Source organism: Suillus clintonianus, assembly GCF_016758775.1.
Source record: "Suillus clintonianus strain FC179 chromosome Unknown DEU56scaffold_54, whole genome shotgun sequence".
NCBI classification, from domain to species: Eukaryota; Fungi; Basidiomycota; class Agaricomycetes; order Boletales; family Suillaceae; genus Suillus; species Suillus clintonianus.
In genome coordinates, this window is record NW_024539278.1 from 1 (window position 1) to 247,673 (window position 247,673).

Sequence of the window (247,673 nt, forward strand, 5' to 3'; positions counted from 1 at the left end):
TCAAGGTGCCTTCGTGGTGCAAACATTTGGCGCCCACTTCACTGCTATCAACGGCGCTCGCAAGATACATGGACTACTAGACAAGCCGGAAGAAGACTTGAATCCTGCTGGGGGTCTAGCACTGTCATGTGCTGCGGTAATATATTTTTATTTTATTTTCTAATCACACCTCGCTGATCACTCATTGCTACTACTAGGTTGATACGAGCATTGACGCTTATCGCTACTCGTACCATAACCATCGAAATGGTTTCTCGCTGCCAAGGGCAAATCTATACCCTTGCCGAAGACGCTCAATCACTCAACCAGCAAAGTCTCCAATCGCCAAACGGGCTTCAATGACGTCATCTGGGGGTTCTTCCACGCGCTCATATGTGAAGTTGATCGTGAAAAGCCTCCGAGAGGAGAAGTTCCAAGCCATCATCACTTCTGCGAAGGAATTTTCCAAGAAGAGCCATCGTTCTGGCAACAATAGAGCCGTCGATTGACGCTGTGGATGATGAAGACTTCGACGAACGCGCCCAGCTCGTGGACATCTCGGAGTCCGAGTCTGGGTCCGAAGACTCGGATGGCTCTGACGTGGAGTAGTAACATTTGTTCTTGTCATTCTGCCGGTGGTTTGCTTGCCAGCGCTGTATTCACTTACTGACCTGATTCAACTCTGGCAGTTCTTATGATCACGCTTATTTCCTTCGCTTGGCCGTCTTCATTCGCATTTTGTCTTAGTCACCACTTGAATTGATGCTTTTCCTGACCGCTTTGTCTTGATCACGATCTTAATGGTATACATCCGACTTGAACAGTTTTGTGAGTGCTTGAATTGTTCACTTACCTATCAACTGTGTAGAACTTGGGAGTCTTAACTTGAAAGATATGCTTGGATGTTTTTTGCATGGTATGAATACACATGATTCTCACCGCTTATTGTCTGAATTCTACACTTACCGTTGATTTTGTAACCTTGGGAGCCTTAAAGACAAAATATAAATATATACTTGGACCTATGTGGCTGCTTAGAGCTGAATCCCTCTACTTCTGGTCTGCTTATTTTGATTTAGCTTACAATGTGTCTTTGAGAGAATCTGACATGATGAGTCACACTTAATGTCATTGCTTAACTGTGTACTTATGTCAAGCGCTGATAAGTGTAACAATAAGTCATATTCATCGGAAGACCCTACTTGTTTTAAGCAATGACGTACTTAGCAGAATTCTACTGAATCTTACTTAGAATCACCTTCAAGTCACCATAAGTGTTGTTAAGAAAAATTCCCTTTTTCCTGATGCTTGTATTCCACTCGTCATACTCGCACTATTGTGCGCTCTTGTTACACTTTTTACTTTTGTTCCCGACTCACGCATTGATTCGTTCGTACAAGAGCACTTAGTCTATATAATTAGCTACAGTTGCAGACTACCACCTCAGATGTTTGCCTTCGCGCACACGACTGAGGTGAGATACTTATCTTTTCACGCATATTTACCTTTACTTACTTCAAGTAGAGTGTCCGTTATTCACAGACCCACACAAGTGTATTAATCTAATAGGTTATGAGCCCTGAGCTCTGAATAGCCTAACATCTCACCTTCCCTGCAAATCGATCCAATTCTCGCGATGTCCATTGCTGTTCCCGTTACGACGGATACCCTCCCGTCCAACGTGCCAAAGCTTGACTTAAAGGGCTCCAATTGGGCCATACTGTAGAGATACGACACTAGGTTCGTCACAGGTCACAGCCATCAACGAATCGAACCTATTTGGTGTGACTGTCACACCAATTTTTTGGGGGCCGAAGCTAATTTGTGACATGTGGTAAAAACATACAGAAAAACATATAAAAAACATACAAAAAACATATAAAAAACAACAATGTCCAGCTAGATTCTACCTGTTACTTCTCAACTTTATAATAAGATATGAATCAGACAAGAAGCCTTGACAAAATCACAATTTCCGAAGCTATTTTTTATGTGGTCACAGGTGACAGGGTAATTCGAAGCTGTGACACTAAGCGTGACTTTGTCACGTGCAGCACGTGACGAAGCTAGTGTCGTATCTCTACAGTATTCTCGTTGTGTTTCAAAGTTGCTGTCGAGGCCAAGGAGTTATGGAAGTATTTTGACGGATCTTGTCCCCGTCCTGCTTCGCCCATAACCAGTACAGAAGTCACTGCTGTTGAAAAATGGCAGAAGAACGAAAATCTCGCGAAACATTTACTCACCAACGAATTCCTGACTCCACAGCTCTTCGCGTTCGCAATCTCGCCGATGTCGCAACTATGTGGGCAGAAATTGTTCGTGAGTACACTGAGAAAGGCGCGTATGCGCAAACGGACCTTCGATCCAAATTCCTTGAGTTGAAGTGTGCCGCTGGAAGTGATGTGTGCCAGTTTCTTGATGAGCTGCGTGCAAAATGCAACAAACTATCTGCAGTTGGCGTCCAGTTCGAGGAGAAAGACTATCAGTCCGCAATTATACAATCACTTCCAAACCACTTAGCTGGTTTCGCCTCTGGGCAGCTTGCCACTGCCCGCCTCTACAGCACTACCAAAACGATCAACCCCAACATTTTGATATTGCTCATCATTGAGGAGGCCGAACATCGAAACCGTAAGGATAGCCGCCCTTTGCATGGAGGTGCATCCACTCGCCCCGGTGGGACAAACAAGGCAATGGCCTTGACTGACATATCCCAATGTGCATGGGGAAGTTTCCGTGGAGGAAACCGAGGGTCAAACTGAGGCAGAAGCAATGGTGGTCGTCCACGACCCCCTTGCTGGAACTGTGGCTCGCATGAGCACTTCAAGGCTCGCTGCCCTGAACCAGATAAGTCCACAACTAGTGGCAGCCATACAGGAGGCTCTGCGAATGCGGCGGCGGATGACGATGACTCCGAGGACGATGGTGTTTTTGCCGTCGATGAAATGTCAGACCTTGAATCCACATCCTCCATTCCTGCCCTCCTTTCCACATATTCATCAGATGAGGATGCTGATGAGAGATCAACTTTCGTCGTTAGCGACGATGACTGGTTCTCTGAGATAGATGAAGACGACTCACCTTCACACAGTGACTGGGACACTGTATCAGCAGCTCCTAGCAGTGGAAGTGACACAGATTCATCCATCGAGCTCGCCGCTGAAGCTAGTAATGGCCACGACTGTTAAGACCATGCTTAAAGGGCGGATCCGAAGGGCTTGGCTTCAGCTCGTGCGCTGCTCCCCTTACCCGAGTACGTGCCCTTAATTTCCGAAGGCTAGAAACAAAGTCCGAGGGAGGATGATGAATTCCGGTGGACTTCAAGGGGACAAGTCTAGTAGGCTTTTCGAGGAAGAGTCAGGCCGATGTTCAGGGGCTTAGTCCGGCCGACGTAAGGAGGTTTCGTCGGCCGACGTAAGGAGGGTTAGTCTGGCTGACATAAGAGGATTAGTCCGGCCGACATAAAGGGGGTTCGTCGGCCGACGTAAGGAGGGTTAGTCCGGCCGACATAAAGGGGGTTCGTCGGCCGACGTAAGGAGGGTTAGTCCGGATAAGAGGATTAGTCTGGCCGACACAAAGGGGGTTCGTCGGCCGACGTAAGGAGGGTTAGTCCGGCCGACATAAAGGGGGTTCGTCGGCCGACGTAAAGGATTAGTCCGCCGGACAATAGGGGCTTAGTACACCCGGAGAATAGGGGCTTTAGTCCGGCGGACGTGGGGGACAGAAACAGACAGGTGTAAGGACGGAAAGACAGGAAGTCCGAGGGGACAGAAGGACAGGACGTCCGAGAGGACAGGAAGTCCGAGGGGACAGAAGGACAGGACATCCGAGGGGACAGAAGCTAGAGGTAAGACTACACTAGACAATGTCCAGAGTAGAAACTGACAGAGGTAGACTACCCGAAGGTAGAGGCGGAGTATAGCCCGAGGAATCAATCCCAGGACACAGAGGTTGGACAGGGAAGTGGACCCGGGCCCATGGAAATGGATCCGGGTCCGAGGAAACAGGAATGAGGATAATCTAAGGTGATATTCGAACTCAGGAAACTACTACGAGTTTACAAGGTATTATATACTATGGACATGTGCGACGGGGACGGAGTCAGCGGAGATCCGGGTCAACGCGAGGAACATATGGAAAGGTTAAACTGACAGGCGCAAGGAAAATAATACAGGAACAGAGACGGAGATGAAGTATCGAATGGATCCGGGCATAGGAGGTATGATCGAGAATGAAGTCGGATATTAACTGTCAAACAGATCCGGGGATATAGGGGTTAGGACAAGGGGACTATACAAATGAGGTAACAGAATAGGAGCAGGACCGGAAATGAACTGTCAAGCGGATCATGGGAAATGGGGACGGAGATGAACTGTGAAGTGGATCCGATGTTTTAGGGGTTAAGTGGACCTGGGTCCGAAGCTCAGGATCTGAGTAGGTCCGATGTTTAGGGTCTGATACTTAGGGGTTAAGTGGACCCGAGCGGGTCCGACGTATAGGATGTCTGATGAATAGGATGTCCGATGAATACAGGAGGAGTGGACGAGCGGACGAGTGGACAACATGAGTGGGATCCGACGAATAGGATGTCCGACAAAAAAGGAGATCCGAGGTATACAGGAGGAGGACTGATGAATAGGACGTCCGACGTATAGGACGTCTGATGTATATGGGAAACAGGGCAGATCCTGTTGAGGGGTATGTCCGGTGGAGACTGGGATGCGGAGTTATCCTGCCGAGGGGTAGGGATAGGGTTAAGGTATAGCTTGGCTACATTTCGGAGGTCCGGACATTGTTTGTTGGGAGAGATGGGATATGATTCAGGGGCTCAGTGTACGGTATATGACAATGACGAGGGTCCTGTTGTTGAGTTATATGATTCCGGATCAACACGACACATCTCACCATATCGGGCGAAATTCGAAACGCTCTCCGCTATTCCCCCAAAGCCCTTCGCAGCTGCGAATAAGCAATGTTTCAGTGCGACTGGCATAGGAGAGATGATCATTTGAGGTCCCAAATGGTGTAGATACATCAAAGCTCAGACTCACCGAAGTATTGTTCTCGCCGGAAGTTGGATACACACTCGTCTCCATAGGACGACTCGATGAGTTAGGATACTCTGCTGTTTTCGCCGATGGCAAGTGCGTCATCCACGACCCTCACGAAAACATCATTGGTCAGATCACGAGGACTGAATGAGGGTTGTACCGTGTCATCCATGACACACACTCGGATAGTGCAGCTTCGGTTGAAGAAACCATTACAGTAATGGAGCTCCATAAGCGGATGGGACATATAGCCCCTGCTGTTGCACGTTGCCTTGCGGAGCACAGACTCGTATCCAGTATCAAAGTCGACCTCTCGTCGGGTGAACCCACCTTCTGCCAAACTTGCATCTATGCGAAAGCCGTACAAAAACCTATTGCCAAGGTACGGAGGGGAGAAAGGGCCGCTGAATTCGGACAAGAAGTCCACACTGATGTGTGGGGACTTGCTCCTGTGCCAACCCTAGGAGGACTACATTACTATATAAGTTTCATGGATGATAAGACGAGCCTAACTTACCTTCATCTCTTGCGTCAGAAGAGTGAAGCCCTTGATGCTTACAAAGGTTTCGAAGCCTGGTGCAAAAATCAGCACGGCGCCTGCATCAAAACCCTGCATTCAGATAGAGGGGGAGAATACTCTGGAAAAGCCTTTATCGCGCATCTCCAGGCCGCCGGCACCTCACAGAAGCTAACTGTCCACAACACGCCAGAACATAACAGCATTGTGGAATGACTAAACCGCACGCTACTGGAAAAGGTTATAGCTATGCTCCACGACAGTAGCCTTCCACGTACCCTCTGGGGAGAGGCAGTCAGACATGCCGTCTGGCTGAAAAACTGTACACCGACCAAAGCTCTTGATGGAGGGACTCCACTTGAAGCAGCAACAGGCAAGAAACCTAACCTAAGCCGCCTTCGCGCATGGGGATCCAAGGTTTGGGTGAAAACGGGCCGTGGAGACAAGCTGTCTGATCGCGTTGATGAGGGACATTGGATGGGTATAGACGACACAAGCGAGAATGGATGCCGTGTATACTGGCCATCAAAACACACGGTTACGGTGGAAAGGAATGTTTACTGGGATCCTGCAGAGATACCGACGATATCCCGCGAGGGGGAGGAAGAAAGTCAAAGTCCAAACACGATGATACCATCGTCAGGAGACTCACCTTCTAAACCCATCCAGCCGGTAAAAATTCCCAACACTCCACTAACCACCCCATCCAAGATCCCCATCCTATTGACTTCACCAACACTTGAGATGGTCACGAAACACGTCAGGAAGCCCAGCCAATGAGTCCTTGACATTATTGGAAATAAAGGCCCACTCCCCAAAGGCATCCAGTTGCCAACCAAAGAAGTTGTTGAGGAAGGAGACGAGTCCAGAGTGGAAACAGCCACCGAAAAGCTAATGGCCATCCTGGAAGCGAAAGACGACATCACTGAGCAAGCATTAGCATTAAGTGAATTCACAGCTGACGTGGAAGCCTTAGAACCTACCTCATTGGCCGAAGCAAAAAAGCCCCCAGATTGGCCTCAGTGGGAGGCTGGGATCTGTGAAGAGTTGATGACATTCCAAACTGTGGGCACATGGGAGCTTGCAGAACTCCCTAACGGTGCGAACCTCATCGGGTCAAAGTGGGTTTTTTGGGCCAAGAAAGATGCTGCGGGAAACATTGTCCGCTACAAAGCTCGATTAGTTGCGCAAGGATACTCACAGGTTCCAGGCGTGGATTATTTTGACACTTACGCCCCTGTAGCAAATCTTGCATCCATCAGGACTATTCTAGCACTCGCAGCACGACTAGATCTCGAACTCCATCAGATCGACATTAAGGGGGCTTATCTCAATGGAGAACTCACCACGGACGAAGTCATATATATGCGCCAGCCCCCCGGATTCAAGTCATCAGAGCATCCAAATAAGGCCTGTCAATTATGCAAAACTCTGTACGGGTCGAAACAGAGTGGACGTAGGTGGTATCAAAAGCTAGTGGAGATCTTGGTAGAGAAACTCGGACTTACACGATCAGGCTGTGTTTTTCTCACGGTCTGCATCTGGTGAGCTAACAATCGTTGTTGTTCACGTTGATGATTGCACCATCGCCACATCTTCAATGGAGCAAGTCAAACTGCTCAAGGACCGTATCCGCACCTATGTCAAAATCACAGATTTGGGAGAACTACACTGGTTGTTGGGTATTGAGGTAACCCGCAACCGAGACCATCACACTCTTTCCTTGTCGCAAAAACCCTATTTTAACTCCATTATATGACGATTCAATTTTGAGGAGCTAAAGCCGGTCTCTAATCCTATGGAACCAAGCGCTAAACTGCACTCTGGGCAGTCACCATCCACAGGTGCTGAATACACCACCATGCGGCACGTTCCTTACAGAGAGGCCGTTGGGTCACTTATGTACGCCTCACTCGGCACGCGTCCAGATATATCATACGCCGTAACAACCGTATCTTGTCTCTCCGCAAATCCTGGACCATTGCAATGGGATGCCATGCGCAGGATGTATCGCTATCTTCTGGGAACCACTGATCTAAAGTTAACGTATGGTGCAACGGAGAACTCATTGGTCGGATATGCCAATGCAGACGGGAGCATGGCAGAGGATAGATGGGCGGTATCTGGGTATGCATTCCTCATTGATGGAGGGGCTGTATCTTGGTCATCAAAGAGACAGGAGATCGTGTCGTTGTCCACTACAGAGAGTGAATATGTCGCTGCAACACACGCTACCAAAGAAGCACTATGGTTGCGCTCGTTTATCGGACAACTATTCGAACCGTTTATTGAACCCATTACCCTTTTCTCCGACAACCAATCAGCAATCGCCCTAACGAAAGATCATCAGTATCACGCTCACATGAAACACATCGACATTCGATTCCATTTCATTTGTTGGGTCATTGAGGAAGAAAAGCTTAGACTCATCTTTTGCCCCACCGCCGACACACTTACCAAAGTGTTACCATCCCCGAAGGTCAAGGACTTTGTGTCTCAACTCGGACTCCATACGGCTTGAGGGGGAGTGTTGGAATTCAGAGGCTGTGCAAGCCCGCACTGAGTCTTTTCGATTGAACAAAGTACATGTTTCATTTCTATTGTATTCCACTTGTCATACTCGCACTATTGTGTGCTCTTGTTACACCTTTTACTTTTGTTCCTGACTCACACATTGATTCGTTCGTACAAGAGCACTTAGTCTATATAATTAGCTACAGTTGCAGACTACCACCTCAGATGTTTGCCTTCACGCACACAACTGAGGTGAGATACTTATCTTTTCACACATATTTACCTTTACTTACTTCAAGTAGAGTGTCCGTTATTCACAGGTGAATACAAACAGACATTTGCCTTTGTGCGCACGACTGAGAGTGTCCGTTATTCACAGACCCGCACAAGTGTATTAATCTAATAGTATATTGTTTCTTGCACCATACTGCAGGGATATGTCGGAAATTTCCCAAGGCGGTTGCCACTACGTGCCTTTGAGACTTGGTTCTAACCATATTGATACCGAGTCGAGACATTCATACCTAAGGTCTACGAGTCCACACTGTTAAGACCGTGTTCAACGGGTCGGACCGGAGGGGCTTAGCTTCAGCTCGTGCGCTGCGCTCTTTACCCGAGTACGTGCCCCTAATTTACAGGGGGTTGGATATTGTCGGCCAAAGGGTATAGACGGGCCGGACGAGAGAGAGAAGACTACCCAAGACTTCGTCCGGGTAGAAACTAACAAGGTACAGACTACCCGAAGGTAGAGGCGGAGGTATTTAGCCTTAGGGATATAATCCCAAGGCTCGGAGGATCGGACTAGGATAATAATCCCAAGAGCCGAGAGGACACGAGGATTGAACAGAGTCTAAGTTAATATTTGAACTGAGGAAATACTACGGGTTACAAAGGGTTTATATACTGTAGTGTATCCGACGGGTTTCCGGCCGAAGCGCAGTCTTCGGATCAGAGGGCTATGTAGAAAATGTACTAACGGATATGAACTGCTGTGGACGATCGAGAATGGAGCCGGAGATTAAATGAAACAGGGGGGACAAGTTAAATGAAAGGGAAATGAATAGACTAATGGACGGATCAGAATGAACCCGGATATTAACTGTCAGAAGGATCCGGGCATATAGGGGCATCAAGAAGCATATACAAATGGGGACACGGGGAAATGAATTCTAGAATGGAACCGAGAGAACGGACGGACCGGACCGGACGAGAAGCTTCAGGTACGGAATATGACACACACCCATTGTGCCACAGGAAGGCAGCGGAGCACTTCGTGCTCCTTTGGGAGGTGCCTGCAGCACCTCGACTCCTTATTAATAATCATAGCAGGTTTTGAAATATATTATTTTTTTAAGATCATAATTTGAATTTAAATTTTTGTATACTTTTATAATTAATAAAAACTATCATACATTGCACAAATCCTGCTGGCAGAGGAATCAGTCTCACATTTTGTGCTATCGTATAATTTATTGATTCTCCCCGTCTCCCGTCTCCCGTCTCCCGCATTCTCCTGTTCTCCTTTCTCCCATTCTTCCAATCTCTTGCTCTCCCACTCTCTTGTTCTCCCAATCTCCTGTTCTCTTGTCTCCTATCTCCCATACTCTTGTTCTCCTGTCCTCAGATCCCAGAAAATTTGATTCTCCATTACTACCTTCAAATTTGAATTTTCAATAATTATCATATATATACACACAGGCTACATAAACAACAGTCGCGCAAAACACAGGGGTGCTGCCCATTTATGAATGAAGAAGTGGAACTGAGTTGGTGCTTGAAAAATCCACGCAAGAAAACCACTTGAGTTTCCACATCAAGGATTAAGCAAGCTAAGTATTCCCATGTGGCCTTTGGCGAAATACACAAAAACCATGCGAGCTGGTGAGGACCGTTCCCACCAGCATTGGGCCATACTTTATAGATATTCACACCCAAGTTGTGTCATTGAAGGCAAGTCACAATATTGATACTGAGTTGCGACATCATTTATGTATTTTATTATACATCTGATTCAGATCATACTATCACACTTCTGTGGCATTGCTTAGATGGTCAATGCTTCTTCCTGCAATGCCATCCATGACTCCCACAATAAGTGGGAGAAGGGTTTTGTCAGTCACAAATGTCTGCTCTGTCTGTAAAGTCTCTGCATCATGGGAAACTTGCTTACATTGCCTTGTTCACAACAGGCGTCCACTCCAGCAAATGACTCGGCATCTGATTCTCTTACTTACCACTTAGGCGACACAGGCATGAGGCAAGCGGAAGGCCACCAACTATCTGGAGAGTTCCAATGTCCCCAAGAAGAGCTGGGATGAAGTTGGGTCCGATGAAGAAGGCACTGACAACAAGAGTGAAAACAGGCAGGTAGATGAGTACAGATTACAAGCTATGGAGGTGACAGGCAACTAGGCCCATAAATTTTCACAATTTTGTCAAAATCACACACCATGTGATGTATGTTTCCTACTGTATACTATGCCTTTGTCTCTACTTTGTAATTTTGCGTGCATAAACTTGAGGGCAGATTAGCATAACAGAGTGTGCAACACCATATAGGGCTCTGTGAATGATGCTCATGCACATGGCAAATTGCCTGTTTAATAAGTGAGTCGGGGACCAACGCTTGCGCCGCTTTGATTTCATATTTCAGCTTTCATTCATCTATCACCCACTGCCCTCAATCAGTGTTTTGCTTGACATGGCAACCTGCAAGATCCAGCAACAATAATAATTATGACCCACAGATCTGTCGTTATCTTGACTGCACTGAAAAATGCAATCAGTTCGACCTTGCCACTAACCTTTTGGATCATTCACAGCATGAGTATCTGGGAATTTTTGGAGATATATTTGTTGAGGAGGATGATGAGATTGATGATAATGCAAATGACTTTCCTGCAGAGCTACTGTCCCCAACTCAAAGACCTGGACAACCACGTCCTATCATAAATTACTTTTTGATCACCAAAATACTCCAACACAAGAAAATTAGATTGGTACCCATCCTACTACATTCTTTTATCATCAGGTGCACAGCTCTTCATCTGTCTTACTGTCCATCCATCAGGAATGCCACTATTGATGAAATCACCATCATGTTTGGCCCACTGGACTTGCGGCCAGCTATCACTAATTTTCTTCACCATGAGGTGACTCATGGTAATCACAATCACTTGGTAGGTGATGCCCAAGACACTGCACCCAAGATGGCCATTGACATACCCGAGTCTAACTTGGAGTTGGACTCGGAGAGGCCTCCCTAAGGACCCCCTCAGCTAGACATACCCCAAGACCCTCTTCACTATCCCTTGTCAAAACTGATCGACAGGATCACAATTAATGATTATGCATACAACATTCTCAGAGTTCTGTTTTCTAGTCAGGAGCTCGTTGGTTGCGGCACTGTCTGTTATTTAGCCAGGAGGGATGAGATAGAATACATTATCAAGGACCATTAGGTTCTTGGGGGTAAATATGTCGTGCTAAATGAAGTCAACATGCTGCAGGAGATGCAAGGGGTCCGTGGTGTGCCAGAACTGGTATTCTGTGCAGGTAACCCGTGGGTATTTTCAGCTGTACCCCTACCCCTACCCACAAAAACCCGTACCCCTGGCCAGGGGTATGGTTTTTTCACGGGTAGAAAGTTTTTGTTAGGGGTACACCCCTACCCGTACCTGTGGCAGGTAACCTGCGGGTATTTGTAGTACACATTGTAGAGCTTGATCGGGCGATTTCGACGGTGGTCTGATCATGTCAAACAGTTAAGATTTGAGCAAGATATGAGCATTACAAGATAGGATCACATAGTTAAGGAAAATGTGAATGTTGTTAAATGACTTAGGTGTCTAATCTGAAGCTAGTGTTATCTTGATTATCTTGTCAAACACTTGAGGTCTGGTTAATGTATGAGCTGTCCTTTCATTTTGCGTCCTTTTCTTATAATGATCATATCTTGCTCAAATCTCAACTGTTTTGCATGATCAGACCACTGTTGAAATCACCTGATCAAGCTCTACAATGTGTACTACAAATTTCCGCGGGTTACCCACCACGGGTATGGTTTTTTTGCAGGTTAAATATTTTGTACCCCTACCCATACCCTCCAAAAAACCGTCCAAAAACCCACGGGTTACCCATACCCCTGCATATCACTAGCCAGAACTAGTCTAATATTGGCTTGTCAAGATTGTGCCTGGGAAGTCGATGAAACCATGAACTATCAATACAAGGTTGTTGGAAGTATCAAAGGCACCTCTCATACACACATTCATTTGGTCTTGAAGCTCCGTGCACGACCTTTGCATGTGTTCCGAACCAAAGTAGAGTTGATAGGTGCTCCTCAGGACATTGTCAAAAGTGCACACTGTATCTGATCTGTCTTTTACATTCCACTGACTTATTTCTCAGTTCAACAGACAGCAGGTGAGGAACACAGAATTCTTCACCATGACTATAGGCCATGTCAGGAATCAAGAGCAAAGGTGGCAAAATGCCATGCACACATGTTCAGTATGAAGATATACAGTTCCTTCAGCAATTGCCATAACAGACAATGTTTTCAGTGCATTTTCGGCACTAGTACACAAACATAGAAATGTTGCAGTTAATATTTTACAGGGCGCTGGGGTCGACCACCACTTGTAGATGGATAGAACATGAGATCATTGCTGATGAGGTTATGCAAATACCAGAAAGTCCTGTGGTCCATACTACTGTAGTATTTCATTCAATTTGACCCTTCAACATTTTGACAGATTTATGTGTGACCTGTGACACACCTTACATTTTGTCAATCTTAATGGCATGCTTAGAAATTTAGTAACCCTAATTTCAGTCTAATGGTGAGGAACAGAGAGGATTTGCGAGTTTCAAAGCCTTTGCATGAATCATGTCAGAGGAACCAGCAGTCAGCCCAACTTTTCATTTCTTACACCCTCTTTTGGAGCCTCCACATGATGTTCTGCAGCAGCTGCTCCCAGACCATGGTCTTTTCATTAAATTCCCATTTCTAACCATCTCATATGCAAAAACCAGTTCCCTGCCAGATCAATTTTTTTCTATGGATCAGCCAACAATCATGGACATCGTAAAGCTTCGTATTATCCCAATCCCCTTCCCATCCACCATAAAAACACTTATGGAACAGTGCTCAAGCTTCTTGCAAATGGGAGCAAAGTCATTGACTTGTCCTCATGCACCTGACTGCCCTGGAGCATACTTACCAATCTGGACACTCTCATACTGGTGTGAGGTGGTGGAGCTGCAACACAAGTACCTAGTACCATGGATTCATGCTGAGGAAACCCTTCAGAAGCATGGAGACAGACCGAGAAGCAGACTCACAAGTTGATTGAGAGTGTTTACAATGCTCTTGGCTCAATTTTATGGTTTGGCAATGTCAAAGGGTTCAAAAATTCAGAGCCAATTTGAAACATTGCAAGATATGCAACTGATTAATGGCAGTCCAATGTCCATGAAAATCAGATGATTAACTTACTTTGTCATGACCTTCAGATTCATCAAAATAGTTAGCTCACAAAGGACTGCAGAGACATAGCAAATTACCGACCAATTACCTTGCTGAACAGGGACTACAAAGCCTTTACAAAGGCACTAGCGCTCAAGCTCGCACATACCGTCCCATCTATAATACACAAAAATCAGGCAGGTTTCATTCCAGGAAGAAGCATCACAGACCAAATTAGACTTACTCAAATGATTATGGAATATACTGAGACAAGTGAAGAAAATAGTGTGATCATAGTGCTAGACCAGGAGAAAGCATATGATAAGATCACACATGAATATCTGTGGAAAACATTGGCTAAATTTGACCTACCAGAAAACCTAATAAGCACCATGCAGTCCCTATACTGCAGCGCTGAAACATCAGTAATGATCAATGGAGAAATAAGCACAAAATTCAGAGTAACAACAGGGGTAAGACGGGGAGACCCCCTGTCGTGCTTACTGTTTGATATCGCCATAGAACCCCTAGCCGAAATGTTAAGACAATCAAACCTCACTGGATTTAAAGCAAAATAAATGGCTCACGGCATTGTTGTAACGATGTTTGCCGGTGATACTACAGTCTATATGACTAAACAAGACGACTTCAATGTACTCAACAACCTCCTAGAATGCTGGTGCGAGGTGTCAGGGGCAAAATTCAACACATCTAAGACAGAAATCATACCGATAGGCACGAAAGAATACCAACAAAAAGTTTCACAACAAGATAGCTAAATAACACACAAGAAACCTTGCTGGAGGGAATTGAAATAGCCAAAGACGGCAAAGCAACAAGAATCCTAGGGGCATGAATAGGCAACAATACTGAAGAGCAAGCCATCTGGTCCCCAATACTGGATAAAATTGAAGCCGCTCTCAATTGATGGGAGAAATGGCATTCTACAATAAAAGGAAGGAAGATTATTATACAGCGAACAGTTGGAAGTATGACACAGTACCTTACTACCACCCAAGGAATGCTGAAAGATATTGAAGATGCCCTGGTATCCAGAGCTTGGAAATTCACCTGGGATAGCGGAGACAACAATTCAGTAAGCATGAACATATTATACTCCCCAGTCACAGAAGGCGGGAAAAATATACTGAACCACGAACTCGAAACGAGGCCATTGAGCTCAAATGGCTCAAGAGACTACTTGCCCTATGTGCCAAGCACCTGCAGTGGACCTTTTTCACAAATGAGCTCATAGCTGTGGTGGCCAAAAACACCCCAGTTGTCAAACCAAGTGCCAAGGTCAATTCATTCCTACAAACATGGTCACCCTCAATGAAAATCATCTCAACTCACCTGAGACGTATACTCAAAACAGCTAAGAAACACAATGTGAGATGGGAAGCAATCTCAATAGCTCCAGAAGTCGCAAGACAGCTGCCAGTATGGTTCCACATAGGAGCCTCAGAGACCTCAAAGAAACTAAACAATAATCTATACGTGAACTGCCTGAGAGAAAACTACACAATCACCTTGGTAGGCCAACTAGAGACAATTGCAAACCGACAGTCTCCTTGTGTGATGCTGTGCGCTGTGCTCTTCCAAGGCGGTTGTGGCATGATCAAAGGACGTGGTGAGACCCTTGGAGAGTCCCTGTATCTCAGAGCCCACTTGCTGGACGGCCTCAGGCATGCTGATGTGGGCAGATTTGATGGACCAGCCTGATGCTGATGGACTGATGATGGACTTGGAGAAATTGGGGGGGGGGGGGGGGGTGAATGAGTGTTTGCGAGTTGTTGTTGTTGTTGTGGTCATCTTTGCACTTCCCCTTGCACTTCCCCTTAGGCGATATACCGGAGACCAAAATTAGCATGGTGGAAGATGCTCCTGGTGTTGAGGGAACAAAGGTAGGTTGGCTGGCAGGATTGAAGAAGGAGGGGTCCGAGATCATCAAGGTGTCGCTGTCCTTGTCAGAGGTTTCACCGGCACCACTCTTGAGACTCTCTAGTGCTTGGGACTGCTCCAGTGCATCACCTTCTTGGAAGCTGAAGGCGTGGCTAGTCACACTTGCACGCACCTTTGAGTTGGGGCCATGTTGAAGCAGGGGGTGATATGTGTGACTGCCATGCGCCTTTGACGGCAGGATGGCGTTCATCTACTCATATGGTAACCACCCCTTGCTTTTGAAGCTCTTCGCAAGGGGGATTTCCTGGATTGAAAAGTTAGTGGTACTAGTAAAAACAGTAGATAGAACTTACCCTAACAAGATCCGCCCAAACAGACTCTGACTCAGGTGTGATGTTGGCACCAAGCTCATTGCTCCATGAAATCCCAGAAAAGTTTGCAACCCAGTTGACAACTGAATAGGTGGCACACTTCTTGAGTCATTTTAGTACTATAGGAGGACAGAGGGAGCACAAAAAAATACCCTAGCCCATTTCTGTTAACACACTTTAGCTGTTTTCACCACACCGCTTGTGGTGGTGTGTACTACATTGCCGGCAGCCTGCGTCTAAAACATCTTGTCAAAATTGAGTCCGTCACCCCCTTTTTTCTTTATGGGTGGTGACATAGTTGAGAAGACGTAACTCGTCAGTGCTTGACAAGTGACATCTTTCAGCTTCCTGGCCCACTGATTCACCCCGCTTCTTCTCATCTGTTGCTTTTTTTTGCCATAGATATGTATGAAGGCAGAGAGAGGACACCACTGAATTTTGAGCAGGTATTAACCCTAGACCTTGAAGATCTAGTCTGAGTTTGAGTTGCTGGCATGTTGACTGTTCATTATCTCTTGATTATTGATCAATTGTCACACAGAGCTTAGATGACAAAGCATTTCTAGAATCAAATTTCTTAAGTTAAGTTGACCTAAAATCCATGGCCAAACAGACTCTAAGTTAGATTTACTATTTTACTTTCTTCTCCATAAAATGAATTGATATTCCAGGCATTTATTGAACAATTGTTGCCAAACTTCAGTGAGGAATATTTGCAAATCACACACTTTAGGTGGTGTTTCAAGAAAAAATAACAGCATTTGATTACAAGATGCATATATATATGCAAAGATTAAAAAATCTACACTATTTACAGGTATACTAATCAGGACCATAAAACCTATCCCTCGGTATATATGAGGTGTGAAGAGGATATACATAGAGAGAGTAGTATCAAAAAAAATGAAACTATTGGTAAAGCATGTCAGTGAGATACATAAGATGCAAAGAGGGGTAGAAGACCTGTCAAGCTATATCAAAGGTAACAGAGGGAGTGATATGCTATTGATGTCATGGATTAGCCAGATGCAAAGCTTACTGGGCATTAACCAGACACTAAACTTACCAGCCACGACTGCTAGTAAATAGATAGGCCAGATGCCAAACTTACCCAGGGCTATGTCAACCAAGAAGGCAGCTATAAAAGCCAGGAAGGAGGCACTGTGAAATGTTGTAGATGGCACTGCTGGTGACTTGGGGAGGGACTTGGTGGGGTCTAACATATGTCAGGATGGCCAGCTAGCAAGGCCAGCTGGAGATGTATTTTGGACACAAATCACTGAGGCACACTGAGGCTATTTGTAGCACTGCAAAAATGAGAATGTGAAATTGCTGTATCACCATCAACATCAGGCAAGAAGAAGGGTAAGTTTAGTTTGTTTTTTTGCCTCTCACAGGGCCAATTACATCAATGCAGATCTTCCCTCTAGCCCTTGTGTACTACATTGTCTACGGACTGCTTGCGAGCATGCCAGGCATACCAAGTCATCTTTGAGGGCATAAACTACTCACATTGTGGATAGTGGGAGGTGTTGGTTGTATTGATTTCTACATTGATATTCTTGATAAAAACCAGTGACCTATAGGTTGTGTAATGTGAGAATATTTAATTGTCAGTTCAAAAATATGTATGCCGCAGCAGCTGTGCAGAATATACTCCTGAACTCTGTGACATATTTGATGTAGCCCAACTCCAAAAGTGTGTTAAGAACAACATCTAAGATCACATCATTTTCGAATACGTGCAACGTGCCGAGTTTTGCATCCTTCCCGAAAATAAATTTCGGGGTGAATGACTCGGAAGTATTGACGAGGAGGTCGCCCACTGCCTGGATTTGGTGTTTGGGCTCGGAGTCACCTGACCAAACAGAAAGGCATAGGTTGTATCCACGTTCCACCTTGGCACGCACAATCTTCTTTGAAGTCGCCAAGATGTCTGCGGATGGCACCGAGGTCAATCTGTAGAATGCCCCCACGTTTTGGGCAGCCCACTGACCCCCAAAATCTGCTGAAAATGTAAGATTTTTCTGTAGAGGAAGAAATGCCGCTGACCTTTACTCCGGCAAGATGCTGTCTTCACTAGTGCGTCATGAGCCTTGGTCTTCCTTTCCTTCTCAAACAAGAAAGGGGTTTCATTGACCGCTGATCGAATAAGTATCTCTCTTGCATCCTTGAAAATGCTTTCGTGAGTTCGATTGTTTTCATCATATACCGAGGGTCCTAGGCAGGATGGCTCTGAGGGTGTAGTGGACGGAGTAGCATCCGCCGACACATCCTGGGAGTCAGTGAATTAGTGATTGACAGTATGCGAACAATGAGCGCCCACCTTAGTGACAGTTAAAACACCTCAGTTTTGACCTCAATGAGTCACGGGGGTGCATATATGGGCAGAATTTTATCACACCGTGACTGCGTTTTCCAGATGGTTGGCCCCTTTGTGGCTCCAATTGACGAGTTGAAAGAGGTAAAGGCTCTCCTAGTAGTGGTGTCTCATCAAGAGGTAACAGCTCGTCGAGAGGAGGGAATGCCTCTCCAAGAGGCGGGACATCCTCTGAGCCTGGAGGTATTGTACAGGTGCTATCAACAGAAAAGATGGGTGCAGTGTATTGAAAGTATGGAGAAAATGATAGACTGTGCAATACTGTGGAAGCTGCGTAAGGTAAAGTATGTACATCATAGAGATTGAACTGCGGCTGGGATAGGTTGCTGTAAGGATCATTGAAGGAGGTGGAGTGAAGATTGATCATTGACGCTGGCAGCTGCTCTTTGCCAGCATCAGTCCGAGTCATGGTGGGGTAATTACTGCAGTAGTTGAGGAAGTTGAGTTCTACCATGACTAGAAATGGGTCATTCAAGCTGGACGCTGGCTGCCGCTGGTCGCCAGAGCCAGAGGGGTAACCATGATGATTATTAGAGCTAGTGGCCCGGGGGTAAAAATTTTGGTCGGCACTATGGCGTGTATTGAGGAAACACTGTTGGTCCTGAATGCAAAGCATTGTCGTGCAGGTAAGCCTGTTCGACTCGGACAGATCTGTCTATTTTCAGAGGTTTGATGAAAGTGAGCTGGATGGTCGCATAGGCAAGGAGACTGAAAGATGGTTGAGTAATACCAAATGCATCATGGGCAAAAAAAACATACTGATTCATCGCCTTCGACAGACAGAATGAAGGCAGTGCAGTCTTGTAGACACTGCTGGCAGGAACCTGAGGCCATTGTACAACAAATTATCGGCTAGTATCAGAGTAATAATAAAAATAATGACATGAAGGAGAGAAAGAAAAGAGAGGGGAAAAAAATGGAGACGAGCGATACAGTGGGGGAGATACTTAAGAGACGAACTGTCGACTTACATAATTTTGATGCAATCACTGATCTAGTGTAAGATAGGTTTCCCTAGATGAGGGACTCTCGAGGAGTGACCAGCCCAGAGCTATCGCCTGGCAGCTGAAGACATCTGATCCCGGGCCATTCGAGAGAGAAGTAAGGAAGAAAAAACAATAGTGTGGATGTTCCTGGACAGGTGTTCAACCACTTCATTTAGATATGATTGGAAAATACAGACTTCACCAACTTCTATACTTCCTTCACCCATTGTCATGGACCAAAAGTGTTTGGTAGTGAGAACATGGCATTTAATTTCTTCACAATAGAAGGTTGCTGATACTGTCAATAACCATGATTTCTTCCAGAATGCCATGAGCAGGAATATTTTTTTAATAGTGGTGTCTATACTCCAGCTCCTATTGATGCTGTTAATTATGCTCTCAGTTTAATGGCTTCATTCACCCCAGACTCTATGTCTATCTTTGGCAACTCAGACATTTTCTCAATGGTTGAGAGCAACTGGATGAATTCAGCTCATATCTTGCCCACAGTATCCTCTATAGCCCTAACACTGCCACCATATGATCCACCAATCATGTATATGCACACATCATTACTTTCACATGGTTCTATCATTGGCCCTCAGACTCCACCTGTCTTTGTAGGCTATAGCTCAGAAGTCTTTCAGGAAGAAATAAGCTATACACCTGCTTACCTCAATGCCCACTTTCTTGCTGCATAAACGATCATTTCAGACACCAGACTCATGGCCAAAAATCATCTGCATGTCAGCCAAGGTGGCAAGGCTGCATTCAAGTTATACTGTTTTCAAGTAATCTCTAAAATGCAGACCTTTGTTAGTACTTCTCCTCAACCAGTGAAACTTGGCAAGTATGAACATTGATGACATCTACTTTGCACTTACAATATAGCAGGACTCTGATGCTGTGAAACCAGACACATCAAATCCTTAAACATCCAGCATGCAAGTATTGTTGAAATGATACATTATATTGTTGGTCTAGCTCTTCTTACTCACATGTATACCTACAGTTATACCTCAAGTGGGCTGTGTTTGTAAAAGCAATGAGGATCTGCATGCAAAGTTTTGTTGAAGAGCTAAAAAAAAATCTATTTGGGCAGCTTTGATTTAAAGAGCAAAACACCTCAGGATGCTAAAGTGTATATTAAGTGACTCATGAACATGACACATTGAGACAATAATGTTACATCCGTTTGACGATGTCAATATATTGTTTTCATCTATCACAATCATCTGACTATGAGGTTGACCTTTCATATTCCAGAATGCATACCACAGTGCGGCACTATTAGCCATGTTTGATGTCGTTGGGAGACAGAATCATTGATTGTCATGTCGAAGGGTTATGGTCAACCACCGGAGAAAGGTAGGCACATTGAACATTCACTAGTATCTCAAGTTGCTCACATTATATCAGGACTCCAGTGTAGTCAAACCCAATGAAAAGATTTGAAACTTATTAACAATGCTATCGGATTGGTATGTACTAATTATTTTCTCGTAGTTTGGGTGGCTCTGAGAATGCCTACAGGTGACAAGCGAGCAATTGGCATTCATCAAGAGTTTGAAAGCCAGCGCAGCTGCCTACATCGACAATCCAGACAGGGCTTCCATCAGAAGTTACGATCTTCAAAGCCAGCCCTCTCATATGATTTCAACTTACATCAACACATGGAGCTGTTGAACCTGTCATACATCAAAATAGTATGCAGGTGTGGTGGAGCGATTGGATTCACTGTGACTGGTGTAATGATGGATATTGAGAGACAGATCACTGAGACCATCCTAAGCTTTAACTAGTGCTTTCTGGCCTTGAGCAGTAATTACACTGGAAAATTAAGCAGAGAGGAAAGGAGGGTGGTGAGGGTGCTTGGCCTGGGGAGCATCCTTGGGAGGAAGGATTCAAAAAGACCCTGGGTGGTCATAGAGAGGCAGCTCAATGGGAGAAAAGCCTCCAGGGCACTAGGCTTTCAAGGCTGCAAGGACCACTGATCTATCCTTTCTGAAGCACACAAAGTACTGGGATAGACCCGTATTTTTTCAATGACTAGTTCATATGCTCATTGATTAGATCTAGATCTGGCTAGCTATGAAAAGCCCAGAACATGAGACTCACCACAGTGTGCATAGATCCAGGCCAAATGCTTCACCCTATCATTCTCAAGGTAATATTGTTTTTTTAGCCTTTGCTTTCTTACTGGGGTATCCTTTGTGAGAGTGTGGTGCCTTGCCATATGGAAGTGACTTTGGCTTCCAAGTCCAGACCATGACAAGCAGTGGTGTGCAAGTTATATTCAACTTGAATGACATGACATTTTGAACACTGTACCTTTTGTCAACTTAGGAATATAAGCAAGATAGTGCGCAGTGAAGCATGATGGCTTGCTGTGAACATATTTTGACTGGTTCCCAAAATACATAAATATAGGCCATAACAATGTGGTGCTAAAACTAGTGAGGTGTGTTGAATCTGACCATAGCATGATTGAGGTAACAACCATCTTGAGGGTACAGCCATCAACTCTAGGCATTGATGCAATTTTCTGATGGTCATTGATCATGGCTGGGAACATATACAATTCTGAGTATACATGCTCTGCAGGTTCATTGGGTGATGCTTGGAAAAAGGTTTCAAACAGAATGAGATAAAACTGTTCTGCTGAACCTTTGCGACAGGCAGTTTCGAGGACCTCTAATGAATGGCAGTAGCATGGTCCTGGTACATCAAATTTGTGGGTATATTCCTCCGAGGAATCCACCGTACTATCGGCAGGCAAACAGATCTTGACCGAGGCCTCTATTTATCCATTGGCTGTTAAAGGAATTCAATTTGATTGCTTCATCACTAGTGCCTTGGTGGGCCATGATGAGGATGTCTAATTGGTGGATGGCCTCTTCATGCACGTGCACAGAACATAAACTGCCATGGTTGGTACCAAGGCGACACTTGAACATCATTACATACTATGGAAAGGGGTAAGTGTTAAATATAAAGTCGTCGACAACAGCACATACTATGGCACATATCTCTGACAAGAGTTGTGTCAGAATTTTACGGTAGTCGTTAGGGAACAGATTCAGCAAGGAGCTTTCACAGCTGTTGTAGATTGAAAGCAAATCAAGATTATCAAAAGCAATCAGTAGCCTATCTATCTATGTTACAATGTGATTTGTAGATCATCGTTATCAGCTTCGGCAACAGTGCGCATCTGCAATGGTCCAACCTCGAGAATATCAAGGATGTAAGCCTCAAAGGTAATTTTCTCTTCTCCCTCGAGGCCATCGAGAGTGTTGATGATTTTGATAAACTTATTGTGGTGGCCGAGGCCCGAGAAAGGGTCAACAGTTGGGTTTATGAGCCCCTGCTCCTGCAGTACGCAGTGGACCGCTGCGCCAGCAGTCGCAACAACATACCAAAGCTTCTGCAGCAGCGACTCGTCAAGGAAGTGCTCGTATCTTAAAAAACCAAAAAAAAACTGAATCACGACATGTTTGATGAATGGGTGAATGAATCATTTGTCAATGTGTATATGACCATCCTAGAATATAATTAGACATTTATTGTACCGAAAACACATACACATGCCGCATCGAAACGGTAAGAGTGCATGAACGATAATGAGTTGACAAGTGCAGTGACGATGTGTATCTGATATTGTATCGGTGTGCGCCCCGATGTATCATTTCCCGAGCGGTATAGCTCGTACGCATAAGGGACTCCACTGCGCGCGATTTCTACGATTTTCCCGCGGGCAATGCTGAGTGATTGAGACACACTGTGATATTGTTCCTTCATAATGATTCGGTCAATTGAAACCACAAAATTTATTAGTGCTAGGAGTCGTGTATGAGTGTTGTAGACATGCTCACCAGTTAGCGAACTAAAGTGTGGGACCAATTTCAAGATTGCATCATTGATGATGTGTTTGCGATCTCCCAGTGTTTGTGACATGGTGTCTTGCGAGAAGATTGATCCGACAACGTGCTTTTACGTGTCGCGCACAATCTGCGCACGAACATCGGCTCCTATTTGAATTTCATTGGTACAGTGTCCATCGCAGGCGCTGGTGCTGTGTCGGCAGCAACGGTACTTGGTCCATCGGGAGTTGTGAGAGGTCGTGGGACCACATATGGTGTTGAGGGCATTGATATTTGCCTCGATGTGCGTCTCACACTTCTTGCGGGGCCTAGAGTCTATTAAAAATGTCGGTAGAGTTAAATTGTAACAAGTAAGTAAACACCTACATGCACCATGCCAGTGTGAGGTATTTCACCCCTTCGCATCGAAGTCAGATCCGGTGTCCGGTGTATCTTGAATAAATCACGGTAAGGTGGGTGGGTGATTGTGTGAGCTTGAAGATGATGTCGGTGCTTGGTTATTTATTAATAATCAGGCGCCAGTATAAGTACAGCGACTCACCAGCTCCACCATCATCCCAATCATCCCGACCATACAGAAAGTCGAGATCGAAATTCCCGTTCTGATCGACACGGAAGGTCGGTGGTAAGTTGTTAGACTCATTACCTTTGAGGGCCGTTGGGGGGGTGGCGATGGTGGCGATGGTAGCGATAATGATTTGTTAGTTAGTGTCGGGGGTGGCAGCACATATTTCACTCACTGGCTCCTTTGTATGGGTCAAAGCCATCATCAGGCATCCGTAGTCATTTGGAAAGGATGTTGAGCTGGTTGCTATCTGGCTGTCCCGATGGATTCAGCCCAGAACCCCTAGGTGGTTTGGGAACGGGAGCCTTGCTTTTCTGTTTTGTACCGCACCTACCTTGCATCCAGCTGACGGTGGTGGGCAGAAGAGAGTAAGGAACTGGCCGCAATCGATGTAGTACCGCAAAGAACAACACGTGCAAACTCGTAGTACAACACTGTACAAACTTCAAAAAGGGCATAAGTAACGAGAAATTTGATACAAGAAACGGGCATCTATCTACTATCATAATGAATCAGCATGAGAAAAAATGAATTCAGCAGTTGTGTACACATACCACTGGATAATTCTTAGTGGTCTTTGTCCGAGTACCCATCCAAGCTATCTTCATCCACAACCGAACGTACATTTTGCCTTACTGGGCTGATGTCCTATGAAAGTGTGGCCTCGTTGATTAACTTCACCCGCGACGCACAAGGGGTATTATCATCTTCTTTTGAACATCATCTTCTGATGGAACTAACATTCAGTGTTTTCACAAGTGTATTGTAGGTTGACGATGTAGAGAGTGATATCTCTACAGGCTCGTATCCCCTCATTTATACATCAACCTCATCCCTATCCGCACTGTAGGCGCGACTTTCCCGCGCCTTCCGCAGACCTCGCGCAGACTCCTGCGCTTGCGCTTAGCGTGCACTTTCCCGCGCTTCCATCGGCTTTCCTCAGGTCCATCCATCCATTGTCTATTTGGTCCATAGGTGCGTATTACATACATATATTGGTTTTCTGACAGCTGCTGTCTCCTTACATACATCTGTGACATTCCTCGGCCGCGTTCCCACGCTTCCACACTCTTTGGCCGCCTTAGGACACTTTTCGCTCCCTCTTCGCTAGCTATCCTCTATATCTACTGGGCTTTCTGACAGAAGGTTCCTACTTATGCAATTACCCTTAGAAGAGTTCTGCAGTTTGTGCTATGTCTTAGAGAGCACTTATCTATAGCCAGGAGTCATACTCTCCTTCCCTTATCAGTCTATATTCATAATACATACGCTTGATACCCATTCCTTGCGTCCTACACAATCCTAGACATCCTTCCGCACTTGCGCTCTACAAGTGCCGTGTTCCCGTGCGTTCCGTGCTTTCTGCACATTTCCCGCACCCTCCGCATACCTCGTGTGTTCCTGCGCTTCAAGCGCACTTAGTCGCCCGACTTCCGCCTGACTCAGCTTCCCCTAGAGGTCGAACATATCGCCCTCACATCAGAGCAGATTCCTCCAAGTCTGTTCGTTGTACCCACAACAATATTGATAATAATGGTGCAGCGGCTATTGCGACTGGTAACCCGCGAAACTAAAAACCAAGGTCCCGCTAAATTGAAAGTGATCAACAACTTACTATTTATGGTGAAGCACCATGTCACCCCAAAAATTATTGCTCTACTTATACATTACACATCAAAACAACTTGAGCATCAGCAAAGGTACATCATTCTATAATCAAAATATAATACAATACTAACAATTAAATTTAAGACACATTAATTCATTAAGACTCAAAATAAGGTTGTAAGGGATGCAATCTTGAAGAGGCATGCTCTGGACTTTGACAGCACATTTTTCACTCTCACAATTAAAGAAGGTACAAGTGAAATTGTACACATCAACTGGAACAACAATCTCAATTCTATCATGTGGCTTATTTTCTCTTGGGGACTGAGAGAGTGGGTATATTGTTTTGACACAGGATGGCATGAGCGCTGCAGAACATTTTTGATTTTATGGTGTGCACTTTGGCTTATTGTACTACTCCAGTCACCAAGGGGCAAAGAATTATTCTTACCTACTTCTCGGATAGCAAGTGAGTTTATAGTGAGATGCTGTGTATTGCCTGCTGATAACCTTTTAATAGCTTATGGATACAATTCAGGATTTTTATCAGCAAGCATTTGACAAACCTGCAATGGCTGAGGTACTGATGCACTACCAACATGAACTCATGTGAGCCAGCTGGCTACTCCTCATGGATGACAACTTTATGTGTGCATATGAGTTTAGAATCATCATTGAATTTCTTGATGGTATTTGTTGGCAAGTCTTTCCCCAATTTTGTTTATGTATTCTGCAGACTATCTGGAAAAGTGAGTCACAGAATCTTCACCAGCTCAAATCTCATCTTGATTACACACTTTGCAGAACACTTCTGGCCTGTATTAAGTTTCTGGTGAAATGTCCTTGCCCTCGCTGTTTAATTTTAGAGGACAAGATCAGAGCACTTGGTACTTGTGCTGATAGGCACCATCATGATCGAGATGCGCATCAAGATAGTTATGGGCTATGATCAACAATCAAGAGGGTTCATAACTGGCTGTACATGAAGGGTACCAACATTACTAGTATCTTTGTTAAACATCTACTTAGCCCAGATTCTCTCATTGCAACTATAGTTGGTCATTCTCACATAATTGCATTATGATCATTGGTAACAGATTAATAGAGCGCAATTTCAACTCAACTTGCTCAATTTGGATTCAATTTTTATTTGATTTTCATACCTGACATACTCTATGAGTTCAAGCTGGGAGTTTGGAAGGACCTTTTTACTCATCTTCTTCAGATTTTGCACACATACAGGAACAATACAATTCAGGCTTTAAATAAATGATTTGTTTATTTGCTATCTCGCACTGCCCTAATATTAAGACTGAATTTATAGGTATCAACAAGTACCAATGCTTGGACGGGGTACAATATGTCGATTGAGTACCAATGCCTCAGGCATGAAGTGTCTTGCAGTGAGGGACTTTGAAGACTTGCTGCAGGAAACCATTGTGTAATGTGCTGAGTTACTGTGAGTTAAACTGACAAAACAGTTGTGCTATACCCATGTTTGAGTTACTGCTTCCATTGCAGTGGAATGAACTTTTGCTAAATCTACTATTTGAACTTGCAACATGGCAAGGCCTTGCTAAACTGTGAATGCATACTAATACTTTGCTTGGCTTTCTCAACACATCCACAACACATCTTGGAAGGTTTCTCAGGCACTTGGTCAAAGAGACTGAGGAAGAATTTAGATCTACTGAGCGAGGAGGCTGCTTGTGGATGCTGAAAGGCTTAACAGGTAGCAAAACAAGGGCCTTTACAATCTGCAGGACTAACTTCAAGGTGAGGTACAGATGGGCCAAAGATCTGACAATTCAACTGTGAGACATATAAATTCTATGCCCTCAGTAACTAGTCTTAACAATGCTATGATTTAGGATGATGGTGATGAGGATCAGGGAACCTTGATTAATTGGAAGTTTGCCATGCATATTGTTCCAGGTCTACAATATGCTATTGGTGGGATGGTCAGTACTTCTCTCATATGCAAGAATTATTTTACTAACAGCAATCATCAGGGTACATTGCCTTTCATGTCTTATTCTCTTCTGTGGCAGCTTTCAGAAGTAGTTGGTGACTCAGTGACATCTGTTCACAGCTGGAAGATGAAGGTTGCAACACATTCCCTTGCAATGCCCCCACTGCTTGTGCTACATCACTAGCATGATGATCTTGAATCCTTTTTCTACCTCTTTGTGTGCATCTGCATCAAATTCAGTGGTCCCCTTAGCATTGAACATGATTTCTCAGCTTATAATAGTCGTGAGTGGCTACCACACCAATGGTCTGCAAACACGCTCCGAGCAGCCAGCGATGTGAAGACATGCACACAAGCTCCAACAACAATTCCACCCCTACTTTGTGAGTCTACTCCCACTTCCAAATCAATGGCACAAGTTGATAAGGAACAAAGGGCCATCAAGTGTAGTAAATTTCCAGGAGGTCCTTGATCTGTTGGAAACACACCTCAACATGCTTCCAAAGGATGAGCCTTCCCCTGAACTCCTGTTTGCAAGGAAAGTGATTGCAGCACTCTCGCAAAAGAGAAAAACCACTGAATTAGAGGGTGATGATTGTGGTAACTCAGATCTAAAAGCACTGCCAATCAACAAATGTAATATGATACAAGGTTGTATGAGCTGAATGATGGAAGCTGTGTCCCAGCCCAAGCAGAGTAGAACTACATAATCATTCTTTCCAATCTTAGTCAATACCTTTTTTACATGTACAATTTAAACTTTGTTCTGATCGTAATGGAGGTATTTCCACCTTCAAATTATGCTTCAGCTGTATATGTGAGTTCAACGAAAGGAATATCATGTTTCTTCTCAGCCTACAGTGTTCTGACTCACCTTCAAAGCAGAACTTATGTACTCAACTATGTCTCACCAGCCCCATCCATGATCTGTGCTGTGCTGTATTACATTTAATGTGCTTGTGCATTGACATTTTGACTAAGTTATATTCAAGCATTTTGCAAGGTGCAATGGGGGTATTATTTAAAAGATGAGTATCTGTAAATTGTTGGTGTCATGGTTCATCTCTCCCCCTTCTCTAGTGATTCCAGGTAGCTCCAAGAAAAAGAGTACAAAGTGGAAAGCTATGGACTCTGACCTAAAGACACCTAAAGGGCAAGAAAGTGAAGAAATCACATGCTCAGGCTGAGGTACCATCTACCACCAATCAAGCAGATGAGTCACACAATCCTCAATATTCTGGCTATTCTGGAGTGGGGCAAGGAGGTAGGGGCACTCAACTGATGGTACAATACTAACCAGACATTCAAAAGAAGCAGTCTCCTCTGTCATATAGCCCCTCAAAGACCCTGAATATAACAACTTCCACATCACACTACTAATTCTTATGCAGACTCCTGCTGCTCCTACCCCAGGCTTTGAGTTGAATGAACTTTCTCACAATGTGAAGCTGGTGGATGATACAGATCAGATTTTCACTCCCAATCATTCCTGTTGTTCCCCCTTTCAACATGCAAGATCAATATACATGCACCGACGTGTTGGACTTTTTCAAAGGGTCTGTTTGAATTTCGACAGATCCTCTGAAGGTAAGGTGTGTGTCTTCATGAATTCGGTTTGTGCATGGGGATGGCCAGGGCGTCCAGAGTTGCTCTGAACCCTGGTCACTGATGCGAAGAAAGAGGCCTGTGAAAATAAGCAATGCAGGTGTCATTAATAACGACTCGGATAGTCATTTCAAACCTACCTGTGGACAAATCATAGTGCAATCACAATCAACCAGATGAACTTGGCAGCAATCTGTTAGTGTCCCAACGCCCACAACACTTCTCAGACATGACTGTTCCTGAGGTTGATTCCCCGCTTTTAGCTGAGCAGTTAAACCATCTCTCAGAGTATTTATGCTCTTCTCCATCTTTTCAATCATGCAGCATGGACTCTCGAAGGCTACTTTGGAATAGTGCTCTTCAGTTCTCTGGAAATATGCTCGGTGGTTGATGTTGCTCTTGTGTGCCTTCCGCCGGAAGAACTGATCACTGTTTTCTTGGCAAACACTACTTAACTAAATATGTGTAACTATTTTGCAAAACAGCTCCCCTGCTCTGTCTCATGGAACCAGATCTTCAGGCATTAAATAATCCCTTTGTGGCTGCCACTAGGAGTTTGCATGCACTATCTGCTTCAGATGCCTCCTAAAGTCAAATTAATATTCATACCTCTCACTCTTCCCAATCGCAGGCTCCTGCTTCCAAAGCTCATTGTTCAATCACTACTCCTTGTGTCAACGATCCAGTACCTTCCAAAACAACTTCAACTATCATAGCGCAATTAGACACTAACTATTATCATAATTTGGATCCTGCCCTCTGGTTGAGTGCACCACTGAATACAGATTCCAAAAAGTCAGACACATTGAGCGATGAAGGTGGTGGAGATGAGGAGATTGGTTGGGAGAAGTCGGTGGACATCATGATACACACCCCAGTAAGTCCTTCTCTATTTTCAATCATGTTGGGCTGATGAACAACACATTTTTCAAGAGAAGAACTTCCATCCCAACCTTAGGTGCCACCTGTGCTGCCAACAGATTTTAATTTTCAGCATTCATGCAATGAAGATGACCAAGTGGCTGGGAGAACCTTGGTGGTTGGTGGTGATTTGAGCAAGGGTAGTACAACAATGAATCAAGAGAGCACTCCCCAGGTATGAACTCAGTATTTTGCTGGAGTATATTAGAAACCAATCTGCCAACATATTAGTATAGATATTTCTTTTGTTTTGACCTGTGCTCGCTACCTTCAATGTACTTACTATATATGGTAATTCCACTCAAGATTCATTCATTTGTCATGTTTTTCCCCTTCTTCCCCCAGTCTCTTTATACTCGACTGGGGTAAGTCTCACTATACAATACTCATATTCCTTACTGACGTAGTACAGGACTTATGAAGTCCTTGTCTGAGTTATGAGCCCTGTCTGATGCAGGCACTGATATCACTATTGAGACTCATCGGACACTCTCGCACACCGTGAACTTCTGAAATATACTATACCCACTGCGTATCTCCAAGATCAATACAATATGTGTTCTGAACCATGACTGAAGACCCTTGCGGACATGTTGGAATGCTTGGACCTGCCACATTTGACCAACCAACCCATTCACCCGCAAATCTCAGAATCCCAACTATGAACAACTCTTGTTCAACCTTGTATTCACAATCTGCCACACCACACCATCTGAATATCATTGATGAAAACACAGCTGATGAAAGACGAGACTCACTTCACACTGAAGAAATCCATCGACCCATCAAAACTCACTCATTTCCTTCATTTACATCCCAAGCTCACATCTACTAACTATTCAACCTAGATGAGCACTGTATACTGTGCACTCAAGACCGTTGGATTACATGTTTATGTAGACCCAAACTTCGCACAGCCACTACACAATTTGCTCAACAAAAGATACCACCCTGCCTGTTGGAGTAAAGCAAACATGTTCATCTGCTCAGTCCTCACCTCATGCATGACAGAGGATGTTATGGCCCAATTAGCACACCTTCAATATGCCTCTGAAATCTGGACGGGCACGAAACGGCTATACTCGGGTACCACAGCAACAGATTAGACACTTGTTATGGCCTCTCTCATCACCACCAAATATAATGACGGGAAAGACATAAATGCCCACATAGCGAAGATGAAGGGCTACTGCCATGACCTCATCCTAATGCAACAGGACATTGATGACAAGCTATTCATATGTTTCCTGCACATATCCATGCCGGCAACTTGGAACTACATGTTTTCAGCTCTCCCCAACCATTATATGCAAAAACAGATGAGCAACTCACCATGCGAGAGATCCACACCAGGCTTGGGCACATTGCCCCAGAGAACATCAAGCGCATGATAAAGGAAGGCGTTATCACAGGAATCACGCTGGATCCCTCCAACGTCATGATGGACAAGTGCAACTCGTGTGAGTACGCAAAGGCCACGCACAAACCCATTGGCAAGGTGCAAGACCCCCCCAGATGCAAGAAGTTTGGTGATGAGGTCCATAGTGATCTGTGGGGTCCATCTCTAGTTAGAACTCCTGGACACAAAGAATACTTTGTGTCATTCATGGATGACCACACGAGATTCTCTCACCTATACCTGCTACACACGAAGGATGAAGCCTTCAATGCGTACAAGTCCTATGAGGCCTGGGCGAACATGCAGTTCGATGCAAAGATCAAACAGTTTTGATCTGATCGCGGCAGAAAGTTTACTGGTGACAAATTCACTCATCATCTCAACAGCAAAGGGACAGAACATAAACTCACTGTGCATGACACACCAGAACATAACAGAGTTGCTGAACGACTCAATCAAACAGTTGTCGAACGAACACGTGCCCTACTGCACATGAGCGAATTGCCCAAGTTCCTGTGGGGGGAAGCCCTCATGCATGTGACCTGGCTGAAGAACCACACAGCGACTCGCGCCCTGGAAAATAAATCCCCATATGAGATGCTATACCAGAAGGCACCCAACCTGAGAAACTTACCGGTCTGGGGTTGCCACGTCAAGGTCCACTCAATGAACGGCTTGAAGCTCGATATGCGAGCGATCAATGGCAGATGGGTTGTTGAGTGACGTCGATAAAGAGATAGTGAGGAACGAACGCTAATGCTCGGTTCGGCAATTCCCGCGGACAGCGCCACCGTCAAGTGTCAGATCGCACTTCGAATATATCAAACCAGCGCAGCGTATGTTTTCTCTCGTACGATATATTCTATTTTATTCCAGACAAATATTTACCGTATATAGCGCATCTTCGTATATCGAGCATCTCAGTCTTGTCCCTACTGACAAGTAACTGAGATGTGAGTATTAGAACCTTATCCCACTCAATGTTTTTACTGACTCGTATTAGATTAAATCTATAGGTACATACACAGAGTCTTGTCCCTACTGACAAGTAACTGAGATATTAAATCTATAGTTCTGCTCCCCTCGCGCCCATAACCTTAACATGGGTGGCATTCGATCGTGACAGCAATGGTCATCGAGTCTACCTCCCAGACACCAGACGAGTAGCTGTGGAGAGGAGTGTCAGATTTAATCTGGCAGAGGTAAGCATACCTTTAGACCAGGACAACCGCACAGTACAAGGTGATGATGTCGGTCCAGCACCTCCCATTACTCCTCCCAATGACCACCTAGGGCTGCAATTTGAGGCAGCTGCCCCACCCAGACGATCTGGACAAGTAAGAGTCGAGTCAGCATACATCAAGAGCCTAAGGGACGGCACTGGTACAACTGATGGCAGAAGTACCAACTTACCTTGTCGTATGCAGCCCGCTGAAGAGTCCAGCAACCTGGCTGTTGAGCTAGGAATGGTGGGGAGTATGGTGAGATGGACGAGGACGACGAAGAAATCTTTTCGATGGCTGCTGGGGTAGTGGCAGTAGAGGGAACAGATCCCACAACAGTCAAAGAAGCCAGCATGAGAAACGACTGGCCGAAATGGGAAGGTGCGATCAACAAGGAGTTAAACTTGCTGAAAGAAGCACGCACCTGGTCGATTGTCAAACGACCAGACAACGTCAACGTTGTCGGATGCAAGTGGGTATTCAAGCTGAAAAGGAATGCTGATGGAGAAATTGAGAAGTACAAGGCAAGATTAGTTGCAAAAGGGTACTCACAAGTATATGGCCTCGACTACTACGACACCTATGCTCCAGTAGCATGTCTTGCCTCCATCCGCACGATCCTTGCTATTGCAGCACAAAACGACTGGGACATAGATGTTTTCAACTTTCACAGTGCATTCCTAAATGGGAAGTTAGATGATGATGAGGTAATCTACATGGAATTACCTGCTGGACTCAATGTTGACACCAAGTTCAAAATCCTGTCGCTCGTCTCCACGTCGCACTCTACGGATCCAAGCAAGGCACCCTCAAGTGGTATCAAGAGTTTTGCTGCCTTCTCAAGAGTATGGGGATGAAGAGAGCAGAATCTGATTGGGGAGTGTTTTATAAACACTCAGGTGCAGATATTCTGATCCTTGCAGCTCATGTTGATGACTGCACAGTCGCCAGCAGCAACAGCAAACAGGTCGCAATTTTCAAGCGCGACATAGCTGCTCACTACAAACTCATGAATCTCGGCCCAATCGCATCTCTGCTGGGCATGAAGGTCACTCGCAACCATCTAGCATACACCATCTCATTCTTCCATGAAACCTACATCAACTCTATTCTAGCTAAGTTCAACTTCACCAATCTCAAACCCTGCTCCATTCCCATGGACCCAAACTCGCCACTCTCGCAATCCCCAAACCCAAAGACTCCCGCCAAATCCGCGCTGATGAAGAACATCCCTTATCGCGAAGCCATTGGCTCGCTCATGCATCTCACAGTCGGCACATGCCCCAATATTGCCTTTGCAGTCTCCACTGTCGCACAGTACTGCGTGAACCCCAGTATGAAGCACTGGGAGGCAGTCAAGAAGATTTTCTGGTACCTGACTGGCACCACTTCCTTCGCACGCAGTCAGAACCTTCCTCAGTGACCTCCACTAAGCTCACTGAGGTCAGTACCTATTATCCATAGTACCTACATATAACTAATAGTCCCTGTAGCCTCGTGTACTCGCTACAGGTATATATGACCAATACAGTGACTTCTACTAAGCTCACTGAGCCTCGTGTACTCGCTACAGTTTCCCGATGTTTTTGATGCTGGGGGATGGAGACCTGTTACATTCATCATTGTCAGCATCAAGTGAGTCATTACCTTGGTCTCCATCCATGTCAAAATCAACCAAGCCTTCAATAGCTTCGTCAAACAGGGCCTCGTCACTTGGGCTGGGAGAGCGAGTCGTGGAATTTTTGAGGCCCGAACTACTAGGGTATCCACCTGCAAGTGAGTAACATAGTACACTGCTATTAAATTATGTGTGATTCAATATATAGATGTTGGCACTCACCTCGAGACCTTGCAGCGACTGGACTCATTGTGTGATTCACAAGCACAGCCTCGCGCAGGCACAGCAGCTCAGCAGCCTTTTCTGGTGTCAATGTGTTGAGACGCGGAGTCCTGTTCTAGTAATATTTTAGTCAGTGCAAAGCAGTACTATGACATCAATAGACATACCAATATAACCCTGTGTGGAGCGCACAGCACTGTACTTTTATGTGGAACCAAGTTTGGGTCCCTGGCAGGCATTGACACAATTTGACTGGCAAACTAATAGTGCGAGAGTCATTAAATTGAATATTGATGAGAATAATCAAAAAACTTACACCAGGATCATTACCTGATGCCAGAGACTTGCTGTATGGTATCAGAGAGTGCTAGCATTGAGAGAAACTTACAGTGAGACAACACAAAGAATATGAGGATACTAATGTACTTACCAGTGCGTCCATTCTGGTAAGCTTCACATTCAGCAGCCTTTCTTGCCTTCTGACAAGCCTTTTCTTGATGTTCTTGGGCTTTACTGAGCTGCTGTCAGTGGTGATTTTCCTTGTCCTGGTGAGTCTCAGCTGAAAATGAAGATTGAGTCAGCAATAACAAACGACAATCAGAAAGTTGTGACTTACAGATATATTGAGCCCTCTCACTAGGACAGCGATAACAATGGCTAGCTGCACGATCCAAGGCAGCAGAATTTGTAAATGACATGCTGTTAGATCAGATAATGACAGGGGGTGAAAAAGAATATGTTGCACCACATTCTTATATGGCCACTGGCAGCACGATGAACAAAGTCAATGCGACCCGAGGGACCGAAAATACCCGACCATTGTGACAGCGCTACTCAGAATATCAGTCCAAGATGAGAGCAGAACAACACTAGCATGCCAAACCAGCCAAGTCTGTCACATATATCCCACATCGACTTAAACCATGCTGCATGTGAAGCACAAACTGCACTGTGAATTTTGTCTTAACGAGCTGGCCAGATGGAAAGATGTCACCTTACATATTCAAAACACTCCCGGATGTCGCCAACAATGGGACCTTGTGGTCTCTCAGAAAAAGTCCATGTCTTTGGAACAGCTGGGTGAAGAATCTATCATGGCAGACTTCAACACACACCCAGGCCCAGAATATGAATACGAAATACCTGAAGACATCAACTACAAATTTCCACAAAGGCCAAGACAACATGGATACGAGCCTGATGAGGTTCCAATGGATTTGAGCTGCCAATCCAAATGTGTGAGAGTGGAGGAGGTAACAGATGTAGAAGAACCCAAATGATTCATGAAAGGGTTCCTGCGGCCTGCTGCAGACATTTGGGGGTTTGGAAAGACAGGGTTTGAAGAAATTTGGCAGGAGCAGATTGATATGGGACTGGAAGGAAATCCATTGACGCCATTTTGCAATGAGGAGGGGTGGAAACTCGCTGAGTGGCTCGCAAAGAGAGTCAACAATAGACGAATTTCTGAAACCTCCAATTGTAAGTTTCCGCTATGTCTTGGCATCAACGAGAGCTAACATACCTACCTAGACCAAAAATTGCACTCAGCCCAGCTTCGCCCATAATTATACATTCCAAAAGAAGCTCAACAAACTACCTAAAGGTCCTGGCTGAACCTGTGAGATTGTCACGTCAACAGGAGATCAAGTGGATGATGATGGGAACCCACTCACCGAACAGCACGAACTTTGGTGTTGTAATCCTGTGGAGTGTGTGCACGAGTTGATTGGTAATCCCGTGTTCAAGGAATACCTATCATATGTTCCGGAAAAAGTTTATGAGGATGCTGAAGGAAATAGAAGGGTGTATGACGAGATGTGGACAGGTGACTAATGGTGGGACATGCAGGTTAGTCAAGTGAAAATCCAATGTAAACAACATCTCACCATTCTAACCATGAAAATTGGGAATGTCTGCCTGCTGGCACTGTTGTCACTCCAGTGATTCTCACATCTGACAAGACCAATCTTACCTGTTTTTGTGGCGATAAAGCTGCCTGGCCAATATATCTGACCATCGGAAATATCAAAAAGGACATTCACTGTCAGCCTTCTAAGCATACAACAGTGCTGATAGGATACTTACAAATTTTGAAGATGCCACATTTCAAGGATGACAAATATTGGCAGATTGGGCGATATCGCCTCTTTCACAACTGCATGCGCTTGGTGATGGAGCCACTTGTTGATGCCGGCACTTGTGGAGTGGATATGATCTGTGCCGATAGGAATATCCAACGTGCTTTTCCCATTCTCGCAGCATATATTGCAGATCACCCCGAACAATGTCTAATTGCCTGTTGTAAAGAAAACCACTGCCCTTGTTGTATCGTCAGATCAAATCAACAAGGAGATCACTTCGACTCACCACTGTGTAATGTCACTGAGACCAGAGCCACTCTGGAACAACACAAAAAACGGTGAAGACCCTCACCTTTTCGAAGACCAAGGACTTCACGCAATCCATTATCTGTTTTGCACATATCTTCCTCACACTGACATTTTCGCATGTATCACTCCAGACATACTACACCAACTACACAAAGGAGTGTTCAAAGACCATATTGTGAGCTGGTGCACTACCATCATCTCAGATGCCAAGTTTGATGCTCAATTTCAAGCTATGCCCGAATTTCACAGTCTCAGTCATTTCAAATGTGGAATCTCGACCGTCTCTCAGTGGACTTGCACCGAGCACAAAGAGATGCAGTGCGTGGTTTTAGGTGTCATTGCAGGTGCTGTTGAACCTCATGTGTTCCAGGCTGCAGGTGCACCTCTCAATTTCATTTACTGTGCTCAATACCAATCACACATGGACACAACACTTGCACGAATGCAGGACACACTCAATGAATTTCACACAAACAAGCCCATCTTTTTTGAGCTCAGTCTTCGCCAACATTTCAACTTACCCAAAGTCCACTCAATGTGCCATTATGTGCAGCCGATACGATCTTTGGGCAGCACAGATGGTTTCAACTCGGAGAGCCCCAAACGGTTGCATATTGACTATGCGAAGGATGCTTACCAGGCAAGCAGCAAGGTTGATTACATCAACCAAATGACACACTGGCTCAAACTTCAAGAAGCTGTGTTTCGGCACAGTGTCTACCTGGATTGGGTCACATCACAAAGCCAAGATGTTCTTGACTTGGATGCCCTTGATGACGAAGACGACAATGATAACAAACAAGACTTAGCAGATTTGGACACCACAGATTTGTCATTTTCTCATTTATTCAATCCCATCCACTGACATCCCACGGCTACTGTGTTGCCAAGAGTGCCCTTTCCTGAACATTTTGGTATCTTGTCTGCAATTGGCTTTCGGTGCCATTGACTTCGTGCCCGCCCTTCAAACCTTCCTCACCCGCCACTTTCCTTATTCATCTATTGCTGCCAGCGAGTATGAGTTGTTTATAAATCAGTTCTTCTCCTCCTCCCTCCTCAACATCATATCAGCGATCTCAAGTGGCTTAACAGGCTTCGAGCCTATCCCACTATTCCTAATCACAATCGTCAGAAACCACCTTCACCCGCACACTTTGATGTTGCCTTTGTCATCAAGGACTGTCAGTTATGGCAGAGTGGCACAGGTTTCGATGGTAAGTCTTTTACTCATGCATTCGAACAATGACACTGAGCCTATTGCAGGGTTGCAGATTGCACAGATACGTGCAATATTCAGATTACCCTCCCACTATGGGATATTCCCTCATCTGCTGGTGTACGTCAAATGGTTACAAGTGCTGCATGATCTGGAACCTGCGACCAACCTTTATCAACTTGCATGTTCGACTTGTAACCAACAGTGTTTCGCATCTGTCATCAGTGTTCAAGACCTTCTGCAAGCAGCACTGATCTGTTGCCCAGGTTTGGACAGCATAAGGTATGGTGCGCGTCACTTAGACACCACCAATTGTGTGCTAAAGTCCTACCGTCTTGAAAAAATGTCAGAATTTTAATTCCTCTTACAAAAATGTTCCTTTCGATGAGACGAACAAAACTGTAAGAGCAATTTTCAATCTGATCAAATTTGACGGAGATAAAAATTTCATCGGCAGTCAGATTGGCCACTCATTATCTACCCTACTGACAGTCAATCAAAAAGTTGTGCTACAGTCTCTGGAACTCGTCAGTGGGACTTGTACTTGGTTGAACTGAACTGCTGGACCTTCAGCTGTGCATCTTTGGTCCCAAGCCCCGAACGATAGGCATCCAACCACCTGTGAGTCCGATGCTCCCATTTCTGGATAGTCTGCAATGAAACGGATGCTAATGCTTGTGGCATGTTGGCCTTCAACCCATCGAACGTGCAGTCACAGTGTTCACGAAGGTATCTCTTGACCTTTCCCCAGAAGAACTCGATAAAGTTCAGCTCGCAATGCAACTTTGGTAAGAATATGCAAAGATGACCGGCATTCTCGATGATCTCCCGAACGAGTAAATGTTGTTCCTGAAAGTCGGGCTGCAATTCCAGTATGTGCTTGTTGCAGCAATGAGTAGCATCTGCCTCGCACTTTGATTTGCATTTTCCGCGCTGGCGCTCGTACAAGCCACGTTCAGTCAGAACGGCCTTGACCCCCTTTGGTTCGCCAGGATGTTCCAGATGGTCAGGTGGGAATGACATTTCCTGCTCGACTCGGATGCCATCTCTGATAAACCACCCATTACGCATGCTGGCCTGTTTCCCCCCTGGATGAATATTCATGCGGCTGACAAGAAGTGCATCCTCGGCATATGTGGAATGTCCTTGAGAGTTGTCAATGAGAAATAGTGCTTGATATCCGGGACCGTGAGCACGCTCAAATGTGGGGATGATTTTCTCAGTAAGCTGGGAGTGAACAAATGAGAAATTTTCATACAGACGCAGCGATTACGACAAACCTGAGTGCAGAAATTCTCACCACACCAATAGCCTTCGTGGTTCTTGCCATATTCCATTGTTTCTCCCGCTTCGACCAAATGACCAACCGTGGAGCAGATGACATCACTTCGGTGAAGTCCATGACCTGTTCCCTTTTTCCGCAGATGGAATTCATCCTCGAAAACCCAATACTGGCCAACTGCATCATTGGCTTGTGCTGTCATTTCGTTGTGTGCACAGAGAACCAAACAATGTTCAACATAATTTGATGGATTGGCTGGCACTTCCGTATCAACATCGCCAACAGCAAATTTAACCAATCTGGATTCACAGGCCTTCATAAATGGCAAGAACTGTTGCTGGCGATAGTGGATAACATCTGGATGGTCATGCATGTCCATCAAAATAAAGACCCTTCCGGTGTTTGAGGAAATGAAAACCTTCGCATCGAAGCCATCGATGAGCGGTGCTCAGTGAAATGCCTCGGCCAACCTTCAGATGGTTACGGGGAAATATTTAAAGCTCCATATACTTCTTCAGACCATGCGGCATCTCCTCCTCAACAAGGTTTTGTGTGTATTTTGTGGCTTCAGCAGGGATAAGCTTATCTTGCGAGAGTTGAATGAGCTTTTCTGGATTTACGACCCATTTGTTTGAGCGGACATATGCCCGCAGCTCGGTGGCAATCGTGGGATCACCGAGAAGGGAGTAAACCTTCGCATGTCGACCTTGTAAAGATTCAGGGAGTTTGCGATCTGCCACCCACAGCCTGGTCCAGCTGTGCACTTTGTGGCCACCCCAGTTTGCAGCAAATCCATGACTTTCCGCTGCCCTCCGTGATGCATCAATGGAGAGCTGTTTCATCTTGATGACCATTGTGAGGTAACTCTGGATCGAGCGTGCACATTTTGCCTGCAACCCATTTGGACCTCCAACAAACAATGTTTTTTTCACCTTCAAAAGCTTTTCTATTGAAGTCAATGCCTTCTTCATCTCATCAAGTCGAGTTTCCTTCGCCAGCCGTCTCTGCTCACGGTAAGGTACATCGAGCTTGCGCCGTTTCAATGACAGAACAGCTGGCTGATCATTTTGGTGTGCAGCACCATCACTGTCGCTATCATCACCATCAGATTCTGTCCCATTGTCCGAGTTTGACTCATCGGAGAGGTAATGCAATCCATGACTGGCTAACTTGAGGTCGGGTGGATTCAAATTCTGGGGCTGACAAGATGGGGAGGGTGCATGAAATCTGGGGCGTGCAAACATTGTGCACATAAGCGTAACTTGTGGATCATCGCTGACGAATGGTGAGTAACTCAGATGTTGTTCAATGTTCAAACTTCAAAACTCACGATGTTTTCCTCTTTTCACGGTACTCCGCAAGCTCTCTTGCAGCCTTGTCATGCCTCCTCTTTGTTCGGCCCGAGTGGCCATTATATCCAAGTGCCCTGTTCCATTCCGCCTTCTCCCATTCTGCCACTGTCTTCTTCTCAAACATGGGAACAGTTGGCATTGGGTGACCATGAAGACTTTCAGCCTCGGCTCTGAGAGCAGCCAAGTTTTCCTCCAAATCATCACCCCCAAATTCACAAGGCTTTCGTCATCAGACCATTCACTCTCTGATGTGTCCGGTTCGTATTCTGAATCGCTGCCCGAGTAATCTGCATTGACACCACCCAGGTATCCACAGTCAGACTCCGAGTTGTTGTCTGAGTCAATTTCTATTGGGACATGCACTGCGCTGGGTGACCCCCCATCATGTGCACTTGAGCCTTCGTGTTCAGCGTCAACGACGGGGCTATGCTCTGCTTGTGAACTAGACGGAGAAGTGGGCTTTTTGGGCCAACGAGCTGCACAAGCCTGAGTAGCTTTGATATTGTTTTTTTTTGGTCATTGTACCAGTGAAATATGGATTTGAAAGGGCCAGTCACTCCACGACATACGCAAATCACATTTTGTGCTTAGGTTGAATCCTACGACAACAATATTGAAGCAGATTCTCTATCCTCCACATCAACTTTGGCAGCGGCTTGTAGGGGTTACCATAATAGGCTAGGGGTTAGGGTTAGGTTTACAAACTTCGAGCCAATTTGGCCTCTGCACACAATTGGTGGTGCCTAAGTGACGTGCACCATAGATGTATTGTGGATCAACAGTGATGTTCTTGAGCTCACTGATGATTTTTATATCAATCCTTATATCAATTTTCACTTGTTTGATACTATAGAGCACTTGTACTAGCACCCCCACAGCTTTGTTGTTCAAGTAGTCGCATTGCTATACATAACCCTTTGCATTGACAGAATAGACTACTTACAATTATGGAACACAAGGGTATGTCTACTGTTGCTCATGTGTTACATGACTGTCTACCTCGGGCTACTGAGTCTCCCAGTTGCAACATAGTGTTGGTGTGGCGCTACAAGCCAAATTGCTTTTTCCAGATGTAGTGTAGCGCACGGGCCTTGTTGATCATCCAATCACATTGTGCATATGATTGATTGGTCTGCGAATATGCAAGACATTGACAAATTGGTGCAAAATTGGTGTGTTTGTTTTGTGTTTGCTCAACACAACGGGCGTCAACTTGCTCAACATATGTTAAATTCATGATTTGCGTAGATTTGACAATATTTGTAAATATATCTGTGGTTCTGTGTCGATATGGTGAGGTCCGGTTTTCACTGGGAGTAAGGACCAAGCTGTGTGCCTGGTGTGCTGTACAGAACCTGGTAATTTACTGACGAGATTAGACTTGCAAGTTGTGCACCATTTGCGGCATTGATTGATCATTTAGGGCTCCGTGAGCTTCGGAGCTTGAAATTCCATTTCGAAAAAATTTCTGCCTTGAACTCAGTGTATCACCGTGTATGTTCGAGCAGCCTTTCGAATGTTCCATGGCGTACGGTGAGTTTTTCTGCCATTTGCGACTGTTCGTGATGACTATCAGTACTTTACCACATTCCGAACATACATGTGGACGACATTATTGATTTCAGCCTTGTCTGACCTTGCTTCATGATTTCTCTGCAAGTTTGAACGATCGACTGATTGCTATTTTGCGTTTCAGGTGTGCGTCGTGGATTTACCTAGCTTGTGCGTCTATTTTTATATTTTCAATGCCTTTTTTTTTGTTCTTGGATGAAATCTATTCGATGGGCGGACCGAACGTGGTGCTCCCTTCAAGTCTCCCGGTGTACAATGTGGAGATGGGAGCATTCTCTTGTTGAAATGCATCGAAAGCTGATCTGTTTCTATTTTGATTTTATCTACCTTTCTGATCCCGCGGTAATCACAATGCTGATACATCTTCATCGCAAGGTCGTGTCATTGATGACTATCGTGTTCCATATGGGTTCCGTGTGTTGGACAGTGCGACGACCGTACTGTGAATTGGTGCTGTCAAACACCTGTATTTCATCTCACTTGAGTCACTGCCGACGTCTTGGGATGTTGCGCCCCCAGATGTCGGATGGGTTTGCAGACGTGGCAACTCTCCATTGCCAATGTAAGACCATACGGTAAGTGGCTACGGAAGCCGTGGTAAATTTAGGATTTTGCTGATGAAGAAAGAGCATTTCCCACCGCTTCTTGTTGAGTCGGTTAGAGGGTGCCATCATACTGTTGCTCACCTTTCCAAAGTGCATCCTGGCGGTGCTGTGCGCCGAATGCTCTGAGCTCGTCAGAAGACGCCGGGAGTCAATCTCATAACTTTTTCGTTCAGTCCGCGACTTCTAAACGCGCCTGCAGCAATCATGCGCATAGTCATTGTACGTGTGCATGGAGGTTTAGGGCACTGGGTTACAACCTGGGCGACAATGGTACACCGTTTTCACGACGTTTGCCCATTCGTCACACCTACGCTTTCCTGCAGTTTCCTTTCTGCTTCTAACCATTCGCCAACGGCATCATCCTTGTCTTCCCATTGCAACTGGGCTAGGATCTTCTCTTTTAAAATCTCCAACTCTGCTTGTGCATTTTCTCGATCGGTACTAGGCGGGTCAACGATCATACGTCCTGTACGTCGTGATTCACGTGCTACGAATTGACTGAATGGTAGGCGAACGTCCTGGTATGCTTTCAGCGCCGCGGGCACGTTATCCAATGTTGCGAGTGGGTGGGCAAGAAGGCGGCCAAGCACAAAAGCATCCTGTGTACGCGATAAGATCGCATAGTTTGGTCAAAGATGAACCCTACCTCCATTGCTTGACCAGCTCCTGCGGCAAAGTTGGGTGTCATGGCATGGCACTACACGATTTCATCAACAGGTCTCAACACGAAGAAGCCTGAACGTACCGCATCACCTATCAGGGCAACTCTGTCGCAAGTGGATAATGGCAATTCATTTACTACATGAAGCGCCCATCTTGAAGGATTTTCGACACACTGAAGAAATGTCGTCAGTCAAGAACATGAGGGACCCAGCCAAAGCCTTACTTTCAACAGGTTTCTAACATCAGGTTCGAAATCCTGATATGGCTCCTGGACCTCTTCAGGGGACACATCTGAAACCCAATGGCCCTCGAAGGGTGTGCCAGCTTTCTGTTCATCAGCAACAAGGGCTACCACATTGATCATTGTTCCTTGTGAAACCGGATACGAGACGACGCTCTATGGAGTTATAATGACAGATCCATCAGCAAGCTGAGGCCAGTGATCGCAACAACCTACCTTTCCCTTCCCGCAGAACTGCAAAATGGGAGTCAATCGCGACGATTATCACCGCTTTTCTACAGGCTTACCACAATGAAATCCTTCAAGGCCAAGTTGTTGGGATCTATCTCCGAAAGCTTCTTCGCTGGTATGACAGTGCGATAGACGAGCGTTCCGGTCCAGGATGGATCAACGTAGTGTCTTATCTTACTTGGGTCTACGACGTCTCGGTTTAATGTTTCGAAAAGCGTCTTCCGCACTGATGAGCGGATGCCATCTGCCCCTATCAACAAATCCGTAGTTGCGGTGCTGTCGTCAGCGAAGTGAAGGATGAGTGATCCTGATAACTGCTTGTCATATCGAGTGAGGCGTTTCTTAAGGTGGAGCCTGCATGACGAGGGGAGGTGTTGCCTGAGAATGTCTACGAGATGCTGGCGGTGCATATAGGGTGATGCGTGTTTCATCATATGGAACCATTCGACACCACCCTGTAGGGCATTAGACCTCCTGTATGTTGTCCCTGTCGGTACGAATTGAGTTACACACTGTTGAAGAACAAATTCTTTAACGAACCTTGGCTGGAGGAAGGGGGTTTGGTCGAAGCACGGGAGATATCCTCGTACATGTCAAGTTCTTTTATGACCTCCAACGTTCGCTGCGAGACTACAATCCCAGCCCCAGCAGTTGTGATGGCGTCATGAGTTTCGTACAAGTCTATGTGGATATCGTGACCTGCAAACTTCCCAATTGTGACAGCGAGGGCAAGCCCTCCTATCCCTGCACCGCTGCACAAGAGATTCAGTCTGCGCCACGTTCATGAGAGGTTATCTGACTCACCAGATTGCTACTCGAAACTTGGGAGTGCATGATGGGAGCGACATTGATTATAGACAAGAGTTGCAGCATGACCTGGATGGGTCCAGTAGCCTACATTTATAGGCCAGCTCGATATATTGGGGCAATCAGCCAAAAATTGTGGTCCGTGAAAGCGGTAAGTGTATCGCCGCGGAGTTACCCCGCCCAATGGCACTTTACTTCGCATCCGCTGGTACCTGGTGGACTACCGATATTCGAGTCCACATCACGTGTAGTCACTCGATCAAAATAAATTAGAATCTGAAGTTCAAATGACCAGTAAATTACAGCAGTCAACTTGCTCAAGCAATATTATAACATACCGTGATACGATCATCGGGTCACAAAATGACCGTAGAGGGTAAGTGTATCTCCTTGGTAGAGAGCTTACTACAAGAAAAAGCAGCTGTCTTCGCCGATCAGCGGGCTCAATAGCGGCACACTGCAACGCTACACTTGCCGTGATGGCAAGAATAGCTGTGCCATCCGATGAGCGGAGGAACGCCACAGACCGTATAGCAGACGTATTTGCCTGATGATACCGTCATCCGATCAGCGGGCTGGATAGCAGTCTGTAACGCGCAGGATAATGCTGACCTCCCCCGAGAATGATTTATCAGAACAATAAGTCCGATTGTGGGATGATTCAGTAAGTAGTTATACAGGTAACAACTCTGACCTTTCATGACGTGCTGCTGTATTTTTGTCCATGTCATGCTAGAGCTGGACGTTAGACGCATCTATCCGGAAAATACTTACAGCACTGCACAGTGCCCAGTCTGGCTGCTGGCATGATCAGGAGACATGTCAGGCCCCTTTCATACTTTGGTGGTTGTGACAAACCTCAACATGAGGGTTGATTTTGTCCTAGGAGAAATCAGCAGACTTCCCAAATCGTGAGCAAAGTCTAGATTCTCGGCGGCTGGGTTTTCGAGCGGAGTTGCAATATTAATGTGATCGTCACCATCCGCCTTCTCGCCGCCTGCTTCTTAGACTATCTACCCACCCTCCTTGATAAGATGCTCTGCTGTTGGTGTTTACCTTTTCCCTCCCAACACTGCTCTTCCCTGCATCTTTGCTCACGCGGGTGCCTCCAAGTTTCTACCTCTTCTTTCCAACGCCATGTTTCCTCACTTCAATGTGTCGCTTTGCGGCTCCTACAATTTGAGGATAGTTCACTTCGCTGCGTCGCTCTCACTCCTACTATTGTGGGAATCGCAGCCCGCCTCAGCTCTCTTCTGCCCAGGTTGGGCCGCTATCGGGGCCTCCACTCAAAATACTATCTGCTTCCAATAAAGTGACTACTATTAAGACTGCTGCATGACAGCAAACGCCATGGGAAACCTTGCAAGTATGGTAACTAGTGTTTGGACTTATAACTAGCTGATCCAGCTGGTCTACATTAATTCCTGAGTACTAGTACATCCTATACTCTTCCTGTCGCTGCGTGGTTTAAAATTATGCGACGCTTCAAGCATATTTAACCAATTCAACTTGTACTGCAAAGTCACATATCTTTGCAAGAATTAGAATTGAAATTGTTTCGAGCGACATTGCATGATAATTAAGGGTCACCCAATTTGTGGTAAGTTGCGCGTCAACATGTGCCGCGTCGCGTGAACTGTGACTTGTGTTCCTCCCACCATCATGTATCACCTCTTAAAAGGCTTACACGAGTACTTGACGAGGTAAGGTTTCGTATTCGTTCCTTCACCTGCATCTGAAGATGGCAGGAAAGAAGAATTTTCAGTCATCATCATTGGCCTTGATGGAGCTGGCAAAACTGTACGTCTCGCACCTCGACATCGAGTTCGCGTCCATCCGCGCTGAGAAACGACTCTGAGACTAGACGCTTCTGGAGAAGATAAAGACCCTATATAACGAGACTCCTGGGCTTGACCCGTCCAAGATAGGCCCGACTGTGGGGCAAAACAGTACGCGTTTCTCACAACTCCAGTTTCGATTTCGACGGCTCATTATTGTGAATCTGATACGCAGCGGGCAAAATATCCCTCCCATCAAGTATCCTGAATTTCTTCGATCTCGGAGGACAACGCGGCATCCGGTCCATCTGGCACAGATACTACGACGACTGTCACGCCGTAGCGTATGTTATTGATGCGCAAGACCGAGAGAGGCTTAGTGAGGGCTGGGAAGTCTTTGGTACGTACGCTCCCTTCACCATTCCCTCGACCACGCCTCAATGATATAACGACCAACGCAAAAAAAAAATGTCTCACTTCCCACAGACACAGTCCTCTCCTCCCCCCAAACGCTCAACATCCCCCTCCTCCTCCTCGCAAACAAACAAGATTCCCCCTCAAGCCTCAGCGTGTCAGAGATAAGGCAGGATTATGAAGGTTGGGATCAGAGGAGGAGGGAGAGCGCGAGGAGGAGGTTTGGGGAGGATGAGGATGCGGAAATGGAGAGGAAACGGGAGAGGATCGCTAGTTTAGATGTTTTGGGTGTTTCGGGACTCGATGGGTGAGTGCGGTTTTGTTTTTGCGTGTGATTTCGTTTTTTGGAATGCGTTTTGCGTGTGTTCGGGCTGGCTGACGGGGCTGGGCTTTTAGGGCTGGCGTTCGTGAGGCTGTGGATTGGTTGTTCTTGCGTGTACAGAATAGTAGACGGTATGTGAACTAGTCTTAGAGTGGGTGGTTTGGGGTTGGATTGCTGATTTGGTGTTTTCGGGCAGTGATTTGGTGGACCGGTAGCGAGGCCTTGAGTGTTGATTTGTGTCGGCATTGTCATCCGCCTGTCTACTTATATGCACGGGCTGCGTGCCAACCGCTTGATTGAGCGCGAGCTTTTTCACGATGATTGATCTGGTGGCACTGGCAAGTTATTGTTTGGTGATTCCCAGAAGCTTAGCGTTCGCTCGCGTTTATGGAGCTCGTTCTTTTGCATCATGTTCCGAGTCAGTATTGATTCAATTCACAGGTACGTCCTCCCCTTTCCATTTCCCAGTTACGAACCGAATGCACTGTGGGGGATATCACGTGCTTGTGGCACACCCCTAATTTCTGCTTTGCTTGCACAAACCGCAGCAAAGCACTCTGTGATCTGGTACCTGGTTCCTGCAGCTGGGTGCTTGCATCGTGCGAGGCATTCTCGTGATGAGTCCATCTACAGCCGACTTCAAACCCAATGGTCTAGAACTGAGTGCGTGCTTCGAATCCCAGACCCCCTTAGCGGCGTAGCCCAGTCCTTGTATAAGCCATCTAGTCCAGCACTGCCTTATCCTCGTTATAGTCCTGTCAAAAGGCCATGTATCTTTTGCCGATTTGATGTGCACTGTTTTGTTTGAATCGTTGCTAATTGTCTGTTGGGGCGTGACCCTATGTTAGACAAAACTCATGGTCTCTATGCACAACATGTAAGTACCAGCATCACGCGCATAGGTATTGTCTCACCATTGTCCGATGTTCTGGTAGCGTTATTTTGTTCTCACAAGGCCAATGTCGATTTCTGCAAAATCCTTCCAAGACGGAAACAAGCGCAGTCAATCAAAACTTATATATAAACTGTTTTACGTTCTGATGTCACCCGTTATCGGGACCGTGCGAATTTGACTGCGCACCTCGCAGTGAGGTGCTCGCGAGCCAAAGCCAGTGTTCCGATGGTGAGCATATATGTATCTTTAATCTTTGCTACATGAGCACTGACGCTTGTGCCTACAAAGTGAAGCATCAGACACGAATCTGCCCACAGGGCACACATTTCTAATGCCAAAGTAACTCCATCAGGCTACACTGTATTCCTTATTTCTTCCGGTTTCGTATTTGATGCTGAAAGAAAGCTAGGGATAACAGATGATAAGAATTGACAATGATCGTTGCGCTCAACGCACTCTATATGGGAGTTTGTTACGTCCCCGGATTGCCCCCGGATTGATACGTCGGTATCGCGTATAGTACCCCTGCCTGGAAATATTGACGCCCAGTTATTTAAGGCGACTCATCGCAGGTTCCACAGACAGTTCAGTGGCTCACCATGAGTCTATTAAAGATCCCCTTCATCGTAGCTTCGGTCATTGGCATCCATGTTTCGTTCAGTTCTTCTGCTCCGCCACCGTCACCTGAAGAGAAGATGGCGCCCACCAGGTTCGAATCTTGGATGTCATTGTTTATAGGACTTCGGGAAGTAGATATAAAGAAGGTCCGTTGCTCCTGTACATTGGTCGTTGTCTGACCTGACAATATAATAGTTCTCCATATGGGCAGTATCGACTGCTGAAGTGGCTAGCATCTTGGCCATGCATATAGATCCTTCCCAGATTCCAGTGGGCATCTATGGCGCCAAAGCTTTGCAGTTTTTGCGCTCTCTCCACCCCACGCCAATCACCCCTGCTTTCCTTTCCGGCAGTCTTGCTGTCACGATTGGCGGCTTGATCAGGCTTTATTGCGTGTCGACTTTAGGGAAGTGCTGGAGCTGGCCGCTCAGCATCAGAAAAGATCATAGACTTGTGACAAACGGGCCGTACTCGCTCGTTCGCCACCCAAGTTACACCGGGTTCCTTCTCCAATATATTGGGCTCATCGCCATGTATGGAGAACAAGGATCGTGGTTGAGGCAATCTGGGATTCTACAAGTCCCTTTCATGAAATTGCCAGTAGCGATAAACTTCTTCTTCTATGCAATAGGTGCTTGTCTTGCTATCAGCCGGCCTCCAGTGGAGGACAAGATGCTCCAGAGTGCGCTGGGAAAAGAGTGGGATGATTGGGCAAAGAGGGTGAAGTACCGATTGATTCCAGGGGTTTATTGATCACACATACATCATGATCAAGAGTATGTATTATTTACAAGTACTTTTACGATATGCCGCAGGGATTAGCGTTCTATGGTGTTGATCAGTATACGCTATGTATCACGTAGTAACACTACACATATATGTTGAAACCCAACATGACGAGACGGGTACTCTCGTCGTGCGAGGACTTTTTGGACGGTGAGGAGCCCATCCATAGCCGACTTTGAGACTAATGTTCTTAAACTGAGTGCGCGCTTGAAATCCCGGGCCCCCTTCACGGCAGCTAGACTATCCTTAGATCTGTGGGCCATCCCCAAATTTGTCCAGCATTACAATCAATCGATCTGGCGTGCCACGACAAAACACGTCGATCTGCAGACTTGTAGCTTCAAATGGAGTGAGCCGGACGCAAGTACTTAAGTTCCGGGCCGTTTCATCTGCTTCATACAGCGCTATAGTAACGTGCACGAATTGATGACTGAAAAAGTACCTTTACAGATCTAGATAAGTTCCACCGTAATTTTTATGGTTATACATACTACGTTGCATAGTAGTGAACATTCAACGCCATAGAACACCAATCCCTGCAGTATGGCACAGGAAAGAAACAAGCACACAGAGAGCTCAGTACGAAGGTGATCAATAAACTCCAGGAAGCAATCGGTACTTCACCCTCTCCGCCCACTTCTCCCAATCTTTTCCCAGAGCACGATGGAGCATCTTGTCCTCTACCTGAGGTCGGCTGAAGGCCATCCAAACACATACCGTAAACGCGAAGAAGCCAATTGCTAGTAGCACATTTACTAAAGGCACTTGTAAAATCCCAGACTGCCTCAACCATGATCCTTGTTCTCCATACATGACGATGAGCCCGATATATTGGAGAAGGAACCCGGTGTAACTTGGGTGGCGAACGAGCGAGTACGGCCCGTTTGTCACAAGTCTATGCTCTTTTCTGATGCTGAGCGTCCAGCTCCAGCACTTCCCTAAAGTTGACATGCAATAAAGCCTGAACAAGCCGCCAATCGTGACAGCAAGACTGCCAGCAAGGAAAGCAGGGGTGATTGGCGTGGGGTGGAGAGAGCGCAAAAACTGCAAAGCTCTGGCGACATAGATGCCCTCTGGAATCTGCGAGGGAGCTATATGCATGGCAAGGATGTTGGCCACTTCGACAGATGATACTGCCCACGTGCAGATCTGGTATATTGTCCACCGGTCCATATAGGCAACGACCAATGTATCGTATCGACATACCTTCTTTATATCATTACCCCAAAGACTCTGAAACTGCAAGATGATGATCTCGACCATGGGGGGCTTCACCTTCTCCTCAGGTGAAGGTGGTGGAGCAGACGAACTGAACGAAATATGAATGCCAATGGCTGGAGCTATGATGAAGGGGATTTTCAATAGACTCATGATGAACCGCTGGACTGGTTTTGGAGCCTGCGATGAGTCACTTTAAATACCTCTGAACACTAATACCTCCAGGCGTACTGCATGTTATAAACCTCCCCGACGACGAATTTGAATTATCGATCAGGCGGAGGTATTGTTTTGTTCTCCATTAACCAGCCTGGATCCAACTCCCTTGGGCGTGTTACGATCTTTAGGCTGCTTGAGGATAATCATTCAAAGACGTGTCCTCTGAAGGTGGATCGATGACTCATGTTTCTCTTCGCCAGCGCGAGCGTCCGTGCGTAGTTTCGCACATATGTTCCACATGGTTTATATGGCCAGCACTGCGCAGTTCGAGAACGATGACCATGATGGGCGATTTAATTCAGAAAATGACAGCGAGACCTGCGAACATTTCAGCGTCGCGCGTCAGACAAGAGTATAAACATGGGCATCTATTGGAGACATACATATCCATCATCATAGCGGCGCAAAGCACCAATATCCGACTCTCATGGGTGGCACGTACACACCCGCGAGGCCTGAAGGTGACTAGCCCTTGTCATGGACAGGCAGTCAATTATCACAGATGCGAAAATCCAGCAGGTTTAGGACCAGCGTCCTCCAAGAGAAATAGATTTCGAATCTATTGTGACAATTCGGTCATGACTGGTTGAGGTGGACCTCTCGGGAACTATCCTTTATACATGTGTATACATGATTGGATGTCCAGTTGTGATCACACAAAAAATTTGTTGGCAGGTTTCGAACGTGCACCGTCGAAAAGGGACAGATTTCGAATCTGTTGCGGTAACCACTTGGATAAGCTTGGCTAAGATAAACCTCCAAAGACTGACCATGACTGAACGTGCAAGGCCCGTGTGATAACAGAAAAATGACTATGTTGGAAGGTTTCGAACCTGCTCCAAGGGGAATGGAGTAACCACCTGACCATCTTGCTTAACGGACCTTCCATGAGTGAATGTGCACGGTGTGACAAAAAAAAGTGCTGTCGGGACTCAGCAGCTTTCAAACCGGCTGCCACCCAGTGCCCACTGGTGCCCACCCTCCAAGAGGAACAGCCTGAGATGCCTAAGTAAAATAACCACTTGGCTATGACTGGTCGAGATATACCTTCCAGGAATAGAATACTAGTCTGGGATGTATTGGTTGCTGGTGGGTGTAGAAGAACAGGATTTCTTATGGAACTCATTGACCGTGTCGAACGTTGAATAAAAAATTAACATCGGCTACTTGAATCTACATAATTACATAAGTAAGCTTCACCGTGATAGATAAGTAGAACGTTGAAACGTTGAAGCTTGAAGCTTGAAGCTTGAAGTTCCACCACAATATATCATGATGTACTGTTTTACTACGTGATGCATAGCGTACAATCGACACCGTAGAACATTAATCCTTGCAGTATGGTGCAAGGAGCGAACAATATACACAGAACGCTCAGTACATGCGTAATCAATGAACCCCAGGAATCAATCGATATTTCACCCTCTTCGCCCAATCATCCCAGTCTTTAAGAAAGTTATCGGAGCCTTAGGACAATGGCTGTAATAGGTTGGGGGTCTTCGGATGTGGCGAATCCTGCGTAGATGTCTAACATAGCGTTATCTCGCTCAGTGACAATGGATGACTTTCCATAGGCTCGAAAAATGTTTATTAGATTATCATATCATAAATTTGACTACATTAGGAAGGTGTGCCGCGATGCCGCTGTTCATTTGAGCTCAATTTGCAAAAGTATTTTCTTTGCCCCCCATTTTCAAACCTTAATTTATTTTGATCTGTAGGGGGGGGGGGGTACCCCCCCCCTGCAGACTTGAATATCCGACTTTCGTCCGTTTTAGGCCACTACGCCAGTGATATTCGCTGACGTAATGAGCCTTGCTCAACGTGCGTGGCACCTCTCGCAGTCACACAAAGGTGCGCCGTCAACGTTTTGCCAAGTACGTTGACACCTCTTTCTCCCTCCTTTTTAGACTTTAATTCTAGGTGCTCTGTGCCAAACTACGACCTGGCAACGCCAGGCTATACTGTCAGATTGAAGCATAAAAGTGTACAATTAGACACAGGCCTTGATGCAAAAAGTGTCTAGTTCTCTGACATGTGTAGGTTGATGCTTCAAGGTTTCTCACGATGCATAATATGTTTGAGCTGGGATCCACCAAGGATTCACTGGCTACTACCTTTTCTAGTATGTGCTTCCATACTTCTTCTACAGCTTCTAAATTCCTGGCTTCTCCAGGACCTATTTATTATTCCCACACCCCGCATTTTTGCACCTACTGTGGGAATTACCCCACAACACCAAAAACATCGCCCATTTTGGGAATCTCCACAATATCAATTATTCCCACACCCTTCCCACCTCATTACAGCTTCACCACTACACTACAATAGATCCCCTCTTGTATCTAAGTAGTAGTTTGGTATATATGTGTATAATATTATATAATAAACCACTTTTTTATTTATTTGTGTGATAGGTTCCCCTCTAGAGTCCTTTCAAAATGATGTAGGATATAAAACATTTTCGCACTTTTGCTCCTTTGATAGGGAAGTGTTCTAGGGCATTCAGAACATGTCTAGGGGTGTATATGAAGAGATTCCCCTACCTTTTTGAGCCCCTGAAGCGCCCTACATCAATAGATATTGCATATGTGCAGGAAAACACACAATATGGTCCCATTTGTTTATTTCTAGGTGGGTGGACTTGGAAACATGATCCCCAGCATCTATTTAACAATAGGAAAAATGTATCAGGAGATCAGGACCATAGGACAAGACCTTATTGCATAGTGTACTCCCCCTCTCCTAGTGGTTTACCCTTTGTGAAAAATTTTCTTGCAGGACCAGATCTCAAGGAGGGTAGGGGGACTATTTCTATGTATATCCTCAGTAGATATATCATATAACTAGCCCATGACACCTACAGGATCCTTCTACAGGAACAAAAACTTGATAATTCACATTTTTCACAAGTTTCATGTTTCTGACTATTCTATTCTTGCATAAATTCTCCAATCTGTTCATATATCATTAGTATAGGATATATAATTGCTTTTGATACCAGGATCAGCTCAAAATATGCCATGGTTCTGAGATAGTGTATATACTTGCTATGTATACTGATAAGGAGCCCAGACCTTCATATCATCATCATTTAATGATCAGACCCCTGGACTACATTTTACATATATTCAGTATTATAGACCCAAAGCCACAGCAAGATCCACTCAGAATTGAGAGCTAGGCAAGTGAAGTAGATAAGAAATTGAGTGTGGGAAACTTCAAATGCCCAAAACATCGAAAATGGTCAGTAAGTGTATACATGGCTATAAGCTACCAATTCAAACATTTCTATACCACATCCCTCCACCAACAGTCTACCATCAGGGAAGTATGTACTATAGGTTCCTTAGGTAGTCTACTATATATCCTACACATTTTTAATAAAATCTTCGACCTATGTGATATATAAATGTGACTTTGTGTGAAAAGATGTCAATTGTGACATTTCACACATATGTTATTTTGCTTGTCAATCAGTCAATCCTGGATGGATCATTCTAAAACTTCAGGGCTGTCATAAGGGGTATATAGGTGAGGTATCCCAGGTGTCTGATCACTGATGACACTCTGTATTACTATATGAGCTTCTTATCAGTAGAAATACCCCCTTTACCTCAGATCCCAAGTTTCTGCCATAGATCTTACTGATCCTTAGCATAACAAACATATATACATTGGCAAATGATTGTCTCTGAGCAGCTTAGATGATTTGTGTAAGAGTAGGATGGTAAACCACATCAGAAATGTCATAATTGTAATGTGTCAAGTTTTTGTTCCTGTAGAAGGATCCTGTAGGTGTCATGGGCTAGTTATATGATATATCTACTGAGGATATACATAGAAATAGTCCCCCTACCCTCCTTGAGATCTGGTCCTGCAAGAAAATTTTTCACAAAGGGTAAACCACTAGGAGAGGGGGAGTACACTATGCAATAAGGTCTTGTCCTATGGTCCTGATCTCCTGATACATTTTTCCTATTGTTAAATAGATGCTGGGGATCATGTTTCCAAGTCCACCCACCTAGAAATAAACAAATGGGACCATATTGTGTGTTTTCCTGCACATATGCAATATCTATTGATGTAGGGCGCTTCAGGGGCTCAAAAAGGTAGGGGAATCTCTTCATATACACCCCTAGACATGTTCTGAATGCCCTAGAACACTTCCCTATCAAAGGAGCAAAAGTGCGAAAATGTTTTATATCCTACATCATTTTGAAAGGACTCTAGAGGGGAACCTATCACACAAATAAATAAAAAAGTGGTTTATTATATAATATTATACACATATATACCAAACTACTACTTAGATACAAGAGGGGATCTATTGTAGTGTAGTGGTGAAGCTGTAATGAGGTGGGAAGGGTGTGGGAATAATTGATATTGTGGAGATTCCCAAAATGGGCGATGTTTTTGGTGTTGTGGGGTAATTCCCACAGTAGGTGCAAAAATGCGGGGTGTGGGAATGATGTGGGAAGGCAGGAGCAATCTATTTTTAAGTGAGACATGAGGAAGGGCCAAAATGGATATGTTTTGTGAATTACCACATTTGGAAGTCAAAATTGCGGAATAAAACATACCAAAATACTCCAGCTTGATGCTTCATGGTGGAAGGGATTAGCAGGGTAGGCAGTGTCTCTGACTTGATGCTTCACTCTCTCTAGTTTAGAGTCATTTTTGCATCAAGGCTTGTGTCTAATCTGACACTTTTAAGCTTCAACACTACAGGTACAGGTGGCAACGCTGTCTCCGCTGGTCCCTCCAATTTCACTGCATCTGTCCTAGCGCCTACTACCACCAACCAATCCTCAGCCCTCCGTCGACGAAAATTTGCTTATCATCCCTGTATTTAGGGTCGGCTCCCTCTCGATCGCTGCATGGGCTGGCGCGCTCGTGTCGCACTGTTACTACTAGTGCAGGGTCCTTGTACTTTGCAATTTTCATATGAAAATACTCACCCCTTCCTTCGGACGGTTCAACAAAGTCACGGACTATATAGATTCCACTCATTTTCAGTCACAAGGTAAGTGTATTCGTACAACCAGTCCTTCAAATGTCTGACATTCCCCCTTCCCAATCTATGTTTGTCCCTGATAGGAGCCCATCAAATCCCGAGTTGCGTTACGACGGCGCAGGGAATGCGTTTGTGCGTGATTGTACGGGTAACTGGCTGTCCCATCCTGGGATCGCTCACGCTGTAGCTCGAGCAGAGTGGCCTGAAGCTCGCATGTCCCAGGCCTATGCGGTAAGTCAATTCATTGTTCTCAAAGCTTTGCAAAATGAGCTTACCACTGTGCAGCAACGTGCGACTACGCCCTTGATGTACGGACTCACCAGTCCTGCTGACTTCTCCCGACCTCGTGAGGCATCCGAACAACCACCCTTACCGTCTGGGTCCCGTCTTGTTCTGGGTTCGACACAGAACCCTGCTCATATTCGACTCCCCGACTCACCAGATAGAGACCTTCGTGACCCCGTGGCGATTGCTGAGGCTCGTGGGTATGCACCAGCTGTCAGAACTGCTGGCGCACGTCGCAAAACTGTGGCCAAAGCCAACAAAAGCAAGGGTAAAGAAAAAGAGAATACTGACTACGCTCTGAAGCGCACACGTGCTCCTGACGACGATGAAGATGATCCAAGGGCTGTGGCCAAACGCGGCCGGCCCTGTGGGTCCAACAATTACAGTGCAGCTGATGTTCAAGTCCTCCTGGACTTGGTCGAAGACGAGCGCCCTCTGGGCCAGAAAGGTTGGCAGGCCATCCATTTGAAGTACAGCGAGTGGGCAACGAGCCACGGCCGACCTCCTCGTAAAGCCATGTCACTCGAAACAAAATTTAAACAAGTAAGTCTTACATTCGAGTATTTCCACCCGCATCTCACATAACTACCTCAGTTGGTGAAAACCACGAAGCCCACAGGAAACGGTGTTTGTCCACCTGATGTAACCCGCGCCCACGAGATCGATGCACTCATCAATGAGCGTGCCGGTACTCGTGATCTCAACGACTCGGATTTCGATGCCGATGACAGTCATGATGACTCGCGAAACATTACTCCCCCCATCGAGCACACTGCCATCACTCGAGCCACTCGCACAGATGCTCCTGTGCCACGCCGCCGAGGTGCAGCTGCCTCAGAGTTGCTCACTCGCATCAGCGGGGCCTTTGACCCTGCTGTCCAGCAAGCTCGGGACGAGGAGCGTGCCAACCGATCCCTTGCAAACACGCAGCTGCTTACCCAAGCACAGCAGCTGCGAGATGCGAATGCAGTCACCGAGCAGCTACGTACTCAACTGTATGACTTACGCACCAGACTCTACAATGTCGAACGTGAACGTGACCTTGGAAAGCTTCGTGCGGAGATGATGCAGATGCATGCGTCGGCTCCGATCCAAGCTCCTCACAATGTCCATCCCAACCCAGTTTCTCGTAACGCTCGTAACGCTCGTCACCGGTACAAACCCAAACAGCCGAGTTATACCTATTACCCTGATGGAGGCCAAAGTGTCATCTGGCACAGTGATACAGAGACCCTCGCCAACATGTCTGATCATCCTCCAACTTCTCCTCAGTTCACTGCTGTTACCCCTACTGATTTCGGTACTACTCCATCTCCTCGTGCACGTTCGTCTCACAGACAAGAGCCGTTCCACTGGGGTCCCCGTGGTGGACCTCCACGCAAATTCAATTCTGTGGTTCGTCCGAGTCATTCTCGTAGGCAAGGCACCCAAGAGCCTACAGTCCCCAGAAGTGAGGAGGACCGTGAGCCACAGAGCACAGAGGTGTGACCTTTATATTGATCTGATACTTACCCGATAATGATAAAAGTGCGACGCACAAGTTCGATGCCTGTTATCTCTTCCTTTGTATCGTTCGGATAGTGACTTACTCAATAATGATAGATGTGCCACAATACACGAGTTTGGTGCTGTAGATTTTTGATAGCAGTCAGGACCTGAGTAGTCTGCTTGGTCTATGGAAGCTTGCATGACGAGTACATGATGACGGCTCCGTCGTACACGCAGCGTGGTGTGAAGAGCCTCGGGTTCGTGTGATTTTGAAGCCGCTCGAAGATTTCGATCCTCCTGCGAGGATTCTTCATGTCTTTCGAACCACCGGAGATCGCAAGAGCCTCGGGTTCGTGTGGTTTTGAAGCCGCTCGAAGATTTCGATCCTCCTGTGAGGATTCTTCATGTCTTTCGAACCACCGGAGATCGCTATATGTGATGACGGCCCCGTCGTAGATGTTCAAAGACCTCAATTGAAGAGAATGCATTACAATGAAGAAGCAAGTTAATCTACCCTAAGTACTCCAGTGTGACGTGGAAACGTGAAACCCGATCTTTCTGCCTTTGCTCGGAAAATAACATATTCTCGAAGTCGTGCCAGACGGAAGCATCATCAACTGTCTCCTGCCAATTAGTAAGGTACACTGTGCGGATTTGGTTGATGCCAACTCGGATTGCGCGCAGATTGTGCAATCGAACACAGATCTCAATGAGATCACCGCGCGAATCTTTGTTAGCAATTTCGAGTGGTACACGCAATCTTCCAAAAGCACCTTGAAGACTGCGCATCCCCCATTCAGCAGTCTGCCGGTAAGAAAGGAGCTCTCGATTGAATGCCATGCGTTCGTCAATCTCAGCAACTGACCCTTGAACACGTTGGCCTTGTTTGAGTGGTGCGCGGATCCGGCCTTGGATGTCGTTGGTCCCACGTGGGAAGGCTGTATCAGCCACGACGTAGTAACCTGGGGGAGTATGGTCTCGAAGGGAGGCATAAATTTGGTGAGCAAGACGTGAGTCATGCCAGCTACCAGGGGCATTCATCCTTGCAGCAATGATGACCCCTGCAACATATAGTTAACGAGCGAAGTGCGAATTCTGCATAAAACTCACCTTCAGCTGAAAATGTCAACACCGAGCTAATAAAGTGCTCGGAGAGCCAACCGTTATATGTCGCGTTCTCGATGTCAACATCATCTGATGTTTGCACGGGTAATTTAAGTCCGTCAATGCTGCCGAACGCCCCTCCAAGTCTCCCGTGACGTGCAACGACGAGTGCACTACAACGTTCGAATTCTGGGCCTTCGAGCCAGCGAATTGTGGCATCCCGTATGGTGCGGAGGGAGAGGAGAAGAAGCCGAAGAGCGAATTTAAGGTAACGCGTGACAGTACTGGGAATTATAGCAAAAATCTGCTGAAGACTGATAGCATGCATCGTGGAACTCAGGTAATGCAACACAAGTCCGAGTGCCCCCGCAGCATCGAGCGAGCGCCGCTCAATGCGTGGATTTCCCAACACGTTTGAGTCATCACGAGGGATTGGAGTCTCGTACCAGCGTTGGGCAAAACCCGTAGTAAGGAGCGAGGCAAAGGTAGTTACGTCGATACCCATGGTGGTGATAAAGGCTCGATCGTTCTGGCTATTATATAAAATCTGCCAAGGGGTGTTGATGCGAGGATTGGGAAGAAGTTGGGCTCGGCATAGGTACAAACGATGGGGGTTCCGGGTGTCAATGCGGTCTTGTCGTGATACCTCGATCCCACCAATGAGGGCTGCAGCTAGGACTTGAGCCCCTTCGTCATCATCAAAAAGGTCTGCCTCATCTTCGTTGAGAAGCAGGTACTGGATTGCAAGATTGTCCATCGAGGACTGGACTAAATTCTATTGACTGAGCCTATGGGGGATTGTTGTTGCGTAGATTAAATTTTCGTCGTGATTGCAAATGTATTTCAGGCTCCGAAATATTCTATTCTGGAATATTTTGCCTATGGAAAGTCATCCAATAAACTGTATTTTTTTCAAACAAAAAACACCGAGTGTAAGTCACCTGTAAGCTTAAGGAGGCTTTTCACCTCTCGAACGGGCACTGTCAAATGATCTGAGCTGCGAGCGAGGCGAGCACAGCCTCTGCTGGTTTGATCTGATCGCAAGTACGGTGGGTCTAGAAGTTGATACCATAGCTGACGTGAGAGTCCGTATTTCCAGGTGTATGAGCTAAGCACGGACGATAATCGATAGGCCATAGCCCCGAAGCGAGCCCCTCTAAGTAAGAAGCTTCTCAGACATCAGTGAATTCACGAGTCCATGATATGGTAGTCACGAGACCTATAGACCGATAGAATATTTTTTTTGCCAAATATATCTATGTATCCCGCAAGAAAGTTGCGTTGTTCCTAAATGACTATTGATTCCTGCAAATCTACACTTAGAAGAGGCATTAATGACAAGATTAAAGTAATGCAACATCATAGCAGACAAGCTACAGTAGTCCAGTGCCCTCATCCTTTAAGCCCATCCTCATTTTTTCTTATTTATTTTTTAATTCCATAACTATATAATGCTTTGCAATGGGAAACGGTGTTCGCAATGACCGGCACATATTCAGACCACGTGACTACGAAACAAAGTTGAGGTATGGCGAAATCACAACAGAGCGGGTGTAGCAGTCCAGCGGCCTCAATTTACAGGCATATTTTCATTTTATATGATTTTATTTTTTAATTCCATAGCTATATAATACTTTGCAATGGGAAACGGTGTTCGCAATGACCGGCACATATTCAGACCACGTGACTTAGAGGCAAAGTTGAGGTATGATGACATCACAGCGCATCAGTGAACCGGTGAGTCCTTGATATGGCAGGCATGGCTATTGTAATCAAGCATAATCTTATTACTGCACTGTAATAGAACAGCCCTCCGTCCTGGACCCGTTATCTATTTGTACCAAGACCCAGCGACTTTTGACTTTTACGCCTTAAGGCTACACCTTTCGAGCGGTGCACTATAGTAAGACCAAACGCACTGCGGGAAACGTGAAAGCAACATGAAATGTCATGAACATTATCAAAAAGCACAATAGCGAAGATTATACGATAGAAAACTAAAAGCAGACGGTCATGAAAGCAAAATAAAGCAAAACTCAAAGCGAACAGAAAACAAATCAATCAAGGGGAAAGCGTAAACAGCCATGTCTCCGTCCGGCTAAGTTTTAGCGGCTTCAGGTGCTTGTTCATAGAACCAGCACGGGGAGCAACATTCTCGTCGTGCTCTTTCACTGTCCTTGATTTCTTCTTTCCAAGAACAAGCGGTCGTGTACCTGCGAACCCGTTACCGGCGACATCACCAGCACTATTCGAATTACGATCTTTAAGGAGGGAAAGAGTGCGAAGGGAATTCGAGCTCGACTTCACTGCAGGCTCAGTGACGTCCTTGCGCTGCTTGCTAGACTTGGGAATAAGTGGTTTCACCACCCGGGAGGACCACTGCGTGAGCGTGCGTCGTGAGATGTCATCAGTGCTAGTTTGTTCGGTGGGCGGTCGGGCTTCTGGTTCTGTTGGTGCTTGTGAATGTTCTTCGGATGATCTGATATAGACAATGCTTGAACGTTTCAGAGTCGGTTGAGAGCGAGGCATAACAGTGGCTTGGTATTTTCGTGTGAATTGATATTCTTTTTCGTTCGGCGTACTTTGGCAAGTAGGATCAAATTCGGCCATAGGGTCGAAGAGGGTGACTGTGGACGCAGCGGATGGCGGAGGAAGTACAAGGGTAGCGACGGAAGTACGTGCACTGTCCATGCCGTGAGGAATGTCGACACGAAGACCAAGATTGCGAGTAGATATCGAGCGGCCGAGGGAGACGCCATTCTGAGCAGGCTCTTTGTCATCATTCACAGGGGGATGTGCAAGAAGGTTGGGAACTGATTCGTCCCCCCAGACCGTGTTGCGCCTTCCATCATTTACAGAGGCACACCCACCAGTCCTCGTGGCAAGTGCACGACTTATCTCGGATTTCAAAGAGTTGGTTGTATCCTTGCCAAGACCGAGACTGCGCAACCAATGTCAGAAGATATGAGCGTGGGGGTCAGGAGCAAGCTTACCTTGGAAGACTCAAGTGATGTCTCTTGTGCGTAGACGCCTTCTCAGGCCTGACCTTGCCATTGGTGGATGTCGAATCCTGCGCAGTCCTTTCCACTCTCCTCTGGCAAGCACACCAAAGTCGCCATTATCCTTCTGGATTCGAGAGGTTGGCAGGCAGTTCTTCTTCGTCACAGTGCTGCTGATTTGGGGGTCGAATTCAAACTCGAAATCCTTGATCTTCATATCACTTTTAACCTTCCAACCGGGTACAAGAAGCGGCAGAACACCAGCCGTGAGCACATCGATCTCGTTAATATCGACATTGACGAGGGCGCCGAAACTAAAACCAGATGAATATGACTTCCTGTGGATGAGAGTACGCGTCGATTGTTGCTTAGCAAGACGAACATTAGGAGGTGTGGGAGGAAGTGGTTGAGACGGAGGTGGGCTGGGACTGGAGTCTGTGCTGATCGCCTGACCGATGATCGAGGAAACGGAGCGGGAGCGGAGGTGCGAAGAACTAGCAAGGACCGAATTCCTCTTCTCAACAACAACGCCAGTGGTTACAGTGAGCAAGTCACCCTCTTGCTTCTCCGGTGATGCAGGGACAACCACCGTAGTTGCTAGAGCAGAATAATGCCTCTGAGCAATCATAATTCTCGAGGCGAATTCATCGCCTGAAATCCTCGATTGAACCGACATCTTTCTCATTCTCCCGAATTCAGCAGACTGGGGGGTGTTGGGGAAGACAGAACTATTGAATGAGTCGGGCTCAGTCTGCATGGGTAGAGGGGGCGTCATCTCTCCATCTTCCTTCTCCTCGTTAGGAGGAAGTACAGCTAGGCGCGGGACGGGGGTCATGAGACCAAGTGCCCGGCTAATCTTGCTTTTCCCTTCTACGGCGTCCCCTTGTGAGATCCAGACATCTCCAGAGCGTCTCCCTTCAACAACAGTGACTGACCCAGACCGCTTGTACTCGCGGTTGAAGTCGGCGAGAGTGACAACCGGAGAGGGTGCGCGCATGCAGACCGAGGGAGGTTCCCATGAACCTCGAAGAGACCAGTCGGGATGGGGATCGGTGAGCGCATAATGATGTTCATGGATGGCAAGGAGAGGCGAAGACAGCGTGACAGAGAGGGCAAGAAGAAATGGTGTGGCGGAAGATACGAAGCCATTTCCAATGAAAGACAGAATATATGGCAGGGAGAACACCTGGTGACCAGCTGTTAAAGCCAATTATAACATCGGACCAGGAAGACTTAACAAAGGTACCCAAATTGTCAACATCCAGCAGGCGTATCGGAAAGGGTCAGGATCAGAGCTTAGGGCGTCAGCGGGTGATGATGATTCACGGTAAGATGAAGGCAAGGGTGGGACTGGCGGAATCAATACATCGCCAGTCATAGGCGTGGGCGGATCAAACCAGTAGGACGATTTAGGCGCAAGGGAGGCTTTGGATGCCATGGCAGAGTTGACGCGCAAGGAACCAGAATGGGGATGACTAACAGTTTTACGGCGCAACACCGTATGATTATGTAAACGAAACATAAGCCAGACATACGCACGAAAAAGGAAATAATCAAGCTGTAGATTTCGTCTCTCATCGACCATCGCATACAAATCAGAAACTAGCCGTCGAAAAACACATACCTTTACCATGGCACCTCAGGATGAGGTAAGTGAAAGATCCTGATGGTCCGATCGTGCGAACTGAGAGTTTGATCAGCAATATTGCAGTCTACAGAAGGCGCGCAAGATAGTGGCGGAGGAGAGGCAGAGGGAAGAGAAGAGGGAGAGGGAAGAGAAGAGGGAAAGGGAAAGGGAGAGGGGGATGGGGAGGAGTGGCAACGGGAATAGGTTCTCGCTGTTGAGGTGGTGGCGTGGGTTGAAGGTAAGCGATAAATCTGCCAGTGAGTCTATTGATATTGACTTACTTTGACAATTATAAGCAAAAAATAATTACACGCCGATCTCAGTGACTGTCTCGTTTGCATGTACGCCCTCGCAATATTGTATCACCACGTATATCAGAATGGGATATCGAATAAATTGATTGGACATTTCGTAACAACTATTCATGATCTCACCTCGACGATGCTGTCACGCTGTGGTGAAGAGAAGTAGGACGTTACACCTTGCTTGCTTCCGCGAATGATGAACTCGTAAAAATCGAGGGCAGTGGATACGTTGTAGGCATCGCTGAAATCAGCAAGAGAAATTATCTCCGTCGACTTGCATTTCAAGTTTGGAGAGATTACAGCTGCGCGTATCTATAATGGGCAGCTTAGTTGCACCTCCTACAGTTGAAGTGATGATGACATACTGAAGTAACCCGGACATGAGTCACCGCAACCTCCATAGTAACTGGCATGCGCATTTCGTGGGCTTGCCGCATGGTGACGTTTGATTAGCCGGTGCTAGCTTCCTCCTCCAAAGAAGCTGGCCAGACGACGTGAGAAAGAAGCTTCTATACAATATACGTTTGTTGACTTGGATATCGAAGTGCTGAAAGACTTTCAGTTGGGACATACTGCAAGAGTTTGATAACTGATGAGCAGGCCCTTACCCCATTCGAGAGCATGGTTCCTAGATAAAAATGACCGTGAGCTCATCAACAGAAAGCAGAATTGTCCCCACCTGACGAAATATTATACATTCGTCTAAACCGCAGCGAACTTCACTCCATGAAGGTGTATCGGATGTATCAGACACGTAAGCGTCGAAGGAATGAGAAAAACGTACGGGTCCACCTGGACCAGTCGTTGACAATGTCAGCTCTACCACTTTGTTGGCCTCGAGAGTGATGACGCTCCCGTTTGGGAGCAGGTGAGCAGGGTCTGCACCAGTAAGAAATTAGAGTAGAACAGGAACGGTGAAAAAGAAACTGCGCCAAGGTTCTGGATGGCATCAAAACGCTTCACAATGACTTTTTTCGTGCCACACGAACAGCAGACAACGCAAGGTTAGATGTCTGCATCACAAGTGTCATTGAGAGCCGCAGCATCAGAAAACAATTGATACATACCACAATCATTGGCAACATTTCTGGCGTAATGCCGACTGCGACAGCGATCGCGAACATGACCGCGCCCTTCCAGTCTTTACTAACAGCACCCTGAACAATAAACACGATTGGAGCCATAACCTGTTGAGAGAAGTCAGATTCATAAATACACCAAAATCCGATAAAATATCGACTCACGCCCATGAACGCCATCAAGACATAACTGACTTTCTTGATGCCAATCTGAGTAGCATTCTCTGGTCGTCGTTTAGAGAGCTCGCTGGCGATAGAAGCCATGTAGGTGTCCTTGCCAGTTGAGACGACAAGCGCGTGTCCGTTCCCCGTGACAACAGATGTGCCCGCGAGGCAAACATTATCATTGTGCAGTAAATGAAGTGGTTCTCCAGGACGGGGGCCAACAAGGCGCACATTTTTCTCGATGGGCATCATTTCCCCTGTAAGCGAGGCCTGTGTGATTGTAACAGCCTCGGCCAAAATGAGAACGCAATCACCAGGGAAGACATCACCGCCTATTATGAAACGCAGAGTTAACAATGATGAGATAGAGAAATACGATAACCTACTGGTGACAGCTATGATGTCACCTGGAACCACGGCCCGTTGATCGATTTCGAGCTCTTCCGAACCGGAGCTTCGGTAACGAAGAACGCGGGTGTTCGTCGTGACTAACTTGAACAAATTGACTGCTTGAATCATGGACTTCAGTTCTTGCCAATACCTGGGGCAACATCAGGCTATTTCTAACAGAGACAGGGTCTACAAACCTTAAGCCGGTCGAAGCGATTACCATTGCAATCATGACGACGAACGTAGGAATCTGTTGGGTGGCAGCACTGACGACCGCGAGGATGGTCAAAAGGATGTTGAACGGATTGACAATGGCCCCCCAAAGCATCTGCAATGCAGCGAGAGGACGTTCCGCTACCGGTGTGTTAGGTCCATGGGTTTTGAGCATCAGTGAAGCCTGCTCGTCAGAAAGGCCGCTGGGGCTCCATCCGGGTTCCAATCTGAAGGGGGGAAAGTGAAGAGATAAAACAAATGACATGCTGCTGAAATGTTGGACATACACGAATATAGCCGATACCAGGACCTGCGCGAAACGACTGAGCGTAGCGCAGATGATCTGTTCCTGCTCCTCCCTTGCGACCGGTTGTGGCGGAATGGGCGACTTCTTACTGTCGATGTTTGGAGTAGCTATGTCAGGTCCATGCCTTTCCAGATTTCCAAGGGAGGAGCGAGGGGACAAGAGCTTTGCAATGGTGCTTATTGAGGGCATAACGGAGGCTTTATCGTAGACAGTATGATGAGCACACTGGACGAGTCAGATGGTGTAACGGGCACGGAGCTGGATCTACTGACGGGGGGTTGGTATGAGACACCTTTCACGAGAAATTGTACGCCGGGGATGGAAACCTCGAGGTTGAGGTTGATATCTACCTTCCCATACCCTGGAGTGCTGCGCAACTGGAAGTCAGATGGCTCCTTGAACGACGGCATCGACATATCAGAGGTTATAGACGACGCAATAGATGTCCGCGCTGGTAACGAGAGTCTACGTTCCGGCTTGTGCGAACATGACGAACTGGAAATCCTATGGGATTCTAGCAAGGGCTGTTCCTCAACTGGAGAATCCACTAGATCCCCGTGGAGGAACCGATGAAGCTCCGCAAGAGACGCCCTGTCATCCTATCGAATTGTGAGTGTCGTACATAATTCCCCGTCTGTCTACTCACTCGTTCAATGATGTCCGTCAGAGACGCGATAGAATGCTGATGGTTCATGTACACAGAAGATTGTACGAGCGTATCCAGATAGCCAGACGTCTGGGGCTCTGGAGAGCTGGGCTTGAACGGCAGGAGGAATGTAGTTGAATCCGAAGTTCCCGGGCGATGATGTGCTTTCTTCCCTTTCATGTACGCAGATTGGTTTGGATTACGCTGAGAGAAACCAGGACCATTGACGGGTATGTAAGCTGGGGTCATAGGGGACGCTACAGGGGATGTCGGTTGAGAGCGAGCCATCGTTGCAGGAGCTTGGCAAGTATGATACAAGGTTTGCGGAGGGGGGATACCGAAAAGCTGTACAATGATGAGCATTTTCTCATAACGGGCAGTAAGAATTTAAAAAACCTTTTCTATCTTCTGAGCACGCCTGACATTCAAAGCCTTCTCCTCGTCATAGAGCTCTGTCTTGACACGCTCGAACGATGGGGCAGATGAACCGCTCCTTCGTCTGTAAAGCCACATGTCGCTGCCGTCCACAGGCATCGATGACATCGATGATGGAGGTAAAGACGGACCCGCTATATGACCAATAACTAAGTCCGTGGGGACGCGAGAGCCAAGGAAACGGTGGAGTTTGGCCAGCTTGTCACGCTTTCTTCTTCCCTCGGCTTCGGCTTGTTCCTCGGGTGTCAAGGTCTCCACTACAGATGGCGCCGACGATGAATGATGGAAGATTCGGCGACTATATCCCGTGCTCGGCATTTCTATACTGATCACGTCCGAAGCATCATGTGATATATCTTCGTCTGAAAGATCAATGAAAGAAGTTGGAGAACCATTGTGCTGCGGATCCCGATGGCGGTGCGGGCCGCGATGATCGTGAGTGGCTGGTGGCTCCTGTGAATCATCAAGGTAGAATGTAAAGCTACTTGGGGTGTAGGGAGCAGAATATCTGCGACCATTGTGCATTGATGGATAGTCTACGACTTGCCATGACGATGACAGTTCCGATTTGAAACCGGGAGTCTTGACAGCGATAGATACAGACATTGCATGACGATGATGCTCTTCCTGCGCGGTAACACCACCGAATGCAGCTGCGACAGCGCTTGCAGCATATGTAAATGTATCTACGAGGTATTATTGAATGGCGAGGCTGCAAAGAGATTCAACAACTACGAAGGGTGCTGAAAAGAGGCACGCTCACGAAGCTGTCATTATGCCGAATCCAAAGATGGCGGCGCCGACAAATGGGCATCATAAAGTGGATCTCGGCCTGGGCAGACCAACCGTGCCAACTGGCGTAGGTCAGATTGGGAGCAACGAAGATGCAAGCGCTGGTCTCACAATAGTCCCACTGGGACGAACAACGAGCCAAATATGAGAGCAGGTATGCGCATCTTTGGTTTGCCCTTTCCTCCGTTTTGTGTAGCAAGCTAGTGCGTTTCAGTTGATGTGCTCGATGTATAAAGCAGTCTTGACGTACGTACATGTATGCCTTATCGCAAATTTTGGCACCGAATATGGTGGCAGATAGGAGTCCGACGCCGATTCCGATGTATGGCAAACCTCCAATTCCGATGCTGAAATGGTACACGGTCGAAAAGAGATCTGGGCACAAATGTTTGATATTCGTTGTGATCACAAGTGACTGGGCGAATGTGATCTTACCGGGGAAAATAGTAAACATCAAATAGTAGATACCTGATATAGAATTCGGTGCACGTTCAGTTAACTTGATTTCGTGTGCCACTACTGACCGTAAATCCTAAATAGAAGACATCAGTTACACGCACGATACTACATAGAATCAACTTACAGAGCCATGTATAAACTGAGGATGAAGCATATCAAGTAAGCCTATTTGTTCACGTGGTTTGCAGGATGTCCTACGGCTACCATATCGAGATCAGTAGCCATTTTGCCATAGCGAAGTCGGATGACTGGAGCATAAGATTCTCTCATGAGAAGAATGCCAAGTACTGCGGAAACGCCAGAGATCGCGACAACGACATAGATAACATATTGTAATTGTATGCCGACTGACTCTGCGAGCCGAGTGTGAGCCTCGTGGTTAGGGTGGCGGACCGAGGAACGTACCTATCAAGGGTCCGATAAAGTCTAGTGCCATAGCCGAAGCACGGTCGCGTTCAGAGAAGAGGTCGCTGACGACGCCTCCGCCAATTGCTACGGGTGTACTCCCCACGAAATCAGCCAGGAACAACATGAGGTTTCTCCATTGTATGAATTTAACTTGTGCGAATGTCAGCTCTATGAACGTAAATAGCTTGGAGGACGACAATACCTCAATAGCCATGAGCTGCTCATGCTTGCTTAAATGAGAGTCGTCAAAGGCTGCTGCTGCGGCAAAAGGATTCTGCACGATGAATTTTGAGAGGGCACTCCATCTATACAAGCACGCCTCCCAAACAGCGATGTTTATGGGCGAGGAGTTCACAACCAAACGCAAGAGCTTGCATAATACGGCGACAAGTGCATCAGCATAGGTGGCGACATCAATTTCATCAAATGAGTCCCAGAATGGCTTCTGCCCAGGTGACTTCTGCAAGGTCGACTGCAGAGAGTTATTATGGGGGAAATGGATACCAAAATGTCACCATTACCTTGATTTCTTAGGAGATGTCCGCCGTGATATGTCTGAGGGACATTTCGATATCCGAAATCCAGCCACTTCACGGTCGCAAGGTGATGAGGCAACTTGGGAGATCCTGCTTTGGAGGGATAATGCGAGTCCTGTCTGACTGGCAAGGACAGACTGTCGTCGCAAAGTGCCCACCAGGACCAGGAATGACCAAATCCCTGTAGTGTCAAATGGAAACTGCTTGGGCTAGATGGATCAGCGCAGGTATGCGAATGCAAAGACGACGTTAAAGACACAGAGAGGTGAATGAAGCCAGAGCGAAAGCCCTATAGGAGTCGTGAAGTCTCTGAAAAAATAATCAGCGGGGGACAGGTAATCATACGGACAACCTAGCCTGTGAACTTGGTTAATGCAACTAGTGCAGGAGAGCGGATATCTTCCCATGTCCCTTGAAGTCATTGACGAAAGTGGTGTCACGTGCACCAGACCAGCCATTTCTAAGTCAAGGAAGGGATACCAAAAGCTATACATACCTCGGGAAAATTAACGTCGAACCCGAAGCACTTGAAGGAAGTGCTCATCGTGCAACAACTTGAGCAAGCTACTCAAGCTAAGTTTGTGAGACTGTGCCGATCCGGTTTCAGGCAATGTAAAACTTCCATGAGGTGAAAGAACAAACTGCGGCAGGGGAAAGCGCCGGAGACAGGAGTATAGGAAACGTCCGTAGATCTGACTAGCTGTAGTCAGGACTTTGCCGGCCACAAGAAATATACAAGCTCCTGCCAGGCAGTTTGTCTTGCCCACTCGGAGTCCCAGATCCGATGACGCGTTATTCAGATTATGAAATAGATAAACCTGTGTGATACAATGTTCAGGTGAAAATCGACTAGCGTGTAATACACAGGAATCACCTGTAGTAGGACAGATAGTGTCAAAGATATGCTGAGTAAATTGTCTCGTATATCAAAGAGCGACATAGCCTTGCCACCGCCGCAAGTAGTTGCAGTATGTATTTCAATGTGGTGTGATGGGGCAAGGGCGAACCCCGTGAGGGCGTCATGAACTACACCCTCCCACAGATATCTTGGCCTTCGCACCATCGCTGAGTTCTGCACGTCGACTTGTTCCGAAGACTTTCCTAAGAAACGAAGATCAATCGAGGACAACTATTGAGTGTAAAAAATGAGACCTCGTCCACCAAGCCAGGAGTCGCTTAACGTTTCGCTTCGCCGTTCGACCAGGCGGCCTTTCGAAGAAGTCTACGATGTTTTGCCAAAATAGTATGTAGTCAAAGTCGCCGTCAACCGAGCGCCATGAGGTCACAGAAGACAGAGCAAACCGCAACTTGTTACACATTATCACTCCACAAGGAACTTAGAAATTATCGCTACTTACCTGACATGATACATAAGCGATCGAGCGTGGTGTGACTGTGTGCATCTTGATGATTTGCGCCACGTGTGTCTTGACTTTCTTTCCAGGGTGGTCCTGCTTAGCGCGTCGGTTGGCTTCAATCACATTGGCGGCGTCGCCATCACCGGCAACCTCCCTTGCGGAGGAGGGTGACGTGAATATAGCTTTGAAGGCCTGCTAAAAATGAGAACTTTGTCGAGCTGCTCGGGAATGACTGACTGACCTGAAGTAAAAGAGTGCTCTTGAAGAGACCCTTCTCCAGATCGTCCAGATCTGCCGCGTATTTTTCATACGTGAATGCTGGCCAGGACATTTCCGTCACGATATAACCGTCTGCGCGATCTCTAATTCCTGCTCTGACACTGGCGGATAGTTAGTGTCGCGCGAGATCTTAAGCACGATACTTACGTTGGGCTATTCCAATCTAGCTCAGTCGGGCAGAGTAGTTTACCGCACGCGTCATTGATGAATCCACGGTAATATTTATCCTCGGAATTGACCGGAGGGTCGGGCTTCAATTCACGATTGATCCAATCAGCGACGAGGCTCTTGAGCTTCGAGGTGTCATCCGCTCGAGCAGCATCGGCCCCCTGCCTGAGCTAAAGGACAACGATTCAGCAGAAGGGAGATGATTTGTACTAGTCAATAATACCTTTTTGATCATGAGCCTGCAGTCCTCATTCTCCATGTCTGAAGCCTTCGAGTGAAGCCACGGGAGGGCGCGGTTAAGTGCGATGTAACCGGTTTGCAAACGGTCCTGACTATTATGACGAACCATCAATCAGCGATCACGAGGCACAAGCGAAAAAGAGACGATCCTCCGGTGTGTCCGTCTACCCTCGCTCACTCTTTCCATGAAATCTTCAGATTCCAAGGAAAAAGATTGCCCTTGGTCGTTCGGGCTGTAGGCGCTCGAAGCCGACCAACTTGGCTGAGTTGGCGCTTGACTGGTACTCGGGTGAAAAGAAATCGGGTCGGGGGCAGTTGGGAAAAGAGCTCCCCGGGGCGCACTCTGGGCTGCGAAGTTGGAATTGCCGTCACTCAAATACTGGCTGCAAGCTTGTTGAAACGGGGTAACTGTAGAAGACGAATCTCGTGGGTTACTAGATACTTAGTCGTAATGGGGTATCTGGCTCATACCACTTGTTATTGATATGATCCTGTCGTGGATAGCTGGGCCACCTATATACTTCAATAGTATTCTTTCGAAGCTGCTTGCACTTACCTCAAGGCCGGTCCCTGAACAATCCGACTGGTAAACATCACCATCACCATCGGCGTCATCCCCACGATGCTGGATAATCTGGATTATATTTTCGCCCAGATTTGAAGCAACGTATTCGTGCAGCATTTGCAGATCTTCTCTTTGTTTTGAGCAATGGAATAAGTACATTCCTGAGCCATCTCTTGCCTTCGAACGGCTACTGTAACGAGGATCACAGATCAGAGCCCTGGATATGTAAGTCAAAAGTCCATCAGGCGCAACGAAGAACTTACTGTCCCCAACCATAGATGGGATGAGCTTTAGGATCGAATACGACGGTCAGTGCGCAAATGTGGTGATCAAGCACCGCACAAAATCTGTGACAATAAACACAGAAATTTTCACACGCCATCCACAGGATTGAGTCAAACGCTTAGATTTACTAATATCATGATGACGGCCAGAAAGATGTGTTTCATGGGTCATGTGCATATATGTAGTTCCTTTTAGCGGGAATCTGAACGAAGAGTGACCAGTCAACAGATGGTGTACTTGCCAAAACTTATAAAATTTTAGAAAGAAAGGAGGTCGTCAAACTCATCAGCGTCACCTCCTCCATCTTCATTTTCCAGCTCCTCGTCGCTAAACGCATCCTCCTGTTCATCATCAAATTCTGCTACACCCTCACCATCATTGACCCCCTCATGGTCTACAACATCCATGGGGTCAGCTGGTGCCCCCGGGCTGAGACAATCTCTAGTAATCCTCCGAATCATTACTGGATGCCCAACGCCGAACGGGGTATATCGCAAAAACATGTCGCGATCAACAAATCTGACCCAAATGTCAAGGGTAAATTCATCATAGTAGGAAGTAATATCCATACTCACATCCCCACGTAATGTTCCTCCCAATCATCAAGCTCCCCCCCGGGACGTGCTAATGTTTTCCCGTAGCGAAGCGAACTTGTTCCACGTTTCGAGGCAAAGGCGGGAATCAGGTGAGCTCCTCGAATCACCTGCGACGGATCGAGAAACCCGAATGCGTCCGCATCCGATTCCTCCACAAACGCAACTTTCGGAAGACGAGCTTTGTTCAAGCCGGATTGATGGTTCTGCAGCGGTGCTAACCACCTGACCCAGAGAACGTCGAGGTGCTGCTTGACAGGTTGACTTGCATCTGCGAGCCATGTTTCTAGATGGTATATACCCAGTACGCGGGCATACCAGTATGGGTGACTAGGCGTAGTCTCCCCCGACAGCACCATGACATCAGCATGCGTTCTAGGGTTGACGGTATCGTATTCGCGCCTGAGGTCATACGTGGTATAATATACCTGCATCGTTTGTAGTGAGTAGATTGTGTAGTTTGGGACGATAACCGTGTTGCGTTCTTCATCTGTGAACGTGTGATCACAATAGGTCATGTCTAGCTTCCGCAGCCGGAAAAGGACGTGATCCTTGAGCTTTGGTATGAAATTCTGACGCAAAATATGAGAAACGTGTAAGGAGTGTGCACGTTTCGATGTTAACTCTACCTTGACCGCTGGATCACCATTGTTTTCTCGAATGAATGCGAAGATATTGACAGGATTGCTCCGATTAGTTGCGATTTGGCGATGCTGTCCAGAGGATGTCGAGGGGGAGGCATCAACGGGCGATTGGCTATCAGCGGAGGATATACCTCCTGCTTCTGCCACACGTCGAAGGACACGGCGCCTGCGCTCGTGCTTAGCTAATTGTGCTGGGGTATCTAATTTGCTGGTTAGCGGATAAAATGCCTTAAGAGCTCTGTGTGCAAGCTCCCCCTGCCCGAATTCAACTTCACGCCGACAGTAAATGCATCAGGTACTTACCATCTGAGTTGTGAATGAATCAGTGGTCCCGAAGAACCTAATGGTACTCACATAATCACCCATTGCGTGAAACTTGTAGGTGCCGAGATTGAACTTCTTTACCCTGGGTTGGCTTGATTCTGGAGAGGTGGTATTGGATTCAGAGCGTTGAGCGATCCTGCGTTGTCGAGCCGTTTTCTCTTTCGGTAATTCTGTAGTGGTGAAGGCGGCACAGGTGTCACGCTGAAATTTCCGTAACATCTGGGAGAGCTTCTTGAATGTCTCTTCAAGAAAGGCCAAGGTAGATTCAGTCTGAATCCTGAGCTTGGCGAGTGCATGCCATTGTGCAAATCGATACAGTAGAGACTGCACGACTGCATCGTGCTCGGCGGGGAAGAGCCCTTCGAAAACCGCAATAGAACACTGATGATGGAGAGCATGTCAGCGAGCGGAATAAGAAATGAATGATAAAAAAACCTGTAAGATATCCTCGAAGTCGCGCGCGGCTAATCGTTTCATCTCAGAGGTATTATTCGCAAATTTTCGGATTACACCATTCCCAAATGTGGGGACCTGGCGAAATCTACGGCGATATCGACAGTCGATGTCTCGTTAGTAAATATCAGTACTCTGTACGAACTCCACATACCTGCCATCGAGGATTGCAACCAGCTCATGACCCCCCGGAAGCGCATAAAGTAGTCGGATAAGGTGCGTGAACAGCGCCTTCCAGGTACCCAATTCGCATTCATGCATGAAGTCGACGACAAGCATGCGGAATGGGTCGAGGCCGAACGATCCGAGCTTGTTGAAGAATTGATTCTGCGAGTAAGCGATCTCAGCTGATTGTAAATTATGCGGAACTGTTCATGCTTACCATAGTGGGTACCCAGGAACCCTCTCCGAGAGTATGTTCAACCTTTGAACCGTCTACAGTGTTTCCACTCTTGTAGATAAACTCACGCGCCTCGACAACTTTCTTCGTAGCATATACTCGGAGGTTTATGATTCGACTTTTCATGTCCTGTAGTAAACCGAGCGAACCGAACAAGCTTTTTGGTGTCAGACAGCGAGGACATGCACACAAGCCCATGTCTTTTATTGTCGCGATTAAAACCCTGGAAAATCATGAATGATCCGACAAATTTAATCAATTAAAAGGAATGCACTTCTCGGGATAATCAGCAGAATATGTGAAAATTCGGGGAAATACTCTCCGTAGCACCCCATCGGGACATTTCAGAACGATCCCGTGGCGATATGCGTGAATGAATTCTTCGTCAAGCAAGATTTCCCAGCACGCATGAAACAATTCCCGGCGGCAATGGGTATGAAGCGCGGCCATGCCAGTCTTTGATATACGAGACAATTTACTCAGCATATCTTTGACGCTGTCCGGAAGCTGACAAGTTGACGTCAATAGTTGTGCAAGTGTCCGGCAATCGAGACAACTCACGAAAGGTAAGAATCCCACTAGGTGGCATGCCCCCGATTGAGGTGATGACCGTACGTACTTCGTCAGATTTCCGAAATACAGATACAGAGGCCAAGCCTTCGCAGTTCCGAAGTTCGCCAGGTGAGTCGCGTCCGAAAAGAACATAAGACCTGCTATGACACGTTCTAACGAACATCCAGGCTCCTTTGGCAGTCTCTGGAGATTGTCCTGAGCTTCAAGCCAGGCGTCAGAGGCATAGAGCTCGTCATAGATTCGTTCTTGATGGTCGTCCAATGGATCCTTCCATAACCGTTTGAAAGGCATGAGATGGAATGCGCCTGCTTGGACATCTGAAAAAGTGGCACGGATTACTTCAACAAGAGGACGAAAATGAAATCCAGGAATGGTATATGTCTTAGGTCCCTCTTCCCTTAACTTCGTGGGGATGTCAATAGTGAGGTCGGCCTCAATCCAGTCATCTGGGAAGGCGATTTTCTCTCCGCCCTCATCCCTATCCAATTCTCGCAGACTCCTTTTCACCGAGAACCCCTCAAAATGTTCGACTTCGAAATCGTCGGCTTGTATAACCTCTTTGACGAGGCGCTGGACCTCGGTTTCCGATTTCTGGTGACTACCTGTATTCATCCAGGTCATCAGACGATAGACGGTCATGTTTAGAAACGGGTAGGGTGGTGGCAAGACCTGGGAATCAGCTCCTTGAATGATTGTTGGACACGACCGAGCAAGTAATGAGGACGGGATGAAATTATTGGGCTCGAAGGAAGGACGGCGAGGGTATACGCGGCATATTCCGAATGAGTTGAAGGCAGTTTGGAGGGTGTCTCTTAATGTTAAAAGGACGCGTTGAATTCTGGGTCGGATTGGGGGTGATGGCACACCAATGTCATCATTGGCGTCATTGAAGTCTTCGGCTAAGTGTTCGATATCATTGAAAGGCCTTGGAATCCGTCTCCTAGGGAGCGCAGGTTCCTCTGAAATATAGAAGTCGAGTGATCAGCAAATATTAGTAGATACAGATACTACAAAATACGAACCTAAGATATGATCATGTTCGGTTTCATTGAGGCCCTCCCAATCCATTGAAACATCCTGTTGCGAGGGCATGGGTCTTGGGGCGGGCTTTGCTATGGGTTTGCAAGGGGCGATCGGTCTTGGATGGGCCCTTACAAGCCCAAATCTCACCGGTAAGATTCTCTGTTGACATCATGATGAGTTAAGAATCGGTCGTTGAACTTCTGAAGGGGTTCGTTCGAAGAGAAAGACTCACTTGCGATGATGATTCGGACAGATTGAGAGCTATATTTGCTGCGGTCGCATTTCTCGCTCGCTGCAGCCTTCTCTCGGTTGCAAGAACGCTGGATTTCTTGTAAAAGTGGCAGCTTGTGCGATGTCTATTAAGCCCCCGGTTGTCTGTTGCCCTCTCCCAAGAGCAACCCTGAGCTCCACATGATACCATTGTAAGAAAGAGGAGCAGTATCCAGAGAACGTATGAGAGCAGCATGGATGATGCTGGCTAAGCTGAGCACAAATTGTCAAAGCAGCTAGCACAGCACTACTACTAGTAATAGTGCTGGCCGAAGAAGCCGGTGATCGTTGTCATTTGGCTTGCATTTATCTCACGTCTAGCCACCACTTCGATTGATTCAAAGTTAGGATTCTGGTTACACCGCACATGACGAGCACTACATCATATATATAAATATTCGTAGTTACAAGCCAAATTATGCAATGTGATAGGAACGGGGGAAGAATCTGCCCGGGTATCAGAGGCCGTACCCTATATGCCATAGGTCCAATGTCGACAAACAGAACGGATCCTGTCGGACGACAGATGACTCAACTGAGAAATTCGTGTCACAAAGGCATGTCGGCGATAAAAGAAAACGAGACGAAAGGCGCACTGCTCACCAAATTACGAGGTACCGTATCCGTCCTATGCAATATGCAAGAAAGCCATTGTCTAGCTCAGAACACTTGAAGGGTTTAGGGCGGTTGCGAGTATCTATACAGTCCAGCACCAGACGCGATCAGATGTGTTATCGGGCTTGGTGAGAGGTCAACCTCACCGTTCACGACAACTTTAGAAATATCATAACATAGCGAGTGACATCGCTATGGATATCCAGATGGAGGTTTCGGAGAGGTGGAGACCTGCAAGCAAAGCCAGAAACAATCGGCGCTTCTGAGAAAGTCAGCATTGCGCTCAAAACCAACTTCATGCTTACCTACAAAGCCGGAACAGATCGTGAGGAGTCAGCCCCACTTAAGAATTCGTTAGAGAGTCCTGGAGTCCCCAAAAAAAACCGAAGTCGTGTCACTCATCCACCCCCCTCTCTAACTCCCGTCTCCATTGAACTAGTTCGTCCACTGGCAGGTCTATTAGTGCTGACCGGGACGTTTAGCTTTCTATTTGTGATTCGTCTATTACCCTTACCGCAGGCACTGCCGCCACCTGCGGAGTCGCCGCACAAGCCCGGGGCTGGGAAAAAAAAAGCACACAACGGATGGGTGCAGCTGGTACAGGTCGCTGGTAGGTGCTGTGTTGTAACATAACCTATTTTTGATTTAGAAAGGCACGACGACGACTTGCCTTTTTCGAACCACGATTTTTTGGCACACGTTACGTCATGACACGTTTGAAGATAGGGAACCCTAGTCGTGGGATGAATCGATGCACGGAGCTTTCTGCTCAAATCAGTAGGTCGTTTGCTGCCGCCCGAAGCTGCATGCCCGAAACGATCATCATTGATGCTTTTGATATTTGAATGACCCAGGGGCTGGGGCATCGATGGCCGACGGCAGACCTCGGCAGACTCGGATTCGGAACTTCCCGTACTAACACTGAATCTTAGGAAACGCGCATCCGACTCGAAACTCGAGTCATAACAATATCTGAACTACATGTCAGTCAATGATGGTGGTTCGCTCGGAGTCCGTAACTTCGTGATAGCGGCAGCCACATGAAACTCCTCCCTTTTCGGTGTAAAATTGTTCAAACGTTCACTGAGTATATATATGTGATGAGAACATTGTCACAATAAGAAGTCAAGGCTAGTTTAAAACTCAGTCGCCTCCCCTCCTGCTGTATTACTGAATTACTCTGAATCTGTTACTAGGGCTAGCATTCGCGCATGGCCTGTCTTACTCGTCCCATCATTAGGGAGTCTAGTCCTGTCTATCAAGACAGGAAAGGGCGTAGTCCACGTACTACTGGTCCTGTTCTGAAGCAGGATTCAGAAAGTTTTCCGATTCTCTCTAGGATTTCGAGTCGTCATGTCTCACAAACTAGACTCGCGAGACCTCCAATTTCGCCACCTTCATCCGACACTCCCTATGAATTATCAGACGACGATATCATTGGACCTATTACACCTCCTCCCATACTTCGTCATCTGTCTAATTTCGCAAAGCGCGCAAGAGAAAGGCCCAAGCCCTATCAAAGAAGTGGTCCCAACATAGTAGGGCGCCTCTGTGGTGAGGAGGAGTGTTCGGGATGCACTGACACCGGTGATTTGTTGGATGCTCAAGGGGTATGTTAACCCATGCATGTAATATTCGTTATTAATATCATTCCAGGCAAGAATTCGATCGCAACGTATGTTGAAGCGCCTGACTCCCGAGGCCCGAGCACAAGCCATGATCGCGATCCAAGCTGACATTGAGTGGAGGCGCGTGCGTGCCATCGCAGCCGCTTTGCACGTCGACGTGGTCCAGCAACATTCTATGTTTCTTGATATAACTGCCAAGAGTGAGGCTGAAACGTATGTCAACGCCGCTGCGGAACCGTTCGTAACCGCCTCCGAAGCGCTCGCCGGCTACACCGCCGACGAGCTCAACTCCCGCGAAAATTGTAGTATCGCCGCATTTGACCTTGATGCGACGTCGTTCGCTACTGCTGACACGGAGTTCGATCACGTCGAAAACTTTGCATGTGCGCCGTTTCGTCCGCCCGCAGACCATACCATTGCTGACAGCAAGCAGTGACTCTCCTGGACCCCGGGTCGGATGGTAGTACCACCTCAGACGATGAGGTATTTGACTAAGGTAAATGATTTTTTATTTTATTTTAAATGTTGTACTAATTTTGTGTTTAGATCTTGCCGCAGGACACCGCAGGGTCCCTCGTCCGTAGTATCAATTATGTACATGCATCTTGCAATATGTAATGTTTGATTGAATATTATTTTCAAGTTTAACAGTCGCATTTGGAGTCCCCTCAATAAGTTACTAATATTAATATCATGATGACGGCCAGAAAGATGTGTTTCATGGGTCATGTGCATATACAATGTCCCAATGCGTTGAGCGTTGCAAACAACCTCTATGCGACTAACTTACACTCGAAGATTTAATTAACATGGTCTAAAAGCTCCAATGGCCCATCTGGCTAGCGAGCAGATTAAGTTAGAATCTTAGTACATGCATTCAATGTGACACATGTCCGAATGCGGCCTGTCGGAATATTAATGCGACGTCCGAATGCGACATGCGCTGATTAGGTCGTGGCTGTATTAATAATATTGTTTGAACTTTGTAACGCTCAAACTTTGAGTTTATTTGTCAGACATTCTATGTACGTCCTTAACTTAAGAACGTAATCTCGTCAACTCCACAGTACGGAACTTCATCAATCATCAACAACTTGAGTTTTGACTGACATTGTCAAGCAAATCCGCCGACAAGGAACCGTGAACTGCCGGCGCTGACGGTGTTGTAAGTGACTCAAGGCCTTGAGGTAAGAATCGAGATACGTATTTTCTTCTCGAAGTTTAGGAGTCAATTGGTGAACTAACAGCGGGAATTAATGCCAACTTCACTATCAAACTTTTGCGTTCAAGTTGGATTCTTTTGTAACACCAATGGGATTGTTCAGGGGGCGGCCTCGAGGTGAGTGCAAACAACTTCCAACGACTAAGTATCTAGTAACCCACGAGATTATAATGGATCATATCAGCTGCCCCAGTGGTATGAGTCAGATACCAGCACCCACCGAGACTTGCGAGTTTCGCTCAGCCGCAACTTGAACCTTGCAATCATTCCCTTCTTTCATCCCTGGGCACTCAGGCTCTGTAATTGAATCCCATCCGAGCCTGAGACTCGCGGCTGCCTTCGACTTTATTCGAGACCGTTTCATCCAGAAAGGTAAGTACAGCGACTTCGAGTCGTGCTATGACGATTATGGTGGACTGACCGTGTGGCACAGTTCGAATTCGCAACGACATGGCTGATTGGCAAAGCAGCCGCTCAGGCCAGTGGTATCCGCGAAGTCACCACAACGCACCCCATCATGATCAGCCGCCGCCACCGTCCGGGAGCATAGAACCCGCGAGCCGCAGCTTCAGTCACCCCATGGGCAACGACAGCTACCTGAATGTCGGGCCTCGGGCCTCTGACGTTTCAGTGCCCAACACGAGTGCCCATAACCATTATCCCCACTTGCAGGAGCCCGCAGGTGTTAGGCAGCACCTGACTCTGGTGTCTGGTACAACAAACCCCAATGCGGCTGCTTACTACGACCATCGTGATCGTAATCCTATCTCGCATGAGCCCGCACGCGGGAGCCAGCTACAGCCTAGCACTCTAGCGCCCAATAATTTTTACTTTCAAGATGTCGCGGGGGGGAGCTACGCAAACGTAGAGTCATCTACTGGTAGTGCGTTTCAGCAGCCTCCCGGTCCTTCCAACCCTGTTTATAACACCTCCCATGGACCAGCTCCCACAGCCGCCCTTTATCCAACCTCTTTTCACCCAAACATGAGTCAAGAGGCTCCTACTTACGGTTACCATAATTCAACGTCGGCAGCCGGCGGTCACCATCAACCGAGTCTAGTACAGAGGGAGCCACCGTCTTCTACAGTTACCCCGTTTCAACAAGCTTGCAGCCAGTATTTGAGTGACGGCAATTCTAACTTCGCAGCCCAGAGCGCGCCCCGGGGAGCTCTTTTCCCAACTGCCCCCGACCCGATTTCTTTTCACCCGAGTACCAGTCAAGCGCCAACTCAGCCAAGCCGGCCGGCTTCGAGCGCCTACAGCCCGAACGACCAAGGGCAATCTTTTTCCTTGGAATCTGAAGATTTCATGGAAAGAGTGAGCGAGGGTAGACGGGCACACCGGAGGATCGAACGCGCATCCAAACGGGCACTTTCTGTCAGCTTTCAGCCGTTCCTTTCCTCAGCATCGACGCAGCGGCCTCTTCGAACAACTGAGCCCTTGCAAATTGAAGATGCATCACTCAATCTTGTGAAGACGGAAGCATTAAGTCTCATGATTGCGTCTCTTTTTCGGGAAACCCTGCATCCGATCAAAACAAAAATTGATCAGCTGGCCAACGCTGCGCTTGATGGTGCGATCGCTATGCATGGGAACAACAACAACGGTATTCATTTTTCCTTATATTCATCCCATGACTTATGGGGGACACAGAAACGGCACTCTCGGCATGGAGGTCGAGGCCAGAAGCTCAAACCGCCCTTGCACGGCTTAAAGGGGTCGTCAAAAAAGTCCATAGGGAATGCCAGGGCCAGGGTTGTGTTAGGGGGATGGTGGCTGGAGCTTATAATCTATCCATTCAGATTTTGTTCAAGAATACGAACGACATTGCACTATCGCGCAAAGCGGACGCGTTAGCGTTGCTGTCGACCGGTGATCATCTTGATGTCATCATTGAGGTACGCATGTCTTTCAATGTTACTCAGCTCATATTTATTTTTTACTTCAGCGCGTCATGAACGATGGGCAAGCCCACCCAATCCGCGTCCCGTTCGCGAACTCTGCCGTCATCGGCATGATAGAATTCATCTTGATTGATCAAGGGTATCGTCGCTACATACCCCTCGATACACCCGGTGACTGGGAACTCGGCCTTAAAAATACCGTTATCCTTGCTGCAGCACTCTGTGAATTGCAAGTACGAGAATGCTCGAAGACTGGCTGGTTCAAACCTGTTGCTCTTCACAGTACTCGTGGAAGCGAGGCCTACACGGACATGAGCGATCGGATGGATTCATTGTCCGGAAGTGAGTTGGCGGAGTTGCACGGACTGTTAGGTTTCATTCGTGATTTACTGAAAACGCTCCCAATGGTGTTGTAGTACGTACGTAGTATTTAGATATTCGATTTCACTAGCAGGCTTTCAATTTATCATATTACACCCCTCCGCATGTCTGACTTAGTCTCCCGTAGTCAGACCTTGATAGAATGAAGACAGTCGTTCTCTGACTCACGACGGCTCTATCATAAGTACTTTCTGCCTTGACTCGTAACCACTCGAGTGTCCACCACAAATACATACTGTGAGAACATCGTGATGATCGTGAAAGTGCCAAGAATGTACTTCTGCTAATTTCAGCGTCCAGTGTTAACGTTAACGCGCTTCATCCACCCTGACATGTCCATTTCCGGCCTATGCGATTTGGTACTAACTTACAGACTGTACTGTTTGAAGCCTTCCCTTATAGCCATGTGTTTTTAGGCAGCTGCTGCCTTTGCCGACACCGGAAGACCATCATATAAAGCGTGAGCAGGATCAACTTGGTGAGTCCTATCCCTCATCTCCTACCCACTTCCACAGGCTCAGTTTCTTCACCTTCTTGCCGTTTTATGTCTCAGGCGACGGTGGAGGACGCATCCCAACCTCCGGAATCGTTACCGTCACTGGCGGTGGCGACGTCCGAGACTGCTCGTCAGAGGCGGAAAATCGCTGCTTTAGAAGAAAAGCTACTGGTGCTGGAGTCGGGGCACGCGGTCAAACAAAGGTATGTACGCTATTTAGTACATCTCGTTCAGTACGTTCACTATGATTATGGTTTTCAGGGAGACGAACTACTATATGTCGAAAGGAAGAGCCATCAGACGCATCGTCACGTTATTCGACAACATCGAAGACTTAATATGCGAGAACGATAGGCGGTGCGATTTGAACGGCGAGGACGCAGATGTAACTATCGAGTGAGTCTCTTTTTTGCTTGTGCCTCGTGATCGCTGATTGATGGTTCGTCATAATAGTCAGGACCGTTTGCAAACCGGTTACATCGCACTTAACCGCGCCCTCCCGTGGCTTCACTCGAAGGCTTCAGACATGGAGAATGAGGACTGCAGGCTCATGATCAAAAAGGTATTATTGACTAGTACAAATCATCTCCCTTCTGCTGAATCGTTGTCCTTTAGCTCAGGCAGGGGGCCGATGCTGCTCGAGCGGATGACACCTCGAAGCTCAAGAGCCTCGTCGCTGATTGGATCAATCGTGAATTGAAGCCCGACCCTCCGGTCAATTCCGAGGATAAATATTACCGTGGATTCATCAATGACGCGTGCGGTAAACTACTCTGCCCGACTGAGCTAGATTGGAATAGCCCAACGTAAGTATCGTGCTTAAGATCTCGCGCGACACTAACTATCCGCCAGTGTCAGAGCAGGAATTAGAGATCGCGCAGACGGTTATATCGTGACGGAAATGTCCTGGCCAGCATTCACGTATGAAAAATACGCGGCAGATCTGGACGATCTGGAGAAGGGTCTCTTCAAGAGCACTCTTTTACTTCAGGTCAGTCAGTCATTCCCGAGCAGCTCGACAAAGTTCTCATTTTTAGCAGGCCTTCAAAGCTATATTCACGTCACCCTCCTCCGCAAGGGAGGTTGCCGGTGATGGCGACGCCGCCAATGTGATTGAAGCCAACCGACGCGCTAAGCAGGACCACCCTGGAAAGAAAGTCAAGACACACGTGGCGCAAATCATCAAGATGCACACAGTCACACCACGCTCGATCGCTTATGTATCATGTCAGGTAAGTAGCGATAATTTCTAAGTTCCTTGTGGAGTGATAATGTGTAACAAGTTGCGGTTTGCTCTGTCTTCTGTGACCTCATGGCGCTCGGTTGACGGCGACTTTGACTACATACTATTTTGGCAAAACATCGTAGACTTCTTCGAAAGGCCGCCTGGTCGAACGGCGAAGCGAAACGTTAAGCGACTCCTGGCTTGGTGGACGAGGTCTCATTTTTTACACTCAATAGTTGTCCTCGATTGATCTTCGTTTCTTAGGAAAGTCTTCGGAACAAGTCGACGTGCAGAACTCAGCGATGGTGCGAAGGCCAAGATGTCAGTAAACGCTCTCGCAAGGCAGAGAGCAGAACTAGATGATGCCGATTTCGATTCAGAATAGTTTGTTTCTCGTGCCAGCGCAGTTTCTACCATGACGTTGTTTCCATTTCTGTTGTTCTCTTTGGTATATAACACTCAATACCATAGTTTTATGACATTACAGTAGTACCTTGCAATTATGATGCCATGATTGAATCATACCTTCTCGTTGTGAAACTTCGGCAGCCAAGGATGATACTATCTGCAAGTCATAGTCACGTGTGATGAATTATGGAAGCACAACAACAGGTTTGGATCTTCGTGCTTGTATTGTTAGAAGCTGAATCTGAGAAATGCAGTATGATAGTGGTAATAAATGTATTTCCTACTCATCATTCCGCTCGAAAAAAATTAATTGTTATATGTGAGGTAACATAATTTTCTACTCATCACTCCGCTTGCAGCACAGAAAGTATACATGTGCGAGGTGAGCAAATGCAGCGCGACAGCGGAGATATATGAATGTACGAGCTTACATTCCGATCAACAACAGAACGCGTAGCCGTGTGAGATCACGAGATGCAGCGCGACAGCGGTAAGTATCTTTATTTCTGCTTATTATCCCCATCGCGGAAGAAAAGTATAGAGGCGCGCAGTGACACAGATAGGCTGCATCTAGCTGATCTGTGTCACTGCGCGCCTCAGTACGCAAAGCAAAATACAATTGTCAGTCATTGAATACACAGAAGGTTGCGTGTAAACTCGAAGTACGATATAAATGATCTCTTGCTCACGTGGTAAACAAATCCTGGCTGTGGTATGTAGGTAAGGCTTTTTCGCACAGATTCCCAGTTGATGTATAGTTGACGAACATGTGTCCCCGCTGCCGAGCTCAAAGTCAAGGTACATTACTACATTAACACAATGTCCGCGCAAAGTCTAATTTTTTTGGATGCAGTCGCAAGTGGTATACTACTACTGGCCATTAGCTACCCAAAGAAGGTCGCCTTGAGACTCGAGCCGTGATACGAACTAATTGTCGCCCGCTTGCAGGACATACCCGGCTGCCACGGAAAGGTAAAGCTTATTCACACGCATTCCAAATTGATATATAGTTGACAAACATTGGAATGACACGTTTGATAGCGTTCAAAGTCAATGCATGAAGGAATATTCTCGTAGTCGGGGTACAGGGGCTTTCACGTTTACATGTAAATTTTATATATAGTTGACAAACACCGGAATGACACGTTTGATAGCGTTCAAAGTCAATGCACGAAGGAATTTTTGTGGTCGTGCGCTCGGGTGAATATATTCTCGTAGTCGGGGGTACAGGCTTTCACGTTTACATGTAAATTTGATATGAAAGCGCCAGAAAATTAGCTTTTCAAGGAGGTGTATCAAGATTTAATACCAGACGCTCATATATAGTCCCCTGCGGAGGCTAGCGCAGCTTCGTTCCCTGAAAGACACAGGCAAAAAGTCTGAGCCTGGATTTTGTGATCCTTACCACTGATGTGGCAATTTTGATTCATGTAGATCAACCAGTAGCTTTTGTTTCACCTTCCCTTCGACTTTGAATTTGAGCGATGATGAGACCTGTTCCTGACCGTAAAGTTTTATCGCGAAATCAGGAACACTCTTGCGCTATACAAGGGCAAAGATCACAATGTGATGCTCGATAACAGAATTATGCTAAATATCATGATTATGGGCTATATATTGTGATATATGGCCTTCTCCTTTCCTTACCAGTTCACTGATGGACAGTCAGACTTACTCATCAGCATGCCTTCATCAGCGTCCTTTGATGGCCGCTGCTTTAGATTTTTCATTGACCATTGTTTTATCAGCGGCGACCCTAGCAGGTCGGTAACGAGGCTTGGCCCATGGGGCGCTGCATTGTCTTGACAAATGCATTTTCACATCCGCCTCTATATCCGCACGAGCGGCTACGTGCCGAGTCGCATTAAGAGCAAGCTTTTCATAATGACTGATCAAGTGCACTGGAAAATTAGGTATCAAGGTGCGGAAAGACGGCGTGCTACGTACCCAGAACTTGGTAGTGATGCCAGCTACAAGAGCCATAATCAACTTGAAGAAGGAACGACTTGTCTTCCTTCTGCGACGCGTGACCGTTCGTCACACCTACGTGTGACAGACAACGCATGTCTCAGAGTTGTTCTCTTGACCCATTTCAACTTCAGTTTGGTGTTTATGGATCGTTCTCATGGTTGTCCGGTCGTTACTTAGTGTCTGCGCATGCTTGTCCATCTCCACTCTCTGGCTCTGTACTCTACAGCTTTTCCGAGGGACCTTTCCCAACTAGACCAGGCGAATTCCTGTATGGTGAGGAGTCCATATACACTCGGCTATAAAACCAATGCTCTTTACCTGAGTGCGCACTTGGGATGCACCTTCGCGGCGTGGGCCGGTCTTTGCGTGAACCATCCTCGAAATTGTCTGTGGCACCGCATAGGAGGAGTCTTCCCTCATTATGGACAAGTGAAACATCTATGTGGGCATCGTTTTAGGAACAAGCCCCACCCCCTGCCCTTCTGTTGCTGCTAACACTTATGTTGTTCTATTTGGGTTGTTCGTCTTTCCCCAGATCTCGTGGCTCTGTACACTGTATACGCAGTCTAATTATCAGCACTACGTCTAGAAGTATCCGCCAGCCATTCCGCACGATATTTGACAATCAGCACTATTTGGTTTCGGGTTTCGGTTCTACATCGTTATTCACGTACGACAAAACACCTTTCAGATGAGAACAAGAAAATTCTGTCAAGACTTGTAGTCTCATATGTAATGTATCATACACGAGTTCTGGATCGTTTCTGCTGCTTCAGTGATCTAGATTCACCAATGAGAGCTTTCACAGGTAAATAGAAAATTACAGATTTCACTGCACGATAAAGTACAATCGACACTTGATCGACACCCATCAAATAAATCATTACGCTCAGAGCGTTCAGCACGCATGCCATCAATAAACCCCAGGAAGCAATCGATATTTCACTTTCTTCGCCCAATTCTCCCATTTTTCTCCCAGAGCATGCTGCAGCATCCTGTCCTCCACTGGAGATCGGCTGATGGCAACCAAAGCGCCTGCTGTAAACATGAAAAAGACAATCGCTGCTAACGCTTTCATAAAAGGCACTTGTAGAATCCCAGACTGCCTCATCCATGACCCTTGGCTCCCGTACATGATGACGAACCCGATGTACTGGAGAAGGTAACCAGTGTAGCTTGGGTGGCGGACGACAGAGTACGGTCCGCTTGTCACAAGTCTCTGCTCTTTTCTGACACTGAGCTGGAAGCTCCAATGCTTTCCTAACATCGATATGCAATAAAGCCTCAGCACACCACCAATTGTGACAGCGAGACTGCTGGCAAGGAAAGTGGGCGTGATTGGTGTGGAGTGAAGAGCGCGCAATAGCTGCAGAGCTCTGGCGCCATTGATACCCTCTGGAATTTGAGAGGGATCTATGTGCATGGCCAGGATGCTGGCCACTTCAACAGACGATGCCGCCCATGTGCCGATCTGTTGTATTGACCACAGATCCACACAGACAACGACCAGTGAATAGGAGCAACACACCTTCATCAGCCGTAAACCGCGAAGTCCAACAAACCATCTAACAAAGGATTCTGAGAGAACCGAGGGTACCGACTTCTCTTCAGATGCCGGCAGTCGAGGGGGGGAATTCAAAGAAACATGGACCCCAATGGCCGAAGCTACAATGAAGGGGATCTTCAACAGACTCATCGTGCACTACTTCGGACGTCTGTCTCTAGAGCCTGCGATGAGTTATCTTAGATACCTAAACCCTTGACTCCTACATGCGTCTAACATGTGGCAAAACTCCCAGATGAAAAATTCCAATTATCAATCCGGCAGTGGCGGTCTTCTTGTTCTGTATGAATTCGCAGGGATCAATGAACTGCCATCAAACCTTCCTAGAGCGCGCCCCTGGCGCCAAAGACTCGACCGTCACTTCAGCATGGCTATCAATATGCAAAAGTGCAGTCAGTCTGCCTTGGGAGGGGGAGAAATGTGTGCTGGGTTCGGGTAAGGTTATTTGATTTTCTTGTGGACGTTGCTTGACCAGCACGAGCCACCCGTGGGGCAGCAAAAGCTGCAAAACTATCAAAACAATATTGGCTTCGGCTTGTATTGCACGGGTGCGAGAATGATAACCGTAGCATAGCGCGTGGTCACTCATCAAGTGACCGGGGATTTAAGTTCGGCGGCTTTCAGCTGACATAAGCGTCAAGCTGTCACGCGTTTTTGACGATGGTCTCCAGAATCCAGATCAATTAGAGTCAGGACTCAGCACCATGACCGCCGTTCCATCATTCTGCAAGACACTATGGACACGCCATTGATTGCCTTCGGCGCGTGAACTTGTGCGAAGTATCTTGTTGACAACGCCGTTGTCAACCAAGGACATCTACAATTTGGCCTTGAAGCAGAGTCCAGACAAGGCTCCAACCTGTCTAAGCCGAGTTGCCAGAGTACAGTTTGAACGTGACGAAGAAAGAGCTGCCAACTATCGCGCGTGGCATCACAAGACAGTGACCGCCCTATACAGAGCATCCTATTCGGCCTCTACAGTGAGTTGACACTGATGTAGGCCTTGGTTAACTCACTCAGTCTCAACGTTGAACGCAGGTATTTAAAGAGAGTGGTACTTCCGGATGTAGTGAATTCGAAGGATGCTGAGAAGTTCTGGGAAGCGAACGGTCCCGCAAGCGGAAATCGAACAGTACGGAAGGAGCAAGCTGTATTTCTTGCCGCACCACGACACACTTGGTTATGGAGAACGACGACCTCCCCTCCTCCGCTCAATCTCACGCCCTCTCCTTTCACTCTCGAAGTTAGAATTACTAGGACTACTTCAGCTCACGGCGGCCGACGTCAGTGTTGGGGAAGATTGGAACCACCTGAACCAGCGGAGGCAACACGCGAGGAAGGAAAATACTCGAGCGTGACTTGAAGTGGACGTGGACGCTGCAGGCCGCGAAGAGGGAAGCTGCACGGGAAGCATTGTAGCTCAGCTGCTCAGTGTGCCAGCTTCATGGTCTAAATCTTTCTATACCGTGCAGAGCAATTCACTCTAATTCACTATTGACATCGCACTGTACGTCGATGTCAGTACCATCGTTCTCTTTATTGGAATCAATACGTGGTGTTTAATTCGACTTTCCCGCAGTGCACCTTCGTACTGCGCATATTATCTGCGTGCTCTCTTAGTCAGCACTTGTGAACTGAAAACACTCGGACTTGAACCGGGACTTTGGTCCACGCGTGACGCGCGTCGCGTTAGCCAAACCGCTGCGCGCGTCAATTTTAAAATAGCTAACAGCTACGCCCTACAAAGTTTACAGTTGTTAAGTGTCGGTTGTTGGTCGGTTGATAAGAAACGATTATCTTCCCTTCTACCTGGTTTACCTACGGAAGACGACTCTGCAATCGAGGCGAATTAGTAGGTTAGTAGTAACTCATATTTCAGCTTGACTCTTGAGATCTACTCCTGACGACAAGGACAAGCTAAAATCGATAGATACCCGCCGATGGCTTCCCAATTTACCAAGCTCCTACAACCAATCACGATAGGACCCTTCACATTGCGCAATAGAGTCATAATGTCAGCGCTGACACGCTCTCGCTCTGTGCCTACCAATGTTCCAAATGACATTAACCTCGACTACTACGTCCAACGTGCGCGCGGCGGCGCTGGGCTTATTACAACTGAGGGAACATTGATCTGTCAACAAGGGCATGTCAATCAAAGTTTAATGAGTGCCCGAGCTGATTGCTCTAATTCTTCAGGACTGAATGGCAGAACGCACCTGGAATATGGAATAAAGACCAGGTTGCCGCTTGGAAAAAGATAACGGATGCCGTACACACAGAAGGAGGCTTGATATTCACACAGGTATGACTTCTTCCCTAGTATTCTTCCCGACCTAATAGAATATTACTACAGTTATGGCATCGTAAGTCCGCACAACCCACTCTCATAGAGTAACGCATCACACTTCTTCCATCGTATAGTGGGCCGTGTGAATCACCCAGATGCCCCTGAACAAAAGGCTTCAGGAATGGTGGGCTATCAAGTGCTTGTTGATACCTGCCACAAGTCTGACTGATTTGTAACCGAAGCCGGTTTACGGACCCTCTGGCATAGCAGCACGTGGGGGAAAGTTCAGGTTTTTGCCTGGTCAGCCTGGATATGTGACCGCAAGTAGCATGCTGCACTGTGACTTTTCTCTTCCTAAATCAGCTTTAGCCCGTTGCAGTAGATGATCCTCGCGTTATCATCGACTTGTACAGACAAGCTGCTATCAATGCCAAGGAGGCAGGCTTTGATGGCGTTGAACGTGAGCAGTCACTTTCTTCCAGAAATCCTGTTGATTGTGCTTTGCAGTTCATGCTGCAAATGGGTACCTCGTCCATCAGTTCTTAGACTCCACGTCGAACAAGCGGACTGATTCATATGGCGGTTCCATTGAGAATCGGGCCCGCTTTGGCCTCGAAATTTTGAAGGAGTTCGTGTCTGTTTGGGGCAGTAAGAGAGTCGCGGTTCGCTTGAGCCCATCAGGTGGATACAACGACATGGGGTATGATTAGCGGCAGCCTTTCCCACTGCATTAAGCGCTAATGTTGAGCAGGATGCCCTTGCAGGAGAACATCGACACTTTCCGATACTTCATCAGCCAAGCAGATCTTCTCGACCTTGGGTATATTTGCCTGGTACGCTATATTCCAGCATTCGACCCAAAAATCGATGGTATGGCATTCCAGATTGCACGTTTTTCTCCATTTAAATACTTCCACAGGAAAGTACCGTGCTACAAACCATGACGTGCTCAAAGAATATCGTCCATGCATCAAGAAATCCCCTCTCTTCCTCAACGGCGGTCTCACACCTGAAGAAGCCAATCAACTCATTGCTGCAAATGAGATAGATGCTGCTGCATTCGGAACCCTCTGGATCGGCCACCCCGATCTTGCAAAGAGAATCGAGCATGGTATTCCATTAGATGCAAAGTTGGATCCGAAAACTTTTTACGGAAGCGGCCCGCAAATCCCTTATGAACAGCAGAAGAAAGGATACACTGATTATCCTGCGGCTCGGCTTTAGATTCAAGTTAACTCTACGAAAAGTATTGGAAGCCTTTTGATATGCATCCACTATGCAATGTAATCACTACTAGAACACGATATCATAGGGCTCTACAAGGCTGTCGTCGGTAAGTTCATTCCCGCTCTTCTTGGCTAACTAGATGAGGCATCGTGAAGTGAATCGGAGACATCTTGTCCACCGATGTATGATATATGGAGGTAATGCGGCGACGGTCATCTTCATTTGCCTGAACTTGTTGAAGTTCCACCCTAGAGTTAAAATTGGAAGGAGAACAGCATGATAAGAATCCATATCGTACCTTGCACTGAAATTGATATGAGTCTGGTGTTGAGCGGGAGCAGCGCGAATTCGAAACCTCATGCTACGAGTGATCTTCAATGTTCCGGAGACCACCGAGGACTATCACAAAAAGTGAATGATGATGCATATGATTAGGCGTGGGGCCTCACTTCGTCTGGACTATCACCTGCAGCGGTGATCATGTTCTCCCAAGAGAGCGTGATTCCTATGCTGGCAGCCCTACACGCTGAAATGCTGTCCTTGAAAGCATCAAGAGTCGAAAGTGTGTGGTTCATGCGAACCTCACAAGAAGGCGAAAATACAGCATTGAAGGCACTCGTAAATGCCTCGTCCTCGCGCACTTCGTAGAGTGCACCTAGACGAGACTGTGTCCAGGAGATCAAGTCGGGCTTTGACATGGATAGTAATTTTTTTTTGGATCTCGACCGGTCACTGATACTATGTTGTGGAAGAGATTGATTGTGGTTGCTGCCTTGGGAGCGTGTGGAAGTGTGGAGAACTTGCCCGAAGGGATGATGCAACGTCCAAAATCGACCGAGTTGAATTAAGGCATCGCGCGCTTCGAAAGCGCGCCCAATTTTCAGGAGAAAAGGGGTAGTAATTAGATAGCACTGATCCCTACAATATTGCAATATGGTACAAGAAACAAATTGAAACGAGTACAATGTCAGATCCCTTCAATAAACCCCAGGAAGCAATCGATACTCCACCCTCTCCGCCCAATTCTCCCATTCTTTTCCCAGAGCACGCTGCAGCATCTTGTCCTCCTCTGCAGGACGGCTAATGGAAACCCACACGCCCGTTACTACAAGCAAGAAATTGATCGCCACTAGTACTTGAACGAAAGGCACTTGTAGAATCCCAGACTGCCTCATCCATGATCCTTGACTTCCGTACATGAAAATGATTCCGACACATTGAAGGAGGAAACCAGTATAGCTTGGGTGACGGACTACCGAGTACGGTCCGCTTGTCACAAGCCTGTGCTCGTTTCTGACGCTGAGTTGGAAGCTCCAAAATCTTCCTAACGTCGACATGCAATAAAGCCTCAATGCGCCGCCAATTGCGACAGCAAGACTGCCGGCAAGGAAAGCGGGGGAAACTGCGGTGGGGCGAAGAGCGCGCAAAATTTGCACAACTCTAGCGCCATAAATGCTTTCTGGAATCTGCGAGGGACCTATATATACAACCAGGATGTTGGCCACTTCAGCAGACGATGCTGCCCACGCGCTGATCTGTTACATTGTCCACAGATCCATAAAGACGACTATCAGTGTATAGGAGTAGCTCACCTTCATAAACTCCAGACAGTGAAATCCCAACATCCGTCTAATGAAGGATTCGAGCAACGAGGGCACCACCTTCTCTTCAGATGACGGTGGCCGAGAAGGAGAAGTCACCGAAACGTGGATGCCAATGGCCGAAACAAGGAGGAGGGGTATCTTCAATAGACTCATGATATGCTGCTGTATTGTTTTTGGGCCCAAAACGAGTCATGTTAAATACCTAGACATTGACAAAACACATGCTTCCAGGCGATAAATTTCAATCTCAACCCGGTGGCAACGGTACTTCTGTTAGCTTGCATAACTTTACAGGGAATGATGAGCTTGTCAAATTTTCCTTGAGCGCGCGCCCCCAGCACTTGAAACTCAGCTACCAATTGCTTCTATGCAAAGTACGGTCAGTCAGCCTGAGAGACAACAAGGAATGTGTTTTACATTGTTAAGTTGCTTAGGGATCTTCGGACGAGCCCTCTGGATCCGGACCCATGACTTGTGTTTCTCTTAGCCATCGTGAGCCTATACTTCCTGCGGCGTATGTCAGAAAATAATGTCATCAGAACATCAATGACATTGTTTGGTGAACACCTCGCCATGAGGTAGCCAGAAGGGGGGAAGGTCGTTCCTGTTCCAGTTTAAGGAGTATATGGTGACCTGTTACCATTCCGAAGTAGATCGGCTCCCAATGGCGTGAGAAATGCAAGTCCCTGAACCCATCAATTACATGAAGGGCAAAGACCTCGACCACCGCTCGGTAAGTACATTTCCTGGTCATTCTTAAGTCGAAGTTTGCCGCCTTCGCCCATGCTGAGCTCTTCTGCGCCATTCTGCCGTGTTCGTGCCACACCATGACACCAACGCCCATCACCAAACTCCTCGACATCAACATCCCCGACTTCAGTTCCCACGGTACTACTTCTGACGCCGCCAACAGAAACAGCCGCCGCTCGCAGGTTTGGGCCTCCCAACCTCTCTGCGCCATTTCACTACCTACCCCATCAGCGGACGGCGGCATTTTTCCACGCACACCTTTTTTTTTTGGCTTCATCATCCTCGTGTCCCAGTCCTACTTATCACACAGGTTTGTCACCCTCTCATGCAAAACCTTGATATGTCACGGTAGTGTAGTATCTCCTTCATGTATACATTTTGTTCTCTACATATCGTGAAATTTTAATAATGAACCAACTTAAATCATGTCTTTGGTTTGCTGGGTGAGATAAGACTAATCATGTATGTAGACAAGTACTAGTAATAGTATACAGTGGTAATATGACAAGGGTAGAACTACGAGGCGAGGAGAAAAAAAATCCAGGATGCGGTCACGGTGGAAATCGATGACGAAACTTGAAGAATACGAAGGCGCCGGCAATGCCGGCGCCAAGCAGTGGTGAGCGGAGACAACGAGGGTTGATGAGAGAAGACGGCGAGGGAGATGTTGACGTGCCGCCCGGTCTTGATGTGCTGACGGCTTTGAAAGGTTCAGAAAAAATTGCTAACCGGTGGCGACGGCATAGCTAGGCGTAGGGAGGGCGGGAGGGATTAATGGTCTCATGCAGGAAGTAGAGCGAAGGCGGCGTTCACGGGCACGAGCGTAAGAAGTCGGCAGAGGATGCTGCACGGTCGACGAGGTCAACGAGTAGGACGATGAAGACATGCAATTAGAATAATGAAGACAAGAAAAGATTCGTACCTTTCTCCGACACGGTTTGTGGGGTCCAACCTTTACTAAATAACGTCAGTCCAATGGTAACATGGTCACACATCACTCCTTCTTTTGGTTCGGAGTTTGTCGTCGGTCAGATAAGGCTAATGATGAGTATGCATGCTGCCCAATTCTGGTTAGGATAATTATGATTCGCCCGGAACTCCGGTATCTTGAAGTACCGACCTGAGCGATTTACTAAAGTTTGTCGTCATGAGCAGAGATATTTTTGTGGGCGGCACCGTATCTGAAACATTCCCGAAAGTGTCATGGCCACCCTGTAGGGCCAGAGGAGCGTGGAATCTTGGGTGCCTTCGGCATAGCGCTGCATAGTGTGTAGACGAAGATATCTCGTGATGACACGACGCGGTGACTGGCAGAATGTGGGTCACAAATAAGTTTTGTCATCCGCGTTTTGCCTGCGTTTCGTGCGTTAGAATAAACTGTTAGAGCAAATCACGATGAACGACGGAGTTGAGCTTGTTGAAAACAGCAAAAATCTAAAACAGGTCACATGACAGGAAGGTAAAATCGACAAAGTTACTAGTAGGCGCAGTCACTAGTACTACTATCATGGTTCCGACCTACATAAAATCAATTCCACAGAATACCTATCCCTGAAGTATCGTACAAGAAACAATCGAAACAAGTACATGTGTCAGAGCATTCAGTATATATATAATCAATAAACCCCTGGAAGCAATCGATAATTCACTTTCTTCGCCCAATTCGCCCATTCTTCTCCCAAAGCACGCTGCAGCATCTTGTCCTCCACTGCAGGTCGGGTGATGGCAACCCAAGCACATACCGTAAACAAGATGAAGCTAATCGCAGCTATTACTCTCGTGAAAGGCACTTGTAGAATCCCAGACTGCCACATCCACGACCCTGGGCTTCCGTACATGACGATAACCCCAACATATTGGAGAAGGCAACCAGTATAGCTTGGGTGGCGGACGATAGAGTATGGTCCGCTTGTCATAAGGCTGTGCTCTTTTCTGACGCTGAGCTGGAAGCTCCAAAGCTTTCCTAACGTCCAAATGCAATAAAGTCTGATCACGCCGCCAGCCGTGGCAGCAAGACTACCGGCAAGAAAAGCGGGGGTGATTGGCGTGGGTTGAAGAGAGCGTAAAAGGTGCACAGCTCTAGCGCCGTAGATGCCCTCTGGTATGTGTGAGGGATCAATATGCATGGCAAGGATGTTGGCAGCTTCAACACACGATGCTGCCCATGCGCTGATCTGATATATTAACCATATACCCATGTGTTGAACTGCATAAGAAAAACACACCTTCATTAACTCTAAACCACGAAGTGCAAGAACCCATCTGACAGAGTATTCGAGCGCGGTGGGCATCACCTTCTCTCCAGATGACGGTGGAGGGGAAGAAGTAGTGTACGAAACATGGATGCCAATAGCCGAAGCTATGAGGAAGGGGATCTTCATTACACTCATGATGTTCCACTGATTATTTTTTGAGCTAGCGATGATTCATGTTAAATACCTGAACTTTGATATCAGTCCGGTGGCCCCGGCGGCCCGGCCCCCTTATCTGCTCTCACTATCACCATTTAGTCGTGTTCCGGCCCGACTTTAAGCCCCGTGCGCCCAACTGTAGGACCATATCCACACACATCAAGCCAGGTCTAAATAAGCCAATCAAGCCGCGGCTTGCTACTCGGATGAACGAGCCTGACGAAATTGAGGCTGCTGACAACACGGACGTAGGCAGCGACGCGTACTCCGAGAGAAGACAAGACATGGGTAAATCCTAGAAGTAGATCCACAACGAGCCAACTCGCTGACGTCATGAAAAGTGGGGACCTAAAGCTGCAACAGATGGGAAATGATTTGCGAATGGAATGTGGTAAGTGGGATGAGGTCTGCCGAAGAGCTCATCTAGGACGTTGATAACAATTATTTTGAAGGAGAGCACGGTCCGTGTGACAATTCTGGTAAACTGAACGAAAAATAGATCACATGCAATGTAGGGAATCTATCAGATCATTTGAGTGAAGAATCGTATTGGGCAAGGTGAGACACTATACTGGGAATGGAAAAGAAGGCGCGCAGTGAGAAAACCACATATGGGCGCTTGACATACTGGGAACGAACACGAGGACACAGCATCAAAGACGCACCTGTCCAGGGATCAAACAGTGATCTTCCTCCTCGCTCGATCCTACATTGACCGAAACAATTCGTCGTCGCTCCCATTTCGAACGTGTTCCCGTGTAGCTACTCTGAGTAAGTGGCTCTGGCATTCGTACAGCATTTGGTGGGAAGACCTGAAATTGTAACGGGCGAAGTCTCAGAGCCAAAACATGTATTTCCCTTCCATTTGGAAACAAGAAGCATTAACGAGAGTGGCTTGAAAAAATTTGAAGGGCACACCAGTGCTATCCATAGAGTTTTGTATTCGCGCGGTGCACATCGTAGATTAATGATGACCATCGATATACTCGGGAGACGTGCAACATATGAAGAGCCAGAGGCGAGTCCAGTGTCCAGCCTGTCTGAGCATTACATCAGGGCGCGAGGGCGTCGAGGTTGTAGCTGTGGTGGTATCACCAATAGCAGGTGTGGTAGATGAATTGGAAACAGGTGGCTGTAGTTGCGAAGATGGCTGGGTCTGAGTCGCACCGCTGGATTGAGTGGCGTTGGGTTTGGAAGGCCGCGAGGTGCCAGAAGTAGTGTGAAATGGTATCTTTTTCCGTTTTTCCCTCGCACAAGCATTCCTCTGCATGATGTCAGGTCGAGTCGAACGTCTGAAATGGAGGAAAAACATACACGTTTTCCCTGTGCATACGGGACCTCAACAACTGCTGAGCTGCGCCCGTTGAATTCGGTGCCCTCGCCATTTCGTCCGCGCCATTTCAAAAGGTGTCGAGCCCAGTCGACAGAGGACGGTGAGGTATCACGTGCATCGGAGTGGCTGCGGTGGAATAAGCGGCCAAGGAATGTACTTCCTTGCGGTGCTGAGGAGTGGAGGCGGCTTCGTGGAGAGAACTGAGCACACCAAGTCAGGAAGAAACATCGAAGTCATAGAAATGACATACCTGAGAATGTTGCCGTGGGTCATCGAAAAAACCTTGGGGTACGCGACGGGCAGGCCGACGTCGCTGGGTCGGATGTCGTGTAGCATTTTCCTAGAGTATATATGTTTGAATGCAATGAAATCTGTTTATGAAGGTGTCACGTACACGGAGTACCGACTTGTTGGCCTGGCAAAGCGCGTTGAGTTGTGAGAATGAAATAAAATGAGGTATGTTGACTCACCTGTGGATCCAACAGAAGTTCGTCGGGACCAGCCTCTCTAACAATGGTAGCAATATCCCACGTGTACGCGTTGGTGTCCCGGGAGCCAGTTGCTAGTAGTTTTCCATCCGCGGAAAATGAGACGCAGACAACTACACGTGCATGCTGAAGTGGAGAACTGATGGGCTGGCCGTTGTCGAGGTTCCACAATCGCGCTGCATCGTCGCATGATGCGCTTGCGAGGATGCGGCCATTCGGGGATATTGCAATGCTCAAGACAAGGGAAGTGTGCTCATGCAGAACTGCGGTCTGCATCCATGTTTTTGTATTCCATGTCCGAATCGAGTTATCCATTGACCCAGAGATGAGCGTTTTCCCATCCACGGTCCAAGCCAGGCACCGCACCGAATATGTATGTCCTTTGAGAGTTTCGACAAGCTCGCCTGTCTTCGCATCCCAGATTTTAATTGAGAACTCGCGGTTATCTTCAGTCCTGGGTCCATTATATCCACTAGTCGCAATCATGGTTGTGTCTGGCGAATAGATGGCTGTGTACACTGCTGCATGCCCTGTCTTGATTGGCCCGGGTGCCAGGATTGTCTCTCCGCTCTCCGCTCTCCACATCCCACTGCCTTACAGTCCCATCCAAAGATCCACTCACTACTCGCCGACCATCTCGACTCCAACAGACAGACCACACTTCCTCTGTGTGTCCCGTCCATTTTGCGATGATCTTCCCTGTGTCGATGTCCCACAACCTCACTCCACCGTCCCTACTCCCGCTAATCACTTTCTTCCCATCTGGGGACAACGTTATACTGATCACTCCACTGTCTCCGTCCCGCCAGTCTTCTCCTATCTGTCTTCCGCTCTCCAAGTTCCATGCCCGCAGCGAGCCATCTTGTGAACAAGTAATGATCCGCTGGCCGTCGAGCAGGTGTACGACGCCCCGGACCCAATCGGTGTGTCCTTCAAATTTCTGGCGAGGCGTTATTGCTGATATGCGTTTCGTTTTAGTGGTAGTTGAAGACATGCTCCAAAATTCCTACTACCGAGTGCTGCAGCACCGTCTCAGCTATCATCCAACATATTCCAAATTCATCACTTACTGAGGACAACAGCGACGGGCAGATAGTAGGGGACAATGGGCGTTCAGGTCAAGTCAGAGTGAAATTAACTGCTTCCTGGTACCCTTGACATGCTGTATCCTCGTGTTCACAGCATATACAGCATAGGCTGTGCAGCTGAAGCGCCCAAACCTCATCTGCTTATATCCCATGAAGTCTCGGTCCATGACTTCAATCGGCTCGTGCCTGCAGCCTTGATAGACTATGATTTCCCCTAGCCTTCCTTGCATCTCTATATACTACGACACGCATGACGAGTACCGCATCTAAGTAGTCTGACATTTGGCAGAGAGTGGAAAGTCGAGAATAGAGAGACAGTCTTCGGATCAACCAGAACAAAGTCGGGGTACTTCGTGTCCGCAGTTTGCTACTCACTCAACGGCGGGGAGCGGCTGATAGTCTGGGATGCACACACCAAAGGCGAACGGCTCAAAACACTTCAAAAACTGCCTGGCGTGGACCTCGGATGTAAAGAGGCTTATGTAAGCCTATCGCCGGATATTTTTGCATCAACACCGCCACTTAACGGAGCGGACATCGAGTTCCGAGGGTCCTACTTCCAAGGCGGAAGCAAACATAGTCAGAGGCTGCTTCGCACATTGCTTCAGAATGACGCTGGTCAACTGACAACTACCCTTCACACATAAGTAAAACTTGCGCGTGATGTATAACATACAATCAACTCCTATAAAACACCAATTCTCGCAATATGGTACACGGTATGCATCCAATTAATAGACCCCAGGAATCAACCTATATTTCACCTCCTTTGCCCAATTCTCCCACTCTTTTCCCAGAGCGCGCTTTAGCATCTTGTCCTCTATCGCAGGTCGGGTGACTCCAATCCAAACACATAATCCAAATAAGACGAAAAAATTGGCCGCTAGTAACGACATGAAAGGAACTTGTAGAATTCCAGACTGCCGCATCCACGACTCTGGGCTTCCGTACATGATCATGATCCCAACAGATTGAAGAAGAAGACCAGTGTAGCTCGGGTGGCGGACGACCGAGTACGGTCCGCTTGTCACAAGTCTATGCTCTTTTCTGACGCTGAGCTGGAAGCTCCAAAACTTTCCCAACGTCGATATGCAATAAAGCCTGAATAGGCCCCCGATCGTGATGGCAAGACTACCCGCAAGAAACGTGGGGGTGATTGGTGTGGGGTGAAGAGAGCGTAGAAGTTGCACAGCTCTAGCGCCGTAGATGCCCCCCGAGGGATCTATGTGCATGGCAAGGATGTTGGCCACTTCAGCAGATGATACTGCCCATGCGCCGATCTAAAATGTTGTCAACAGATCCATACACCATTGTATAAGTGCAACGCACCTTCATCCACTCTAACCCGCGAAATGCCATGAACCATTTTATTGAGGATTCGAACGCGGTGGGCATCACCTTCTCTTCAGATGACGGTGGTGGGGAAGAAGTAGTGAGTGAAACATGGATGCTAATAGCTGAAGCTATGACGAAGGGGATCTTTGATAAACTCATGGTGCTATGACGGACTGTCGTTTGAGCCTGGAATCAGTCATGTTAAATACCTGAACGTTGAGAAATTAGAACACACGTGCTCCCATTTTTCCGACATATATTTGCACTCATGGATACGGTCTGGTCGGGCAGTCATTTAGTCTGCATAAGCGGTCCGCGTGAATTCGCGCGTCTCGGTCAATGGTCGAGCGTGTTGTTTGAGAATATTAATAGATGAGACGGCCTCTATATGTAAAGTGCACTCAGTCAGCCTCAGCGGCTAAGAACAAGAAAGTATATTACGCTTTTGCTTGAGGATGCCCAAAGCCTATAGACGTACGCTCTGGATCCACGTCGGTATCTCGTGGTTCTCTCGGCATCGTGAGCGCACGGTCCATGGTATAAGGATGCATACGCTTACCCTCGGAACACTGGCTTTGCCTCATAAACACCTGACCGTGACGTAGCCAAAATAGCAAGGTTTGAAACAAGTAGCCCCGACGTATCCATTACATTCGGACTTTGTGGAGGAATTGGGTGTCGCGCGTGAGTCAGTGAGACCAGGCGGGACCCGATTGAAAATAGTTCCTTTGAGTTCATCTGATAAAATTAAGTACAAGTATGACTACGACATAACGCCGGCTAATCAGCTCCTCGCCGTATGGTACCCCATGAACATCCAGAGTACTTGCAGTTGTCAACAACGTCGTTGAGTCGGTTACTGGAAGATATTTTGATTAATGAAATGAATGTACCGGGGTCGAGAAACGGAACATGACTGACCCTAAAAACTTGGAGATATTGGGAGATGGACCGGTGGCATCTGGGCTGAGTCCCAGAGCTGTCTGGACAAGCGTTCGAACGCTCACACGCTCGAAAGAATGGTCAGACAACACTGGGAGGTGTGCCCAGGCCGCCTCTGGTTGGTTTGGGGTAATTTACAATTTGCAAATTACCATTACCCCAATCCTGCCAAGTACCCCAAAGCTCTCTACGTCGCAAGGCCAACAGTTTTTAAAAACCCTGGACCAGGGCCGGAGAAAACCCCCGGGTCAGCGGCAGAGAAAAACCCAGATCAGCGGGGCCGTGGGCTCGAAGCCGACAAATATGCTTGCGAAGTGGATGAAACGTGCGACACCTGACAGTTTTTGTGCAAAAACCGTCAGGTGCCGCGCGTTTCGAAACTCCCGCAACGAGTGGATTGATTGATGAGGCGAAGAGTTTGACATGTCAAAGGCAGCAGTGGTCCGTTCTCATCTCCTTCGAAGCCTACATCAATAGGTGTTAGTTTACAAGAATTGGATGTATCATTGATTGCAATACCCTGAGTTCGAGTGACTGAAACTTGGTATCTCCAGCAATTCTGAACAACGGTATATAGATTGACGTTCTTCGACCTGAAAAGGAAACGATTAGTTTGGTCATGGTGGGAATACTTGAAGGCTCACATCAAGAAATCTACACCTGTAGAATACTTTCGACGGGACATTGAGAACGGATTGAGTCAAAGACCTCATACAATATTAATTGAACCTATTATAAATACAGCGGAGTCAACATATGGACAGATAAGTGAAGCAAAAGAAATAATCATCAAATTCTGTTTGCCAAGGACTAGACATGGTCAACAGACCATGTATTGGCTCAATGGCAAAGAGAAGACGAGATCCCAAGAGAAAGAAATCCCCCGACGACGCAAGCCGATAGTGCAGAGGCAAGGTCATCATGTCCTCCAAGTTGCAAGCAGAGCTCGGAGAAACAAGGGCGGCAAAAATTTGATAACCAAAGAATGAGGGCGGTGCCCTCATAATAGTGGTTAAACTATTAAGAACAGATACTACACTTGATCTAAGCCAAAAGGCCAGAGTGGTAAGGATTCATGTTGTCCAGAGCGTCCTTTTATATGTAAATATAAGGTGTGCACGGACCATGTCTACATTAGGCAGGCCGTGTGTACAAGTACAATTGTTCGAATATTACACATCAAAGTCATCTCCTTCAAACGAACTTCTCGCCCAGCGAGCCAGTGCGCATCCCGCAGCACCGATTAGGAATGACCAATCAAACAACCCACCAAATAACGAGTACTCTGGCAGCGTCGCAAACAAGTTCATGCTATCATCAGACGCACCCTGAGAGTCACCGGATGCTGCGGGTGGAAAGGTTGTTCGAAGCTGGACAAGAGTCGACAGGAGATATATACCCTAAGTGCTCGTTCAGTCACACGAGAAACCTCAAAAAATAATTCGCCAATACCATGAGCTGCGCGAGGGTCAATAGCATCAGTGATGCTGATGTTTTACGCGATGTAACATGAAATGCCTGTAGGACATCAATACTGTGGCTGAAATGAAGGTTCAACAGACGACTCACTCTTGTCACACCACGTAGCACCATGCGGAGGGAAAATAAAATGATGACGCCCACAAGGGAAAGACTTATTTGTTTTGATAGAGATGGAATGTCAAATTGCACCTTTCCTTCATCTCCTGTCGCAGACAAGGGGAGGAGAGAAAACAGCCATGCAAGTATATGCGCAACTATATCTCCTGCGGAAGAGGGACTCGAGCTCGATACCGACGGTGAGAGAATGTTGAAGGCTGACTGGCTTAGACGTGATTGAGAGTTTCCAGTCGAAGGAAAGACCACTTACACTACATACGCGGCAGACGCAATAAACTGCCCAAGACCACGTGATAGTCTTGCCCGTAAACGACTCTGCATACTCTGCTGCAATTCGGTTGCGTTTGAGAGCAACAACACGAAGGCTCATCTGCTCTTGAAGAGCTTGAAGACCAATAACTTCCTGCTGCATTGAGCTTTGTTCTTGCAAAGATTCGACGATGTGAATACAGGATCCGATGAAACAGACAAACCATACGTACGTGAATTTCGTTTGAACGACACGCGTGACAACCATGATCCATCTGGTTGTGGCTAAAATATTTGAGACCAAGTGCGACGACTTATGCTAGCCTACTGTACCTTTGAACTTGTATAGTCATCCAAGTCACGAGAACGATCTCGCAGATCACTCTTCACTCTTTCAAGCGCATTTTCAGCAGATGCAATCGATGACGCCGATGGTGTTGACCTTTGCAAGTTCAGTAATAGTAGTGCAACTGGTCGAAAGTCCACTCACCGAGACCAGTTGACGATGCCCCATGCACCACTAACTGCACCGAGCCCGGAAAGTAGCCCGAGGACCGTGGTTCCCAACGTGACTAGCCGCGCAGTGACTGCTGTTAGCGGGTTGTCCAAGAGTAGCTCAGCAGGGAGTGGAATATATGAAAGGGCAAAGATGAAAAGCGCTACAGGTGCTAATCCAAAAGCAACACGAATCGGTAATGCGCGAGATTGCACGAAACCTGGATTATCTGAAGATGATTAGAAGACGATTGGGTAGACAGGAGGGAGTATAGCATTCTTACCAGGACGGTAGGTTAGGATGAGGCTGAACGATATGGGAATAAGTAAAAGAATCGTGAGCAATAGAAGGAATAGTGATGTTCGCCAGCTCAGAAGGCGAATCCTGTTAGGCCCATATAGATTCAGTCACTGCAGAGAGCTTGCACAATCGAGCTACGACACACCTCGGTTCCAACCAATCTAAACCCTGGCACATGAGCATGCAGAATAGGATACTGCACTCAGAAAAGCACAGGGAGAAACACGTCTGCGCGAGTGCTGAATGCCATGGCTGGGTGCTACTGGATTGCGGAGTCACTGCGGACCCTGGCAACGTGTCCTGCGGGGCGAGTTGTTGAAGGTCCTTGTACAACTTCTTTTGCAAGAAGATGCGACAGCTAACGAACAGGAATCCTCTTCAAACACATGAGTGAGCTGCCCTGAACTATTTGGATAGGGGATATACCCTAGTGCAACTACCAGGAATACTTCTGTCGCGGACATGGAAGGGGAAATGAGAAGTAGTAGAACCCTAACCCTACTATAGGGTTTATTGATGGCAGTCACGTCACGTCGTCACGTCATACACTCACGTGGACGGCATATTGCAGCTCGTGAGCTGAACGACCACGACAGCCAACGACCGCACGAACGACATGAATGAACCCAAAAAATCCGACCCTACAACTCAAGTAGTCCATGAGCAAGCTACCGCAACAAACATATCTTACTCTCAACCCTCAGTTGAACCCGTGGTAATTGCTCGACTTTCACTCCCGCAGGCTCCAACTAACGGTCACACAGGCAGAAATAATCTCAGCAGCACAGCGCGGGGATCTCAATGCCATCCGTGAGCTCATAGAATCAGGAAAATGCAAGGTTACAGACAGAGATGACCAGAACGTGTAAGCTTAACGCACCTCTGCTTTTGCCACACTCATGGATGGCCGCAGCACACCTCTTCACTGGGCAGCGATAAATGCTCAGCTTGCGACCTGCCGCTATCTCATAGAACAGGGTGCGGAAATAGATGCAATAGGGGGCGACCTCCAAGCTACCCCTCTGCAATGGGCCGCACGCAATGGATACCTCTACATCGTGCAACTGCTCATATCCCACAATGCCGATCCAACCATCGCTGATACCCAAGGCTACAACTCCCTCCACCTCGTGACACACTCGTCATCAGTGATGCCTCTCCTTTACTTACTGCATCAACCTGTGAACGTCGATTCTCGTGACTTGCAAGGTCATACCTCGTTGATGTGGGCTGCGTACCAGGGCGATGCGTTGTCTGTGGATCTTCTGCTCAAGCACAACGCGAATCCTAACTTAAAAGATGATGCTGGGCTTACCCCCTTACACTGGGCTGTGGTCCGAGGCAATCGAGTTATCCTCCGCCGCCTCATTGAGATGGGCGCAGACATGCATGCAAAAGATCTCGAGGGGCGTACACCAAGAGACATGGCTGTTGAATTAAAGAGCCTAGGAGCATGGAAGAGAGCCATGGAAGAGGGTGGCTTGACAGAACATGGTGTGGTTAAAGCGAAGCCATTGAACGAGGTCCGTTCACCAATTTTGATCTCCTGCTGTAATTTCTGATCTGGCTCTAGCGCAACACCAAAATTGCAATCTTCATTTTACCTTCCTTGTTTCTATATTTCATCTTCACAACGCTTGCTATTCTTCCGTGGTATACGGGCATCATACTCGCCATGGCTGAGTTTTTCGCCATGCATCATGTAAGTGGCGACAAACTTGCCATAACTATGCGATAGCTCATGACAAGCAGATCGTGACCCGGGTACTATTGAACAAGAACACCTACGTTGGAACGGTAAACCAAAGTCCATATTTCGCAGGCATCATCGCAGGGTCGATGCTATGGGTTGGTTACTGCTGGATAACGCGACTGGTGCAGCGTACGCCATATGCTATACTCTTGCAGCCGCGAGCTGACATCATTCCAGAGACAGAATCGCACGCTTTTGTCCACCTGGCTTTCGCAATCATCTTTGGTCTATGTTTATATAACTTCTTCCGTGCCACTACTTTGGACCCAGGTGTTTGCCCTCGACCAGCACACGACGGAGAATTGAAGGCAGTGAGTCTATTCGTGTTCTAGAATGTATCGGCATGTGCTAACGGAGACTGGAGATCATCGAAGACCTTGCTTCAGAGGGCAGACTTAACGGGCAAACATTCTGCATACAATGCATGGTGCGTTGTTAATCTTGTAAGGTGCAAACCTATGTCAACATTTTACACAGGCAAAGAAGCCGCTACGGTCAAAACATTGTCGTGTTTGTGATCGATGTGTGTCGCGAAGTGACCAGTATGTCTTCTCCTTTCTTAAAGAGCCACTAAAGTGAACTCTGTACGTCATAGCCATTGTCCATGGGTCTGGAACTGTGGTAAGCCAAGCTCTTTGAATACCAGCACTACGACTCTGATGCACTTTGTAGTTGGGGCAAATAACCACAGGCAGTTTTTACTCTTTGTCTCGACACTAGTCATCGACATCGTGTTGTTTGACTACCTCGTTTATGAATGTATGTTCTCAATCGTCATCTCGGTGAAGAGTCTTTGTCTGAATGATGTCAGATTTCTCATCGTCATCATTCCCCGAATCTGTCGACTGCTCCGCATTACTCTGCGAGCCGGCCTTGAAGGACGCATTCCTTCTTTGCGTCTCGCTATGGTCAGCACTGCAACTAACGTGGACTACCGTGCTTCTCGTGACGCAGTACTGGCAAGTGACCAGACAGCTAACAACGTTCGAAGTCTCCAACCTCGGGCGTTTCGGATTCATGGGCGGTCGCGGCACCCTCGCCGCTGGCAGTGGAGGTGCCGGTGTGCAAATGGGACATAGGCACCACCATGGCGCTCACCAGCAGAACAGCGACACTGATAGCGAAGCAGAGGGTGGTGCCCACAAACAAGCACACAGCCATACTTTCTGCGGGTCCCTCACCGCACCCGGAACATGTACCGCCTTCCTGCTCAACCTCCTCGGCCTCGACCGGTTCACGCGTGGCCGTGCCGCACGCGGACTCACTTCGCATGCGCGCAATCCATTTGACTTTGGAGCTGTGCGGAACTGCAGGGATTTCTGGACTATGGGGAAGGAGCTTGGCGTGGAGTATGGCCAGGTGTATGATGTTCCCTTGGAAGGCTTTGAGGAGGCCAAGAGACGGAAGGAAGCGGAGCGGGGCGACCTTGAGCATGATCACGAAAGCACGAACAGCAGTAGGAGTAAGAGCCTGCTTGGCAAGCTCAGCATGCGGATGGGTATGGGCTCCAGTCGGAGGGGCTACGAACCCCTGAACCAGGCCTAGCGTGTGTGTAGTCCTTTTATGATGACGAACTATTTAATTTGTTTTATTGTACATGCGGATATTAGACTGCTATAGGTACGTACAATATCCAGAATATAAGCATAAGTATCTTCAGTCAAAAACATGCAGAAGAAAGACAGTGTGATGAGCATCCGAGTCGTACATAAGTGTGTCTTACCCGCCGGTAAGTGGAGGTTCTGGATGTCGTTGGGTATGGGAAGAACAAGTTTGGCTCGGTTCTTCTTGATAGACTGCAGATGCACAGCTGCTTTGCCAAGTTCTGACTCGTGGTACTTAGTCAACGTTGAACAAGTTAAACTCAATGACTTCGGAATCGGAAGACTTCCCGGGGTCAAACTTAGACACGGCCGAGGCTTGGCCGAGGCCCAACACAGATCCACAGAGAACGCGCCCAGTGACTCCCTCCACATATACAACTTTAATCAATTTCTCGTTCACAGTGCACAAGATAACCATGCATAACACGAAGTGCCAACAGTTGCTCGAGTGAGCTCTAACTTGTGGTAGGCAATCATGTCGCCCAGGTACCAACATGAGTCTCAAATCTGAGTCTTCTAGTCCTTTAAACTTCAATTCCAATTACTTAGCCAGTTGGTCGAGCACGGGAGCTTCCAGACGGAAGGCACGTTTACTGCGCTGCTCAAGCCTATCCATTCATAGAAGCTTCAAGAACTCAAAAGGCAATGGATACACGACAATAACCCTTAAACAACACCACGCACGCCTCCCTGTGTCGAAATCGTTGGCGCTGGGCCTGCTGTTGGTATTAAGGACACTGCTCATATGACGTAGAGTCGTAGACTCCTTCGATCCCGCAAGGTACAATGCATGTCTTGACGATGATATTGGCGACGCAGCGTAGTGCCATGCACCGAGTGGTGAGCTCAACATAGCTGAGTGACTCCAATCCACATACTCGTTTAACTTCAAAAGAAGATGCAACACGCGAAAGTCAGCGCCTACGCCGCTCTTTGGTTGGAATCTTCATCTAAGATGAGGTCTGCTTCCCGAATGTCCTTATCAGCATTAGTCCTAAAAGGATGTTGTGTCTTTGGGCCTTCAAGGGGAAAGTCACAGAGGCTTCCTTGCATAATGCGCTATCAGAAGCCTTCATATTTTCCCAAAGCGACTCAGAAGTTATTTGGTTGTTGTATCATTGGATCGCGCACTAGTGCTCGTATGTTCGTTTTACGTGAATACGGAGTCTAACGGGGCCAGCTGACTACTTATAGTCGATAGTTGCCCTCGATCCTCATGGGGGGCGTATCGTGGGTGCCACCGCGATGCACTAACGCGCACTAACACGCACTCGGCTCCTTCCTTGGCCTTAGTTCGATAATATAAATAAGTGGCAGTCTGCAGGAACTGATATCGTGTCTTCCACCCGATTCCTTCACGCACACAGCTGAAGTAGCGATGTCTCTCCCAGATATGTATCGTGAATATCGCAGCCAGGTACGTGTGACTATACCTGCTAAGTAACGGAGGTCAACATTAACTCGGAAACGGTGACATGGTAGGCTGATGGCTGGCAGAACTTGAAGCTTCAATCAACGACTCTCTCGAAGCCCAAGGCTACCGAGGTGACCATCAAAATCCATGCTGTATCCCTGCAGGTCCGTCCTCATTTGAGCCGTTAAATTGCCAAAGATTCAATGTACTCGCAGTTTCGTGACCTGATGGTCTCCAAAGGAATCTACCCACAGTTAGTATTGTTTTTATACATATTTGATTCACGCTCAACGCAGATCTCACAGGCAAAAGTTTGACATTGTTCCTTGCTCTGATGGTGCAGGGGAAATTGTTGCACTTGGGCAAGATGTCAAGGGATGGAAAGTTGGAGATCGTGTCTGCCCTAACTTTGCAGTGGATCACATTCATGGCGACGTCACTGAAGACATCAAATTAACTGGACTTGGTGGTCACATCGATGGCGTGCTTCGGGAGTACATCAATGTTCCAGTTCACGTATGTGTTCTTTCGATATCATCGTCGTATTGCTTGCGAATATCTATTTAAGTCATTGGTCCGCATCCCAGAGCATCTTTCATATGAAGAAGGGTCGAGTCTTCCGTAAGTTGACTATATCTTGACATGCTTGTGACTCAGACTCTCGTCAGATGCGCCGCCTTGACAGCTTACAACGCTTGTCTTGGACCCGTCCCGATCAAAGGCGGAGACTACGTCCTCGTTCTTGGTACTGGTGGTGTATCGATGTATGTTACAATTCGCCGACAGTTCTAACCAATGTTCGAACTGACCTGTTAGCTTTGGCGCCCAATTTGCCCTCGCTTCTGGTGCGACCGTCATCGTCACATCATCTTCGGATGAGAAATTGCAAATTGCAAAGAATTTGGGTGTGCAGCACACCATCAACTACAAGAAGAACGATAAATGGGACGAAGAAGTCTTAAATATTGTATGTTTATTCCTGTGACCTTCGCACCAGCGCGCTTGATATATTTAGACCGGCGGTCATGGGGTTGATCACATCATCGAAGTCAGTCTGGGGCCCCAAATATGCATAATTGTGACCAACCTAATCAAATGTGACACAGGTCGGAGGGCCCAATACTATGCTGAAATGCATCAATGCCGTACGCTATGCCGGGTGGATTCATGTCATCGGCTTCGTATCTGGGGTACGCTTCATAGTTGTATCTTTATTGATACCATTTACACAATCTACGCAGGGCGATAATGGCATTCCTGTGGCCCTTGCCATCCTGAAAGCAATCAACTTCCGCGGAATTTTGATTGGCTCTGTCAAACTGTATGATCCAATCTCGCTATTTTTACATATTCATATTGTACTGATAAGTGACTGGTAGGTTTGAGGACATGAACCGACTCATTACAGCGCGTACAATCCGCCCAATGATAGACAAAGTCTTTCCCTTCGAGGAGGCTACTGAGGCCTATGCATACCTCGAGAGCCAGAAGCATGTCGGAAAGGTAGTAATCAAATTGGTGTAATGTGAAATCATGCGAGGATCAAAGGTAGGGATCGAGAACTCCAATATGTATTATAGCATATGTACAATATATATGTAGGATATGTAACAGTTCAATATGCGACTGTCCCTAGACTCATCTGTGCATCATGTGCGAGGCACGGCAAAGATTCTGATAGATGTACGCTCTTCACTGCCCCATAACTTGCAAGAAAAAAACATGCCCTGGTATCTTGCTGGAGTTCACTATCCAGAAAGAGCAAGTAGCGTCATGGGGTCCCATTTGATACGTATAAATCAGGAGCGACACAATCAGTGCGGGATAAAGATGTTGAAAGTGGGTTATGCGTACCTAGGGACCTGAGTACTGTCCGAATTCGCTTTTGCCCCTAGAGTAAGCATGCAAACGGAGTGAGAAAAAAAAAGCCTTTTCATGGTAGTTTAGATGTGTTCTCTTTTGGAGTTGATATGCAATGGCACCCTCCATTGCAGAAACGTTGGATTTGTTGCGTTCTTGTGCGCGGATGGCTAGTAGTATGACAGGCGCAAAAGGGAGAGTCGTCTAAATCATGCTTGTGTTTCTTTGACGTTGTAACTGCAGTTATTAGTGACTGCTTGCTCGAAGATCAGGCTCACCACGACATTGCCGTGTCCCATAATTTTTTGCAAATCAATTCATCAAATCAATTCCAGCTTAAGAAATCCGTGAAGACCTGGTGTTTACTAGTAGCACTAGAAACGAAGAGGAGGACGCTGTGTAAAGCCCATGTCGAGATCCAACTCCCGAGGGCTTTGTGGGCCGTAGTGTCTTGGGCGAATTTGTCAACAGCCATACAGATAGACCGTCACAAGAGTTGATACACAGACTCTGCATGATGAGAGAGGTTTGTGTTTTTCGCTGGTATACCTTTGCCCATGCTCATGGAATTGGGGTTGGAGTTGACTGTCACAACATATGCGTCGCATCTGGACATTATAATTCCTGGCGCGAAGAATCGCAACCATGATGATGGGACTGCTCCTGGAAAAAACATCGACACATAGCGAGCTCAGATGAATATGTGGCCTGAGAGAAGCACCTAGTAATCCAAGGGACTTGCTTCGAACAGACAAATTTTGAACTTTTATGTTCGCCGGTTGCACAGAAACTTCCCTCGTGCGAATCTGTGGATCAGGCATGTTAATGCACTAGCTGGAAGGTCAGGGGCGTCCTTGAAAATCACTTGGGCTGAAAATAGACTGTCGTAGTCAAGTCGTAGTCGACTAAAACGACCCCGTGAGCTAGTCTCCCACAGTCAGACCTTGATAGAAGGAAGACAACTCTCCCACTTTCTCAAGCCCGCCAGTGAGCAGGACAGTTTCTTAGATACCGTGACAACAAACGGGAAATCGCGGTAAATCCTGAGGATGATTACTCGAGAAAAGTGAGTGAATTGAAGCCAGGTACTGTAGCCTCATGCGTTAATATTCAGGTTTTTCCAAGTGTGAAACGGATTTAGGTGCAGATGCACTTGCAAGTCGACGCTTGCTCGACTTCAGGTTCACGTGAATACTTGCTAGACTTCGGCAGCTGCCAGTGGGTCTAGCGGAGCTTAAACTGCGCGCTTTAGCATCACCACGTGCACGTGCAAGTACTTTGTCTCCCGCACTTTAAGTTTGAATGCTCGCTCGCCAACAAAATTAGACCCGATTACGTGTCTGTCACGGAAAATAAACGGGGATTGTCCTCTACTCTCCCGGCGGGGTGCGCTGGTACAAACGCTGCTGCTCCTGCTGGTACTTGATTTGCCTCAGGTCTGGTATCACTGTGAATGATTGAAGTGCTTCAAGGCACACCCGTTTTCCGTTAATACGGAGTCTAATGGGTCAGCTAATGCTCATTGTTTTCAACAGCTGCACCGATGCGTTTCCGTCCGTCCCCGATGATCGGCCTATGTATGTGCGAATTTTGGAAGCCGATCAGTGACCAATATGAAAAACCCCTGTACATTGATAATACTCAAGTTGCCTTGCCGCGGGTGCCACCGTGCCACCGGGTATGATGCACTTGGTTCCCACCACCAATCTTATTCTTGTACTATAAATGATGTGGCAGTCTCCAGAAACTGATGTCGAATTTTCCACCAGATTCCTCAACTATCACAGCTGAAGCTTAAGCAGTGATGTCTCTTCCAAACATTTCCCGTGAATATCGCAGCCAGGTACGCGTCGCGGCGTGACTTGTATCATTACTCGCATAGGTCGGCATTGAAACCATGACATGGTAGGGTGATGGCCACCAGAACTTGAAGCTTCAATCAGTGACTCTCTCGAAGCCGAAGGCTACCGAGGTGACCATCAAAATCCACGCTGTCTCTCTGCAGGTTTGTCTTTATTGTAGTATTGAACCGTCAGAGACTCAACGTACTCGCACTGTCTCGCAGTACCGTGACCTAATGGTCTCCAAAGGAATCTACCCACAGTTAGTATTGTTTTTATATATAATTGATTCACGCTCAACGCAGATCTCACAGGCAAAAGTTTGACATTGTTCCTTGCTCTGATGGTGCAGGGGAGATTGTTGCACTTGGGCAAGATGTCAAGGGATGGAAAGTTGGAGATCGTGTCTGCCCTAACTTTGCAGTGGATCACATTCATGGCGACGTCACTGAAGCCATCAAGTTAACTGGACTTGGTGGTCATATCGATGGCGTGCTTCGGGAGTACATCAATGTCCCAGTTCACGTGTGTTTTCTTTCGATATCATCGTCGTATTGCTTGCGAATATCTATTTAAGTCATTGGTCCGCATCCCAGACCATCTTTCATATGAACAAGGGTCGACTCTTCCGTAAGTTGGCTATATCTTGATATGCTTGTGACTCAGACTCTCGTCAGATGCGCCGCCTTGACAGCTTATAATGCTTTGCTTGGACCCGTCCCGATCAAAGGCGGAGACTACGTCCTCGTTCTTGGTACTGGCGGTGTATCGATGTACGTTACAGTTCGCCGACAAGATTAACCTATGTTCGAGCTGGATCTGTTAGATTCGGCGCCCAATTTGCCCTTGCTTCTGGCGCGACCGTCATCGTGACATCATCTTCGGATGAAAAATTGCAAAATGCGAAGAAACTAGGTGTGCAGCACACCATCAACTACAAGAAGAACGATAAATGGGACGAAGAAATCTTGAATATTGTACGTTCATTTATGCGAACTTTATAACAACACGCCTATGCCAGGCTTTTAGACTGGCGGCCGTGGGGTTGACCACATTATCGAAGTCAGTCCGCCAAACATTCACGATCGTCGCGAGCTTAATAAAGTGTTGTACAGGTCGGAGGGCCTAACACCATGCTGAAGTGTATTAACGCCGTACGCTATGCAGGCTGGATCCATATCATCGGCTTCGTATCCGGGGTACGCGTCGTTGTGGTTATATATTCATTCATATTGTTGACAGTAGTTTGCAGGGTGACAACGGCATTCCTGTAGGGCTTGCCATCATGAAAGCAATCACTTTCCGCGGAATTTTGATTGGCTCTGTCAAACAGTATGTTTTAATCTCGCTATCTCTATTGTACTGATAAGCGACTGGAAGGTTTGAGGACATGAACCGATTCGTTACAGCGCGTACAATCCGCCCAGTGATAGACAAAGTCTTTCCCTTCGAGGAGGCTACTGAGGCATATGCGTACCTCGAGAGCCAGAAGCATGTTGGAAAGGTGGTGATAAAATTGGCGTGAGGTGAAATTACGTGAAACAATCCATCTGTTGTAGTTAAGCATGTACCATACGTGTAGGACATGTAACATGACCGTCTCAAGACTCATATGTACATCGTGTACGAGGAACGACTACATAAGATTCCGGCAGCTGGATATTTATAATTTTCCGTCGCTGCTCCGTAACTTGCATGGAGTTTACATACTATTCAGGCTACAAAGATGTCACGGTTGCTCCATGGAACAATCGAGTCATTGACCCCCGAAATATGCCTCTGAGACGCAAGGCAACTCTGACCGAAAGTCTTCGTTACACAGACAATATCATTCCAACGCCTTCCAGGGCCTAGGAAATATCTCATCGACTCCATGGAAGAAAATGAAGGTCGGATACTGCATTGAGATGCTCCCGAATATAGGCAATTAGGTATTACGCCCGCCGTCTCATCCGGGGCTTCGGGAACTCTAGAGGTGTCTTTAGAATGGCCCTTTTGACTTCTCCCGCAGAATCGGGAAGACCCAAACGCTTCAAATCGGACTGTGTTAACTTGTTGATGTTGCAGCCTGTCAGGCGAACGTAATCAATGATAGATAAAGACGATCGAAATCAGGTTGCGCCTACCTAGGGACCTGAATAAAACATTGACCCTGCTAAGGCATGAGCTCAGTGCACGACTATTGCTGCTGAAAGACTTACTTCGCCGGTTCCATGCTCAAATCAGCAGCGAGAACGCTTGTGTCAGTCGCAAAATCGTCAACGTGAAGGCATAATGCAAACATATGCGTCAGAAGCATAGTCGCTTTTTCAGATGTCTTTCGTGTCCTAGGAATTACTGAGGACTGCTGCCCCAAGGAAGGTGTAGAAGACGTACTCCATGGATGCACGTGCAGTCTCTGTGAACCGTGATAGAAGTCCGTCAACAACGACGGTAGGAACGATAGAGAGCTTTTGTTGAATGGCGGCCTTGTCGATATCTTTAAAGGTGGCCTTGTGGAATGCGATCATTGCTGAGATGTATACGAGCATTTTTCTGGAAATATCACTGCGTCAGTGGGTTCTGGTGATGAATAATACATCTACGTACATGGTAGTCTTGTTCGGTGTAGGAGAGGCAAATACAAGCGCTAAATGGTCATTGATCCAGTTGGAACGCTTGTAGGGGAGAAGAGCGACCCGCTCGGCACTACCGCCCGCGCCCATGTAAGCAGAAATAGACAACGCCTTCCATTCAGGCTTTGGAATCATGTTGTGCAAGGGATAAATATCGCTCGGATTGAGAGCGTCAATGTCGTACTGCGGAACTAAACGAGCACTGTCCGCATTCGCTTTTGCTTCATCTAGAGAGATCATTGAGCATGAAAATGGAATGGGAAGAAAACAAACAGGCCTTTTGATGGTAGTGTAGATGTGTTCTTTAGAATACTCTCTTGGAGGTGATCTGCAACACCCTCCATTGCAGAAACGTCAACTTTGTTGCGCTCCTGCGCGCGGATGGCGAGTTTTGCCTTCTTGGTGCCGAACGTTTCACCCAGTGCAGCCCGGGCCTCAAGCCGCTGAAGAGTAGAAACAGCTGCAGGTTGGAGACCCTTGAGGGCTTTAACATCATGTGTGAGGATGTGCAACGGAGCAGCTCGAAGGGTTGTAATGCCAGTGCGTTTATTATGCACTCCGATAAGGTATCTGCAAAATAAATGATGAAAAAGACAGATATAAGGATCAATAATGAATGCAGAGTGTATGCACGCACCTGCTGCCAAGTGAGCCTCGTTGTGTCTCTTCAGAGGAGTAAAAGTCCACAGCTTCTGTCTCGCCCGCAATCAGCATCGGCATCTCAGCGAACGGCACTTCCTCATTGTCCGTCGTCGGGTTTTGTGCCTTTGTCTTGTAGCATTTGAAAGCAGTGGATTTTGTGGGCTTGACGGAGGGGAAATTAGCTAGTGGACGTGGCACCACCGGCTTTGCTTGAATTGAAAGCTTCTACTGTGACGACCATCTGCACTCACCAAGAACGGGACCCAGCTGCGTTGCAGGCTGGTCTGAGAGTACAAAGGACACCCTTTGAGTGTCGTCTAGATTGCGCTTGCGCTTTTTAGAAGTTACAGTCGCAGCCATTAGTGACTGCTTGCTGGAAGATCGGGCTCACTGCCGTAGCCCGTGACTTTTCACAACACCAGGTCAGTTTCACCTTCTCAAATTTATATGAACTCATTTACACTTTATTTTACAGCGTTTCATACTGGCACTCTCTACACGCCTGTATAGCATTTGGAGTTGAAGTTTTTATTATTAACGTTGACCTCTCTTTCGTCAGAGGTCTTGTTCCCATTTCTAACAGCGGACTCGCACTTACACCCCTACCACAATGTCTAAATCTTGTTCCAAGAGCAAGAGTCCCCCTCCAGACATTAAACCCAAGGTTGAGGAGGGTATCAAGCTAGAAGAATCTCTTTTCCCTTCAATAGACACTAAGCCCTCCAAGCCGGAGCCATCACCGCCCCTCAAGCGAGAATCTTCTGAATCCGCAGCCAGTGTAAAACCCAAACCAACAGGCCCACAACTCATTGGCGACCTTCCGCGCGCGGAACCCGCCGCTCATGCAACATTTGTAGAGATACCTGACAATCACTATCAGTATGGGACGCTTGGGCGCTCAAGAGAAGAGGGAGAGAGCATGACTTGTGACTGTCAATATGACCATGGTTGGTCTGATATCCTCTTGATTAGAGTAGTTGTAGACTCTAAGGTCTTACTGCGTAGGTGTCGACGACCCATCGGATGCCTGTGGGCATGAGTCGGACTGTATCAATCGGCTCACACAGGTGGAGTGCCTCCCAGAAGACTGTCGCTGTCGGATTTACTGCCAGAACCAACGGTAGGCTTAATGTCCTATTTCTTTCCACTACTAACATGCTGCATCCTCAACCATGTTTTCAGGTTTCAGCGCAAGGAGTACGCTAATATTCAGATTGTACAGACAGAAAAGAAGGGGTTCGGTCTTCGAGCGGGTACGGATCTTTCAAAGTGAGATATCTTGTCCTTTCTGAAGCGTTATAAACTCTTAACATTGCCTAGGGATGCATTCATCTATGAGTATGTCGGCGATGTCGTCAGCCATCCTTCCTTCATGAAGCGTATGCGTCAGTATGGGGAGGAAGGGGTCAAGCACTTCTACTTCATGATGTTACAGAGAGATGAAGTACGTGGCCTCACCTTCCGGTTCCTCTACAAACCACTGATGGTCTTTCGCCGGGTTTCCAGTACATCGATGCTACAAAGCGAGGCGGTATTGGCAGATTCGCAAATCATAGTTGCAATCCCAACTGCTATGTCGCGAAATGGACAGTGGGAAAGCACGTCCGCATGGGCATCTTCGCAAATAGGTACATACGAAAAGACGAGGAACTCACCTTCAATTACAATGTGGACCGTTACGGGTAAGCTCAGTTCCTTATTGATTTTCAGATGAGCTCATATGTCTAAGGCATGAGGCACAACCGTGTTACTGCGGAGAGGCGAATTGTGTGGGCTTCTTAGGTGGCAAGACCCAGACTGATATTGCTGGGATGGATGACCTTTACCTTGATGGTGCGTCTGCTAGCGAATACCTGGGATATAATTGACAATGCTCCTCCTTTATTAGCATTGGGTATTACCGACGAGGTGGAGAAGCTAGGCCTCAAGGGTAGTAAGAAAAAGAAGGGTAGAAAGCTTGATGAGGACTACATGGTATGTCTTGCGATCGTTCTCGTCTCTTCTGTTACTCACCGTCTTTCAGCCAGAGCTTAAACCTCTTCTTGAGAAGGACATTCCCAAGTTGGTTCAAGCAATCCGACAAACCCAAAGTAAGAAAGTCCTTTTCAAACTTCTTACTCGAATCAAGGTATGCCTTCATATTGATCTTTTTGGAAAGTCTAATGAATTGTCCTTAGATCACCGAGGACCAAGCGGCACTGCGCCAGGTTATGCGTTTGCGAGGCTTCAGTTTAATGCACAATATTCTCGAAGATCACGCTAAAGACATCGACATCACAATCGCCGTGAGTCATTATTCTCAAGTAGGGGTGGCCACATAGTAACGCAAACTCTTACAGGCCTTGGAGGCCATGAGCCGCTGGCCGCTTATCCAGAGGAATAAGGTTGATGATTCGAAGATTACCATACCTGTTCGAATATGTCTCGAGTCGGACAACGAGTCCATGAAAGGACTTGCTCAAAAGGTCGCTAGTACCATTCCTAAACGCATCACCATTTTAACGGGATAGTTATAGTTATTGGACCACTGGGACACCCTCGAAATTGCATATCGCATTCCCAAGCGAGTCAAAGCTGTAAGCTAGTATTTCGCTTCCAGTAAGAGCACAGTTTCATTAAAAATATGCAGGATGGCGAGGAAGAGCAGCCTCAGCACCACATTACCATGATCGACTCGCTAGAAGGGGAACTCCGCCCACTCAAGAAGCCAAAATGGCAAGACCAGTACGAGCAGCACGATTTCCGCCCCGCCCCTAAACGCCCGCCCTCTACTTCTGTTGTCACCGTTCAGCCTCAGTGGCCCGTTTGGACTCCGCCAGTGGTTAATAGGCGATCGAAAGACGAAATTGCTGCTGTGATCGCCGCTGCAAAAGCAGCTGCCGAGGCGGAGGCTGCCAAGGCCCCCCCTCCGTCGCCTCCTCCACAGGAGAAAAAGGCGAAGAAAGAAAGACCTCCGAAAAAGACTCAGACAACAGAGGAAAAGGAAACAAATAAGGAGAAGAGGCTGTTGAAGCTCGTGGGCGCAGTCGTCGTCAAATGCATGTCCAAGTATTCAAAGCAGCTTAACCACGACCAGTTCAAGAAATATGCTAAGGAGGTCTGTGCCGTCTTACTGCTCTCCAAGGGGATTGTCCACTGATAGCACTCCCCAGCTTACGCACGTCATTGCTGAGAAGGAGAAGAAATCTTCCAGCTACAAAGATGGCAAACTGGACGCACTATCTGACGAGAAGGCAGCAAAAATCAAGAAGTTTGCGAAGGAGTACATTTCCAAAGTGCTCCGAAGGCTTGAGAAATCTAAGCGAAAGGCCTCATCGTCTGCCGCTCCAGCGGCCTCAGTCGAGGGACATGATCACGAAGAGGGAGGCGACGTGCCTATGGTGATGTCTGTCGACGAAGCAATGGATCTTGGTGATGGGTCAGAGAGTGAAGCGGATGATGCGGACAGAGGAGGCGATGTAGAAATGCAGGACATGGAAGACATGCAACATTCTTCGGACGATGTTGATCCGTCCCCGAAGGAAGGAGTCACTGAACACCCTCCACAGTCCCTCACTCCAATAACACCACCAGACGCCACTATCGATCCTAGACTACGGCATCGGCTTGAAGAGCCAGGGAGTCCTTCAAAATATTGTTGGGACTCGAGTACATAGCACTTACTCAATCGTTATCTCCTATCTATCACGCTAAGTATTCGCCTTCTCACTTGCCATAGCCATTAGATCGCACCAAGTTTTTCATCGCTGGACAAATTGAACGAAACCTCTTGGAGTTGCACTGATTGTGCTTACCCTTGCACTCAGGCCTTTATAATGAACTGCAATATACTATACAATACACGTCAGTTGAGTACTACCCACACTATGCTAGCACGGGAGGACAATGATCAAGAATTAATGCAAACAGTAGTCCGTACGTATGTATAAGTCGCTCCCAGGTTTCGGTCCAAAAAGTTACAAGATATCACACCTGTCAAGTACAAGTTACAACTGGAATACAATCATCACCTCAACCCTCCATGTTCAATCTCTACCGTAGACAACCCAGTTCCAGACTTCAAATCCATATGAAACAATGCCCTGTCCCAACGCGCTCTTAACCACGGCTCGTCTCCCCTCATGAACCTTACCCTAGCAGCACTAAACACTAGTATTTCCAGGTAATCGAGTATCATCACTGTGCTCACAGCGAGAAAATCAGACAAACTGGTGAGAGACGAAGGAGCAGTAAGGGGATGAGGCTGAAGGATTTTGCCACGTGAGCCCAAAGGGAGAACAGTTGATCTTATGAGGTGAGTCAAACGGGACATGATTGTGTTTGATTGGCTTGAGTGGCTGTAGATTTTTAGGAACAGTTCTTTATCAGATACAGTGAACAGCCCTTCGGCAGTGCCCAATGCTAGCAAGAATTCTGCGGAGGGCGCAAGGAAGGCTTGGATGAAAAACTGTGGGGAAGTATAGGATATTGACAGGGTCCGGCGGCTGGAATCATCCAGATTGGACGAGAAAGTGATAAGCGGAACCGAAGGATTTCCAGAGATGAGGTTGACAACGATGCTAACTTCCTGGCATCGCCGCTGCAGAAAGGAATAGAAACGTTGCCGGAAGTACTTCTCCATGAAGCTTTCCTTTTGCCATATAATCCCCCCTGATTTGAGGTCCCCGCTTGATTGTCGTATGGACGGATACGGATCTGGTTTTGCGAAAATGTTAAGCCTTTTCCTATAGTGCAGGATGAGTGCCTGATAGAGGATCCGAGGGAGCGTGTTGAAGAGAATCAGGAAATTTGCCACGAGGGACAAGATAAGGTTATGCGTTGTGAGCGGCGAGGAGGTGGTAGTACGGAGGAGGGCAGTAAGCTTTAGCGGTCCAACTCCAGGAGTTGCTGCGTCGGTGCTGTCGGGGTCTGGCATATACAAGTAGATCGAGACAACCGGGCGTGGGGTATCAGATAAAGGCAATGAAGGTGCTTTGACAGCAACTGTGTAAAACCCGGTACGATCGTTGAAGGGAGAAACGAAGAAATTTCGGGGAAAAGTCCATTGATGATCGTAGCTGAATTGAGACAGGTTAGAGAAAGAAGGGCTATTAAAATGAGACCTTACCCTCGTGCTCGGTTGTTGTCTTCGCAATTACCCACCTCGAGCACGTATACGTGACCCTCCCCAAAAGTATTATGAACCTAGAACTTCATAAGCTAAGATGTACTTCTGGACCAGGGTTGTTAAATCGCACACCTCTAGGACAACAAACTTCAGAACATTAGAGTTGTTGTAGCTGAAATAAACGGTCAAAGGATTCAAGCCTTCGAAGCCAAAGATGCTGGGCATCGTCATCATCCAGACGTCACCGAGCACACTTGCATCGAACCCGCGTTCCGAGAGAGCATATTCCAACTTTGCTCTTATCGAAATAACCTTGTGCTTTTCGCCAAGATACTTTATGGCACGGATGCCGACAACATTGCGCCAGACACTCCCATATCGAAATAGCCATCCACCGAGTAAATTGAGGCCATAAGACTCGAGGTCGGTGAGCGAGACGAAGATGAAAATAGTGGAATATGTAAATGAGTGGGCAGATGGAGTTGGGAGGAAACGAGCATGCGTGACCTGATTTCGAAGGATGTGCCCTTGGCGGATTCTGATTCCTTGCGGAGAGATGTTCTGATTGTAAGCTGTACGTAAAACGTGATAAATGAAGCATAACAATAAGGACAGAGCGAGCGAGTCGACAACATGAATATAAGCCATTATGGCGGTTGAAAGTCGTGAGCCTTGGTGAGAAGATCGAGGAAGACCGAGAGTTTGTTACTTGAAAGTTGACAGGAGACGCGGACAATCGCGCATCACGTGATTGACTTTCACTTATCACATGACTTCAGTTTCTGACCAAAGTCACTTGTCATGCCAATTTCTTCATCTTCTACTACTTTGTGAGCTCTAGATGCTGCCTGTGACTGTGGAGGAGAGCAAGGCTCAGCGTCTTCAGAGACAACAGGCACGATTCAGGGATCGTGGAGGGTCAGTACTCAGTGCTCCCCCTACCTACATACGTGTATCGATTCAACTCAATTGGTCTCTGCAGTGCATTTATTCCCTCGGAGAATAATCCCCTTAAAGATATTCTGCTGGCTCGCACTGTTTCTGGAGAGTCCCCTTCAAAAGCAGCCACCAAATCACCCTACCGCCACCGAAGCCTTAGCGTATCTCCATCAAAGGCTAAACGCAACAAGGTAGCCAGCAAAGCCCAGGGGAGCCCTGCGAAGGTCAAGGTTTCACGTTCAAAAACCAACACCGAGGCTCCAGCGGGCTTTGTGAGTGGAAATGCTGCAGCAGGTGCGTCTCACTGTTTCGCGCTAAATGTCCTCAGTCGATCATCGTGCAGGTCCCTCTGCTGAGTTTGGAGGTAAAATCTCGAAGGCGCAGACAAAGAAGAAAGTAGACCCGACTGCTCGTAAGGGCAAAGGCAAGGCCAAACCTACTGATGGTTAGTTCTTCTCCCATTCTGCTCAGATTATTTCCCATACCGGTTATCAGGTAACGATGTCTTCGAAGCAGAAACCACCAAAGTCAAACCTGCTCCAAAGCGCAGAGGACGGCCCCCGAAAACCAAAGTTCAAACCAGTGATCTTGGCACGTTCATTGTCATCATCATATTTTTGCATTATGTAGACGATAATTCACCCAGATATCGATGCTGAACCATCAAACCGCAAGGCGCGGACGTCAAAGGCAAAGCCACCCGATAAATCCAAAGTCAAAGCCAAATTAGCGGAGGCGCCTCAATCAGACGACGAAGGCACCCTAGTGGAAGCTCCCCGACCAAAGGCCCACTCTAAACGCAAGCCTGTTATCGTCACAATCGAGTCCGATGATGAGGACGTGCCTATGCCTAACAATAAACCTGCAAATGTTGAGCCTTCCGCGATTCCGAAGCCTTCCGACAAGCGGCCCTCCACCAAAGATGCTCCACTCAATCGCGCGCAAGCCAAACAACGCACAGAGAATCGCAAGGAGCACTCAGATGAAGGTAACATTCTTATATATCTATGAAACGCTGCTAACATCATCTGAACACCTGCATTCAACAGCCCAGCCGACAGATGCTTCTCGGACGCGGAAGCGTTCAAAGTGGACGGAAGCCAATGAGGAACCTTCAAACCCAATGAAAACAAAAACCTATGGATCTCTGACCGTAGATATTCCCATGAAGAAGACTCCCACCAGCTCCAAGCGCAGTGTACCTGCTGACGATGCCGGCAGAGATGCGGAACAGCCCGTCAAGAAAGTTAAAGTTGCCAAACACCAAAGCGCTAAATCTATGCCTCTATATAACTCCAGTGCGATATCGAAACCTGTTGCTGAGGACCCTGCTGTCAAGAAACCTCTTTCAGCTATGAAGAAAGATACAAAAAGGAAGAAGGAGCGCCCACCGGAATCCGATGACGAAGATCACATGCCTAAGAAACCTGCTTCAAAGAAGGCAAGGTTTGATGAAGAACAGAAACCAGGGTACGTCCTATCGCAGAAACTGGTCGAGCGTTCCCATAATCTGCGCCTTCAGTGTGCAAATTTCCTCCGAGAAACAGAAAGAGAACGCCCTTCCATCGAGAAAGCCGAGGACTGGGAAGGTCAGTTCCATATAGTTCAGTGTTCTAATCTTTTCTCACAAGACGATTTATAGCTCAAATCCAAATCCAGAGGTCCCCCCAAGGATGTCCTAGACCGCATTAAGGCAAGCGCTACATTGCATCGAATTGACGATAGCGAGCCAGATCCGCTTGACTGCTTGTCATGACCGTTATTCGCTTGCGAATAAATTTGCATCGCATATCGATTATATATGTACACTTACTAACACGCTAACCAACCTATCTTTGTTGTCAATCATTTTCGCTTTGTTACATTTCCATTGGACCGCTGATATATACATTATTCCACCGGGAAAGTAGCTGCCTGGCACACCCTCTTGTAGAATGTTTAGGCGGACCGTGGCAAGTTAAACTTTAGAACCAGGAGGCCTAGATGTGCTGAAAAAGTTGAACTTGGTTCCAATTGCTATTTGATAACTAAAAACGTTGTAAAACGTCACGCCAACGTGAAACAAGACAGCAAAATTAAATGGCCACACAAGGAGTATATCATCCACCCGCCACTTACGCATATTCATCTACGCAATCAATGCCTTTCGACGCATTTAATGTGCCAGAGAAGGAAGCAAACTGATCATTATCTCCTATTATTTCTATATAACGACACCAGATGCAGCGGGAAGAACAGCGTCCTCGTCGCGACCTATCGCAAATGATATCATATGAGCGTGATCGAATAAAGGGAACAGGGTCACACCCACCCTCATAAAACTTCTGCAGGAATGACCGCTGCGGCCGCTGCGTATTTTGGAGCAAAATCCCATAAATATGGTCCGGTTGTTTCCAGCAGTTCAACGTCTCCTGCAATTCCTGCTGACCCTTGAGCAGTAGCACCTCGATGGCGCGCTGGTCTGTTACGTGACGGTTCTGCTCAAACTTCTGGCGAATGCAATGGCGCAGGTAGGCTGGGGTGACGTTCAACGCATAAATGGTACAAATCTCAGGAGCCTTGAAGATTGTTCGGTTAATGTCGGATATGAAGCTAGCTCAGTCGGCGGCGCACGTACAGTACGGACCCATGCCCTGTATAGGTCAATAACTCGAAGGCGCGCTTCTGCGCGGCTGCTCGAGATGCGCGTCATCTGCGCGAGTCGGGAGGGTATTGTGGTCATGGTCGATTTGAACCCGAACTTCTGTGTAGCGAGCGTTGCAAAACGGAATAGAGGTGCTGACATAAGCTTGGCCTAAGTCCATTTGGCTAGTGCACCTTTTTATCTTATCCGCCTGGAAGCGATTTGAATCTCTTCACTCCTCACAGCACCACACCCAGGAAAATAAGATGGTCAGAGGAACAGGTAACCGGTCAATTCTGACGGTATCTGAGGTGCATATTTTGATGCTTATTGAACAGGCAAGTTCAAGACCAAGCGTGGCGGCGGAAGGAATTTCAGGTACCGTTCACCCACAGTTGTCATCCCATCGTACACGCTGAATAGTGTTGTTTAACTTAGCAAACACCTTGAAATTGATGAGAACGGAACTGCTGTATCACTTGATAAACGATGGTGAGTTTTTCATTGGAGATAGTCATGGCACTTGGTACAATGATCGTCCTGATCAGGGCTCCTCGTGGTCAAGAGGGCGAGGCCGACTCAGATGAGGACAACGAATTGGAGGAGGAGGAAGAGGAGGAAGATGATGAAGAAGAAGAGGGAGAGGGAGAAGAGGCCAGCGGCAGTGCCGCACAGCCTGAGCTAAGTCGTGCTGAGCGAAAGGCGCTCAAGAAGAAACAATTGGAGCAGAAACAGCCGGAGGGAGAGGACGAAGCAGATGCAGATCTAATAAACCCTAATCATGTCGAGAAGAAGATGAACATATCTGATCTTGGTGCACCCCGAGAGCTAACCCGTAGAGAAAGGTGGGGTGTGTACGCCTCAGGAATACTATCGCTGACTATCTATCTCTCAGGGAGGCAAAGGAGAAACAAGAAGCCAAGGATCGCTACTGGAAGGTTAGTTTGACTGGCCGAAGCATCATATAATGTTTCGTCTTCATTCAGCTCACTCCTTTGACTCTAGCTACATCTTGCTGGCAAGACCGATGAAGCAAAGTCTGATCTCGCTCGTCTCCGAAAGATCAAAGAGGAGCGCGAGGCTGCTCAAGCCAAGAGGAAGGCTGAAGCTGAAGGTTCGCTACAATGTCCACACAAGTCATCCGCAATGATACTCACTATCCCGCAGCAAAGGCCGCAGAGATAGAGGCCAAACGCAAGGCAGCCGAGAAGAAACGTACTTGATTATCATGTTCCAATCGTTACCAAGACACTGTAATAAATAGTCTCTGCTGCTCGCATTGCACACTGTAACTCTTTAATTCTCCTATGAAGCGCTTAGCCTGGGATTGAGCGCGTTGGGCGACGTTTCTGTCTTATCGATTGCCAATCCAGCCAGCATAGCTGTAAGGCCGCAAGGAATATAGAAGACGCAAGATAGGATCGCGAGGGAAGTGACCAAGACACTGCGGCTAGGTATTGGGTGCACTTCTGGGAACCTTAAGGCACCCCGATGGCGAGTGTTTTCCTCCATGACCGCAAATAATTTGTCAAGTATCTTGTGGACATCCTCTAATGATAATAGTTAGATCCTCGCAACATTCGAGAAAAAGCATAGGCCACCTTCCCGTGGGTCTGAGCCATGATACTGTAGTTTCATGCTCTTTGAGAAATACTGGTTTCTAACGAATCTAAAATCTGCATGCTCTCGCACACGAGCCCGTACAGTTCCTTCAGAAATATGAGCATGTATAAGGCGCCTATCGTTCAATCAAACATACCATCTTCAGATAGTGCAAGGAGAGCCACTGCACCGCCAACAACACGGTAAGACCGATCATACACCAACAATTTCAGTATGTCCGGAATTCCTTCCAAGATAACCGATTGAAACTCTTCCACGACAAAGCTCAAGGCTTTTTCAGAAGAATCTCGAACCCCGAAAAGGTTGTGGAGTGCCATTGCAGCGTTCTTTTGTGAGTCCCAGTTCTGCTGGTCCAAGGCCGCTACTATGGCGCGGAACATGGGAACCTTGGAATCTTTAATCAACTCTTTTCCATCGGCTTTAATGCTCCTTAGCATAAGATATTGATATTGAGTATAGAAATGCGTGCTCACGATAGTTGGACATGATATCCAGGAAGTCAAATGCCGCATGATTCAGCTCCGTTTTACCCTTTCTGAACATGGCACAAAGGGCCGCTGTTGTGTGGGCTTTGAGAACAGCTGCCCTCAGGTCATCTATAATAATGTTGAGATCACGAGAGGGGAAACGCAGCAGCGCACAAGCTTACCGTTGTGCATAAGACGTCCGAGCACGACTTTGCCGGGTTCATTCTCGACCGTCCCGTTGAATGATCCTCGTTTGAAAGTGCCGACGATGTAGGTAGATGCGGATAGCTCAAACATAGCTTTTCTGATGTTCTCTGAATTGCATATAGGTAAAAATTCAATCACGACATCAGGTGAGACACTGACCGTGGTCCAGGATAAGAGAAAACGCGTAAGCCGCAAACAAACACTTCTTCTGGTGTTTTAGATGATTGACTAACGTCTCAACAACACCCTCCTCGATTGCCCTAAATCGTATGAATGCTAAAATAAGTTTAGCAGCGGTAGAGATATCATCGTTCAAGAAACTCACGATGCGGGAGAATCGATAACATTGCAAGAGTAGCTCCATTACTTGTTTCTTGTCTTCGACTTTTCATCAATGACGCGAGGTGTTTAATGTGTCCTTTGCCAATCAAGGCTTCCTGAACATCAACTAGAGGTCTGCTAGTCAGCACTTGTATACATAGATGTCAATGCAGCTGCCGTACTGTGGTGTGCAAGATGACGAAGAATATGAATGGCAGGATCCTCGATATCAGTCAAACGATGTTCTAACATGTCGACCAAAAGCTCAAGAAAGCTACTTTCTGGTTTGAGCAAACTCTGACGGAAGGTTTCTGCATCTGAGTGTGAGCTCAACAGTCAAGGGGTCTCATAAGAAAGTTACCATGTGTTGCGTATGCACATATGACATTGCCCACCGGCGGTGAGATGTAAAAGTCGTGCTGTTTCAAATGCTTGATGAGCACAGGAATGAGACCCAGGACCTTATTTTGTGCAGTTTCTGTAACGGGCTGTCGAGCATACGTCTGCGTTTAAAGAAAACCCGAACATACCATCATGGACAAGGGCGGCAAGTATGCGTAAGGCCGATACCAAGATTTCTTCATCTGCGATCAGTGAAGTCATTTCCGATATAAAGGCATGACTGGGATAATAACTTACGCTCGCTGCCGAGAAGATCAGTGATACCCTTCGCTGCTTTGTCTGTCAAAGCTGGTCTATACCCATCTGAAGACATCTCAGTCACATTGTGCGTAAGTTCCTGTGCTGGACTACGAACCGCGGCGAGCAAGCAACGACAAAGTCTGTGATGCATGAAGTTGCACCGTCAACGACTCGGTTTCAGAGACTCCTCCAAGGTCCAGTACACGCTGGAATGTTTTTTCGCTCAAGATCTCGCTCCCTACCGCAGCATGCTTGACTAGGGCGGGAAGGGCTTTGCAGGCTCGAATCTGATTAATATCGTCCTTGCTCTCCAGCATTCTTAACACGTCAGCGGCTGCCTTTTCCAAGTACTCCGCGCCAAGTTCGGGCACTGTGGAAAGTGAGAGGACGATGAGAGGACGATGATGCAACAGATTCGACGTGACTTACATAGTTCGCTCAGTGCAACGGTAGCACTGACACGTACTTTCGGATCGTCACTGTAACGGATCAACTCATTTAATTGGCTCTCCCAGCCACTAGATTTTCTGATCGCAGCTCTTCCTTGTTCTGTAAAGTGCTCAGAAGATAAACTGCGTTTAGAAAAAAAAAAGCTCACTAAATGAAGCCATGAATGATAGTCGGTCAACTGCCTCGAAACACTCCATCCCGTGTAATTGAATATCTCTTAAAAGTGAGCCCACGGTTGATGCATCAAATATATCCTTCTCCCACAGTGGTCCCAGTTTCGAAAGCCGTTCATGGCTGGCTGGATCATTCCAGTACATTAACTCTGGCCAGACGTCGAAATCCCTCCAGAATTTGGCCTTGGCTCGATAGTTGCCTTTGAAAAGCACAGAAGCGTGAATCTTCTGTCCGGGGAGGATCTCCCTAGGCTTGCCACGGTGGAGCCTTCAGTAGATTCATATGAATTCATCATGCTCAGCGAACAGCTCACACAGCACGTACCCGAATGTGTGACTGTCTTGAGTGCCATACACGACCCGCTTGATAGGAGCAAATTCCAGCAACCACCATGTTCTCTGCAGTGATTCGAATGTTCTTTTCTGCAAGTCGTCCATCTTCCAAACAACTTCTGTGGGCTTCACGATCAAGCCTGCCTCGACAGCCTCCTTTCGCATCCAGAGCAGTGGAATGTCACCTGATTGAAGCTTCTCGTTGAGTCGATTGCCTCCGCCACTACAAATGACGGTTATAGAATTGAAGGTGCGGAGATTCAAGGTATTGAACATACACGTCCGAGTGACTGCCCGCAAACCAGACCTCCTTGATGCGGTCGGAATGAGAACCTTCTGTAGTTGCACCATGGATGTACTCCGGAAGAAATTTGACTCGCCGCTCATCCAAAGCAAGGGCATGTCTGAAATAGCACATATGGTGGTCGCGGTTGGTGGTCGAAGGTAGCGTCTTTCCCCTCACAACGCCAACTGAAGAAACAGTATCCCTTGACATGAATGAATAACAGATATTAACCATGCTTCAAAGGTCACGGTCTTACCATACGCCAATGAAATGAATGTGGACGTGCGATCTGCAGAATGTGCTCTTGAACGTTTCAGCAAGCTCATTCGCCATGGCGTGTTTGCGCCGAGACTTTTTTCTCCCTGATAACTTTTCATCTATTTTCGAGTATAGCTCGAAGGCGCTAAATGTTACCAAGATGAGAAGGAAGCGATGGCACGAGATGAGACTATGCTTACAATGGTATTTGCTCGTTGTTGCCGGGGAGAATTAAGCCGACCTAGAGTAACAAGAGTCAATGATCGTTTCTGGTTAGCACGTCAATCCAGACGACCCACGCGGTGTATCATCCCAGCAATTGCTCGGGCTTGGTAAGCACCCCTAGAAAAACCTTCGACGAGATCATCCGAGGTTACCATTGCGTCTAGCATGAGAACCTACCGAAGAGGTAAATCCTATCACCATCTTGATAGTTTTCTGATATCCATCGATATGCTGCCAATATCACTCTTTCAAGATTCCTGAATTGTTGGTCAATGATGCCGTATAAGGTTCAACCGCGCCACGTACCAAGCTATAAGCAAATCCACCTTATTGCTCAGCCAATACTGGACATATTCAAGAGAGCGCCAGGTCGGCCGCGCGAGTGTGCCCACTCCGCTGTTATAATAAGTGAGTTGTGTGCCAGATTTTACAAGTTGGCTGTAGAGTTCGACGACATTAGTGTTCTGCACAGTCGTTAGCCAAAGAAACTCAATAAGGTACATACGCACCCTCAGTCCAAACCGGTTCGATGATCCATCAATACAGACCACTAAATTCCTGCCCTCCTTGTCTTTGGAGTACGGACATGTATATTTATGTGTAGGAGAGACTGCAGTCGTAGGACTCGGACAAGGTACATCAGTGGTGAGATGTGGCGAGGACATGGTTGAGGAAGTTCCGCATGAGATTCCAGAACTTATGCGCGCGTCGGGCGCTAGATATTATGAGCACTGAATCAAAACCAGGCAAGCGCGTGATTATTAGCTTACTTCTCGATCAAAAATCAACACCATGACCAATTCGAAGCCCAAATCTGACACGGGAGGCAGGTACTATTATTCTTTCCGGTTAGTTACACCATTTAAATCATTCATATGCGAATTGAACGCACGGATAACGAAACGTTTAATCAGACCATTCTACGGAACGTGACTAAATTTAGGGTTTCGCGGGACGGATCGCACAGCAGCACTAGAACTCGGCCCTTCGAGAAGGACACCTGAATAGCGGCCGACACTTTGGGATTGGTGGGCATTAACATCAGGGGAAAGATGCCAAGGGTTTGGTCGGACCAGCTCACCGGAAAATTACATACGCCCAATGGCCAATTGCGACATCACGGCAGAACCGCATACTAATTTCCGGAAAACTCGTTTTCATACAGGCTTTTGAACACTTCGGAGTTAATGCTATTTGCGGAGGCTAGCACAGAACATATGCACTGTGACTAGACACATCTCACTCACTTGAAATTAAGCCATCGAAGTCAGGCTCTAGACTGGTCACGTGCTTGCGCGCGCGAGCCTCCCAGATATAGACAAACAATCCCACGACCGAATAAGTCTAGACGAGTATGAATACTGGAAAAGCGATCAGCAGTCATTGTTACGGTTATGTGCACCAGCTGACAAGCTGGCGACTTGCAAAATACAAGTTTCCAAAACAATTAAACAGTCACCACCTCGGTCATAACCCACATGCCAACAGTCTCATGCAGGATCCAAGACCGCATAGCAGCATGCAGTTCAGACGAGAGAACAACCCAAGTCGGCGCATTTACCAATCAACGTGATCCGGATGCAGGAGACAGGAGAGATAAATGGTATTGCTCCTCAAGAACGATAGCGTGTATTGTAACTAGTGACAAATGTCTAAGATACTGAAAGAAACTGAAAGGAAAGACGCACTGTAGTATTAACTCTAGCGTCTACTTGAGCTTGGAGAACAATTTTGGTGCGGCACAAGCCTAATCAGAATGTTGAGTGAGAACTCCTAGGGGTGAGAAGATAATATACATACGTCGGCACAGTGCATCATGCTGTATATGACGCCGTTAATCAGAGTATCAAGGATAAGAAACGGACGACTCACTGGACTGCATGTAAAGGAGTCGAAATAGGAAAAATCAATATGAATGTCGTATAAATAACGATGTAACCCACATCTATAATCACAATATATGAGCGTTATGCCGAGGTAAGTATTCAAATATCAACTCACAGTTCCTCCACACAATCCTCGCCTTTAAAGCCTTGTCCAGCTTGCACCTTCTCCTGGCAGTGTTCGAAGTGTCTCGTTAGAGAAACGCATGCTGCTGAGTTTTTGCACTCCTCCAGAATAACAGGGTGATCCTGTAGACCGGACTGGCATCAACAGGAGAAGACAATGTATCCGGAACTGAGAGACATACATCCTCAGCTTCCACTTCCTCTTCTTCCTCGGACTCTTTCGATGTTTCCCCCGCCTCAGCAACTTCCTCCTCCTTTGTTTCACTTTCTGGCTGCTTCTCCTCCGGTGCGTCTCCGTGCACGGTGTTGAAGAAAGACGAGAAAAACGATGTCACAGACATGGACGCGACCGACGATACAGTTAGACTTTGCACGAAAGAACAACTTCGCGAATTTCCGGGTTGAACCTTAAGGCGCCGCTTCAATCAATCTGCGCGGCTGTGTCCGAGACTCCGAGTACGATTTGGAGAGCTGGGCCTTAGCACAGTACCTTGCCATCTCGAGGTTGTTTACGAGTGCAAAGCCAGTCCTCGACATGCATGCTGCGATGTTCTAGAATCTTCAATGTTTCAGAGACCATTACTGGCCATTGATTCTGACGATCACCTACAAGTCAACACCACAAGCTTCCACACTCGTCTTGCTCTGTATCAAAAGCCGGTCGAACTTTATGCTTATTGTGACCTAGTGGCACCAGAAGCTTGAAGCTTGAAGTATGAGAAATATAATCTTCAGGACCTGACACATGGTATAGTAATCCTCTCGGACGCCGCTCGGCAGTGACAGTGACAGTGAGCGCCTTTCCTGTCGTTATTTAAATCGTGCTGATAGGCTTTCATTTCGCTGCTAGTAAGGTGTTTCATGTGGAAGGTCTAACTAGGTCCGTGGATATATGAGTTTCTTTCAGGTGAAACAAAAATAAGCTTATCGACCATGTGGAATAGATGAGCGCCAATTACTGAGCTAGACTGCAGTCAAGCATGATGATTAGGACATCCTGCGCTGAATCCGCGGTATCGTACACCTTTCATTTGTTGAGATAGCAAGACAGGTCAATATTTTTTCGTGATCTGTCTCGGTCAGGTTATTAACCTTCAGAATGCATCCATTATTTTGACTTATCGTCTCACGCTTGCCACACACAGCTCGCCAAAGAGATTTCTTTGACTATGACATGCACAAGGATGAAGAAGCACCTGACTTCTAAAATGTCATCCCGGATAAGAATTTTCATAAAAGCTGAGATCAGCATGATCCAACATTGTCTCTGTGCAACATGACCTCTAACGTCATCCACGAGAGTGGTATCTCCAACCCCGACGACCTCGCTTCTCCCGTCATGAAGGAGAAGTATTCGGCATCAATTGGTGATGATATATCCACAGTTGAGCGCAATTCTCAGGATCCCAATAGTGATGGTGGAGAGTTCGTGTCTGGTGGTCGTTTCATTAACACCGACGATCCTTTCCCCCTCGATCCCAATGCCCCTGTAGAAGAGAGACAGTTGACCATCAGGGCTCTGCTTGTCGGCTGCCTACTAGGGGCAGTTATTTCTGCAAGCAACGTTTATTTAGGTTTGAAGGTCTGTGAATATATTTGGAGAGACTTCATATTCTGATGCCTGTGTGAAGACGGGGTGGACCTTCGGAGCGTCACTGTTTGGATCAATATTTGGTTTGGCTGTTCATATGTCATGGCGCAAGTGTCATTTACTGTTGATTTGCAGGCTTCGCTATCCTCAAGCCCTTTTCTACCACAGCACCACGCTGGCTTGGAGGTGGCTATTTCGGTCCCAAGGAAAATAATGTGTGCCAATCTGCAGCGTCTGCTGCTGGTAGTCTTGGATTGCTTTTCACCTCTGGCTTTCCTGCTGCGTACCAGCTCGGTCTTCTCAGCGCAAGTCCTCGGGATGATATTGGTCGACTATTCACGTTTACTATTTGCTGCGCTTTCTTTGGTCTTGCATTTTCCATCCCGCTCCGGAAATTCTATATTTTGAAGCTCAAGCTCGTGTTTCCTTCCGGTGTTGCCGCAGCGTACACCATTCGCTCGCTCCACGTGGGCAAAAACGCTGCGATGGACGCTAAAAAGAAGACCAAAGCATTGATAATCTCCTTCTGCTTTGCGATCACTCTGCGCGTCGTCAGCGAATATGCTCCTGGGCTTCTTTGGGACTGGCATATTTTTTATGCGCTCAATCGACTGGGGTGGAAATTCATCATTACCGCAGAGAGTTGGGTCAGTCTCTGCTGTTGAATGCGAAATATTTGTCTTCTAAAGCACAGCAGGGGTGGATTTGGGAGTGGACGCCGGCGTTCATTGGTGCAGGGATGCTCACAGGTATCAACTCATCGTATAGTTTCTTGGGTGGTGTGAGTTCGTTTATACTCTGCGTGCTCGTCCTATATAACGCCTGCAGAGCTTCCTTGCGTGGGCTATCATCGGACCTGTGATTGTTCATACGGGCAAAGTATGCACAGAACCCCTTGCCCACTCGCGTATCTGACAGGGTCACAGGCCTTTGGTATTCCGGCAGTTACATCTGTCCCTGGGCAGATGAATTACGCATCCATGTGCGTGATCTTCATCCTTGTTTAAGTACACCCCAGTTGAACCAATTGCCTGGAGGTCCTTGACCGATCCTATTAACCACCCGTCGCCGCGCTACTGGCTGGTAAGAGTCTATTTTATAAAGAACTGTAGTTCCAGTGCGCTCATCGTGTGCAGGTCTGGCCCGGCACACTCATGTTACTGTGCACGAGTTTCACCGAAGTTGCCTGCAACTGGAAGTCCATTTATTCGGCCGCGCGTTTTGCGATGGGTGCCCTCACGGAACGGTTCCACGGAAATTCGTATGAAACGACCGATACAGAAGAGATCGTGGATCCTGTACCACCCGAAGATCGGGTTCCATTCTGGCTCTGGGGTGGTGTGCTCGTTGCTAGCATCATAGTCACGTGTCTTGTCATGGGTGTTCAGTATGGCCAGAACGTTGGTATCACAATTCTCGGTGAGACATGACTCCTTCACGATGACCCGCGCTTGAATTTTCGAGTCTAGCCATTGTATTCGCATTCATATTTAGCTTCATTGGATGTGAGAGTGCTGGCCGCACAAACATTAATCCGGTGACATCTATTGGTGAGTGCATCTGAAAAACCTATTATTCCATGCTAACGGGGTTCTCAAAAGGTAATGCTTCTCAACTGATTTTTGGTGGTATTGGCAAAGGGCAAGGGTACTCAGTTAAGAGAGGAGAGCTCTTGAATTCGTTATCAGGAATGCTTGCTTTGGGTATGTATCATGCCTTTCTGAACCACTGCTCCTCACACGTCATTCCTAGGTGCTGCTGAGCAAGGTCTATAAACCATACTTTGAGCCGCTCACAAATACTCATTTGCCGCGTAGCCGCTGATATGATTAGCGATCTCAAAGCGACCCATCTTCTTAGGGCGTCCCCAAAAGCTGTCTTTTGCGGCCAGCTGACCGGCGCCATCGTGTCTATCTTTATGGCCGCTGGTGTCTATATTGTTTTCTCGACTGCGTATCCATGCATCAATGATCTCTCCTACACTACTTGCAGCTTCCCAACACCTGACGTGCAATCTTGGAGGGTGGGTTTCTTGGCTATTACACTTTACCTTTCATTGCATGCCATTTACCCATTTAACAGGCAGTCGGAGTTGCGGTCTCATCGTCAACCCTTCCTATCCCACCGTCATCAGGGTATACAGCGATAGGGCTGGGAATCGCGGCTGTGATTTCGGTTGTGGCGAAGCACACTGTTGTCCCGCCAAAATATCATATTTGGGTTCCGTAGGTTCCTCGGTATCTTACTTTGAAATGAAGCCTCACAAATTGGACATGCAGGAACTTTAATGCTATCGGCATCGGTTTCATCATGAGTGAGGAATACTTCGAAGTCATTGAATAATTCTAATTCTGTCACTCTCAAAGATGTATGCACCTATCCCTTGGCCATGTTCTTCGGCTCTACAATCGCTTTCTTCTGGCGCAGAATGTGAGTATTTATCCCACCTATGTTCTGATAATTTCATAGATCATTCAGGTTCTTCAACCACTATGAGATGTATTGTTTCGCTGTAGCTGCCGGTTTCATTGCTGGAGAGGGTCTGGGCGGCATTGTGAATGCAGTATTGACGATTGTAGGAGTTTCTGGTGCCGTACACGGAACTACAGTTGGCTGTCCGGGGGGGCTGTATTGCGGCTAAATGCCAGTTCTCCTATAGCTCGGTGGCAATGTACTGATATATGATTTTAACGATGGGTTATGAGTTGGATGATCATTCGTTCACTGCATGGTCGATTGGATGAATTTCAATTCATTTCAGTTGTCAGTTGTGTTACGCTAACGGAATTATCTGGGACCACCGCAGCAGGTGAGCATGCACACTTTTTAATTTCCTGCTGTCAAATGGTGATCACAGGGCTGCGGAGAAGAAACAATCAGATGGGCTTCCGTAGGCTTCTACAGGTGACTTTCGTTCCAATTATACTGCTTATCGGTGAGTTATCACCGAAGGATTTCTCACTGATAAGCCTGACCTCGTGCCTTGCGCCTCACGTTGGAGCACATTTGCATGGGCGAGTTGAGGATAGTATATATATCGCGCCTTTTTGAGCAGTGGCATCGTATCCTCAAGTGCAAGTCTGCCTAGTGGTCCGAAGATGGCGACTGCAGCTCCTCAGGACCAGGACCAGATAGCATATGTACAGTCCGTATCTTCTTACTCGGAGAAAGAGAAGAGTGCCATTACCGCGGACATTATCTCCGTGTCTGGTGGATCTGAAGGGAAGTCAGAACCGCACGTGCAATTCATCAATACAGATGACCCATTTCCGGAGTCTCCGGACGCCCCTGTTGAGGACCAACAGTTAACTGTTCGAGCCGTCCTAGTTGGCTGCATTTTGGGAGGCATCATCGCAGCCAGCAACATCTACCTTGGTCTTAAGGTCAGTTACTCTTCAAGTCCATTTACTATCAGTCATTCACGCTTTCACGCAGACGGGTTGGACGTTTGGCGCATCGCTGTTCGGCTCAATCCTAGGCTTCGCGATCTTGAAACCATTGTCAAGAAGTGCACCGACTTTTCTCGGCGGGGGCTATTTTGGACCCAAAGAAAACAATGTCTGTCAATCCGCTGCTACATCAGCAGGAAGCCTCGGATTGCTCTTTACCTCAGGTTTTCCTGCCGCATACCAACTTGGACTATTGAGCGTTCATCCCAAAGATGATATTGGCAGACTAATCACTTTCACCATTTGCTGCGCATTCTTTGGTTTGAGCTTTACGCAACCGCTGAGGAAATTCTACATTTTGAAGTTAAAGCTCGTATTTCCGTCCGGTGTGGCTGCTGCGTACACGATCCAATCTTTGCACGTCGGCAAGAACGCAGAAGTGACGGCTCGGAAGAAAACCAAGACGCTGATCTACGCCTTTATCTTTGCCATTCTTTTGCGGGTGGTCAGCGAGTATGCTCCGGGATTACTCTGGGATTGGCACGTTTTCTACGCTCTGAATAGAGTCGGGTGGAGTTCGGCTATCGCTGGTGAGAGCTGGGTGAGCACACCGTCCATTATAGGAATGTTGTCTGATTACCAGCCGAAAGGGATGGATTTGGGAGTGGACCCCCGCGTTCATTGGCGTAGGGATGCTCACAGGTATCAATGCTTCGTATAGCTTCCTCGGTGGAGTATGTTGTATGGCCATGACTGCATGCACCGCTAATGTGCTATGCTGCGCAGAGTTTCCTTGCCTGGGCTGTTTTGGGACCTATAATTGTCGCAAAAGGAATAGTTCGTGCTGCAATTCATCTGTTGTGATATACTGACCACTATTGAACCACCCATAACAGGCTTTTGGGGCCGTCGCGAACCCATCTATACCTGGATACATGAATTATATGGGAATGTGGGTCGTCTGTTGTTTCCATCATAAGACATTCTCACTGTTCGTAGGAGTCTTGAAGACCCGATCCATCTGCCATCTCCAAGATACTGGCTAATTTGGCCAGGCACGCTGATGCTTCTCTGTGCAAGTTTCACGGAAGTAGCGTGTAATTGGAGGTCCTTGTACGCCGCAATGCGCTCCGCTTGCGGAATGCTCTTGCAACGGTTTTCAAAAAACGGTGCAGTGGACGATGTCCTGGATCCTGTGCCTGAGCACGAACGCGTCCCCTTCTGGGCTTGGGGTTCTGTGCTTGTCCTCAGTACGATTGTTACATGTGTTGTGATGGGCGTTCAGTTCGGACAGAACGTCGGTGTTACTCTCCTCGGTGTGTCATTGACGTGTTACGTCGATTGCAAGGCAAAGCTGACGCTTCGCCTCCACTATGCAGCGATTCTATTATCTTTCCTATTTAGTTTCATTGGCTGCGAAAGCGCTGGACGGACAAACATCAATCCTGTCACATCAGTTGGTGATTTTGCCGAGCAGTCAATTCGTTCACAGGCGCTGACACATTTAATACTGACAGGTAATGCCTCACAGCTTATCTTCGGAGGTTTAGGAAGGGGTCAGAACTACGCCATCAAACGGGGCGAGCTCCTGAACTTGCTTTCTGGAATGTTGACACTAGGTAAGCATATCAATCGTTAGGCATCACGGGTGCTGGAATGTCGTGAATTCAACAGGTGCTGCGGAACAAGGTATTCCAGTTTTCTTATCAAACGTAATTTTTGTCGATGTGCCATTTAGCTGGGGACATGATTGGCGATCTCAAAACGACACACCTCCTCCGCGCGTCTCCCAAGGCTGTATTTGTTGCTCAGCTCTGCGGAGCTGTGGTATCAATTTTCATGGCAGCTGGTCTCTACGTCGTGTTTTCCACCGCTTACCCATGCATCAACGACTTGAGCTACACGACGTGCCCCTTCCCTACGCCCGATGTACAGTCATGGCGTGCAGTGGCCGTTGCTGTATCATCGACCACGTTACCCATTCCACCGTCTTCCGGATATGCCGCCATCGCACTTGGATTAGCAGCCATCATTTCTGTCGTAGCCAAGTATACTGTGGTTCCCCCGAAATATCACGATTTCATACCGTGAGCGATTTACGGTTGTGCCCCTGCTTCAACTGACATAAAAACAAAGCAACTTCAATGCTATTGGAATTGGGTTCATAATGAGTATGTGATCTATATTCCGGCGACTGGTCGTCTTGCTCACTTTGCAGACGTCTGCACGTACCCTCTGGCAATGTTTTCAGGCTCCACTCTTGCATTTTTCTGGAGAAGAATGTGAGTCTCATGAATCCTAGGTACTCTAATGGCTTCGTCTCACATCTCATACAGGTTCTTTAACAACTACCAGATGTATTGTTTTGCCGTTGCAGCTGGCTTTATTGCAGGAGAAGGTCTTGGTGGTATCGTGAACGCGATCTTCACAATTTCGGGAATCTCTGGCGCAACATACGGGACATCCGTCGGGTGCCCTGGCGGTGTTTATTGCGGATAGATGTTATGTAGTAGAGTGTAGACATGGGACACGCATCTGGAAAAGACGATATATATGACTCATGCTTGAATTGATGCTGGAGCCCGAATAGTGGCAACATCCCTCCCTTACGTGGAGGTGGTCAACAACCACGTTATGATGACTCCCTCGAAGACGCCATGCTGGACGAGGAGAGGATGTTCATATTCAGTCTGTGGAGTTAATGAAGTTAATCACGTCTCTGACTAGGATCGAATAGAGCGACGTGTAGGTCTATATCTCACCATCATTTACAATTTGTGCCTGCCCCGGACATAACGTACTCGCGACCAGCATCTTGTTCTACACCCGTGTACAGTTTGGAGGGATGGCACCACAAATGTCACCTCCTAGTAAGATGTTTATCGCCAATCACACGTGTTTTGTCCTTTGTTACTACAAGTTTTGGTGAGGACATGTATCCGATTCAGTGGGAGGAAATATCTCTTTGACGCAATATTGTACAGGTCGTACAATGTCGTACAGTGAGTGTACCGTGATTCGGGGTGGAGATCAGGTCCGAAGTTCTGCATCATACGCCAGCGTTGCCGTCCGGCTTAGTACGGCAGGTAAATTGTACTGGTCATAGATGTGTTATAAGGGCAATAACGATGACTGGTGTGTTCGCGCCTCTTATTAATGTCCTTTCGAATCGGTAGCTTGTGTTGGTTTCCGGCGCGCAGTGACATGTAGACATCTTGGAAATACAGGTGGGGAGAGGGAACTTCAGGGAAGAGAAGGCAAGACATTTTGAGCAGTAGCAACATCCACAACACGCGGCCGAGACCAGCGCGTGGCACCTTGTCTTGAACAATGTGAGAGATCTAATGATTGGGATGGGTGTGTCTAAAGAGAAAGAGGAGACGGTAGAGGTAGACGCCGAGACAAGATGTGGCGGGACAAGAGTGTGGCCCACACTGGAGAATGTCAGACAAGTGGATGAGGACGCGGAGGAGATGTCGTCTTTCCTGACGAAACTGAAAACACGTTTGACACGAATCGAATGCCAGAGTACCCAAAACGCGGATCATACGCCCGACATGATGACTCCGTGCGTTACCAAAAACCTCGGTCCTCGTTGCGCTAGACATCGAGCAACATCAACCTAAATATAGCCATATGATCAGCAGGAAGCAGCTTGTCACCGCGAGAATTCGAAGCAAGGATCGGCGCGGAAGTTTGCGCGGACTCCGGAGCACTAGCCGGCGGTATGGGGTCAAAATTGTATCCATTGCATCCCAGTCTTCGACGTTCGTCAACTCAGAATTCATTGATGCTATACATTTAGTTGTTTCTTATGGGTCCAGCACCAAAAGTTCTATCATGCACACATATGGCGCGCAAAAACAGGCAGGAACGACGTTATCACATTTCTTGGTGAGACTCCAGTTCTTCATGAGGAACAGCGCTTGAATTATCGGGCCTAGACATTACTACTACTGGTACCTTCGCATTCATATTTAGCTTAACTGCTTCACACAATCATCGATGATTCAATCCGGTGAAATTTACCAATGACATTCATGGGTGAGTGCATCTATTATATGCCGAGAGTTTATTGAACTCGGCAACTTGTTTTTGGTCGCGGTGGGTTGGCAAAGTTGCGGTGGAAGAACACTTCATGAAGGAGAACTCGTTATCAAGAATGCTCTCTTTGGATATTCATCATGTGTCCATAAAATGCTAATCCTCACATGTCACCCCTACTAGGTGCTGCTGAGCAAGATGAATCATCCTCAGGGCATACCTCAAGCTGTCGTGTGCGGCCAGCTGACTGGTGCCATCGTGTCCATCTAAAACTTACTCTGCTTATCGGAGGGGTACTTATCATCGCCAAGCCTGAACTTGTACCTTGCGCCTCATGGTTAGAGCCAAGGACCTGTCAATTAAGGATGTATATATATCGCACAACTCTGAGCGACGACACCTTACCTTCAAGTCGAAGTCTACCTCGCAGTTTGAAGATGGCGACCATGACTCACCAGGGCCACGACACAGTGACCTACGTACAGTCCGTATCTTCTCACTCAGACAAAGAGAAGAGCGCCATTACCACGGATATAATCTCAGTGTCTAGTGACTCTGAAGGGAAGTTAGAACCGCACGTGCAATTCATCAATACAGATGACCCATTTCCGGAATCTCCGGATGCCCCTGTCGAGGACCAACAGTTAACTGTTCGAGCCGTCCTAGTTGGCTGCATTTTAGGAGGTATCATCGCAGCTAGCAACATCTACCTCGGTCTCAAGGTCAGTGACTCTTCAAGTCCATTTATTAGCAATTATTCACCCTTTCACGCAGACGGGGTGGACGTTTGGCTCGTCGCTCTTCGGTGCAATCTTGGGCTTCGCAATTTTGAAACCACTCTCAAGAAGTGCACCCACTTTTCTTGGTGGGGGCTATTTTGGGCCTAAAGAAAACAACGTTTGTCAATCCGCTGCTACATCAGCAGGAAGCCTCGGATTGCTCTTTACCTCAGGTTTCCCCGCCGCTTACCAGCTTGGACTGTTGAGCGTCCACCCTAAAGATGACTTTGGCAGGCTAATCACTTTCACCATTTGCTGCGCATTCTTTGGTTTGAGCTTTACGCAACCGCTGAGGAAATTCTACATTTTGAAGTTAAAGCTCGTATTTCCCTCCGGTGTGGCTGCTGCGTACACGATCCAATCTTTGCATGTCGGCAAGAACGCGGAAGTGACGGCTCGGAAGAAGACCAAGGCGCTGATCTACGCCTTCATCTTTGCCATTCTTTTGCGGGTGGTCAGCGAGTATGCTCCGGGAATGCTTTGGGACTGGCACATTTTCTACGCTTTGAATAGAATAGGGTGGAGTTCAGCAATTGCCGTCGAGAGCTGGGTGAGCAAGTCGTTCATCATAGAAATCTTGTCTGATTATGGGTCGTTAGGGCTGGATTTGGGAATGGACCCCCGCATTCATTGGCGTAGGGATGCTTACAGGTATCAATGCTTCGTATAGTTTCCTCAGTGGAGTATGTTTTGTGGCTAGTATGATGGCATCCACCGCTGATATGTAACGCTACCCAGAGTTTTCTCGCTTGGGCTATCTTGGGGCCTATAATTGTGGCAAAAGGACTAGTCCGTGCAGTTCGTATGTGTGACGTACTTAACCTCTGACGAATCACCCATGACAGGCTTTCGGCAGCGTTGCCAACAAATCGATACCTGGATACATGAATTATATGAGCATGTGAGCTATCTGTTGGTCTTACTATAAGACATTCTCAATGTACGTAGGAGTCTTACAGATCCCATCAACCATCCATCTCCTAGATATTGGCTGCTCTGGCCAGGCACTCTAATGCTTCTCTGCGCAAGTTTTGCGGAAGTGGGGTGTAATTGGAAGTCCTTGTATGCTGGAATGCGCTCCGCATGTGGACCGCTCCTGCGGCGATTTTCGAAAGGCGATCTAGAGGACGATTCCGAGTTTGTGGATCCTGTGCCTGAGCACGAACGTGTCCCCTTCTGGGCTTGGGGCTCTTTACTTGTCGTCAGTACCATCATTACGTGTGTCGTCATGAATGTCCAGTTCGGAGAGAACGTTGGTGTCACCCTCCTTGGTGTGTCGGCATTTTGTTATATCGACCCAAAATCGAAGCTGACTCTTGACTTCCATCACGCAGCGATTTTCTTTTCTTTCTTATTCAGCTTTATTGGTTGTGAAAGCGCTGGTCGTACGAATATCAATCCCGTCACATCAATCGGTGACTTCATCGCGCAGTTCATTGTTTGCGGGCGCTGACAGGTTGAACAGGTAATGCTTCACAATTGATCTTTGGAGGTTTAGGAAGGGGTCAGAACTACGCCGTCAAACGAGGCGAACTCCTCAACTTGCTTTCTGGGATGTTGACGCTAGGCAAGTAACATAATCTTTTGGGAATGGCGAGCTGCTAGAATGCGAGAATCAAACAGGTTCTGCGGAACAAGGTACCCTGGCATTCTCTGTTCAGATACGGAATATTTGTTGATACTGAGATTAGCTGGGCATATGATTGGGGACCTGAAGACCACGCACCTTCTCCGAGCGTCTCCAAAGGCTGTATTCGTTGCTCAACTCTTCGGAGCCGTGGTATCAATTTTTGTTTCAGCTGGTCTCTATGTTGTGTTTTCGACGGCTTATCCCTGCATCAACGACCTGAACCACACTACCTGCGCGTTCCCCACGCCTGATGTGCAGTCATGGCGCGCAGTAGCCGTTGCTGTATCTTCGAGCACGTTACCTATTCCACCGACCTCTGGATATACCGCCATCGCACTAGGATTAGCAGCCGTCATCTCCGTCGTGGCCAAGTATACAATCGTGCCTCCGAAATATCATGACTTCATACCGTGAGTGACCCGTGGCTACCAAACTCTGTTTCATCTGACATCGAATGAAGCAACTTCAATGCTATTGGAATTGGGTTCATAATGAGTATGTGAACTATATTCGACAGTGTAATGGTTGCCCTGCTCACTTTTACTAGACATCTGCACATATCCTCTGGCAATGTTTTTCGGCTCGACTCTTGCATTTTTCTGGAGAAGAATGTGCGTCTCATGACAAATCTTCTTCAACGGCTTAATCTGACACCGCGTGCAGGTTCTTTAATAACTACCAGATGTATTGTTTTGCCGTTGCCGCGGGCTTTATTGCAGGAGAAGGTCTCGGTGGTATCGTGAATGCTATTTTCACAATCGCTGGCATCTCTGGTGCAACGCATGGGACATCCGTCGGGTGCCCTGGAGGGGTTTATTGCGGATAAACGTCATTTATGTCCTTAGCAAGCCCAGCACATGCTATTATCTATCGAATTACATGCGATGCCCCTGAGTTCATACAGGCCGTGCCTATATTCTTCCTTGCTCTCTCCTGGCTTTTGCGTTTCTAAGATCTGGAGCATATCGAGTTGCCTTTACATTACTCATCCTCATGTCATGTGACTAGTCAGCGGTGTATGCATGATGTGGCACCGAATAAACGAATTACACCCTAAGTTTCACGCTTCCCACCAACCCATAGTCTTGGTCAAGTAGATGCTTAGTCGTCTCAACCACATCCGCGCCGCCTTGTTTTCTTTCGTGACGCCTGCAATGTCGCATACAGTTGATACGTCTCATTATCGTGCCGCTTTGTCCACAGGCAAGTATTGTTCATTCCAATGTGTGGATCCAACCGCGAATCTTCGTAATACAGGTGCTCATACTAAAAGCGAGATTGCCACATTCGCTGCGGGGTGTTTTTGGGGTGTCGAACACATATTCCTGAAAGAGTATCCGCCTTCGCAGAACAAGGGCATCCTGAAGACGAGCGTCGGATACACCGGCGGGCTGGAGAAGGCTCAGAGCCCGACATACAGAGAAGTGTGCACTGGAACAACCAATCATGCTGAGGCCTTGAAAATCGAATTCGACCCTTCCACAATCCAGTACGAGCAGCTCGTCGGTGAGTTGCATTTGAAGTTCTAGTTTCCTAATACCACTTGATCTGATCTACCGTCAGAGTTTTTCTACCGTACCCACGACCCGACTACGCTGAACAGGCAAGGTGCGGATGCGGGCACTCGTATGTTTATTCCATTGGTGTCATCATTCATGTTGAATATCCTGATTGTCGAGCAGAGTATCGTTCCGCCATTTTCACACATTCACCTGAACAGAGGAAGATAGCAGAGGACGTCACACGGAAGGTGCAAGAGGAACATTTCAAGGGTCAAACGATTGTGACGGAAATTGAAGACGCTGGGCAGTGGTATGACGCCGAAGAATATCATCAACTGTATCTGTTCAAAGAACCGAACGGTTATCAATGCCCAACACACAGGAAGCACTGGTAGATGGATGGAATTATTAACACTGGGTAAATGAGTATTCATATATATTGAAGAATGTACAGTAAATACAAATTGAAGTTGTGAACCATCGACAAGTTCTGATCCACAATCAAATTTAGCCGCCATCAGAGTTGTGAAAGCCCGTCCCTTTACAGATGTAACAAGGAGAGTGGTGCCGAACGGGCGATGTCAATGCGAACCCTGCGTGGGGTCCAACTCAACTCTCTGCACCGTCGTTTCTCGTCATTGGCGTTATTGATTGTGGAAGGATGAAACCAAAAACATTTTCGTCGCGAATGTTATAAGACGGGGGCGTGGGAAATAAAGTGTGAGAATATTTCTTCCATTTTGGACTTAATCTGAAGACTCTACTGAACGACAACTTTCATTTGCACGATGAGATCACATCTCGCAGTCCTGTTTGTGCAATGGACGCGTGAAGCTGCAGCTGAAGCACTGAAGTTAGGCGACGAAACTGTGGGCGTTTGCAGCCCATCTTACTTATCTCAACCAGCGACAGATGCTTACCTAATTCCATTGCTTCCCACTGCAGTATAGCCAAGTACCAGGTGACCATGATGCTCACGCTGGTTGATCACCTACGAGGTAGAGGTTTTCTCAACGATGCCAGCTGCTCATCGAGTCCCCGACAGTAGCCCAGTTGCCATATTTTTATCCAAATATGGTTCTGGCACTGAGATATACGTTAGCCATCTGGATACCACTGACGTGTCAGGCCGAAAGTAAGTTGCATCTTGGGGCTCGGAGACGATCAGGCTCAGCATACTTTTTATTGCAGGAAACATTTCTTCGCCATGCTGGGTTCCAATGTGGCATGGTCTTTTCTGCTTGGCAGACGCCTATATGGCGCTCTGTACCGCTATGGCATCCTGTTTATCCTTGGGAAAATGTTACCAATGCTCAAGGCCCCTACTCCTGCGGTGAACTGGCTGTTAGCAGGTCAACTGTGCCTTGACATATTCTTGTTGTCTGTCTTACTGCCCTTGATCAACAACTTCATCTCGATCATGACGTTGCGATACTATCATGGGTTCCCAAAATCAGAAATCGTCTTCCGAAAACCTACTGCAGCAACAGTTGCAAACATTGTCTCTCAGCCTCAGGACAAAAGGGATTCGTACATGAATGAGATTCTGCGTCATGCTGTCGATCCCGAGGAATTCAATCAGCCGAGTTGGGGTATGCCTTGGGATGAGTGGACCATGGACTTCCGGGTGATGGCGGCTGCGTATGAGGCGGAGAAGAAGGGGATGATATCTAGAGATGCGTGGGAGCTAAGCGTGTGGATGAAGATGAAGGAAGGCTGGACCGTAATTGAGCACGGAAAAGTCAGTGACCCCTTGAGCCAAGCTGGTATGATGGAAAAGCTTCAAGTACGTAAAGTATCATTTCATGTTGCACACACTTATGACGGCCTCAGCGCAAACTCACTGCCATGGGCAAACGACACGTGTTTACTCAGATGATGGAGGTCATTCAGGTCAAGACTGTCGCTAAAGACGGAACTCCGCTGCCTGTCACTGAGGAAGTGGACAAAATAATTGCGGACATCTTTCACCGGAATGACGTGGATTTTGCGCAGTTGACAAGCGAATTGGCCACAGAATCTCCCCGTTTTGCAGCCAACTCGTCAAAGAAATCGAAATAGACATAATGATATTGTATTCTGAGTATTTAGCACGTGAGTCCTTTATGTTGAACGAACTAGATGGATATGTTAAATACCCGTGTAGATCACGGGTACATTGGAATCACTATGGCAGTCGAGTTAATGCGAATCACAGGATATCTCTATCGGCTAAGTGGCGCTCTCATGAGCACGTTGGTATCAGGTCACCTGGTCTAGATCATTTCTCGTCACGAATAATGGCATGATACAATGAGAAGAAACGTCCATTGGCACATTGTATCAACAGAACAGGGACATGTCGAAACTAAAAGTCCTTATCACTTCAACTTGGCAGACGGTAAGTTGCTTCACCTATAACCGCTTATCAGCAACCATCAGAGATAAAGGTTGAATTGTGTGAGAGATATTCCTTCTGACTTTCTCAATTATCATCATGAATCCCCTTCAAGCTCCATCCGGTTGCAGCTCCAATGAAGAAGCAGATAAACATGCTCATGGTATTGCCGTCGCGACAAAGGATGTGGACACCGGTGCAGCACTCGTTGCAGGCATGTCTGGTGAACTCGATCCGGATGATGTAGCACGAGTTCGGTATGTTTGCTCTAGAAGTTTCATCGCTCGGCTTATTATTTGTGAGATACTCAGACGGAAAATTGATCTTGGCATTTTACCGATGATGTGCAGTGAGTGGCCTTTGCGTTCGACACTATACATTTGACTTAGGCTCGGGTATACAGCACTTTACTGGTGAATTCTCTTTGGATCCACTGAGTATTGACCCGTACCCGTATTGATCCTCCTGGTTCACTAGGATTCAGTTCATGGATAAGGCCACCTTGGGCAGTTCTGCAATATTGGGCATACAGTGAGACTCTTGTGATTTTCATCACCCATTAGTGAACGGTCATGTCAGGAAGGACACGCACCTGTCTACCAATCAGTAAGATCATTCCGCGTATTGCACGCGCATCTAATCCTTACATTGCAATCTCACAGGTATAATTGGTTTGTATTCGCCAGACTCTAATGAGTTGTTCATCCTCAACTGAGAAATTATATCAGGCTGGGAACTGTGTTCTACCTTAGCTATCTAATATTCGAGTACCCACAGAATCTTGCGCTCCAGCGTTTCCCTGTGGGTAGATGGATGAGGTCTGTATCCTTCGACGTCCCTTCGAAGTTACCCAACCATCAGTAACTTGTCAACTAGTGTCAATATCTTTGTTTGGGGCATCGCGTTGGCTTGCCACGCAGCCTGCACCAACTTCGCTGGCCTCTTCGTAGCGCGTTTCATCCTGGGGATGTGTGAGGGGTCCATCACAGCTGGCTTCATGATTATCAGCTCGATGTTCTACACTCGTAACGAGCAAACATCGCGGGTTGGGTACTGGTGTAAGTTTATGCATACCAGGCTCAGATTCGTAACTGATCACTCTGGTAGTTCTTATGAATGGGACAGGTAGTTTTATAATATCCTTGCTGTGGATGGATTTGAACCACACGGTTTTCAGCGCAGATTATATCTGGTTTTATCAGTTTTGGTTCTTTGCATATCACAACTCCAGGATTTGCTCCGTGGCAATGGTAAAGCATAGATTGTCAAGGCGATTGATACTAAATATCACGTTTAGGCTCATGATCATCACTGGCATCTTGACCCTAATAACTGCAGTCGTCTACTGGTGAGCTGACCGTGGGCTCTTCTAAAGTTCCAGTCCTCACCCAGTCTTAGGTTCTTTTTCCCTGACTCGCCCACCAATGCGTGGTTTTTGACACCGGCAGAACGAGCAATTGCAGTCCGGCGCTTGAAGGTATGCCATCATAGTCTATGTAGTTTCGCGACAATACAACTTAATTTATGCTGTAGGAAAACCAGACCGGCGTAGAAAACAAACAGTTCAAGAAGGATCAGTGCGTACGCCATTCCTCGGCACTTGTCAACCTCAACACTTTTACAGGATGATGGAGGCTCTGAAGGATCCGAAGACATGGATCTTTGCTCTCTTTTCCGCCCTCGACCAGATACCGAACTCGCTCAGCAATCAACGGCAAATCATTGTGACATCACTTGGCTTCAGCGCTCTGAACACAACCTTATTGAGCTGTGTTGACGGTTTCATGGAAGTTGCAACGATTTGGACTGGTGTTATGATTGTCTCCCGGATACCAAACAGTCGTGCTTACGTCGGCGCGATTTACTTTATCCCGGCTTTGGTTGGGGTACTCATGATTGAGTTCCTGCCATGGAGCAATCAGATCGCCTTGCTTTTTGCCATTTGGCTTGTGGATATCGGGATCACTGGATTCGTCCTATCTCTGGCCTGGTTGACTAGCGTTACTGCTGGGCACACAAAGAGAGTAAGTCGCGGGTAACAGTCAAAAATAAAGCAACGGAAAGCTGAGTAAACCAGGTGACCACAAATGCGATCATGCTGAGCGCCTATTGCGTCGGTAATGGCCTGGGCCCGTTCATGTGGCAGGCGCAATATAAGCCACGGTAAGTGTTGAAGTTATGCAGGTGTCAAAATGTCGGTCGGCATCGTCTAACTTTACTATTTCAGCAACCGCGTACCTTGGATTGTCATCGGGATTTGCTACCTCGTTTGCCCCTTACTTCTACTTACCATCAGGTTCATCTTATCGCGAGAGAACAAGAAGCGGGACGCCGAGCCTGTCAGCAATGACTACGAGGAGGTTTACATCGAACAAGTCACTGCGGATGGAAAACGGATTGAAGTCAAGGTCGAGAAAGTACGTCAGACTTGCCCCGAAAACAATCGATTCTAATATGTTGTTTTGTCCTAAAGGAATTTCTAGACCTGACAGACATACAAAACCGTGATTTCCGATACGTTCTGTAGCAATATTTCGTTTCGTTTGTGTGTTCCCCGAAGCAACATGATTAGCCACGCGTCTCAATATCTTTCTCGGCAGATCACTGCATGTCGAAGCGCCGCTGCACCGACAACCATAATGAGTGAAAACAGTACTTCAATTAACTGAGTGGCTTTTCCGACGTAGTATAATTGCAGAGGTGATACACACGGCTGATTGTACATTCGTTACGCAATATAATACTCTATACTCAGAGGCGATACGAGGAAGCGAAGAAACAAAGAAATAAAAATAAAAAGTCGAAGGAAAGCGCAACAGGAACCACACCGCAAAAAAGCAATAATGATCAGGATCAAGCAGAAAAATATAATCTCACGCAGAGTAATGGCCTATAAAAACAGAGGACGGATAAGGTTCGGTATTCGGTATTCAACAGTCGGTGTTATCGTCCCCAGCCACTGCTACCTGTACGTCCCCGCGGTCGTGGTGCCCATCCACGCTCTCGTTCCCAATCAAGACGATCACGGTCATGACGATCACGATCAGCGGAAGGTCCACGAGGAATGTATTGTGAACCACTGTACACGCGGCTGCTGGAAGAAGAATATGTCGGTGGATGGGATGATTGACTGCTTACTCTCAGTGCCCGTGGCCCACTGGGTAAGGGACGTGAAGGCCCATTCGAGGAGGGAGTGCTGGATAAGGATGGTCTGGTCGGCGGAGGTGGTGGTGGGCCGCGCCAGGAAGCAGATGATGACGGGGTGGATGCGGCATGGGTAAAATTAGGAGATGGGGGATGTGAGGTCTGAAATGAGCGGGGCTGGGTTGGAGGCGTGTAAGAGCGGGGAAAGAAATGCGATGACTTTGGAGGAGAGGCAGTTGTGATTTCTCCATCTTCGTGAGAGGGTCGAAGAGAATAGGAAGCCGGAGCGGAGGGTGGTTGGGGTGACGTGAATGTTTTGGGTGATGGATGTCTTTCTGTGCCCTTAGTCTGCTGGTACAATGGAGGGGGAGGTGGGTCCGGCGCAGATGGCGTTGTCCTGTCGTCGGCACCCACCAGTCCATTGGGTATAGGAGTATCCAGTATTTCGATCTTGGCCTTGAGAGAAGCGCAGTCTGCAAGTTGGCCGTTGAGCTGAGCGTTATCCATGCTCCGCACAGATCTAAGAGATGCTACGGGAGACCTCGGTGGGGATGTAGGAGCGCCTCGTGGCTCGGATTCACATCGCCGCTGACTCTCAGCAGGTGGATCCTCCGGCACGGAGTCTCTCTGCATGGCAGAAGAAGCAATAGGTTCCTCCTTCACCCCATCAACAGCCGGCCGCACATCGTCATCCATCACTACATCCATCGCCTCTCTTACATCCGTCGTGGTCACTTCCACATCACGCTCTTGGTCCGTCCCTTCACAATCCCTCCGCTCCTCTACACCATCCTCATCAACATGCATCCCTTCGTCACCGCTCTCCTCTAGCAACCCCATACCCAGCCCACCAGGTGACTCGCACTCCCGCTCCCGCTCCTTCGCCATTTCCTCCCGCTGCTTCTTCTTGCGCAGGGCAAAGTCCTTTAGGGACATCTTCACTTTTTGAGGTGGCGGCGTGGGTTCACGTGCGGGGGCTGTAGATTCGTGTCCTGCTGGCGTGGGTTCGTGTATAGGTGGCGTAGGTTCGCGCGATGGGGGTGGTGAATCAGAATCACGGAGGGATGGGGTTGACTCGCATATCGAAGAAGCAGGTGGAGTTGGATCGCGCATGACTGATGGCATGGACCCGTGTGCATATTGCGCTTCATCTGGTGGGTCTATTTTGACCTCAAGAGGAGTTCCATCATGTACAAGGCTTAAATCTGACTGTGATACATCATCCATTACCAAGCCAGTTGCCTTGTCATGTTCCGACACAGGTGGAGGGGGATGCGAATGAATAGGAGGCGTCGACTCCCTCCCCGGTTTCAGCGGCGGGGTCATCAAGGACGGATGCACCTGCAAAACCTCCGGGGATGTAAACCGCACGCGATAGGGCGAGGAAGCGCTGGGCGTAAATGGATTCGGGGACGGTTGTGGATGGACTATGACTTGCGCGCTTGATACGTCTGAAGGACTCTTGCTGCTGGATGAATGGTATGGCGGAGGGGATGATATTGGTACATGACGCCTAGACGAGTTTGTCAGAGGCATTCCAAAGAGGGACGGTGACCCCGAGCGCATATCAGGCAGGACGGGTGATAGAAGAGATAGTTTTGAGAATGTCGCTGAGGGCGAAACGGATGCGAATGCGACGGACGAAATGGTAGTGGGGTCGAGAGCTGCCGGCATTGGTGGTGGTGGCATTTGACGGATGTCTAAGGAGGGAGAGAGGGTCAGATGACATGCAGCACAAAGAAAAAGCAAAGCAAACGCAAGAACATTATGGAAAGCAGAAACAAAACTCACCAGAAGACGTATCGTTCACATCGATATCCATTCCATCCACCGTGCTCTCGGGGGATGGCGGCGAAGGGCTGTCTCCAGATGTTGGTGCTGGACTGTCCCCTGATAACGATGCTGGGCTTCTCCAGTCTGTCGTAGACACCGGGGCGGGTGGACTATGTCCACTCGATACTGGTGAACTGTGTCCATGCGCTCCCAATAGGCTTTGTCCATGCTGTCCATGCGAGCCCGATAGGCTCTGACCGTTGAGTGAAACAACGTTTCTCCCATTCCGCGAAGACGCACGCTCATCACGCTCATGCGACACAGACACAGCATGCATCCACCTCTTACGCATCCTCGGCGGAATCTTCTCCTCGTCGACCTCCACCGAGTCGGGATTAGGGCCTGTGCATAGAAATAAAACACTGGACGTGAGTAAGTCTTAAGGGGGGTGAAGCGAACGAAGGCATATGGTGGATGGGCATGCGCTGACAAAAAGAAAACTACGCGCCGCATGGCGAAAACACTAAATGCCAAAGGACAGGAGACATCACTCACCATCGCCTTCCACATCCACATCCACGTCCACATCTATTTCCTCCTTCGCGCGCCCCTTGCCTTTCCTATCACGGGTCTTCGTAGAATGGGAAGTTCGTGACGGTCCCGCACTAGAGGTGGAAATCGTAGGGCGCCAATTCGACAATCCTCCATTGGGTCCTAAGTTCGATGGTCCCGCAGAAGTATTGAAACTTGAGGGCCATACGTCAAGTCCTGCACTTGATAACCTGCCACTCGACCCAGCACCAAATCCCCCACTCAACTCAGCACCAAATCCCCCAGTCGATCCAGCGTCAAAACTCCCACCCGATCCCGACGGAACCATCTCCACACCACCAACGCCCCCACCAAACGGCACCTTCTCCCGCGTCCTGAACCCACGCTTGGCACCGATTAGCGGACCGAGGTCGATTTTCCGGGTGAATGCGGATGACGGTGGTGTGTTCCCGTTCAAACCGTTTGCGTTGGTATTGGCGCCGTTTGCGTTGATATTGGCACCGCTGATCCCGTTGGCACCAGTTGCGTTCGCATTCATCTGGATCCCGAGGCCTACCCCAGTCCGCCCATACTCATGTCCCCAATTCTCCTTATCTGAGCTCGACCCATCGCCTGCGTCTGCCTCTCCTGCCTGTCTCATCCCATTCCCATTCACCATCCCGGTGTTTGTACCATTTGTGGTCCCAGCACCAACACCGTTCATCGCTCCAGCGCCTAAACCATTCAGCCCGGCGCCTGTACCATTCATAGCCTGCCCTGACGCACACGCGACGCTGGCTGCATCGAGCTCCCCGTCAACATACTGCGCCATGACGTTCAGTACGCAGTCCCTTGCGCGGGCACCGCATGCGCATGTCGTGAATGTGGAGCTGAGGGCATGGAGGATGGAGGTCATTTGTGCGCGGAGATGTGTTAGGTGGTACGTCCTGTTCATGCGAGGGAGTCAGTAAAGGATGTGGGACGAGGGAAGATAGTAGGGAGTGAGTGGGTGGGAAGAGGGTGGAAATGGTGAACGCACGGAACGGTAATCGATCCAGGATCAAGTAAAAACGAAACAAAAAATTGGAGGTTAAACAAAGAGAACAGGAGTGAAAAAAGACGCACGAGAATATATGTGGGCTCTCTATGAGCGCAGGGAGACTGTGCACCGCGTTCCCATCATCCCATTCCCAGCCGAGAACAACCTCCTCGTTGGCTTTGAGGTCACGCAGTGCGAATACGCCAAATGTTAGGGTTTCTGGACTTGAGTCTGTCTCGTCCTTCTTCTCCTTCTTCTCACTTTCTCCCCTCTCCTTCTTCCCACTTTCCATTCCCTCTTGCTTGGACTCATCCTTGGCCTTTGGGCACAAAAAGGGCCTCAGCACTGCATTTGGACGACATCCATTCCGGGCAAAGCGCCCCTCGTTGCCGACGACCCTCGCATCGAGGGCAACGTCCAGTGGTGGGCCCATGAGGTGCACGAATGGCTTTGGCATGCCAAGGTGGGCGTACGCATTGAGCGGGTCAGCGAGGTAAGAGGCGCTTGGGGTGATAGCGCAGGTAAACGGGGCGATGTAGCTGGACGAAGGAACAGGCGCAGTTGTGTGGAGGCTGTAGGTGGGCGGGCGAACGAGGGGGTTGGTATGTAGCTGACTTGGAGAGGGTGTAGGCGGGACTGAGTGGATCTGTGTGTGGTTGGGATGTATGGGTGGCGAGAGGGCGGTGACGCCACGCCATGCCTGGGCTTGTCTGCGGAGTCTGGCATGGGCTTCTGCTGTAACGATGTCTTTAGTGATAGGGACGTAGGACAAAGACCACGGTTCGTCGATGTCGACCGGCTCGTCTTCCCCATGCTGTGTTGGCGTCGGCGGCGGGTGCGGCGTCGACGGGGAGATGATAGATGCTCTACGTTTCTTCTTTGCATTTCCAGAGCCCTCAATGGCAGCAGCGCTGGCTCGTCGTCGCTGAACGGGCGAACCTGCTCTGTCTCGTTTTCTGCCCTTGTCTCTATCTTTTTCCTTGTCTCTTTCCCTCTCTCTGGCTTGTGCCTCGGCGACACGTTGTTTCTGGAGGCGGACTGCGCGGTCGCGGTTAACAGGACGGGGATCGCAGTCCCAACAACGCCACTCTTCTGGGACCTCGCCCTCCACAATATCGAAGCATGCTGCATGGCACCAACGAGAGCAGACGTCGCAAGCAATGCTGAAGCCATCGTCGAAGAGAAAACCACATATGCAGCTGATAGCGTCTGCGTCTGGAGGAGGGGGGCTAGCTGATGGCGCAGGTTGTATTGGTGTTGTCGTTGGCGGTGGTCTTGGTGTTGGTATTGGTTTTGGTTTTCTGATTTGAGGGATTGTGTTGTTCAGTGGAGAGAGGCTGAGGAGACCGAGTGCAGCCTCCGTTGCATCGCTGTTCATCGACGCTCCCGATGTTTTTGGTCTCCTGCCAATTTGCCGCCAACCAAGTTCTTGTCCGACTCTTTCTCAATTCTCCCTTTCGATTGCACTCACCAAGACACGGTAAACACAAATCAACATCTGATTCAGCAATTCGGCACTCCCCGCACGGTCCAACGGCCGGGAGATCATGATTTATAGAATACCACTTATCAGAGTTCTCGACAATGGGCATGAGTTGCAATCCTCATGGGCCTCTCTGGCACTATACTGGCAGTGACGTTGTAACATGGTCCTCGTGATTGGTCAACGTTACCACCAACTCATTACATATTAGCCATTCAGGTACCCGGTTAAAGGGTACAGAAGAGATATGAATTACAACTAGTACGCAGCCTAGAATGTAACAAGTGTCTTGTAACAGGCGAAGGTAAAGCACGAGGTTGACACGCCCTAAACCACTACCATGCATAGAGGGCAAAGACGACGGGGAGGAAAAGAGGCGTCGGAACTTCCCGCAACAAAGGACGTTGCGCAGACTGCCTTGATTTATGTTCTGGAAGAAATGTGAAGCGGTTTACAATCTTGTCCTACCAGAAGAACACCATGTCTACAGCCTGCTCTCATAGCACCAAGGATTCAAAAAATTCGCGGCTATCCAGCTACATCTTGGGCGATAGAGCACGGCCCGCACCGGCAAGCATGAAATATGGGAAGGACGGAGGAAAAAACGATGCAAATGACGAAACATGTCCAACACAGGGTCTACGACCCCAAAGGACTCAATCTGATGCAAAAGAAAAAAAGACAGAAAAAAATGGGAAGGTCAGTGACACACCTGAGACCTTGGTGGAAGAATATGGGCAAGATTGATTCGTGTCACAGTAATGTTGGTGAGAACTGTGGGCAACTTGAAAATCTCGTTCCGGTAGGTAGCGTCAATGATATGGGATGACAGCAATTCCCCATCACCGGCTCACCCACGAGCTTGAGTGATTGGGCAAAATCACGCACTGTTCTCGATGAACCAACTCGTGCGTATCGGTCGTCTTTGGTATGGTGTATAACTTGAAGCCGAACGAATGAGGATGCGTTAAGCTGCTGGCACCTAGCGCGGGAATTTTGAGAGGACCTGCAGATTAACCAGGACTGCTACGGTGCCACGTCTCGCCAGCGTAGCAGTCTGGATCCTAGACGAGGTCCTTGAGAAGTAATTGTGTTGCTCCACAACTTGTCCGTGGACCGTGGTATATTAATCGAGCACAAGCCTACCACCAGCAAACAGTTAGTTGTCGCACAAAGGTACATAAGCTCTACCACTCACCGAAATCACCACTCCGCTCGTACATAATCTGTATGCCAGTGCCTATATGTATGAGCCACGGACCTCACAGATATAGAAACGGGTTCGATGTGTATCCCAGAGATCGTGTTATCATCGGTTTGTGCGGTCGATATTCCTTGATGAATTTAGAAGTCAAAGTCTACTGAGACAGAGAAATCCCATGGTGTTATGGAATAGGAGACAGGGTGCACGATTGCCCGAAAGTATTGCTAGAAAATGCATGAATCGGATTGAGGGCATGAACATTGGCTTCCCGACTAGTGAGAAGATAATTTCAAGATATATTCTATTCGTCTCGTTTCTCCTGGGACCTGGGCCAACCAACGCAAATAATTCATCCTCAGGTAGTGCCAGTTGTGGCAATTGACTCTGTGGATGGATTGGTTTGTAGTCAGTACATAGTGTCACTAGTCGTTTGTCTTGAGTCCTTGGCGACTGACCTGGTCGTCGGAGTAAGGTCGCGGCTGGTCGCGGAGACTGACCAGTGGCATACTTATTACTAAATGTAGTAATAGTTGTTCCGCGCCGCCGCCGCCGCATCACTTACTAGCTAGGCCTGCTGCAGGCATGTGCGGGGGTGCTTGGCTATAGGTGAGCCGTCAATAATCTGAATTTTGATCTCTGATGCAGCTCACTTCAGCTGAGGCTCCGCCAGCGGTCAACTGATTCCAACTGGCATATGCCAGATACCGAAGGGAACCCCTCACAGATGCCACCGTTAAATTGGAATTGGAGCAGACCTTAACTTCTCACGATCGTTCTGCTGGAGACATGTTAGTGAATGAATCTCGCGTAACCCCTGTGACCTGACGTGTCCATCCCAATTATATTTTGCTTACCAAAAAAATCTCATCACTGCCCATCCTGCCCTCGTGCCAATCTCCTAGTATGGGTGGAGCGGCCTTTGAAGTTTCGTCAATGGATTATATATCCTGCTTCTATGTGCAATAACATTGCTTCGTGAAATGTTGGAAATCGTCGCTCCTCAGAGCAAGGAGAGTCCCTCAGACACGGAGAAGACTGCCATAACCCTTCGTGACTACGAAGAGAAGTTGGACTCACCTTCAAGTTTCCAATTTATCAACACAGACGATCCATTTCCGGAGTCTCCTGATGATCATATAGAGGACCAGCAACTGACTGTTCGGGCTGTACTAGTTGGCTGCATTTTGGGAGGTGTCATCTCTGCTAGCAACATTTACATCGGTCTTAAAGTCAGTCACTTCGGGTCCATTGTTCACGCATTCACACTTGCACGGTAGACCGGATTAGCGATTAGCTCATCGCTCTTCGGCGCAATCTTGGGCTTCGCAATTTTGAAACCACTCTCAAGAAGTGCACCCACTTTCCTCGGCGGGGGCTATTTTGGGCCGAAAGAAAACAATATCTGTCAATCGGCCGCTACGTCAGCCGGAAGCATTGGATTGATTTTCGTCTCAGGTTTCCCCGCCGCGTACCAGCTTGGACTCTTGAGCGCTCAACCAAAGGACGACATTGGCAGACTATTCACTTTCACCATTTGTTGCGCCTTCTTTGGTTTGAGCTTCACTCAACCGCTGAGGAAATTCTACATCCTGAAGTTGAAGCTCGTATTTCCCCTCGGCGTGGCTGCTGCCCAAACGATCCAATCTTTGCATGTCGGCAAGGGTGCAGAGGCAATCGCGGGGAGGAAAACCAGGGCGCTGATCTATGCCTTCATCGGTGCCACTCTTTTGCGGATAATCAGCGAGTATGCTCCGGGACTACTCTGGGACTGGCACATTTTCTACGCTATGAATAGAATCGGGTTAACTTCAGCGATCGCTGCTGAAAGCTGGGTGAGAACGTCGTCGATTCTATGAACGTTGCCTGATTATCAGTCAACAGGGATGGATTTGGGAGTGGACACCCGCTTTCGTTGGCGTAGGGATGGTCACAGGTGCCAATGCATCGTATAGCATTCTCGGTGGAGTATGTTCTGTGGCTATACCCGCGCGCACCGCTGATGTGTGACGCCATATAGAGTTTTCTTGCTTGGGCCATCATAGGTCCTGTAATTGTCGCACAAGGACTGGTCCGTGCATGAAATTATATGTGACACAGTAGGACATAGTGACCACTAACCACCCATTACAGGCTGTCGGGGTTGTTGCCGACCCAGCGATACCTGGATACATGAGTTATATGAGCATGTGAGTTGTCTTCGTTCTCACTATAAGATAATCTGACTGTACGTAGGAATCTTGCAGATCCCATCCATCATCCCTCTCCTAGATACTGGATGCTCTGGCCAGGCACACTGATACTTGTCTGCGCAAGTTTGGCTGAAGTGGGCTGTAATTGGAAGTCATTTTACCTTGGAATGCGCTCTGCACTTGGACCGCTTTTGCAGTGGTTCTCACAGACTACCGTGGAGGACGATAATGTTGTGGATCCTGTTCCCGAGCACGAACGTGTCCCCCTCTGGGCCTGGAGTTCTCTACTTGTCATCAGTGTGATCGTTACGTGCATCGTCATGAATGTGCAGTTCGGACAGAACGTCGGCGTCACTCTCCTTGGTGCGTCTGCATTGCATTATACGCTGAAGCTGACATTTACTTTGTATCTTGCAGCGATCATCTTCGCTTTCTTATTCAGCCTCATGGGCTGCGAAAGCGAGGGTCGGACGAGCATGAATATTGTCACCTCAGCTGGTGAATTTACCAAGCAGTCCATTGTTTACGGGCGCTGACGGACTGGATGCTGACAGGTAATGCTTCACAACTGATATTTGGAGGTCTGGCGTCGGGTCAGAATTATCCCATCAAACGAGGCCAGCTCCTGAACTTGCTTACTGGAATGTTGACGCTAGGCAAGTACAATGAATCGTTTAAGGCATGACAAGCTGATAAAACACCGTGAATCAAACAGGTGCTTCAGAACAAGGTCTCACAATTTTCTTATTAAGACACAGAATATCTGTTGATACTGCAATTAGCCGGACATATGGTCCAGGACCTGAAGACCACGCACCTTCTCCGATCGTCTCCCAGGGCTGTATTCGTTGCTCAACTCCTCGGATCCGTGGTATCAATTGTTGTATCAGCTAGTCTCTACGTCGTGTTTTCGACCGCTTACCCCTGTATTAATGACTTGACTCACACGACGTGCGCATTCTCCACGCCTGAGGTGCAGTCATGGCGCGCAGTGGCTGTTGCTGTGTCCTCAACTACGTTGCCCATCCCACCGTCTTCAGGGTATACGGCCATTGCACTTGGATTGACGGCCATCATGTCTGTCGTGGCAAAGTATACGGTGGTTCCTCCAAGATATCACGACTTCATACCGTGAGTGGTCGTGGTCGTGTTTTACTGATTGCGTCTGACAAGCACACGAAGCAACTTCAATGCTCTTGCAATCGGGATGATGCTGAGTGAGTGATCTGTGTGTGACAGCAATGATCGTCTTAACTCACTTTTGTCTTCAGATGTGGCCTCGTACCCTCTGGCGATGGTTTTGGGGTCGACTCTGGCGATCTTTTGGAGAAGAAAGTACGTTTTATAAGATATTAACCAAGGTTTTTGTCTGACACTCGTGCAGGTACTTTGACAGCTACCAGATATATTGTTATCCTATTGCGGCGGGTTTTATCGCAGGAGAAGGTGTTGGTGGTATCATAGATGCTGTTTTCACGATTGTAGGAGTTTCTGGTGCAACATACGGGACGTCCGCTGGGTGCCCGGGTGGGATTTATTGTGGATAGGCGATACTTGATAGACACATGCATAGCCACTAGATACCCACATAGGGTCCGTCGTCGTCGCCTGTTGGAGGCATCTGAGTTACCCGGGTGAATATCAAGCTTTTGCAAGCTGGTCCTGATTGCACATTCCAGGTGCCTTCTGCCATTCAGTCGAACCAGTTCTATATAATTGGATCAAAGTCACTGGATTACTCGCTATACTTTGAACAAACATCATGATGCCCTTGGAAGATTTCCTGTAGTTGAACTAGCTCGGCACTGCCGCGCGCACGTTGGAGGTTAGTGTAATTTGGAACGTTGATTGTAGGCGGAGGGTGGGTCAGCGGCGAGGGCTGATATAGATATTATGACTTTATCGCTGTCGTGAGTGCACGTTGGTTCAGATCCAAGAACTTGAAGTTGGTTCGGAACTTGGAGCACGTTTGATTGAAAGTGGATTATCAAATCAACTCAAGTTGAACTCATCTGAACTAAGCCAAGATCGGCGCATCGGCCCGCTCGGAGTGAGTCGACCTATGCGGCTACCGCACGGCCCTGCAGCCCTGCTCACCGAACGTGGGTCCGAATTTGTTATCCGGCGGGACTCGTTCACTCTGTACAATATCAGTCGGTGCTTGATTATCCTCTATTACTATCCACCTTGTACTAATATCTCTTCCCCCACAGCTCTAATTTATTCTTCAATATCTGTAACAGGACCATCATTTAGATATCCGAACAGCCAACCAGTGATCCAGAGTCACCGTCTGTGCCGCCTTATCGGCACCGACAAGCAACACAGACGACACGATCTCGAGGAGGAGACATTTTATCTCCCCCAGCGATCGTTCAGTCTGACACACCCAGCGCATGACCTTGCTCCATGTCTACTTTGCACTACGCAAGCAGCAATCCTTCCACCGCCTGCTCAATGGCGGTCCTGGGCAACCTTCTACCTCCGTCAGCACGAGCAGCGGAAAATCATGGAAGCGTGCGGGGGTACTGAGCTCAGGCATAGCCCTCGAAATAAATGCTCTCGATGCCCTTGGCCGGTCCGTCCTCCATCTGGCATGCGCCTCTACCGAGCCATCAAGCCTGGAGTACATTCGCATGCTCCTCGCCCACCCAGCTATCAACGTGAATGTACTGGACAAGGAGAGCCACTGGACACCGTTACATAGAGCGCTCTATGCGGGAAACGTCTCCGCTGCGTACGTCTCTATTGTCTCATGTGTAACCGGTGCAGTCTTGTCTTACCGAGTTTAAGGATCCTCCTTTTGAAGCGCCCAGATATTGATACGTCCATCAAGGACTTCGAAGGATATACTGCTCACGACCTCTACAACTCAACCGTGAGATCTGCAAAACCTTCCGTGGAAGAAGGGACTCTCGCCGAACTGTTTACCTGGGGCACGAACAGGTAAGTCGACATGCCGCTGGAATTGAGTGATCATGTCTCAAAGGGCCTTCGACATCAGAAACGCAGCATTGGGTCTTGGCGATGGCAATGATAGGGCATATCCGGACCAGGTTGTCATTCCCCGTAAGGACGATGTAGCACGTCAGCACAACAGGACCCTCGATGACCGCTTCGCCCCGATTCATATCCGGCAAGTGTCGATGTCCAAGCTTCATACAGGCGCGTTTTTCATGTCTGCGAGTGTATACGTGCTGAGCTCACTATACTGTAGTCATACTCACATCCGAGCCTCGGGATAACATTCGTGTGTGCGGCTTTGGCGGTGGAGGACGGTAGGCGTTGATATATGCTTGATGGTATGTCGAGTTGCTGATTTACTGCAGTTTGGGTCCAAGTCAACATACACAGTACGGCCTCATGCCCCTTCCTGACATCCAGCACACCATTGAGTCCGTTGCGCTTGGCCAAGACCACACCCTCGCGCTCACTTTGACTGGAGAGGTTCTCACATGGGGACTCAATCGCTTTTATCAGCTCGGATACGCCATTGAGGTCTCATCCACCAAGCAAGACGAGCATATCCAGGCTACGCCACGGAAAGTCGGCTCCTTAAGGAGAGAGTTTGTAAAAGGTGTTGCAGCGTGCAAGACCGCTTCTGGTTGTTGGACGGGTACGGAAGTATGGACGTGGGGCACGAACGGCGGGCAACTTGGTAAGATATTAGTCTCCTGGGCCGTTAATATGCGCTCACGGCGAAATTTATTAGGGTACGACAAGGCATTGGTGCCCGTTCAAGTACTCCCTCGTAAAGTCTCCAGTATAGTAAAGCCTGTTAGTGCAATAGTGATGACGGTTCGTTGGGATTCCTTTCTCATGGTTCTAGAATGAAAGTGACTCGGGATTCAGGAAACCCTCATGGCGTGCCTACTTGTCACGGGCGAGGTCATGTGTGTTTGGTCGGGAGGGGTTTCCAAGATCAGGTTGGACTTTTCCTGAGCTCAATTTTACTTTCTTTTTGACTTTCGATGCCTAGTTTCCCCACCCAGAGATTCCCCTCAGAGATCTCTGTCTACCGACCCCCGCAAGCGATCAAGGGTCAGATCATCACAAAGCTCACGAGCTGTGATGATACCATCGCCGCCCTCTCGTCGAATGGGGAAGTATTCACGTTTACTTCACAACCTATTGGGGAAGGTGATTCCGCGAAAAGTTCCCCTACTTTCAAGCCCCAACGCATATGGGCGCTGAGACGTCAATTCAGTGCTGTGCAGGTGGGTGGGCTCAGACTTAATTATCGTGCTGTCTGACATGTTATAGGATGTCGACATTGGGGCCGATGGAACTATCATAGTTTGTACTCAGTCTGGACATGTTTATGTCCGCTCTCGGAGTGCCAAAGGAGGCCAGGGCTCCAGTGCCAAAGCATTCAAATTCCAGCGCATACCGTACATACAGCGTGCTGTTGCTGTCTGCGCAAATAGCACAGGGGCGTTTGGCGCTCTGCGCGTTGATTTTAAACCACTGCCCATTCACGTCACTGCGCGTTCGTTTTCGTTAGACATTGCTGAGATCCAGCCATATCTAGGTCTTTCATCTTGTGCTGGGACATTGCCTGCTATGCCAAACGCGACAACTCCTCTCTTGGATGCTGATGAAGATGTCGAGGACGCGTCGATCTTGGATGATATCGGAGATCTCTCGAAGTTGCTTCACGTTCTGGACCAACGCAAGAATGAGCCAGATATTGCCTTATCCTATAACGCGGACATGGTCGTTGTCACTCCTGGTCCACTGTACCTTCCGGCTCATCGCCTCATTCTCGCCGTGAGATGTCCAGTCTTGGGCGGCATTTTGCATAGCGGACGTCCGTTGCATGATAAATCTTCAGGGATCAAGGTCAATCTTGTGTCAGAAGACAGGGTCTGCATTCAAATCATTGGATGTCATCCGCTCACGGTCCTACTTCTCCTCCGATACTTGTACTCTGACCAGCTTCTCGCCATCTGGGATTTACGCATCGGAACCCCCTTTGTGACTCAATTTCAAATATATGCTGTGAAGCCTGTAGCAATCAAGGCGGAGCTCCAAGCACTTGCACGTATATTGGATCTTCAACTTCTTTCGAAAGCACTTGAATCGCCAGGAAAGCGCGTGCCCACACCTTCACAAGCAGAAAACTTCCGCCTACTCTACGAAAGTACCCAATTAACTGGGCCTTTACGAAAGAATATAAACGAAGATTCTCTTGCGCCCGACGTCGCGCTTCACCTCGCCGACCAGGTCATCGTTTGGAGTCATTCAGCGGTACTACAAGCCCGCAGTCAATTTTTCGCCAGCTTCTTTGGAGATAGCGCGTGGACATCTAAGCGTCGTGACAAGTCGGGCATTATCGACATTGATCTCGAGCATTTGGAGTGGCAGGTCATACAATATGTCGTTCGATGGATGTGTTATGGAGACGAGAACTTGTTCGAATCTCTCGGTGCGTTCTCGTGTCTTATTTTCTCAGTTTTGGCCTTCTTACTGCATCAAAGACTTTGTGCAAGGGGTAGATGACGTGCTATCCTTCATGTTTTCTGTTCTTTCCGCAGCGGTAAGTTCCCATGCATTATGATTAGGCGCATATTCATCGTGCAATGCCAACTAGAACGAACTTTTACTCGATCGCCTGATGCTTCTCTGTTCACAAGTCATTTTGAAGCACCTCGACGTCTACAATGTGTGCTATCTTCTCACTGATGCAACGCACATCAACGCGACCCATCTCGTTGAGCGCCTGCAGAGTTACATCACGGCAAATTTGGAGATGATGCTAGAAGGTCGCATGCTCGAGGACCTTGAGCTGTCCGTCGTACGACAGCTTTCTGAGTACATCTGCAGTGCGCAGATGACAAAGTCCCCGGTCTCTCGTTCTAACTTACTGGCGAACAAAGCGCTGCGGAAGCACGCTGAATGGCTTGCTCAACAGGATATTCCAGTTGTGTTTGCACCCGTAGAAAGGTCGCAGGTTCACAGGGATTCTTCGAAGTTGTTGCCTTCGAGCCCGATGAGGACTCACCCGATTTCTAGTCCGTCTGTGCGTCCGGCGGCAGATTTGCCCAAGGCTGTTGATACTGGGCCGTTAGGAGACGATCTTTTTACGATGGATGGGGTACCTTATTTGGATATCGCTCCTGATCATCCGGTCCCTACGGTTGCTGAACCGTCTGGGCCAGTACCAGTATGGAAACGACCCATCTCCACGCCTAGGTATGTGAAATTTTTGCTTCCTTTCTCATTATGCATTGTGCTGAGACCTCTATGAAGGACCGATCTCAAGGCCATTATGGCAGAGGCTGAGACCACCAGGATATCTGGTGTTGCAAACAGAGCAACCCACGGTGCTATGGCTAAACCTAGTCAAGAGTCTTTGAAACGGGTGGCTACGCCACCACGCAGGATCGTGAGCTCGTCGCTAAAGCCAGATGCGTCACCGACACCGCGTCGAATGTTGTCTGACCATGACTTGGGGAAGTCTTCGCTGCCCGAATCATCCACTGCCGCAAAGTCGACGCATGCGAGAACACCTCAGCGGCCGGCTCCTCAAACCGTACCTTCATCTTCGAAGCCTCAGCCGAACACACCTTCGCTTGGCCCTGTCTTTTCTCCCGTTCGACAGGTGTCTTCGACCTCCAGTTCACCAGGTCCTCGACGTGTCTCGTACGTACGCATTGTTCTCCATTGGCCAGGTCTTTCTGATTCGTATTTACCAGGAATACTGGTGCTGCGTGGACCCTTCCGCCTGTTCAGCCAGTGGTGCAACCGAGCGTTGCAGAATCATCCTCACTTCCATTCACCGAGATACAGCGATTACAGCTTTTGCAGGGCATACCTGCGTCGAAGGACAAACGATCGCTTGTCGAGATACAAGAAGAGGAGCGAGACATTCAAGTAGAGGCAGACTTTATGAAGTGGTGGGCGGCGGAAGAGGCGCGTACTCAAGCAGAAGCACACAGGGCTTCTGAAACGCAACGTGCTGCTCCTTCTGGGAGTAAGAATCGAGGAGGGAAGAAGAAATCTTACGGTGCTCGTTCGAGGCCCGGTGAAGCGCACCCCGCTCAGGGTTCTAGCCGTTCTAGTAAGGGTAAAGGAAGGGGGAAAACAGCGGTGACACCGGCGGCTGACGGTGCAACGCTGCGGGCTGGAAGATCCAGCCCAGAACAGTCGAAGGATGCTGCAGTATGCTAGATCGGTGGTGGATGATTCCATCCATTTTCAACGGGCCAAGAGGTGATGAACCGTGTAGCAAGCTGCCAGTCTGTCGGGCTACTTATAACAAGAATATGGACTATGACGGTGGTCGAAAGGCATGCATGAGCACCAAAGCGATGCCCAATACCCTGACGACGCGATTGAACTTCACAGGGAAGCACTGGCTGTTATACTCATCCATGATAGCATCTGAAAGGGGCAGAAAAGATGTTCAGAGCGGTACAAGTGTCCTGATGACTTCAGAGACGTACCATGTCGTCCCGCCCTCAAGCTTCTTGGCATCAGCTGTAATTTCAACGTCATCTGCGATGTGTTTTGAGATGTCAAAAACAGCTAAAGACATCGCACAGATGAGCTAGACGGCGGAATCCTAGCTGTGCCAAGAATCTACCTAGGCGGGCATCTGATAATCGGAAGCATATGTCAGTTGTGCGACCATGCAAGCCATTGCCGCCGCTACGCACGGTACCGTCGATCAAATCCAAAACATCTTTAGATCAGACTCGGGCCAAGGTCCAACTTGTGGAACGCTCTGCCGGCGACGTACCAGGAACCAATCATTTGCGCTAGTAACTGTAGGATTTCTGCGTTGACTCGCACCGAAGTTATCACAGATCAACTTGTTGGTGGAGGTTGGGGTGCACACTGAAGTGGTACTAGGCAGGGAAGCCAGTCCGGAGAATCAACGTTTTTGGATAAAAGGGTCCGCAACAGTAATCCACGGAATCTCCTTGTCAATCCAGTCTCTGCCATAATATTATGATCTGTTTCTTCCATTCGCGGTCTGAAGGTTCCTCTTCAAACCTCGATTACTAAGTAGTTCGCAATTGAATGGGGATCATGTCTCCCCTCGCGCAATATAAATCCCCACTCCCGACAGGATAGCCGATGGGTACAGCCCAGACATCCGTGATCCTTCGATTGGTGAACCACCTATTCAGATAACGTCGACTGATTCTTGGGCTTGGTTCAGAGGCCATCTACCTTTGACCTGGTAACCTGCAAACTGTCCCTCAAAAACGAAGCTGTAAATTTTCAAGGTGCGTCTGCTGCTTGAAGTCCATCGAATTCGAAGTCTATATCCCGCTCAGTCAGGTCTCTTCAAAGATCTATTCATCAGCCACCAGCTATAGTCACTGACATGGTCAGGACGTTACATGTGTCTACTACTCTGAGACAATAAACAGCGTTTTTTAATTTACAAAAAATGACGGATGAGAACAGCTGGTACGCAGAACATACCCTACCTTCATGCACTCGCAATCGGACCACGGATACTTGGGGAGGTATAATCAAGCCCCATAGGTCTCGCCACCGTGTCGACTGAGGGAGACCAACATGCTCCAAAGACGTATGCGCCATACCAGAAAAAGCACCAGATTGCATGATCATACAACTATTTCAACCTCCTAAAACTACCTCGACAGACCATTCAATACACTCGCTTTCACCGCCGAATTATTCAGCTCCACCCCAAACATCAGCCACGTAGTGATGCGTTGCCCACTATTAAGGTCTCGCTGAAGACAAACGGATCAGCGGGATTGTTACAATCATCAGAGTTGATACATACGCAGGCGATACTCCAAAGTGATTCCAAGAACTGTTTTCATCAACTCCGCCTTCATCTCAGAAAGTTGCGCCTTCCTCTGAGAGCGTTCAAAAGGGAGCTTTGCCTTCCAGGTAGATGGCTTGTTTTTGACAGCGCTCACAGCCTCTTGATATTTACGAGCGGCAGTGCTCACAGCTTCCCTGACAGCAGCAGCATGTGGAGACGCCATGTACTGCTCGAGAGCGTCAAAACTGTAGGGAACAGACTGCTGCTGGCCCCGAAGATAGCGCCGCTTGTCGAAAATGTAGAAAGAGTGTTCGAAAATGATGACAGCAGCTACATGATCAATGATAAGCAGGTTCATTGCAACATCGCCTGAAAATTCACCAGAGCTAAACTGAACAATAGTCTCCAATGGTGATGAGCCAGAGGTCTGGCAAATTTTCGACATGCGAACTGTGTGTAGTCTGTGACTTATTGGACATACCACAGTGAGTAACCTAGACCCCATCTCCTTACGTTGGGCGGTGGAAAGCTGGTGAAATCACGATGGAGAGTTGAAAATCGTCTCCCTCTGCTGAAGATGAATACACTCACAAGCTGCCAATGAATAAGATCTTCGGTCAGCATGGCCCAAGGTCAAAGGAGGATAAACAAACTCACGTCCTATTGATGGATCGGTGATATCGTTCGTGAGCAAGGTTCGAGGATTAAATACTCACACGCTGTTAAGGGGTGCGCGATGTCAGTGATAAGCGGTGCTCGAGAACGACGGAGGATAGATACTTTGACACCCTGGCAATGGATGAGGAATATCATTGGTGGGCAAGACTCGAGGATAAATCACTCACAGTCTGTGAAGGGATGCGCAATGTCAGTGATAAGCATGGCTAGACCCTGACGGCGAATCACCCACTCACAATCTGTGAACGGATCAGCAATGTTTTCGGTCAGCATGACTCAAGGTCGACAGAGAATGAACTCACACCCTGAAAACACTTGAATGAGCATGGTGGTAGGTTGACAGAGGATGCACACACTCACAAGCTATCAATGGATCAGCACATTTTTGATGAGTATAGCTCAAGGTCTGCGGAGGATGAATATACTGACATTCTGCCAATGGATCAGCAATTTCTTCAGTCAGCAAGGCTCGAACTCGACAAAGCGTCACCCCACTCACTGTCTGTGAACGGATGGACAATATCTCAGTTACAAAGACTCGAACTCGAAAAAAGATCACTGCGCTCACTCTCTGTCAACGAATGGACAATGACGTCAATCAGCATGGCTCGAGCTCGAATGAGGATCAAGACACTCACAGCCTGCGAACGGCGGGCAATGACTTGGATCAGCATGCCTCGAGCTCGAACGAGGATCAAGACACTCACAGCCTGCGAACGATGGGCAATGACTTGGATCAGCATGGCTCGAGCTCGAACGAGGATCAATACACTCACATCCTGCGAACAGTGGCCAATGACTTGGATCAGCATGTCTCAAACTCGAAAAAGGATCACTGAGCTCACTCTCTGTCAACGAATGGACAATGACGTCAATCAACATGGCTCGAGCTCGAACGAGGATCAAGACACTCACAGCCTGCGAACGGCGGGCAATGACGAGGATCAGCATGCCTCGAGCTCGAACGAGGATCAAGACACTCACAATCTGCGAACGGGGGGCAATGACTTGGATCGGCATGCCTCGAGCTCGAACGAGGATCAAGACACTCACATCCTGCGAACGATGGGCAATGACGAGGATCAATCGAATCAGGATCAAGACACTCACAGCCTGCGAACGGCGGGCAATGACGAGGATCAGCATGGCTCGAGCTCGAACGAGGATCAAGGCATTCACATCCTGCGAACGATAGGCAATGACTTGGATCAGGATCGATCGAGCTCGAACGAGGATCAAGACACTCACAACCTGCGAACGATGGGCAATGGCTTGGATTAGCATGGCTCGAGCTCGACCGAGGATCAAGACACTCACAAACTGCGAATGGCGGGCAATGACTTGGATCAGCATGGCTCGAGCACGAACGAGGATCAAGACACTCACCCACTGCGAATGGTGGGCAATGACTTGGATCAGCATGGCTCGAGCTCTAACGAGGATCAAGACACTCACATCCTGCGAACGGGTGGCAATGACTTGAATCAGCATGGATCGGGCTTGAACGAGGATCAAGACACTCACAAGCTGCGAACGGGGGGCAATGACTTGGATCAGCATGCCTCGAGCTCGAACGAGGATCAAGACACTCACAACCTTCGAACGGCGGGCAATGACTTGGATCAGCATGGCTCAAGCTCGAACGAGGATCAAGACACTCACATCCTGCGAACGGTGGGCAATGACGAGGATCAGGATGGATCGAGCTCGAACGAGGACACTCACATCCTGCGAACGATGGGCAATGACGAGGATCAATCGAACGAGGATCAAGACACTCACAACCTGCGAACGATGGGCAATGACTTGGATCAACATGGATCGAGATCGAACGAGGATCAAAACACTCACATCCTGCGAACGGTGGGCAATGACTTGGATCAGCATGGCTCAAGCTCGAACGAGGATCAAGACACTCACCATCTGCGAACGATAGGCAATGGCTTGGATCAGGATGGATCGAGCTCGAACGAGGATCAAGACACTCACATCCTGCGAACGATGGGCAATGACGAGGATCAATCGAACGAGGATCAAAACACTCACATCCTGCGAACGATAGGCAATGGCTTGAATCAGCATGGCTCGAGCTCGAACGAGGATCAACAGACATACTGCCTGCAAACGCCCAACATAAATGAGAGCAACTTTCAAAGATTTTTATAATCTTACAGCAATATGTGGAAACCAGTTACACAATTTCGTTGTCGCCTCCTCAGATGAGATTTGCTCAGAGCCAACAAGTCTTGTGAGGGTACTGGACAATAGTTAATAACATTTTCAGCAGGCAAATGAGATTATGAGCAAATACCGTTCTACTGCATATTCCATGCAGAGCTCCAAGTTCGTTTGTTGAGTTGAGACAAACAATTGCTGAAGGACTTCGCTGTCCAGAGTTCTAGCCGTCTGTTTGATGAGTGGCCCACAGTCTGCGTCGTCCTTGTCCATGTCTAACGGATCAATGGTCATCATGTATTGCAATTCGACTATCCACAGCTTACCGGGGAGGCATACGTGACATTTTGGCGGCCGTCGGATGTCCTTGGAGTGGTATAGGAACTTCAATTGCGTCCCGTTTGCAAACGTCTCCTCGGCGCGCTTCGGGGCCAGTGCATTGGCGTCTGTCCTCGATTTTCCTTCCTCTGTTAGCCGTACGAATTCGTCGTCATAAAGGGCATCAAATTTCGTGAATATCACGATCACTGGGACTGAGGATCAAAGTTGCGAATCAGTCGATCACCAGGCAGATGTGAAAGCTTACTGCTTCCGGTGTCACAGCGGGAGAAAAACCTGAGTTCGGCTTCGGTGAAAGATCTGCTTTCTTCATCCATTGGAATACAGTACCTATGTCAAAGAAGTGAGCTAGTGCATGTCGCCAAGTTGACCAATTACCATATAGCGTGAATTCGATCCTTGATATCTGTCTTCTTCAAGCGGCGCGCGATAAATGTGTTCACCTTGTCATACTCAGATTCGCCGCCTGCTTCGAACCCGCGTGAATCGTGAAAGATGAATCCCGAGTTATTTTGAAACACCATTTCGTTTTCGATATCGTGCTCTCCGCGCTGAGAACACGTCAGTTCATGTTGATAACTGATGATAGTACACGTTACCTCTCTAGATGCGTTCAGAATAGCGGCATCGATCTGATGTCGATAGGACAGTCATCACTATCAGTATTGTATTAGCATCACGATACGCACCTGTTTCCCAGCGCTATTAAATATTTGGGGGTTCTCATTGGTGTTGCAAACCCTCTTTAGGATAGTTGTTTTTCCCGCATTGGCTCTTCCTATGATGAGGATTCGAAAGCGATTTATTTTCTTTTTTATCTCTGAAGGATGCATGGATGGAGGTTTATAACCACTAGTGTGGCGAGCGCCTTGAAATCTCGCAGGTACGGTGGGCATTTCCGAGTCAGATAGGCTTCCATTTGATTACCGTTATCTATATCCTGGGAACACTTCGAGGCGACCATGAAGCCTTTCTGACCAATGCAGAGTTAAATTGTCGAAAGTGAACCACATATATATGTAGATTTGAGATGGCCAATTGTACAACCTTGTATCCTGGGGCCGCCATGGGCGTATACTCGAAATAAGAAGCAGCACAAATGCCACGGTACCGTACGTACACGCACCTCCAAAAGTCCACGTCAACTGTGCCCAAGAACTTCGTCATCATCCAATTGCATGGCCGAATCAGCGGAGCACATTGTTCGAATCACCACACCCAGTCGAACATTTGAAGGTCATGCAAGTTTGGTCTTCACAATCGCAGTGTTCCCTGATAGATGCCGTATGGCCGTGACGGGCTCGGGGGACAAAACACGTTTTGGAATGCCACGACAGAGCTCTGGAACGCAAAAACATGGCAGGTGCAAGGAAATCAAATTAATTGCCGTGCATCATGTATATATTTGGGCATTCCCCGACTGGTGAATATTAATTCGAACATCTTGCCATCGCAACTGGAAAATATACAGATATGGAATCCAGTCAAGAGGGAATGCATCACCGTGACAACTTCGAGGCTCATTCTGTGTTCAATGGAGCATGGAACAGCTCACTCGCGTGGATGCTCAATGACATGGACACACGGCTTCTCTCAGCGAGCACTATGCGAGATCACACCATACGGGAGTGGGATACATTGACCTGGAAGCAGGCCGGTGAGTCCTGGAAGGGCCATGCTGTAACATTGCCATGAGATCGACAGGCACCTTTGTCGCCTCCTCTTCTGATGACAGTCATGATCGCCTATGGTAACTCTCGGATCGACGACCTATTACCATATTCAAACACTTCACTGTCCGGTAGTGTGTTTTGTGTCACCTTCTCCATGGATGGCAATCACATCCTCAGCGGAGGTAAAGATAAGAAAATCTCAAAGTAGGCAGTACCCGATGATGCTTTTCTGGAGGTAAGTTCCTGTTCATTTCCGTCTGTGCGTCATCTCATTTCGTCCCAAGGATGTGTTGCTAGAGGACACCTCGTGAGCACAAGTCACAAAAACTGTGAGTTCCCGTTCATTGCACATCTGCTCGTCTTCTTTCTCAAACGTTAACTCTCAATTTGCATGTTTCCTCCCTTATTTTTATAACACTCTCTCACCATGCACATGTCAGCCCGCAGTGCATGCATGCATGGCTGGGGACTGGCATACCGCTGAGAGGCTGATAACACAAGAGATCAACACTGATGGCAACGACTATACTAACTCTTATGCGAATCGTTAGTTTGTAATGGCGAGAAAATCTGACTGGTATTGCGCACTTCATGATGCACTTAAGGTGACATATACTGTCTCATCGGCCGCATGACCTTTTCTAACTTGCATGGTAATATAGAGCATTACCATTCTGCCGTCCTTGATGAGCTGCTGTATCCCTAAGGGCATCGCCCTCTGTGAAAAACGACAGTTTCAAGACGCCATGAAAGCATTTGACCTGGCGTTCACGTTCGTGGACAGAGATTTGAATAAAACCCGTCTTCTACTCTTGATTAAGGTACATCAATTTTGTCTCACATGCTCCTTACTTCATGACGGCTACCATGCCATCACCTTGTTTAATGCAAATCAACATGTCGAGGCAATTCAGCGTGTCCAAGAGCTAGCTGCCACTTGTCCCAATGCCGATATTCTTGCCTGCGGTATCGTGGAAGTGAGTGTTCTTGCCACAGTCGAGTCCAGATTCATGTGTCGACACTGATTTTTGCGAATTTCGCACATCAGGCTTATCTACATGTCCAAAAGGGAATCAATGCCTTAGGTGTACTTGTATGTTTCCTTCTTCGATCTTTACCATTATCCATGACGTGAAGGCGAACGCTAAGGCGAGAGAAACACAAACCATTGACAGCACACTCTAGCTTGACTGAAATTCATCATGTTGTGTCGTAAGATCATGATATTTCGAAATTCGTACAAAAGATAGACTCGTTGCATGTTAAAGGAAACAAAAACGAAAGTTATCGTCGAATTCCAGTCCTTGGATTACGTCTCGTGCTGATTACTTCGCCGTCTTCCTCGTAATGATCCAGCAACGAGTCCGTGGTTCCGTCGGTTCCGTCTAGTTCAATACTCTTGGTATCTTTGAACCGGGTAGCATACGGCTCATGTGCATCTGCCGATGCTAGGTCAGGGTAATATTGCCTGTACGAGAAATATGCGAGGAGAATGCCAAGCGCAGATCCAGTCATGACGTCCTGCCAGTGGTCTGAATGGCAAAGTGAGCGATCTAATATGATTTGGTAAAACAAGGATCATACGACGGTAATCCATAGTGCGCGTGGTTGCCACATACAATGCACCAGCAAGAGGACTGATAGATATCCACGCTTTACTCTGAACCATGGGTGGTCAGATACACGTTGAGCTGTCTGCAGGGCAAGAGAAACTCACGACATGTCCTCGGGTGTCAAATAGATGTAATTTACCGGCCAAGTAAAAGGCGAGGAATCCAAGACCTGCAAATGACACTATATACAGACACATCAGAAAAATAACAAGGAGAAATAGTGGCCGGCATACTGCTGGAATGACCGCTGGGGAAGCTTTTCCATCCATCTTCGAGTATCACTGATACCGTCTGCGTACATATGTCTACAGTAGAGAGCCCCCAAAGAGGGTCTTCAGAGCCTATCGCAGGCTGACAGCGCGAGATCAAATCTTTAGGCATTGTAAGATACGTCGGGTAGAGCTATGTGCGTGAAATTGCAAGATTACCTGGCCGAGGTCGACCAACCGTGACTTTGACTAAATGTGTGACAGTCCTTGTCATCGACAGAGAGAGGAGCACTGCATCGTCATCAGCAGCCATAATGCAGCAACTAGAATTATGTACATACGTCCCAGGGTGCTGTGATGGAAATCCCACCATGACCGGACTGTTAAAATATTGACGAGGGACTGAATCACAAACGGGATGCCACCAGAGATGAAGCTGAGAGCTGTCGTCTGGCATGTCGTTAATAAAAGGGTTTTGTTCGTGCTCCTATGGCTTACCCCGACACGTTGATTGACAGCATAGCTGGTAGGTATGTAGTGAGCGTTGCAGGTCAATGTGAACCCAGCTGATAAGTAACACCCACGGGTATCGTAACCTAACAAAATTTCTCAACATGAAGATGGGCCCGAATAGAGGCTCCAGTACTTACGAGACATCAGATAGCGAGAAGTGCCTCTTGAACCCAGAGACGTGGTTGTCGATGACCCAGAAGATTGCCCTGTTCGTTAATCCGATCTTTAGTCCTTTCACGTCTGTAACCTCCACGGCTCCAAATCCTCACCAAAGCGCACCAGATATAATCCTTCGGAAAAAGGGACTACATGAGCTCAAGCCCAAAGTTCAGTGATTAAGAAACTCACCAGTCGGGGGCATACGACATCATGAATCGTCGTAGACTTGGGTGTGGTCTGCGCTCTTGGTTCATGGTGTTGGAATACGACAGGGTTGACTGCAAAGTCAGAGAAAGAGCAAAGTTTAAAGGTACCGAGTTGGTCTATTGTTTTATAGTCGTGCCATTGCAAGGGAGGTTATCATTAGCACTAGTACTTGTACATTTCAGGTTGTCTTCCCCACTGCACTGCAGTCCAGACTCCACGAGGACACTAATAATTCAATCTCACACGGACTAGAAGGGTTCGGCCCGCTCAACTGGCAGGATCTATTCTTGACCATGTCGTAAGCCCGTCTGCGAGCACCGACTCCGGAGTACTTGTTCTGCCTTCTCCTCCACGAAGTCGTAAGTCTGCGTCAAAATCGTGCTTACTCCAGACCACCACGTTACTTTTATCACGTCGAACTGTACACCAGTTCAATGGACATGATGCCGTATACCTGATTTCATGTCTCGTCTCTGTTTCCCTGCCCCCACATCATTCTCCCGTCGATGCATGCGGCAACCTCCATCGTGCGTGAAATCTAGTGCTTTCTTGCTATGGCTAGCACTACACACATAGACGCTGAGACGCAAAACAGCAATATATAGGAAATGAGGACATGACTTCGAGGAAGAAAACGTTTCGTGCCCAGTCAATTTGAAACTCCGTCCGTTATTTGAGAAATATCTGCGACTGCACTGACAGTGATTATCAAATACGGCTTTAGCCTTCCAAGGAGTTGTTCCACACAAATCATGTGCCATCCATTATCCAAAAGTGCAGCATCATTGATCCCCTAGCAGGCCTGGAGGAGCGACCTAAAACTTGAAAACAGAGCTCGATGTCAACCTGCATAATCCACAATCCATCATGTCTTTAGTCAAGGCGCTCACTCCCGTACTTTCACGAACAAAGCTTTTCCTGCCTCTTACTGCACCTGGAAGCCTATACCACGAGCACATCGTGGAGGCACATCTACAGCGGCGACATGTGAGGACTAAGCGATGAAGGCACCAGGCCACCGGACTTCATCTTCTTGCGCGATCGAACAACAAATGATGCGGTCTTTTCTCCGCGCGGGCATGGAGGCATTACAACACTGAAGGAAGGGAGTGCCTTGTACCTTCAAATATTTGCAGATGGCGCATCATCTGCACCTTTAATTTCGACGTCCTCGGATAGATCTTGACGGGTGAATTTGCGTGCCGACAGTGTCATAGCAGAATGGCAGCTCCGTTCCTTTTCGGACCTGCCAGTGAGTAAGTTACCCGTGAGTTGGAACAATTCTTACTCAACAAACGACTAATATCTTGATTATGAATTAATTTGAACGTTACTGTCGGGCTAGACCGACGCGCGGAGAAAAGACCGCATCATTTGTTGTTCGATCGCGCAAGAAGATGAAGTCCGGTGGCCTGGTGCCTTCATCGCTTAGTCCTCACATGTCGCCGCTGTAGATGTGCCTCCACGATGTGCTCGTGGTATAAAGTCTGCCCATCATGAACTGTAAACTGCAGTTTTCATTCTCCAACTATCTACCCCGAGTATTCACACACTCACACACCATACAATATGTCGACCTTCTTCCCCTCCTCGCAGATGATTGCCCCCGGCGAGATATCTTTTGCCTCAGACCGTGCAATCAAAGACTTCCAAGGTAAATATCATATTCTCGAGTACCTCAGCTCAACGCTCATTCCGCGGTTTCCTAGCTATTGGTCGTGAGTACGCTGGCCAGCAGACGGACCACCACCCTAATTTTTTGCAGAGCACTTGGATCACTTCAAAGCTCATGTCGAAAGTGTGAAGCTCGACGACGGACAAGTCCTCTACACGCACCAGATGGTGACTAAGGCTGACAAGGGCATCATAAACAAGAAAGTCAGGATCAGCCTTGTTGAGGTCAGTCCATGTTGCTGGTGGTATTCGTTCACCCTTTTGAACGGTGTCCACACCCTCCACCCTAGGCCGACATCACCATCAACACGTCCTCCCGCAGTCTGGCGTTTCATGTTTTTATCGATGCCCCTATCATTGGACACATCCTCCTCGTGTCGTCCATAATTCCTCTCAAGGTCGACGACCAGGTGAAACTTGATTTCGATGGAGCGGCCAAAAACCTTACGTCTGGACACGCGAGCGTCACAATTGATGCAAACAACAACGTTATCCTGACCTGGGACTTCGTGGTTCTCGGAGTGGAGTCAAAGGGTTCCCACATCATCCTCCACTTCTAAACTTCGAGGTATTCCATTTCGCGGCTTCATTCCCGTGTAATTACTTAATTTATTCTGTAGATCTGGCATGTAACCTGTGGAATCTCAAAGAAGGTTCCTTGTTGAAGCCTGATGGGTGTGAAGGATGCAATTTCGCAGTAGCGCTGTTTTGAATTTATGCACGCTGAATTGACTTTATTCGGGACTCTAACGTTTAATTTTGATAATAGTGATCTTAGTTATCTGGTTAATTCTGCTGAAGATTAAACAATGATCAGGTCTACCAGGTAACCAAGAGCTCTCAATCCTTTCGACGTGGCTAAGATTCACTTCTGCGGATGGTGAATAAAGTCTCTTCCTAAGCAGAATACTCAGAGCGGACTTGCTGGGCGACGATGATAGCAGTGAATTTTTATCGCCTACAACAGTAACTGGTTGCTACGAGAAGTCGGTCGCTGTTTAGTTTAATCAATGATCATGTTTCAGGTCACACCATCTGACTACCTTTGACGAGGAATGCCATGATATCCAACTACTGCACACAACCGTGCAACCACCAGTATCCAATCCACGCAAACCCAGAAGTGTGACAGTCAGTCCACGCTCTCAAAACTTGGCCAAGCACAGCTGGCCATCCAATTCGTCTTCCCAATCCATGGATATATTTGTTTTATCTGATTCTGTTGGAGGTCGTCCGTGATTTGTTTTCACTGGTTGTACGAATCCTTGATCGGCAAATGATGCATTTTTTTTTATCTGACAGTTCAGAACAGGAACGTACTACTGCAATTTTTTTCTAGGACATCTGAGGTGGAGCTGTCTACTACTTGCGGATCGTGACAGTACCAGGGGACGGAGTGGTCTCCTTGTTAGTCACTACCCCTTCTCGACTTGTCAGTTGTCGGCAATGTTATTCCGCCAACAAAACAAAGTCCGCGAATCCTAATCCTAAGCAGTATACTTGTGCACGCCACTGCCATGAAGCCTTGATGGTTGCATGACGTAGAAAATTCACAAGATACCGTACAATGGCAAGGTTTTCTACAGGTAAACTCGCTCGGTGAGAAATAAGGACGGTGTATTTTAAGTACCTTCCCTGTAACGTTCCCTTATCATCTCCGTAACAGCGCTCAGTACACACAGTGTATGGTCTCAGAGTTGAATACTGATTTAGACGTTCAATGCTACAAATACAGTGCGTAAAGCTCTTGCCATCGTATACTTAAACATCCGGAAGCACTATGATATATTTCTTGCTAGTACTGAGGGAAAAATAGACTTAGCCAGTCGCTCGGAAAGATGGATCTCTCTTGCTGCCCAGATGAACCAAAAAATAAACATGATAACAACCACGCACCCGCTGGCAACCGACGCCAGCATGGCCACCGTCGTAGACTTGAACACGTTGTACAGAATGGCGACTGCAAAGAATATCATCCTAGTCAAGAATAAGGTAACTATTAGCCCCGTTATGGAGTAGCAGTCCACCTACCCCCACATAAGCATTGCGTAGGGAAGACTGTGAACCGTGGCAAGGGCTCTCACTCCGAAAAACGTCCCCGTCATATTGGACAAGAAAATTGCCTGATGGAATTAGTTAGCATGGAAGTGGTGCACGCTAGGGTAAGAACTTGCTGCTTTGTCCGCTGATTCAAAACCATATCTTTGGTTTTGTCGCACCAGCAGGACTGAGACGATCAAGGAGCCGGTGATGAAGATAATGGAGAGGTAGGTTGCAATGATCCCGATCGACTGTGACTGGCTGATATTCACATTCGGCACTGCAAGGAAACTTACATCTACTGCTAACATGACGGTGGACTGGAAATAATCAAGTTATGAAGGAAGGTGCTGACTTCATGATACATACATAGATTGTGATCCCAGTCCATTCCATCATGAGGTTTTTGTTGAAGTCTTTCCACCTCGGCATGTTAGTGCATTCATCCACCCACACTTTTTGAAGTTCTTCTAAGTGTGCTTGCGGTGCCCAAAAAAGCATGGCGTTAAGAGCAAAAGATATACTACGGGTCAGTGGATGAAAGTCAGTATCCTCCCCGTACACCGATTTGTCGGCTTCAAGGCGAGCGCAAGGTAGACCGCAGAAGTTGAAGAACTTGGCTCTATCTTCATCATGAATGAGCCACATGCTAAGATGTCGAAATGAAGAATATACAGAAGTAATGCATGAACCTCGCTGTTGACGAGACGATAAATCTTTGATTGATCTGTGTGTGTAGTTTGGCTTACCAATAACACAAGTGGAATGTGGGTCATTGTCCAGATCATTCTCTGGAGATATGTAATAACACTTTAGATTATTACTGATGAAAGTGATTCGAAGGGGACCACCACACCTTTCAGATGGTTTATCAGTTCCATAATTCGGGAAAGTTCATCTGCATCAAAGGGTGACAAGGATATGTCCGAAGTGATGACCTCTGAATCGCGTTCAAACACAATCGACGGTGAAATTCGGGCGATCAGTACCTGCACTTGTATGCATGACAAGCTCCCTCAGTTCCTTGATGATCTGCGGTCTATTTATCTGGTGGATCGGGTAGTATTCACAGTGCGTCCTGTTCGGTCCATGTCATGATAGTCATAGAATCTGGAACCACAATAGAATCAAAATAGGTCCGGCAGGAAGTAAGTGAAACTCGTACAATTGAGCATCACAAACCAGTACTCAGACTCCAGAGCATATCCTAGTGGCCCGTCTATATCAGCGGTGTCATCATAAGTTTTACATAACGCACGAATGTGACTCGGATCGGCAACGCCTCGGATCCCACTAAAAATGTCATCTTTCCCTTCAATTTGATGGCGATCGTGCAACCAAAAGACAATTCGAGCTGCGTGGTCGACGAAATAATAATGACAAGCCACTTGTGGGCCGCCTTCGGTTTCAGTCTGCGCTAGTTGCACGACGAGCTCGATGTTGGCATCAGCTTCGAGATTCAATGATTCTCTTCGCGCTAGGTCATACAACTCATCTACGCATTTGTCGATCAACCTGAGCATTTGGCCATCCATCTTTTCGCCATCCATATTTATGCCATCAATCTTTGTTTCCGTGAATGCTCCCTGCAGAATGTGTGAAAATTATGTAAGACCTTCATGATCGAATGCTTACTCGGCGGTGGTTGTACAAATACAGTACGCCTTCCGGGTGTACACATGACTGCCAATCACCGCTCAACCACAGACATGATCTGAATTGTTTGTCATCCACATTCACGCACCAGCTGTACACTCACTCGTTGGGGAACTGCCTCATGAGTGCTGGAATTGAATCGCGCTTGGGATCTTTGTCTCTGGAGGCCAACTGCTCAAGATTGATCCATCGTGAAGGTATAATACTGCATCAACGTACACCGTGACAAGAGGACGATTCTCGTATCGTGAAATCTCATTCGCAACGAATGGTTTAAACTCGGGAATGGTGTCCGGAGCACTGGAAGAGCTTGCGCTGCCAGTTGGTGTAGGCGTAGACGCCTGAGGCGGAGTAGGGTGCATATATGGATGGGGCGAGGGGAATGAAGGCGCTGGCATGCCGCTTGCGGCACTTGCTGAAGTTATTTGCCGGTTGTGAAGTGGCAACGGTAAGCTGGCCCGGGGACATCGTACACTGGAATCATTGGTCAAGACAGTGCAGCTGTCTGGAGGGAAGGACGTTGAGTCAGTATTGTGCCTGGGGAAACTGCGAATCTTGGTCATCAAGTGTCGAAAGCAAGTCACGAGGATGCGCAATCTTTGGGCAGATGAAACTACGAGTGCCGCCAAGATTTGGCACAGACGTTTCAAGAGCCTTCGAATCAGCCTAGTGCTCAACATGTTTGTGTTGTCTGGACTCTGACGTCGACTTGTTCAAGGTAAGTAATCAAATGGCACGTGCCAGGCACCCGCGACTGTTTCGACGCACAGCATCTTGAATACGTAAGTCGCAGACCATCATGCATGCTGTAAGTTAAACATCGAAAGAGCTATGCTACTACAATGCTACTATGTAATAAGTTGACAATGACATCGGTGAAAGAAACGAGCAGTCGTCTATGCCAGCTTGACATTGCAGCGAGTTTTTGATACACGGATTGGACAGCACAGCGCAGACTTTCATCGTCAACCAAACTTGTACGAATCAGTAACTTGGTCCCAAAGCTTCTTGGTGTCTACTACAGCACGCAACCTCGAAGCAAGCAAGAACGCCCCGCTCAGTTTCCTACGGAACAAACAATGAGTAAACAGAGCACGAATAAGTAAAAAAAAGTTGGCGACAAAATCCCCCTCTTATTCAAAGGAAAATGTATCCTATCACTCACCGATTCAGACTATACGTTTCCTTCGGCGGGGGCGTCAACCTGTGCTTGAGCATCACAGGTATAAGTTCACGTATTTGAGCTGTAATATCCGCCCATGGTGTCCCAGGTCCAAATGCGAAAGGCTGTGTGGTCGTGAGTTTGAAGGGGGTAGCCAGGAGGACCATGGAGTCGATGTGCGCATTAAGCATGACCTGCGAACGTGTTCCGTGAATTCATGTGTGGGACGGCGAGGTGATGAACGTACTTCACCCTCCTCTCCAGTGAGATATCCGAGGTTCTGACTCCATTCTGCGCATGCAGTACGGTCTCCAGATGCAGCAGCTTGAAGGAGGCGTAGCCAGCTGTCCATGAATTCTTTTGTGTACTCGCGCGTTGCGCCAAAGTCCACTAGGGATAGCTGCAATGTGACTTAGTAAGATCGCTCGTGGAGTAGGAAACTTGAGTGCGAGGAAGGGCAAACTACAATGCGCCAACCTCAGAGACATACCTGTTGTGTCCTTGAGTCCCACAGGAAATTCGTGAAGTTAGGGTCTGTCTGCATGAACCTGAACTGGAAGAGCTCTCGCAAGCAAAGCTCGATGATTCGCGATGCAATCTACAGCACATGTATGTTCTAAGATCAACAATAGGGAAAGTAAACAACCTGCGCACCTCGTTCCGCTCCTCCTGTGGCAGATCTCCGACTATAGTATCTCCAATGCTCACGCCTTCTACATACTCCATCACAAGAACGCGCTGTGTGCTACCTGGCCAAACCCACGGGACCTTGAACCGTGCGTCTGCACCAAGACAATCTAGTCTCCCGTACCGTTCCAGGAAACTTGCCTCGCGCGAGTAGTCGCATTCGTCAGCAAGCTCGTCTTTCATCACCTTTGATATTGAGATATGACGCAGTGAAGTGTCCGGATAGCAGGAAATGAGGCAAGATCGAGAATCAAAAGTCAGACATTCAAAACGCGGCAGGAGGGCGCGACAGAGGACACACTTGAATCGTACGGTCTAGAAACAGCCCCCGCGGAAGCAAGCTTCCAGCCGTGAGAAGCATCTTGACGTAGCCAAGGTCGCTCGCGATTGAGTTGGCAATGTTCGGGAACTGGATCTTCACAGCGACGCGTCGGCCGTCTTCACCAGACAGACTTCGGCTTGGAGCGAGGACAGCATGGTGTACCTGACCAATACTCGCAGCTGCGAATGGTATACGGTCGAACGATGTAAAATTTTCGGCCCATGATTCGCCTAGAGATGTGCACAATACTTGTTGCATCTGCCAGTCCGGCATGTAGTGTGCGCTATCCTGAACGCGGCGGAATATCTTGTCGACTTCTGGGGGTAGGAGGTGGATGTCTAGCGCCTAGTTCGGCAACGGAAAAATAATAAACATTGATGACGGATGCGCACCTTGGATGCTCATAAACTGGCCGACCTTCAGTGCGGCACCACGCATCTGGGAGAGCTTAGACACCAGGCGGGCTATGTTTGCTTCAGTCATCATGACTGGCTGTGTATTGTCGGCATGGGAGGCGGTAGAGCGACGCAAGAGCTCGGAAGCTGCACCGTACGAAAGTGATGCTGCAAGACCTGTGATTACGAGTTAGCAAACAGTGAGGGAAAGGACAACAAAGATAGACGAGCCGCCATAGTGAAATAGTCGGCCAAGTTTGGACGAAGGGACCTTGGATGATTGGAGGTTGCGTGAAAGTATCGGGGCGGGGTCTATGGGTGCAGTCAGGGCTTGTTCTTGACGCTAAGGGATAACAGCACGATTGAAATGAGCAAGACGCAAACAGAAGCGAGAGGACTAGAGACACACTTCTAAATCGAAGGGAACAGAGCTTGCTACTTCGCATAGTTGACCTTCAATTCCCGTGGGTATAAAAGGAGGGGCAGAGTCAAGCGTGACTTCGGAAGAAGACGCGTTCCTCAAGGAACCCTCCGCTCCAAGTGGGATATGAGAGACCGCAAGACGGGGATCATCGGATAGTTGAGGTTCCAAGGCAGGCTCGGTGGAGAGAGGGGTATAAGCAGCTGTCGGAAACTGCTCAGGCGCGACATTGTCTTCAAATTGAGGCGGCAGTGGTGTCAGCTCCTCTTGCTGTTCCTCGAGATGGGACAGGTAAGTGTTGTGAACTGGAGAGTTGGTAGAAAACGCGTGGTTTATGCGCGGCATCGGATGATCATGATTAGCTTGAGCATTACCTGCAAGCTGTGACATTAAATCATGCTCCTCTGCCTTGCTCTTGCGCAAAGAGAACTCCGGGGATGCCGTGACCACAGGTCTGGCAGGGAGAACCTGGGAGGTTCTGATCTGTGCTGCGCGAACAGCAATGTCCGTAACTGAGTGGAGAACGCAAAGCCATCCAAACGCAGGCCCAGGTGGCATCCAAGACTCGACCTCTCGAAAGTTCAACGTGCAGCCTCAAGACTGGGTCACAACTTGAAGTCACTAAATTTGCACAGCCACATTAGACCGTTTCAGATGCGTCGGGTCTTTTTATCGCTGAACTGAGCGTAGCGCTAGACACCTTTTCGTGTACACAGGCCGGAGCTATGCAGAGCCAAATTCACAATCCAAACCTTGCTCGGTATGTAGTGCAAAGGTAAATGTTGTTCAAATAATTAGCCACGACTACACTTTACCTTGGTTTGTCGCAGCTCCGACGTCATTTCTGACCTGCGAATCAACGTCTTTGAGGAGGGTCGCGACAATGTCATATGGTACAAGGTGCGATTCACAAGCCCTGCAACTCCCTCCCTCACCTGCTCACCTGAATGAAGGAAAGATTTTTAGGGGACGATGAGATTATTGAGCATGTCGTCGTGCGTCTTCAAGTCCTATGCATTCCACTAATTCATATTCTCTGCGAAGCACAATCAAACATCAACAATCTGCTGGACGATCCACAAGCCCAAGCGTGGGTGGTACATTCGCATCCGTGCACCATCATTTCCCCCTGGCGTCTCCATATCCCTCCTTCCTGTTCCCCGCACGTCCCCTAACCATACAGATGCTGCCCTGTCCTTCTCATGTCGTACGAACGTGCCCCCTGCTGCGATATCCTCACCCAGCACCTCTAAGATGTCCATAGACAGCACATCAACAGTGCACTCTTATCCCCCAACACCTCCCCCAGCCTCCATCATGATCACACCGCCCACACCGCAAAGCATTAGGGCACGGTTGGAGGAAATATCCCCGTCGCCCATTGCAGTACAGAAACGTGCCTCTCGTCCTCAGGCAACGCAATTCTTGTTGGCACCGCACTCCACACCGCACATCCCGGGACCTCAGCCAGACGAGCAGACGTCGTTCATAACACGCGCGCTGTCGCTGTTTAAAAACAGTAGGCCTTCGCACGCGGCCTCATTTACGATCACGCAACTCAACCGGCCGAATTCCCAACCGCCTGGTCCAGGTCATCGGTTGTCCCAGATTATTCCGACGACCCCGACGTCCTTTTTGACCTTTCATGATCGCACACCGGTACTCACCGCGGCTTCGGTGACGGGTCTTCTCGAGATTGACAGAGCAGAGGAGCGTGTATTGGGCATTGATACCAGCTTTTGGATCGCTGTTGCGTTGGCGTATTGGGAATTTCTGGAAGATAGAGAGGTGAGTATCTTGTCGACTGGCGCAAGCAACTTGTGACGTTCGCCTGTCACTTTCCACACATTTTCTCTCTTCGGCTGTTCGCTCTTTTCTACTGACGCTCTGAAAATTCTTACTGACACGCTTCTTCTATAGAGCTATCTAGCCGCGGTCAGCGATTAAACTCAATTTCGTATACCCATGCCTGCTGTTCACTTGCTGTCGTCATGCTGTATTGTATAAAGTCGTGCTGATCTATATAGTATATTCCCTGCGCGAGTCCTCAGGGTCATGTGCCATCTACAGAAGGTCTGAATCTTCCTGCTGCTGCATCCTTTCGTTCGCTTCTTATAACTCACCCCCCCAAATCTGTAAGTCAGGTCCTGTCTACAAAGACCAGTGTTTTACCACATGTACAGCGCAGTATTTACATTTCATGGAGAAGACCCAGAATGTGGGTCGGCGAAGAAAATCATTAGCACACTTAACGCGGGACCACGCAAGGAGGGCGGGATCAGTCACTACTACATTTACCTTGGAAACCGCCATATGTGGTTAGTGAAGATTGCGACTGACAGGACAGAAGTCTTTCAAAATAACGAAATAAAGCTTGGGCACTTCGAGATCTACACAGCCTATACTTTTGTCGCCGTGGTGGTAGTGGACGCGAGGCATAATAAGGCGGTTCAAACATAATTGTTGGACAAGTTAACCTTCCAGTTGGCACAACTCTGTATTGAAAAACGCCAATTTTAACACGTCGTTCAATACACGCGCATTCGTGGATTCCTGATACAATATAGACTTTAGCAGACAAAGTTAACATGTTGACTAACTGTAAACCTTAGGTAACAGTAGCCACTGGGAAGAAATAGACAACAACGACGGTGCCTTTGCCTACCGCTGGGAAATCAAAGGTCTCACTCTGATGCAGGACACTCTGACGATAACACCACACCAGAAATTCGAAGGACACGCCGATCGCGTCTAGGGTGTCATACACATACCAGGCGGACAGCGGATTATCATATATTTAATCATTCCTGGTCCATAGCATCTCCATCAGGTTGCGCACTCTTCCACCATGGCACAGGCCCGAGTCCCTGTTCTGCAATGGAGCACTGCAGTAAGAATGATTAGCTAGTGCATAGAACCGTGCCTGCAAGCTCACGATGATGCTATATGGCGCGCGTCGGGCCTCTCGTTTCACCGCAATGCCCTCTGATGCTTTTGGCGGACCAGGTTCGTCGTCATAAAATTCGTCAGCCTCAACACGGACCCGTACTACTTCCCCTTGGTCGATATACATCCGGTCTGCTGTTGCAGACTCCAAAAGCTCGTGTGGGGTTGTTGCTTCTGAGTCTGGTAGCCAGAAATGAGCTCGTTCATTCGGGTCACTGAAGTAACCTGTGAGTAACTTGCGAAGGATGGAGCGCCACGTGACATACAAGGCAGATGGTTGAGGTAGATATGCTAGAGGTACATACATATCATCAAAAAATCCTACGCTCACTGGTAAAATTAGTAATATTCATGAAGAGAGGGAAGAAGCATGCATACATCGAATGCCGTCTTCGTCTGATGACTTTACTTTAGCAAGCACCACCTCTGATGCGAATGGTCGACAAACGACCATTCTGAATCTGACTGTTCATTAAGATAAGTCGCCGCCACAGGACAGACTGAAAATTCGAGAACGCACCTTTATACCATAAACACCCATCTCCGTATCGCACTTTGCCTTCACCCGCTTCCACCAGATCGAACGCGCAAATACACAGCCCTACATCGTGGAGGACTCTATTTGCATACTTTTTGTTTATTTCAGCAATGAGAGCTTGTGCTGGAGGCACACCAAAATTTGCTGGCAGAATTGCAATGGTATCCTAGTAGCGACAAGTCAATGTCAAACAGCAAGACTGTTGGAGAAACGCTAACTTTTATTATAGATAGGACAAACATGTCTTTCAGTCCGAAGGTCCTTTTACAGTGAACGACCTTGCATATCCAAGTCAGTCACGTCGAAGTAATAATGTGATGGAAGAGTCATGTTCGATCGCGTTTCATGAAAACGCGGTTATCTGCATAATCTAATCATTATTTTCACATATCACGTGACTTGTAATGAAAAAAATTACTGTCCTTAAAATTGCCCCTCGCTGCTTTCCTTCTTACTTGTTCATAACTGTCTTTTGGATCTTAGAAACCGGTGGACTTGTTTCGTTGGGAGGATATTTACTAGATCGATACAATGGCCGGTGCACCCCCAACTACGACAAACCCGACTGCATCCAGTAGCCTCCTCCCAGCAAAATCATGGCAGCATTTCGTAGCAGGAGGGTGAGCTCACACTTCGTATTTTTACTATATGACGTGCCTTCATGATGTCTTAGTTTGGGTGGAATGTGTGGTGCAATCGTCACGAGTCCATTTGATGTCGTCAAGACTCGGTTACAGTCCAGTCTTTTCAGGGAAAAACATACTTCAGTTGGGGTTGTAGGAGGTGGTGTCGTGGCGCTCCCGCAGCGCTCGAGTGGTCTTTTGTGGAATTTTGTTGAAACAGGACACATTCTACGGTACGTGTAATCAGCGTTCCTCACCCGCGATCAAATGTTGAGGTCTCGCGATTCAGTGACATATACCGCGATGAATCTCCAAGAGCGTTGTTTAAAGGCCTTGTACCAACTCTAGTCGGCGTCATACCCGCCCGTTCGATTAATTTCTACACGTACGGTAATGGCAAGCAAATCATCGCTAATCACTTCAACCACGGACAAGAAAACTCCTATGTCCACCTTGTCGCAGCTGCAATTGCTGGTGTTGCAACAGGAACAGCAACGAATCCAATCTGGGTTGTCAAGACGCGTCTGCAGCTTACATCATCGGAACGTCGACATCCTTCCTCACTCGCAAGCACAAATGCAGGTGCAACCGCCGGACCTTCACGCGCCTTTGGAGGGAGCTTCAAGATGATTACGAAGATCTTCCGTGAGGAAGGCATGAAAGGCTTTTACAAGGGGCTGAGTGCTAGCTACTTGGGTGTGACAGAGGGAACTATTCAATGGGTGCTGTATGAGCGCCTGAAACGGTTATCCACAGGCACTGAAGGTCGTGGAGGCATGACCGAGTGGTTTGGAATGCTCGGTTCTGCCGGAACCGCCAAGTGCGTCGCCAGTCTGATCACATATCCCCATGAGGTACGTCTTTAGGCCAGCAGGAGTGTCATCGCGCCTCATATGGTACAGGTTTTACGGACGCGACTACGACAACCGTCTGTGAACGGGGTTGTCAAGTATACTGGTCTTTTGCAAACGCTGCGGACCGTTATCGCCGAAGAGGGAGCCCGCTCCCTTTACGGCGGACTGAGTGCCCATTTAATGCGTGTCGTCCCTAACGCAGCGGTGATGTACTCGATATACGAGGGCTTCTTGCAATGGGGCAAGCACTCCAATTGAATCTCAGGCTTTTGAGAGGTTGGGATCCCTATCGGGATCCATCAGTAAGATATGTTTAAATTCATTTTTTTAACCTAGATTTACACCACTTACTATTGCTGATTGGCTCGCCTTACTATCTTTCCTGCACTTTCGTAGTCCCCGCATCGTATCTTACATCCAATCGTACATTGTTTTCGCACACACTTGTATATTACCACATGTTACCCGTCGTAACTCACCACTCTATTGCTCCCCTCGTGCGTTTGAACGTCAGTCATGTGTCCAAGGAGCAGTAGGCGCGTTTGTGCTAATTGAGGGCGGAAATGCGTCTGATTCGACAAGCCAAATCACGATCATCTACGGGATATGGAGCCCACAAAGCATATCAGTCACCGGCCAAAGATGATTATAAGAATCATCATCTTCGTCTCCTGTCTGTTCGATCACCTTCCCAATGCGTAATACTAGTTCGTCAGAACCCCACTGTCCAACGACGCTGACACCAACAGGCCAACCATTGGCGGCTAACCCGGCAGGGACACTCAACGCTGGCAAGCCAGCCAAGGAAGCGGGAACAGTCATAACGTCCTGCAAATATGGACCTAGACCAGAGGCCGCAGCTGAGTCTAGTCGAGGTGCGGTACCAATCGCAGAAGGATGTAAGATAATGTCCACACCATCAGGGTTTGGCGAGGGATTGGATAGTTGTGCATCGGGGACGCGAAAAACAGAATTAAAGTCGGTCTTGATTCGCTGCCGGACGCGTTGGGCTTGAAGAAAGTAATTGTCGAATGCGCTGCAGCCAACAGCTTGAGCTAAGGTTTTACATTCAAGCCAAGGTACACATACTCAGCTGTGAGTGCGTAAGTGCCAAGGAGGATGCGTTTCTGCACCTCCGCTCCAAAATGCGCTGAGCGCGTATGTGCATACACACTGCCGGGTTTGGATTTATCTGCGCCAGGGAGCAGAGGGGAACGAGTACCTGGACAGGATCAGTTGATGAGGAACAAACTTGTGGATGTCATCGCCAACCATATTGAACTCCGTCATAACGCGCTAGATTGCTTGACGCTTCCGCGCTTGCTATGACGTAGTATGCACTCAATGCATACGGCGTCGAAGGAAGGGTGACGGGGATCAATTGAGCACCAAGGTACGATAGTCGCTCTAGAACCTTGCGAACCACGGTCACGATGGTAGTGTTAAGTTCAGAAGGGAAATATTCCTATCTCAAATTCTCAGACTGTGAGCATATTGAATGGACTGAGAGACGAGACGGACTTGTGGTATCCCAATCCGAAGCGCCGAGAGGTCAGGGTCAGACGTGTCCTGATCCAGAGTAGATAACAGTGTTTCTGCTGCAGCTTTTGCCCTCTCTCTTATATGAGGTGTCGCTGCGGTGGGATCCTTTGGATCATATAATGAAATTGAGTCTGCTCGATCTGTCAACTCAGGTGCTCTCGCTAGTGGCTGTCATGTTCACCAAATACGGTCTTCACTGTGTCGACGGACTTTCCAAGCACACCGACGCAGTCAAGGCTATCAGCAAAAGAAACCACACCCCATCTGCCGTCCATGAGTTTCTGAAAATATGAATTGTGAAGGGACAGACCTGCTAACGAGGCCATACGAGGGTTTCAAGCCCGTAATACCACAGTATGATGCGGGAAGACGAACAGAGCCACCTGTATCTGTACCTAGTGCACTGTCTCTAAGTGAGTGCTATGCCACTTCTATTAGTTGGGAACTCACGCGTCACACATACCAGCTGCAACAGCTGCAGCGCTTCCACCTGAGCTTCCGCCCGCCGATTTTCTTTCACGCTCAGCCCAAGGCGTGGATTTCTCACTTGGGGACTGATATGGATTTACCACTGGGCCATGGATGCTGTTCACGTTCAGAGACCTGAGTGGACGAGTGTTAGCGGAAAGCTGCGAACCCCGAGGATAAGGCTTGCCCCATCCCAAATTCATCGCAGTTAGCCTTCCCAATAATATTCGCACCCGCCGCCTTCAGAAGCTTCACCGCCGTCGCGTCAAAAGGTGGAGTGAAGTCTGCAATAAAATTAGAAAGAGAACGCGGCACAATATTCGACATACGGCGAAGCATGCCTGACGAGCATGTTGTTGGTAAGTTTATTGTGCATATATTATCCTTGACAGTGACCGTAAGACTGTTCAAAGGTCCATGAGGATTAGGATTGTGAATTTCTGTTGGGAAGCTGACTAGCGCATTCGTGCTTTCATTTAGCGACCGAACATGATCAGCATGATTGCTAGCAGAACGTTTTGAATGCGAAGTTGTAAATGAACGAGAGCGATAGCCAGCACAAGACCTGGATGGATATACACGTGCGAATCCACCGATGCTCAGGTGCATGACTCTGTTAGAACCACTCTCATTGCAGAAGTTGCCAAAATGACTTATTTGTGTTTGTTGACCTACACCTTCAGAAATAAATGTCGCCAAACAAACTATATATGAATAGCCATAAATTGACAGATGGGAATCAATATGTTCAGGGCGAGGATAACAACAAGGACAGATGGCCGAGCGGTCCAAGGCGCCAGACTAAGGAGTACCAGCTCATCAGATGAGCACGGAATCTGGTCTCTTCGGGGGCGTGAGTTCGAATCTCACTCTGTTCAAATGTTTTTGCTTATCACCCTCTCGCCTCGCTCCTCATGTGGCATGGCTTCAGCATCATATTTTGCCCTGTCCGAGTCACTCCACACGGCGTGATAATTCTACACGACTGCAACACTCAAGGTCGCCTTTCATGTTCTTCTGACATGAGTGCTCTACCTCTGTTGGTACAGGCTGCCTCTCATCCTCCTCCAAGGAGTATATGAGTGGCACTCTAACATCCACCGTAGGTCGCATTCCATCCTCCCTGCTTCGGGGCATGCAATTTGAGGGCAATATTCCACACTGGGCCGCTTCTTCTCCCTCTCCAGCCGATGACAGTCCGTGCATGTAGCCCTACCAGTGGAGGTAAGGTTGTCAAATGCCAATGCATGACAGGTCGTGCCTGTTCATCGTACAGGTGTATCACTTGATTGAGTTCAACGTTGTTATATTGTGATATTGATCGCCGCTGCACTTTCAGAGTAGTCAGAGGAAGGCAGCGCTGCAAGTTGCTCAATGGGTTCAAATTGCGCGGAGCTAACAACTATGCCTAACACATTATGGTTTACTCTCGCAACCTCCTCTACAGAGCTCTGGTTTGATGTGTGTGCACATACACTTTTTAGGTTCGGAGACATCGCAAGTGTGCATTGAGAAAGCAACAAGCTTCAAATCACTTCTCGGACAACACCATTCGTTATCAAGTACCTTGCCAACAAATGTCGTCTTATCTTTTTTATTGCGCTGCTATGTCTACTTTGGTGTCATGATAAGAACCCTGCAGGGCACCTGGGAGGTTGGTAGATGTTTCATGAAGCTCATCGCCCCTGTTAGGTTACTTACTCCCAGCAATTCCGTTATCTTATCATGAATTGCCTCACTTGGCATCAAATGTTTAACTTTTGTGTTACGAAGGGTTTTTACTGACTGTGAATGAAGGATCGATAGTACTGGCAGACTACTAATTATAAAACCTGTCCCGAGGAGCAACTTTAAACAGCGTTTCTCACTGCATATCATAATGTTTCGCCGATAATTCATTGGGAGAATATGTGGTTACAATATCACACGCGCAATGCAAAGGCCCATATGCATGCGCATGCTGCTACGTGGACTTCCATGTTCAGACTCATCAAACGATAATTGAGTGTCTAATGATCATGAGGGGGATGACTTGTTCGCAAAGAGTATCACTGGGCCTGAGGGCCTGAACACATGAAAAAATGTGCGAGGGAATCCAATAACAAAGCACAAGAAGTGTGAGACGGTCTCAAGTGAGAAGGATAAGTCCTCATGGACGCCATGATAATCGAGATCCAAGGTGAGTTCTACGGCATATCACATGCCAATCAAACCAAAATGTTACAGACTCCTGGAAGAGTTTTCTGTCTTTTCTCACTGTCAGCGAACAAACAATCATACTATAAGTGAAGACGGTTCTGAGCGCTGAGTACTACTACCAGCTAGGTTGAAATACCGCAAAACACGGTAAACATCCTATCACATGTCACAGGTTGATTGATACCCCTTTTGTGATGTGATCATCTTTCACGCTCGTAGAAATTTCTCGACAAGCACTGCGCTGCGAGTGGATAATCGTGTGAGAATCGCGACCACGTCGATGATCCATACGTTGAGAATCTTGAGATAAGTTTGACTCAACTTGTCCGCGGTGGGCGGTAGTATATACGCCACTGGCAGGCTGGGTGAATTTTCCACGATCGGCGAGGATTTCGTCGATTTCATTGCCAAGGGCCTGCGCCACGGTTCAGTTCGGAGTTGGGCGCGCCAAACCCTTCGAGTCAAGCTTGAAACGTGATGTAGGCTAGCTATGTAAGGCCTATAGTAACCAATCAGCAATGCGGTGTATATTCGAAATGCGACTGCGTACCTAACATATCAAGGAAAGGCAATTTGGAGGTGCTCAATGCATACTGTAAGTCACGCCTATCTTGCGTCTAGCGGCCCGAAATGTGCTAAATTTCGGGTTTCTCCATGAATAGAATTTTGCGGGAGTAAAGTCAGATTAGACATAAAGTTAGACATTCAGAATCAGTCCGAATGCGGAAGGTTAGATACGAAGCGCTGCAATATTAATGCTGTCAAGTTCAGAACACGGAAATAATAATTGTTGATTCGTCAGTAACGTGGTTGGCAAAGCTTACTGCCGTTTTCCCATCCTCCGTGTCAGAGCCCGGTGGGGCCTGCGGTGGCCGCAGAACTGAGCAAAAGTTCAAAGGCTCGTATTACACGATTCAGTATTTTCTCATACTAGTCCGCGATTGCATGTACTAGTGGAACAAGCTACTCAGGGGCGATGTGGGAGTAACCGATGTAAAACAAGAGAGAAAAGTTCCAATGATCAAAGATCAAAGTCACCATGGTTCCTGGGCGCTTTTTCTGCACATATATGATTTGATATCGTCAAATTATACTTGACAAGTTGATCCACCCACTAGCTTCGACACATCGGGCAGCCCGCGCGCGATTTTTATTCATCGAGTCCCGATAAACATCTTCTCGTGAGTGATGACATGCACTTGAGGGAACAGACGCTGAGACGGTGGTTACCTGCAATCCTCAGGTAATAGCCATGACTGTATCCAACGCTGCAGAAAATCAGATATCAGATATCTCTTCACCTATCGCTGAAAAGCATGACACTTCGGCGCTAACGCCGCGCCAGAAATTTAAAGGACACACCAGTCGCGTCTGGGGCGTCATACACCTGCCAGGCGGGCAACGGATCGTCACTTGTTCAAGCGATGGCTCACTGCGGGTATGGGACCTAAAGAGCGGGGAACAGATTGGCGAACGCTGGCGGGACGGAGTAAGTCCAGTGTACGCCATATCATTGTCCCCAGACGGCAAGAAAGTGGCTAGTGGGAGTGAAGACGGTGCGGTGAGGTTGTGGAACATCGAGACCGGGAAGGTCATCGCTAAATGGACGGGGCATACACAGGGTGTATGCTCTGTCTGCTGGAGTTATGATGGTCGTAGAGTATTAAGCGGGTCTAATGATGGGAGCGCAAGGCAATGGGATGTGGAGAGGGGGGAAATTATCCTCGCACCAATAGAGACAGGGCACACCTATGTGGGCACAGTCATCTATTCGCCGGACGCGGCCAAGATCGCGACTGCTGGATACCACGTCGCCGAGTTCTCAGTAAAAATTTGGGACTCGGAGACAGGCAAGCTGGTGACGACTCTCAAAGGACACTCGCGTTCGGTGAATTGCCTGGCTTGGGCCGCTGACGGAAAGACGCTTATATCTGGATCAGTCGATCGCTCAATTAGGACATGGGACACTGCCACCTGGCAGCAGACCGCAGTTCTGGATGCGCACACCAGCTTTGTCCGCGCCATAGCTATATCTCCAGATGGCCGGATCCTTGCAAGCGCATCATACGACAGGACGGCGCAATTGTGGAACCTCGACAAGGGCCAGCCCATTAGTTCACCCCTCAAACATGCAGATAGAGTGACATGCGTGGCCTTTTCGGCAGATGGAAAGCTACTAGCCACTGGCTGCTATGACCACAACACGTACACATCAGATGTTTCTGCTCTTCTGCAAGGACATGGTGGCAGAGGTGACTAAAGATCTGATTGTGAGTTGAATACTCTTCTCGTTTCATGACTTTCGCGCTCATCCTTACCTCTCGAAGGATAGTGACAAGCCGTTGTAGTACTAGTATCTATTCAACTCCTTTGTATTCTCTGTACACTATAGACGTGCTACCTTAGCGTTGTCTTTTACCTCAGGCAGCCTTCCACCCTCTTCCACATCAACAGTTGCCACTACAATATCCCCACCGGCGTTGGAACAGAAAGCTTTGCATCCTGACATTACTATTAAGTCTGTTTTTTGCGTCGTGTCGGCTGTGTCTGTCGAATATTCTGATAATGTTGGGTGTGCAATCACTGTCCTTCACGCGTTCTCTTGCCGTATTTGCTATTAGAATTGTTGTACGCCGGTACTCCAACGTCAACTGTCCGTGCCACATGCTGTGTTACAACAACATATTGCCGTGTTCTTATGATTGCCAGGATATCTATCGTTGAAATACCATGGAAGTGTTGGAACATAGCCGGGATGTGGCTCTAGACTTGCCTTGCCAGTAGCCAAAAATTCTTGGATGTGCGAAGTGGAAGATCCCGATTACGATCTTTGTTGGTATCTGGCAGGTGTTTTTACCCGATGTATGTCCATGAATCATCTTCCTTCCTCCGTAATCCCCTTTGCCATTTACGCGCTGCGGCTTGAAGCTTGAGGAGTATCACTCACCATGCGACATAGGTTGCACTGGCACGGGAAATGTAATAAACACAATCTGCCAATGCCCTTCTATACGGCATGTGCAGTACCTGGTATACTATATAGCACCACTATTTACACATTGAGCTCGCCACTTGCTGCAGCTGGAAAGTGGAAAGGAATACGCGAAAATAAATTACCCATACGTTTTGAAAAATGATCACGCCATTGTGAGCTTCCCCACCCACCATACAATGCTCTTAGCCTTTGGACATTACTCTTCCAGGGGGAAACTAGTAGCTCGAGCCCACACTTGGTGAAATGATCCAGTGCGTTACTTACTTGCGCACAAATCTTCCTTTTAAAAATTGCCAGCACGCACCAGATTAACCACTTATATACCTCGAGGGTCGGGGGGTGGAGAAGTGCCAAACAACGATGCGTGACGTCGACAAGCCTCCATCCAGTAATGAGTGTCATGTTCAGCCATTTGAATCAGACCCAGAGCTGCTAAGTCCATGGATGAATATATAGGAGGAATCGGGTATCACATAGAACAACCAAAAACACCAAATACAACAAGTGAACATCATACAAAATCCCAAAAATCACGACAAACTACACCTCAGACTCGACGCGAGACCTAGTGGTGACCCACGACAATATAGGATGCGAGTCGATCTGCTTTTTGATCCAGAGACGCAGGTGGGAAATATGAACATCATTGGAAGCCAGTACCGGCCATGTCGCCAGGGCAAAAATAGCGACCCAAATGGGAGATATAATCGAGATGGTGATGACACCAGAAGTGCTGAAAATTATAATGGACAATGCTGCAGCAAAGAATATCATTCTGTCAAATCATGAGCTACTGCCGCCCCATGGTATTTGACCAGAAACGCACCCCCAAATCAGAAGAGCATATGGCAGACTGAGCATGAGGGCAAGGCTTTCGAGGCCGAGAACAGAACCCGACATGCCTTGCATAAACGAGGCCTGGTGAATGTAAAGAATGCAGACCAAATCATCGAGAAGAGAACTTACAACGCTTTTAGCGGAGTCTCGTCGGCTGTCGTTGACTTGTCCGGCCAAGACTAGTGAGACCACTAACGAGCCCATAGCGCAGAGGGCAGACATATATGAAACAAGAATCGCAGCTGTTTGAGTCTGGACGGATGGTACCGCGAGAAAGCTAATATCTACAGCAAGCATCACAGTAGACTGAGGTGGACATCGAATCCGTCGTCAATAGGAAGCAAAAGTACAACTTACGAATATTGTAAATCCATTCCATTCACTATTGAGTCTGTTGATAAAATTCTTCCACCGCGGCTGAACGATGGTAGAATCGACCCATATCTTCTGGAGAGCCTTGTTATGAGCATCAGGGGATCCAAACAGTATGACATTCATGACGCGAAGAAGGATATTATTCGAGGGGGTATTGGAATCTCCATATAGCGACTGGTCTGCGTTAAGTCGGGCGCCCGGTTGTCCACAGAAGTTTACAAATTTGACATTGCCTGGAAAATTAATCAAGAGACGTGAGGCACTCCAAACTACCAAAGCGCACAGAATTCTCCCATAAATCGAGCTGAAGTTCGCGAAAATGTCAGAATCGATTAACCGGACTTTTGTGCTTAGACTTACCGACGATCCACACAGAATGCTCGTGCCCATGCTCATGCTCACTGTCAGCGCTGTCTGAAGAGATAATCAAAAATGGCCACCCAAATCAGGAAACGATTTACTCATGAGGGGATCCATAAGGCCAAGCATACTTGCAACCTCTTCCGAAGAAAAAGGTGCTAGGCACGTGTCAGAAGTGATGTTGTCTGTCACGAGCTACTCCAGTGTGTCGTGAAATACTTATAAGTCTTTACCCACCTGCCTGGATACACATAACAATTTCCCTGAGTCTCACAACATCACCTTTTGGAAGGCAGCGTTTGTTTGGATATAATTCGATGTGCGCCCTGTCAACATCATGATAGGTAACCATACGAGGTCAAGAAGGGCTGCAACAAGTGTCAGCTCGTTGACTTCAATCAAGTGAGGGAGCATGCATACTTCTGAGGCCGGACGAACCAGTACTGTGACTCTAGTGCATACCCTGGGAGTTACGCAATGAAAGAGGCTCGAATGAGAGATATTTCACGGGAAGAACTCACTGATGTGATTCCTGCACTTTACACCTCGGACGTTGCCAATGAGATCGCTAGATCTGTTGGGTTCGAACCAGAAAATGACACGTTCGTTGTGATCGGCAAAGTAATAGCCCCATTCCTCATCCGCACCCCCCTCCGTGAGCTCCAAAACTAATTCTACAGATGGATGCAAGTCGATGCTTGCATTTTCCGCCTCTTTGTACACCTTATCAACAGCCTTACCCATTTTAGCTACCATATCAGGGGCTCGAATATCAGCGTCAGTGAAAACTCTCTTGCAGGATATATGAGTCAAGTCATGCAGGAGCGGGCCATAAACGTACTTTATATGGGTGATAGAAAAACAAAGCGCCTTCTGGGTGCGTGAGCGGTTCCCATCCTGACACCGGAGCAAGTTCCCTACCAGTCCCTTTCAATTTCACTATTCGCTCTCTCACCAAAATGCTTACTCTGAACAGTCCAAAGGACCTTTCGGAACCTCATACACTGCATAATTGCCTTGACTGTAGCTACGGATTAGAACGGAAATGCACTCAACAAATATGATGTACATACACTTCACTCCTCTCGTATCGCTTGATCTGTCCAGGTATAGTAGGAATTAGACTGATACTATCATCAAAGGATTGTCCTGGGGCCACAGGATGCGGTGGTGTGGCGACACTCGTGCTGACGCTGGGCTCGGGCATAGTGTTTGGTATCCATGGCGCATAAGAGTTCTGAAGAGACTCGGTGTTAGAAACTACGCCGTTCGACCCATCGCTTTGTCGAGGTGACAATGGCACTGCGAGCGTCACAGAAGTTGTCTTGTCTTGGCTGACAGGTGCCTGCTGAGAGCTCAGCGCCAAACCCGGTTCGCGAGCAGCTCTCTCTTTTCCACCAATGATAGCTTGGCAATGTCGAAACAGCCGCAGGAGGAGAGAGAGAATGCCCGTATACGACCGAAATGCGGTGGTCCTAAAAATGAGCCTCAACCAGGAGATGAACGACCGAGTGAATCCCCTAGGCATGATCATCAATGTAAATGGAGTTGAGTACAGAGGCTAGAGAGTTGTCTGCCTAGTAGCAGGCGGGCCTACAGCGTACTACAGCATGTCGTGTGCAATTGCAGCACTGGACTCGAGTCACGTGTATTTCATTTAACCATTTTTCGGAAGCGCGGTTTCATGTCACTACTAGCGCTGGACATTTGCTAAGTACTTAGTCACTAGCCACCATCTATCTGCTGTTCTACCTATCAGGTCTTCACAGTGGAGAAGACGGCATTTTGAATGCTGCTATGCATCATCTCCAGGCAGGGGCAGATTTCATCTCTGCCCCCTCCCCCAACTGTTTATTTCATCAAGGTCACGAGCGCGCAGTGGACGAGATGCATGCCTTGCGAGATAATACCTGGCTCCGCTTTGCGTGCCACAGCAAACAAAACTGTGTAGAACCTTTCAAGTCAGCCTTTCTCATGCGCGACAAACCGTTTTCTCTGCCTGATATCACACAGACAGATTTGTCTGGCCATAAATTTGCATATCTGTTCGCCTGTGAAATTGCAGTCGGTGATACGGGGACACCTGACGAGGATCTGTTGGGATTAAGAGTGTAGACCATTCTGGAAAGCGGTCAATGGCATGTTGCGACGCCTTGTCGAGGCATTTTATAAATATTTCTGTGGGGACAGCAAGATGAATACAAAAGGGCTACCCGAGTGCTGCACGGAGTGGGCCAGTCCCTGACTTGTGATAAGGACATGCCAGTGGACCAGCGCTTCGTCTTCATGCACATCGGTTTATGATCCATCATGCATCACGTGCGTCTTTTTCTCCTGTCGATCATCTTAAAACATCTGAAGACTTTGCTTGTATCATCCACCCAAGGCTATCGCGCTGCCTGTGGTCATGTCCCTTGAAATTTGACTTTATACTTCGCCTTATGTCTCGGCAACATGTATACCTGAATCTTGATTTACACCCATTCCTGTATCTCTGTCTTGCCTCAGAGCCCAAGCACGTTGAGCTCACGTATGGTTTGGGTAAGATTAAATTTCAAAGCTGTCTTACCAGTTAAGCCTAAATAGCTAATGCACTGCAAGCAAGAATGTAAAGGCTAACCACAATTTCAGGGTCGCAATTACAAGCCGATGATGGCTATTTTGCAGGCATTGCATTATACACACTGCATTTGGCTCCAATATCATGCATATATCTCACCAACCCCGACCCCCCCGCCCCCTCGTGTCCCTCGAACCACTGAGCTGGCCTTTTACACAACGACTCTCACTTGGTAGGCTCGCAAACTCTCTCCCCCTAGACTAGGGTTAGGGTTTTGAATGTCGGAGTGCGAATTTGTCATCATCTCCTTCTTTTCGAACCACTGAGGTCAGCCACATTTCACCGCAATTCTATTCAACAACACCACCTTTAATCTACCATGGTGCGTTTGTTACACGTCCTGCTGGACGCAGCTATAACTTGTTTGGTTTACAGTCTCTAACTCCTGCAACAATGCGCCGTTTGATGCGCGAGATCACTGAGTTGAAGAACAACCCTCCGGAGGGCATTCGCGTCGTCACGAGCGAGGAGAATATGCTTGACCTCACAGGCATTGTTGAGGGTCCAGGTGAGTCGCTGAAGTTAGAGACACGCGTCCAAAGCTCAAAACTCTCTATGTCGCAGAGCAAACACCATACGCGGGTGGGTACTTCAAGGTACGGTTCCAATTTACACACGAATTCCCCACTGCACCTCCAAAATGTACGCGTCCTTATAAGCTCTCTATTCAATTTTATCAAATACCATCGGTACAGGCTGGTTTGCAACCAAGATTTTCCACCCAAACGTCTCTTCCGCGGGAGAGATCTGCGTGAACACGTTGAAGAAGGACTGGCAATCATCATATGGCATTGGTCACATTCTAGTGACAATCAAGTGCCTCCTTATTTATCCCAATCCCGAAAGTGCGCTCGACGAGGAAGCGGGGAAACTCCTTCTGGAGGACTACGATGCATATTGTTCCCGTGCGAAGCTTATAACAAGCGTGCACGCCGCTCCTCGCATACGACCTCCCGAATTTCAGACACCATCCACTGATAAAGAGGGAGAGTCGTCTACGATTTCGATACCGGCTCCGCTTCCAACACCAGCTGTGGTGCCACCACCGCCACATATTACGCTACCTGTTCCAACATCTGCATCATCGCCTCGCAAATCCATGTCGCCCTCGCCACCGTCCCAACCTCTCCAATCATCACCAGCAAACACCTTGTCCTCGTCACTCTCCACGAGTACTGTGTCCAGCAAAGACGGCAAGGAGCGCTTATCACCGCTGGGGACTGCAAATTCCAATGTTGCGGGCCCAGCTGCCAGCGCCGTTCCTACGACCAAAGCCGTCAAACGATCCGCAGCCTCAGCTGGCTCGGGGATAGAAAAACGTAAGAAAGCGTTGAAGCGTCTATGAGAGTGCGTCATGTACATACACCGTGATCTAGGGCATTGGTGTAATAGGGGGATCGTTTTGTGCACATAATAGTTGTTCTGTTCTTTGTTTCCTGTCGATATGGCTGTCGTACTTGTTTTTCTTAATAACATAATGGCCAATACACAAAATACACAAGACATTAACAAGACATTGCATTATTGTTCAGATGCCCTCGGCTATTGTGACATGTAACGATGCGTGTTGCGTGACAGAGTGACCGAGTTATTTTTCATATTTGAGCCAAATTTGAGCTTCGTACCTCTTAAGTCTTGGTTGTACTTCATTCTCTGCCATGTTCTCCAAAGCCCTTTTAGCTCAGTCAAGGACACTCTCTGTATCTCTCAAGGCCCGTGCGTCACTTTCGCCGCTGGTTCTATTACGCCATGCCAGCCCCGGAAAACTCTCGATGCCATTGCAATGGCAGCGGTCATTGTCGACGTCGTTAGCGCTGCGTGATGACGAGTCGTGGCCTAGCGACCGAAGCTCGAAGCCAAGAGGCTTTCGGAGAAATGTTTCGCCTTCGGGAACACTTTACGTCGGAAACCTTCCATACTCTGTCACTGAAGATGAGCTGCGACAGTCTTTCGCAGAGTTCGGGGAGATCGTGCGCGTATCTTTGGGTGTGTTTTTTGCTGCACTGGAAAATTTGCGAGAGGTACTAACTGGACGTGCGGCACAGGCACCTCGGCAGAGGGAATGAGCCGTGGGTTCGGACACGTCCAATTTGCCAATGTGGATGATGCTAGTAAGGTCATCAAGGCGGATGAGGAGGACCCAATATTCATCATGAACCGCGACATCTTCCTTGACCACGCTGCGGTCCAGGAGCAGCCTGTGCTTGAACCTTACCACACACTCTTCATTCGCCCGTTCGGCGGTGCAGAGGACGACTTGCGCCAGGTATTCACCGACTTTGAACATTCCATCGCGGATGTGAGAATATGTACGTGCGCTTCCACTTGTTGAAGCGTGATGGCTTCTGACTCTGGGCTGGGGTTTGCAGTGAGGGATAAAATGACCGGCGAATCAAGGGGAAGCGCGTTTGTGGAATTTAAGAACGCCGAGACCGCTACAGAGGCGCTTGAGGCCCTGAAAGATTATAAGGACCCTTCAACGGGCAGAAATATGATCCTCAAATATGCAAGACCTAACCGGAACGAATCCGCCTCTGACCTCAAGGGCAGCCCAGACGGTAAAAAGCGGAGATTCAATCAGAGAGAGAAAGCTCCGCGTCGCAAAAACTCATACGGCGGTGACTGGAAAGGTCCCCAGCGCACGGAGGAGTATCGTGATTGATAGTGGAATGGTGATCATCTAGATTTATCATAACTATATCGTGGTACCCATTTTCTGCATGCTTGTTGGACGCGCATATTATTAGCTCATCGTTAATCACATCTCATGGCATTATTCTGATGCCTTCGCTTCTCTCTCAACTTTCTGACCTTGACGCCTTACATCTCGTCCCTTCTAAAACTACACACCCACCCTTGCTCTAGACACCGCCTGTAAGTGGACTCTTGAAGGTATAGTCAATGACCTCTAACTCAAGACTTCTGCACCGCGAAACGCATTCAAGAATCAAATTGAACATCTCATAAGCGACGAACACGTGCCAGGCTGTGAAAATGCGATTTGAAATGTTGATGTATATTTTGCAGATCCTCTTCGGCGTGGGGGTCTTGCTCGTCATGAGTAATTCTGGGTCTAGTGGGCTGACGATCATTATTAGCCTTGGCTCTACTCGCACAGGTCGATTTCGACCATCTTTAAGTTGAATGAGGTTGAATGTCGCCGTCCTTGATGACATTGACACCGCCGCGGCAGATCTAGACAACACGCATCCAAGCTCGTGGCTCCTCGAGCTCGCTCTCGTAGTTCGTGTGCGTACTCATGATGAGCAAGAACCCCACGCCGAGGAGGATCTGCAAGATATGCATCATAACGTCACGCCGTATACGGCAGCCCTGCTACCAGGGGAGAGGACTGCAACTAAGGATAGAGCAGAGCGCTAGCAAAGTTGTATTTTTTATTAGTCCAAAGATCGTGCTGTTTTTTCTTATTGTAACTGACTCGGAGTGCCTTCCACAGGGTTCGTTTCTGTACATCAGTGCCCAGGAAAGCTTCAAGCGTCAACGGAAGTTGGGCTAGAGCGGATGTGTTTCTTGATGACCTCCAACAGTACGACCGGTTCTGCATACTTGCCCTGTCCTATCCAGACGACTGACGTCGCTTAGGTCAGTATTATCAGGCAGCTTTTCCAACTTCTCTCTGAGAAATTGAGATGCTTACCTTTCCTCTGAACCTGCGATACCTTCCTTCAGAACCATGTTTCACTCGTGAGTCGTGACCAGTTTTTGACGCTTCTGCTCACCCTGCTTCGGACATGAATTCATCTATGGAAACAGGACTCTGGGTGCAAGATGTCGTTTTGGTTGCGACCATGTTTGGTTCACCTTACTCTCGCGGCGATCGTTTGCCGTGTGATGAGCATGCTAGGTTGCATATGGTCGAGTTGATGTTGACTCTTTAACCCTTTGTGGTCATCGCGTGTCACCCCTGGGTCGATCTCATCCTATTCGCCCGTTTACTTCTGTCAAGGCACGCATGGCTGACTCCGTGGAAATACATGATTAGGTGTAGAAGGATCATTCAGACGATTCTCATGTGAGAGCTGAAAATTATTGCAGGCACATCGTCGTACCATCGTGGGGACCCCGCGGGGACTCCTCACAATGAAAGTCGGTGCAGATCCACTTTCAAGTTTAGCCTGCTAAATTTAATGTTGTCAAGGCTCTTTGGTGAAATGACTGATGAGATCGTTTCGGTCCCTTTGACGGCTTCTGTCACACAGCGCCAGCGCCAGCGGCGTCATTATGATGGTACCGACCTTTGAATTGTTGCCTCGATGTTGCCAGTGATCTAGCAGGCCCCAGCGTTCGCCACTTCGGGGACCAATCGCAATAATTGAGTCGTCGCGCTTGCTGTATGTAATGTGTTCGTTGTTGTGACTCACCTTTACCGCCCGTGGTCAAGGAACAGACAGATGAAGCTGACGGTGACTTGTTTAAACGCATCACATGGGAACTCATCTATGGGAACAGTTGGAACACAGCTATTACCGGTGCCGGCGTATTGGGACATTCATCCGGTCAACTAGATTTCCCTCTTTTGGCGAGTTATGCACCTTTTGTGTGGCTATTGATCCAGAGCTTTGGCTGTTGGGTTGTCGTTTTGTAATCCGTTTTCGTGAGGTTCGTCTCACTCTTGTTGTGATTTTAAGTTGTGTATTTGATGTCCATCCTAGGTTGTATCGTTGTAATCTAGATATGTGATCCAGCTGATGAGGAGTTCTACTGCCGTTGTTTGTTTTACTTGCTGTTGAGACCCTCGTGATCCATCCCCCCGTGGAATGCCATCATGAGGTCTTACAAATGCCAGAACCGCCTTTCGAATTGATCCTGCGAAAGGTCATCCAGGTCCATTGACTTGTGAGGTGAAATAATTCTATAATGATCGGTGAGATCACTTCCTTGTTGTCTGATCCCTGTAGTGACAGAGGTTACACAAGATTAAGAAGCGGATTACATCGGCAGCGTTATTCTGAGAGCGGAATACATTGGAATGATATGATTAGAAGGAGGCAGTGAAGATTGATATCTTATCATCATCTCGCTGTTCCATCCTATCGGTCAGTGCTCGCCACTCTTGGGGGATAAAACACGGTAGTTGAACTGGCCGTTGCACTTGTCGCATGTTCAGGAACAGCGCGGATGGTCCAATGACGACGTCGCCTAGCTTCCATCACCGAATCAGCGCCTGAGAACTCATCTGCGGGAAAAGCTGGGTCATGAATATTGCGACTCCCGACGCCGACGTCCCAAGTCATCATTCGGTGATTAAAATTTTACCGCTGCCCCCGCTCTTTGCCGGGTTGACATCTCGGGGTATGATCATTGTTTGATTGGTGTCATAGCAGCATTTGCAGAATGTGCCTGTCCATTGGCGCGAATCATTGCCATCGTTAGCCTTACTAATCTCACTGAAGACGATCACGGATTACTGCCTTTACCAACACCGTCACAAGGCCTCTCAGAAAGATCGTGCCACGAATTAAACATGGTGGGCCCACCAATGACCTTTCAGATAGTCCCTCGCAGAACAATGAAGTTGCTCCGATGATGTACTTGTCGGCTTCTTTGAAGAGGTGCTCGGTCGGCCTATTTTGCAGCTCTTGTTGGATGTCATGCCGTCGTGAAGGCAATACATTCGTCACCAGAGAATGTTCCATCAGTGATCCCTTGTGGAATGCACTATTACGCGCATACGGTCGACGAGCGGCCCAGAGCGTGTACTGGCAAACCGATGATAGAACAGTCATGCCCCCATAAATCGTCTCAATCACGGCGATCAATACATGCCCCTGACATGTAGACAGCGTGTGCGTATTTGATCGTTGTGTCCAACCTTAACCGGATGGCAGACTGATATCCCCCCCAATCGGTAGCAACTCCTTGAAATCATCTAAAATGCCAGTGAATTGTTTGGGTACATTTTATACATCCACACACGAGGTACGATCTACCGAAGATACACCAGTTGTCCATGGCCATCTAACATAACTCAGCTTGTTACCATATACACGCTCCAGTCTCCGTAGACAAGCGCGCCACGCGAATCGTGCAAGCAGGACGACGACTTTGAACGTCAACAAACCTGCACGAAAGAGAAGACGCAGCATCAGTCGCACAATCACAATAGAAACAGCGTAGATAAAAGCGATAGATTTTACTGTAGCACCAGGGTTATACATGACGGCGGTCACGAGTGCCAGCATGAGGATTTTGAACAGTGCGGCGAAATATTGGGGTGAGTTGAAGAAAAGCGTCCATTTAAATACTTGGCCAAACTTGCGCAATATGATGTGATTAAGTATGGGTCGGAAGAACATGATGAAACAACATAGTCGAAAGAGGATGAAGATGAGGGGCCTCAACACATGGCTGAGCATCGTGAGTTTGAGTGGTGAGAACAACGATGGCATGAGTTTTGTAATGTTAGAGCAGAGTAAGTTGGGACTGTCACGTAGTGGCAGATTTTGTTTGAGTGGTCTAGAAAGAGTATCCGACTTCATGATGAGCCCGAGCATGATGGTCACGGTAAGGAAGTAAATTTTTGCATAGGGGTCAATTGCGAATTTTGAGATGTGCAAAATCACATGACTTTACTGTCACATTCACATGATTTCATTCTAGTCCAAATGACGCGACGCGATTGAGACTGGTGACCTAGCTGTCCGTGGCAAGCTGCGAGTAGACTCGTAACCAGTCTGGACTACGTCTTTGATCCGTATGTCTAGCGCTAAGATGTAACTGGAAATTATTGGATTCGCTGATTCTGTAATAAAGTAGTGTCATTTTGGATGCGTTTCCCATGTCTCTTCGTACGTACTACGAACTTTCATCCCTGGGTTTCGAGGAGATCTGCGCAGACCGTAGAATGAATACACAGTGTATAGGTGAGTGCTGCTGATGTGTACTGAGCAAGGACGGGCAGTGGGTTCTGCGACATGGCGTGGCGGATGGAATTGCTGTAATGCGTGACCCGGGAGGATCACTGCCGCTGCATCTTAAGTAAACCATGCATGGGACAAGTGTTATATGGCAGAGGTAGCATGAATGGTGTTGCCGTTACTAGCTCAGCTACGCCCATTTCGAACGAACTGTGAAAACAAACGAGGCACCCGATTTAACACCCGATTGTTTTTATTGCTATCAAAATATGACTTATATTGGTTGTACATATAAAACACCAAAGACATTGATTGGGAAAGATAAACTGGGAATCAGGTAGGTTATTAGATCATGAGAGGGATGAATCGGGGTGCTGGATATCAGCTACACATATCAGTCATGCGTTGTCATTATAATTGCAAGATCATGGCCATAATGACAACGCATGACGTAGATGGAGTAATATGGAGAGGGGGACAACGGCCCGGTCAAGCAATCAGTGGCCCGCGCATTCCATCGCCTCGACGTGCTGCGTGAATGCCGCGGATGATCACAAGAATTAATGCGAAAGTTACAAGAGCCCTAGCAAGAATATGAACAAGGAAACAATGTAGATATATCAATGACACCTACTCATTGACCCAAGCAAAGCCTTCTAGCGCGTTAAGTTGAACGGGATACGCGAAAACGCTCTGGGTACTAGGAAGATAGGAGGTGAGCGGTAGGTAAGTAAGAAGATGTCACCAACTTGCGATTCAGCTCTCCGCTGAGAGCTGCAGTTATACTTGTAGCACCCGCCGTCCAGAAGGCCCATGTTAGAAACAGACTATAGCGAGTTCGTCAGCGAGTTCGTCCGTCCGTGTCAAAGGAGGTCTACGTACAAGAAGATATGAGCAGCCATACTACCCAAGACACTACCTGGAAGATACATGAAGATAAACATGTGGAGACTGCACAATACAATCGTCCATGTTGAAGTGAACAATAGAAAACGAGTGCGGTCTCGTTCAGCCAGACTGAAGTAGTTATGTTGGGCAGTAAAACGCGACGTGAGCCAGGCCGAGATTGAGAGCTATCATAGGGGGTCATTATTTTATCATTGAAATGAAATGTGCACCTACCTCGATGATACTGAAGAAAATGACCAACGAGACGACAACTGAAATCCAGAGCGTCAGCTGACTGGATGGGATGTGGCGGTGCAGAGGACAGAGACTCACTAGGGTGTCCAGTTCGCATGTGGGAACCAGCATCCATTGCGCGAGGCAAGACAATAGGTTGAGGTGGGAGAGCATGACTAGTGATCTGGTACCGAGGTTGGGGATTTTCAATGTTTACCACTCGAGAACGCAATTGCGACAGCTATGAGGACGCAAGGTAAGTCCAACATAAATGTCACTGAAAAAAATGATCACCTCTCTGCGGAGAAGTCACTTAGAAAAAAAATTGTTTATTTATATTTATGAGTGGAGACTCACAGGGCATTCTCTATTTCTTCGATCCTAGAAAGCAGACCGTCTTCCATAACGCGAGATGTTCTGGAGCCACGGTCCATGCTTAGTGTACTGTTGCGAAGCTGTTCGCGAAGGCGACGACATTCTGCTTTTTTACGCTCGCTCTCGTGTTGAAGAGCTTTATATCGCTGGAGGGAATCTACCGCAGCTCGAAGTGGTATATGCTAAAAACGGAACATGTGAAGAATTTGAGAATTTGAAAATAATTAGCTCAAGTATTGGCAGCAAGCACCAGTATACGTCGCGTTTGCGATGCCAACCTGCACGATGGAAATGACTCACAGAATTGGGGTCATCTGGTTGAGACTGTAGCCATTCCTCCACTTCGGAGACTACTTCGACGACATCGACTTCGGGTATGTCATCGCCTGACACTAGAGACATGCGGTGAAGAAGGAGACTGGCATGGTCGGAGACAACACCCCGTTCAGCATTGTCTTGTTCAGGTTGACCTCCGAGGTGGAGTTTTTTGACACGATCTGGCTCGAAAGGTTCGCGACAGATGGGGCATACACTTGTGGTTAAGGAGTGAAGGCACCTGTGATTGAAGAAGACAAGGTAAATATAATCACTGGGTGCAAACTGACCAGAGAGAAAAATTTAGACGCACGTGAGACAGAAGATGTGACCACACGGGATTACATGTGGAGAAGTAACAGGTTCTGAGGAGACAGACTCGGAATAGGGTTCGACGCAGATGTCACAAAAACTTGTAGGATGGATAACAAGCATACCTAGTTCGTAAGAAAACTGCACCACCACTAGGCTCCTTAAGCCCACCTCGACTAGGATCATTACTAGTATACTACATGCTATTAGTACATAAAATTCAAACTCAGCACAGCCATGAGTTTCATTACCTGTTATCACCACGCTGGCTGAGATCTGACGAACATGGGTGGACGGTGGCAGCTGGCCTTTCGATGTTATCTGGGTCTTTAAACTCCAGCCCCCCTCTCAATAGTGATATACTTTGGCCGGCAGCCTGGGAGGCTTATTTGAGCAATTTATTGAAACATGATTAATACTCCCGTCATCCGACACATTTTCTCAGTCACATGACAATGTATTTTCGCTGTGCAGTCATCAAGTTATTCTCCTTCGATCGGCGTTTGAAGGCGTGCTTCCTGCTTGCGGATCTTCGGGACTTCATCGATTATGCAAACAAGCATTCACTGCAGAAACGACTTTTTAGCAAGAGGTAAAACTAACCCTGAGTATGGGTATAATCCGAGCTAATACCAACCCAAGCTGTAAAGTAGACTAAAACCAAGCTTGCGCAATATGATGTGATTAAGTATGGGTCGGAATAACATGATGAAACAGCATAGTCGAAAGAGGATGAAGATGAGGGGCCTCAACACATGGCTGAGCATCGTGAGTTTGAGTGGTGAGAGCAACGATGGCATGAGTTTTGTAATGTTAGAGCAACGATGGCATGAGTTTTGTAATGTTAGAGCAGAGTAAGTTGGGACTGTCACGCAGTGGCAGATTTTGTTTTAGAGGTCTAGAAAGAGTATCCGACTTCATTATGAGCCCGAGCATGATGGTTACGGTAAGGAATTATTTTTTTGCATAGGGGTCAATTGCGAGTTTTCAGATACGCGAAATCACATGACTTTAGTGTCACATTCACATGATTTCATTCTAGTCCAATGACGCGACGCGATTGAGACTGGTGACCTAGGTCCGTTGCAAGCTGCGAGCTTATGGAACAGGACTACTTGGTTACATCGATATCACAGAACTTGACCGTTCAGCACACTTCCGTAGGTCCAGCGCTAAGATGCAATTGGATTAGCTGATTCTGTACGTAATAAAGTAGTATGCGTTTCCCATGTCTCTTCGTACGTACTACGAACATTCATCCCTGGATTTCGAGGAGATCTGCGCAGACCGCAGAATTAATACACAGTGTATTGGTGAGTGCTGCTGATATGTGCTGAACATGGACGGGCAGTAGATTCTGCGACATGGCGTGGCAGATGGAATTGCTGTAATGCGTGTCCCAGCTGCTGCATCTTGAGTAAACCATGCATGGGACGGGTGTTATACGACAGAGATGGCGTGAACGGTGTTGCATCGAAAAGGTGACTTTTTCTTTCCATAGCACGAGTGCGCACGCGGACTGTCGCACTCGTTCGCACCGAGACCAAACGTCTTCGAGCACTGTTCAGCACGTTACTAGCTCAGCTACGCCCATTTCGAATGAACAGCGAAAACAAACGAGGCACCCGATTTAACACCAGATCGTTCTGATCGCTATCAAAATATGACTTATATTGCTTGTGCATACATAAATAAACTAGGAGAGATAAACTGGGAATCGGGTGGGGTTTTAGGATAACGAGAGGGAATAATCGGGGTGCTGGATATCAGCTACACATATCAGTCATGCGTTGTCATTATAATTGCAAGATCATGGCCATAATGACAATGCATGACGTAGATGGAGTAATATGGAGAGGGGGACAACAGCCCGCTCAAACAATCAGTGGCCCGCGCAATCCATTGCCTCGACGTACTGCGAGAATGCCGCGGATGATTACAAAAAGTAATGTGAAAGTTACAAGAGCCCTAGCAAGAATATGAACAAGGAAGCAATACACATATATCAATGACACATACTCATTGACCCAAGCAAAGCCTTCTAGCGCATTAAGTTGAACGGGATACGCGAAAACGCTCTGGGTGCTAGGAAGATAGGGGGTGAGCGGTAGGTAATAGGAAGATGTCACCAACTTGCGATTCAGCTCTCCACTGAGAGCTACAGTTATGCTTGTAGCGCCCGCCGTCCAGAAGGCCCATGTTAGAAACAGACTACAGCGAGTTGGTCAGCGAGTTCGACCACCCGTGTCAAAGGAGGTCTACGTACAAGAAGATATGAGCAGCCACACTACCCAAGACATTGTCTGGAAGATAAAAGAAGATGAACATGTAGAGACCGGAGAATACAATCGTCCATGTTGAAGTGAACAATAGAAAACGAGTGCGGTCTCGTTCAGTTAGACTGAAGTAGTTATGGTAGGCAGTAAAACGTGACGTGAGCCAGGCTGAGATTGAAAGCTACCATATGGGGTCATTATTTAACCATTGAGATAAAATGTGCACATACCTCGATGATACTGAAGAAAATGATCAACGAGAGGACAACTGGAATCCAGAGTGTCAGGCAACTGGATAAAGAATGACGGTGCAGAGGACAGAGACTCACTAGGGTGTCCAGTTCGAATGTGGGCATCAAGATCCATTGCGCGAGGCAAGACATTAGATTGAGGGGAGAGAGTATAACTAGTGATGCGGTATTGAGGTTGGGGATTTCCAAGGTTTTCCAGCCGAGAATGCAATTGCGACAGCTATGAGGATGCAAGATAAGTCTAACATAAATGCTACTGAAAAAAAGTATCACCTCTCTGCGGAGAAGTCATTTAGAACAAAAATGTTTACTTATGAGTGGACACTCACAGAGCATGTTCATTCTCTATTTCCTCAATCCTAGAAAGCAGACTGTCTTCTACAGCGCGAGATGTTCTGGAGCCATGGTCTGTGGTTAGTGTACTGTTGCGAAGTTGTTCGCGAAGGCGACGACATTCTGCTTTTTCACGCTCGCTCTCATGTTGAAGAGCTTTGTACCGCTGGAGGGAATCTACCGCAGCTCGAAGAGGTATATGCTAAAAATGGCGCATGTGAGAAATTTGAGAATAATTAGGTCAGGTATTGACAGCAGCAAGTACTAGCATACGTCGCGTTTGCGATGCACCTGCACGATGAAATGGACTCACAGAATTGGGGTCATCCGGTTGAGACTGTAGCCATTCTTGCACTTCGGAGACTACTTCGACGACATCGACTTCGGGTGTGTCTTCACCCGAGACTAGAGACATGCGATGAAGAAGGAGACTGGCATGATCGGAGATAACACTTCGTTCAGCATTGTCTCGTTCAGGTCGACTTTCAAGGTGGAGTTTCCTGACACAATCTGGCTCGAAAGGTTCGCGGCAGAGGGGACATACGCTTGTGGCTAAGGAGTAAAGGCACCTGGAATTGCAGAGGATATGAGATGAGAGATAAACATTATTGCTGAGCACAGGCTGCCCGGGAGTAGAAATTTAGACGCACGTGAGACAAAAGATGTGACCACACGCGATTGCATGTGGAGAAGTAGCAGGATCTGAGGAGACAGAATAGGGATCAAGGCAGATATCACAACAACTTGAAGGATGGATAACAAGCATACCTAGTTCATAAGAAAAGTGCACCAGGGCCACTGGGTTCCTTATGCCTACCTTGAGCGTGGACTTTTATATATCATTACTATTACATGGAACCAGTGCAACATTGAAACCCAGCATCACACATTGTTAGATCACTGCCGTACGTTCCTGACAAAACCTGGCAGTTGGCAGCTGTGTATGTTAGCAGTCGCAGTGGCAGAATTGTGACTTGGCAGAAGTCCAAATGGTAGTGAGAAGTCATACATATCGCTAGTAGATCTTACTCTCACCGACTAATCATAAATTTTGTCAGCCCATCTGTCATCAATCCTCTAAACCAAATTCCAGACCTAGCTTATAGCGCCTTCCTCATCCTTTCATACGCATATTCATGTCTAATCCTTATATTTGATACAGTCATGTCTATAAAATGGGTTTCCGCAACACCTCCAACGATGTTCCGAGCATGACTCGCACTCACTGCGGAAACGAGAAAATGCCTGTATCTAGATAGAGTACAGATAGAAGAACTAATCATACCAAAACTGGATACGAGCAAGTACATCTGCCTAAGTCCAAAAAGCTTATGGATTGACGCGATTTTTGGACCCTAACCATACTCCAGTTAGTTATGATATCTATCGTCTAGATTTAAGCTCGTCAAACAAACCATACTCGAAATTGCGTATGGATAGCAGTCAAGTGTATATGTCCTCAGGTATGGATAGCGTGTGGATATAGTATAAATTGAGTCTAGATAGGATACAGATAGCAACAACGAAATCTATGGCTGATCCTCCTACCCCGCTGCCCCTCGATAAAACTGGTTTGTGGGGTTGTTGGCTGCGTTGGAGAGCTGCGTGATGCGCCCTGGCATGCGGCTGCATCACGGGTAGCTTTGTTAGCGACAAATAGGGCGGGAGAGGCGGAAGAAGGAATAGTAGAAGCGGTAGCGGTAGCATCAGGCATTTCTAGTATCTGAACTGGCCATGAGCGCACAGAAGACAAGAGCGCAAGAGTATGAAAGTACCTTTAGCAGAGACGAGAGGTAGCAAAATAGGATGAGTGTGAGTGGACCTGGATTATGCTTTGCAATGACTCGTCAATGAACGAGGGCAGTTTCCAGCAACAGCTGCTCACCGAAATGCACAAAATGAATGCCTGTCTCGCCGCCATCGAATCTGCTAGCCAAATCATTATCGCAAACCAGCAAACAACTGAGGAACATGCTCACCAACACGAGAATACGCTCAACAAGTTGATGCAAAACATCGACGCGATGATGGTGTCTAGTAACATCATGAGACACCAAATTTTTGACAGTAAGTAGAATAAAAACATACCCAGGGGCCGGGTACGTCTGTAATAAACGTGGCACGTATCGTTTCCGGGTACTTGAGAGGTAATTTGAGGCATATGATGTTATCTTCAAACATGAGCATGATGTGGAGTAAGTAGAAGAAAGGACTTAGCGATTTTTTGGCGTAATTTGACTCTTGGACTGTCCCAACGTCTAGATACACCGTTTGAACATGTCTGTACCCTGGTTGGTGTCTGGTTTAGAATGCTGCTTGGACATGTATGGTTTGGTGGTGGGTGCTCGTATCTAGAGTATGGTTTGGGTATGTTTACATCATATATCTTCTATCTGTTTGTCCGGTTTTCTCCAAAGTCTGACATTTACAACGTCCAAATTCCTCACGTCTGGTTTGCGTGCAGATAGACTACTAGGTACGGATCGTGTCCAGGCAGACGGCCTAACCACGTACAGATAGGGTACAGGCATTTTCTCGTTTCCGCAGTGACTGTTACGGATAGAACCAGTAAAAAATTCAAACTCAGCACAGCCATGATACCTGTTATCACCACGCTGGCTGAGATCTGACGAACATGGGTGGACAGTGGCAGCTGGCCTTTCGATGTTATCTGGGTCTTTAAACTCCAGCCCCCCTCTCAATAGTGATATACTTTGGCCGCCTGGGAGGCTTATTTGAGCAATTCATTGAAACATGATTAACTTAATACTTCCGTCATCCGACACATCTTCTCAGTCACGTGACAAAAGTATTTTCGCTGTGCAGTCTTGTTCGAGAATCCTTCGATCGGCGTTTGAAGGCGTGCTTGTGGATCTTCGGGTCCGGGACTCCATCGATTATGCAAACAAGCATATAATATGATACGCCAATGATACGCAAGGAGAATAAGAAAGCGCCGAGTATCTACTCATGAAATCGCATGGCGTCCACGCCTGGTTTCTTATGATGTAAAATCTTGCGCAAAGCCCTCTTTGCACTGGATTGACCAACGTTATTGCGTTTAGAAGATCCACGACGTACGACCCCTTTGCCCTTCACGCCTGATGGGGACTTCTTGCCGTGGGCGATGGATCGGTACCTGTGCGACGCTTGACTGGTTGGTGCAGAAACCCGATCAGGTTCTGGCAAACATAATCAGTAAATTGTTAGTGGAATCGGGTACTGGCGGGCAACCTTTGACTTCAAAGGTGATCCTGGACTCGGAAGAAACAAGGTGGAAAGGAGAGACAAGACAGGTGAGCTGGTCACAGGATTCTTTGGAGCTGTCTCCGCTTCCCGCATAATCCTCAACAGCTTCATCGGCCGATGGACATAGCAAAGCTTCTTCATCGTCATCTTCCCAGACTACTTCATGATCCCTCCCGTAGATCGAAAGATTAACGAGACTCAACGGGGAGAAGTCAGCCGTAGTCTGGAGAGAGTCCTTGTTTGCACATCCGGGACCATGAACGTCGTATAGCCCGCGAAGGCGAGGTGACGGGTGATAACTACGTGTGGAGGTGGGTGTGTTCTGCATCTGTTGTTGTGTGACGATAGATTCCGACAAAGCATCTCGAAGCTTCCGTTTCGGAGTGATCGCCTCCAGAAAGTGCAGCGTCTGTCTTTTAGATTCCACGCGGTGTTGTGTCTCGTCACGGAGTCGCTCGAGAGTCTGTATATGTTCGAGAAGGATGCATGCAGTCGTGAGTGCATTGAAATGATTCAGAGGGGTTCGTGTGCTCAGGCTTGTCTGCGTGCATGTCTGGACGCTGGCCGGAGATACCATGATTGCGTTACCAGGCGTAACTAAATGATAATTTCCTGCGAATGTTCGTTGGGTATGACAGCGGCGGGAACAGCCATTGTTGACAGCTGAGTCGGTCTCGTACACGGGTGGTCAGTCTGAACTGAAATGAGGCGGGACAGACGACGTAAATAGAAAGGGGAACAAGTACATAGACAAGGGAACCGTTGGGAATGAAATTGATGAAAGACTGACTTGAAATTCGCATGTTAATTTTTCAGAAAGAGAGCATGTATCAACTGACTGTCACCTATCAGATGGTGCCTATCAAGCACGGCATCTTACTAGAATGGCTGAGTCCGTGCTCCGTGATGCATAGCCTTATCGATGCATGTACACTCACACAACTGCTCATATGATCATGATCCTGGAGGAAACTTCCGTAACTGGTCAGCATGGTGTTACGGAACAATGTGGCATTGTGGCAGTGCTGTATGGCGCGCGCTCCTGGTAATAGCTTTGCGGCGTTGGTGAATTGGGATAAAAGTTACCTCAAAGGGTCCACCTCCACTTTCACCTCCACCTCCACAAAAGGGCCACACAATCTTCGTCTCTGACGTCCCTCATCCCTAGCGGTATAAAAGACAACAAAAGTCTAATATCAATCAAACTGGCGAAGATGTCGAGAACATACTGTATTCCAGGCGTTTTCTTCCTCTTTTCTGCCTTCTTCCTCCTCTGCATCGTTTCAATTTCTCTCCCGCGTTTTCAGGCGATGGATATTACTCGCATTGACACTAGTGGGATGGGTGGTGGTAGTGGTGATCAGGTATTCGCATTCACGCAATTCCGAGTGAGTATTAGTTTGGTTGAGCTGAGGTGCTCGGACTCACGTTTCCTCATTGTACCGCCTAGTTCGGCATTTGGTAAGTATGTATTAACATACGAGATAGCACAACTAACCTGTCTCAAGGGGTTACTGTATTGGCTCGCCTTCGGGTTTCGAATGTTTTAACACTGGTGAACAAATTTACTGACATCACTACCATCCTATGCTTATTGAATGACAGGCCATGGATACTCGGTCACCTTCGCGAACCCGCAGGATACCCTGATTACTATAGGTCCTTCGTGGACACGTGGTCTCGCTGTTCTTCCCGTCGGTCAGTCGTACTCTATGCAAAACGGTCGCAATCTGACTTTGCCTTTTCCTAGCTGCCTGTGTAGCCTTTATTGCCCTTCTTCTATCCATTTCCCAGCACATCACAATTACTTTGGTGGCTTCTCTAGTGTCATTCCTCGCCGCCCTGCTTACCCTCATCGGATTTGCCATCAATATCGCTCTCTATGCCTATGTCAAGCATGAACTGGGCACGCTAAACACTGATGAAACGACCCTGACTGGACCTGGTTGGTTTCTCTTTTTCTCAGCTCACCACGGGTCTCAACATTATGGCAGGTTTTTGGCTCACATTTGTAGCCCTACTCCTGCTTATTTTGGCTGGATGCACTGTGTGCTTTGGCCGTCGTCGTGATAGAATGGCAGGTGCTACTGATAACTCATACCAGCTGAACAACTTCAAAGGCGGATTCCTCTCGCGCTTCCGCCGCAACTAGGAGTTGCGACTCTTTCGGATGGCTGAACAGATGCATGATCTTACTATATATACCGACTGGAGTCACAGAACTTTCATTTGTTGCAGAGATTCTCCAAGTAGTGACCATAGACAGTGTGTTCATTTCATCAATTGTCTTGTATACCATGTTGAATTTTTTGTTTATGACATTGACGTCTATATTTGGAGTCCCCTAGTACCCTGGTGGAGGGTATTCTTTAGTGCACGACGCCTGGCTAGTTGATAAACAGTCTTCAATACAACCTTGGAACTCAGTGCGATTGTCACGGACTCGTCTACTTAACCCTGGACAATGCATCGACCCTATCCTATCAGTTGCTGTTGGCTGGTGGCGATGCTTCCGCCTTTGAGGCGATGCTGTGCCATCTAAATAAGATCATGGCCGATAACAGTAACTGTGTTCCCCCCAGCTGGTATCGATAGGCTCCCAGATCGACTTAGTTTGACCTTCCTGTCCCAAAGATATGGCCTTGTCATTGAAGGTGAGACTCCTATCATATCAACGGCAGCCATAATCAAAGCTTTGAAACGAAAGACATCTGCTCACAACAACGTCGACAATGATAAACGCGTGGCGCTGCTGAGTGGGACGATAGCAGTGATCGATACAGCAAAGGCTGCTGTGCCTAGCGTCCTCGTACAAAGCATTCTTTCTACAGTATCGAACATCTTAGCCATCGCAAAAGTAAGTCATTCTTGGACAACTTCGAATGTCGTTCTGACTCGTTCTGATACATTTACATAGAATACCCTGCAGAACGAAGACGATTTCCGTGGATTGATCGAACAGTGCCAAGTGATTTGTGATGTCGTCGCAAAGGCTACCGAAGGCCAGACCGATGGCGATTTGAACAGTGAGCTCAGCGATATCATTATCAGTCTCAAAAGGTAGGGCTTTCTCCAGATAACAAATGGGGATTAACTGACATCGCTGCAGCTTTGTCCAAAGCATTTACGAGACAGTCGTGTCTGCGAATGAGCGCAGCGTTACCAAGAGAGCCCTTTTCGCCCTGTCCGACAAGGACAAAATCGCATCTTGGGTGCGGGAACTGGATAGGCGCGTGTTACTCAATAACGTAAGCCTTACCTTATACCAAGCTACCATTGAACTGACATTACTCAAGATGCACCTGAGCATGATCACCCAGCGCAGGATAGATCAACTGAGCAGACAGATCAATAGACCGAGTGTGCCCACCGCAGATGAAGGCTGGCGCATCGTCCTCCCGAGTATCCCTTCCCCATTCCTTGGTAGAGATCATCTCATTCCCCATATTACGGAATTACTTCTCAACCGACGTCATGTCACGCTTTATGGTCCAGGAGGTATCGGCAAGACCTCCCTCGCAAAAGCTGTCATCCATGACTCAATCATAGCTGAGAGGTTTCAAGGCCGTCGTTACTTTGTATCTTTCGATGAGCTAGGAGGCTCTCAGATATCCACAGGAACAGTCAAGGAGCGGATTTGCAGAGCCGCCGGGTTGGATGGGCGCCTTGGTGAACGGTGGGAAGAAGTTATGGCATTTCTGGCAGGCGCAGACACAGTCCTGGTCATCGACCATGCAGACGCTCTTACTGCAGCTCGCAACGCAGACTCCGTGGCCCGTCTCATTGATGACCTCGCATCATCAGCCTCTGTGGTCCTCTTGCTGACGACCCGAAGCAAACACCCCTTCGCACCTTACCTTATCACTCAAGTTGTGAGCGTTCCCACGCTAGAACGCAAGAACGCGAGGAAGGCCTTCGAGAGCATATGCCCGCAGCACATTCCTACGGAAATAATCGATGAATTACTGGATGGTGTGGATAACCATCCGTTATCGGTCAATATCCTCGCTCGTCGGGCGGCGCAGCATGAATGGTCAGGGGCGGAACTACTTTCGGCATGGAGGACACAACGAGCAGTACTATTGGAGAATGGTGAAGGAAAATCACACAGCCTGCGTGCTACAGTCGAACTCTCTTTGAATGCTCCGCCGGTGATCGGCCTTGGCGATGATGCTCGAAAGCTTCTCGGTATCATCGCCTTTTTCCCGCAGGGCCTTGACGCTATGAGGGTGAAAGCCCTTTGTCCTTCTGCGACTACGATCGTGGACACGCTTTCTATTCATTCAATGATCCACCGCGAGGATAATCGTTTCACCATGTTGGCGCCCATGCGACTGTACTTGGGCCAGAAGACGCCAAACCCTGATTCAAGTTTTCTGAACACGATCAGGAATATGTACTACAAAGAGCTCTCCGGTAATGTCGAACGACATCAAGCTCTTATCGAGGCTGAAGACGTCAACGTTGAACGCCTCATTGCGTTCGACTTCAGCAAGGTCATCAATTTGGACGATAGCTGTCGTGCTTGTGCATCATTCCTAGACAACCTCGCTATCTATAAACCTCGGGCGACCATTCTAACTACAATGTTTCAAGAACTTCCGGTGAAGTCCTCGGGAATCCTTGCCAAAGTCACTAGTCGGCATGCCACGACGAAGGCAATTTCACTTCGCAACAAGACCCTGCTTGTGAAGTCCGCTGGAACTCTCGCGTCATCTTTAAGACGCAGCACATTGACGTCTACCTTTCTCAGAACACTTTTCGTTCGGTAACAATTCATTTCTCCTGATCCTCTCTCTTATTAATATATACCATCAGTATCAATCTTCCGAACGGGACGCCCATCAAGAATCTGCGTACATCAGAGAATCCTAGACGTTTACGCCATTTGAAAACTGTTACACGACCATTCCTGCGCCTTAGTCGTCAATCATCGTCAACCACCACCCCCACCCCCACCATCAAACGCATTCACTCTTGTGCATCCCTTCAATCATTTAATTCTCTTCTGCACGAGCACCGTGGTGTTCTTGCATTCTTCACGACAGAGATGTGTCGCCTGAGTCGCAAGGCAAAACCATTGTTTGAAGAATTTGCGCACGACAAAAACTCGAATGGTAGCCCCGTCGCCTTTGTGCAGGTGGATCTCAATTCCTCGCGTGATACAGCTGCAGTTGGCATCGAGTTTGGTGTCCGCGCCACTCCCACATTTCTGTTCTTTGTAGGAGGAATGAAGGTTTGGCTTTCCGTGAGCTTTGTCTGATCGATGACTTATTTCTGGTCGCAGGTATATGAAATACAAGGATGTGATGCTCAACAACTACGAATGCACCTTGCAATGTTTTTACATCCAGGTTTGCCAAATTCAAGTTAATATATATTGCATTCCAGCTAACAACATCGACCTATAGTTCATCCACACTTAGCGGTATCCTTTTTGGCTATGGAATTGTTGGGCCTCAAACCCATTAGATTCAATCATGTCCCCGATCTCGCCGTTGTATCTGCAAAACTGAGGGGTTACCTTGATTCCGCTACAACCTGGTTTCCGCCTCTCGATACCTCCCTGTCCAAAGTTGATACCATGGAAATCCTATTTGGGGCAATGATTCCGTACATTGAGGCTTCCACCACCTCGCAAAGCTTGCCTTTGCATCCTCTTTTCGATCTTTGGCATGACATCACGAGCTGTATGTCGTGGAATATGCCGGGGGACCAGCTATTTCCACTGGTGGATTTATGGCGGATAGCACTCCTCGATGAAAAGGTCCCCTCCTGGTGCGCCGATCGAAACGGTCTCGACAACCCCCTTGTGCTACTGTTGTCAAAGGCATGCGAATGGTCTTCGAGGAATTATTTGTTGACACTCCTTGGTATGCTCTCCAACGCATTCATCAACAGGGCCTTGGGATGGAAAATTCTCCTGTCGGCGCAGAACAATCTAGCCATTCTGCTGGAACATACTTTGGTTCATAAAGATCTTGATATCCGGAGAAAAGCATCGAGCTTGGCTTTCAACATTTTCGCGCGTCTGCAAGAGCTCAGAGTAGAGAATCTATGCAAGGGCGACAAAGAAGAAGCCGATCATTTGGAGATGGAATTGTCCCTTACCCTCCTGAATGCAGAATGGGAAGCGTCGATCGCATGCGCGCTTCTTGTGGCTATCGAACGCGAGAGCGACGGTGATATAGGTACTCTTCGTTGCCCTTCATTCATGTTTCTGATTTCTGATTTGTCACTTGTTGCTACAGTCCACCGTCAAGTCGCAGCATTGGGACTTATTGTCCGCTTTTCCCCTTTCATCGATCATTTGTTGCGACTTCTCGGAGCCTTACACGCTCAAAGCATCCTAAAGACTAAGCTCAGAGGAAACGGGGGGAATTGGAATATGGAGGAATCTGTCTGCGTGCTATTGCAGGAAGTTGCTGATAAACTGTGCCCTCCGGGTGTTTTCATTTGAAGCGCAGTTGATATCCAAGTCCACAGACACTCTACATAGTACCCACTGCGTTCGACTTATAGCTTACGATTTATTGTCAACGTTTCATTCGATTTTTCCTGGGCTAGCACCCTTCATCTCGACGTACCCACTGCCGTTCCATAATACTAGGTCGCATGAATGTTTATCACATCTGAAGTACATCTGGTACTAATGCAGAGAAAATCCAAATAGGGCGATGGTCATCCAGGTGCGCGGGCTATTGTATAACAGTATTGTGTAAGGCAAGAGCAATTGATGATGCACCAAATGGATGTAAGATGACAGATGGGCGTGAGCAAGAGGAAAGCGAGTAGTAACGTTTGTATAAGGAAGGACGGTGGACTTCTGCACTAATGAAAACCATTAGACGATTCAGTGGACGTGCAGCAGATGCAAGACCAAAAGCGAGTGCAGCATCCAGCCTGTCTTGTAGGAGCATCAGGCTTATCTGTTACGACTGCAGGAGTGGTGGTGACAGGAGGGGGCATCAGTAGCGATGATGTAGTGACAACCGCTGCCTGCGGACGCGATGACGGCAACGGCAGTGCCACACCTTGTATCGGGTCTTGTTTCGGCTGTCCTTGCGAGGCAGCTTGTGTGTTTGGTTGCGGGGCAGCAGTGTATCTAAGCTTTGGAACACATAAGTATAGGAACAAAGAGAGCAAAAGAGTACGAACCTTCTTTTTTTTGGCAGCAGCACGAGGGCTAGGAGCGCGACGAGAGAAAAACCCTAGCCATGGGCGCGGTGAGAGGTGCGGTGCGACATCAGCATTGGGCTGAGAGTGGCCTTGCCACGACGCAGCAGTTGACTGCCATAATTGACCATGTGGCGTCTGCAGCCAGTCTCGTCCACTCTGGGTCTGCAACCAGTCTCTCCCACGTTGGGTCTGCAGCCAGTCTTGTCCGCCTTGGATCTGAAGCCACTCTTGCCCATTCTGGGTACGCAGCCAGTCTCTACCGCTCTGAGACTGCAACCAGTCCCCCCCGCCCTGGGCCTGCAGCCAGTCTCTCCCGCCCTGGGACTGCAGCCAGTCTCGTCCACTCTGGGTCTGCAACCAATCTCTCCCACGTTGGGTCTGCAGCCAGTCTTGTCCGCCTTGGATCTGAAGCCACTCTTGCCCGTTCTGGGTACGCAGCCAATCTCTACCGCCCTGAGACTGCAACCAGTCTCCCCCGCCCTGGGCCTGCAGCCAGTCTCTCCCGCCCTGGGTCTGCAGCCAGTCTTGTCCGCCTTGGATTTGAAGCCACTCTTTTCCGTTCTGGGTACGCAGCCAATCTCTACCGCTCTGAGACTGCAACCACTCCCCCCCGCCCTGGGCCTGCAGCCAGTCTCTCCCGCTCTGGTTCTGCAGCCAGCCTCTTCCGCCATGGGTCCGCAGCCAGTCTCTGCCGCTTGGTATTTGAAGCCAGTCTCGCGCGCTCTGGGTTTGCAGCCAGTCCCGCCCAGCCAGGGTCTGCAACCAGTCTTCTCCGTTCGGGCCATCTAGCCAGCCTCGGCCAGCCTGGGACTGCAGCCAGTCTTGCCCGGCCTGGGTCCCCAGCCACTCTCTGCTGCCCAGCCAGTCTCGCCTGCTCCCACTCTGCTCCCACTCTCGCCTACCCTGATCATGCGGCCACCTTTGTCTGCCTTGGGTCTGCGGCCACACTCGCCCGGTGGGTGGCTGCGGCATAGAGTCCTGCTTGCCCTGGGTATACGGCCACTCTCCGCTCAGTGGGTCCACGATCGTTGGCTTGTCTCCTGCAGATATGAACGGTGGTTCAACATTCTCGCCTAGCCATCCCCTCCCCTCCGAGGTCTGCAACCAGCCGCCTTGGGTCTGCAACTGATCTTGCCCGCCTTGGGTCGGCAACGGACTCCGCCAGCCTCCGGCCTGCAGCCACTCCCTTCCGCTCTGTGTCGGCAGAAAATCTCGACCACTTTGGGTCTGCGACCAGTCTTTCGCGCCTTTAGTCTGCAGCCACTCGGGCGATACTTCGTTGCCATCCTTGATTTGTGGAACTGTATGTTGAGTAGCATCGTCCTAGAACACAACAATGAGACCAAATCAGATAATTATATCCAAATATCACGTACATAGGGTAATAATATGTCATTATCCTGCAGGAGATAACCTTCAGTTCTTTGAAAAGTGATGAAATGAGCCTAAGAAGAGCTTTCGAAACTCACCTCTGAATTTGTCGCAGTGCCTAAGCCGAGGGCAGCATCAAGGGCAGCGTCTCTAACCATTGTAGAAATATCCCATGCGTACGCATTGCCGTCATGGCAGCCAGTGACTAGCTGCTTTCCATCCAGTACGGAAAACGACACGCAGGTCACTCCACTTGCATGCTTAAGTGGCGAACCGATGGGCTGGCCATTGTCGAGATTCCATAATCGCGCTGTATTATCGTATGATGCGTTCGCCAAAACGCGGCCATTCGGAGATATTGCAATGGCACGGACAAAGCTAGCGTGCGCATCCAGAACATTGATCTGCACCCAGATGGAAGTATCCCATGTCCTAATCGAGTCATCGGCTGACCCGGATATAAGCCTTTCTCCATCCGGAGTCCAAGCCAGGCAATTTACAAAACGTGTGTGTCCTATGAGGGTCGCGACCAGCTCGCTTGTCTTAGCATCCCAGATTTCAATGAACTCAACATTTCCAGCAGTAGCAATCAAAGTCGTGTCTGGCGAATAGACGATTGCGTTCATGGTGAGGAGCCCAGTCTTGATTGGCGCGAGGATAGTTTCTCCACTCTTCACATCCCATTGTCTTGCAGTCCCATCGTCGGATCCGCTCGCAACTAGCCGACCATCTCCACTCCAACAGATAGATCGCACTGGCTTTGTGTGCCCCGTCCATTTAGCGATAACCTTGCGTGTGTCAATGTCCCACAACCTCACTCCGCCGTCCCAACTCCCGCCAACCATTTTCTTCCCGTCTGGGGACAATGCTATGGTGAGCACTTCACTTTCTACGTCCTGCCAGTCGTCTCCTATCTGTTCCCCGCTCTCCAAGTTCCACACTCGCAGCAAACCATCCACTGAACGAGTGATAATCCGCTGGCCGTCGGGCAGGTGTATGATAGCGGAGACAGGTTTGATATGTCCTCCAAATTTTTGGCGGGGCGTTGTCACTGATGTCTCCTGCTTGCTGGTGGTTGGTGAAGAGATATTTGAAACCGATTTTATTCTAACGGCTGGCGTAGGGATCTTTGGCATCGGTGTTCTCCCAATAGACATTGGCGCTGCCGCGAGATACGCCAGCGGTGGGTAAGAGGTCGGCAACGACATGGCTATTACTTGATGACTACTGTCTCAAATTTGTCCGTCAAAGTCTAGGTCATCACTCACAAGTATTTCACCGGGGCTCTATAAACGGAACGAACGACGCGAGGAGGTTGAACGATGTCAAAATCGGTGTTTTGGTGGCAATTCGGAGTCAAGTCGTATCAAGTACGTTATTTACTCGCGTTATGATACCTCGTGTCTGCCACTGAATGATTAAATTATAGGGCTCTCATTGGTAAGGTTTATGTATAACTTTTCCGGCTCTTTTCGGTCTCATATGCCGTCACAATCTAACTCACCGCCCATGAGTAGCCCACCACCTCAAGCTCGTCGTTGTTTCTCCATTCAAGACTGAGGTCGTGAATATGGTGGCGAGAGTACGCCCAAAGGTACGACCATCACAATACACTACTAGGGTAACTGTGTGATCCATCGTCGTCGTCCTGCGTCTTCTCGATTATACAACGTGAGCAGTGTGTGTACGTATCTCCAAACACTATCCGCTACATATAATCACCACCTCTCCATTCCCTAGCTTTATCTCCTATTGCACATGCGGTAGTGCAAGATTTGAAGTGGTCTTTTGTAGAGGGCGCTTGTGTTGCGGTGTTTGAGGGTGAATTATGAGAAGCAATTGAAATGATGCAACAACGGGGAGATCCGGGTCATCGATACATGGGACATGAATTCGAAAACTCGTTTTACAGCGCGCGCGATGAACGACGTTCCTAACTGTGGCCCCAAGATGTGCGCTGTAAAGTGTGGTGCCAAGATTTGCTTGCAATGCTTTAAAGCTTTGCTGCCTGAGGCCTGAGGGCCTCAGAGAGGTGGTTGTGCTGAGGGAATATATTATGCAAGATGATCATATACGTCAAGTAGCTGGCTCGATTTCTTGAGGATTTGTGCTACAGAACGAATAATATTTGCTTGAAGCTTGAGTAGTGTTGTTTTCGACAATTGACATGTATAATAAGTCATTCAAGGCTATCCCTTCGAATCGCCCTATCATGATTAGGCTGGCAGGTTCTTGCATATGACCCTATTGATCTCGAACCGTCATGCCTGGAGGATATCACATTCACATATTCATCTCCTGGTTGAGGCTCACTACCAGGACGACCGCATCTAGGTCATATAAAAGTCTTCTCTCTTTCTTTCTGCGACTGATCCGACACTATGAGGCCGTTATTGGTGGAAAAGACAGAGTTTTGCGAGAACCGGGCTCGGCGTTTAGCTCTCAGCCAACTGCCCAAGAGAAGAAGACTTACGAGACTCTCGCAGTGCCGTTGCTTAAAGCACCCCCAGAATCACAAAGCGAAGGGTTGAACGGCATAGCTTCTAACACTCGGTCTCCTCGGACCTCTTCTGCGCCATTGGCGCTGAGCTATATCACCATGCCCGAGCCCAGCATTCATATTGCGGTAGCTGTCACCACGCCGCCCCATCCTACGGCGGTAGGACGGTTCTGTGATATATCTACCCCCATTATACCTGGACAAATAAAGCGATACGAGAGGAATCAATTGTATGTAAACTATATCTGTTAGGTGCTTTTCTAATGCCGTTGTAATCCATATCGACAGTCAAGATCACAACGAAGATTTCGAGGTTGAGAAAGGTCCTTTGGACTGTTCAGAGTAAGCATGATGGTAGCAGAGTGCTCGATGAAATTGAAAAGGACCATCAGGGAGCTTGCTCCGGTGTCAGGATGGGAGCCGCTCACGCACCCAGAGGGCGCTTTATTTTTCTATCACTCGAATCATGTACGTCTACTATGGCTGCTCCTACATAGCTTTACTCAATCTCCTTCCAGAGAGTTTTCACTGATGTCGATGTTCGAGAACCTGGAACTGCAGTCCAATTGAGTAGGGTTGCTGATCAGGCGTACGAAGAAGCGCGCAAGGCAGACACATTTCATACATCCCTCGAACTAACATTGGAGCGCGTGGAGGTGGATGGGAAAGAGAAATGGGGCTACTACTTTGCTGATCACGACAGACATGTCATTTTCTGGCTGGAACCCCACAAATCTAAAGATCTTTTGGATAAAGTTCGAGGAGTAAAACGCAAAAGCCACGTCAGTGAGTTAATTCCGTCGATTATTCATTCGAGCTTCTTTTATTGTGTTACTCCCAGGGTATGCACTAGAGTCACAGTACTGGTCCGTATGGCCTCAGAAGTACGCATGTTCCCTTAACTGACCGAAGTTAATTCGCTGATACTTTGTTGCAGTCCTTTTAACCTCTCATTATCACACGCTTTTATCATCTCGACAGGGGACACATTGAATTGTTTCCAAACAAGCGCTTCCTTCCAGTAGATGTCGTCGTGAGACTCAAGGAAATCATTATCTTTACTCAGGCAGGTAGGTCAAGACTAATAATCGTCTACGACATCGGAATGACTCGTGATAGACAATATCACTTCTGAAAAATGCCTAGCATCTTTTGCTTCGGACGAGGTTTCAAATATGCTCGGCCTTATGGATCCTCTCATGAGTGATTCGTTCCCTGATTTGGGAGGTCATCATGGTCATTGATCGTCTTTTCAGGCAGTGTTGACAAGGAGCATGAGCATTCTGTATGGATCGTTGGTAAGTCTAACAACCAAAGCTTAGTCGATTCGATACATTTGCTAATGACTTCAGCACGATTTATGGGAGATTTCTGTGAGTTCAAGCTAGTTGCGAGTGCGGCCTTTCTGCTAACCACTTTGTTAGGCAGCGACAAGTTTGTAAACTTTTGTGGACAGCCAGGCGCGCGACTTGACGCAGACCAGTCGTTATACGACGATTCCACCCCCCGCCCGAAAACTGTCCTTTTTCGTGTCATGAATATCATTCTGTTTGGATCCCCTGATGCTCACAGCAGGGCCCTTCACAAGATATGGGTCGATTACACCATTGTTCAACGGCGTTGGAAAAACTTTATCAACAGACTAAATGGTGAATGGAATGGATATACGATATTCGTGAGTTGTGCTTTTGCTTTATATTGTCAATGTAATCGACGTCCATCTCAGTCTACTGTGATGCTTGCTGTTGATATAAGTTTTCTAGCGGTCCCATCCGTTCAGACTCAAACACCTGCAATCCTTGTAGCATATATGTCTACCCTCTGTGCCTTGGGCTCGTTAGTGGTCTCACTAGTCCTGGCCGGACAGGTCAATGACAGCCGGCGGGACTCCGCTGAAAGTGTGGTACGTTTTCTTTTCGTCATTTGTTTGGCCTGCAATTCTTTATCTTTACATCCACTAGGCCTCATTCATGATGGAAATGTCGCATTCTATGCTCGGCCTCGAGAGCCTTGCCCTCATGCTCAGTTTGCCGTATGCTCTTTTGATTTGGGGGTGCGTTTGTAGTTCACTATGAGGTGACGAGACTCAGCACTCATTTCTTGAACAGAATGACATTCTTTGCCGCAGCATTATCCATTGTCATTTTCCGCACTTCTGATGTTGTCACCGTCTCGATCGTCTCTCCGATTTGGACTGCCATAGTTATCCTGGCTACGTGGCCGGTACTGGCTACCAATAATATTCATATATCCCACCTGAGTTTATGGATCACAGAACAAGTGTCGCGTTCTAGATCATCGTGGGCTGCCATCAGGTCTCATGTCTAATCTGATGTAATTTGTCATGAGGGACATTCCGTAGCGTGTACAGTTGTATGTGGTGTTTTGGTTATTTTATGTGATTCCCGATCCCTCCTGCACAGGACTTGGCAGCTGGTTTGCTGTTGTCCACGTCACTCACACATCGATCTCAATCCTCCGTAGCCACTGAAATCTACAGGTACAGTAGGGTATTTGACAGTTGACCTGTGCATACTCATCTTGAAGCGCTAGCCTCATTGGGCGAAAAGGCGAACGCATCAAAGGTACGGCATCCCCGGGCCACTGTATGAATTGCTTCGCCTCCCTGAGCTCAGTCTTGCGTCTTCTCGAACTATCATTAAACGACATTGGAATCCATGCGCCCGTCTCCAACCACTGGTAATGCCAGTACTGAGTACTAGTGGTACTGCAAGAGCCGGGGAGCTCTTATTATGGCTATTTAGACAGCTGAATTGGCAGGCAATCAAACCCAGCCAGGCACGACTATGTTGTTTCTTCTAACCGTCCGAGGCTCCTCTCATACAAGGTGGCTAGTTCTACAGTTTTACTTGCAGAGACATGCCAGTCTCACCACAGATATCAGTCCGCCTTGCCATAGTACGGTCAACATCTCGCATAGCATAAAAACCAGTAATCGAGCGGCTCATTTCTTGTTTCCTCCCTAGGCATTCACCGTCTTGAAACACAAGCCGAAGGACCAGTCCATCCCAAGTCGGTCGCTCCATGTTGCCGCCTCAGCTGAAGCTCATTTACAGACTTCTATGACGCTACGCAGGCTATCTACTCGACCTCCAGTCCCATTTTCGACTGTCCGACGATAGCCAGGCAACGTGCGATGACGATGCGTGGAGGAATCATGCGCTCTCGCTTGAAAAAGAACTTGAGTCCTTGAAACAAAAGCGAGAAGGAGATGAAGAAGGTGTGTTTGAGTCTTTGAAAAGTCATTTCCTCCGCAATCCTTACTGACATTTTGCAGAACTCGTTCGTCTGCGGCAAAACGTGTCCAGAGACGTGCCAGGCGAACCGGACGCTGCTCCCCCCAAAAAGAAAACGAAGAAGACTGGTAAAGCTCCAGAGCTTCAACTTCAGGACGATGACTGGGCTGCAAAACGGGAAGGTGCGAATCTCATATATTCGCCTCGTTCTTTTTGTTCACGCTTTGGAAGAACGCCTCAACGCAGTAGGCCAGTCATTACCATCCCTCACCGCAGCATTCACTTCCCTCCGAAGCGTCCTCAGCTCAGTAGGTTCCCAGACAGGTGACGACGCAGCACCCAATTCGCGTCTACTAGTTGCGATCACACGGACAATTGGCACCATCGGCAAATTCCTAGACCTCCAAAATATCTCAACATCTTCTGTTCCATCGGAACTCAACGAGTCGAGAATCGCAATGACCTCCCCACTCATGGTGTACGTCTTACGCGTCGCTTTTCCAGCTCTCTTCCACCAAGGTATCAGCAGTTCCAGCAGCACCGCTGTATCCAGCCTCATCGATACCCTGTTCGTCCCTCTTGTCCGCAGCTTCACTCTCGTTTCCCGGGCATACATCATGCACCATCTAGACGTAAGCTCGGCAAAGAAGAAGTCAAAAAGCCGCAACAAAGGTAACGAGAAGGTGCCAAAAACACCCAGCCAGACACTCGTTTCCGATGCTCGTATGGATATCTTGGCTCTTCTCGGCGAGGCGCTGAACGCGTTGGACTCGATAGTACCCCACTACTCTGGGTATACCGCAGGCATCAGGGAGCGCATAGCATTGGAGTCGATTCGGGCGCTAGAATTGCTGTACCCTACTGTCAGCGCTGACGGGTCCGTGGATAGCAGCGTAACTCAGGATGAAGCATCTCGCGGTCCGGAATCATCGCAGGCGTCTCTTCCCCACAGACGGAGAACTGTGCTCAGTAGACAGGCCAGGCTCGAGGTTCTAGCACGGAAAGATGCGACATGGTATCTGTGCCACATACTCAACTCTTGCGCGAGCAGAGGCGGAGCGAAAGACGGGCTTGATTCTATGCTCAACGGCGCTCTTTTGGATGGCGCTGCAAAAGTCGTAAAGACGTGCATCTCGATGGATTGTGATGGTGTTACACGAGCTGGCAGGAGGTGCGTTATGGACGTGGTATGCCGAAATATGGTCTTGGCTGCCTGTGAAAAGATAGTTGGTGCCCCACCTCAAGAGAACCCTGGGCTGTAATGTAAAAATCGATCGATTCCGCAGGTCATAACCCGTGTTAACCGATCAAGTTTGTACTCGTTTCGTACTTCTCTCGTCGGATGTTTTGTGTAACAGGCTCATTTTCTTGTTACAAATGTAACTGTACAATCACGAAAGATAGCTCACAATTTAGGTATTACTTAGCCTTTGTTGTATCATTTAGGTAAACTGCAAAAGGTGACTTTGAAGTGTCAGGAGAAAATGGTGATGCGGTTGGGTCTGACCTATAGAACAAGTCGTAAGGGAGACTGACAGCCGCCAGTCTCCGCAATCTCACGTGACGCTTCGGCCGAAAATGTGTTATTGGACGTCACGTTTTCAGAGACTTCCTTAAGTTTGGTCCTAAACTTCAAGCTTGCAAGTTCATACTACGTCTAGACTCTAGACTCTACATCATGATAGTGCAGGCTGTTATCTTGCTTCCATATGTTTTTGTCCATATGGCTTGGGGCCTCAGTGGAAACCCACAGGTGGAAAAACGCCCCTTGGACCCACACCAAGTGGCACCCCGGATCAAGACCCCGAAAAATACTCACCCAACAGCGAGTACAACAACGCCCGCCGGCGTCCTATCGCCCTAGGCGTAACCAATCCATACAAGTCCCAATAGCGAAAGAGGTACACACCTCCTCCCAGAACAGAACACACCGACATGCCGGGAACACGGAGGAGTGCCAGTGTCAGTGCAGGCTCAACTCCACTATCACGCACCACGTCCCCAACATACGGCTTGAACACTCGGAGGACCACCAGATCGACGATATCTCAAGAAGCTATCGAAGCTATGTCCAACAAAGTTAAAGATTCTGCAAGCGGAAAAGAATTCCTGGCCTCAAAGCTGCTATGCCACGTCAACGAACCATTCTCGCTGACTCACCTAATTTCGGTTCTTTTTCAGATTACGCAAATGTCGAGCAGTACTCCCATACCAGTAACCTCGGCAATTCGCGCAGTGGCGTTTGTTCTCAAGGAACATGCAGCATGTGAAATAGCAGAAACTGCGGCAAAGATGATCTCGGACACTTTAGCCTCTCGTCTAGTAGAACACGTGGTAGCCGCCATCTCACCTCAAGTTGCCTTAGTCCACTCCGCATCCCTCGCCACCTCAGAATCCTTGAAGCAAGCCGACAAAGTGTTGAGAGTGCGCCTGACCACCAGGGCACACCGGACGTCACGACGTCCTGACATATATGAATGCAAGACAGTAACAGTACCTTACTCATTTTCTCTTCCCGTTTTCAACCGTATTCTAACTTTATTCTAACTCTATATAAGACTACGAACCAGCGCCAACGCACCTCAGTCTCTTTAACCGTGACTGAGGTGTGTATCATATTTTTCCTCATTCTTATTCCATTATACTCACTATATACATTAGCCTCGTACTCTAGGTTCGTAGTACTACGCTGAATGCTAGTCTCTTTAACCGTGACTGAGCCTCGTACTCTAGTTCTCGTCTCTCAACAGGTTATGAGCCCTGGCTGAAAGGACAGTGGCATTACCCCATCTCTCGCATCAGCACTTCTCGAACGTCCGTTCACCCATCACACTTCCTACCGGGTTTCAAACCAATATCGAAGTGTCACCCCTAATTTTCGATCACTATGGCATCATCGGACTCTCTCCCGAAAACCGAGAAGTACCCGCACGAGAAACTCACTCTCGACGGCTCTAATTACTCCCAATGGGCGACAGGTTTCAAGATGTGGGCCGGCGGTATTGGACTATGGTCCTACGTCAGTGGAGACGAAGTAGAACCGTCCCCACCAGCCCAACTCTCAGACTCTGACCAGAATATCCTCCGCAAGGAGAAACACGACGAGCGGGTGAAGCTCTACAGACAACGTCGACTCCTCGCCCTCAGTGCTCTCTCCACCGCTATCGATGCGCAGGACTTCGTCTATCTACGTGATATTGACAATCCACACCTTGCTTGGATCGCCCTGGAGAAGAAATACCTTCCCCAGAAAGCCATTCGATTCAACCAATACCTCGATCGTCTATTCACGGTCCCAAAGGCGCACGACAGCACGTCCATCGCAGAGACGTTACAGACACTCATTGTCTTAAAGTCGGACCTCGCAGCACTCTCAGTCGCACCATCCACATCCTCAGTTTCTCCACCTTCTACTACACCTGGTACGACTACCACTACGTCTGGCGCTACTGCTACGAAGGAGGAATACAAGATTCCAGATGCCATCTTCGTGCACATCCTACTCCGTGCTCTCCCCGACTATTACGACCCTCTTCGCCAAACACTCGTTAACAGCGATGCCTCGTTGGACTTCAACGACATCGTGAATCGATTGAAGACCCAGGAGTTGCATCGTGCAGGGACCAGCAGCACAACAGAGCACGTCGCTATGCTCTCTGGACATCGAGGGAACAGTGCACTTCCCAAGACGAGTGATCGTGTCCCACCCAAGGGTTTTGACGAGTCGAAGGGAGACGGCTGGATTGTGGGATGGAGGCCTAAGTGTGGCCACTGTCAAAAGCCTGGCCACGTCTGGGCACAATGTCGTGCACGTCTCGCTAAAGATGAGAAGAAGTCAGCACCACGTTCGTCCCCTACCGCTGTCGCCACTAACACGGAATCTCCATTGGCAGACCAACCTAACGCGGACGCTACCTCACCCAACGCTAAACCACAATCTCCATTCTTTCTCACCTTAAAAGAGCATACTGTCAATATCTCGTCCTCCCTCACTATGCCTATAGGCTCTATTCATGTAGACTCAGCGTCCACGGCCCATATGGAGCCTGATATTTCACGTTTTGCCCATTACACGAAGCTCGATGTACCCATCCGTGTGAAACTCGCCGACAATCATGAGGTCCTAGCTCCTGGCTGGGGGACTGTACAGCTCGCCTTACAGTATGAGCAATCCTCAACGAGTCGAGATTTTGACTTCCTTCACGTTCCTGACCTGCGGTGTACCCTTGTCTCAGTATCGTGCCTCGCATCTGAGCACATTTCGTTCATCTCCTCCTCCAAAGGAGGAATGCTTCGTGCTGGTGATGGACATGGGCCACCGCTTGCACATGTCCATTCCCGCAATGGGCTGTACTTACTCGCTGCACGATACATTACTGGTGCATCCGCTATGCTCACACAGTCGCCTCCTGCTGCCTTATCCCTGCAGACCTGGCATCGTCGATTGGGTCACGCTGGATTCTCCACAGTCCTCAAAGCGAGCGAACATGTTGACGGACTGTCACTCCCCTCCTCATCACTCCACGGCACCAGTGGCGATGCTGACCTGATCCAGTGCGTCTCTTGCCTCATGGGTAAGCACCGACGATCTCCCTTCCCAAACGCTGCACGACGAGCCTCGGCACCCGCAGAACTTGTGCACTCAGACGTCTGGGGACCCGTCAGTGTCGCATCCTCCACTGGTGACTCGTACTTCGTTGTGTTCACTGACGACTACACATGCTACTCGCTCGTATACCTTATGCGCGCGAAGTCCGAAGTCTTCGAGCTCTTCAAGAAGTTCGTGCCGTGGATGGAGACTCAGTCTGGCGGACGCATCAAACGTCTTCGTAGTGACAATGGTGGGGAGTACGTATCGAAGGATTTCAGTGAGTACCTAGCGGAGCGGGGCATTGAGCATGAAGTCACCATGCCCTACACGCCCCAGCAGAACGGGGTTGCTGAGCGTGGCCACCAGACCGTTGTCACTCGTGCCCTCAGCTGCCACCACCAGAGTGGTTTCCCGCGTTCCTTCTGGGGCTGGGCGATCCTAAACTCTGCTCACATCAAGAACATCCTCCCCTCCTCAGCGCTTGACGGTCGGACTCCGTTTGAGGCTTTCTACGGTCGTAAACCCGACGTGAGCTACCTCCGCCCCTTTGGCTGTCTTGCCTACTCTCACATCCCAGACGACACCCGTCGGAAATACGAGTTCGTTTCCCGCCGGTGCTTCCTCCTGGGACACGTGCGCAACGCTGGCTATATCCTTTGGGACCCATCTGCGAAGCGCGTCATCAGGTCACGCCATGTCCAATTCGACGAAGCCGTCTTCTATGGGGACCCCACCTTATCTCCCCTGGGTCCGCTAATCCCTGACGCAGACTCTGACCAGGGTGTCAGCACTCCGGTGGGAGGTATCAGTCCTTCAGTGGGAGGTTCTCCCTCATCTGGTGAGCCGCCATCTATGACCCCTGCTACACCTACTGTGCCACAGGTGTCAGTGGGAGGTGATGTTGATCCACCAGTCGAGTCCCATACATCCCACATATCCCAGGATGCTCCAGTCGAGTCCCATCATTCCCAAGACGCTCCAGTCGAGTCCCACCATTCCCACAATGCACCAGCTCCTGTTCCAGCCCCACGTCGAAGCACACGTCCACGCCAACCTACTCAGCCTGGCTATATTGCTCCAAGTGGCCCTAGTGACACGGCCATACCCACCAAGCGGGTTCCTGTAGCCGAGCGCTGGACCCATGTCCCAGTCCTACCTGACCCATCACCACCTCATGAATCCGCCATGCACACAACAGACACGCCTTCGCCTTCCTCTTCTACACCACCCGTCATTCCAAAATCGATCAGCGCTGTCATGCATGAAACGAAGATCATGCATTGACATTCAATAGGATAAGGGTATACTAGTCCAAAAGCTTTCGCTTTAGACTAATTACTCTATGTTGAGGCAAGAGAAGTAAAAAGTGGCAGAAAGCTCGCGTTTCGTTTACTTCTGTTTACGTTTATCTTTGTTCACTTTCTTGCTTCTGTTTCTCTTGTTCTTTTTTATTTGTGCATGTTATGTGAGCTTCAGCCACAATCTGAGCTTACATAACATGTAATTAACCCTAGGAGAAGTCATGTGACTCCAGAATTGAGTCATTTGATCTTGGACGATGTCACTCGATGTCATAACTCCACAACGATGTCATTTGATGTCATAGCTCCACAATGATATCATTCAGCTCCACTTTGCTCCACAAATGCTCCACACTGCTCCACAGTGATGTCATTTGCTGTCAAATGAGTCAGAATGAGTCATTTTCCTCCTTTGGTGTTCTTTCCACTTCAATTCTGCATTTTATGCTACAACTACCTTATTTCTTCTGAGATTTGTGTCTCTTTCTATTTTCTTGGTACTATACAGTTCCTGGGAATTTTCCCACACCAAATGTATATAAGGAGGCTCAATTCTCTGAGGAGAAAGGAGAGAGAGACTCCCCATATTGGAGATTTCCCACTTCACATCTATCATCTGAAGTGCAGGCTGATACTGACAGCCTTACTACACTAAGATTTGATATAATCTTAGTCTTGTGCTATCTTTACTGTTGTTAGGGGCATTTAGTCACCCTAACCTTCTTTTCTAGTCCTTTGTTGGTCTAGAACTGCTGTTTCCTTGCTTTGATTAAGTCAGCAAGGATTTGTCTGGGAAAAGCTTAGTCAGCATCCCACACAACCCATATCTTTTGTCCAAGAGCTGTTTGGACAAAGAACTCTTCAGGAGAATATTCTTGCTTTGATTACGTCAGCAAGGATCTGTCTGGGAAAAGCTTAGTCAACTTCCCATTCACTGCACATTTGTCCAAGGATCATTCGGACAATTCTACCACAAGTCGTATCTTGCTTCGAGTAAGCTCAGCAAGGACTTGCTTGGGTAAAGCTTAGTCAGCTTCCCAAATCCACATCACCAAGGACTTTTGCTCCATACCAAAGGTCCCTCGTTCATCAAAGGATCCACACACTTCAGCCAAGTGTTGTGTAGCGCATCCACTCGTATATTTGTCCAAGGACCATTCAGACAAACCATTTGTCAACGTAGTCTAGTCCATCTATTCTACGCAGTTCATCGTATCAGGCCTATCGTCTAGGTCTATCATCCCATCCAAAACCAAACCCCATTCCAAGAACCAACGACAGACTGTATAGTCGAGCCTCCCACGAACGACACGTTATCAACCGAGAAAACTAGAAAATCCGTTGACCGTGTACTTGAGGAGTTGGCAACTCTTGTCTTATCAAAGTGTAGTTGTGGTGTCACTACATTTACACAAAAACATATAAGACCCTCAAGTAGTAAGACATCACTGGAGCCCACCGCGAGGGGGGCTTCTTTGGTTCTTGCACAAATTGTTCTATCGTATTTGCTCCATCCTCAAGCAAATACCCTATTGTGTTCAGGAATCTACCTGAATCCTATTCGCGCATATTTCGTCGAAATCTACCATGGCACCATCCTCTAGTACCATGGCACTATCCATCCTTACTATGCCCATCCCGGGTAGTAAAGCCGCACCTAAGAAGTTCAAGGGAGACTTCTCAAAGGTGAAAAAGTTCTTGAAGCACTATGAAAAGTTGTGTGATTACAACCAAGTGCTCTTGGACAAGGAAAAATGCGAGACTGTGACACAGTACACATCTCGCAATGTCGAGGAATTTATTGAAGGATTACCTTCCTTTAGAACTCCCAACTGGGATGCTCTTAAGGCGGACATCCTGAAATACTATGATGCCGACCTCGATTCGAAGAGATATAAGAGGAAGGATCTATTAGCCTATGTCAAGGCTACAAGGGGGAAACGTATCCCGACTCTTGCTGCTTGGAAAAAGTATGTGAGAGGGTTCATTACGATTGCGGGTTGGTTAGAATCCGCAAAGAAAATCACAAAAGATGAGTTTGCCTCTTACTTTTGGGAAGGAATCTACAAAGGCCTTCGGGCAAAGATTGAAAGCCGCCTTATGGCAAAGGATCCTGATAAGGATTTGTCAAAGGCATTTGCTGTTGAAAAGGTTACTTCGACCGCAGAGAAGTTACTTCACCGGGACCGCTTTGATGCCGATCTGCTCATCTCCGAGGACGAGACTGAAACCTCTCCTTCGGACACTGAGACCAGCTCTTCTGACTCTACTAGCTCTGACACTACGTCAAGCGATTCGGAGGAAGAACTTGAGCCAAAGTCTCGCAGATCCACAAAGAAATCCCACAAGAAACACTCGCGTGTCAAGGAAGCCTCTAAACACAAAGGCAATCATTCTGGCTCCAAAACACCTAAAGAACCTTCATCAAAGGTCAAGGATAGTTCAGCTACATCTTTGGAACCCATCGATGAGATTGAGGGGCTCATTAAGCAACTCAATTCTATGTCTCTCGATGATCCTCAGTATGGATTGTTGTATTATCGTGCAACCAAGTTGGATCCTACTGTCATGAAGATTGTATCCCCACCTTTTAGAAGGAATGGAGGAGCATCTACTACTCAGACTAGGACCACTGGGAACACAGGAAACCAAGCTTTCAACAATCGACGAAATGGTGGAGGACGAAATTTCCCTCAACCAGGTTCGCGATTCTATATAGCCCCTGGTTCACTCGAGAAGATCTGTTATGGGTGTGGAGAAAAGGGACACTCCATGTTCAACTGTGTAAAGTTAAACCAGTTGATTTCCCAAGGAAAGATCGAGAGGAACCAGCGAGGACAACTTCAGAGACCCAATGGAGCTACTATCCGAAAATTGCCTGATGAGACTATGCTTGAGGCAATTAATCGAGAGGATAGGAAAGCACCAGCTGCAAACTTCATTAGGGTACCCTCCGAAGAAGAAGACCCTGACAAAGACGTCAGACAGGTCACAAAGAAGACAAAGATGAAGAAGAAGACCCCTCAAATCTATGAATATCCAAGTGACTTTTATACGTCGGATGATTCAGATTCTGAGGATGAAGTCTATATGGTACCAGCTACCACCGATGACGATGAAGACTACTACGTCTATCCTGCTGAGAGGAACATCAAAACAAACACACACGCTCAACGTGAGCGGTTTGATGGTGTTTTTCCCCCTCCCATGAGCAAACCACAGGATCGAAGAGATAATGGTCAGAAGGGAAAGGGCTTTGTCAAAGAAAATATTCAGACTGCCCCGCGATTCCCAAGGCAGTACAAACCTGCAGAAGGTCGTTCTAAACCTGCCCCATTATCTGAAAACAAGCATCACGACGTAGCCAAAGAAATCCCACGTACCATGAAACACGCTCGATTTAACGAAGATGATGAAGATGTCATCATGGAAGATGTCACCAATATGAATGACCGACCTAAGGAAGCAGTTAATGAAAAGAAGAAGAAAGAACAGGCGGTCAACAAGGACGAATCCAACCCTGACAAGAAAATTGTACGACAACGTGTCTCCGATCTTTCTACTCGAACCAAACCAGAGAAAGTATTGGAATCCGTATTGAAGACTCCAGTCCAATTGGAAGTGGGTCAGATTCTAGGCACTTCTCGCGAACTGTCTGGACTTCTTGCCAATGCAATCAAACCCAAACCAATTCCGACTGAAGCTCATTCTGTATGGACCAAAACACGTGGACTATTGATCAGACTTACCATGCAATGTGATGGACAACCTATCCATGCCATCATTGACACTGGAAGTCAGCTTAACATCGTCAACCGTCACATTTGGAAGACGGTGATCAATAGACCTATCGATATTAGGCGTGCAACTAGCATGAATGATGCTAATGGCGGGGAAGGACAATTACGTGGATTAGTCCAGAATGTACCCTTGACTTGCGGCGGGGTGCAAACTCAGGCTAATCTCTACGTTGGAGACCATGTTCCCTTCAGTCTATTACTCGGACGACCATGGCAACGCGGAAATTACGTCTCAATTGACGAAAGGAAGGACGGAACATGGCTCTTATTCAAGGACCCACAAGGATTTGCGGTCCAATACGAAATCCTATGCACACCAGATGGTACAGACCCTGAATGGTCTTTCGAACCTGCTACCTGGCTTGGAGGAAAGTTACCTGGTATCTTTTCCTTGACAAACAAGCTAGAAATGCATACCAAACCATCTGTGCATCATTTCAAGGCGCTTAGTCAAAAGGGTTATGACAAAGCACCTTCGAGCTATTCAATCACTGCTGGACGTGACCCAAATTCCAAAATTGGTAGCGAGATTGGCTACACGAGATCATTATTGGGTCCACAGATCAACTCCTGCCAAGCCGATTGCAAAGATCATTCATTTGCAAAACAGGATGTTGCAGACTCTATAAAAATGGATGGTCCCCAGCAGACGAAGTGGCACCCTCCTAGCCCTCAGTTTGGTGCAATCAGTGCTAAACAACGATTTGCTACATTACCAAATTCGGTGGCACACGTGACTATGGACGGTCCCTTCCAAAATTCATTCCCGGGTCTGTTCGGATTCCAAAACAGGAAGTCTGGGCAATGTCGGTTGAAGTTCAATTGTTCCGATTCGGAACTATCATTTACTATTAGCCCTACACCCAATACACCCTCTCCTACTCGTTCTATCAGTCCTCCGTCTCCAGTCTTCTCTCCTGTCCTTTGGGCATCGGCTCATGGACAGGAACACCATCAGTACAATACTGGACGGATCGGCAATGAAGGAGCAGAGCCTGTAGTGGCTAATAGTACGTCATTTGACTCTGTCCCGCAAGACAGACTCTCACCATGTGCAGTGCAAAATGTCTTTGATACATTAAGTGCACGCACATCTGCATTTACGCCTACCGCGGATCCGAGTGCCGACTCCGTGTCCACTAGCAGCTCTCCACATCAGCATCTCCAATCCAGGCTCAGATTACCATCCCCTAACACATCGTCCTTCACGACAACGCGTTCTTAACAGCTCATAAGCCTGGAGATGCTCACGTATCATATGCTACTGAGTATGCCACTCAACTTGCACACACCTTGGGAGCATCATACGTTGCAAGGCACCCTGCCAACCAGCACATCTGTACCACCACTTGCGCATCCAGTGCTGTGTCTGGATGCGGCAAGTTTTCGTCATCGCAGGCACCTTCTGGCGCATCCAGAGCCGTATCTAGATGCGGAAAAATTTCATCGTCAGAGGCACTTTCTGGCGCATCCAGAGCTGTATCTAGATGCGGAAAAATTTCGTCGTCAGAGGCACTTTCTGGCGCATCCAGTGCTGTATCTAGATGCGGAGAATTTTTGCCATCTCGGGAACTCTCTTGCGCATCCAGTGTTGTATCTGGATGCGGGACATCTACATCATTTGCGACTCCAACGCCTTGCAACACTCCCAACCTACTCTTATGGCAACTCAATTCCAGTAGACGATGTTAATGTATCTAACACGTCTACTCCATTCATTGGTCCAATCCAGGCAGACGCCTCCAACACATACTCCTACCTCCCTGAGCCAGAGGATCTCTTGTCTGCAAACGCGCCATCTACGCCTTGCACTGATCCTGCTGTTAGCACTACTCCTACTGTAAAGGAGAGGGATGGAAATCTTAACGTGTTGGATGGTATGTCTCGTTCCATTCATTCAGCGGCAGAAGATCTCACTCGTGTACTCAATGACGCTCTAGCATATAATGCGCGTCTCTACAATCTCCCGGATCTTGTGTATCCAGGAGACGAGTCTTCTGAAGAACCCAGTGTCAACGACGACCAGGGTACCACTGTCGGGAACAATGATGATCTCCACGCTGCTTCAGACCCAGCCTTTGAGGTAAACATGTCTGGAGAGCATGGCGTTGATCTTCATGCCTACTCTGGCTTGGGAGATGGTAGTCCTATACACTACTACTATTTCTTCCAACGCCTATGATGAATACCAATCTGATGTTGTGTCTTCCCTGGATGAAGCCATGACGAGCCACTCAATGACATGACCGCACTCGTTACACCACCGCTTACTCCCAGTGCAACTTCAAACTTTGAATCCGCGCTGGACGAGTTCATGACTGTTGACGATGCTGTTGACAACACGTCCATCTTTGGTCAACATTCAGATGCTAGCCCTCGCATCTTTGAACCAGGATTGTTGATCACTACTGCGCATGTCCTTGAGTCGGCGACTCCATCATTCGCTCGCTATTCGAGCCACGTCCTTCATCTCCAATCCCTGTATTGGAATTCAGTCCCGATGCTTCACGCTCTATGTCTACAGATGTCTGGACAGATGCAGTGTGTCCTGTCCTGCTCTCTCATCTCCTACTCCCATTCCTTCGGAAACTTCTACAATCGATCCTTCAACTATCACATTACCTGCTCCAACAAATGAGCAGATTATGGAGGACTATCTTACCACAGACCTACCAACACTCTCCGACACTCACACACCCTTACTTCGTGATGTTACGTTGGCGCTGTCTACCTACGCTGATGAACATAGCGATTTGTGTGCTCGTGATTGGGACCAAGACACGGTAGCTCAACGATTGTTTCCTGGAGCCGATGGGGAGTATCTGAGTGTTGCATCACCTGAACCACGCGCATCGCGTGACTGGACTGAACGAGCCGAAGAACTTATCGAGCATCGTGCCAAAGCCAAAGGAATACTTGCACTGCTCGAAGACTGCCTACCCCCACGGATGTACGAAGAAGCCAGACGAGAACCCTTTGTATTGAACTGCGACAAGGAAGGAGTCTTTGGAACCCATGTTGACGACTCGTTCTATCACCATAACCATAATTTGGTTAATCCATTCTTCAATGGAGACGAGACGAGCTCCTCAATGCTTTATGTGCCGTTTGCGAATTCCACGGTGAACTTCGACTTGCGGACATTATCGCATCCATCCTCGTCTTACCATTCCCCGACCGAGACATTGTCTACTCCCTTGTGCAACACGGGCTTCTCGATTCACAAAATGAAGACGAGATTGTTACATTTGCTCATGCTCGTGACCGTTTGCTCGGAGTACGTCGGATCCGTTTGGTAATGATGGCATGTAGTCCTTTTCGTTCATCTCCATCAGCCAACAAAACATTCTATCATTTCTATGCTGATGAAGATCGAGAGGACGAAGATGGTGAACCACACTCTGGTCACCTCTTCTACATTGCTTAAAGACGAGGTAAATCCTCGCACTAGTCATGATGCATGTGCACTGACATCATTGACTAGCCAAAAGAGTTTTGTGTGCACTAACTTCATAAAAGAGTCAAAAAACAGCACATGGACACCCCTATTTGCGCATCCAGAGTCGTATCTGGATGCGGAAAAATTTTGTCGTGCTAACTTCATAAAAAATCCAAAAACATCGAAAAACAGTCAAAATCTTGTTTTTCTTTATTTTCTTTGCATGTGTTTGCTTGCCATGTATTTGTGTTGTTTGCGAATCTTCTGTTGTCTGCTAGCCATGTATTTGTGTTCGTGTTTGCGAATTCTCTGTTGTCTGCTAGCCATGTATGTTTATTTCTGTTTCAAAATGTATTTGTATCGGTTTCGACTTACGTCAGGCCCAAGTACGAAAGGACTTGTTCTAGGAATTTGTACTAGTGAAACACTAGACAATTTCAATGAATCTCCTTTGCTTGTGTACCCTGGTGACGTGCTCGAAAGTCAAACCATACAAGAATACTATGATAGTCTAGGACAGGCAATGATGCCCTCCGAAAACTATGATGATTTGGACAATTTCGAGATTGAAGAATCCGACTTCTTAATTGAATGTACGGCTTCCAGTCTCAATGATCCAAGTTACGAACCCGTGATGACCATGTACAAACGTGTGGACAAAAAGATTAAACCTGTCTCGGGAACATTCCCACAGGAAGCCCGCGTTTTGCGTCATTTTCCGCATGATCCTTTGGCATCCATGACACCCTTGACTCGAAATCCACCCAATTTCATCCCTAATGGAAGGCTTTCACAAAAGAATTTGGATAGCCTAAATATCAACTCCAAGGGATTCCTGCTGCCACAGGAAGTCAAGCTATTCGAGCACATCATGGATCTAAACCAAGATACACTTGCCTTTGAAGAAACGGATCGAGGCACGCTAAAGGAATCATACTTCACTCCATATATTATTCCTACCATTCCCCATGTTCCATGGGAATGTAAGAATATTCCAATCCCACCTGGTATTAGGGAAAAGGTCATCGAGCTATTAAAAACAAAGATCAGAGCAGGAGTATACGAACCAAGCCAATCGCATATCGCTCGCGCTGGTTCTGTGTACTCAAGAAAAATGGAAAGCTCAGACTCGTCCATGACCTTCAACCCCTAAACAAAATATCCATCCGTGATGCTGGATTAATCCCCATCGTAGATGACTTTGTCGAGTCTTTTGCGGGATGCCAGTGTTACACAGTCTTTGACCTATTCTGGGGATTTGATGCACGAAAAATGCACCCAGATAGCAGAGACTTGACAGCTTTCCTAACACCATTGGGATTGCTACGTTTAACGGCTTTGCCTATGGGATATACGAATGCACCTGCAGAGTTTCAAAAATGCACTAGCTTTGTCCTGCAGGATGAAATTCCCCATGTGGCCAATGTGTTCATAGATGACTTACCGGTCAAAGGACCTAAGTCAGTCTATCTGGACGATGATGGCAAACCAGAGGTTTTAAAAGAAAACCCTGGTATTCGGAGATTTATTTGGGAGCATGCAGAAAATGTCCACAGGGTAATGCACCGTATCAAAGATGTTGGTGCTACCTTTGCTGCTACCAAAATCCAGCTGTGTCTACCAGAAGTCCTTATTGTTGGACAACGGTGCACACCTGAAGGGAGACTACCAGACACAGACAAAGTCTCCAAGATTTTGAAATGGCCTATTCCTACCACTGTCAAGGAAGCCAGAGGATTTATGGGACTGTGTGGTACTGTTCGCATATGGATCCTAGGATTTTCAGAACTAGCGAAATCCATCACGTGTCTATGGAAGAAAGACACACCATTTATTTGGGGAGACAAACAAGATGAAGCTTTCAATTCTCAAACAGAGAGTTTCATCAGCCCCAGCCATGCGCAGTATCGACTACACATCACCCAACCCTGTCATTCTCTCAGTGGACTCTAGCTTTATCGCGGTTGGAATCATACTCTCTCAAATTGATAACAATGGAAAGCGAAGACCCGCACGCTATGGTTCACTTCCAATGGGAGATGTAGAATCCAGATATTCCCAACCAAAGCTAGAGCTCTATGGATTATTTCGTGCTCTTAGGCATTTCCGACTTCATATTATTGGTGTACAAACTCTGCATGTCGAAGTCGACGCAAAGTACATCAAGGGAATGCTTAATGAACCGGACCTCCAGCCAAATGCTACTATCAATCGCTGGATCCAAGGAATATTGCTATTCGATTTCACCCTCATTCATGTACCTGCTACGAGGTTCAAAGGTCCTGATGCATTATCAAGACGACCTCTAGCAGAAGACGAAGAAGAACAACCAGATGAAGATTCCTGGTTGGATGACATTGCCTTGTACAGTGGCATGTCTCAAGAACGCTATCGACCACACTTCCTATGTCAAACACGACCCTCTTATCCATCGACATCACTTCCATCTGTGCTCACCGGTTCAGCTAGTCAAGAAAAGTCCCTTCGTGACATATTCAAGTTCTTGACTACGCTTGAAGCACCTCATTTCGAAAAGACAGCAAAGCGCAAAAAGTTTGTCAATCGGGCAACACAATTCTTTGTCCGAGGCGACCAGATGTTCAAACGCTTGCCTGGCCGTCCACCTTTGCTTGTCATATTCGACAGTGATAAGAGAGTGTCTATCCTGCTCAATGCACACGAAGAGCTAGGACATAAAGGAGTACAAGCAACATTCGAGACCATTCGATATCGCTTCTATTGGCCTCACTTGTACACGGATGTTAAGCATCATGTGCAATCTTGCCATGACTGCCAAATCCGTAGTGTACGGAAGATGCACATTCCGGTTACCATTTCCACCCCTGCAACAATCTTCGTCAAGATTTATGTGGATATTATGAAGATGCCTTCAGCTGCAGGCTACAAAAATCTTGTTGTTGCCAGGGACGATCTATCACGCTTTGTAGAAGGAAGAGCCCTACGAAGAGCAACGGCCAAAGTCATGGCCAACTTTTTCTGGGAAGACCTATATTGCCGCTATGGTGCCATTGGCCAAGTCGTTACAGACAATGGACCAGAAGTCAGAGGAGCATTTGAGCAACTCCTCAAGCGAGTCAATATCCCCCAGATTCAAATTTCCCCTTACAATTCCCAAGCGAATGGAGTTGTAGAGCGTGGACATTTCAATATTAGGGAAGCCATTGTGAAGAGCTGTGGAAAGCACGTTTCACACTGGCCAGACAAAGTGAAAGCTGCACTATTTGCAGAAAATATCACTTCCAGTCGTGTTACCGGATTATCGCCATTCTACTTGGTACATGGAGTCCACCCTGTCTTGCCCTTCGACCTCATGGAGGCAACTTTTATGGTGGAAGGCTTCCATACCAATATGGATCCGGCTGATTTTCTTGCGTTGAGGATACGCCAAATTGAACGCCGTCCAGAAGACTTGGAAAAAGCAGCTCAGACACTCAAGAAAGCTCGCTTCAAGTCAAAGCTTCAATTTGAAGAGAAGTATCACCTACGTTTGCAACGCAATGCTTTTAAACCAGGAGATTTGGTTCTTGTTCGAAACACACAGGTTGAGAAAGAACTTAACCGCAAGACCAAACCTCGTTATCTGGGACCCTTTGTTGTCGACCGACAAACAAAAGGAGGATCATACGTGCTTAGGGAGATGAATGGAAATTTATCGCGAAGAGGAATAGCTGCCTTCCGATTAATTCCCTACATCACACGCAATTCATCTATCCTACCCTCACTTGCCGATGCATTAGAGGGAGACGAAGCACAATTATCGGGCATAGAAGAAAGTTCCAGTGATGATGAAGAATCGATTCCCTCAAGTGACGAAGGACGACAGACGAATCAGTCTGACAATTGACCACTCATCATTATCAATATGCAGCAAGTTCAAGCTGGCGAAAACACAGAGACAATAGGCCTTTTCTTTTGGATCATTTGTCCGATACGCAGAAGGACGCAGAGCATGATGTATCCCACATCAGACTAGGAACATGTACGCCCAAGAATATAGCCAGATTGCTATTAGGGGCATGTAATGTTCATGAAGTATCCCCAAATATAGCCCATGGTGCTATTAGGGACATGAACTTTCCATGTAGTCATCTATCGGGATGTGCTCGACTTCTGGGGCAATGGTTCGCTCAAAAGATCAATGTGCCAAAATTTATGATGTCGTCAATGGGACCATCAATCATGAAGCGCCACTCTGGTCTTGACTTGTCCTGCCAAACCAATATCTTGTCATTGTCACACCTGTCACCGTCACACTATCATATTGGAATCTGCATATCACTGAAGACCGTGAAGACGACGTATTCCTTCACTGTAATATCTGTCCATTGGCATTGCACTTCTATTGCAATCTGCACAGATAGCCCATCCCACCCATCCCAATTCAATAACCTCCTTGGCGATAACAAAGACCACATCAAAACCACACACCTCTTCAATAGCATAATGAATAACGTCGACTACATAGCAGTTCATTTGACTCGCATGTTTATCACAGAGACTTTTGAAACTCTGCTAGATGAATGCGAGCAAATGCATCTACACGAGGACCCTAATCGTGATGTACATGGCCATTTCCGCCAGATGTTGTACTACTGGGATCACGATTTTCAAGACAAGTCCGACTGCTATGCCCGTTATGCTACTTCTTCCACTGTTTAACTATTTTGGAGACTGCCATGCGCATTGCACATTTTGAGCATCGCTGGCATGTGCCAAGAAATGAACAACCAGATCACTGATTGTTCATGACGAAGAAGACAACTGGGGACAGTTGTAATCTCACTGCCCCGCGGATGTCATGCATGAAACGAAGATCATACATTGACATTCAATAGGATAAGGGTATACTAGTCCAAAAGCTTTCGCTTTAGACTAATTACTCTATGTTGAGGCAAGAGAAGTAAAAAGTGGCAGAAAGCTCGGTTTCGTTTACTTCTGTTTACGTTTATCTTTGTTGACTTTCTTGCTTCTGTTTCTCTTGTTCTTTTTTATTTGTGCACGTTATGTGAGCTTCAGCCACAATCTGAGCTTACATAACATGTAATTAACCCTAGGAGAAGTCATGTGACTCCAGAATTGAGTCATTTGATCTTGGACGATGTCACTCGATGTCATAACTCCACAATGATGTCATTTGATGTCATAGCTCCACAATGATATCATTCAGCTCCACTTTGCTCCACAAATGCTCCACACTGCTCCACAGTGATGTCATTTGCTGTCAAATGAGTCAGAATGAGTCATTTTCCTCCTTTGGTGTTCTTTCCACTTCAATTCTGCATTTTATGCTACAACTACCTTATTTCTTCTGAGATTTGTGTCTCTTTCTATTTTCTTGGTACTATACAGTTCCTGGGATATTTCCCACACCAAATGTATATAAGGAGGCTCAATTCTCTGAGGAGAGGAAGAGAGACTCCCCATATTGGAGATTTCCCACTTCACATCTATCATCTGAAGTGCAGGCTGATACTGACAGCCTTACTACACTAAGATTTGATATAATCTTAGTCTTGTGCTATCTTTACTGTTGTTAGGGGCATTTAGTCACCCTAACCTTCTTTTCTAGTCCTTTGTTGGTCTAGAACTGCTGTTTCCTTGCTTTGATTAAGTCAGCAAGGATTTGTCTGGGAAAAGCTTAGTCAGCATCCCACACAACCCTATCTTTTGTCCAAGAGCTGTTTGGACAAAGAACTCTTCAGGGAATATTCTTGCTTTGATTACATCAGCAAGGATCTGTCTGGGAAAGCTTAGTCACTTCCATTCACACACATTTGTCCAAGGATCATTCGGACAATCTGCCACAAGTCTATCTTGCTTCGAGTAAGCTCAGCAAGGACTTGCTTGGGTAAAGCTTAGTCAGCTTCCCAAATCCACATCCACCAAGGAATTTGCTCCATACCAAAGGTCCCTCGTTCATCAAAGGATCCACACACTTCAGCCAAGTGTTGTGTAGCGCATCCACTCGTATATTTGTCCAAGGACCATTCAGACAAACCATTTGTCAACGTAGTCTAGTCCATCTATTCTACGCAGTTCATCGTATCAGGCCTATCGTCTAGGTCTATCATCCCATCCAAAACCAACCCCATTCCAAGAACCAACGACAGACTGTATAGTCGAGCCTCCCACGAACGACACGTTATCAACCGAGAAAACTAGAAATCCGTTGACCGTGTACTTGAGGAGTTGGCAACTCTTGTCTTATCAAAGTGTAGTTGTGGTGTCACTACATTTACACAAAAAACATAT

The 247,673-nt window shown here is 47.7% G+C and overlaps 74 protein-coding genes and 1 non-coding gene across 75 annotated transcripts; 39 read left to right on the plus strand and 36 right to left on the minus strand.

Moving 5' to 3' along the window:
* Window positions 1-12,971: 12,971 nt before the first annotated feature.
* Window positions 12,972-15,622, minus strand: DEU56DRAFT_757513 (uncharacterized protein; the record flags this gene model as incomplete). Its single annotated transcript, XM_041350138.1, has 16 exons — window positions 12,972-13,051; window positions 13,287-13,324; window positions 13,562-13,572; window positions 13,641-13,655; window positions 13,701-13,708; window positions 13,776-13,830; window positions 13,904-13,937; window positions 14,036-14,058; window positions 14,119-14,156; window positions 14,402-14,475; window positions 14,535-14,602; window positions 14,764-14,842; window positions 14,885-15,010; window positions 15,096-15,263; window positions 15,352-15,573; window positions 15,606-15,622. 16 exons carry the CDS (start codon window positions 15,620-15,622, stop codon window positions 12,972-12,974), a joined length of 1,056 nt encoding a protein of 351 aa, XP_041206626.1.
* Window positions 15,623-17,417: 1,795 nt separating this feature from the next.
* Window positions 17,418-19,018, minus strand: DEU56DRAFT_757514 (uncharacterized protein; the record flags this gene model as incomplete). Its single annotated transcript, XM_041350139.1, has 5 exons — window positions 17,418-17,809; window positions 17,857-18,079; window positions 18,131-18,150; window positions 18,209-18,785; window positions 18,944-19,018. The coding sequence occupies 5 exons, from the start codon at window positions 19,016-19,018 to the stop codon at window positions 17,418-17,420; spliced, it is 1,287 nt and encodes a 428-aa protein (XP_041206627.1).
* A 2,917-nt stretch (window positions 19,019-21,935) lies between these two features.
* Window positions 21,936-24,242, minus strand: DEU56DRAFT_757515 (uncharacterized protein; the record flags this gene model as incomplete). Its single annotated transcript, XM_041350140.1, has 10 exons — window positions 21,936-22,136; window positions 22,188-22,269; window positions 22,335-22,648; window positions 22,753-22,962; window positions 23,176-23,366; window positions 23,414-23,524; window positions 23,593-23,653; window positions 23,792-23,870; window positions 23,951-24,108; window positions 24,171-24,242. 10 exons carry the CDS (start codon window positions 24,240-24,242, stop codon window positions 21,936-21,938), a joined length of 1,479 nt encoding a protein of 492 aa, XP_041206628.1.
* Window positions 24,243-28,370: 4,128 nt separating this feature from the next.
* DEU56DRAFT_757516 (uncharacterized protein) lies at window positions 28,371-30,156 on the plus strand (the record flags this gene model as incomplete). Its single annotated transcript, XM_041350141.1, has 8 exons — window positions 28,371-28,460; window positions 28,588-28,788; window positions 28,927-28,996; window positions 29,126-29,202; window positions 29,433-29,678; window positions 29,796-29,897; window positions 30,029-30,087; window positions 30,135-30,156. 8 exons carry the CDS (start codon window positions 28,371-28,373, stop codon window positions 30,154-30,156), a joined length of 867 nt encoding a protein of 288 aa, XP_041206629.1.
* A 6,404-nt stretch (window positions 30,157-36,560) lies between these two features.
* Window positions 36,561-37,439, plus strand: DEU56DRAFT_914397 (uncharacterized protein; the record flags this gene model as incomplete). Its single annotated transcript, XM_041357618.1, has 1 exon — window positions 36,561-37,439. The coding sequence occupies one exon, from the start codon at window positions 36,561-36,563 to the stop codon at window positions 37,437-37,439; it is 879 nt and encodes a 292-aa protein (XP_041206630.1).
* A 5,350-nt stretch (window positions 37,440-42,789) lies between these two features.
* On the minus strand, window positions 42,790-44,765 carry DEU56DRAFT_452975 (uncharacterized protein). The gene is made up of 8 exons (XM_041346290.1): window positions 44,541-44,765; window positions 44,277-44,488; window positions 43,793-44,223; window positions 43,722-43,739; window positions 43,488-43,661; window positions 43,347-43,436; window positions 43,248-43,298; window positions 42,790-43,200 (listed from the first exon to the last, which is right to left on the minus strand). Exons 1-8 carry the CDS (start codon window positions 44,582-44,584, stop codon window positions 42,883-42,885), a joined length of 1,338 nt encoding a protein of 445 aa, XP_041206631.1. The 5' UTR covers window positions 44,585-44,765; the 3' UTR covers window positions 42,790-42,882.
* A 1,367-nt stretch (window positions 44,766-46,132) lies between these two features.
* DEU56DRAFT_813569 (P-loop containing nucleoside triphosphate hydrolase protein) lies at window positions 46,133-47,153 on the plus strand. The gene is made up of 5 exons (XM_041353675.1): window positions 46,133-46,246; window positions 46,292-46,343; window positions 46,408-46,492; window positions 46,557-46,721; window positions 46,808-47,153. The coding sequence occupies exons 1-5, from the start codon at window positions 46,206-46,208 to the stop codon at window positions 47,044-47,046; spliced, it is 582 nt and encodes a 193-aa protein (XP_041206632.1). The 5' UTR covers window positions 46,133-46,205; the 3' UTR covers window positions 47,047-47,153.
* A 1,262-nt stretch (window positions 47,154-48,415) lies between these two features.
* On the plus strand, window positions 48,416-49,371 carry DEU56DRAFT_453107 (uncharacterized protein). The gene is made up of 2 exons (XM_041346291.1): window positions 48,416-48,716; window positions 48,766-49,371. Exons 1-2 carry the CDS (start codon window positions 48,552-48,554, stop codon window positions 49,321-49,323), a joined length of 723 nt encoding a protein of 240 aa, XP_041206633.1. The 5' UTR covers window positions 48,416-48,551; the 3' UTR covers window positions 49,324-49,371.
* A 576-nt stretch (window positions 49,372-49,947) lies between these two features.
* Window positions 49,948-50,760, minus strand: DEU56DRAFT_953587 (uncharacterized protein; the record flags this gene model as incomplete). The annotated part of the gene is made up of 2 exons (XM_041359190.1): window positions 50,563-50,760; window positions 49,948-50,505 (listed from the first exon to the last, which is right to left on the minus strand). The coding sequence occupies exons 1-2, from the start codon at window positions 50,725-50,727 to the stop codon at window positions 49,948-49,950; spliced, it is 723 nt and encodes a 240-aa protein (XP_041206634.1). The 5' UTR covers window positions 50,728-50,760.
* A 5,461-nt stretch (window positions 50,761-56,221) lies between these two features.
* On the plus strand, window positions 56,222-57,322 carry DEU56DRAFT_688381 (uncharacterized protein; the record flags this gene model as incomplete). The annotated part of the gene is made up of 2 exons (XM_041347056.1): window positions 56,222-56,638; window positions 56,690-57,322. Coding segments are annotated over 2 exons (1,050 nt in total), but the record flags the coding sequence as incomplete, so codon positions are not given.
* A 3,426-nt stretch (window positions 57,323-60,748) lies between these two features.
* DEU56DRAFT_953592 (uncharacterized protein) lies at window positions 60,749-63,124 on the minus strand (the record flags this gene model as incomplete). The annotated part of the gene is made up of 4 exons (XM_041359191.1): window positions 60,749-61,628; window positions 61,681-61,774; window positions 61,795-62,872; window positions 62,933-63,124. 4 exons carry the CDS (start codon window positions 63,122-63,124, stop codon window positions 60,749-60,751), a joined length of 2,244 nt encoding a protein of 747 aa, XP_041206636.1.
* A 3,414-nt stretch (window positions 63,125-66,538) lies between these two features.
* On the minus strand, window positions 66,539-67,471 carry DEU56DRAFT_953598 (uncharacterized protein; the record flags this gene model as incomplete). Its single annotated transcript, XM_041359192.1, has 2 exons — window positions 66,539-66,763; window positions 66,815-67,471. Coding segments are annotated over 2 exons (882 nt in total), but the record flags the coding sequence as incomplete, so codon positions are not given.
* Window positions 67,472-67,535: 64 nt separating this feature from the next.
* Window positions 67,536-68,114, minus strand: DEU56DRAFT_813579 (uncharacterized protein; the record flags this gene model as incomplete). Its single annotated transcript, XM_041353676.1, has 4 exons — window positions 67,536-67,565; window positions 67,617-67,845; window positions 67,896-68,020; window positions 68,081-68,114. Coding segments are annotated over 3 exons (252 nt in total), but the record flags the coding sequence as incomplete, so codon positions are not given.
* Window positions 68,115-70,286: 2,172 nt separating this feature from the next.
* Window positions 70,287-71,023, minus strand: DEU56DRAFT_711745 (uncharacterized protein; the record flags this gene model as incomplete). Its single annotated transcript, XM_041347513.1, has 4 exons — window positions 70,287-70,355; window positions 70,407-70,598; window positions 70,648-70,786; window positions 70,833-71,023. Coding segments are annotated over 4 exons (591 nt in total), but the record flags the coding sequence as incomplete, so codon positions are not given.
* Window positions 71,024-76,713: 5,690 nt separating this feature from the next.
* DEU56DRAFT_757527 (uncharacterized protein) lies at window positions 76,714-77,804 on the plus strand (the record flags this gene model as incomplete). The annotated part of the gene is made up of 6 exons (XM_041350142.1): window positions 76,714-76,842; window positions 76,883-76,966; window positions 77,019-77,276; window positions 77,358-77,448; window positions 77,488-77,542; window positions 77,693-77,804. 6 exons carry the CDS (start codon window positions 76,714-76,716, stop codon window positions 77,802-77,804), a joined length of 729 nt encoding a protein of 242 aa, XP_041206640.1.
* Window positions 77,805-78,049: 245 nt separating this feature from the next.
* On the plus strand, window positions 78,050-78,961 carry DEU56DRAFT_914409 (uncharacterized protein; the record flags this gene model as incomplete). Its single annotated transcript, XM_041357619.1, has 3 exons — window positions 78,050-78,448; window positions 78,495-78,849; window positions 78,900-78,961. The coding sequence occupies 3 exons, from the start codon at window positions 78,050-78,052 to the stop codon at window positions 78,959-78,961; spliced, it is 816 nt and encodes a 271-aa protein (XP_041206641.1).
* A 3,556-nt stretch (window positions 78,962-82,517) lies between these two features.
* DEU56DRAFT_740020 (uncharacterized protein) lies at window positions 82,518-84,079 on the plus strand (the record flags this gene model as incomplete). Its single annotated transcript, XM_041348779.1, has 8 exons — window positions 82,518-82,672; window positions 82,731-82,865; window positions 82,923-83,031; window positions 83,085-83,275; window positions 83,322-83,460; window positions 83,510-83,638; window positions 83,753-83,907; window positions 83,959-84,079. 8 exons carry the CDS (start codon window positions 82,518-82,520, stop codon window positions 84,077-84,079), a joined length of 1,134 nt encoding a protein of 377 aa, XP_041206642.1.
* A 2,907-nt stretch (window positions 84,080-86,986) lies between these two features.
* DEU56DRAFT_953599 (uncharacterized protein) lies at window positions 86,987-87,838 on the minus strand (the record flags this gene model as incomplete). Its single annotated transcript, XM_041359193.1, has 2 exons — window positions 87,602-87,838; window positions 86,987-87,544 (listed from the first exon to the last, which is right to left on the minus strand). Exons 1-2 carry the CDS (start codon window positions 87,767-87,769, stop codon window positions 86,987-86,989), a joined length of 726 nt encoding a protein of 241 aa, XP_041206643.1. The 5' UTR covers window positions 87,770-87,838.
* Window positions 87,839-89,287: 1,449 nt separating this feature from the next.
* Window positions 89,288-91,220, plus strand: DEU56DRAFT_453182 (uncharacterized protein). The gene is made up of 10 exons (XM_041346292.1): window positions 89,288-89,493; window positions 89,555-89,783; window positions 89,837-89,942; window positions 89,994-90,003; window positions 90,062-90,111; window positions 90,170-90,247; window positions 90,297-90,387; window positions 90,435-90,627; window positions 90,679-90,797; window positions 90,847-91,220. The coding sequence occupies exons 2-10, from the start codon at window positions 89,578-89,580 to the stop codon at window positions 91,149-91,151; spliced, it is 1,158 nt and encodes a 385-aa protein (XP_041206644.1). The 5' UTR covers window positions 89,288-89,493; window positions 89,555-89,577; the 3' UTR covers window positions 91,152-91,220.
* A 46-nt stretch (window positions 91,221-91,266) lies between these two features.
* DEU56DRAFT_981852 (uncharacterized protein) lies at window positions 91,267-92,046 on the minus strand (the record flags this gene model as incomplete). The annotated part of the gene is made up of 3 exons (XM_041359865.1): window positions 91,604-92,046; window positions 91,453-91,553; window positions 91,267-91,402 (listed from the first exon to the last, which is right to left on the minus strand). Exons 1-3 carry the CDS (start codon window positions 91,850-91,852, stop codon window positions 91,267-91,269), a joined length of 486 nt encoding a protein of 161 aa, XP_041206645.1. The 5' UTR covers window positions 91,853-92,046.
* A 62-nt stretch (window positions 92,047-92,108) lies between these two features.
* Window positions 92,109-93,404, minus strand: DEU56DRAFT_889605 (uncharacterized protein). The gene is made up of 2 exons (XM_041356267.1): window positions 92,747-93,404; window positions 92,109-92,689 (listed from the first exon to the last, which is right to left on the minus strand). Exons 1-2 carry the CDS (start codon window positions 92,909-92,911, stop codon window positions 92,132-92,134), a joined length of 723 nt encoding a protein of 240 aa, XP_041206646.1. The 5' UTR covers window positions 92,912-93,404; the 3' UTR covers window positions 92,109-92,131.
* Window positions 93,103-93,882, minus strand: DEU56DRAFT_453208 (uncharacterized protein). Its single transcript, XM_041346293.1, has one exon. The coding sequence runs from the start codon at window positions 93,786-93,788 to the stop codon at window positions 93,294-93,296; it is 495 nt and encodes a 164-aa protein (XP_041206647.1). The 5' UTR covers window positions 93,789-93,882; the 3' UTR covers window positions 93,103-93,293.
* Window positions 93,883-95,124: 1,242 nt separating this feature from the next.
* Window positions 95,125-95,898, minus strand: DEU56DRAFT_740035 (uncharacterized protein; the record flags this gene model as incomplete). The annotated part of the gene is made up of 2 exons (XM_041348780.1): window positions 95,125-95,682; window positions 95,734-95,898. 2 exons carry the CDS (start codon window positions 95,896-95,898, stop codon window positions 95,125-95,127), a joined length of 723 nt encoding a protein of 240 aa, XP_041206648.1.
* A 3,602-nt stretch (window positions 95,899-99,500) lies between these two features.
* Window positions 99,501-100,859, minus strand: DEU56DRAFT_813617 (uncharacterized protein). The gene is made up of 4 exons (XM_041353677.1): window positions 100,605-100,859; window positions 100,403-100,547; window positions 100,158-100,349; window positions 99,501-100,108 (listed from the first exon to the last, which is right to left on the minus strand). Exons 2-4 carry the CDS (start codon window positions 100,406-100,408, stop codon window positions 99,560-99,562), a joined length of 747 nt encoding a protein of 248 aa, XP_041206649.1. The 5' UTR covers window positions 100,409-100,547; window positions 100,605-100,859; the 3' UTR covers window positions 99,501-99,559.
* A 791-nt stretch (window positions 100,860-101,650) lies between these two features.
* DEU56DRAFT_453326 (uncharacterized protein) lies at window positions 101,651-102,178 on the minus strand. Its single transcript, XM_041346294.1, has 2 exons — window positions 101,750-102,178; window positions 101,651-101,698 (listed from the first exon to the last, which is right to left on the minus strand). Exon 1 carries the CDS (start codon window positions 102,107-102,109, stop codon window positions 101,855-101,857), a length of 255 nt encoding a protein of 84 aa, XP_041206650.1. The 5' UTR covers window positions 102,110-102,178; the 3' UTR covers window positions 101,651-101,698; window positions 101,750-101,854.
* On the minus strand, window positions 102,168-104,235 carry DEU56DRAFT_813627 (Abscisic acid G-protein coupled receptor-domain-containing protein). Its single transcript, XM_041353678.1, has 9 exons — window positions 103,895-104,235; window positions 103,733-103,833; window positions 103,444-103,678; window positions 103,287-103,395; window positions 103,187-103,238; window positions 102,955-103,127; window positions 102,675-102,905; window positions 102,558-102,623; window positions 102,168-102,505 (listed from the first exon to the last, which is right to left on the minus strand). Exons 1-9 carry the CDS (start codon window positions 103,930-103,932, stop codon window positions 102,278-102,280), a joined length of 1,233 nt encoding a protein of 410 aa, XP_041206651.1. The 5' UTR covers window positions 103,933-104,235; the 3' UTR covers window positions 102,168-102,277.
* A 99-nt stretch (window positions 104,236-104,334) lies between these two features.
* Window positions 104,335-104,685, plus strand: DEU56DRAFT_813630 (uncharacterized protein). Its single transcript, XM_041353679.1, has 2 exons — window positions 104,335-104,464; window positions 104,514-104,685. The coding sequence occupies exons 1-2, from the start codon at window positions 104,366-104,368 to the stop codon at window positions 104,616-104,618; spliced, it is 204 nt and encodes a 67-aa protein (XP_041206652.1). The 5' UTR covers window positions 104,335-104,365; the 3' UTR covers window positions 104,619-104,685.
* A 1,363-nt stretch (window positions 104,686-106,048) lies between these two features.
* DEU56DRAFT_453480 (uncharacterized protein) lies at window positions 106,049-107,345 on the plus strand. The gene is made up of 2 exons (XM_041346295.1): window positions 106,049-106,261; window positions 106,314-107,345. The coding sequence occupies exons 1-2, from the start codon at window positions 106,162-106,164 to the stop codon at window positions 107,045-107,047; spliced, it is 834 nt and encodes a 277-aa protein (XP_041206653.1). The 5' UTR covers window positions 106,049-106,161; the 3' UTR covers window positions 107,048-107,345.
* Window positions 107,346-108,204: 859 nt separating this feature from the next.
* DEU56DRAFT_453496 (uncharacterized protein) lies at window positions 108,205-110,161 on the plus strand. Its single transcript, XM_041346296.1, has 12 exons — window positions 108,205-108,245; window positions 108,301-108,523; window positions 108,589-108,684; window positions 108,736-108,773; window positions 108,826-109,036; window positions 109,089-109,141; window positions 109,189-109,284; window positions 109,337-109,487; window positions 109,536-109,568; window positions 109,627-109,710; window positions 109,762-109,841; window positions 109,900-110,161. The coding sequence occupies exons 2-12, from the start codon at window positions 108,485-108,487 to the stop codon at window positions 110,042-110,044; spliced, it is 1,026 nt and encodes a 341-aa protein (XP_041206654.1). The 5' UTR covers window positions 108,205-108,245; window positions 108,301-108,484; the 3' UTR covers window positions 110,045-110,161.
* A 2,023-nt stretch (window positions 110,162-112,184) lies between these two features.
* On the plus strand, window positions 112,185-113,746 carry DEU56DRAFT_739952 (uncharacterized protein; the record flags this gene model as incomplete). The annotated part of the gene is made up of 11 exons (XM_041348775.1): window positions 112,185-112,223; window positions 112,290-112,385; window positions 112,446-112,483; window positions 112,536-112,746; window positions 112,799-112,851; window positions 112,899-112,994; window positions 113,048-113,198; window positions 113,251-113,283; window positions 113,337-113,420; window positions 113,474-113,553; window positions 113,602-113,746. The coding sequence occupies 11 exons, from the start codon at window positions 112,185-112,187 to the stop codon at window positions 113,744-113,746; spliced, it is 1,026 nt and encodes a 341-aa protein (XP_041206655.1).
* A 235-nt stretch (window positions 113,747-113,981) lies between these two features.
* On the minus strand, window positions 113,982-115,900 carry DEU56DRAFT_453524 (Rpa49 subunit specific to nuclear RNA polymerase I). Its single transcript, XM_041346297.1, has 8 exons — window positions 115,730-115,900; window positions 115,474-115,660; window positions 115,114-115,406; window positions 114,811-115,063; window positions 114,598-114,756; window positions 114,423-114,548; window positions 114,348-114,373; window positions 113,982-114,289 (listed from the first exon to the last, which is right to left on the minus strand). The coding sequence occupies exons 1-8, from the start codon at window positions 115,836-115,838 to the stop codon at window positions 114,156-114,158; spliced, it is 1,287 nt and encodes a 428-aa protein (XP_041206656.1). The 5' UTR covers window positions 115,839-115,900; the 3' UTR covers window positions 113,982-114,155.
* On the plus strand, window positions 115,674-119,309 carry DEU56DRAFT_453537 (uncharacterized protein). The gene is made up of 14 exons (XM_041346298.1): window positions 115,674-115,900; window positions 115,954-116,425; window positions 116,484-116,598; window positions 116,661-116,747; window positions 116,799-116,922; window positions 116,985-117,160; window positions 117,208-117,311; window positions 117,367-117,452; window positions 117,502-117,606; window positions 117,656-117,763; window positions 117,818-117,943; window positions 117,995-118,054; window positions 118,108-118,575; window positions 118,631-119,309. The coding sequence occupies exons 2-14, from the start codon at window positions 116,089-116,091 to the stop codon at window positions 119,132-119,134; spliced, it is 2,400 nt and encodes a 799-aa protein (XP_041206657.1). The 5' UTR covers window positions 115,674-115,900; window positions 115,954-116,088; the 3' UTR covers window positions 119,135-119,309.
* A 76-nt stretch (window positions 119,310-119,385) lies between these two features.
* DEU56DRAFT_889632 (uncharacterized protein) lies at window positions 119,386-121,276 on the minus strand. The gene is made up of 3 exons (XM_041356268.1): window positions 120,718-121,276; window positions 120,586-120,662; window positions 119,386-120,535 (listed from the first exon to the last, which is right to left on the minus strand). Exons 1-3 carry the CDS (start codon window positions 121,231-121,233, stop codon window positions 119,485-119,487), a joined length of 1,644 nt encoding a protein of 547 aa, XP_041206658.1. The 5' UTR covers window positions 121,234-121,276; the 3' UTR covers window positions 119,386-119,484.
* A 113-nt stretch (window positions 121,277-121,389) lies between these two features.
* DEU56DRAFT_453713 (uncharacterized protein) lies at window positions 121,390-122,277 on the plus strand. Its single transcript, XM_041346300.1, has 4 exons — window positions 121,390-121,503; window positions 121,568-121,818; window positions 121,868-121,969; window positions 122,020-122,277. The coding sequence occupies exons 1-4, from the start codon at window positions 121,427-121,429 to the stop codon at window positions 122,181-122,183; spliced, it is 594 nt and encodes a 197-aa protein (XP_041206659.1). The 5' UTR covers window positions 121,390-121,426; the 3' UTR covers window positions 122,184-122,277.
* On the plus strand, window positions 121,897-123,381 carry DEU56DRAFT_453619 (uncharacterized protein). Its single transcript, XM_041346299.1, has 4 exons — window positions 121,897-121,969; window positions 122,171-122,994; window positions 123,047-123,113; window positions 123,167-123,381. The coding sequence occupies exons 2-4, from the start codon at window positions 122,354-122,356 to the stop codon at window positions 123,278-123,280; spliced, it is 822 nt and encodes a 273-aa protein (XP_041206660.1). The 5' UTR covers window positions 121,897-121,969; window positions 122,171-122,353; the 3' UTR covers window positions 123,281-123,381.
* Window positions 123,382-123,527: 146 nt separating this feature from the next.
* On the minus strand, window positions 123,528-124,429 carry DEU56DRAFT_813672 (NdufA6 NADH-ubiquinone oxidoreductase 14.8 kDa subunit). Its single transcript, XM_041353680.1, has 4 exons — window positions 124,393-124,429; window positions 124,142-124,331; window positions 123,837-124,082; window positions 123,528-123,778 (listed from the first exon to the last, which is right to left on the minus strand). The coding sequence occupies exons 2-4, from the start codon at window positions 124,307-124,309 to the stop codon at window positions 123,728-123,730; spliced, it is 465 nt and encodes a 154-aa protein (XP_041206661.1). The 5' UTR covers window positions 124,310-124,331; window positions 124,393-124,429; the 3' UTR covers window positions 123,528-123,727.
* Window positions 124,414-125,370, plus strand: DEU56DRAFT_757544 (casein kinase substrate phosphoprotein PP28-domain-containing protein; the record flags this gene model as incomplete). The annotated part of the gene is made up of 7 exons (XM_041350143.1): window positions 124,414-124,429; window positions 124,486-124,525; window positions 124,586-124,639; window positions 124,696-124,992; window positions 125,043-125,085; window positions 125,153-125,261; window positions 125,315-125,370. The coding sequence occupies 7 exons, from the start codon at window positions 124,414-124,416 to the stop codon at window positions 125,368-125,370; spliced, it is 615 nt and encodes a 204-aa protein (XP_041206662.1).
* DEU56DRAFT_453813 (uncharacterized protein) lies at window positions 125,142-127,901 on the minus strand. Its single transcript, XM_041346301.1, has 13 exons — window positions 127,837-127,901; window positions 127,523-127,777; window positions 127,405-127,470; window positions 127,296-127,349; window positions 127,127-127,243; window positions 126,948-127,076; window positions 126,770-126,892; window positions 126,678-126,720; window positions 126,420-126,541; window positions 126,244-126,366; window positions 125,907-126,188; window positions 125,749-125,856; window positions 125,142-125,697 (listed from the first exon to the last, which is right to left on the minus strand). The coding sequence occupies exons 2-13, from the start codon at window positions 127,722-127,724 to the stop codon at window positions 125,453-125,455; spliced, it is 1,614 nt and encodes a 537-aa protein (XP_041206663.1). The 5' UTR covers window positions 127,725-127,777; window positions 127,837-127,901; the 3' UTR covers window positions 125,142-125,452.
* A 408-nt stretch (window positions 127,902-128,309) lies between these two features.
* On the minus strand, window positions 128,310-129,797 carry DEU56DRAFT_739986 (uncharacterized protein; the record flags this gene model as incomplete). The annotated part of the gene is made up of 8 exons (XM_041348778.1): window positions 128,310-128,558; window positions 128,644-128,851; window positions 128,906-129,052; window positions 129,108-129,148; window positions 129,207-129,259; window positions 129,310-129,389; window positions 129,439-129,596; window positions 129,642-129,797. 8 exons carry the CDS (start codon window positions 129,795-129,797, stop codon window positions 128,310-128,312), a joined length of 1,092 nt encoding a protein of 363 aa, XP_041206664.1.
* Window positions 129,798-130,703: 906 nt separating this feature from the next.
* On the minus strand, window positions 130,704-131,618 carry DEU56DRAFT_813698 (Non-heme 11 kDa protein of cytochrome bc1 complex). The gene is made up of 7 exons (XM_041353681.1): window positions 131,324-131,618; window positions 131,134-131,264; window positions 131,046-131,049; window positions 131,014-131,015; window positions 130,933-130,951; window positions 130,821-130,879; window positions 130,704-130,770 (listed from the first exon to the last, which is right to left on the minus strand). Exons 1-6 carry the CDS (start codon window positions 131,480-131,482, stop codon window positions 130,841-130,843), a joined length of 354 nt encoding a protein of 117 aa, XP_041206665.1. The 5' UTR covers window positions 131,483-131,618; the 3' UTR covers window positions 130,704-130,770; window positions 130,821-130,840.
* Window positions 131,619-132,480: 862 nt separating this feature from the next.
* DEU56DRAFT_739954 (OPT oligopeptide transporter protein-domain-containing protein) lies at window positions 132,481-135,373 on the plus strand (the record flags this gene model as incomplete). The annotated part of the gene is made up of 15 exons (XM_041348776.1): window positions 132,481-132,723; window positions 132,773-132,815; window positions 132,868-133,379; window positions 133,430-133,513; window positions 133,561-133,611; window positions 133,659-133,714; window positions 133,770-133,815; window positions 133,869-134,151; window positions 134,202-134,282; window positions 134,334-134,439; window positions 134,521-134,755; window positions 134,815-134,957; window positions 135,012-135,046; window positions 135,099-135,162; window positions 135,211-135,373. 15 exons carry the CDS (start codon window positions 132,481-132,483, stop codon window positions 135,371-135,373), a joined length of 2,145 nt encoding a protein of 714 aa, XP_041206666.1.
* A 133-nt stretch (window positions 135,374-135,506) lies between these two features.
* On the plus strand, window positions 135,507-138,620 carry DEU56DRAFT_953679 (OPT oligopeptide transporter protein-domain-containing protein; the record flags this gene model as incomplete). Its single annotated transcript, XM_041359194.1, has 13 exons — window positions 135,507-136,115; window positions 136,168-136,722; window positions 136,772-136,855; window positions 136,908-136,958; window positions 137,018-137,112; window positions 137,202-137,437; window positions 137,501-137,581; window positions 137,639-137,740; window positions 137,796-137,810; window positions 137,860-138,208; window positions 138,258-138,292; window positions 138,340-138,403; window positions 138,458-138,620. The coding sequence occupies exons 1-13, from the start codon at window positions 135,831-135,833 to the stop codon at window positions 138,618-138,620; spliced, it is 2,115 nt and encodes a 704-aa protein (XP_041206667.1). The 5' UTR covers window positions 135,507-135,830.
* Window positions 138,621-140,611: 1,991 nt separating this feature from the next.
* DEU56DRAFT_914432 (OPT oligopeptide transporter protein-domain-containing protein) lies at window positions 140,612-143,400 on the plus strand (the record flags this gene model as incomplete). Its single annotated transcript, XM_041357620.1, has 12 exons — window positions 140,612-140,887; window positions 140,940-141,494; window positions 141,544-141,627; window positions 141,683-141,746; window positions 141,790-141,856; window positions 141,893-142,215; window positions 142,279-142,359; window positions 142,410-142,515; window positions 142,568-142,984; window positions 143,035-143,069; window positions 143,122-143,185; window positions 143,238-143,400. The coding sequence occupies 12 exons, from the start codon at window positions 140,612-140,614 to the stop codon at window positions 143,398-143,400; spliced, it is 2,235 nt and encodes a 744-aa protein (XP_041206668.1).
* Window positions 143,401-143,620: 220 nt separating this feature from the next.
* On the plus strand, window positions 143,621-144,564 carry DEU56DRAFT_813744 (peptide methionine sulfoxide reductase MsrA). Its single transcript, XM_041353682.1, has 4 exons — window positions 143,621-143,777; window positions 143,832-144,080; window positions 144,138-144,200; window positions 144,257-144,564. Exons 1-4 carry the CDS (start codon window positions 143,672-143,674, stop codon window positions 144,469-144,471), a joined length of 633 nt encoding a protein of 210 aa, XP_041206669.1. The 5' UTR covers window positions 143,621-143,671; the 3' UTR covers window positions 144,472-144,564.
* A 281-nt stretch (window positions 144,565-144,845) lies between these two features.
* DEU56DRAFT_813748 (uncharacterized protein) lies at window positions 144,846-146,485 on the plus strand. Its single transcript, XM_041353683.1, has 4 exons — window positions 144,846-145,211; window positions 145,268-145,862; window positions 145,910-146,170; window positions 146,223-146,485. Exons 1-3 carry the CDS (start codon window positions 145,093-145,095, stop codon window positions 146,135-146,137), a joined length of 942 nt encoding a protein of 313 aa, XP_041206670.1. The 5' UTR covers window positions 144,846-145,092; the 3' UTR covers window positions 146,138-146,170; window positions 146,223-146,485.
* A 67-nt stretch (window positions 146,486-146,552) lies between these two features.
* On the plus strand, window positions 146,553-149,166 carry DEU56DRAFT_953693 (MFS general substrate transporter; the record flags this gene model as incomplete). The annotated part of the gene is made up of 15 exons (XM_041359195.1): window positions 146,553-146,710; window positions 146,765-146,802; window positions 146,857-146,866; window positions 146,931-146,984; window positions 147,182-147,271; window positions 147,330-147,511; window positions 147,561-147,578; window positions 147,631-147,703; window positions 147,751-147,801; window positions 147,852-147,930; window positions 147,987-148,030; window positions 148,078-148,477; window positions 148,531-148,616; window positions 148,681-148,870; window positions 148,927-149,166. 15 exons carry the CDS (start codon window positions 146,553-146,555, stop codon window positions 148,978-148,980), a joined length of 1,527 nt encoding a protein of 508 aa, XP_041206671.1. The 3' UTR covers window positions 148,981-149,166.
* Window positions 149,167-151,098: 1,932 nt separating this feature from the next.
* On the minus strand, window positions 151,099-154,610 carry DEU56DRAFT_454058 (uncharacterized protein). The gene is made up of 5 exons (XM_041346302.1): window positions 153,027-154,610; window positions 151,926-152,848; window positions 151,671-151,772; window positions 151,389-151,599; window positions 151,099-151,297 (listed from the first exon to the last, which is right to left on the minus strand). The coding sequence occupies exons 1-4, from the start codon at window positions 154,316-154,318 to the stop codon at window positions 151,541-151,543; spliced, it is 2,376 nt and encodes a 791-aa protein (XP_041206672.1). The 5' UTR covers window positions 154,319-154,610; the 3' UTR covers window positions 151,099-151,297; window positions 151,389-151,540.
* A 1,572-nt stretch (window positions 154,611-156,182) lies between these two features.
* On the plus strand, window positions 156,183-158,677 carry DEU56DRAFT_454098 (OPT oligopeptide transporter protein-domain-containing protein). Its single transcript, XM_041346303.1, has 10 exons — window positions 156,183-156,233; window positions 156,283-156,415; window positions 156,530-156,856; window positions 156,905-157,459; window positions 157,509-157,592; window positions 157,645-157,695; window positions 157,758-157,813; window positions 157,860-158,179; window positions 158,234-158,314; window positions 158,371-158,677. The coding sequence occupies exons 3-10, from the start codon at window positions 156,608-156,610 to the stop codon at window positions 158,499-158,501; spliced, it is 1,527 nt and encodes a 508-aa protein (XP_041206673.1). The 5' UTR covers window positions 156,183-156,233; window positions 156,283-156,415; window positions 156,530-156,607; the 3' UTR covers window positions 158,502-158,677.
* On the plus strand, window positions 158,157-159,223 carry DEU56DRAFT_813775 (OPT oligopeptide transporter protein-domain-containing protein). The gene is made up of 4 exons (XM_041353684.1): window positions 158,157-158,399; window positions 158,456-159,033; window positions 159,088-159,151; window positions 159,201-159,223. The coding sequence occupies exon 2, from the start codon at window positions 158,607-158,609 to the stop codon at window positions 158,949-158,951; it is 345 nt and encodes a 114-aa protein (XP_041206674.1). The 5' UTR covers window positions 158,157-158,399; window positions 158,456-158,606; the 3' UTR covers window positions 158,952-159,033; window positions 159,088-159,151; window positions 159,201-159,223.
* A 747-nt stretch (window positions 159,224-159,970) lies between these two features.
* DEU56DRAFT_454262 (uncharacterized protein) lies at window positions 159,971-165,220 on the plus strand. The gene is made up of 13 exons (XM_041346304.1): window positions 159,971-160,553; window positions 160,610-160,762; window positions 160,821-160,981; window positions 161,034-161,094; window positions 161,158-161,474; window positions 161,529-161,614; window positions 161,669-161,742; window positions 161,796-162,033; window positions 162,080-163,244; window positions 163,297-163,355; window positions 163,410-164,011; window positions 164,069-164,461; window positions 164,515-165,220. Exons 1-13 carry the CDS (start codon window positions 160,213-160,215, stop codon window positions 164,987-164,989), a joined length of 4,125 nt encoding a protein of 1,374 aa, XP_041206675.1. The 5' UTR covers window positions 159,971-160,212; the 3' UTR covers window positions 164,990-165,220.
* A 1,147-nt stretch (window positions 165,221-166,367) lies between these two features.
* Window positions 166,368-168,671, minus strand: DEU56DRAFT_813785 (uncharacterized protein; the record flags this gene model as incomplete). The annotated part of the gene is made up of 5 exons (XM_041353685.1): window positions 166,368-166,533; window positions 166,587-166,940; window positions 167,049-167,100; window positions 168,498-168,569; window positions 168,636-168,671. The coding sequence occupies 5 exons, from the start codon at window positions 168,669-168,671 to the stop codon at window positions 166,523-166,525; spliced, it is 525 nt and encodes a 174-aa protein (XP_041206676.1). The 3' UTR covers window positions 166,368-166,522.
* Window positions 168,672-169,529: 858 nt separating this feature from the next.
* DEU56DRAFT_872170 (uncharacterized protein) lies at window positions 169,530-170,596 on the minus strand (the record flags this gene model as incomplete). Its single annotated transcript, XM_041355760.1, has 6 exons — window positions 169,530-169,699; window positions 169,751-169,957; window positions 170,011-170,093; window positions 170,142-170,314; window positions 170,363-170,395; window positions 170,453-170,596. 6 exons carry the CDS (start codon window positions 170,594-170,596, stop codon window positions 169,530-169,532), a joined length of 810 nt encoding a protein of 269 aa, XP_041206677.1.
* A 2,017-nt stretch (window positions 170,597-172,613) lies between these two features.
* On the minus strand, window positions 172,614-174,275 carry DEU56DRAFT_454350 (phosphatidic acid phosphatase type 2/haloperoxidase). The gene is made up of 11 exons (XM_041346305.1): window positions 174,120-174,275; window positions 174,041-174,061; window positions 173,909-173,977; window positions 173,843-173,854; window positions 173,757-173,781; window positions 173,600-173,708; window positions 173,478-173,549; window positions 173,283-173,420; window positions 173,154-173,230; window positions 173,021-173,096; window positions 172,614-172,968 (listed from the first exon to the last, which is right to left on the minus strand). Exons 1-11 carry the CDS (start codon window positions 174,182-174,184, stop codon window positions 172,721-172,723), a joined length of 912 nt encoding a protein of 303 aa, XP_041206678.1. The 5' UTR covers window positions 174,185-174,275; the 3' UTR covers window positions 172,614-172,720.
* A 1,224-nt stretch (window positions 174,276-175,499) lies between these two features.
* Window positions 175,500-176,602, plus strand: DEU56DRAFT_902478 (uncharacterized protein). Its single transcript, XM_041356595.1, has 5 exons — window positions 175,500-175,791; window positions 175,847-175,855; window positions 175,903-176,036; window positions 176,102-176,379; window positions 176,432-176,602. The coding sequence occupies exons 1-4, from the start codon at window positions 175,707-175,709 to the stop codon at window positions 176,369-176,371; spliced, it is 498 nt and encodes a 165-aa protein (XP_041206679.1). The 5' UTR covers window positions 175,500-175,706; the 3' UTR covers window positions 176,372-176,379; window positions 176,432-176,602.
* Window positions 176,603-177,498: 896 nt separating this feature from the next.
* Window positions 177,499-180,263, minus strand: DEU56DRAFT_813819 (uncharacterized protein). The gene is made up of 13 exons (XM_041353686.1): window positions 179,727-180,263; window positions 179,611-179,667; window positions 179,487-179,565; window positions 179,110-179,437; window positions 179,034-179,058; window positions 178,841-178,929; window positions 178,708-178,791; window positions 178,601-178,642; window positions 178,527-178,547; window positions 178,221-178,477; window positions 177,986-178,171; window positions 177,843-177,934; window positions 177,499-177,788 (listed from the first exon to the last, which is right to left on the minus strand). The coding sequence occupies exons 1-13, from the start codon at window positions 180,185-180,187 to the stop codon at window positions 177,590-177,592; spliced, it is 1,920 nt and encodes a 639-aa protein (XP_041206680.1). The 5' UTR covers window positions 180,188-180,263; the 3' UTR covers window positions 177,499-177,589.
* A 209-nt stretch (window positions 180,264-180,472) lies between these two features.
* On the minus strand, window positions 180,473-183,052 carry DEU56DRAFT_872171 (ABC1-domain-containing protein; the record flags this gene model as incomplete). Its single annotated transcript, XM_041355761.1, has 9 exons — window positions 180,473-180,572; window positions 180,673-180,863; window positions 180,917-181,069; window positions 181,160-181,267; window positions 181,324-181,542; window positions 181,658-182,016; window positions 182,071-182,250; window positions 182,305-182,416; window positions 182,573-183,052. 9 exons carry the CDS (start codon window positions 183,050-183,052, stop codon window positions 180,473-180,475), a joined length of 1,902 nt encoding a protein of 633 aa, XP_041206681.1.
* Window positions 183,053-183,157: 105 nt separating this feature from the next.
* DEU56DRAFT_813831 (uncharacterized protein) lies at window positions 183,158-184,556 on the plus strand. Its single transcript, XM_041353687.1, has 5 exons — window positions 183,158-183,269; window positions 183,325-183,394; window positions 183,448-183,489; window positions 183,539-184,282; window positions 184,415-184,556. The coding sequence occupies exons 1-5, from the start codon at window positions 183,220-183,222 to the stop codon at window positions 184,439-184,441; spliced, it is 933 nt and encodes a 310-aa protein (XP_041206682.1). The 5' UTR covers window positions 183,158-183,219; the 3' UTR covers window positions 184,442-184,556.
* A 490-nt stretch (window positions 184,557-185,046) lies between these two features.
* Window positions 185,047-186,313, minus strand: DEU56DRAFT_973311 (RNA polymerase III subunit Rpc25-domain-containing protein). Its single transcript, XM_041359513.1, has 6 exons — window positions 186,197-186,313; window positions 185,961-186,144; window positions 185,819-185,905; window positions 185,707-185,770; window positions 185,430-185,655; window positions 185,047-185,379 (listed from the first exon to the last, which is right to left on the minus strand). Exons 1-6 carry the CDS (start codon window positions 186,218-186,220, stop codon window positions 185,296-185,298), a joined length of 669 nt encoding a protein of 222 aa, XP_041206683.1. The 5' UTR covers window positions 186,221-186,313; the 3' UTR covers window positions 185,047-185,295.
* Window positions 186,314-186,427: 114 nt separating this feature from the next.
* On the plus strand, window positions 186,428-187,942 carry DEU56DRAFT_813835 (mitochondrial carrier protein RIM2). Its single transcript, XM_041353688.1, has 4 exons — window positions 186,428-186,598; window positions 186,652-186,834; window positions 186,891-187,455; window positions 187,504-187,942. The coding sequence occupies exons 1-4, from the start codon at window positions 186,510-186,512 to the stop codon at window positions 187,711-187,713; spliced, it is 1,047 nt and encodes a 348-aa protein (XP_041206684.1). The 5' UTR covers window positions 186,428-186,509; the 3' UTR covers window positions 187,714-187,942.
* Window positions 187,943-190,105, minus strand: DEU56DRAFT_813838 (amidase signature domain-containing protein). Its single transcript, XM_041353689.1, has 9 exons — window positions 189,795-190,105; window positions 189,653-189,749; window positions 189,448-189,600; window positions 189,308-189,400; window positions 189,179-189,261; window positions 188,977-189,128; window positions 188,728-188,920; window positions 188,545-188,677; window positions 187,943-188,491 (listed from the first exon to the last, which is right to left on the minus strand). Exons 1-9 carry the CDS (start codon window positions 190,072-190,074, stop codon window positions 188,053-188,055), a joined length of 1,623 nt encoding a protein of 540 aa, XP_041206685.1. The 5' UTR covers window positions 190,075-190,105; the 3' UTR covers window positions 187,943-188,052.
* A 129-nt stretch (window positions 190,106-190,234) lies between these two features.
* DEU56DRAFT_t80 lies at window positions 190,235-190,343 on the plus strand. The gene has a single exon. It is a non-coding gene; the product is annotated as a tRNA-Leu (tRNA).
* A 4,745-nt stretch (window positions 190,344-195,088) lies between these two features.
* On the minus strand, window positions 195,089-197,855 carry DEU56DRAFT_454610 (uncharacterized protein). Its single transcript, XM_041346306.1, has 13 exons — window positions 197,305-197,855; window positions 197,199-197,252; window positions 197,073-197,148; window positions 196,753-197,023; window positions 196,670-196,694; window positions 196,469-196,557; window positions 196,333-196,416; window positions 196,232-196,285; window positions 196,155-196,175; window positions 195,854-196,104; window positions 195,626-195,802; window positions 195,486-195,577; window positions 195,089-195,434 (listed from the first exon to the last, which is right to left on the minus strand). The coding sequence occupies exons 1-13, from the start codon at window positions 197,763-197,765 to the stop codon at window positions 195,200-195,202; spliced, it is 1,890 nt and encodes a 629-aa protein (XP_041206686.1). The 5' UTR covers window positions 197,766-197,855; the 3' UTR covers window positions 195,089-195,199.
* A 77-nt stretch (window positions 197,856-197,932) lies between these two features.
* DEU56DRAFT_813851 (uncharacterized protein) lies at window positions 197,933-198,748 on the plus strand. The gene is made up of 2 exons (XM_041353690.1): window positions 197,933-198,550; window positions 198,618-198,748. The coding sequence occupies exon 1, from the start codon at window positions 198,029-198,031 to the stop codon at window positions 198,344-198,346; it is 318 nt and encodes a 105-aa protein (XP_041206687.1). The 5' UTR covers window positions 197,933-198,028; the 3' UTR covers window positions 198,347-198,550; window positions 198,618-198,748.
* A 339-nt stretch (window positions 198,749-199,087) lies between these two features.
* Window positions 199,088-200,353, plus strand: DEU56DRAFT_813853 (ubiquitin-conjugating enzyme/RWD-like protein). Its single transcript, XM_041353691.1, has 4 exons — window positions 199,088-199,173; window positions 199,227-199,359; window positions 199,416-199,493; window positions 199,547-200,353. The coding sequence occupies exons 1-4, from the start codon at window positions 199,171-199,173 to the stop codon at window positions 200,194-200,196; spliced, it is 864 nt and encodes a 287-aa protein (XP_041206688.1). The 5' UTR covers window positions 199,088-199,170; the 3' UTR covers window positions 200,197-200,353.
* Window positions 200,354-200,460: 107 nt separating this feature from the next.
* On the plus strand, window positions 200,461-201,735 carry DEU56DRAFT_902485 (uncharacterized protein). Its single transcript, XM_041356596.1, has 3 exons — window positions 200,461-200,837; window positions 200,897-201,160; window positions 201,221-201,735. Exons 1-3 carry the CDS (start codon window positions 200,510-200,512, stop codon window positions 201,511-201,513), a joined length of 885 nt encoding a protein of 294 aa, XP_041206689.1. The 5' UTR covers window positions 200,461-200,509; the 3' UTR covers window positions 201,514-201,735.
* Window positions 201,736-205,983: 4,248 nt separating this feature from the next.
* Window positions 205,984-207,185, minus strand: DEU56DRAFT_454724 (uncharacterized protein). The gene is made up of 6 exons (XM_041346308.1): window positions 206,951-207,185; window positions 206,852-206,889; window positions 206,612-206,802; window positions 206,479-206,556; window positions 206,364-206,429; window positions 205,984-206,312 (listed from the first exon to the last, which is right to left on the minus strand). The coding sequence occupies exons 1-6, from the start codon at window positions 206,985-206,987 to the stop codon at window positions 206,219-206,221; spliced, it is 504 nt and encodes a 167-aa protein (XP_041206690.1). The 5' UTR covers window positions 206,988-207,185; the 3' UTR covers window positions 205,984-206,218.
* Window positions 207,186-209,665: 2,480 nt separating this feature from the next.
* DEU56DRAFT_813866 (uncharacterized protein) lies at window positions 209,666-210,397 on the minus strand. Its single transcript, XM_041353692.1, has 4 exons — window positions 210,360-210,397; window positions 210,120-210,310; window positions 209,873-210,064; window positions 209,666-209,821 (listed from the first exon to the last, which is right to left on the minus strand). Exons 2-4 carry the CDS (start codon window positions 210,179-210,181, stop codon window positions 209,728-209,730), a joined length of 348 nt encoding a protein of 115 aa, XP_041206691.1. The 5' UTR covers window positions 210,182-210,310; window positions 210,360-210,397; the 3' UTR covers window positions 209,666-209,727.
* A 2,166-nt stretch (window positions 210,398-212,563) lies between these two features.
* On the plus strand, window positions 212,564-213,233 carry DEU56DRAFT_757568 (uncharacterized protein; the record flags this gene model as incomplete). Its single annotated transcript, XM_041350144.1, has 3 exons — window positions 212,564-212,780; window positions 212,976-213,080; window positions 213,178-213,233. The coding sequence occupies 3 exons, from the start codon at window positions 212,564-212,566 to the stop codon at window positions 213,231-213,233; spliced, it is 378 nt and encodes a 125-aa protein (XP_041206692.1).
* A 336-nt stretch (window positions 213,234-213,569) lies between these two features.
* Window positions 213,570-214,883, minus strand: DEU56DRAFT_454838 (uncharacterized protein). The gene is made up of 3 exons (XM_041346309.1): window positions 214,802-214,883; window positions 213,948-214,747; window positions 213,570-213,895 (listed from the first exon to the last, which is right to left on the minus strand). Exons 2-3 carry the CDS (start codon window positions 214,537-214,539, stop codon window positions 213,678-213,680), a joined length of 810 nt encoding a protein of 269 aa, XP_041206693.1. The 5' UTR covers window positions 214,540-214,747; window positions 214,802-214,883; the 3' UTR covers window positions 213,570-213,677.
* A 293-nt stretch (window positions 214,884-215,176) lies between these two features.
* Window positions 215,177-216,114, plus strand: DEU56DRAFT_914458 (pali-domain-containing protein; the record flags this gene model as incomplete). Its single annotated transcript, XM_041357621.1, has 6 exons — window positions 215,177-215,350; window positions 215,413-215,423; window positions 215,471-215,517; window positions 215,568-215,660; window positions 215,713-215,907; window positions 215,957-216,114. 6 exons carry the CDS (start codon window positions 215,177-215,179, stop codon window positions 216,112-216,114), a joined length of 678 nt encoding a protein of 225 aa, XP_041206694.1.
* A 351-nt stretch (window positions 216,115-216,465) lies between these two features.
* On the plus strand, window positions 216,466-218,778 carry DEU56DRAFT_454872 (P-loop containing nucleoside triphosphate hydrolase protein). The gene is made up of 5 exons (XM_041346310.1): window positions 216,466-216,616; window positions 216,670-216,819; window positions 216,880-217,022; window positions 217,072-217,210; window positions 217,259-218,778. The coding sequence occupies exons 1-5, from the start codon at window positions 216,599-216,601 to the stop codon at window positions 218,732-218,734; spliced, it is 1,926 nt and encodes a 641-aa protein (XP_041206695.1). The 5' UTR covers window positions 216,466-216,598; the 3' UTR covers window positions 218,735-218,778.
* Window positions 218,779-218,931: 153 nt separating this feature from the next.
* Window positions 218,932-220,422, plus strand: DEU56DRAFT_739947 (uncharacterized protein; the record flags this gene model as incomplete). Its single annotated transcript, XM_041348774.1, has 4 exons — window positions 218,932-219,198; window positions 219,250-219,331; window positions 219,374-220,153; window positions 220,214-220,422. Coding segments are annotated over 4 exons (1,338 nt in total), but the record flags the coding sequence as incomplete, so codon positions are not given.
* A 238-nt stretch (window positions 220,423-220,660) lies between these two features.
* On the minus strand, window positions 220,661-223,720 carry DEU56DRAFT_981896 (WD40-repeat-containing domain protein; the record flags this gene model as incomplete). The annotated part of the gene is made up of 5 exons (XM_041359866.1): window positions 220,661-220,793; window positions 220,843-221,072; window positions 221,121-222,464; window positions 222,518-222,541; window positions 222,611-223,720. The coding sequence occupies 5 exons, from the start codon at window positions 223,718-223,720 to the stop codon at window positions 220,661-220,663; spliced, it is 2,841 nt and encodes a 946-aa protein (XP_041206697.1).
* Window positions 223,721-224,707: 987 nt separating this feature from the next.
* DEU56DRAFT_454897 (uncharacterized protein) lies at window positions 224,708-227,417 on the plus strand. Its single transcript, XM_041346311.1, has 13 exons — window positions 224,708-225,242; window positions 225,301-225,354; window positions 225,405-225,480; window positions 225,531-225,798; window positions 225,854-225,878; window positions 225,994-226,082; window positions 226,132-226,215; window positions 226,269-226,310; window positions 226,365-226,385; window positions 226,437-226,687; window positions 226,739-226,915; window positions 226,974-227,065; window positions 227,121-227,417. The coding sequence occupies exons 1-13, from the start codon at window positions 224,776-224,778 to the stop codon at window positions 227,338-227,340; spliced, it is 1,866 nt and encodes a 621-aa protein (XP_041206698.1). The 5' UTR covers window positions 224,708-224,775; the 3' UTR covers window positions 227,341-227,417.
* Window positions 227,418-227,809: 392 nt separating this feature from the next.
* DEU56DRAFT_813914 (uncharacterized protein) lies at window positions 227,810-229,723 on the plus strand. Its single transcript, XM_041353693.1, has 5 exons — window positions 227,810-227,931; window positions 228,000-228,045; window positions 228,110-228,253; window positions 228,311-228,451; window positions 228,501-229,723. Exons 1-5 carry the CDS (start codon window positions 227,893-227,895, stop codon window positions 229,529-229,531), a joined length of 1,401 nt encoding a protein of 466 aa, XP_041206699.1. The 5' UTR covers window positions 227,810-227,892; the 3' UTR covers window positions 229,532-229,723.
* Window positions 229,724-247,673: the final 17,950 nt, after the last annotated feature.

Excerpts from the sequence above, each read along its gene's own strand:
- DEU56DRAFT_453524 (XM_041346297.1), bottom strand. The coding sequence starts at position 115,838 with ATGGCTGCGACTGTAACTTCTAAAAAGCGCAAGCGCAATCTAGACGAC. Across the intron at positions 115,407-115,473 it reads CGAGGCTCACTTGGCAGCAG|ATACCTTATCGGAGTGCATA; the intron begins GTGCGTGCATAC and ends TTTATTTTGCAG. Across the intron at positions 114,549-114,597 it reads ACTGCACGTGCATCCATGGA|GACACGAAAGACATCTGAAA; the intron begins GTACGTCTTCTA and ends AGTAATTCCTAG.
- DEU56DRAFT_813569 (XM_041353675.1), top strand. The coding sequence starts at position 46,206 with ATGTATCACCTCTTAAAAGGCTTACACGAGTACTTGACGAG. Across the intron at positions 46,247-46,291 it reads TTACACGAGTACTTGACGAG|GAAAGAAGAATTTTCAGTCA; the intron begins GTAAGGTTTCGT and ends TGAAGATGGCAG. Across the intron at positions 46,493-46,556 it reads CCCGACTGTGGGGCAAAACA|CGGGCAAAATATCCCTCCCA; the intron begins GTACGCGTTTCT and ends TCTGATACGCAG.
- DEU56DRAFT_813630 (XM_041353679.1), top strand. The coding sequence starts at position 104,366 with ATGAATGAACCCAAAAAATCCGACCCTACAACTCAAGTAGTCCATGAG. Across the intron at positions 104,465-104,513 it reads AACCCTCAGTTGAACCCGTG|GCAGAAATAATCTCAGCAGC; the intron begins GTAATTGCTCGA and ends ACGGTCACACAG.
- DEU56DRAFT_813775 (XM_041353684.1), top strand. The coding sequence starts at position 158,607 with ATGGTCCAGGACCTGAAGACCACGCACCTTCTCCGATCGTCTCCCAGG.
- DEU56DRAFT_813744 (XM_041353682.1), top strand. The coding sequence starts at position 143,672 with ATGCTTAGTCGTCTCAACCACATCCGCGCCGCCTTGTTTTCTTTCGTG. Across the intron at positions 143,778-143,831 it reads TCGTGCCGCTTTGTCCACAG|GTGCTCATACTAAAAGCGAG; the intron begins GCAAGTATTGTT and ends TTCGTAATACAG. Across the intron at positions 144,201-144,256 it reads AGGTGCGGATGCGGGCACTC|AGTATCGTTCCGCCATTTTC; the intron begins GTATGTTTATTC and ends ATTGTCGAGCAG.
- DEU56DRAFT_453208 (XM_041346293.1), bottom strand. The coding sequence starts at position 93,788 with ATGATGAAGCCAAAAAAAAAAGGTGTGCGTGGAAAAATGCCGCCGTCC.
- DEU56DRAFT_453537 (XM_041346298.1), top strand. The coding sequence starts at position 116,089 with ATGTCTAAATCTTGTTCCAAGAGCAAGAGTCCCCCTCCAGACATTAAA. Across the intron at positions 116,426-116,483 it reads TGACTGTCAATATGACCATG|GTGTCGACGACCCATCGGAT; the intron begins GTTGGTCTGATA and ends CTTACTGCGTAG. Across the intron at positions 118,055-118,107 it reads TTCCCAAGCGAGTCAAAGCT|GATGGCGAGGAAGAGCAGCC; the intron begins GTAAGCTAGTAT and ends AAAAATATGCAG.
- DEU56DRAFT_454350 (XM_041346305.1), bottom strand. The coding sequence starts at position 174,184 with ATGAACCAAGAGCGCAGACCACACCCAAGTCTACGACGATTCATGATG. Across the intron at positions 174,062-174,119 it reads ATGTCGTATGCCCCCGACTG|GATTATATCTGGTGCGCTTT; the intron begins GTGAGTTTCTTA and ends CTTTTTCCGAAG. Across the intron at positions 173,421-173,477 it reads GGTTGGTCGACCTCGGCCAG|ATTTGATCTCGCGCTGTCAG; the intron begins GTAATCTTGCAA and ends CAATGCCTAAAG.
- DEU56DRAFT_453619 (XM_041346299.1), top strand. The coding sequence starts at position 122,354 with ATGATGAGGACGTGCCTATGCCTAACAATAAACCTGCAAATGTTGAGC. Across the intron at positions 122,995-123,046 it reads GATGAAGAACAGAAACCAGG|TGTGCAAATTTCCTCCGAGA; the intron begins GTACGTCCTATC and ends CTGCGCCTTCAG. Across the intron at positions 123,114-123,166 it reads GAAAGCCGAGGACTGGGAAG|CTCAAATCCAAATCCAGAGG; the intron begins GTCAGTTCCATA and ends GACGATTTATAG.
- DEU56DRAFT_813835 (XM_041353688.1), top strand. The coding sequence starts at position 186,510 with ATGGCCGGTGCACCCCCAACTACGACAAACCCGACTGCATCCAGTAGC. Across the intron at positions 186,835-186,890 it reads GAAACAGGACACATTCTACG|TGACATATACCGCGATGAAT; the intron begins GTACGTGTAATC and ends CTCGCGATTCAG. Across the intron at positions 187,456-187,503 it reads TGATCACATATCCCCATGAG|GTTTTACGGACGCGACTACG; the intron begins GTACGTCTTTAG and ends CATATGGTACAG.
- DEU56DRAFT_454897 (XM_041346311.1), top strand. The coding sequence starts at position 224,776 with ATGCCTGGAGGATATCACATTCACATATTCATCTCCTGGTTGAGGCTC. Across the intron at positions 226,216-226,268 it reads CCTTATGGATCCTCTCATGA|GCAGTGTTGACAAGGAGCAT; the intron begins GTGATTCGTTCC and ends TCGTCTTTTCAG. Across the intron at positions 226,311-226,364 it reads GCATTCTGTATGGATCGTTG|CACGATTTATGGGAGATTTC; the intron begins GTAAGTCTAACA and ends TAATGACTTCAG.
- DEU56DRAFT_813748 (XM_041353683.1), top strand. The coding sequence starts at position 145,093 with ATGCCAGCTGCTCATCGAGTCCCCGACAGTAGCCCAGTTGCCATATTT. Across the intron at positions 145,212-145,267 it reads ACTGACGTGTCAGGCCGAAA|GAAACATTTCTTCGCCATGC; the intron begins GTAAGTTGCATC and ends TTTTTATTGCAG. Across the intron at positions 145,863-145,909 it reads GTATGATGGAAAAGCTTCAA|CGCAAACTCACTGCCATGGG; the intron begins GTACGTAAAGTA and ends TGACGGCCTCAG.
- DEU56DRAFT_453326 (XM_041346294.1), bottom strand. The coding sequence starts at position 102,109 with ATGAGGGCACCGCCCTCATTCTTTGGTTATCAAATTTTTGCCGCCCTT.
- DEU56DRAFT_813819 (XM_041353686.1), bottom strand. The coding sequence starts at position 180,187 with ATGTTGAGCACTAGGCTGATTCGAAGGCTCTTGAAACGTCTGTGCCAA. Across the intron at positions 179,438-179,486 it reads ATTTGTACAACCACCGCCGA|GGAGCATTCACGGAAACAAA; the intron begins GTAAGCATTCGA and ends CACATTCTGCAG. Across the intron at positions 178,478-178,526 it reads GAGGTTCATGCATTACTTCT|ATAGAGCCAAGTTCTTCAAC; the intron begins GTATATTCTTCA and ends TTCATGATGAAG.
- DEU56DRAFT_453182 (XM_041346292.1), top strand. The coding sequence starts at position 89,578 with ATGGCTTCCCAATTTACCAAGCTCCTACAACCAATCACGATAGGACCC. Across the intron at positions 90,112-90,169 it reads AACAAAAGGCTTCAGGAATG|CCGGTTTACGGACCCTCTGG; the intron begins GTGGGCTATCAA and ends TTGTAACCGAAG. Across the intron at positions 90,248-90,296 it reads GTCAGCCTGGATATGTGACC|CCCGTTGCAGTAGATGATCC; the intron begins GCAAGTAGCATG and ends AATCAGCTTTAG.
- DEU56DRAFT_453713 (XM_041346300.1), top strand. The coding sequence starts at position 121,427 with ATGCTGCCTGTGACTGTGGAGGAGAGCAAGGCTCAGCGTCTTCAGAGA. Across the intron at positions 121,504-121,567 it reads CGATTCAGGGATCGTGGAGG|TGCATTTATTCCCTCGGAGA; the intron begins GTCAGTACTCAG and ends TGGTCTCTGCAG. Across the intron at positions 121,819-121,867 it reads GAGTGGAAATGCTGCAGCAG|GTCCCTCTGCTGAGTTTGGA; the intron begins GTGCGTCTCACT and ends ATCATCGTGCAG.
- DEU56DRAFT_889632 (XM_041356268.1), bottom strand. The coding sequence starts at position 121,233 with ATGGCTTATATTCATGTTGTCGACTCGCTCGCTCTGTCCTTATTGTTA. Across the intron at positions 120,663-120,717 it reads TGAAGTTTGTTGTCCTAGAG|GTTCATAATACTTTTGGGGA; the intron begins GTGTGCGATTTA and ends ATGAAGTTCTAG. Across the intron at positions 120,536-120,585 it reads GACAACAACCGAGCACGAGG|CTACGATCATCAATGGACTT; the intron begins GTAAGGTCTCAT and ends GTCTCAATTCAG.
- DEU56DRAFT_452975 (XM_041346290.1), bottom strand. The coding sequence starts at position 44,584 with ATGTCGCTCCCATCATGCACTCCCAAGTTTCGAGTAGCAATCTG. Across the intron at positions 44,489-44,540 it reads AAGTTTCGAGTAGCAATCTG|CGGTGCAGGGATAGGAGGGC; the intron begins GTGAGTCAGATA and ends TCTCTTGTGCAG. Across the intron at positions 44,224-44,276 it reads ACCCCCTTCCTCCAGCCAAG|GGACAACATACAGGAGGTCT; the intron begins GTTCGTTAAAGA and ends TCGTACCGACAG.
- DEU56DRAFT_454058 (XM_041346302.1), bottom strand. The coding sequence starts at position 154,318 with ATGAACAGCGATGCAACGGAGGCTGCACTCGGTCTCCTCAGCCTCTCT. Across the intron at positions 152,849-153,026 it reads GAGAGCCCACATATATTCTC|GACGTACCACCTAACACATC; the intron begins GTGCGTCTTTTT and ends TCGCATGAACAG. Across the intron at positions 151,600-151,670 it reads GTCGCATGAGCGTGATGAGC|CATGGACAAAGCCTATTGGG; the intron begins GTGCGTCTTCGC and ends TCGCATGGACAG.
- DEU56DRAFT_453107 (XM_041346291.1), top strand. The coding sequence starts at position 48,552 with ATGAGTCTATTAAAGATCCCCTTCATCGTAGCTTCGGTCATTGGCATC. Across the intron at positions 48,717-48,765 it reads GGGAAGTAGATATAAAGAAG|TTCTCCATATGGGCAGTATC; the intron begins GTCCGTTGCTCC and ends ACAATATAATAG.
- DEU56DRAFT_813838 (XM_041353689.1), bottom strand. The coding sequence starts at position 190,074 with ATGCACCTGAGCATCGGTGGATTCGCACGTGTATATCCATCCAGGTCT. Across the intron at positions 189,750-189,794 it reads CTCGTCAGGCATGCTTCGCC|ACTTCACTCCACCTTTTGAC; the intron begins GTATGTCGAATA and ends ATTTTATTGCAG. Across the intron at positions 189,601-189,652 it reads TGCGATGAATTTGGGATGGG|GTCTCTGAACGTGAACAGCA; the intron begins GCAAGCCTTATC and ends TCGTCCACTCAG.
- DEU56DRAFT_813853 (XM_041353691.1), top strand. Across the intron at positions 199,360-199,415 it reads AGGCATTGTTGAGGGTCCAG|AGCAAACACCATACGCGGGT; the intron begins GTGAGTCGCTGA and ends TCTATGTCGCAG. Across the intron at positions 199,494-199,546 it reads CCCCACTGCACCTCCAAAAT|GCTGGTTTGCAACCAAGATT; the intron begins GTACGCGTCCTT and ends CCATCGGTACAG.
- DEU56DRAFT_902485 (XM_041356596.1), top strand. The coding sequence starts at position 200,510 with ATGTTCTCCAAAGCCCTTTTAGCTCAGTCAAGGACACTCTCTGTATCT. Across the intron at positions 200,838-200,896 it reads GATCGTGCGCGTATCTTTGG|GCACCTCGGCAGAGGGAATG; the intron begins GTGTGTTTTTTG and ends CGTGCGGCACAG. Across the intron at positions 201,161-201,220 it reads CATCGCGGATGTGAGAATAT|TGAGGGATAAAATGACCGGC; the intron begins GTACGTGCGCTT and ends TGGGGTTTGCAG.
- DEU56DRAFT_813831 (XM_041353687.1), top strand. The coding sequence starts at position 183,220 with ATGCAGAGCCAAATTCACAATCCAAACCTTGCTCGGTATGTAGTGCAA. Across the intron at positions 183,395-183,447 it reads ACAATGTCATATGGTACAAG|GAAAGATTTTTAGGGGACGA; the intron begins GTGCGATTCACA and ends ACCTGAATGAAG. Across the intron at positions 183,490-183,538 it reads AGATTATTGAGCATGTCGTC|CACAATCAAACATCAACAAT; the intron begins GTGCGTCTTCAA and ends TTCTCTGCGAAG.
- DEU56DRAFT_813672 (XM_041353680.1), bottom strand. The coding sequence starts at position 124,309 with ATGTCAGCACCTCTATTCCGTTTTGCAACGCTCGCTACACAGAAGTTC. Across the intron at positions 124,083-124,141 it reads ACAGGGCATGGGTCCGTACT|GCTCCTGAGATTTGTACCAT; the intron begins GTACGTGCGCCG and ends ACAATCTTCAAG. Across the intron at positions 123,779-123,836 it reads TCCTGCAGAAGTTTTATGAG|GGTCGCGACGAGGACGCTGT; the intron begins GGTGGGTGTGAC and ends TCATTTGCGATA.
- DEU56DRAFT_813866 (XM_041353692.1), bottom strand. The coding sequence starts at position 210,181 with ATGTTCATCTTCTTTTATCTTCCAGACAATGTCTTGGGTAGTGTGGCT. Across the intron at positions 210,065-210,119 it reads GTGGCTGCTCATATCTTCTT|TCTGTTTCTAACATGGGCCT; the intron begins GTACGTAGACCT and ends AACTCGCTGTAG. Across the intron at positions 209,822-209,872 it reads GGCTTTGCTTGGGTCAATGA|GGCTCTTGTAACTTTCACAT; the intron begins GTATGTGTCATT and ends TATTCTTGCTAG.
- DEU56DRAFT_454872 (XM_041346310.1), top strand. Across the intron at positions 217,023-217,071 it reads ATCATTATCAGTCTCAAAAG|CTTTGTCCAAAGCATTTACG; the intron begins GTAGGGCTTTCT and ends ACATCGCTGCAG. Across the intron at positions 217,211-217,258 it reads GGCGCGTGTTACTCAATAAC|ATGCACCTGAGCATGATCAC; the intron begins GTAAGCCTTACC and ends ACATTACTCAAG.
- DEU56DRAFT_454098 (XM_041346303.1), top strand. The coding sequence starts at position 156,608 with ATGTTGGAAATCGTCGCTCCTCAGAGCAAGGAGAGTCCCTCAGACACG. Across the intron at positions 157,593-157,644 it reads CGTATAGCATTCTCGGTGGA|AGTTTTCTTGCTTGGGCCAT; the intron begins GTATGTTCTGTG and ends GACGCCATATAG. Across the intron at positions 157,696-157,757 it reads TAATTGTCGCACAAGGACTG|GCTGTCGGGGTTGTTGCCGA; the intron begins GTCCGTGCATGA and ends CACCCATTACAG.
- DEU56DRAFT_813698 (XM_041353681.1), bottom strand. The coding sequence starts at position 131,482 with ATGTCTGTGACATCGTTTTTCTCGTCTTTCTTCAACACCGTGCACGGA. Across the intron at positions 131,265-131,323 it reads AGGAAGTGGAAGCTGAGGAT|GATCACCCTGTTATTCTGGA; the intron begins GTATGTCTCTCA and ends TCCGGTCTACAG.
- DEU56DRAFT_454610 (XM_041346306.1), bottom strand. The coding sequence starts at position 197,765 with ATGATCATGCCTAGGGGATTCACTCGGTCGTTCATCTCCTGGTTGAGG. Across the intron at positions 197,149-197,198 it reads GGTCCTTTGGACTGTTCAGA|GGAACTTGCTCCGGTGTCAG; the intron begins GTAAGCATTTTG and ends AGGGACTGGTAG. Across the intron at positions 196,417-196,468 it reads TGTTATGTGTATCCAGGCAG|ACAACATCACTTCTGACACG; the intron begins GTGGGTAAAGAC and ends AGCTCGTGACAG.
- DEU56DRAFT_453480 (XM_041346295.1), top strand. The coding sequence starts at position 106,162 with ATGCACTTTGTAGTTGGGGCAAATAACCACAGGCAGTTTTTACTCTTT. Across the intron at positions 106,262-106,313 it reads TGACTACCTCGTTTATGAAT|ATTTCTCATCGTCATCATTC; the intron begins GTATGTTCTCAA and ends GAATGATGTCAG.
- DEU56DRAFT_973311 (XM_041359513.1), bottom strand. The coding sequence starts at position 186,220 with ATGTTTGTCCTATCTATAATAAAA. Across the intron at positions 185,906-185,960 it reads TGGGTGTTTATGGTATAAAG|TCAGATTCAGAATGGTCGTT; the intron begins GTGCGTTCTCGA and ends CTTAATGAACAG. Across the intron at positions 185,656-185,706 it reads CTACCTCAACCATCTGCCTT|TGACCCGAATGAACGAGCTC; the intron begins GTATGTCACGTG and ends AGGTTACTTCAG.
- DEU56DRAFT_889605 (XM_041356267.1), bottom strand. The coding sequence starts at position 92,911 with ATGAGTCTATTGAAGATACCCCTCCTCCTTGTTTCGGCCATTGGCATC. Across the intron at positions 92,690-92,746 it reads ACTGTCTGGAGTTTATGAAG|ATCAGCGCGTGGGCAGCATC; the intron begins GTGAGCTACTCC and ends ACAATGTAACAG.
- DEU56DRAFT_453496 (XM_041346296.1), top strand. The coding sequence starts at position 108,485 with ATGTCTCTCCCAGATATGTATCGTGAATATCGCAGCCAG. Across the intron at positions 108,685-108,735 it reads TCCATGCTGTATCCCTGCAG|TTTCGTGACCTGATGGTCTC; the intron begins GTCCGTCCTCAT and ends ATGTACTCGCAG. Across the intron at positions 108,774-108,825 it reads TCCAAAGGAATCTACCCACA|GCAAAAGTTTGACATTGTTC; the intron begins GTTAGTATTGTT and ends CAGATCTCACAG.
- DEU56DRAFT_813617 (XM_041353677.1), bottom strand. Across the intron at positions 100,109-100,157 it reads GCGGGTTAGAGTGGATGAAG|ATCGGCGCATGGGCAGTATC; the intron begins GTGCGTTGCACT and ends ACAACATTTTAG.
- DEU56DRAFT_813914 (XM_041353693.1), top strand. The coding sequence starts at position 227,893 with ATGCCAGTCTCACCACAGATATCAGTCCGCCTTGCCATA. Across the intron at positions 228,254-228,310 it reads GCGAGAAGGAGATGAAGAAG|AACTCGTTCGTCTGCGGCAA; the intron begins GTGTGTTTGAGT and ends GACATTTTGCAG. Across the intron at positions 228,452-228,500 it reads CTGGGCTGCAAAACGGGAAG|AACGCCTCAACGCAGTAGGC; the intron begins GTGCGAATCTCA and ends ACGCTTTGGAAG.
- DEU56DRAFT_453813 (XM_041346301.1), bottom strand. The coding sequence starts at position 127,724 with ATGCTGGAGAGCAAGGACGATATTAATCAGATTCGAGCCTGCAAAGCC. Across the intron at positions 127,471-127,522 it reads GTCGTTGCTTGCTCGCCGCG|ATGGGTATAGACCAGCTTTG; the intron begins GTTCGTAGTCCA and ends AGATGTCTTCAG. Across the intron at positions 127,244-127,295 it reads TGCCGCCCTTGTCCATGATG|AAACTGCACAAAATAAGGTC; the intron begins GTATGTTCGGGT and ends AGCCCGTTACAG.
- DEU56DRAFT_813627 (XM_041353678.1), bottom strand. The coding sequence starts at position 103,932 with ATGCTCATGTGCCAGGGTTTAGATTGGTTGGAACCGAG. Across the intron at positions 103,239-103,286 it reads ATGACTATACAAGTTCAAAG|CCACAACCAGATGGATCATG; the intron begins GTACAGTAGGCT and ends CAAATATTTTAG. Across the intron at positions 102,624-102,674 it reads TGCTACGTGGTGTGACAAGA|GCATTTCATGTTACATCGCG; the intron begins GTGAGTCGTCTG and ends GATGTCCTACAG.
- DEU56DRAFT_454724 (XM_041346308.1), bottom strand. The coding sequence starts at position 206,987 with ATGGATGCTGGTTCCCACATGCGAACTGGACACCCTA. Across the intron at positions 206,803-206,851 it reads TTTTCTTCAGTATCATCGAG|CTCTCAATCTCGGCCTGGCT; the intron begins GTAGGTGCACAT and ends CCCCTATGATAG. Across the intron at positions 206,313-206,363 it reads GGCTTTGCTTGGGTCAATGA|GGCTCTTGTAACTTTCGCAT; the intron begins GTAGGTGTCATT and ends TATTCTTGCTAG.
- DEU56DRAFT_813851 (XM_041353690.1), top strand. The coding sequence starts at position 198,029 with ATGCATCATCTCCAGGCAGGGGCAGATTTCATCTCTGCCCCCTCCCCC.
- DEU56DRAFT_454838 (XM_041346309.1), bottom strand. The coding sequence starts at position 214,539 with ATGGTATCTCCGGCCAGCGTCCAGACATGCACGCAGACAAGCCTGAGC. Across the intron at positions 213,896-213,947 it reads GATCACCTTTGAAGTCAAAG|AACCTGATCGGGTTTCTGCA; the intron begins GTTGCCCGCCAG and ends TATGTTTGCCAG.
- DEU56DRAFT_902478 (XM_041356595.1), top strand. The coding sequence starts at position 175,707 with ATGTCGACCTTCTTCCCCTCCTCGCAGATGATTGCCCCCGGCGAGATA. Across the intron at positions 176,037-176,101 it reads TCAGGATCAGCCTTGTTGAG|GCCGACATCACCATCAACAC; the intron begins GTCAGTCCATGT and ends CCTCCACCCTAG.
- DEU56DRAFT_454262 (XM_041346304.1), top strand. The coding sequence starts at position 160,213 with ATGACCTTGCTCCATGTCTACTTTGCACTACGCAAGCAGCAATCCTTC. Across the intron at positions 160,554-160,609 it reads GCGGGAAACGTCTCCGCTGC|GATCCTCCTTTTGAAGCGCC; the intron begins GTACGTCTCTAT and ends ACCGAGTTTAAG. Across the intron at positions 164,012-164,068 it reads CGACCCATCTCCACGCCTAG|GACCGATCTCAAGGCCATTA; the intron begins GTATGTGAAATT and ends ACCTCTATGAAG.